At 47.1% G+C, this 288,358-nt stretch overlaps 1 protein-coding gene across 1 annotated transcript; it reads right to left on the reverse strand.

Annotated features, from left to right (window-relative positions):
• Positions 1-121,135: 121,135 nt before the first annotated feature.
• Positions 121,136-242,658, reverse strand: PRDM2 (PR/SET domain 2). Its single transcript, XM_080800430.1, has 9 exons — positions 242,552-242,658; positions 210,941-211,055; positions 208,688-208,791; positions 196,853-197,005; positions 190,577-190,703; positions 167,145-167,255; positions 157,084-161,464; positions 127,781-127,924; positions 121,136-122,997 (listed from the first exon to the last, which is right to left on the reverse strand). Exons 3-8 carry the CDS (start codon positions 208,694-208,696, stop codon positions 127,804-127,806), a joined length of 4,902 nt encoding a protein of 1,633 aa, XP_080656556.1. The 5' UTR covers positions 208,697-208,791; positions 210,941-211,055; positions 242,552-242,658; the 3' UTR covers positions 121,136-122,997; positions 127,781-127,803.
• Positions 242,659-288,358: the final 45,700 nt, after the last annotated feature.

Genomic DNA, 288,358 nt, shown 5'->3' on the forward strand with positions numbered 1-288,358 from the left:
TGTTATACCAGAACAAGTATGAACCAGGATGGGTTCGGACTAGCCTGAGCTACTCTCCAGAGCTCTGATCTGAAACCAAAATGCTCGCCCCAAACATCAGGCTGGGACAAAGCATGAGTGATTCAAATAGGAAAACCGACCACCTGAGAAAAGGAAATGCTCTCAGTGAGGCAGCCCAACTAGGAAAGGCACGAACTGTCTCTAAGTGTGGTGTTTTTCACTTTGACATAATCCGGAGGCCCAGGGCCGAGAATCCTAGCTGGTCTACAACAAAAGATAAATAACATTCATATTTTACTCTTACGTAGACATGAATCCAGGTTGGTGTAGTGTGAAACATATATCATTTGGGTGCCTTTTTCAAGGAGAAAAAATTCAAAGTTACAAATTCAAAATGAAGTTGAAAATAAATATTTGCTCAGAATGGAAAAAAAAAAAAGAAATCATCACAGTTCTAAAACCATTTTCAAAAACTGGCCAATACCACAAAATCCAGAAAAATCTGGGAAAACAACACGATAATACTGTTATCCGTTAACTTCCTAACATACCTCCATAATCCTTCTCCTACATATTTGGACTACATTCTCCCTGGCCGACTCCACCTTTGATCATGATTTTATATATTTTCTATCAAGAATATAAAATATAAAAATAAGGCAATCTGCCCTGCAGAATGGCTAGTCAAAAAATTGGGATAGCTGTTTAAGGGATAGCTGCAAATTCTCATCACTCCCCCGCACCGGGAGACAGACTCCATTTTCCTTCCCTTGAGCCCTGAATGCAGCAAATCTAGCCCTGTGGGATCTCCCCATCCAGGCCTAACCGACGAAGACTCACAGCTTCTGCTTCCTTCCCACAGGGACCTCCCTCTTGGAAACTGGTCACCACGTCATGACAAAGTTCAAGCAGCCACTTGAGAAAGTCAACAGGGGAGGGAACGAGGGCCCTGGCCAACAGCCTCAGCTGAGCTCCCGGCTGCCGGCCAACACCAATACCAGGGAAGTGAGACTATTTGGGACCTTCCTGCCATCTCAACATCTCGCCCGAAATCCTGCAAAGCAGAATAACCACCCGGGCAAACCCGAGAACAGTGAGTCGTGTTCTAAGTCACCAAATCTTTGAATAGTTTATTTTTCAACAATAACGTTTTCTTCCCAGCGTTTTAGTATAAAGAAAAGTCGAGGGGTGCCTGAGTGCCGCAGAAGGCTGAGCGTCTGACTCTCGGTTTGGGCCCAGGCTGTGATCTCAGGGTCGTGAGACCGAGCCCCACCCTGGGCTCTGGGCTCAGCATGGAATCTGCTTAAGACTCTTTTTCTCCTTCCCCCTCGGTCCCTCTGCCTGCTCATATGCTCGCGCGCTCTCTCTCTCTCTCTCAAAATAAATAAATAAATCTTTTTTTTTTAAGTTGACAGAACTACAAAGTAAACACTCCTATAGCCACGTCTTTGACTCTATAATTAACATTTTATTATGCTTGCTTGATCGTATTATCTATCCATTTGTCCACTCATCTCATTTTTTACACATTTCAAAGTTGGAGACATCAGCACACTTTACTCCAAGCTTCAGCACGCATACCATGAACTTAAGACGTTTCTAAAGTAAAATTTATGTAAAACATAATAAATCTTAAGAGTACCATTTTGAGTTTGGACAATGCACACCTGTGAAGCCCAAACGTGGGACAAGATACAGAACATTACCACGGCTCAGAAAGTTCCCTCACGTCCCTTCTTCACCAACCCCACACCTCACTCCTCCTCCATGGGAAACCACTCCTCCTTGCTTCTACCCAAGGTTAGCTTTACCAGTCCAGAACTCAACTAACACCAAATTCTACAATATACTCTCTTTTGTATCTGGCTTTTTTCACCCAGCATAATGTTTATGAGATTCATTCATGATGCTGCCTGTGTCAGGAGTATGTTTCTTTTTATTACCAGCTAGCATTCTATGTTATAAATATGCCAAAACTTGTTTATCCATTCTCTTGTTGATGGACACTGCGGCTGTCTCCAATTTGTGGCTATTATGAATAAAGCTGCTATGGGCGCCCTTGGGTAAGTCTTTCTGGGGACACAGGTTTTCCTTTCTCTTGGGTCGACACACCTAAGAGTGGAATCGTGGGTCAAAGAGGAGATGTATGCTTAGCTTGATAGGAAACTTCCACGCCTTCTTCTGAAGTGAACTGTGTTCTTCATTACCGATGGTTTAAAAAGTTCCTTTCAGCTTCACATCTCATTACCAGTGATGCCCCATCTCTAACGCCCTCTGCAGTTTCTCACTCGGGATTTTCTGTTGCCAGGAAAAGGACTTCAGAGGACTCCAGCCACTTGATCTGCCTAGGCAGGTCCTGCCTGGGGCCACGGCAGCTAGCCCAGCTGCCACATCCTCTCCAAGGATGGCGGACAAGGTGGCCATGAAGTCTGGGTCAACCATGCTATCCTCCGATCCTTGGAATCGAAGATGAGTCTAAATGTTTAATGGGTTCGCCAGGGGCCTATGGTCACTAGGTGACTGAAAATTTCATTTCTTTGCTAGTGTTCTCCCTTCTCTCTGTCTTCCCAACTAGCATACAACCTCCCCTGAGATCAGAACCTTGCTTCTCTCATCCACTGTTTTATCTCCATCACTTAAAATGGTGCCCAGAAGAGAGTAGGAACTGAATGCAACAAATGGATGAATGAAGGAATGGCTAGCCCCATTTCTACTTTGTAACCCAACCCTGAAGAATATACTTCCATACTGGTCTGCAGCTACATGGATTTTGCTCAAGGTCCCTTCCTGGGGCCTCCAGCTTCTCGGCTGGAAGAGGAATTAACACACTCCCGGAGGAACTCGTGACCCAAAACACGTTAAGAATCACTGAGGTAGATTTTGACGAAAGCTACTTTTGCTCTCCTTCGTGTATGAAGGACTTCGGTGGAGCCTTTCCTCACCAAGCTCACTTCCCTATCATCTGCCATGCTTTGTGGTTGTCGTCGTGGGTATCTCCATCAGATCCCCATCATTGAACAAAATCTCCACTGCTGAAAAGTTGGACCACTTCCAATCTTTCACTATTATAAACAACACTGGGATGAACCTCCTTACAAAGTTGTCTTCGTCACCTCTTCCATTCCTTTCTAAGGAGAGATTCTAAGAAGTGGAATTACTAGGTCAAAAACACACAGGTACTGATGCTCAAGCTGCTTTCTGGGGCGTTGCGTGAAGTTAAACTTCCACACATAACATATGAGAGAAACACTGCCCTTTCTGTTGATGATTCCAAGGACCAGCCCATTTTCCATTTCCTCGAGGCTTACTGGACTACCCAATCAATAATCCAAAGAAAGGCAACCCAAGACCAGTCATTTCTATGACCACTCCCACAAGGTGCTGAGGCCGGGCCAAGTTGAGCCTGCACTGCCCTCTCCTTGCTAATCTCGCCTTCCACTCTTGGTATATGTGGAAAGCAAACAGTAACGCAGTGTGTTAAGTTTCTTGGTTTTTTTTTATGTTTTATTTAATTTAGAGGGAGAGAGAGCGCATGCACACAAGCAGGGAGAGGGACAGAGGGAGAGAGATAATCTCCGGTAGACACCCCACTGATCAAGGAGCCTGATGCCGGGCTTGATCTCACGACCCAGAAGATCATGACCTGAACCGAAACAAGAATCAGACGCTCAGCCGAGCCACCCAGACACCCCCCATGTAAGGTTTTGAAAAGGAAAGAGGACAAGGGTAGATGGAGAGGAGAAGGGAGTTGAGGGAAATTGGAAGGGGAGGTGAACCATGAGAGACTATGGACTCTGAAAAACAACCTGAGGGTTTTGAAGGGGCGGGGTGGGAGGGTGGGGGAACCAGGGGGTGGGTATTAGGGAGGGCACAGATTGCATGGAGCACTGGGTGTGGTGAAAAAACAATGAATACGTTACGCTGAAAATAAATAAAAAATTTAATTTAAAAAAAAAAAAAGAAAGAAAGAGGAGATCCAAAAGTGAACTATACTTCTGAAATATAAAGTTACTTCTGAAATATGAATGAAGACACATTCGTTTTGTAAGGGCAGAGAGAAAAGATAAACGAGCATACTAAGATACCATGCATAGAAAAGGAGACACCCATGAGAAGAAAGGGCATTGTGAGGCAGCCTGCTCTCACTGAGAGACTGAAGCTGGTCCACAGGCTACTGGAGCAGTGTCCACGGCTCTCCCTCCTGCCTGGAGACAGCCCTGGCCCTGCTGGAGTTCCTCTGGGTGTGGCATTTTCACCCAGTTACAACTGCGGTCAATGAGTTGCTAACGATTTCTCTTAATTATTCTCCAAGGCACGGGAGTCAACGTTGAAGTGGGAACCTAGCAAAGCGAGGTCACAGCCCTCGGTTTCTCTGTGTGACGCTGGCCAAGCTGCTGTCCCTCTCCAGGGCAGTCTTCTGGTTTGCAAAATAAGAAGGTCCTACCCAATAATGTTTAGAACAGGAATGTCTTGAGTCAGCAGTGATGACCGCACAGTCACAGCTGCCGTGTATCACGGTGTCTCTAGAAGCATCCACAGACAGCACACTTGCAGCAGAGCCTCACAGGGCTATGGGGCTGGCGCAGGAGAGTCTCAACTGCCCTGACCCTCTCCTTCTTCCATGCACTGGAGGGGGAGGTTGGCACAAGGGCCCATAAACAAGACCTCGAGTTTTGTCACAGGTTCAAGTTCCCTCTGCCTCTTCGCAGGGTCCCTCTCATCACTGTGTTTCCCAGCTTGCTGAGTAGACCTTGGCATCTGACCGAGCTCCAGAATTGCAGCAATCCACAGAACGTTTATTCTAGTGGATTTAAATGGGGCAGAAGATCCTTTGACGCGCTTCCCGTTAAGAGGCAGGGATCTCTGTGCCTCCCCTTGAACCTGGGCCAGCCTGCGACTGCTCTGACCATTAGAGTATGGCTAAAATGACACTACGGAATGTCTAAGGCCAAGTAGCTGTTTCTCAGCCTCTTGTACTCATTACTGCCTCCCTAAAAAGTCTTTTCAGGCACTTTTTTCCCCCTAAACACTTCCCCACCTCCATAATATTTTAATTACACATACATATTTCTTATACTGCATGTGTGCCTACTTTTTTTTTTTTTAACATAAAGAGACTAATATTTTTTCACACTTTCCCATGGACCAACTCTCGCCCCGGGAGGACAATACCACGTCTGTTAAAAGGCAGGGGCTAGGTCATGAAAGGCCAGGCAGCCTCCCCTCGGTTCTCTGGAAACTCTTGTGCTTAGAGCCTTTACAGGCCATGTGTGAAGCCTCGCTACCTGGACGGCTGTCATGCAGGGAGACCAGCTTAAGAGCAACACAGACAGAAAGATGCCCCGTGAGCCCAGCTATGCCAACTACCCATCATTTGAGTCTTCTACACCCATGTGATGAAGAAGTCTGCAGGGGAACCCCAGCTCCAGCTGCCGTCGGACTACAATCACATAAGTGATTCCAAGCCAGACTCACCCAGCCCAGCCAACCCTCAGAACCAGAGAGATCGAATCCAATAAATTATTACTGCTGCTTAAAAGCCACTATGCTCTGAGATGTTCTGTTACTCAATAGCAGGTAACCAGAGCACTTACAATATACCAAAAGTTACCCTAAGAATTCAACATGTATTCATTCATTTTATTGTCACCACACCCTATGAGGTCAGTATATACATTTCACAGATGGATTCCATTCTGGCAACTCATCCAGGGAGAAGGGGAGGGCTACACATTGCTTAGGAACCAATGCTCTACAGTTTTGTTTTGGTTTTTTTTTCCGGCCATAACCCTCTCTGGTTCTTCTACCTACGGTGATGCCTGTTTACACATTACTGACTTCAATAAGCACCTACTCATCAGTGTATTCTGGGTACTACGCTGAGCATTCAGGATATGAAGACGCGAGTCACAACTCCTCGAACTCAAGGAACCTGCCATCTAATAGAGGGATAAAAATATCAATTTGGTGTGATAAGAATTAGGATAAATAGAAACAAAGAACGGTATGGATCACAGAAGTAGGGCCCCAATCCAAAATGGGGGTCAGGAGGCAGTGAAGGGAAGCCTTCCTGGAAAATGCAACTTTTGACCTGAGTTTTCAAAGGAGAGAAAAGGGCCTAATCAAGAGAAAAGACAGGGGGTGGATATTGCAGCAGAACCATAGCCATGCAAAGTCCAGACAGAGTCAAGTGCATTCAGGGAATTGCCAGTGATTTTGAGGAATTTGAGCATGTGTGAGGGGAGCGGAGGTACAAGATGAGTACCTTGCCCTGGTTTGCCTGAGACCCTAGATTTTAAAATGGAAGGTCTCACATTCCACGAAGCCCCTCAGCTGGTCACCCCAGACAAGCCAGAGGGAAGCAGAATGTGGGAGACGGAGTAGGGATTGGTGAGCGGCAGCAAGGCGGTGGTGAGCCTTACAAGCCATGCTAAGGCAGTTTTAACTTTATCCCCAGCATAAACGGGAGTTGATGAAGAAATGTATGCAGGCCCAGTGATTTGATTACTTAAGAGAGAATCGGATTTGAGCCAGAGCTGAACCCAAGCACTGCGCCATGCATTTTGAACACAACTGTCTCTTCACTTCCCTGCTGAGGCTCAGGAAACCTTTTAAACATCATGGGATGTTTGCAGACACAGAACTAGATGCCTGCCTGCACTCCCTGGCTGACTCAGAGCCCAGAATCCTATGGAAGAAACCACAACACTAATCCACAACTCCTTCTCCACTGTACACTGCCACGTCTCCAACGTTCTAATAAAGAAAAAGAAGAGAACCCAATAAAGACCTTCCTGACTCCATGTTCCTCTTCAGCCACCGTCCTATTTCTCTGCTATCCTGTATGAGCAAAAATTGCTCTGATAACTGTCCATTCCTGTGGTCTCCAAATCCTCACCTCCTCTTCTCTTCTGAACTTCGGAGAATCAGTCTTTTACCTTGAAATTGGTCCGTTATACCGAAAATGCTCATTCCAAAGAAACCTATTCCATATTGTCATATCCACTGGTTGATTCTTCCCAGCCTCGCCCACTGTCAGTGGCACTTGACAAAGGGGATGGCTCCCTACTTTTTAAATGTTCTCCATAAAATTCAATTGTTGTTTGTGTAGACATCTTATATACCTTTGTTAGATTTATTCCTAGGTATTTAATACTATGTGCCGTGTCACTGCAAATGGCAAGGTTTCATTCTTTTTGATGGCTGAATAATATTTCACAGTGTATGAATGTGTGTGTGTGTATATATATACACATACACATATACATATATATATATATGTATGTGTGTGTGTATACACACACTCCACATTCTCTTTATCCATTCATTCACCTTCTGTGTTATAGATTCCCCTCAAGTATTATTTTAGTTGAATGGCTTGGGGGTATCATATTTTCATTATCGTGAAGTTCAAAATATTTTCTAATTTCCATTATGATCTTTTAATTTGTGGATCATTATATAGTATATTTCTTAATGAACAACTGCAGAATACACATTTTCAAGAACACACAGGACCTTTCCTAAGAGAAAACAAATATGTGGCCATAAAACATACCTCAGCAACTTTCACTGTATTGAAATTATACAAAATATATGTTTCGACCCCAGTAAAATTAAGTAAGAAATCAATAATATATAATTATGCCTGAAGATTTTAAGATAGTTCTCTCTGTAATTGATAGAACACACAGACAAAAAATGAGGAAGCTTCACTCCTAAGCATTTGGAAATTTCTAGTTATCTCTTCTTTATTGATGTCTTGTTTAATTTCACTGTGCTCAAAGAACATATTTTATATAATTTCAATCCAGTGAAATTTAGGAACAAATTCAGACTTGTTATATATTCCTGTTGAAAGACCTTTATCACTATAAAATGTTCCCTTTGTGTCTAGTAATATTTTCATCTTAAAGTCTATTTTGTCTGATGATATCAATACGCCATCATTTTTTGGTTAAGATTCTGATGGCATATTTTTCCACACTTTTGCATTTGGTTTTTCAATGTCTCCATCTTTAAGACATATTTCTCTTTTTTTTTTTAAGATTTTATTTATTTATTTGACAGACAGAGATCACAAGTAGGCAGAGAGACAGGCAGAGAGAAAGGAAGGGAAGCAGGCTCCCTGATGAGCAGAGAGCCCGATGCGGGGCTCGATCCCAAGACCCTGGGATCATGACCCGAGCTGAAGGCAGAGGCTTTAACCCACTGAGCCACCCAGGCGCCCCTAGGACATATTTCTTATAAGCAGTGTATAGTTACTGTCTTTTAAAAGTCTAGTCTGGTAGTATTCTTTTAATTGGAATATTTAGTCCCTTTATACTTAGTGTAATTCTTGATCTACTGGAGTTAAAACTACTTTTTCACGGTTTGTTTTATATGTCTCCTCTGCTTATTGTTCCATTTTTATCATGGTTTCTTGTCTCTTTTGAATTACTCAAGTATTTTACTTTCTTCCTTTCATCAGATTCCTATTTATATACTACTTTAATACTGTTTTAGTGATTACCATAGAGATTGCAGTATGTATGCTTACCTTATTAAAATCTACCCGTATTCTGACATTGCCACTTCTTGGACAATTCTACGACGTTCTAACACTTTAACTCTATTTACCTATCTCTTGCCTTTTGTGGCTACTTCACCATGTATTTTAATTCTATTTATATTTTATATACCACAAGGCATGACTACCATCATTGAATTTGACAGATTCCACTTAGATTTGCCATAAATATACCCTTTGCAATTCTTCCTAGATAACCATGCTTCCATCCAAAAGTACTTTCCTTTTGTCTTAAGCATTCCTTTTACTGCAGTTCAGGTTTTGTTTCCTGGAAAAAAAATTATTGTATCTTAATTTCTTAAAGTTTCTTTGTTTTGTTTTGGTTTGGTTTGGTTTTGCCAGATGTAGGATTGCAGGTTGGCATATATTTCTTTCAGTAACTTAAAGATGTCGTTCCATTATCTCCTACCTTCTATCATTTCCGCTTAGGAATTGGCTATTGATCTTATTGTCACTTCTCTAAAAGTAATGTATCTTTTTTCTCTTGATACCTTTAAGATGTCCTCTCTATTTGGTTGTCAACCTTTTTTTATTCAAACTTGCCTTTTTTTTTTTATTATGTTAGTCACCATACAGTACATCATTAGTTTTTGACGTAGTATTCCATGATTCCTTATTTGCATATAACATCCAGTGCTCATTACAATATGTGCCCTCCTTAATACCCATCACTGGGCTGGCTACTGCATTCCCCCATCCCCCCCACCCTCCGAAACCCTCAGATTGTCTCCGGGAGTCCACAGTCTCTCATGGTTCATCTCCCACTCTGAATTTATTGTGATGTGAAAAGAATAGTTTTCTTTCTACTTATCTTGAGTTTGTAGTTTCTCAAATTGGGGCCTTGATGCTTTTGATGAGTATAAAAATTTTTCAAGTCAGTATTCTCTTCAAATATTGCTTCTGCTCTATTCATCCTCATCTCTCTTACAGTGATTGTATTTACACGTATGATTGACCTTGTGGCATGTCCCCTCTTAAGCTCTTTTCAGCCTTTGTCAATCCTTTGTTCTACCTGCTTCACTATGGGTATTTTCTACTCACCTCCCTTTCAGTTTACTAATCCTCTTTTCTACTGTGTCAAAACTACTATTAAATTTATCTACTGAATTCTTAACTTCACTTATTTTATTTCTAAGGCACAGCATTTCCATGTACTTTTTTTTCTATAAACTCTACTTCTTTGGTAAAATTCTTCAGATTCTCTTCTATTTTCTTGAACATTAAGAACCATAGTTATTTCAAAGTCTGTGTCTAAAAACTCTGTGCCATAGATCTGTCTTTCTTAGGATTGTTAGTCATTTGGTCTTATTTCCTATTATGTGCAGTAATTTATTAAATGCTAGACACTGTGAATATAAAAATGGTAGTAGATCCACTGAACTGCTGAAGCTCCTGTTTACCTCTTTAATCTTTTAGCAGCTGCTTTGCACTTGTTTCCTTAGTCTTGCCACACACACATGCAACTTAAGAATTTGACAATCGCATCAATGTGAAATTGCAATAGACTTTTGAGCTCATTTTTCTGTGATTTCCTCCTTCCTTGGACATTAGCTCCTCAAAGTACCAACTGTCTTGGCCCCCCAAAGTTCTCCTTTCCCCTCCTGCTATCAAAACTGCTCTAACTCCAGGTCATTTCTTTCTGCTCAGCCTCTGTGGCCTCGAATCAGCAAATGCCTCAGTGGGGAAAGTGGAGATAAATGCAGGACTCATCTGAATGAGAGTGTCTTCTCACTCAAGGATTTGGTTTCTGAAGTCCTTGTTACCTTGATTGTTCTCTGGTATCTTCACAGAGATTTTTTTTCTCCTCTTTTTGGTGAATTTTATCTGGTTTTATCATTATTTCAGAGGGAGGGGAGACTTAATCTCCTCATGCTCCTCCAAGGGAATCAGAAGTTCTACATTATTTCTTTAAAGCTTCAGAACAATTCTGTGCAATAATAACCCCCACTTTCCAGAAGAGGAACCGAAGCACAGGGGCTTTACATTATCTCACAAGAAAAAAAAAATCAAAATAGGAGTGCTGAGTTATATTTCAAGTTCTACCTTCTTTCCAATCTACCATTGATACCTCATCCCCAGCTCTCTTTGGATAACATCCAGAACAAAGGAACTCAGCTGATAAACAAGGATAAAGGACAATTTTTCTGTACAGTAAGATTCCCTCCTCTTCCCACCTCCTCTCTGATCCTCACCAACAATAGAGAACCAACCGATATTTCTGAAGTGGGAAACTGTTGAATAATACATAAGACAGGAGGGCTCCTAGCTCACTAGCTCAACTCAACCTTGGATGAATTGTCTTTGCGGCCCTACTGAGATGAAGAAAAATATTTTCCTTGTGCAGTAAATGTGGTTCAAAGAGAGGATTCATTAAGGAAGATGCAATTTAAACACATACGTTTTTCTGACTAGTACCACACTTTTAACGGAAGGTGATGCTTAATAGAGTAGAGATGCTTTAATCTCTCTGCATACTGACTTCCTAAATTTAAAAAACACACAACATTGCCGCTAACATTTTAAGGAAGATAGGTGGATGCATCCCTACACACTTCATTTTAAGTGTCTGTCCTTAAAAAGGCATCTGTTATTGACTGTAATAGTGTGAGTCATAACAAAGACATTTATATTCATGTAGATATAATCTACACTTCCACAGGTGTCCAAGTGTAATGTACAATTGCCTAATGAACCCTTAAAATAAAATGCTGCCAATGAGAACTGAGTTTGCCTCTCCTATAAAGAAAATGAAACTCCATCAAGCTGGCAAATAGGAACTTCGGCATCCTAGATATTTTTAATATGATGGCTTTCCCACCACAATTTCTGCAGGGAATATTATGCGGGAAAATAATGTTTCTCCTTTGTGATTACATTACCATATGGAGTAATTTTTCTTGACGGAGAGGTCATTTCATCTGATGAGTTCTTGAACAGTGAAATGGAAGCTTGGTTCTATGACAGCAAAGGACAGATTGATTGACTTATTAAAATGGTTACATTATAGACTTTTATTAGTCTATTTTGTGTTGCTCCCTTATAAGATCAAAAGCATGAATGCATTTGGTAAGTCCATCAGGAAATATTAGGGATAAAAATTAGACAGAATGGTCATTATTACAAATGGGAAAATCATCTGGAAACTAAGAATCTAGAGGCTGACTCGAAGAAGTCTCACAAAGATGTAATTTGGAGAGCAGAACAGATGGGATGTGAGTATTAACGGGGGAGTCAGCCTCCTAAGATCAACAACCAAACTTTCAGAAAAATCACTCAGGCATCTGAATTCAGGACAGGTTGCAATGGACTGAACAAAATTAATTGTCCTGGACATCTAAACCCAGAGGAAAAATGACCCAAACCTAGGAGAGACTTCCCAAGCGCTCTGAGAAATGCTGCTTTAATTCCTCATCAAAACACCTTGCAAAATTTGTGCTTATAGTGAATGGGCTCATGTTTATCCCCTTTGATTTATTTTCATTCAGTAGGTCTTAGCTGAGCCGTTTGGTGTGCCAGGACCACAAAAGTGCTTTGACCTGACTGGTGCTCCCATGGAGTTTGTGGTCTGGCTAGGGAGAGAGATGAACCAACACTAACAGCCTAACGGTGTGCGTGTGATAAAGCCTGTTTAAAAAAAAAAAAAAAGAAAAAAGAAAGTGGGGGGGCGCCTGGGTGGCTCAGTGGTTAAAGCCTCCGCCTTCGGCTCAGGTCATGATCTCAGGGTCCTGGGATCGAGCCCCGCATCGGGCTTTCTGCTCAGAGGGGAGCCTGCTTCCTCCCCCTTCTCTCTCTGCCTGCCTCTCTGCCTACTTGTGATCTCTGTCTAATAAATAAAATCTTTAAAAAAAAAAAAAAAGGAATGATCCTCCATTTATTCACCAATATTAAGTGAGTACCTACTATGTGCCAAACTCTGCCCTCAGCCCTGGGGACACAAGATTGTCCCTGGGTAACTGTGATTTTAGCAGGAGAGACATGATCATCAGGCAAACAGCTGCACAAGCAGGGCCCACATTATGGTTCAGACTGCAAGGAAGTACAGTGAAATGCCCACGTGTAGCTCTTTTCTGCATCGCTCTCTTCTACAGCCCCGAGGAAAGACTGGACCCTCACCCCAGGGATATCTCAAGCTGCCCCTGTTTCAAAGGGCCCTTAGGACAAAGAGACCTTTTTCACGCGCATGGTCTGGGCTGTGATGAAGTCACCCTGGGTTCTCCACAGTGACCTTGGCATGCAATACAATCGATCCCCCAGCATGCACCACCTGCCTTTCTGAGAAAGTGGCAAAGCTCCTGAAAACACACCTGGAGGCGGGACAGGGCTGCTGACTCAGCCTCTAGCCTGAATGGTGCTCTATGCTCTATCCTCTCATCGTAGCTGCCCCTTGTCAAGTCTATAAGGACAGAGCCCTGTTTTCCTTATTACCTGATACCTAAACGCTAGCACAGTGCCTAGAATATGGAACGCAGTCAATGAATACATGGTATATGAACGACTCCCAACAACGATGACATAGTAGGGTAAGAAGCGTGCCAAGAACTGGTATACCAGTTTTCTGCAGCTGCCATGACAAATTACCACTGACTGGGCAGCTGAAGATGACGGGAATCTCTTCGCCCACAGGTCTGGAGATCAGAAGTCCCAAACCTGGGGGGACCCTGCTCCCTCTGGGAACTCTACAGGGGCACCCGGCCCTTGTCTCTTATGTTTTTGGGGGCTCCAGGAGTTCCTTGACATGCGGCTGCATCCCTCCAACCTCTGCCTCGATGGTCACATTGCCCGCCCCTGCCTGCTGAAATTTCCCCTGCGTGTCTCTTATAAGGACACTTGTTCAATTTAAGTGTCAGTGATGACACTCGTCATCAATCCAGGATGATAACTTCCATCTCCAGACCTCTGACCCTTAACTTAATTGCATCTTCAAAGACCCTTTTTCCAAATAAGGGCACATTGGCAGGTTCCAGGAATTAGATGTGGGCAGATCTGTAAGAGGGCATCGTTCAACACACGACAGCCACCATCTGTGAACTGGGATTGTAAATGGCTCCCTACACAGACCTCAGACTTTCCCTAAATGGTAAGAGGGCCTCACTCTGCACAAACAATATGGCTTATTCTGAATACCCACTTTCCTTCTGAGAGTCTAGAATCCTGGTACACGCCAGGCAGAGAATACCTATGTGCATCCTCCATAAAACCCTGGACACTGAGTTTCTGACGGGCCTTCTCTGCTAGAACACATTTCACTCGCACTGTCACAACTCGATGCCGGAGGAATTAAGCATGTCCTGCGTGACTTCACCGGGAGGGGACGCTCAGTAACTTGTGCCGAGTTTCCACGAGTCTTCGCCCCCACGCACCTTCTGCCTTTGCTAATTTTGCTTTAGAGCCTTTTACTGTACGAGATCACAGCCATGAGTACAACTACATGCTGAGTCCTGTGAGTCCTAACAGATCATCAAACCTGGGAGTGGTCTTGGGGACCCCTGACAAGGGGGCATGTAGGACACCAGGGAAGGCTTCCTTGAGAAGCTAGTGTTCGAGCTGAGAGCTAGGATGATCACACAGCTCAAGGGTGGCCAGGCCAGTGCTGAAGCTCTTGTTTCCCCTTCTGCGAAATGGGGGCATCTCAGTCAAAGTTGGCAGGAAACCCATGGGGCACTCAAACTGAGTTATAGGAGGAGAGTTTAACAAAGAGAGGACACAAGAGGATGTGGTCAGGATCTAAACAACAAAGAATCAGGCAGTCCCCTTGGACTAACAAAGGTGGAAACAAAGGCCAGAAGACAAGGACAGAGTGGTGCCCAGGATTCCAGAAAAGGCAGCCATATAGAAGGGATGCCTGACCTGAGCCAGGGTCCATGGCAGCCTGGTGAGAGGGGGGCCAGATAAACAGATACACTGACCTCACTCTCCGCTGAGCCTCCGCCAGTCTCCAGTGACCAAACCCAAATGGAAGGCTGAGAATAAGGAAGCCACTCGATGAGGTCAGCCTCCTAGGGCATAAAGCAGGGGGAGGAAGGATGGACAGTGGACGTGGTGGGGCAAATGTCAAACACCCCCCACATGGCAGTACCAGTCCCTCCCTTCAGGAGGCTGGCGCAAAGATTAAGTAAGGAGGTATGTGGCGAGAACGTCACCCATTGTGCAGAAGGGTGTAAACGCCAAATCACAGTTTCACAGATGACCACAAAGAAGACGAGAGGAAGGAGAAAGAGGAGGAGGAGAGGAGGGGTGAGGAGATGGGGAGTGAGGAAGAGGAGGAGGAAGAAGCTCCTGGAGAGCAAGAATCGCTGTGATCGCTGCAGCGTCTGAAACCGCTTCTGGCCTGCGCAGACACTCAGTAAATGTGTTCATGAATCGGGTAAGGATTTGCGTACCCAGATTCCAAACCCTGACTCAACACAGGGACTTGGCCTTCGAGACACAGAACAACCAGTGGGAGACATCAGCCAAAAACCTTAATTGTACAGGTGGTTAACTAGAGCCCAGAGAAGGAACGTGACTTTCCCAAGGACGCACAGCATGTCAGTGAAAGAGCTGAAGACGGTACCCAGGTGTTCTGATTCCAGCCCAGTTCTCTTCAAATACAACCACGCTGCCTCCAAGGATGTCATCTGAGAATTCCATCTTTGAGACTAAGGGATGGTTTGGTTCTGTCCTAGCTCCAAGACAGTCTTTCGGAGTAAAAGGCTCAGGGTCTGCTTTCTGAGCACGCCAGCTGATTAATCTCGGGGTTACAGAAGATCAGAGGACCTCTGGTGGTGTGGCCTAAGCACCTGCCTACCCCCTGCCAGCACTCAGCCCTGATGACTGGGCTAACAGCAAGGACAGCTGAATTCCTCTTAATTAAACAACAGTATTTGGGAACACCCCCACACCTCTGGTTATTTCAAAACCAGGTGGCCTTTCACATGGGAATACAAGTGTGTCATTTATGTTATAATGGGAGAAAGAGCTATCTTTTCTTCTTGAATTTTATTGTCCACTGAAACATTCTCTCTTCCCTTTGCGCACGACCCATCCACTCTGATTTAGCAAAAGACAATTCTCTGTGATGCCGTATCTTTGGAAGCCACGCTCTGTGACTTTCTCCCCCAGTGAGCCAAAATGGGAACTCACGAGTCGCTCGGGAGACACACGTCCCTTAAATCAGAGAATCAGAATGTGTCTGGGTCGGGCAATCCAGGCACGTGACCATGAGTGGCCATGGGTGGCCATGAGTGTCATTTGAGCCCATATTGAGAACGCATTCATGCATGACCACAAAATGGGGGAGACCGGCTGTATTCGTGACCCCACTCTTGACTTCCTGAGTCCGTGCCCTCTGACCTCTGTCTGGGGTCCACCCATAGACACGCCATCTGATTCTGAGTCCACGCTCAGCCCTGGGACTCGCCGTGGCTGAAGCAGTGTCCACAAAGGTGAAGGAAGCAGAGATCTGAAAGTCACCTGCATGTTCCTCCTGTCCTCTTCTACACTCAGGCTTGCTCGCTGCTACAACCCCGTTGGGCCACGAGAGTACGCCTGAGCGGCCTGGTGGAGGAAAGCTGAGCTGTCTTCTGGCCAGAGCCATCCTAGATCAGCTACCAGACAGCCCGCTCGCAGCCACGGGATGGGTCGAGCACAAGGACCTCCCCGCTGAGCCCAGCTTTGATCACCCGCCCGGAAGCAGGCTGAGCAGAGGCTTACTGGGTGAAGGCGCAGAGTTTGGGGTGGTCTGCGGCAACAGACAGCTGATGTACAAAATGCATCAAGCTTCACTTTCCCCCCGAATCCGTAAGTCGGTCCAAGTCAACACTGACATTCTCAGCTCCCATCACAGTCGCACACTCAGAAGATCTTTACGGCTGAAGTTCTCTTTTTTCATCACGGAGTATTTTGATTGCCTTCGATAGAAGCTACAGTCCCACGAGAGAGCTAGAAATGGCCTATTTTTAGGTAAAAATTAGACGGAGCCAGCAGGGAGCCCACACCAGGAAATCAGAGAAGAGACAGGAAGTAGGCAAAGTCCCACACTCTTTGTCTTTCCAAGAAACCCATTGTGAAGAAGGTACCCGGGTTCTGCCACAAAAAAAACCACCTTGCCACTTTGGTTAAGGAAAATGGAATGCCCTTGGGAAAGAATCATCTTGAGAGGTCATCTCCCCCGTGCCCTGCCCCGAAGCAGAATGCCATCTGACCCACCGCAGACAGAGGGCAGAGGCCTGCTGGACCGTGGCCCAGAGCCCACCTATTCTGGTAGCAAAGAGAAAATCCTTGGGAGTCAGACCCTCTGGGTTCCGACCCCAGCTCTAGTGTGCCCAGGTACGTGAGCAGCGGCGCGACTCAGCCTGTCCTTCCGGCTGCCACAGAGGAGATGGCGCACGGGTGGGCTGAGCCCACGGCCTCGCAAGCAGGGCACCCTCGATAAATAGGAACTATTACTAGCGCCTGTCAGCTCTCTGCTGACACTTAATGCCAGCCTCATCCCCACACAGAAGCACTTCCTCTCATCAGAAGACAGACCAAGACCAGATGGCATTTGGAATATTCCTCCTGCTGAAAAACCAAGAATATAATTATTTGACTTTTAAACCTTTTTTTCCCCTAAATATTCCTGGAATCTAGGACAGGAGTGACAGACGAACAGGAACATTAATCCACTTAGCAGAGCGGAATTGTCCTTGGCGTGACACAAGCCAAAGTAAGTCTACATCTGTCTTTGGCATTCACCAGCTCTACGCCTGAGGCAAGTCACCGGACCACTCCGGGTCTTGGTTTCGTCCGTAAAATGGGGGTTGGCCACAGGATCATTTTAAGAACCAGTAATTAGCAACAAGCCCTCGCGTCTGCGTTTGAATTCAAAACACAACGCCACGAGACGTTCTCGTATCCCCCGTGGAGCCTACCTGACATGATCTACCTGCCGTTGGGCCGCTGAGAACACACCTGCTAGTCATCCTCTGTCACCTGTGAAGATAGACATCAGGCAGAGCATCAGCCTTGAGAGCCAGCCAGGTGGCAGGCGAGACAAGGTCTGAAGAATGCACTCCAAGGAGGGGAAGAGCTGGTGCTGGGTAGCTCCCCTCCAGGCTGGGAGTCCCGGGTGGCTAGAGCAGGGAGCGGGGACCAGAGGGGTGGGCAGCGCACCCAAAGCGGGGCCGGCGTAGGGCCTGGCCATCCTTTGGAGGGAGAGGGAAAGGCTTCGGGGCCGGCGAGCCGAGGAGACAGACGGTCTGACGTGCCTGACTCAGACAGGCTCGCCCTGGGGGCTCGCCGCGTGGAGAGCAGACGTGCGGGCGTGGGTGGGGACAAAAGGAAACGGGGACTTCTAGCTGTGACGTTTCTATAATCATCCAAGAAAGATGGGGGTAACTGAAAGCAGACAAGAGCCGTGGAGGCAGGATGGTGTGGCTGCATGTGGGGTGTTTTCAGGAGGTCGAGCCTCCCGGATGTGCTGTGGGGTTGGACGCGGGGTGTGAAGGAAGACACGGGATCGAGGACACCTCCTAGAACTCTGGACGGAACATAAGCGCCCGTTCGACCAGAGGGGCTCAGAACCTGCTGCTGCCCTTGCTCGAATGCTCTTGTGAAGCCCCATATGTCTCCCCCCCTTTCCCCCTCCAGGTCTCCAGTCCAGTGTAGCTCCATCAGTGGGGCCTTCCTGACCACCTTTGATAAAATAACCCCCACCCCCTGCCAGTGCTTCCGAACTCCCTTGCGTTGCACTGTTTTTCTCCATGACCTGTCTCCCTGTTTGTTGTCCTGGATATTATGTGTTTGTATATGGCCTGTCTTCTCCTGGGTGAGTTTGCGAGGGCTACTGTAACAAAAAACCGTGAAATGAATGGCTTAGAACAACAGAAACGTATTGCCTCACCGTACCAGAGCCTGGAAACTCGAGATTGAGGAATCGGGAGGGTTGCTTCCTTCCCGGGCCGGGGAGAATCTGTTCTGTGCCTCTTGCCTTGCTTCTGGTGGTTTAGCGGACAATCTTTGGTCTTCCTTGGTTTCGAGAAGCATCACCATGATCTCTGCCTTTATGTCCACATGAGGGTCTCCCTATGTGTGTGTTTATGTCCAAATCTCTTTTTACAAGGACGTCAGTCCTGTTGGATCAGGAGCCCCCACCACTCCAGTAGATCTTATTTTAACTAATACGTCTGCAATCTTATCTCCAAATAAGTTCACATTCTGAGGTCGGGGAGATTAGGACTTCAACATATGAGTTTTTTTAGTGATACAGTTCAACGAGTAATACTGCCAACTAGGCTATAAACTCCTAAAGGGCAGGAACTCGGTTTTGGTTTTCTGCCATATCTCAAGTTCTAGAAGACTCCCTGGGACATAGCATATGCCAAAGAAACACTGAATAAATGAATGAATAGAGGAGACCGGGGAAGGAGAAGCTGTGGGCGTACACACCCGGCATCCCACTTTAAGCCTGTTGTTTGAGATGCTTATTGGAAATCCAAGGACAGACGTCAACTCAATGATTGACTACAGAATCCTGGCAGGCAGCTTCGCTGCGCTTGCAGGGATGGGAGCTGTCAGCAAGTGCCTGGCATTTAAAGCCGTAAGACCCGATGAGACCAACCGGGGAGAGAGCATCCCCAGGGAAAAGGTCAGGAGACAGCGACACAGGACTGCCCAGTACTGTAAGTTCAAGTGGAAAAGAAACAAAGGAGCCTGGAAAGAAGAGGTGAGCCGGTCAGAGAGACAGAGCGGTCCAGAGTCTCAAAAACAAGAGAAGAAAGCATTCTGGGGAGGATGTGATTACCAGGGTCACACGCTGCTAGGTGGTCAGGTAGAAGGACTGACTGTGGAATTTGGCAGAATCAAGGGGATCGTTGGTCTTGACCGTGGGGACAAGACCAGGCCAGAAGGGGTTGGACAGAGAATGAACGATAAGGAATAAAGGCAGAAGGAAAGTTCAGTCGAATCTTTTGAGGAATTTGGCCGTAAAGGGTGAAGGGAAGGCAGGAGCTAACTGGGTCGGATCGGACGGATGGGGGCAGCCAGGATTAAAGCGGGTAGGGGGCAGAGTTCCTCTCGGCTTCCAGCCCCTCTTGTATCTCAGGGATCCACAGAACCAGCTCCAAAGTCCTGGTATTCCCAGACCTTCTCACGAACCCGGCAAGCCTGCCCGGCTCCCAGTTCAGGAACGACCAGAAGTCCCAGGACGCCCCCCCCAGAGGATCCTTTCTCAGCAGCCCTCGCGAATGCCTCCGGATGCCTGCAGGCAGCAGACGCCCCGGGCCAGGAACCACCACTTGGCAGTTTAGAACTGGGCTCTCACACTAGTCATTTTCTCCACAAGGAATCACAGCAAGAAATGAATGCCCTGGGACAGTAGAGCTGGGGGGCAGGACGGAGGACCGGCAGCCCCCCCTCCCCACCCCAGAGTCGCTGCTCAGAGACCAAGGGAGAGGATCTCCGGCTGGCCTCCACGGTTTCCATGGATTCCGCCCCTGCTGCTTGGGGACCAGGGACGCACAGCCCTGTGATGGGGAGCACTGGGAAGGCGCCATGTGCCACACCCTACCTGGCACCTCCCAAAGCTGCCGAGAGGCACGTGTGTCAACGCCAAGGTCACTGGCCCATCTGCGTCTGAGGCTGTGTGGGACAAAAGCCACGCCAGGCCTGGCAGGTGCAGGGTTCCAGCTGCCTCTGCTTTCGGCACTGAGAGCAGCTCTCTTCCTGCTGAGTGCGGCCCGCTCTCGTCTTAGGACAATGGAAACGGGATCTGAGCCATCACTTCACTCCCCCACCGCACTCCCACCGCAGCCTCTAACTTGCACTGTCCGTGAATCCAAACAACCAGCCACGAGGAAAAGCACTGTCGTGGGTTCTGCTCTCCAGAGGGGACAGTGAGGGTGGGAGTGTGGGGCAGTGGCCCCCGGGGCCTAAGCGGCGAAGGCGGGACCTGACCCAGGATCTTCTGTTCTTCCCTCTGGACCACACTGTACCCACGTCTACACCCCCTGATGCCAGCCACCAGAGTTCTTTCAGAAGGGTCACGTGACCATAGTCCTGAGTGTACACGGTGGCGGGGGGCAGCTCTGAAGTCGTCTTTCTCAACATCTGGGTTCCCTGCAGGGTAGACAGAAGGGGGCACACACAGCTGTCAAACACCTCCTCCATCACCTCCCAACATCCCTGGGGACACGAGTGCAGGGTACCTGGGATGCTTTGGGCTACTTTTGCCATGTCCAGAGAGTTTAGGACGCCTTCAAAATAAAAAGTAAAAAATAAAACAAAAAACCTGACCTGTGCCATGTCTCACCTAAGGTGCCACAGAAAATAAAAAGAGGCATGAGCCCTTCTACAGTAAAACTCTGGAAACTTAAAGTCTAGCTGGGGTAGAGGCTGGAGGTGGGAGCTGGGAAGGGAGGGCAGCCCTACAGATGCTAGAACATAGTGACGGGACACTCTGACTCTAGCCCTGCAGCAGCCAACAGAACTATGACGTGAGCCGTACACATAACTTTTAGTTTCCTAATGGCACATGCAAAAAAGCGAAGGGGAAAAGATGAAGTCAACTTTCATAGGTTTTATTTGACCTCATGTGTCCAAAAATGATCGCGTCAGCAAGTGATCCGTATAAATGACTATTAACGAGATACTTTACTTCCTATTTCATGTTCTAACCTCAAAATCGAGTGTGTATTTTGTTCTTAGAGAACATGAGAATTCAGGTAGTGAGGGACTGCTGTGGGGGGCAGCACAGGGCCACACTGGGGTTTCCTGGCAGATCAGATCCTGGCATCTCCCATCACCAGCTGTGTGGCCCCAGAGAGGTCTAAGGCCAGGCTTTGCCCGCCTGGAGCCCTCTCGAGGATCAGGAGATAACTTCGCAGATGCCACAGGACCCAGCACCTAGAACACTGCTGCCCCTCCAGCTGGTATTAAGGGTAGATGGAAGCCAAGGCCAAGGGGAAACCCCAGCAAAGAACTGTGGGATCCAGAAGGCTCCATGGGGTCCCTTGCCTCATCACAGTCCCTAGAAAGGTGCTCCTTCCTTATCTCCTCCCGCACTCCCACTACTAATATCCTCCCTGTCCCTAAGCACCTCTACAGGAAGAGTATTTCAGGTGTGTGGAGGGAGGAAAGGAGAAGGGATGTGGGAGAGAAAAGCAGGAGAGAAGAGGTGTAAGGAGGAGGGGAAAGGAGGGAGGAGTGGGGGACGAGAAAGGGGAAGGAGTTGGGGGGAGGACAGGGAGGGGGAAGGAGTGGGGGAACAAGGAATGGGGGGGAAGGAATTGGGGAGGAGGGAGGGGGAGGGAGGAGGATAAGGAGGATGGGGCTGGAGAGACCTGAGAGCGTCTGACCTTGCCTCAGCGTCCCAGGACAGCCACCCCCAAAGGGTCTGATTGAATAGGACAGAAACTAGGATAGCCGGCCTGGCAGACCGCTCCCCTTTCCAGCCCTTTCCCCTGTACTCTGCCTCCCTCTCCTGGGCTGTGTGTCAAATAATCCTATGAATCAAGAAAGCCCAAGCCCCTCCCGCAGGCCAGGCCGACAGGCACCTTGGCAGGAAACCAGCTGGAATCAGGAACACCAGGTGCCCCCTGAGATCTTTCTTTTTTTTTTTTTTTTTTTTTTTAAATTTTTATTGACAGAGAGAGAGAGAGACAGCGAGAGAGGGAACACTAACAGGGGGAGTGGGAGAGGGAGAAGCAGGCTTCCTGCAGAGCAGGGATCCTGATGTGGGGCTTGATCTCAGGACCCTGGATCATGACCTGAGCTGAAGGTAGAAGCCTAACCAACTGAGCTACCCAGGTGCCCCCCCTGAGATCTTTCTAATTCAAAGGGAAACAGTCCGCATTTAGGTGAAATGTGACATGAAAACTGTGATTTGAGGGGCGGGACCTCCTGGCTGGGACGCGGCTCCCGCCCTCCACGTCGCAGCCTGTGAGTCCAGTCAAGCCCGTCAGAGGCCCTGCTGCGCAGGTGTTGCCCCGGGGGCTGGGAACGCCAGGGTGCAGGGTCCCCAGCCGCCGGCCCCTAAGTGTCCCGGGAAAGCCCTGCAGATAAATACCTGTGCTGCCACGAGGCGGTCCAAGTATCAGCAAGTGATGCTGTCGGAAGGAACAGGAGTTTGAAGCTCCCCCTGCAGTAAAAACCACCCCCCACTTCCAGCGGCTGAGCTCGGGCCCCGTTCTGAGCATCAAGCACCCCATTTCCTGTACATCTCAAAACAGCTCTCAAGGTTAACCACCATACTGAGGAGGTAGTCCTGTGACTGTCCCCTGGCCTGAGCCACCAAGATGCCCTCCCGGGTCACTCCAGGAGCCTGCCACCAGGCCTCCCCACCCTGACCCTTGCCTCCTACAATCTGGTCTCAACAGGACTGAAAATCACCCTTAGAAAGTGCAAGCAAGATGCTGTCCCTCCTCTGATCCCCTGCCCCCACCCAGGTCACTCAATGCGAGGGGATCCTGAGGTCTCTCTGTCATCCCCTGCCACTCGCCCACCATCCCCCTGCCGCACAGTCCTGGTCCTCCTGCAGGCACCCGTCTGCCCCAGGGCCTTTGCACGCCACTGGCTGTGCCCTATGTGCGGGACATGCTTCTCTACGCTCCCCACCTAGTGGCCCCTGCCTGCTTCAACTCTTTGTCTAAGTGTCCCCTTCTCAGGGACGCTTTCCTCACCACCCTTTCTGCACACTGCCACCTACACCCTCCTCACTGAGGCAGACTGACTGCAAAACAGCCACAGAGGCCTGTACCACCGCCCCAACCCGATGCCTCCTTTCAGCTCCTCCCTTAGGAGCGGCCAACAGAACGCAGCAGAAAGGACGGCATGGCTCCCCGGCGAGGCCGTGCCTACATCCTCTCTCTCCGAACCCTGCTTTGCCGCAACCACAAGCTGGGGCTGGCTGGCTGGAGGGTGAGTGACGGTGCAGGACACAGAAGGCATGTCCTGAGGCCCACAGACAGCCAGCAACCACAGGCACAGGACTGAGCACAGCCAAGCCCGGAGAAGCGCTTGGCGGACCCCAGCCTCCACAGCAGCCCAGGGGGCAAGCAACTGAGGGCCAGACAGCAGTTGCCGTCCAGAGCCACCAGGTTTGGGGACTGTTGGTTAGACACAGACCTACCGGAGTGCTGCCGACCAGCTCCCCCTACCTTACTGGTCCTCGTTCCTGTTTCGCACTCGTTACCTGTAAGACGCTACAGAACAGACGTGCCCTGCATGTTGCCTGCTGTCTAGCTCCCTTGACTAGACCATACAGAACTGTATCCCCGTGAGGGCAGGCAGGCACGGGCGTCTGGTTCACTGGTGTGCCCCCAAGTGCCTAGGACAACACAGGGCACACAGTAGGTGCTCAGTAAATAGAAAATCAATAACTAAATGGATAAATAATGATACCCCCCTGTTAATTGGCACTCATCAAATGATAGACATCGTGCCAAGCCATGTGGTCAGCGAGTTTTTTTTAACTTCCACAGCAGTGTGATGACAAGGGTTCAAGCCCCACTTTACTAAGAAAACCAAGACTCAGAGAGGTTAAGTAACCAGCTCAATGTTGCACAACAGGCACGTGGCAGAGCTGGGTTGAGAACCTAGATATCTGACTCCAAAGCCCATCCAGTGTACTGTCCTGCCCCTGCTGCCCATCCACCCACCACACCCACCACACACACACACACACACACACACACAGCCCAGGCAGAAATGCTGAACCTCTTTAAGGAGCATAGAAGCAGGAGAGAAAGAAGGGAAAAAAGACATCTTCATGGAGGGGATGGCAGTCGAGTCAGACTTTAAAGCAGGAATAGAACTTTAAGAGATCAGAAGGGAGAGAAGAGGTCGTGGTTACTTAGAAAAGTCTGTAACTGCCTGGATGACGGACAGGTTCCTGAAGGAGCCAGAGACAATGAAACAATGAAAGCAGCAGTAAGGGGAGGCCCAGGGTGCGGGAGGGGCGGCTCCTTGCTGCCCTGAAGAGGGCGTGGCCACCTGCAGACCCCGACCACGTGGGAAACAGAGGGGCCTTTAGGATGGTGGATTTCAATTCAAGGAGTACTTGGGCTGAGTGCCTGTTGCACCCCCCAATATGCGACGTTCCCCAGCGCTTCTAGAGAATAAGGAAGATGCAAGATAAAACCCTCACGTCCCTCCTTAAGCTCCCTTCCTCACTTCCAACTTCCAATCTGTCTCTAAATCAAGTTGCTTCTTTGGAAAACAGCCCTCTATCCATTTCAGAGGGTGAACGGCGTTCTCTTCCATTTGAGCCAAACATCTCCCGTCTGTCTCTCGGGCCCTCCGAGCCCTCCACCCTACTGCCCACCTCTCTCTGGCTCATCACCAAAGCGAACATTAGAGTGATTTGTAAAATACAGGTGTTACTGTGCCCCTCCTCCTTTAAAACGCCTTGTGGGCCTCAAGATCAAGGTCCAACTTCCTAGTGAAATCCACGGGTCCCAGCTCAGTCTCGTCCCCACCAGGACTTCTCTCCATCCCTGGGATGTCCCTAGATCCTGGGTCAGCTGTTCCGGCCGCCTAGAAAGCTCTCCCCCACTTCTGTCTTCTCATCTAGAACATGGGTACGATGACATCTGTCACCCAAGGTTGTTGTCAAAGTAAATGGAAATAAGACGAGTGAGAGCTTCTAATCATGCCCTGGAGAGCCCCGAACTCGAGCACCTCTGAGCCAGGGGACTGTCTCATGGCTCCTCCTCTGTGTGGGTAAAGTCGCTCATCATTCTGAGGAGGTGCTGCCTTTAGACACAAGGCCAAAATCAGGGCCACCAACAATACGGTGCACCCTAAAGCCCCACAGGACACTCACCTTGCCTCCCTCCTCCCACTCTGGCCTCGCTGCCTGTCCGCCCCTGCAGCCATGCTCCCCTCCTTGCTGTCCCCCAAGCTCCCACCTCAGGACCTTTGCTCCTGCTCTTCCCGTTGCCCAGAATGTTCTTCCCAAATACCCACAGGGCTCACTCCCACACTTCCTTTAGGCTTCCAGAGGCATAGTGCAGGCAGGACATAAGGGGCAAGCACTCCAATGGCAAACACTCCAATGGGGAGATTTTAATTTCAATTTTACCCTGAGTTACTACCTCTAGAATTGCTGACCACCAAACAAATGAAACCACCACCAGATGTGTCGGTTTCTGGGTAATTCCAGTAGAAAGACAGAGAGAGAGAGAGAGACAGACAGACAGACAAGAAACATAGAACAAAGAAACTGCACTGCCCCCAGGCACCTTTGCCCTTCCTTAAACGCTGCCTTAGTGAGATTTCCCAGCCCCACCCCACATAAAACAGCACCCACCGGCCAGTCCAGTCTCTCTCCCCTTATGGTAGCTTTCCTTCTCTCCGTGACCCGTATCATCAGCTGCTTATTTTCTGTTCTTCTCCACTAGAAAGCTAACATCACTAAGACGGAATTTGTGTGTGGGCGTGGGCTTTGGTTCTGTGGTCTCTTATTCTCCATTCTTTATCTTTATTCTATATTCTTTATCAATTATCTCTTCAGTGGGGCAGAAGCTGGGCTCCTTTCCCACCAGGCTCACTTGGATGCTGCACGCGTATCAACCCCAGGAATTAAATCATTATACAACGTTATCGAGTGGGAAGAAGGGAATGAGGCCAGGAGTGGAAGAAAGGGGGGAGGGGGGGCCTCCTTCCTCTAACCTGGGAAAAGGGAAAGGCAGGAATTTTGTCTCTCCTATTCTCTGCTTCATTCTCAGCACCCGAACATGCCTGGCACACAGTAGGTGCTCAATAAATATCGGGCCCAATGAATGAATGAATAAGCTCGTCCTTTCTCGGCCAGGGATGGTGCCCAGGAAAGCTGTGACGAGGCGAACTGGGCTGAAATAACCTGCCCAGGCCAGAGGCCTGTTCAACCCTCCTGTTCTAAAGCATCAGGGTTTTCCATCCGCCTGTATAGAACACAGGAGTTCAGAATTCTTCTGGCCATAGCTCCATCCAATGTCCAACGCCTGAAAGGCCGCCTCTGGAGACTTATCCTGCCCTGTGTTCGCAGATGCACCAGCACAGGGGTGACCCGGATGGGGCCTCTTTCAGAAACAACCCCTGAGGCTGGGTCTCGCGCCGCCCCGCAGCGAGTTCACGCTATTCACACTCTGACCACACGAGGTCACTGTCGTCGCACGTACCATCCCAGAGGGCCCTCGGGGAGTGATTTTGCTCTGATTTTCAGAACTTGGAGGCTTGGGCAAGTCGGAGAACGCACTCTAGAAGAACAGTGTTGGGGCTGATTCTAGAATTTCTAGAACACTGCGACCTAGGTGTGTCTTTATAGAGGCAACAGATACAATCAGAGGTGGGTTCTAAAGTTGGGGTGTCTGGTTTAGAATCCCAGCCCCACCTGCCTGTCGTGACCTTGGGCAAAGCTCTCTGCTTTGGTTTCCATTTCTGCAAAATGGGATAATAAGCGTGCCTTCCTCACGGGGACTTTGTGGTGACTACAAGAGAGACGCACACAGAACTCTCAGAGCAGTACCAGCACAGACTCCGCAGCCGTGAAAGTTAACGGTTTACAACACTTCTCTTCCATATCCCTAAGCATGACCTATAATAACAAACGTGATTATATTTTGTGATTATTAGTGGCTTTTTTCCCCATTAGACTGTAACCTCCATGAAAGCAAAGACGGAGTTTATATAGTTTTTTATTATGAAAAATTTCAAATGTACATAAAAACAGAAAAACTAACCTATATCTGTTTCTCCTCACCATTGCCCCCACCCCAGCTCCCAGAACAGTGCCCGGCCCACAGCAGGCCTTCAACACATGCTTTCCTATTGGCTGTTTACTAGGTGCCATTATGAGCCAGGCCGGTGTCAAGGACAGAAGCTGAAAGAGTGAATCGTACGCAGGGCTGGAGCTCAGGGAGCCTGAGGTCTAGTGAGGAAGGCTGACGTAGTCTGGCCATCTCCCAGGGTGGGGGTGAATTGAAGGAGGGTATGATGGGGGAATCCCACCCAGTTGAGTGAGGTTTCCTGGAAGAAAATTCTGTGCGGAGAACTGAAGGGTGCGTAGCAGCCAATGAGGGGAGGGGGTGGGGCAAGAGCATCCCAGGCAGAGGGACCAGCAAGTGACTCAGAGCCCGGAGGGGGCAGAGTCCTGTTCAGCAGCGGGACCGGGACCAACTGCCAACTGAAGCATTTCCCAGGCGGAGGATAAAGGAAACCAACCACGAATCCTGCCTGTTCGTCCCTCTCTGCGGACTCGCAGCCCATCCGGACGCTCTTGCGGTAAGGTCAGCTGCAGTCCTCAGGGGGCCTCCTGTCCCACCAGGGTTTCCCGCCACGGAGGGCCTACACGCAGCTCTGGGAGGGCAGAAAGCCGAGCCAGTGAGAGCAGCCAGGAGACATCTGCAGCCAGTTGGCTGTGGTGGAGCTGGGCGGAGCACCCCCCTCCACCGCCCCTCAACGGGGGCGATGCAAACAGGTGAGTGGGGGCAAGACCAGAGGCAAGTGTAGCAGGGCAGACGGGACCTGGGACAGGCGGGATGGGCATCAGACCCCACCGGTCAGGTGGAATCTAAAACTCTCACCATGACCCAAGCAATCTTGTCCCCGCATCTTTCTCCAAATGCACCTGCTGCTCATCCTTCCCCCTACACCCCTGCTCCACCACACTGGTACCCTTTCTGCTCTGAAGCCTACCAAGTCCTTTCTGCTCTGGACCCCTAAGAAGCCAGGGTCCACCCCCCCCTCCCCAAACACACACACACACACACAAACTCCTTTCTCAGCCCAGAGGGTTCTCCTCACACCATCACTTCTCCCAAACCAGGTTAAGGTCCCCAAAGACACGCTTCCCTAGCTTTCCTCCCAAGTAGATCCCCCCCCCCAGCCTATTAATCTCATCAATTAAAACTCTGCTCTTCCCTAGGACTACTTACCAAACTAGCAACTGAATATCTACTGATGTATGATTAACTTCTGTCTCCCCCCCACACTCCGTGCGAAGCTCTGGGTCTACACCATGGTTTGAGTGTTCCCTGCAATGCACCCAGGGCCCTGGCTGTGCCCGGCATGTGTGAGCACTTCATAAATGTCTGAATGAATGAATGAATGAATGAACAGGGTCAGCGCTAACGCACATGCCCTTCAATAACCAGCAGGATTTCTACTTTTGGGTTCCCAACCTTGAGTGTCCAGCACTGACCAATCTGGTCTCCTGGGTGTCACTGTCACTGTCATGATCGTATTTATAATGATAGCAGCCACCCACGTCCTACTAGAAACAGGGGCACCCAATTCAAAGTTGCCCCCTAGTGGCTGCATATCTCATCATCCTCCTCCTACCAGAACTCATCACTGCCGTAAAGTCTCTTTGTTGTTTGCTTGTGTTTTGTTGTCAGCCCCTGGGTCCAGAGGAGCGGGGGCCTAGAATATCTTGGTCGCTGCCTCATCCCCGACATCAAGAACAGTGTTTGGCATCCAGGAGACATTAACTCTCACCTTTCAGCCTGCAGGTATCATCTCATTTTGCATTTCCAGACACTTCTAGGAAGCAGAGGCAGGAAAGCCCACATTACAAATGAGGCGACAGAAGTCCGGGGAGGCCATGTGACTTCTGGGTCACAGCCAGCCAGGGGCAAGCAGCAGGGATTGAAGCCCTTACTCCCAGGTCTGGAGCTTTCTCTAAGGATCCTGGCAGCTCCCGAGGCTCCGACACTGGGCAGGATTTCTCCTCCCAACTCCAACTCCTAGAACTTCCCTAGTAAATACACAACAAATGCCAGATTGTCCTGCAGGGGAGACTCACACTGGCTGTCCCCAACCTAGGGAAGTCCTCATCCACCCAGCAACCCAAAGACAAAATTTAGGAGCAAATGCCATACATTTGAACTCACAACCTAGGATGTCAAGACCTCACCTAGTGACCAGCACCTCTCGCGACCTTGAAAAGAGTCTTCCCTTCCTTGAGTCTTCCCCCACGTATCTAAGAAACAAGAGGCCGGCAGCAGCTCTCTACCTCCTCCTACATCTTCTCAGTGCATCCTTCAAGTCCTTGATTTTTTTTTTTTTTGTAAGCCCTGAAAACAATAATTTGTTCCCCAACAACATAACAACAGGTACACAACAAGTTCCAAACATATGCACAACAGTATTAGGACACAGACTTTCTGCAGTAGCCACACCACCAGGTGGGCCACACTTGGAGGATACAAACATAGTGATGAGAGCCTTGGAGGGATGCCCAGAAAGAAAAGAACGACTGTGTGTGTTGGAATCCTTCCTCAGAAATACTTCTAGAATTTCCTTTCAGAACGTGAGCTGGCAAGGAATTGGAGAACAGTTTTGTCATAGGTCAGGAACAGATAGGAATTAAAAGACAGAGACAAACAAAGAAGTCTCTGTAGAAGACTGTAAACAGTAAATCCACTCAGAGAACTGGGGCTGGAACTGGGACAATCTGACATTTCATAAATGATCAAAAAAAAGAAATGACAGCGTAACATCTACAGACATCAGTAAAAATTCTTGCAGGCTGACATCCCAAGCAAAGTAGAGTCAAAGATTGTACAATTTGTGACAATAACAAAGAGAATGCCAACAAAAAGAAACACAGAATAATGATTTAGAGGGAATCAATATAAAATGACTTCAACGCAATTAATAAAAATGGGAACATATTTTCCAGTTCCAGTTAGGGTTAATGCATTCATCACTCATTCATTCAGCAGCCTTTCCAGAATCTTGACCTCAGGTCTCACTAAGTACTGGTATGACGTGCATTCACCACATGTAGACATCGGTGATGGGGGCAGTGGAAGAATACCTCCTAACAGAATCACTGGTATGACCCAGTAATCTGCAGACAGCATGGTTATAATAACTATGGGAAGAAGAGATGCCCAACCTCAATGTTGAGAACACTGGGGCAGTCAACTTTCCTCCACTTCTGCTGAATGGCAGAAGAAAGCATTCCTAACCTGAAGCCATACGTGTAGGCCCTGGGGCCAGTAAGCTAAGGAAGTGTGATAAAATCCCTAGAAGGGCACAGAACCCCATGCTTGGAAGATAAACTACCAGCATACCCACCAAATTACACATCCCCGTCATCCTTCGCAATTCCTGGACACAGACTGCTGAACAAAAAGGATACCCAGAAAGAGAGGAACAGGGAATCTTAAGTCTAAGGAAAAGCACATAGTCAAGACTCACCCCACACTTGAAGGAAAGTTACACCTAGAAAAAGAAGTTCCAAATTGAGCAAAGGATGGAATTAACACCTGAAGAAATGGAAATAACAAAATAGACAATAATTTTTGAAATAAACATAATTAATATTCTCAAAGTCTAGTAAGAAAGTCTAGTAAATTTGTAAGGTAAGAACCAACTACTATAATCACAAACAATTAAAGATTGTCAACATTTCAGAATGTGACCACCAGAGAATTAAAAATTCAGTGAGGGCTTGAATATCAGAATAGAAACAGTTGAGAACGAATTGTGTAAGACAGAAGATTGAGCTCAGAAGTCCCTCAAAATACACTTCAAACATCTTAGAGATATAAAATATCAGAGAAAATGATATCACAGATACAGAAAGTGTAAGGGAAAAGTTAATAGATATACAAAGGGAAACCCTGGTGGCCCCAATAGCTCTCTGATAAAGCAAAATCCAACAGAAATATAGTGCAAGCCATAAATGCAAGCCACATGCAATTTTACATTTTCTAATAGCAACATAAAAAGTAAAAGAAAACAAGTGAAATTTATTTTAATAGTATATTCTAACACATTACATGTAAAGTATTACCACTTAAACACATAATTAATATTAAAAAGTTAATGATATATTTTTTTAATAAGTCTTAGAAATCTGGAGCATATTTTAAACCTAACAGCATGTCTCAATTCAGACTAACCACATCTCAAATGCTTGATGGTCACATATGTCTTGTGGCTTACCAGAGTGGTCAGTACGGATCTAACAGGAACTTTAAAACAATTACAGAACAATTAGAATGTAGGAGAGGAAGTAAGGGACAAGGTAAAGACATGAATCTTTGGCTTAAAAGATTCACCAAGTGCATGAAAAGAGATCCACATTTAGAAATGCAACAGTAAACTTGCAGATCAAAACAGAAAAGTCTGAAAGCTTCCAGGAAAGGAAAAAGATTATCAATACAGGAAGGAAAATAAAATGGAGATCAGACTTGTCATCGGCAACAGCAAACGCTGAAAGAAAAAAGGTTCACTTCTGAGGCAAAATTACTTTAGGTCAGGAATTCTTTACTGAGACAAATTATCATTCATGTAGAGGTGAAAATAAAAGTTACACTCAGAAGCTGGACTCAGGGTTTCATCCAAGACACTTTCTAAAATCTGTAAAACTCTCTCCCATAGTCAGGGAGACTGGAAACAAGCTTGACTTTTAGAGCAGGAAGTTCTCCACTGGCCAGAACGTACCTCCCGGTGTAAGAGCTAAGCGTCGAGTTAGACCATCCCAGGACCCTAGGAGCAGCCATAACTCATCCTTGAGTAAATGGACCCAAACCCACCTGCAACACAAGAGGGGGAGAAAAGAGAGACAGCAGAGTCCCAGGAAAAATCACAGCAGCTCTGAGCTTCCCAAGCCAACGGTCCACTGGAAGTCAGGCAGCATTTCCACATCTTACCCAACAGACTGTCCCCAACCAACTCTCCTTGAATGACTCCAACCACAGGCTTCTCACTACTCCTGAGACAGCCCATTCCACTGACTGCTCGGCAGTGCTGGCTCTGTGTGGAGCTAAAAATGTATTTCCCTGTACCTTAGGAATGGAAGAATTACATAATTAGGAGGGAAGTCAAGATCACTTGGATTCAATTCTCTCATTTTTAGAGATGAAGACGTGGAGGCCCACAGGGAAAAAAGGACGTCCCCAAGGTCACGCAGCATGGCCGTGGCCCAGCTGGCCCTACTGGAATTTGATCCGTACACACAGGTGAGCTGTACGGAGAGCTCTCCAGGAAGACCTAGTGGAGAGATTTTTCAGGATCATGGCCAAGGCAATATAAGTGGGATATCACCTCTGTGCTATGGCCCAGAAGCCGGCTTTATCAAATAAAGTGCTCTGCACTGAGGGTAATGCCCTGGAATCTGGAAGTCTGTATCTGTTCCCTACAGACGCTGCCCCAGCCTACCGCTGTTTGCTCTCTGTGTTTCCACTGAAAGGCCCAGCACAGGGTATTTGGAGCATAAGAAGGCAGCTCAGAAAAAGGGGAAAAACACAATAAACTAACAAAAAAGCAGCTCTAAGGAGCCCTAAAACCCTTTCTCCCAATCAAGTAAGAAGCTGCTGGAAGGAAGATTACCCATATTACCCATGCGACAGTCCTCAATCAGCAGCTCCCACATGCCTGCAGGAATCTAGGTTAAACCACCCTCCTCTCTTTACAGCAGACAGCCCTGACCTGGTTCAAGGTTTCCCTGGGAAACCATGACCAAAACTGCCCTGAGAATAAACAATGAAGCCACCCGCATTTATGAATGCAGAAACGGATGCTTAAGGGAGTTGGGGGGCCCATCCAAGTCCATACAGCTTACCTGGTCTCAGAGCCTGAAGAACCACAAATGGCATCACCATAATGGAGATCAACCCTGCACGAGACACTGCATCATCCCATCACCCCCAAGTGCGCCTAGGAGTGGAGTTGGCCGGACCAGCGGGCACTACTGTTACCCCGTACTCGAGCTAAGATAAGACTCAGAGCAGCCAGGCAGCTCAGCCAAGCGTTCAACATTAGTGACTCCTCACAGTGTCTAAGACCATGAGTCATCTCCAAATCAAAACTGCTTTGAAAGTGAAGGGGTAATAATAATTGCTATTATTAATAGTTATACAATTAACACAGTAATTATGCCAGGACAGCAGACAATCTTAGGTGCTGTCCTGAGCTCACCAGGAAGTGTGGTCACCTATGTTCCAGGCTTTGGTTCTAAGGGCTTTGGTTCTAAGGGCTTTGTCTGTATTAGCTCACCTCATCTTCAGACGCCATTTTCCCCCATTTCACAGATGGGAAAGTCAAGGCACACAGCTATGAGGTGGTAGACCCAGTAGCTTAGTTCCTGGCCCCATGTCCTAACCACTACACAATCCTGCCTCTCCTGGAGTCAGGAGGCACACTCAAATGGGGCTGAGCCCCAAGCCATGCTCTATCCCCCTTACCATGCTCCCACCTCTCTAGAGTCCTTGCTCAGAGAACCCCACCTGACAACACTACTTTTTGCCTGCTAATTCAAAATAGGAAGGTTAATACAGGGCTGTGTATTGGCATAAAAAGCTGAAACTAAGAGAAATCCAATGACCAAGTGCGCCCAGTTCTCAATAAGACCAGGAATATTCTGTTCTCCCTTCTCTGATGACTTCCTGAGAACAATGCCACTATCACATCTCTTGGGAAAGCCATACATTCCTTCCTTCTCGCATCCATTCAACACACAGCTCTGGATAGACAACCACACCCCTGATATGCCCCAAGAGCAAGACCCATGCCAACTGCATCAGTGGGCCCCCTTGTCCTGTGGCTGTTCGGTGGGCTCAGCCAGTGGGAAAGGAGAGGCAAGTGAGGTCTGAGTTTCACTCCTCTGCTCTCTCCCTATTGTGTGGCAGTGAAATGACCCCAGCGTCTGTCAAGCAGCCCCCTCCGTCCCCTGGCCCCCCTCAGGCCTGGGGTTATGATATGCCCACTGCTCTGTCCCACGCAGGTTCCTTTCACCCTGCCCCCACTTCTGTGCATTGTATCTTTCTAGCACCCCCTACCCCAGTCTGAACATGCCAACTACTTCCCGCCAGTCTACTGAAGAAGTCAACAAGTAGACAAGTCACTTCTTCAGAAAGTATCTTCAGCTCTTTGCCCGGCAGCATGCTATGGCTGGGGATTTACAGTAAGGAAAAACAGATACGACTCCCTATCTTCACAGAGCTTAGAGCCTGGTGGGAAAGACCGACAGATCCCAGAGCCGAGTGCAAAATGCCAGCTCCGAGCTCTGCAGGGGAACAGGGCAGGGTTCCTTGAGAGCTGACTCTGGAGGATACTGACCTGGCCTGGAGGTCAGGAAGACATCAAGGATACCATGACAGCACTATGCAGAGCCACTGGGAGGGCAGGGAGAAGGCCTCGGCCCCTAACTCTGCCCGAGGGTAGAGGGAGGGCAGCCCAAACAGAGCAAAAGCAAGTGGAAAAGAAAAGAAGGAGGCCTGGGAGAGACAGGTGCTCCGGGAACTCAGCCACAGGAAGTTGGGGAGGGGGAGGATGCAGAAGACAGGGCTGCGAAACGAGGCAGGGAGGGCATCGGGGAGGTCCCTACAAGCCACTCAAAGGCCTTTATACTTTACCTGGTCCTGACACCCTAAATCGAAGCCAGGAAGATCATCCCACCGTCAGCCCCAGTCTTGGAGCGAATGGCTGCAGCAGGAATCCTCCTGGACCGGCAGCTGAGCGCTGTCTTGGCTGCAGTTTTCAGCTCCCTGACCGCCTCTGACCTTGGAGGACGAAGGTGGAGACCGAGGGCTCGGGGATCAGCCTATCTGGATCTAAATCCTATTCCCACCTGCCAACTGGCTCAGCGTGGGCAAGTCAACTGCCGGGTGACCCAGAGACTTTCCCTATAAAATGGGGATGGTAACAGTCCATACCCTGCAGGAGGTCGGGAAGCTGGAATGTGAGGAGGTTCAAGGAGTACTGCGAAGGCTGCCTGGCCTGGCGAAAGGGCCCCGAAAATGTGAGCCATTACGATCTTCATTACGGAACCTCATACAAAGGCATGAAAAGAATTCCTCTCTAAACATGCCTCTTCAAACAGAGATGCTCATGAAAAGCCATGCAGAGATTATTAACTGTTTGACAAGGACCACTGCCTCATGTTCAGAAGGCTCATCTTTTTCTAAGCCCCGAGCCATCTAATTAGCGATCGTTTTCAAAGCCAGCCGACCTTGAATCTCTCCTGCTGCCACTTAAACAGCAGGCACTGCTGCTGGCCCAGAGCCCCCGCAAGAGCTGTGTCTCCACGTACAAGAGCTCACAGGGCATTCTTGGGAATGATTCAGGAACAAAATGGTGTTTTGTGCAGGCAGATGTTTTGCAATAATTAAGTGTGGTCCCTGAACATAAAAATCAGAGCTGCTAGAAATAAAAATCTTGAGAGGAACTGCAATTTCTGGGACAGCTACTCCCTCTGGGGGGAAAAAAAAATGATGTCCTCACAAAAATGTTGGCTGGCAAGAATAATAAATTAGATCCAGAAGGCCTGGGTTTGAGTTCGGTCTTACTCAGCATTTCCTAGAATACTTATTGAGCATCTCCTACATACTAAGTGCTGTGACACATTTAACCAGAGAGGCAGCATGTGTGACATTGAAGAGTTGGGACATTTGAGTTGTGCACCAGGTCAAGTCATGGTTTTGCCTCTTGCTACTCGAGTGACCTTGGGGGAGTCGCTTATTAGCTTTCTAAGCCTCCACTTTCCCATCTGCAAAATGGGAAGGGGCCTGGGACAGAACCTTGAGGTTCATTTCCAAAAATGGCAGCCTAACACGTAAGGGGCAACAGAGCCTCTGAGAAGCTTGCAGAGATGTAGAAGGGGACCCAGGAGACCAGGCGCTGTCACTGAAACAGGAAAGACCGTTTGCATAAAGAAGAAACATGATGTCTAAGGCTCCTGAGCGGTTTTAGAGGTGAGGCTCCAGAAGCCAACATTTCAGTACAGGAATCTTCCATCTTGCAGGAAGAATTCCAGTTGCCCTCTCCCCACAAGCAGGGTGGCTTTCAGCCACCAGACGCGCTCACTGTCCTTTGTCCTCTCTACCCCCTCCCTAGCTGCAGTAGGCTGAACAAGGGCCACCAAAAGAAACTGGTACTTAATCCCGGAAACCTGTGAACATTGTGTTAAACAAGAAGGCAGTCTTTGCAGGGGTGATTAAGTTAAGGATCCTGAGATGGAGGAGATTCTCCCAGATTCCCGAGGTAAGTGATAAATGCTATCACAAGGATCCTCACGAGAGAGAAGCAGAGGGTTTCTTGAAGAGGAGGGGGCAATGTGGTATTGAAGGCAGAGGTTGGAGGGATGCAGCCCCAAGGCAAGAATCACCTGGGGCCCCCAGAAGCTGGAAGAGGCCAGAAACAGGCTCTCTCTCTCTCTCTCGGTCTCAGAAGGGAGCACGGCCCTGTTGACCCCTCGATTTCAGACTTCTGGCCTCCAGAACTATGAGAAAATACCTGTCCGACTTTTAAGCCATCAAGTTTGTAACAGCAGCCCCAGGAATCGAAAACACTACCTAATTCTAAAATATGGCACATCTGTAGTAGGGGTCAGTTATAGCCCTGGTAGATAGGGGATGGATTAAGACAGATGAAGAAAGTATTACTTTCAGGAATATAAAACCTTGGCCAGTTAGGATCTTTGACACATGCTTTGGGACAAAGATGCAGAGATCATGGGTCTTCTGGAATACTAGTTCAACAACTGCTTGTTAAGAATCTACTACATGCCATTTACAACAGCCAAATTATGGAAGTAGCCTTAAATGTCCACCAGGAGATGAATAAAGATGTGGTGTGTGTATATATATATATTTTTTTTAATGGCTGCATAGTATTCCTGTATGTATGTATGTATGTGTGTATGTATGTGTTTCTTGCTTTGTCTCTCTCTTTTTTCCTTTGCTCATTTGTTTCGTAAATTCCACATATGAGTGAAATCATCTAGTATCTGTCTTTCTCTGACTGACTTCACTTAGCATAACACTGTCTAGTTCCATCCATGTCATTGCAAATGGCAAGATTTCATTTCATTTCATGTATGTGTATACATACATACATACATACATACATACAGGAATACTATGCAGCCATTAAAAAGAATGAAATCTTGCCATTTGCAATGACATGGATGGAACTAGACAGTGTTATGCTAAGTGAAGTAAGTCAGAGAAAGACAGATACTAGATGATTTCACTCATATGTGGAATTTACGAAACAAATGAGCAAAGGAAAAAAGAGAGAGACAAAGCAAGAAACTTAGACTCTTAACTACAGAGAACAAAGTGACAGTTACCAGAGGAGAGGTGGGTGGCGGAATGGGAGAAATAGGGAATGGGGATGAAGGAGCGCACTTGTCCTGATGAGCACCGGGTGATGTACGGAAACCCTGAATCACTTTATTGTACCCCTGAAACTAATACAACACTGTACATTAACTATACTGGAAATAAAGATAAATTTTAAAAATAAAAAGTAAATAAATAAGAAATAAAACAGAACCTACTAGATGCCAAGGATTATCCTGGGTACTAGAAGGACAGGAGAAATAGTTCCAATTTCTACAGTAAGCATAATAATTACTGTTGATCACTATATTGGCAGAATTTTGTGCCCTCTTAAATCCTCACAACTCCTAATTTTATCCCTGTTTTATGGATGGGGGAAAAAAAGAGAAGTAATCTGTCACACAGCTAGGAAGAGGAGAACCCTAATTTGGAACCCGGAAAACTGGCCCCAGAATCTGGATTCTCCATCATTCCACTACTCATTTTATGATCAAGGAAATTAAAACCTTGTTTTAAGAGTCAGCTGCGTAAGGTGTCTCCTGTTCTATCAGTAAGACTGTGGTAAGCACATTAGAGTCAAGGCATTTAAATCAAGACACGAGGGATTCAGGTTAGCCAAAAGAACGCACTTCTTGATAGAAAAGCACCCGAAACTGCTGATCAGGGAAAGAATACAGAAAGGCTAACTCTGGGTTTATTTAAAAATAGGAGTTTCATCTGTCTGCGTGACTCTCCCCAAGGACTTAGGAGCCCGGATTGTCCGACGTCTGCCATCTGGTCACCCTTGCTGCTGAAGCGATGCCTTCCACGGAACACCTGAGACCTGTCACTGTTCTTCCTCAGGAGTTTGTCCCAGGGGCCCCCGCAGAGAGGGGACCAAAGCACGCACAGGAACGATCACTGGTGTCTGTGGGCCACACCGCCACCTCCTCCCCCACTCGGGTGGTCCTTGCCAAAGCCAGCATTCTGGTTCCCAATATCCCAGCCCATACACCCACTAGGTTCATAAAAATTTCCTCTCCCTCTCCCCCGGTTCTCCCTACACACACACACACACACACACACACACACATCACACCACTAAGGGCAAATGTTTAAAAAACTCATCCTGAAACATAACACAATAAAAATTATATATATATATATATATATATATATACACACACACACACAGTATATATATATATATATATATATATATATATATATATACTGTGCTGAGATATATATATATATATACACACACACAGATATATATACTGAGATATATATATATATATCTCACCCTGAGGCACAGTTGTGTTAAAAACTCCCACTACAATTGTAAATATGCCCTTAGTTCTATCATTTATAGCTATATGTATTGTGAGGCAATGTTAGTAGGTGCATATAAATTGCTTTATTTATATCTTTCAGATATATACCTTTCAGGTGGATTGAGTCTATCTTTGCTATTTTATGAAACATTTCTCCTTAAATGTAGTAATAATGGCTTTTGCCTTGAGGTCTACTTTGTCTTACATGAACAAAATGACAGTAGCTTTCTTCTAGTTAGTGTTTGCAGGATACATATCCTTCTCTATCCCTTTACTATAAATATTTCTATATCTTTTATTTAAGGTTTATCTCTTGAAGAGCACAGCACTGGATATCTATTTTACTTTAATTTAATAATATTAAATATATATTAATTAAATTTTTAAATATATTAACAATTTATTTACATATACAGTATGATTATTGATATATCTGAGTTTAAACCCACTTATATTCTATTGGTCAAACTGTTTCATGTTGTTTGTCCTATCTTGCCTTCTTTTTGGTTAATCAAGTGTTTTTTATTATACTTATCCCTTATTATCTTTACAGTTATATATTTCACTTTTCTATTAATGGTTACCACAGAGATAATGACACACATCTTTGACTTAGTAGATGTTACAAATAATCAGATATTAGATGTCATAGATAATTCATATTGGAATTATTTGGGGGGTGCCTGGGTGGCTCAGTGGGTTAAGCCTCTGCCTTCAGCTCAGGTCATGATCTCAGGGTCCTGGGATCGAGCTCTGCATCAGGCTCTCCGCTCAGCAGGGAGCCTGCTTCCCCCTCTCTCTCTCTGCCTGCCTCTCTGCCTACTTGTGATCTCTCTATCAAATAAGTAAATAAAATCTTTTTTTAAAGAATTATTTTTACCACTTTGTGACCAATTCAAGATGTTTATAATGCTAACTCCCTTTAACTTCACTTGCTTTTATGCATTGTGGTTACATTTTTAAATCTACACATATTTTAAACAATTTTATTTAGGTCTTTTTTCACACCTTAAAATTCATCCATCTCAAGTATATAATTTGATGATTTTTCAGTAAATTTTACCCAGTGCTAGAACCATAGGCATAAATTAGTTTTAGAGTATTTTATCCCACCAATAAAATCCCCCACGTCCATTTTGAGTTAACGCCCACTCCTATTCCCAGCCTTAGGAATCTTTCTGTTTGTAAAGGCTGTAATGGCTGTAAATCTGCCTTTTCTGGACATTTTACTCAAATGAAATCACAGTGTGTAGTTTCTTGTGCCTGACTTCTTCCACCTAGCATAGTCCTTAAAAAAAAAAAAAAAGATTTTATTTATTTGAGAGAGAGCAGAGAGAGAATGAGCAGGAGTAAGTGCAAAAGGAGAGGGAGAAGCAGACTCCCCGCTGAGCAGGGAGCCCGATGCTAGGCTCAATCTCAGGACCCCAGGATCATGATTGGAGCCAAAGGCAGCCACTTCACGGACTGAACCACCCAGGTGCCCCTAAACGTAGCCCTTTTAAGGCTCATCAGTGATATACTTCATGTGTCAATAGTTCATTCCTTTTCACTGCTCAATAGTAATCCATTGTATCATGTGCTACTTTTTTTTTTTTTGGAAGCTACATGAGCAATGCTTTTATAAACATCTGCATAAAAGTCTCTGGACATTTGTTTTCACTTCTCTTGGGTAGATACATAGGAGTGAAATTGTTAAATCATAGGATAGTTTTCAGTTTTTCAAAAACTGCCAAACTGTTTCCCAAAGTGGCCCGCCATTTCACACTCTGACCAGCAGTGTATGGAAATTCTCCTTTCTCCACATCCTTACCAACTTCCGTTATTGCCTATCTCATTATAGCCAGCCTCGTGGATATGAATCAGCATCTTATTTTAACTTGCATTTCTCTCAAGGGCTAGTGATGTTGAGTGTCTTTTATTAGCCATTTGTGTATCTTCTTTATACCATAGGCTTCTTTTTTTGTCAGGTTTTTTGTCATTGCATATTACTTCTTTTACAAAATCAGCACATGTTTACATTTATCCATAATTACCCTTTGAATTTCTCTTCATCCCTTCCTGCATTTCTGTTCTTTCTAGGATCATGTTTCTTTTGCCTAAAAACCCTCTTTTAGTATGGTAGTATTTCTTTTAGTATGGTCTGATGGCAACAAATTCTCTAGAATTTTTTTTAAGATTTTTATTTCTTTATTTCACAGACAGAGATCACAAGCAGGCAGAGAGGCAGGCAGAGAGAGAGGAGGAAGCAGGCTCCCCGCTGAGCAGAGAGCCCGATGCGGGGCTCGATCCCAGGACCCTGAGATCATGACCTGAGCCGAAGGCAGAGGCTTTAACCCACTGAGCCACCCAGGCACCCCAAATTCTCTAGATTTTTGTTTGCCTGAAAACACCTTTATTTCACCATTGTAATAGAACGTTATTTTCTCCAGCTATGGAACTCTTGCATAGCTGTTTCTTTTTTATGTAGGCTCCACACCTAGTGTGGAGCCCAATGCAGGTCTTGAACTCACAATCCTGAGATCTCTGATAATATGGCTTTCACCAAGTCTTTAGAAAAGAAAGCTGTATGGGGGCACTTGGCTGGCTCATTGGGTACAGCTTGTGACTCTTCAGATCAGAGTCATGAGTTCAAGCCCCATGTTTCTAGAGTTTACTTTTTAAAAAAAAAAATTCAGCTGTTTGTCTTACTGCCTATTTGAAGACAAAGTCTTTTTCCCTCTGACTTCCTCTTTGGCTTTGGTTTTCATAAGTTTCACAACGATGCACCGAGGGTAGTCTCAGTACTTACTCTGCTTCAGATTTCTAAAACTTCTTGGGTCTATGGCTTGACGTTGTTCATCGGTTTTGGAAAATTCGTAGCCAGGATCTCTTCAAGTATTGCCTCTGCTCCATTGTCTTGTTCAAGACTTCAGTTATACATATTATATCTTTTCAACGTGTCTCACGTGCCTCACACTGTTTTCTGCCCTTCCCATCAGTTTTTCTTTTTATGCTTCAGTGTGTATTGTACATACTGATTCTCCAGGTCACTAATCCTTTTTTCTGCTATGTCCACTCTGTTGTCAACCCCATATAATTGAGTTAATTTCAGCTACAGAACTTTTCACTTCTAAAGTTGTCAAATGATTTTTTAAATTTTATTTACATTCAATTTATTAATATTAGTAGTTTCAGAGGTAGAGTTCAGTGATTCATCTGTTGCACAGAACACTCAGTACTCATTACATCACGTGCCCTCCTTCGTGCCCATCAACCATCACCCCGTCTGCTCACCCCCACCCCTCCAGCAACCCGAAGTTTGTTTCCTATAGTTGAGAGTCTCTTATGCTTTGTCTCCCTCTCTGATTTTGTCTTTTATTTTTCCCTCCCTTTCCCTATGATCTTGTTTTGTTTCTTAAATTCCACAAGTGAAATGTAATTGTCTCTGATTGACTTATTTTGCTTAGCATAATACCCTCTCATCCATCCATGTCATTGCAAATAGCAAGATTTCGATTTTTTGATGGCTGAGTAGTATTCCAGTATGTGGGGTGTGTGTGTGTGTGTGTGTGTGTGTACATATACAACATCTTCTTTATCCATTCATCTGTTGATGGACATCTGGGCTCTTTCCACCCACAGTTTAGCCATTGTGGACATTGTTGCTATAAACATTGGAGTGCAGGTGCCCCTTCAAATCACTGTTTGTGTCCTTTGGGTAAATACGTAGTAGTACAATTGCTGGGTCATAGGGTAGCTCTATTTTTAACTTTTTGGGAAAATTTCATATTGTTTTCCAGAGTGGTTGTACCAGAGTTGTCATATGATTTTTAAAATAGTTTCCAGTTCTCTGATAAAATTCTTCATCTTTTCTTTTAAATTGCATTTTAATTACAGTTCTTTTAAAGTCCACATGGCTAACTCCAAGTCTTTTTCCTGGATTTTGGTGATTTGTCCTGTTCCCTAGCATGTCTGGAATTTATTGAATGCAAACTACTGAGTATTTTTTTTTTTAAGTCTGAAGATAATTTGAGACTCTGGCAAATTCTATCTTCCCCCAGAAAAGATCTGTTTTGTTTTGGACCAAGTGGGGGTAAATCACCTGAATCCAGCTGAGCGCTGGGAAATCTAAAGCTAGGTTTCAACCTTTTCTGAGGGCTGCTCTATTTTCATTTACTGTAACTCCCTAAAATATAGCCATTCCAGGACTAACTGGAACTCTGAGTGTTTTCCAGGGACTCTCCTCCTAATTTCAGTATCTGTCTCCCAAAGCCATGAGACTCCCATAATTCTTCATCTTCCAGCCTTTTGACCCCACTGCCTTCTACTCATCTTCCTATCCTCACAGCTCCATGCGGCATGTACTGTCAAATGCCTTCAAGGGAAGACACAACAGAGAACTGGACTAACTTCATTGGGTCTCTGTCTCTGTCTCTGTCTCTGTCTCTGTCTCTGTCTCTCTCTCTCTCTGGAACCTGATTCCCTAAGTCCTAGCTGCCTTGTTAGCTCCTTCATGTTCTCAAACACATGAATTTGGTTGTTTACATTGGTGGTGGTGGTGGTGATGGTGGTGATGGGTTTTGCTTTTATCTGGGCCCATTTTTCTAGCTGTTCTCAGTAGGACTATTTGTCTGCAACAAGTTTCTTTTTCCTCACTGGGAAGGAAAATTGAAACACAGTTTTACTTGTTCTAATTTGCCATTTGCTGCCAAAACTCCAGAACACAGAGCCTCCAGGAGAGGATGCTTCCTGGGAAAGAATCCACAAATCCCATTTGCTTTGCCAAGGCACCTGCCAAATAGTCACTGTCCTTGACTCTAAGTGGCAAGATGTGGGTGTGCCAGTATGAGAGCTGAACAGAAAGGAAGTCTGTCTAATCTAAATATTAATCATATGTGTAGTAATGACTATCAGTCCCCTGATCCATGCCCTATTCACCTCCAGCGCACAGGAGATAATAAATGTTTGAAGAAAGAAGGGCTGGGGGTTGGGGATATCTGAAAGAGTGTGAGAAAGTATGAAAGAGTTCAAAATAATCCAATCTTCCTATAGTAGTTGTTGAACATGCAGATTTTTGCCATTTAAAATCATGGATGTATATCCAATGTTTTTGGTATAAATAAAATTCATATTGACCAGTTATCTCATGAAGTCCACTCAAGAGTCTTTGTAATGGGGCACCTGGGTGGCTCAGTCTTTAAGGTCTGCCTTTGGCTCAGGGTCCTGGGATCAAGCCCCACATTGGGCTCCCTGCTCAGCAGGAGCCTGCTTATCCCTCTCCCACACCTTCCTCCTGTGTTCCCTCTCTTGTTCTCTGTCAAAAAAATAAAATCTTAAAAAAAAAAATTCTTTGTAGGAACTCATTCTCCAAATTAAAAACCAAGCGAACCAAAAAGAAAAAAAATCTATTAAAAAAAGCAGCTAAAATTTTTTCAACTCAAGTCACAAATAAGGCACTACATGTATTTTTGCCTATTAATCTTTCAGATCACTAATCCTCTCTTCTGCTGTGTCTAATCCAAATAATAAGTTACTTTTATTTATAGTATTTTTCATCTGTGAAGTTGTCATTGATTCTTATAGATTCTAATTCTCTGATAAATTATCTGGTATGTATGTATTACAAAAGAAATAGAATGAATCATATATACATTATATTTTTTGTGTGTGTATATATACATATACGTGTACATATGTGTGTGTGTATATATGCATATATACATGTATGTATATATATCTACACATGCATATTCCTAACAATTTTGAGAAGGATATATATGTATTTATCCCCTCTCAACAGATGGAGAAACAAGCCCACAGGTATAAAGTGGCTTCTCCAAAACTGCAGTCAGTATTATCACGGTCAGCTGCTCAGCTATTAAATTCAGTTCTGTCAACTCCAAAATTCATATTCTATTTACTACCCCATGATATAAACTCTGATATTTATATCTTGGGCTTTTTTTTTTTTTTTAAGTAAGTTTCATGCCCCATGTGGAGCCCAACATGGGGCCTGTTCTCACAACCTGGAGATCAAGACCTGAGCTGGGATCAAGAATCAGATGCTTAACCGATTGAGCCACCCAGGCGCCCCTGTATCTTGGGATTTCTTAATTCAACGTGCAACTACACATTTGTTTGGGGCTTATCAACCAGCTGGGACTCTGCTAGAAATGGAACTTCCCAACAATGAGCTGGAAATCAGTGCACTTGCTCCCCATCCTGTTCACACCTCCATTCCACAGATCTGAGCCATAGAATGACATCCCTCACGTCAAGAGTATTAGACAAAGTCCAGTACGGTCTCTTGAGTAAGCTGGTGGCAACACAGAGCAGCAGTAAAGAGGACAGACTCTGCTGCCAGACCACCTGGGTTTGAATCCCACCTCCTTCCCTCCCCAGCTCTGGCACCTCGCACAAGACTCCTGTCCCCTCTGAGCCCACTTTCTGTATCAGAAAATGAAAATTAAAATAGTTCAGTTTGTTAGGAGGATTCAATAACAGAATATCTAAAATGTGTAGTGTATGTAAGAACGGAAGGACTATTATCCTACTTCAATCCTACTTCATCTCAAAGCAGAAACACTCACTGAACATTGCCAAGGGCAGCTGGGTTATGGGGCAAGACTGATGACCTTCGAGGAGCTCTGGGAGAGTAAACACAACCCAAGGAGACAATATCAGTCTTGCTCAAGGACGGCATACAATGTCTGGGAGCCTGGTGATGCGAGCAGCTCCTTCTCGTATCAGGTCTTAGAGGAAGAAAGGAATTCAAGGGTGTGGAAGGGGGAGGAGAAAGGGGAAACAGTAAACAAGAGGCACAGTCACATAAAACTGTGTATATGGACAGGCCACGGAGAGTCTAGCATGACTAGAGAGTAGGATTTACGACGAGAAGACGTCTTCCCCTCCTGGTGTCAACGCAGGGAGGTTTCCCAGCAGTGTGCACCACCTCATCCACCCACCCTGCACACAGGAATTTCATAGACTTTGGCAAAAACACAGGTGACTTTAAATTCATAGGTAACGATTTGCCACCTGCTGAGCTGTAGGCTTATCTTTCCTACCACATTTTTCTAGGCAGCCCTTTCCAGAAGCTTCCTTCAGGAATGAAGTCTCAAGGTAGTGGTTCTCCCCATCTCCAACACATACAACCATTGCAAACACAACAGTTGCTTTTGCCTCTGTGACTCCAGTGACAATTCACTGCTGTTTCTGATCTTCTATGCATCTACCCTGTTTTAGTCACCAGGGAGAAATGCCTACGTTACTGAAAAGGATTCGTACTAGATAGTTCCATTTACCCAAGGATGAGGGTGTAGCTATTATTGGCAATTTCATTTTCCTTCTTTTGGCTATAGACTAGCTTCCTCTTGGCATCCAACACCTCTCTGGTGTCCGACTGCATTCTATAAGGATTCATTCACTCATTAATTCATTCATCACCAAACAGTGGTTCAAGGCATCAGCCCTAAGGCAGACACACCTTGGGGAGAAGACCCGCTCTGCCACTAATCAGGGCTGTGACTTTAGGAAATTTATTCAGCCTTTCCAGGGATCAGTCACTTCCCCGAATCACAGCATCATTCAAATGAGCCTGCCACAGAGCGAGCACTCAGTGAATAATTAGCCTTTATTCTCATCATTCAAAGGGTCATTCAACAAACTGTTAGTATGTCAACTCCAGGAAGGCAGGATATGGGTTTGTTCAGCTGTGCCCCCAGAGCCTGGAATGGATTCAGACAAAAAGCAAGGGTTCGGTAAACATTTCTCGAATGAATGAGGGAATGAGTACTTATTGCATGCCAGGCTCAATGAGTATCATTTTTTTTAAACTGGGGAAAAAAAATGCTATGGGGAGGAGGTGTCAGGATGAGACCCCAGAGCAGAAAGAGGACACGGATGCAAAAACTGGTGAAACCCAAGTAAAGCCTCAAGTTTACTTAACAGTACTTAGTTGTTTTTATTTATTTATTTATTTATTTTATTTTATTTTTTTTTTTGAGAGAGAGAGAGAGAGTGAAAACAGGGGGAGGGTCAGATGGAAGAGGGGGAGAGAGAATCTCAAGCAGCCTCCACGCCCGGCACAGACCCTGAGATCATGACCTGAGCCAAAATCAAGAGTCAGATGCTTACCCAACTGAGCCACCCATGTGCCCCAGGTTTCTTAGTTTTGACAAAGTCCCATGGTCATCTAAGATGGCAGCAGGGGAAGCAGGGTGGGCACTGCATGGGAACACTCTTATACTATATCTTTGCAACTTTTCTGTAAATCTAAAATTCTTCAAAAATTATTTTTTAAAGAATATATTTTCCCATTATCTTTTTAAAAATCAACCTATTTTGGAATAACTTTCTAAAAGGACAAAGTGAAGCTCTAGCACAATGATCACGGCAAGACTGTCAGAATCAGCGGGTTCACGGAGGATCAGACAGTGTATGCGTGGCGGCATCCTTCCAGACGCTGGAACAGTCCTGATGTCAAGCATTTATCAACACACACATATCGCTAGTGACCACAAGTTCAGGCCCTGGAGCCAGACCACCCGGGTTCGAATCCTGCCTCTCCCATTTGTGAGCGACGTTACTACGGCCGAGTAGCTGGTCCTCCCCGGGCCTCCATTTCCTTTTCTACAAAATGGGGATTAGAATAGCTCCTCTCATGGAGATAACACGAGAATTCACTCAGTTAATGGGTTTGAGGATCTGAGGGTTGTGTCTGGCACGGGGAAGTGAAGGTGAGCTAACTAATCGTCTTCCTCCTCTGACGGATGAGTTCTTAAATGTCATATTAGGCTGTGTGCCTCGGTAAGATGTCTCGTATAAACACACATACCCATCAGGAAGGTTAACCAGTAGACATCTGCATGCTGATCTTTGGTTCTAAAATAGCTCAGTCTAAGCCATACTTAATAATTAACGTTAACGTGCGCGGGGCCAAATACCCACATGCAATAACAAGCCCTGGAGACTGTCCGTGTTTTCGACTATGCACGCCCTTGCTCTTCTCTCGTTAGTCCGGATAACGGGGAAGTGAGATGCTGCTGCAGCACACGACTGCTTCTAGGCTAAGATTCTCCGGGACCGCACGCTAAGTCTCACCCCAGCACCTTTCGAGAAAGAGACAGATGTCCGTGTGTGCCCACCCAGACACGCACACGTCCCTCTGGCTGAAAGACACTGGCAATTCCCAAAGAAGCAATTTGCTCCAGTCACACCCGGCCAGGTTTTCTTGCACTACAAAGCACAGCAATTAAAATGTGTCAGGGAAGCTGCACTGGTACTTGGAGGGAGAATTACTCATTTATGTTTACAGTTTACAAATCCAATCATAGCCATGTACTTGGGCCATTACAGCCATGTAAGAAAAATATGGCGAGTGCTTTTATTTGGTGGAAACTATCACTTCCCTAGATTTTGCAATTTACTCACATTAATGGGCAAAATTGAATTCTCCCAGCATGAACAGAGATGAATAGCCCTTCATTATTTAATCAGGAGAAGACTAAAGGCGTGGTACAGAGATATTCTGACCGCACGATTTGACCAGGAACCTGCAGGGGCTGCTTCTTGCTTCATTCAAGTCCAGACAAATAAGAGAGGATTTGTAGTCGGGGGAAGGCACTAAAAGGATAGAGCATAGACCAGAAGGCTTTGGAGGAGATGTGCGGGAGCTGACCTTGGCTGGCTGGGAGGGTCGATCCAGGGCTCTCCGAGGACCATCAGAGTTTTCTCATCCAATCCACAACTGGGTGGCTGTCACGTGCCAGACCCCAGGGACACAGACACTATTAAATAAAGTCTTTCCCTTCCCCTAGAATGGCAGTTCTGGCAAACTCCTATGAATCCTGTAAAGCTCAGGCAAAATGTTATCACCTGGGTAAGGACGTCTTTAAACTCCCAGGCTGAGTCAATGACTCTCATCCTTTCTTGTGTTTCAAGTGTAGTGCTTTGGTTCATCTGGCTTTCAATGAACTCCCCCGTAAGACTGGGATCTGAGAGGGAAGGGACTGTGGCTCTGTCTTCCCGAACCCTAGCAGAGCTCCCATCAAGTAGTAGGCATTGAAGGGAAGGGAGAGCAAGGAAATAGTTCAGCCGATCTCACGGTCTCAGTCAACCACTGCGATCATCAGGCAGTGTAACCACCCCCAAACCTACTGACTCACCAAAAGCATTGGTGTCTCACTCCGTGGATCCATGGGTATGTGGTGTCCTGCCGCTGCGGCTCAGTTTGGCTCCATTCAGGCTTCAGCTTGAGTTCAGGTCTCCTGAAGGGGCGGTCTTGCGGCAGGTAGCAGAAAGGTGAGACTCCAAGCTTAATCACACCACCATGAAGTCTCCCTTGAATCACACCCACTCATTCTTCACGTGCCAAATCAAGCTGGATGACCAAGTCCAACATCAAATAGTAGGGGGTGGGGGGAAGATACCTCCTGTACTGTATCTACTTGGATGCGTAGCAAAGTTACATGGTGGAGAGTGTGCATAGACAACGTACAGGGAGGGAGTAAAGAAGGAGGGGCCGTGGAGGGTAATGGTAAGGAGAGAGAGTCTGCAATCAGACTGCCTGAGTTCAAATCTCGGCTCCCCTTGCCCCCAACTAAGACTGTAACCTTGGGGCGCCTGGGTGGCTCAGTGGGTTAAAGCCTCTGCCTTCGGCTCAGGTCATGATCCCAGGGTCCTGGGATCGAGCCCCACACTGGACTCTCTGCTCGGCAGGGAGCCTGCTTCCTCCTCTCTCTCTCTACCTGCTTCTCTGCCTACTTGTGATCTCTGTCGAGTAAATAAATAAAATCTTAAAAAAAAAAACCCTTTAATTAAAAAAAAAAAAAGACTATAACCTCGGAGAAGTGCCTCAAACACACAACGAGCGCCTCAGCTTCCCCACCTGTCAAACGGACATAACAATGGTACCTAAATCCTTGGGCTGCCGTGAGGATTTAATGAAAATAATCCATGCGAAGCATTTAGCAGAGGGTCTACTAGTCATGGCAAGTGCTCAGTAAATGTTACCATTAGTTTAATCCTCTCTTCTCTACACGGGACCTACTCCCAGAAAACACCAAATACTCCCAGTCCCCAGCCCTTACCTATGCTAACCGTCCCGTGGCCAGACTCCCTAGTTTCCCCCCAACTGGCCCACGTATCTTATGTCATTAATAAGATTCCTTTATTAACCATGAGGAGGTCTTTAGCAGCTGCTCAAAGTACGCCTAGAAATCAGGCTTACGTCAGGCACAAAAGCCCGGGGCTGACATTGATGCGAGTCACCAAAGTCATCGTGCCCATAAAGAAGGTGTCTCGGTGATGGATGGCTGCAGGCCGCAGAGCTGCGGTATGCCTCCAGGACAATCCATCTCTCCTTGGAAGCCAGAATGCAGCCATGAAGCTCCTGAGTGCGCGGTGGGAGTCAGCTTCGCTCCTAAATGAATGCACAGGGTACGTCCGCAGCCTGTTTTCAACCGGCTTGAATCAGGACAAAGATGTTCAAGATAAAATACAGGCAGGTGCCCACTGGGTGCCTCTCCTGGGTCCTCTCAGTCAGAATTAAAGAGGGAAGCTACCTGACCTCAGTCTTCAGCTGACCCAGATCTCGTTTACAATCTGGAAAGCAGATTCCCAGGAGAAGAGTCTACAGTCACACGAGTAGAAAATCATAGGAATCTATCCCATTAGGCCTCTTTCCCCAAAATTAGATGTCAGGAAAAAAGAGGAAAACAAAGACTTCCTCCAAAAATGGGGGTTCTTTTGCCCAAAAGCATCTTTTCCTTCAAAATTAAAGATCACACTATTTTAACCGAGAGTGATGCTCCGCTCACTTTGAAGAATTCCCCTACCTGGAAGGTCACTCCCCAGAAACCATGCCCACAAGTGCCCCCAACCGTCCCCACCACCCGGAGCCTTGTTGGATGAATGCTTTATTCAGAACAAGAGCCCCGTTTTCTGATATTTTTTATTATGTCAATCACACGTAACACAGACAACGGCATCCTGGACACAGTGAGTTTCCAACCTCTACTTCCAGAAGTATTTCCTCCTGGTGTGCAGCTCAGGAAACTAGTGACAAGCAGGGTTCTCGAAGCCTGTGTGACCTTGGGCAAGTCAAATACCCCCTCTGAGCCCCAGCCTCACTGTAACTACAGGGGAAGAGACGTCCTCCTCACCGGGGAGGGATTCAAGGAGACCTGCATGCGAGTCCTCAGCGTCAGCCACGCCCTGTGATCATCATCACCACCAGGACACACCAGGACCCAGCTCGAGGAAGGAACACAGCAGGCTCTCCACCACGGCAGACTCCTCCAGAAGCTGCCCAGCTAAGGCCAGTACTCAGAGCCATAGGCAGCTCCTGTCCTGAGCAAGGACACCTCTGACCATTCGATGTGAATATGTCCCACGGCTCCCACCAGCGTGTGGCAAAGAGCTAGAACTCCGAGCACACCAGCCGCGTTCCCACCGCCGCGTGGGGAACCCTGCGGGATGCCCTTCCCCTGCACCTCCCTGGGACCAGCTCCCTCCCATCACTCGAGCCTCAGCCTGTGTGTCGGAGCAGGCAGAGCCCCCGAGCACCGTGGACAGGGCAGCCCCTCCTTTCCCACACAACCCGTTTCTCTCGATGACCCCGTTGCCGTGCCATGGAACCTTCTCAGTGTGTGAATATGGGTTTATTCTGGGCTTCCCCACGGAGACGCAAGCTCGGCGAGGGCAGGGACTTCTCGGTCCTGCACCCGCTGTATACCCCGTGCCTAGAAAAGTGCCAGACTCAAAGCAGACCTCAACCAGGAGCCGCCCGAGGGAAACAAGGTGGTTGGGACTTAGCCACAGTTCAGTCTGACGCCAAGACCAAACTCTCACCCCACCCACCCTCGGTTCTCTTCCCCGCGGTTCTAACCCTGCCTCCTGACGTGTTGCACAGAACAAATTACCTCCCTCTGCGTGAAACATGTCAGGTGTCTGAAAACAGTGGTCAGGCCCCATACAAAGACTTCTCCGCAACACCCCAACTCGGTCTCCTGCCTCGAGGTGCCCGTGTGACCTTCTGATTCCTGAAGGTTCTTCTCCAATCCTGCTAAGGCTGCATTCGTCCCAGGGAAGGGGACTGGACGCCCCTGCGCCCCACGGTACTTCCATTACCAAAACGCAGCACCTTCTGATCTCAGAAGGCTTCTGAAAGGCTTCACAGAACACGAAAACTGGGCCCCGTACAAGAGCAAGAACCCAGCTTGCCGACCCTGCAAATCTGGCGTCTCTTTAGCACAACGGCGATCACGCGACAACACAGAGCCCCGCGTGAGGGTTTCCGTGGGAAGCAAAGAGGTAAGTGAGGTGGGTTTTACTTTTAGCCTCTTTAAAACAAATGCATATTTAGAACGTATTCCTGAGGCTTTTTTTTTTTTTCTTAAAGCTTAACAACAATACTAACCTTTGAACGGAAGTGGAAAAACTCAGATGATAAATGTTCCTTGTCTCCCTAACCATTCCCTCTGAAGCCCTAACTTGGAAAAGGAGCAAATGAGGAGGCTGCTCTTTCCACTGTCGCCTCAAGAGTAAATATAATCTGTCACTCTTGTAACCCTTCCGTCCCCTTAAAGTACTGACTTGTGATCGGGAAAATGTACAGTCGTCTATGTCAGTAATGCACCAAAGATCTTGAGAGACTGTTAACTCTTAAAACAAATATAAATCTCCCCCTCTCATTTTCAGTGCCTTGTTCTATTTACTCATTAATAACAGGGAGCTGTTGGTTTTGCTGTAATCAGCACCCAGTGGCACGTCCCCGGTGTGCTCACCTTTGCTGGAAGGGAACCCGAAAACAGGTGAAGTTGGACAAAATAGAAGCAGCCTCAAAGGCTACCACCGGCACTTGCACATGGACCCACACACTGAAGGAGAGACCTCACAGCGGGCAAGGGAAGCCCTTGGGGTGTAGGCAGGGATGCCATCCAAGTAAGAAGCATCCCCTGTGCTCCTGCCACCAGGCGACACAGGGTCCCACCCGGCCTGCCCACCTGAGCAGTAGCAGCACCGTGAGCCCAGGCCTCAGGGAAGCACGTGCTGCCGTCAGGAAGCAGGACCCTCTCCTGGTTTCGGGACGAGTGGTGAAAGCTTCCTGGGACAAAGAACCTATAATCCAACACCAAGCTTAAGAATTTTTTTTTTTTTTTAAAGATTTCATTCATCCACCCGACAGAGAGAGATCACAAGTAGGCAGAGAGGCAGGCAAAGAGAGAGAGAGGAGGAAGCAGGCTCCCTGCCAAGCAGAGAGCCTGATGCGCGACTCGATCCCAGGACCCTGAGATCATGACCTGAGCTGAAGGCAGAGGCTTAACCCACTGAGCCACCCAGGCGCCCATGCCTAAGAATTTTAATAGCGCAGAGATGCTGGGTCAGAACCAGACTCTGGGGGCGCCTGGGAGGCTCAGTCGGTGTAGCGTCTGCCTTCAGCTCAGGTCATGGTCTTAGGGTCCTGGGATCGAGCCCCACATGGTGGAGGGGAGGGTCCCTGTTCAATGGGGAGTCTGCTTCTCCCTCTGCCTCTCCCTCTGCTTGTGCTCTCTCTCTCTCTCTCAAGCGAATAAAAAATAAAAATAAAAATAAAGAACCAACTCTGTAGGATGAGAATGTGGAAGCTAAGAGAGGACATTCTCACAATCGAAGCCCTGATCTTCTTCTATCCCCACCCCACCCCACCCCCCCCCACCCCAGCTCCTCAGGTCTCTACCAGCTCCACCCATGGTACCTGCCCCGCTGGCCACGCCCTGAGGGCCCTGTCCTCGTCCCAAACATTCAACCCATCAGCAAATCCTATAGGCACAACATGCAGAACTCCCTTGAGGTCCATCACGTCTCCCTGTGCTGGAGTCGCTGTCATGGTGACCCTCAGCCTCCAGACTGGACTCCCCGCCTCTGCCCTCTGGTCCTCACAGTCCAACGTCAATACTGTGGCCGAGGGGTCCTTGGACGCGTAGGTCAGCGAGTTAGTCCTCTGGTCAAAGCCCCCTCACAGCCTCCCGTTTCACCTGGAAGGCAGGCCAGATTCCTTCAACGCTCTACAAGGTCTGGAGTGATCTCCCCCTCGCCCACCTCACTTCCGACTACGGCGTCCCTCCTCACTGCCATCGCGAGGATCCTTGTACTGCCTCGGCCCCTGACCCTCACCGTCTTCTCCGTCTCAGGCACCTTCTCCTGGGAACTCGTGCCTCCTCCAAATCTTTGCCCAAATACGGCCTCCACACAGACACCTTCCCCAACCACCCAGTTTACAGCTGAACCCAATTCCCTGCTTTCCTCATCCCCCTTCCCTGCTTTATTCGGTTCTGACAGATGAGAGAATTCTTTCAGGGGTGCCTTGGTGGCTCAGTCGGTTGGGCGTCCAACTTCTGGTTTCGGCTCAGGTCATGATCTTATGGCTGGTGAGATCGAGCCCCGCACTGGGCTCTGCCCTCAGCGGGGAGTTGCTTGGGATATTCTCTCTCTCTCTCTCTGCCCCTCCCCACATTCATTCTCTCTCTTCCTCTCTCAATGAATCCATCTTTAAAAAGGAGAGAGAGAATCCTTTCAACATAACCACAATAGATCTTACAGAAAAGTATAAAGAGCTATAGCATCCATAAAAAGACACAAAGCCCGATATGTGTCTGTGGAGACAGAAAGAGGATGAGTGTCTGCCTGAGGCCGGGTGGGGAGGGGTTGTGACATCTAGACCAGCAGGGTTTTGTGAAGTAATCAAAATGCACCAGAACTGCGGCCACGGCTGCACAAACCTGTGGCTATACTAAAAATCACTGAATTATACACTCAAAATGGGTGAACTTTATGGTATGTGAATTAAATCTCAATAAAGCTGTATCCTGAGAAAAAGACTGTAACATTACCTGGAATTGGTAAATGATCCCCTTTCCCTGTTTGCTTCAGATTTTTTTACTAAGAGAAACCAGTGCTGTAGTAGTACTGAAGTCTCTTTCATACCCTCGCCCCAATTTAAGTTTTGTTACATTAAAGAAACTTATTTTTAAAGCTCTTAATTGCAGTTTTAATACTAAAGTCCTAAACCTAATACTGAAGTCCTAAACCACCCCACCTCCACCACTACTCAGTTTGAAATTTTCGTCCCAATTTTTTTTTCCACAGCATCAAGACACCCAAGTAGGGTGGCCACATATATTTTTTTGTAATTTTATTTTATTTAAATTCAATTAATCAACATATCATTAGTTTCAGAGGTAGAGTTCAGTGTTCATCTGTTGCATATAAGACCCAGTGCCCATTACATCACATGCCCTCCTTAATGCCCATCACCCAGCTATCCCATCCCACCACCCCTAACCCTCCAGCAACCCTCAGTTTGTTATCTATAGTTAAGGTCTCTTATGGTTTGTCTCCCCCTCTGATTTCGTCTTATTTTTTTTCCCTCCCTTTCCCTACGATCCTGTTTTGTTTCTTAAATTCCACATGAGTGAAATCATATGATAATTGTCTTTCTTTGATTGACTTATTTTGCTTAGCATAATACTCTCTAGTTTCATCCACGTCATTGCAAATGGTAAGATTTCATTTTTCGAGGGCTGAGTAATATTCCATTGTATCTATATCTATAGACCACATCTTCTTTATCCATTCATCTGTGGATGGACATCTGGGCTCTTTCCATAGTCTGGCTACAGTGGACATTGCTGCTATAAATTTTGGGGTGGATGTGCCCCTCCAGATCACTGTTTGTATCTTTGGGGTAAGTACCCAGTAGTGCAATTGCTGGGTCATAGGTTTAGATCTATTTTTAACTTTTTGAGGAACCTCCATGCTGTTTTCCAGAGTGGCTGCACCAGCTTGCATTCCCACTCACAGTGTAGGAGGGTTCTCCTTTCTCCGCATCCTCACCAACATCTGTCGTTTCCTGACTTGTTAATTTTAGCCATTCTGTCTGGCATGAGGTGGTATCTCACTGAGGTTTTGATTTGTAGTTCCCTGATGCCGAGTGATATGGAGCATTTTTGCATATGGTATAAAATGATGGTTCAGTTTCATTCTTCCACATGGGGCTGTCCAATTTTCCCAACACCATTTGTTGAAGAGACTGTCTTTTTTCCACTGGACACTCTTTCCTGCTTTGTCGAAGATTAGTTGACCACAGAGTCGAGGGTCCATTTCTGGGTTCTCCATTCTGTTCCATTGATCTATGTGTCTGTTTTTGTGCCAGTACAATACTGTCTGGATTATTACAGATCTGAAATACAGCTTGAAGCCTGGAATCGTGATATCTCCAGCCTTGGTTTTCTTTTTCAACATTCCTTTGGATATTCAGGGTCTTTTCTGGTTCCACACAAGTTTTAGGGTTGTTTGTTCCAGCTCTGTGAAAAATGTTGATGGTATTTTGATAGGGATTACACCGAATGTACAGATTGCTCTAGGTAGCACAGCCCTTTTAATAATATTTGTCCTTCCAATCCATGAGCATGGAATGTTTTTCCATTTCTTTGTGTCTTCCTCAATTTCTTTCATAAGTGTCCTATAGTTTTCAGATACAGATCCTTTACCACCCAATTTAAACGGATATACTTTCAAAGGGCCTTTTCCAATTTTGGACATCTTCGGTTGACAGAAACCTCAAAGAATAACTGAGACAGTGTGTGTCAGGGACTCATCTGGGTCCAGGTCACAGTGAACACACAGGACAGCTAGCCACTGCCACCCCGAGTGCTCTCTTCTCAATCCTCTGAGCTGCCCATGGGGCCAGCCCACAAACCTCACTAGTTAGATCCAAAGTCTTGGAGCAGCTAGGATGTGCTAACCAATGTTCTAAGCACTAAACTAGAGAAATAAAATCATGCAGCTTTGAAAACATAACCAAAAGTGAGGGGAAAAAACATTCCAAGGAGCCCAAACTCTGGCCTGAGCAGGGAAGTCGTGGCACGTGGTCCTGCCACAGACGCCAAGGATGATGAGCCAGTACGGGCTGCACAGGACGTCCTCATGGCCCCCCCGAACGCCCCATCAGTCTCCAAGGCTGTGTGACCTGCTGAGTCCCATCACATCTCAGGTGACTATTGACTGCGTGTGTGGAGTCACACTGACTGGGATGTGTGGTCATCCCAGGCCATGCTCGGCCATAGTTCTCTTCCTTCCCACTCAGTGTCAGACCACAGCAAAGCTCCAAGTGCAGCAAGCACAAAAGGCTCTTCCAGGTGGAGCTGGGAGAGCAGCCCCAAATGAGCCGTCCACTAGGAAGCCAGGTATGAGCCCAGGAGACCTTCCTAAGGGATTTCCAATGGGAAAGAGAAGTAGCAGCTCCTTCTCCCTCAGCAGTCCATTCACTCACAGGGAGCCACGACAGGGCCCAGGAGATCAAGAATGCAAGCTGGCTCTCAGGGAGCCCAAAACCTTAAACATACATGTTTCTTCTGTATGTCTAAAGAACCCAGAGCTTTCCGGGAAGAATATAAAATGAGGGAAGATAATAATCCCTGAGAAAGAGCCAAGTTGTGGGGCCCTGGGTTTCCCCTAAAATATTACGGAAAGGTCAGAGAAAGCCAGGGCCCAGGGCCTCAGGGGTGACCTCCTCTCCACCTTCCTCTACAGAGTCAGATCCAAGTAAGTGACTGTACCATTCTGTGTGTTAGACCTTGTACAGTGGGCCATGGGGATAAGTGGGCCATGGAGGTGGGGGGTGACAAAGCCAGCAGTCCCTGGTCTCAAATAGCTTGTGACCGACCAGACCCCAATAAAAATATAAATAGCAGGGCAGGATGAGAGCATGACGAGGGGATTATGAAACGTAGTAGAAGGGAATGGCTATGGTTCAGACTTCCAGATACAAAAGAATTTGAAGGAGATGTTCATGGATTAGAACAGGACTCCACAAACTGCCGCCAAATCTGGCCCACTGCCTCCTTTTATAAATAAAGTTTTATTGGAACACAGCCACACCCATTCATTTGCATACTGCCCCAGGCTGCTTTCACTCTACCAAGGCAGAGTTGAGTAGCTGCAACAGGCACCATCTGTCCCACAAGCACAAAAATATTTGCTATCAGGATCTTTATAGAAAAAGTTGTACTAGAATCTTCAATATTCAAAAGGCATCTATTCTCTTCAAATTGAACACGAAATCAATAAAATTCCACTCAAATTATATCAGGATTTCATTGTGAACACGGATAAACTGATTACAGAAATGTATTATGGAGGGGCTCCTGGGCGGCTCAGTCAGTAACTGCCTGACTTCAGCTCAGGTCGTGATCGCAGAATCCTGGGATGGAGCCTCCCATCGGGCTCCCTGCTCAGTGGGGTGTCCGCTTCTCCTTCCCTCTGTTCCTCCCCCTGCTCATGGGGGCTCTCTCTCATCCTCTCAAATAAATACATTTTTAAAAAAATATACTGTGGAAATGCAAAGGGCCAAGAACGGCAAAGTCCTCTAACTTTGAGGATTTTTTTTTAAGACTTTATTTATTTATTCGACAGAGAGAGATCACAAGTGGGCAGAGAGGCAGGCGGGGGTGGGAGGGGAGCAGGCTCCCTGCTGAGCAGAAAGCCCCATGCAGGGCTCGATCCCAGGACCCTGGGACCATGACCCGAGCCGAAGGCAGAGGCTTCAACCCACTGAGCCACCCAGGCGCCCCTGAGGATTTTTTTTTCCAATATTGTCCTCGAATAACGAAGACCCCAAACATAACTGAGATGGTACACATGGACAGCACGGGTCTGGGCACGGTGAGCATGAAGGAAAGCTAGCCTTCTCCACTCCAGAGGCGCTGCCCGCATTCCTCTGAGCTGCGCGTCTGGCCCGTTCACCTGGAGAGCCCGTCAAGCTTACTAGTGAGTTTCCAAGCAAAGCTGGAGGGCCTCGCGCTCCTGTACAGCAGGACTCATAAGCCACAGTGATTAAGACAGTGCGGTGTGGCAACAAAGACAGACAAATGGGCCAACAGAATATGGAGAGTATGAAACAGACCACACATATAGACGCCTGACTCATGACAGAGAGCACTGCGGAGCATGGAGAAAGGATGGCCTTTCTGATCAATGGTGCTGAGTCAACAGGAAACTCGTATCATAAAAGAGGAATCTTGACCCCTAAACTCACACTATACACAAAAATCAATTTCAGGTATATTTTAGATCCAAATATAAAAACCACATAGTTGGCAAACATTCCTTAAACAGTATACGAAAACCACTATCCAGCAAGGAATAGATTAATATTGTGGATTATATTAAAATTAGAAATGTCTGGGGCGCCTGGGTGGCTCAGTCATTAGGCCTCTGCCTTCGGCTCAGGTCATGATCCCAGAGTCCTGGAATCGAGCCCTGCATCAGGCTCCCTGCTCAGAGGAAGGTCTGCTTCTCCCAAGAAGTTACACACATGGCCAATAAAAAGGAGTGTTTGCTCTCTTTAATCATCAGGGAAACGCAAATGGAAATAGCAACAACCTGCTACTCCACACCCACCAGAACGGCTAAAATGAAAAAAACAAAACAAAACAAAACAAAAAAAAAACCCACAACAACAATGTCAAGTGTTGACAAAATGATACCCAGCAACTGGAGTCCTCATACACGTTCAAGGAGAGTGTAGACGGACACGCCACTCCGGGAGGTTTTATCTGAAAGTGCACACAGCAGCTTTCCCTCTCCCAGAGGTGCGCGTGCACGGTGCACCAGAAGACTCGCACGAGAGCGCACACAGACGCCGTTCAACATGGTCAAGACCTGGAAATACGCCAAAGACCAGCACCCCCAGAATGGACGTCTTCAATGTGTGAGAGGTGGTCACAGAGCAGAGCGCTATACAGCAACGAAAAAGAACTGAGTACGGCCACACTCGGCCCCGCAGCCAAATCCCATGACAGGCTGAGACAAAGCCGCTGGAGGGAAAGGAAAGTGTGTAATGCCGTTCACAGGAAGTTCAAAAACAGACAAAACGACACCATCCTGTGGGAAGTCAGGGCGGAGGTCACCCTTGGGAGAAGCGCGGAGGAGGGACTGAGAGAAGGCACCAGGAGAGTCTGCAGGTGACACGGTGCTTCCGGAGCCCAGCGGCGGCCACACAGCTGAGTTCGCTCCGGGGGACTCCCGGGAGCCATGCCACACTTCAGATGCGTACACATTTTGGCACACGCTTTACTTCGATCTTTACTTCAATTTTATTGTCCCCAGCGTGGACAAAGGTTGCTCATTGTTTACTTTGCTAAGTAATCTCAATTTTACTCTACAAACGAAAGAACATCTGAATACCAAAAAGCTCTTGAAGAAAAATGTCAGAGGAAAGGAGTCCGCTGAGTAAATTTATCTTTATGAAAGCACTGAAAACGAGGCTTTAAACCCATCTATATGCCTACAGCTTCCCAATTTTCACCTCCAGTCCAGTCCTGGTGCCCAGTCTTGGCTTGTGTCCCAACTACATTCCCACTGCCCCCACGTGAGGGACGTCTCAACCCCAACATGGTCAAACCCGACCGCCTGCCTCAGATCTACTCTCGCCATCCATGTCGACGGGAACTTCGCCCTCTGAGGGTTCCGACCGAAAACCCTGGAGTAGCACCTGGCCCTTCTCATCACCTGCTCGCAGCCTCTCAGAAAATTCTCGGGACTTTCCCTTCCAAATGCACCCAGAATCCAGCCAATCCTCACCACTCCCCCTGCCACCACCCTCCCTGACATCATGCCTAGGTTATGTGTGTGTGTGTGTGTGTGTGTGTGTATGCACACACACGTGCACCAGAGGGATTCTCTTGTTTTTTAGATCTTTTGTAATGGGCAGGGAGGGGCAGAAGGAGAAGAAGAGACAGAGTCTCAACCAGACTCCCCCTGCTCAGTGTAGAACCCGACTCGGGGCTCGATCTCACGACTCTGAGATCATGACCTGAGCCAAAGTCAGGAGTCGGAGGCTCAACTGACTGAGCCAGCCAGGCGCCCCCAAGGTGACTCTTTAAACAGTGGAACTCAAGAACTCACTCTTCTGCTCAAACCCCAAGTCCCGCCCGGTGGCCAAGGAGTCCTTATCTTCATGCTCATCTCCCATGACACCTCCCCCCGCCGCCCCTCCAGCACACCAGGAGCCCCTCGCCTTCCGGCCTCTGCAGGAGCTACGGCTCCCCGGCACGCCGCACGGCACACTCCCCGGTCTGCTGCCGACCTTGCTCGGATGGCACCTTCCCAACCAGGCCTCCTCCGACACGTGATTTCGCAGGGCAGCCTGCCCTCCCCCTCCCCCTCCTCCCCTGAACTCCCAGTCCGCCTCCATTTTCTGCTTTTCCTTTCGGCCCCAGGATCGCCTTCCAGCCTACTACCTCATTTACTTCCCATGTGTATTTCTGATCTCTAGCTCCCCTACTAAAATACGAGCCCCAGGAAAGAGGTCATGGTGTACGAGTGCTCATTTGCACATTCCAAGCAGCTACCAGAGTGTCTGGAGCACAGTAAGTTCTCCGTAAGCATCCGTTCAGGGGCTACACTTGTGATGCCGCCCTTGGGCTTCTCTCCTGTGGCAGCTGGACACTGGAAAGCAGTCAGAAGTTCCACCTCATCTGCGGCTCCTGGAAAGAGCGCAGATGTTGGATATGCACGGTGTGCAATCTCTGTGCCACACACTGTTCCAGGTACTGGGGATACAGCAGTGGACAAGACCGGAAAAGGCTGTTCCTCACCAGTTCACTTTCTGGTGGCAGGAAAGAGAGAAACATCATCAAGGAGGTGATGTCAGGGAGGGGGAGATGGAGCTACGCAGACAGGCTAGAGCGCGATTCGGTGGAGACGGGGCCAGGTTGGCTGGGTGGTCACGCAAGGCTGCTCCGATGTCCAAGGGAAAGAAGGAGCTGGATGTACAGTGATGGAAGGAGAGACCCGGAGAACATTCTAGAAGTGATGGAAAACTATGGAAGGTTTTCAAACTCTCTTCTGATAACACACTGAAAGTGGGCAAGCGTGGAAGCAAGGAGACAGAGGAGCTGTGACAGGACAGGTGTGCAAGGCGGTGGAAGAAAGTCACAAGCCATCAGCAGCTACTTTAAGTGAACTGTATGCGTGTTTCACATGTGCATGTGAGGACACACACACATACACACACACACTCTTCAAGGGAACTAGAAACCTGGCTAATCTTGGCATTCAGAGAATTCTTTTCACGGAATCAAATAAAAACCAAAACTGGTTTCTCCCAGCTCAAAATCCTTCTATGGCTACCCATTCCTCCCAATCTCCTCCCATGCTGTGCAAAGCTGTACATGTGCTCACCCCACCTCTGTCTCTCCTCTCCCTTCACCTCAGCACGTAGGCCCCTTGCTGCCCGCCCCCCCCCACCCGCCAGCATGCCACGTTCCCTCCAGCCTCAGGACTCCTGCACATACCATGGTTGTAATTTCACACATATTTGTGTGATCTGATTAATGCCGGTCCCCTCTACTATTTTGTGAACAAGAAGACACAAACCCCATGTTCTGTTGGCTCCTCCACGTAGAACCTGGCATACAGAAGTGCCGAATGGTGAAAAAAGGGTTACTTAGAGCAGTCTTTGAACACCCACTATCTGCTCTAAGCACTGTGGTAAGGTACAGCCCCTCTGCCCCAGCACTCCGAGTCCCCATAAGGATCAAAGTCAAAGACTCATGAGACATTCAGAAAATACCAGCACATAATCACAGCTGACACCTGCTGCCCGGAAGCCCTTCTTGCTTCAGCGCAAACATCACCCTGGAGAGACGACTCCGTGTCCACCACGTGCGGTTCTGGGGGGCTCCCCATCCTGGAGTCCTACTCTTCCCCCATCAGAAGAGAGAAGCTCATGGGCAAAGCTGAGCCAGGAACCTCGCTCCTGAAAACCTTCATCTGACCCGCAGGCAGCAAGAATCAAAAGCGACAAGGGTGGACCCCCCCTCCTGGGAAAGCCTCAGAGACCCCGCTGTTTGGGTCTTGTTCCCGAGGTCCCCTTCCCTGAGTGCTGCCCTCCTGCCAGGCTTTTTAAAGCTGGGTTCTTCACCTCTCCTTTGATTCTCTGAAAGTTCTTCCGCACTTCTGTTTCCATCCAGAATTAGTTTGTATTGTTAACAACCAAAATAAATAAATAAATAAATATATATATATATATCTCCTCATCAAAGCAACAAGAAAGCACCAGGCACTGACCTCACTCCCCAGATCCTCTCCTCCCTTCATCTGTAACAGCCACCAGATCAGAGGAGAGCCAACCAAGGTAGAAATTTGACAAAAAGGGGGAAGGCAAGCTCCGTGTGCACAGCGACGGCCCTGGGGGCTGAATGGGGAAGGAGGCAGGAACCTAGAGACACCTGCATTCCACCAGGGGCCATGGAGGACACTCACAGGGCTTAGAGGCTTTTTTTTTTTTTTTTGCCTTTCTGAGTCCCTTCTTTGATAAAAATAAGAAAAATTATAGTTTATGACTGTTGGTATTTGAAGACAAATTTATTAATATTTTAATGCATAATATTATACATGAAAACATTTTTGCTGGCCTAAAGTGCATCTTTTTTCCTTCTGACTTTAAAAGAAATTGAAACAATTTTCTAAGCCCCCCAAAGTACTGCAGATCCCGGGTTCTGTACCATCCACCGTCCTCCCAAGGCGTTGCTGAGGCTCATTTGGTTCTACCACAGGGAAAAATGCAAGCCGTGACAGAGGGCTACCTACACATGGACGGATGGGTGTGTTTAGGTATTTAAACACACACACACACACGTATATGTATATACATACACATCTGTGCATATGTATATAATCACACATACATATATACACACCACTGTATTTTCTATTCACGTGTCACAAATGCCCACAAAGTTAATAGCTTAAGCAACACCCATTCATCATCTCCCGGTTCTGGGAGTCAGAGGACAGGGACAGTGTGATGTCCCTGCTCCCAAGGCTGCACTCAGAGGACATGAGCCCGATTGTGTCCTCATCCGAAGTTTCTGAGGAAGAATCAGCTTCCAACTGCACTCAGGTGCTCGGCAGGATCTGTCTCCTTGTGGCTGTATGGCTGAGGTCCCCACTTCCTTGCCACCTGCCATCCGGGGCTTGCCCTCCACTCTCTGGGCTGCCCCCTGGTCCTCATGTGTCTCTCGTTAACATGGCCGTTTGGTTTTTCAAGGTCAGCAGGAGAATCTCTCCCAAGTCCGCTGAGACAGGGTTATATGACATCACGTGATCCCAGAGTGACAAGACCTAATCAAGAGAGTGACATCCCATCCTACTGCCAGGGGCCACAAGCCAGGAGGTGAGACTCCTGGGGGTCATCTCGGAACTCTGCCTACCACGAGATCTTCAGCAAACAGCTGAAGCTGTACCCCACGTTCTGGTTGACGAAATTGACGCTCAGGAGGGCTGGGTAGCTAGTGAGGCGCATGGTCCGGAGGGACATCCCTGTGATTACAGGAGGGTGGCGGTGAGACTTCCAAGCATGAATAGTTTCCTTGTCACTTTTGGTGTCCTTGTAATTTTTTAAATATTACCAGATTGGTGCCCCTTCCCCAGGAGCAAGTAGCAAACAAGCAGGTCTTGAAACTAAGCCAATATACCCTTGGTTGTTACAAACCCTAGTGCGCTGGTTCCCAAGGTTTAGTGTACATCCGACTCACCAGGAGGGCTCGGCCCTCCCCAGGGTTTCTGGTTCAGCAGGCCTGAGGCAGGGCCCAAGAAGGTGCATTTCTAACAAGGTCCTCAGTGACGCAGATCTGGGACTGACTTTGACAACCACTGCACGAGAACAATGATTCCCAAACCCGAGGCAGGGGCTCCTCAGGGTTCTTACTGAATGGATTACATGGGCCGGCAAAACGAGACCCCTTAATCAGAACCTCCCGGGCCGCACCGTGAGTCTACACTTTCAACAAGCTTCCCCAAGGAGTATGTAACACGGAAGTTAGGAAACCACTCTGAAAAGGATCATCACCTCCAAGCTTTCTTGCTTGGCCAAAGTAGGCTGAAATTGGTGACGTTTAGGAAGCCTAGCCAAGAGGAGAGCTGGGAGCGGAGCTGGGAGCAGCAGTGGCTCTCACCTCCCTGGAAGCCAGCAGAACGCCAGCCCAACCAACGAGTCTGCGAGACCCACCACGTCCCACCCAGAATACTCCTTCTGTTTCTACACTGATGGCTCCTCCCTGCTCACTTGCTCAGATCCTCCCGTAGTTTCCAATGCCTGTCGACACGGCAGGCAAGGAGTGGGCGTTCTGCCTCTTGTGTGCGTCCTACAAGCCCTTCTCACGGGTCTCCCGTCAACACCGCAGCAAGTTCCAGGACCCTCACCCCAGCCCCCCATCATCAGCAGGAAGGTAAGGGAGGGCTCCGATGCCATCGGAGGCCAATTCCTCCCGGGGGGGCTCTTCCGACTCAGCTCCTGGGCCCAGCCCACCTTCTCCCTTGGCTTCTGTGGGATGCCCAGCCGGACGTAAATCTTGGGTAGAATGATGGAATTTGGGTTGGGCAGGACTTCTTTGTGACAGATATGGAAACTCAGTCAACCCTTAATCACTTTTATCCTCCGACTTTTTTTTTTTTTTTCACTGCAACTCCTCACTTCCCCTTTAGACAAGAGGCTGTCCCAGGGGGTGTTCACACTAGCTCCCTCCCCCCGTGTCAGCCTCATTCCTCTGGCACCTGAACAGCTCGGCCCTGGCCCTGGAAGTTGAGGGGGGTGTTCACACCAGGAGGGTAGTAAATGGCACTTGCCTGTCCTGCCAGGTGGCTTCCTGTGGCCTCTTACCGAAAGTGCGCGCTCGCCCCACAGACTGGGTAAAATGCCGGCTCCACAGGCGCCAAATGAGCCCCGATAAACCAGAGTTTCTTTCTTTTTTTTTTTTTTTAAGATTTTATTCATTTGAGATGGAGAGAGAAAAAGAAGGAGAGAGCAAGAGCAGAAGAGCAGGGAGAGGGGAGGCAGACCCCCGGATGAGCAGGGAGCCCGACTCTGGGCTTGATCCCAGGATGCCGGGATCATGACCTGAGCCGAAGGCAGACACCCAGCCAACGGAGCCACCCAGGCGCCCCTAAACCAGTTTCAAGGAGGAACTGCAACGAGCTCCTCGGGACAGGGAGGAAGGAGCCGAATTCTCTTCTGACCGGAGTGAACGGAAGTTCTGAGTGCTCCCCAAGATAGGACGGTATCTGTGTGCTGGGTGTGGGGGCTGCACGGGGAAAAGCCCGGAACCCCAGGAGCTCCACTCAGATGCAGCCCGTGGCTCAGCGACAGCCGGTCTCGGGGGCACGAACCCTTGCACACACGTGGATACAACCCTCACGGTTCCAACCTTACAGAAGTGCTCTCACCATTTTACAGAAAAGCCTGTGGCTCCGGGAGATTAGAAACAGTTAACAACGGGAATGAAAATAACCCACCCAAGTCACGCAATCAATAAAGAGCACAGCAACAGCTTGAACTCAAATCTGACAGCAAACCCTTGTCTTTAACTTCTGTCTTCTTGTGGATCACCTAGAAGGGACCTGAGGGTCCAAACCCAACACTCACATCCTGTGGACAACCTTCTTCACCGGCCATTTCTTCCCTCCAGCAAAGCAATGTCATGCTTTATACGGTTTGGGATTTGAGGCCACAGTTTTTTACTCAAAATGTTTCTGCCTGGGCCTCCAAGTGGTGGATGTCACGGGATGGATTATAAAATGAGATTTCCAAAATGGTAGAATTATTATAGTCCTTGAGAGAAATGATGTTCTCATTGGTGTCCGGAAGCAGCACTCCAAAATTCTGGCCATGAAGGACTGTAATCTCCTCCCCTACAGACCTCCTCTCGTCATGGAAGAGCCCTCGACGCCTACTGGCACTTAGCGTGCACTTAAAGTGGCCAGTCCAAATGCCCGCCTCCGCCTCCCACTGCACAGGGGTGAGGCTGATGACCCCTGTCTGTGTTTAAACGAGGGCTCCAGGCACCTCGACATCGGAGATGAATTCTATAAAGCCAGTCCAGAAAACAGGGGCCTCCCCCCTAGACATTTCCATCCCCACCATTTCCACCCCCCTATTCTCACAGGTTTTAGCTCAGGCTGACTATTTCGGGAAGGCTGGCAGAAGCATTCCCCTCCCCTCATAAATGCTTCATTAGTCCCACAACATTTTCAAAGGAGGCTTTAATCATAAGAAGCCAAAAAAGACATTTTATCCTGAAGAAGCCCAAGTATGGAATATCGATTTGTTGTTCTCTGAAGAAAATGTGGGGGGACGCACAGGCGGGCAATAAAGCGGGGGGCGGGGGGCAAGGAGAGCCCTGACGGACACGGGACCGGTCCAGGCAGGTTCTCCCTCCTTTACATCCTCCCCATCCTCCCAGCCTAGCCTCCGCTCGCCCCCTCACCACCTGGAGGGAGAGGGAGATCTACACCTCGCCTCCTTATCCTCCTGCCGCCCCTGAAGGAAACACACAGCCTTTCGTGGGTTTGCGGCTGTTTTAATTTCCAGACATCCTAGGAGGGAGACAGACCTGAATAAAGAGTCCTTAACTGAAATCACTCGAAAGCTGTCCAGACTGCCATCTCTCTGACGGACACAATAATTTGTCATTGCAGAAGGACCAGCGCAGTTCAACGGTGTGTCAACCAATCCCCAACTCAAGGTGGGCACGCGGATTCTCGGTCACCTGTGTGTGCATTCCAAACTTTTCCACCACGCTCCGCCCAGGGGCCCATCTCGTCTTCTGCAGAGAGATCTCAGAGGACAAGAGAGTGCCTCCCTGCTCTGCTGAATTGGTAGGTGTCATCCGTCTACAGGTCCCAAAAACCGAGATAGGCACAACCTCACTTTGCAGAAGAAGGCAGCCCGAGCAGTGGCCTCGTGCCTTCTCCTTCTGGTCTTAAAAAGCACGTGTTTGTTTTATGTTCTCCTCCAGCTCAGGCAAGTCCTTAGCCACTCTGGCGTTATGCTGTCTGGGGCGAGCGTCGGTCCCATAACCATGGATTTCTGCACACACACATTCTGCAACTCAGCATCCCAGCTCAGAGCCCGTCTCACCGCTCGAGAGGTTTATGAGCCCTGAAAGTGAAGTGCAGGCCCCACAATTCTTTAGCAGACCAAGGGACGAGATCATCGCAGAGTTCTCATGCTGTGCTGGGCTCATTTATCAGAGATCAACCAAGAAAAGCAGCGAAGGCTCTGCTGGCTGCCTTCTGGCCTCAACATGGCTCCAAGGTTCTAATCCCAAGCGCCAGTGGCCACAAAGGAACTTTTGTTTAAATCAGGGACAACCAGGGTGGTACCACCTGACAAATTGGATTTTTAATGAACACTCAATGCCCAGGGGAATGAGTGATTCCAGCTAGAGCTTTCTTAGCCATAGTGTCATCAGGCCAGAGCGCTAAACCAGGGCACACAGCCATCGGCTTTGTGCAGGAAAGCATGTACTCCTTTGACACCCTCCGACTTTCTCATGACCTTTCTCTTTGCCCTCAAAGGCAAGTGGATGGTCCTTCATGCTACAGCAGGCAAGAGGGTCTGTCTAGGCCACAAGACAACACGCCGATCAGGCCTGTGATTCACTGGCAGGCCAGCCTTCTGAACTACCCACATTACAGGCTCCCTGATAGACCTAAAAATAAACTCTGTCTTCACATAAAACAAAGTCTTGGAATTCTGTTTCAAGCAGAAAAATCGACCAGCTGCTAAAATGTGGCTGGGGCTCTCTTTAATCCAAATTATTCAATTTCTGCAGGCCAGCTGAGAACAAAGGCGCCCTGCCTGCTCCTCTCACTTCTCTTGCTACTAATGCATACTATAAATTCTGCATGGACATCACCTTCTGCAGATCCCAGGGATTCTCTCCGAGAATGTACTTGAGGGGGAGCTTATTCTCATCTTCTCCACGAACTACACAATCTTAAATCCCACCCACTCCCACCCCCCAGCCTGGGCACGAGACTCACCATCAAAGTTAAAAAAAAAAAAATGTTATAGTTGGACACATTACTCCCGACTCCCTTCAGAAACTTCTCACCAGGAGACCGAGATTTCACCAGACTAATTTGGCCTCATGTCTCCCAGAAAATGATCTGAAACTGGGTGAGGATATGACTGGGCCTGGAGCCCTGGGCTGGGGTCTTCTCTGCCAGTCCTACTGGTTTAACACTAACTTTAGATCCTAGACCCCATCCTGCCAAGCTCCTGGGACAGCTCCTGGGGGGGTGGGTTTCGCCAGGGGTCACTCGATCTCCATGTGAAGAGACACTGCCAGTAGATCCTAATACTGGTAGAAGAGACACAAAGCATATTTCCAGCCTTCAGTGGAACTTTAGACCTGGAGGAGGTGCCCTGTGGTTCTAGAAAATTCCACTTCATAATGGAGATGACCTCACCAGGGAAGAGAAGGAGGGAATTCCAGGTGTAAAAACACTTTCCATCAAGGTTTCATCCACTAACTGAGGATAGGGACATTACTTCAAGAGAGGGAGGAACAAAAACCACCCACAAAGGGTATTTCTTCCCTCTGAGTTGATGGAGCCCGGAAGCCACCACTGACTCCTCCATATTATTACCTAAGGGCACAGGTTGTTTCACTTTGCAGTGGCCCTCACATAGCCGATGAGTTTCAGTTTCCAAAGAGTCACAAAAAGCACAACATAATTTCTTGGTCGGCTTGTCTATCCCCAGGAATGAGGATTGGCACAGAGAACATCTTCAGGAATGCATTCTGTCTCTCCTATGACTGGGACCAATGGCTGCAGAGGAGTCTGACTCTACAGGATGGTCAGTTCTGGTCCTGCCCCTTGCTCTGGCTTTGGTGATGCCCAGCTGGCTCGGAGTGAGTTCCCGAGATACTCCGGGGCAAACATCTGCCCCGATCCCTAAAGCAAAGGGAATAATGAGGGACAGACTGAAGGTCTATTACTGGCTGTCCGAATGGAAGAGGCTATGGGGCAAGGAGGAGCAGAAACTGAGACCAGTTACACGCATGTGAAAGCCAAGAGGCAAAGTCAGCAATGGGCCAAAGCCACCAGAATCTGGAAAGAGGTGAGCCAGCAGAGCTAAGGCCAGTCCAACTGTTCCAGACAGCGGTGTCCTGTTAGCCTGAGATAAGGCCAGGCTTTTGCCCCACGGGGGTTTAGCAGAGTCTCTTCCTGGCACAAGTCAGCACCTACACCTCGCACCTTCACGCCCTGGCCCTCTGAGCAGCAGCCCACCATGCGGGTTGTGCATGTCTCTCTCCAGCCTTGAGATTCTATTGTCCTGGGAATATGGCAGACTGGGGGGAAAATGCCCCCCAACATGTGGAAATACAACGGGCATCCTTATAAATACAAAGCTGAGTTCTCAGAGGTAGAATCGGTGAGAGGTACAGCCCCTCCAAAAGATCTCTAGAATGTGTACCTGTTACATTGTTTGGAAATGTTAAGGATGTTAAGGATCTTGAGGGAAGAGACTATTCTTGATTATCCAAGTGGCCTCCAAATGCAATCACAAGTGTCCTTAGAAGAGAGGGACAGAGGGAGGTCACACACACAGAGAAGGAGCTGTGTAACCACGGGGCAGTTAATGGAGGGATGCGCCCCAGGGGAGGAACGCCAACAGCCATGGGAGCGATTCTCCCCCGGAGGCTGCGGGGAGCGCACCCCGGCAACACCTCAATTTCAGACCAGTGACCCTGATTTCAGACTTCTGGCCTCCAGAACAGTGAGGAAACAGAAGCGTGTTGTTTTCAACCAAGTTGACGGTAATTTGTTACAGCAGCCAAAGGAAACTAACATACCCACAAAACGATCTAACAAAGAAATACAAAACTGAAAACCAGAGTGATAGCACACACTCACACCCAGGCTGCTCGGAGGCATCTGCTGGTCTCATAAAATGGGTGCTGGAGTTCTACTGGCACATGGGGCAGGTAACAAGGTCTTAGGTTATGCCGGGTAGAGGAGCCAGAACTATCCTTCACACATGCACCCATGCACGCACACACAGGCATACATGCAAGGCATGGACACACTCGTTCATGTGCGTCTGCACACACACACACACAGACACGCTCCAGCTGCCTGAGAGAGCTTTGCCAACAGGAAAAGAGGGGAGTAGAAGAAGAGTCATGCACACAAGCAAAAGGTAGTAGGGTCTGAGTCCTGGATTGAGCAGGGCAAGAGACCGATCTTCCTTAGCCGCTCGGTACCCCTCAAATGGGTTTGGGTTCAAATACATACTTTCCAGAGCTTGAGGAAATCCCCAGCTCAGAAATTCACACTGCCCACGGTAATGGCATCACACAATAAAGCCCCAAACATGAGCTCAAAGTCCCAACTTACAAAGCACGTGGGGGTAATAAGCCATCCTGGACGTGAGTCAACAGAAAAACAGAACTGACTCTAGAACTGCCAGAAACGGATTATGAAACTCCTTTCTCAGATAAATGTGATTCTCAATAGTTAAGCAGCTTAAACAGAAGATACGATCGAGAGCAGGGCAGACAGCAGATTAGTTTAAAAAGAGAAAGAACACCTGAAAGATGAAAAATGACTCAAACAGAACTTCTAAAGGCTTAAAAAATTTTAAATATATTAAGTGCAAAACCCGATAGCCCAGGTTAAGCTAAAGATCAGACACAGCCAGGAAGAAAATTAATCAGCCGGAAGGTAGTTTTTAAAGACACTGTCCAGGGGCGCCTGGGTGGCTCAGTGGGTTAAGCCTCTGCCTTCGGCTCAGGTCATGATCCCAGGGTCCTGGGATCGAGCCCCGCATCGGGCTCTCTGCTCGGCAGGGAGCCTGCTTCCCCCCTCTCTCTCTGCCTGCTTCTCTGCCTACTTGTGATCTCTCTCTGTCAAATAAATAAAATCTTTAAAAAAAAAAAAAAAAAAAAACATTTTAAAGACACTGTCCAGCATGCAGCAGAAAGACAAAGATGGAGAATATGAAACGCGATTCAGACTGAGACGTCCACGGCAGGTCAAGGGGGAATTTCTAAAGGAGGCAACAGGAACACTGGGAGAAAGTATTCAGGGAAATTAACGGGCTTAACATTTTCCAGAACGGAGACACCCCATCCTCAGACCTGAGAAGCTCAAAGCCAAACAGGACCCATGACATTAGGTCCACTCCCAGACACACCACAGTGAAACGACAAAGCTTCCAAGATAAAGATTGTAAAAGCAAATCCACAAAAAGGCAGATCGCCTCCAGAGAAATGACTTCAAGAGAAACAGAAGCTGACAGCAACAATAGAAGACAGGAATATCCTACCCAAATGCTGAGAGAAAAATAAGCCAACCTAGAAACCTCTATCCTGCAGATCTCGTTCTGGCCAAAGGAAACTAAAAATCATGGAGACCCTCCCATGGAGTCCTTTCTGTGGCTGGTCCCAGTCTCCACTGCAGACCGGTCCCAACCATTTATGGACATCTCAGCCGCCACGGCCTGGTTTCTAGAATCCAACTCTCCATACCCTGGATCTGCCTACAGTAGTCGCTGCACGACTGGTCACGGGCTGTGGCCGCAGGAGGTGCGAGGGGTCTTCTCCTATTTTCTTTTTCACCTGTCTCGGTGCTGTGGACTCCCTCCATGCTGACGAAGGTGTGCGCTGGCTTCCAACATCTCAGGCACATCCCAGCTCTACCCTCGCCTCCCCGTCCTCTGCTCTTCCGGCCAAACCAAAGTCTAGTCCGTCCACCCAGCCCCGTGGGCAACTGCTTTGGTCGGAGCGCTGGTCAGGTGGTGGACCTGCCTTGTCCCCACGTAGACCTCGCTGTCTTCCCATAGCTTTCTGGGTCTCCCGCAGCCCCAAGAGGTGGCGCACTTGTTTCCTCTGAGCACCTCCTACTATCCTGTCACCCTCGTGCTCCCGGCTGTGGCTGCAGTCACCCCAGAGATGCACAGGGACCCACCGCATAACTGCCTTCTTCGATTCACTTCTCACTTAGGAATCAAGGCCAAGACGGGGGCCTTTTCAGGTAGCCGGGAGCACTTGTCTCCCTCCCCAGAACTGGTCTCTCCCTGAGTGACATGGCCCCTCTCGTTCCCTGGATGGAGAGGGATGGAAACCACCTCCTCGCTTCCGCCTTTCCCTCGTCCCCAAACGAGTCCTCTCTTCAAGTGTCCAGACTGGTCTTCACTCCAGGTAACTGCTAATGACTTTGAGGAGATGTTGAGTTTCGAGAAGTCCTAAGAGGCAAGGGGAGCCCGCCTGAGCACCTGGCTGCCCTCCTGCTGCGTCTTCTTCCTTAGACGGAAGCCAGCTGGACTGAGACTCGCTCTCGTGTTTGAGGCTGGAGCTCCCTCCTAGCAACAGTGACACCAGGCCCTGCCGGTCAAAACAGAGGCAAGCACAGGCACGAGAGAGGATGGCTGATGTCGAGGACCAAGGGAAGCACATTAACCTTTCCAGAAAAAGTCCAGATTATGTCTGTTTCGTCTAGGTTATGCCTGGGAGGAGAGATGAGATCGGAATTGGTCAAAGGAGCTGATGTCCAGAAGATAGACATTTGTGAGACTGTAATAGACCAGAAGGGGTTTATGTGTCAAGGCCTAAATGTCACTACCACAAAAGGTGGGGGAGGGGATGACAACCTGAGAATCCCACTACCTCATGTTTCCACACCCTCTACAGCAGCACTCTTCTCATCCCCGACTCCAAACATCCCATTGTCCGTGTTCAGTCCTCAAGGAGCCCTCTGCACTCCGGGGTTCCCTGGTGACCCGTGTGGAAACCCTCCTGTTTCTTTCTTGCCTCATGATGCCCACCGCGGGCAGAGCTTATCTCATGCGCCGGCCCCTTCAGAGGGGCACCGTCACGGAGGGCTGTGCTTTCCCTTCGGATTTTTTAAACCTACATCCGGTCCATTTCATCTAGGAAGAGGTCGAGGGAAGCTTGTCTGGATGAGAGCTTTATCCTCGGTTTAAATGGTCACCTGGCAGAGGGTTGGAAACGAGGCGGAGAATCACTCCGGAGTTTTACACAAGCTGGTTCGCCCACCCTAGGGCCTCGGGAGAGCCGCCCCCGTGAAGCTAATCAAGTAAACGTGTCCAAGAACAAGTCTAAAGGTCAGCTACAGCTCGGGCAAGAATAAGCACCCGCAGGTCTCACTCCCTGGTGGGCTCTTGGGACGACCCAGGCCAGCTTCCAGCAGGAGGCCCACCAGTCACAGTCCCGCACTTTCTGAGGAGAGAACCGAGGGTCCAGTGGGGTCTCTCCCCTGCTCTCCCACAGACTGGCCGCTTTCCTTCTTATTCAGCAATACCCACTACCTCCCGAAACCGAAGCTGTCCCCCTCGCCCTTCAGGGCTGCCATCAAGAGCCCAGAGCCCGCTCGGTGTCTGACCACCCAGGGCTTCTTGGGGGCGGCGCGCTAAGGGTCTGGCTCAGACCTCCTGTTTCAGGGCGGCACCCACCTGCCCATTCGGGAACGGTAGCAGCCTTGAGTCAAAAACTGGAATGCCCCGGGGCCTCAGGATCCCGGGCCTGCTCCTTGCTCCCACTCCCCGTCTGCTGCCAAGTCCTCTCCGTGACTAAGATGAGGGGGAACACACCAGCCGCTCAAGTAGAGCATCCTCACTGCAACGCCCACAGCAGGCCATGGCCCACACGAGCGCTCGGAAGCCCAGGCCCGGGTCAGCGCGCGCTCCAGCAGGACCACAACTGTTGTGTAAGGGCATGTGGACGAGGGTGCGGGGGTTGGGGGCCCCACCTAAACACCTTCATTTTATTCAAGGCCAGGCAAGGGAACGGGAGACCAGAAAGTGGGAATCCCACTGAAGCTGGAAGCAAACCAAAGACCGGAGCGACAGACCTGTTAACGGGAGCCGAGGGCTTCGAGCAGACCCTGCGCACCGGTGGCCCAGAGGCTGGACACAGCTGTCCCAGTCTGAGCCCCCAGAATTCGAAGTCTTGCATTTGGTTGACACCCACTCAAAAACTAGGAGATTTGAGAGGAAGACCAGGACTCTAGGGTTCTCCTAGAGAATAAGATCTGGCAACAACCACAACACCCACCCCAGTCACGCTGAGAACTGGCATCCCATTCACCCGACCCGTCTGACCCTGTTCCAAACCAACTCTGCGCTCCTTCTGCTGACTGTCCCTTAGCCTTCAGCTGCTTCCTCCAAGGCCAGATGCGCCACGTTTTAAGTAACATTTGAATTTTATTTATTCAGCTGCCCCTTATTAAGGCTGGCCATCTAATTTATCATGTAACGGGGAGACACGCTTGTGAATAGAGGCAGGTGTAGTAATTATACCAGAAGACTGACATGAACTAGCGTGGTCTAGGCAAGCCAGGTCCAAGGAGGACCTTCTTTAAACACCCTTTTGTGATTCATGGATGGCAATTTTCATGCATCTGGTGATTCCTGGCCTTGGGGATGACAAATGTTGATTTAGGGGATTTTTTTTTTTTTTTTTTACCACAATCATTAACCAAGGGTAAAAAGGAGCAACTTTTTACTGGTCAGAAAGACAAAACCACAAGGAATGTTTTAATTCCTGGTGTTATGAAACTCTGTCTCACTAGGCAAAATAGTGATGGCGTGCTAATGACAGGCAGTAATAACGACAATTATGGACTGAATGTCCTCCCAAAATTCACATGTTGGAATCCTAGTCCCCACTGGGATGGCACCTGGAGGCAGGGCCTTGGGGACGTGCTGAGGTCATGAGGGTGGGATGGGTGCCCTTGGAAGAAGAGTCCGGAGAGTTACAATGAGAAGGCAGCCATCTACAAACTAGGGAATGGGCCCTCCCCGGACACCGGATCTGCTGACACCCTGATCGCAGACTTCCCAGCCTCCAGAACTGAGAAATATAGGTTTCTATCTAAGGTGTCGGTCTGCTGTACGGTGACAGCTGCTTGAACTAAAGCAGTGTGCAAGTGTTTACACATAATGCATGCTGTGGCAGGCACTGTCGCTCCTATCCACTCACTGTCAGACCCACCACAGCCCTGTGAAGTAGGTAAACCACTATTTCCTTTTTACAGATGAGGACTCTCATCTGTGGCACAGAGAGGTTAAGCAACTTGTCCAAGGTCACACAGCTAGTGAACAGGAGAACTGGGATTTGAACCCACGCAGTTGAGTTCCTAAGTCCATCCTAACAACCACATGGCCCTGCCTCTGACACGCAGGTACTCTGGAGAACGAAGTCAACAACAGAGCACCTGCCACTTCTAACACGAGGACCTGTGGGAAGACCGAGCTGCTCACAAGCCAGGACTCCCGTGCACGTGATTTATTCCACTGTGATAAGCACCCAGCTTGTCCCTGTTGCCTTCCCTTCAAACGGACACCACAGGCGGGAACTTCCTGAGGTCAAGGTCTGACGCTGGGTGGGCGGGGGGGGGGGGGGGAGTCACTGACAGTAGCTGCATCCTAGGGAGGTCACCGGGACGCTGAGCAAACCCCACGTGGGAGCTGAGGGTGGGAGACTGAGCTGGGAGGAGATGCTGAAGAGGGCGACGGGGAGCTGGTGCCCGCCACACTGTCCCTCCCACCAGCGAACAGCCTCCTCCCCTTCAAGAGCCTGGAGTCAAGAGTTCTCGACCTGATCGGCCCGAAGGACCCCTGGGATAAACTGTTCTCCCCACGGCCCCGATTCCACAGGCTAACTCGAGGGCCAGGAAGACTTAGCCTTGAGAAGGAGAATGAGTGCACCAGCAGGTCCGCTTTGCCAGGCTCCGCTCACACCACTGCACGGCGCAAACGGCCTCTCAGCAGGTGGCCAGCTCGCCTGGGAGGGGACGAACACTTTGGCCGTGGTCTTACTGACAAGGACAACAAGGCTGCCAATGCCACAGGAGGTCTGGAGGATGTGAAGAAGCCGTGATGAGAGTTCCCGACCTCGGGGCGCCCAGAGCCTAATACAGAAGGCGCGAACCAATAGGAGTCACACCGCGACACAACGCATTGTGAATAACTGTGCAAACACAAGACGAAGGCCACACCCCCTCTGAGCCACAAACGCGTGGAGGGCGGGCACTGTCTCTAAGAACTCTTGCTACGGCGGAGGCCACATCCGTTCAGCCAATGTTCACTTGCCAGCCTCAGGGCTCAACATCCCGAGAGGAGTTCTCAAGGAGCGAACGGGAGCAAGGAGAGACTTTGGACGCGGATGGCTTGAATCCTGGCCCAACCACTAACTGCTTAAGAGAAACACGTCCCTTTATGGGCCTCAGTCTCCTCGTCAATAAAATGGGGATGACGTCCACTGGCCTCCAAGGATGTGAGAAGGAGGAAATGAGGGAACACGGGAGCACTGGGCGTGATGACGAGCATGGACTAAACACCCGATCTAGTGTCAGCTACGGTGATACTCAGCTGACAGCAGGCACCACCATAATCCCTGCTCTAGAAGGTCAGAACCTGCTGTTCCCATCGCAGAAACAGCCAGGCAAGAAACAGGTCCTAGACAGCCATCTCCTAGGGATCTAAAAGGAGACCTGAACGCCGTGTTCCCATTCCCACAGACGGAAATACAGGAAACAGGGCCCCTTGCTCTGCTCGTCTTCATCTAGTCCACGTTTGCAAAAGCGCCCAGTGTGCTCAGCTCGCGGCAGATGGCAGAACTCCTAGTTCTCTCCTCTCCTGGTTATAAATACGGCAAGTGGCTTCCAAATACATATCGACTGCACATTCGGATAAATCCCTATACGGCTCCAAAGGCACGAAAGGGGGTTCCCGGGGCAGCCTTCGGAAGGAACCAGGTAATAAAGTTAAAAGAGGACCAGACCTTGGCTCCAGACATCAGCCTGACTTATCAGACAGACAGACAGACATGGCCTGCATACACTGGAGCTTCTACATGACCCTTAAGGAACGGTGCAGACAGGGAGCTCGTGGGGGGCTTCTGAGTGGCATCCAGGAGGGGCGCAAGAGAACAGCAGCCCGGGTGTGGAAGCCCATTCGCCTTCGGGCTCCCTCCGCTCCTCCGCCCTCCTCCTGGAGCCGGGCCTGACGTCACACAGCGTCAGCAGGATGTACTGGACAGAATGACCTCGGGGGTTCCGGTCAAGGAAAACAGCCCTGCGGAAAGGCTTGGCACCCAGATAAGACGGGCTGGAAATGGACCTAGAGTGACACAAGGGAGGCTCAGCACGCCCAAGCCGGGTACCGGAGACGAAGCCCCCAGGAGCCACGGCCCACAGACTGTCAGGCTCAAGGCTCCGTCAAGAGCCTGCAGCAGAGACACAGCCAAACCCCAGGTCAGAGGGTCTCCCCCATCCAACACTTTGGGGACCAAGGAGGGGATCGGCAAGTGGAGTCACTCGGTTACGCGGAGACCAATGGGACACCCGCTCGAGTCTGCACAGCCCCTCCCCTTGGATTTCCCCCAGCGTCTCCGTCAGGTGCTAGAGACAGCCCAAACCCGCAATGCGGTATGCGGTGAGGTCCCCAGCGAGCGGCCTGGGGTGTGGCCCTCAGCTCCCACCTGAAGTCAGGCAGGAGGAATGAAGAGTCACAGCCTCCAGGCTAAGTCCTCTCCTACCTTTCTGGGCTACAAGAGGGCCAGAGGAAAGGGGAGAAATTTGGGCTGGAGGTTAGAAATGGAAGACAACTAACTTGTAGGGCCAGCCTTCCCGAAGGGCGTGGAGGACCCCGGGGATGAGGGTGAACAACGGCATCAAAGCCAGCAAATGGGCCGGAATGTCATTCTCTCCACTTCCTTGGGAAAGACAAGACACTTTAAAAAAACAAAACAAAACAAAAACCTTTGCAGAAGCTTCAGGATTGCCCTTTTTGAGCACAGGTATTAGGGTCGTGCTGCCTGGGGTTTAAGACCCAAGGCTGCCCAACATCTAAACTCACCCATTAAATAGGAAAGGTCCCATCTGCCTGCAGGGTGGCCATGAAGAGGAGCCCATCCAGCACACGTGCTACAGGTCTGGGAACACGGCGGGAACTATTCTTACTAGAGCTTTCGAACCTACTCTAAATGCTTCCTACTGTGCATGGTGAAGCGGGGCAGGGGTGTCAGAGGAGGAATAAGAAAACCGAGGCACCGTGTAGTAGCAAAGGTGCCAGCAAGGAGGCATGGCTTGAGCCCTTCCACACTGTCCCACGCAAGTTCTGTCTACCCCCACTCTGTGCTACATATGCGGGTCTAGGGCAGGAATCGGCACGCTTTATTCTGCAAAGGGCAAGATAGCAAATATTTTCATCTTTATGGACAACATGGGCTTAGTAACAGCTGCTCAACTCTACTGTCATAGCACAAAAGCAGCCACAGATAAAATGAACATGAACGGATGTGGGTGTGTACCAATAAAACTTTATTTACAAAAGCAAGGAGTGGGCCGCATTTGGCCCCAGGGCCATAGTTTGCCAACTCCTGGTCTAGGGTTTGGGGGCTCATCAAGTTCACACAGCCAGTAAACAGCCAGCTCAAAAGAGCTGAATTGGGCCTGAATGAGAAAGAATGCCATACTCTTTCCGTGGCCCCACCAGACCAGCACAATCCTACTACCACGAACTGGGTCAGAGTTCTCATTGGTCGCACCCAGGCCCAACTATACTCTCGCTGTCAGGGTTCTGCTGCTGCTCCCCTAAGTCTGATGGGCCCTTTTACGCTCCTCACCCCCTCGCCACCTCACCAAGCATCCTTGACTGCTCCATCTCTGAAGAATCAACTTCTTAAAAAAATTTTTTTTAATTTAAAAAAAAAAAAAAGAATCGACTTCTTCTAAGACATGGGAGACTTACAGACCTAAGAGATTAAGCCAAGTCGTCTCTGGGGACCACATGCTTTCGTGGTTAAAGTCACAGGCTTGGGCGTCTGACCAGAGTTCACCTTCCCCTTTCGCTACTTCCTAGTGGGATGAACGTGGGTGGGCACACTGACAACCTGAGTGTTTCCCTTGCCTGGAGAAAAGGGTTAGGATTTTTGAAAATTAAGATAATTTATGTAAGACTTACTGGAAGGATTGTTGAAAACCAGAACTGTTAAAGAGTCACAGCGTGTAGAATTCTCTTTTCCTCAATATGCTTTACATTTGCCAAGGAGACCATCGTCTCCTGGAGGAAGAGCATTCTTGACTCGCTCTTCGGGTTCTGTCGTTCTAGAAACCGTGCAGGGGAAGCACAGAGTAGGAGCTCAAGGAAGGCTGCATCTGACTGGGGAGCAGACGGGGTGGACAGAGCAGCGAGCCCCTGCAGCCGTGATGTCATTTCTCACACATGGAGCATCTCATTTGTGATGCCAACTGACCCCCAAGGGACTGGCTGGAGAGGGTCCACATTTCCTCTCGGCCCCTTTCCCCTCCTAACTGAGCGAGCTCTTCTGACTTTAGCTTTTCTGGCTCTTACTCCTCTTCGAGTTTCTTCAGGGAGAGAATTCTCCCTTGAGACTGTGGGTCATTATTATCCCCTGTTGCGTTGCTCCCTTGACATAAAGGGGTTTGGGGTTTTTTGTTTGGTTGGTTGGTTTTTGGTTTTTGGTTTTTTTTTCAAAGGAGACAGAGGATTTCGCAGGCTGATTTAGGCCTGGGCGCCTCCAAAAGCTTACAGAGTGAAGCCGCAGGGGACAGCACCAAGGCACTTTGGAAATCCAATCTGCCGTCTCACAGTAACTTCAGAGGAGAAGAAAGGCGTGTGAAAGCTGGGTCCAGGCAAGCTCCCAGGCCTCCTTCTCGTGTGGAAGTGGAGGCCCTGCAGCCGTCATGGACCCAATAATCCACAGATTCTCACCCTTCTGGACAAGCCAGAGTCCCGGTGCACCTGGAGGGAGGAGTCCCGGTGCACATGGAGGGAGGAGTCCTGGTGCACATGGAGTTCAACGCTTCGATCCCCTCGAAGCGAGGGCAGCTATGTTGCTCTCTGCGGTCAGGGGTGCCCGGCTGGTCCATGGAAGGACGTGTGCCCAGCACCCCCCACATCTTCCAGAAACACTAATAAAGACTTGCCACTCACAGCGGTTCAAAGCTTTCCACGCACAAACTTAAACTCTGCAAGGACCCTAGGAAGTATATGTATCCCCATTTCACAGATGAAGAAACGGAGACAGAGAAGTCACGCACCCGAGGTCACGCAGCCTGTAACCGGTGACGCGGGGACACCTGGCGGTCTATAGCTCCTGAGCCCGCACTCACCCACCCCGCGAGCTGCCGCCCTGTGCAGACACGCTCTGTCCCTCAACACCAGCTCCTCTGTTTCCTCCAGCGTGCTGGGACTTCAGAGCCCCCAGAAAGGAAGGTCTGGATGGATCAGGCTGCCCTGAGTCCAGTTCTCGTTTTGCAGCTAGAGAGAGACGGCCGGGGGGGAGCCGTGGGGTCTGCCATCGCCACAGTCACGCAGCCACCTTGTGAAATTTCGCATCAACGCTGATGCGGGCCTCCAGACTCCTCATACAGTGCTCTTCTCATCACCTTCCTGCCTCATACACGAAATGTACAATTAACCCTTGAACACCCAGGAAACCTTTGGAGAGCACGTAGTCCTTCTCCCGACAGGAATGAACTCGGAGAGGAGGGAACCGGGCCAACACGAGGCCGCCTGGAATCCTGCGGGACGCCAGCAGAACCGTAAGCACCTGTCCAGCAGCGGTCTGTGGGGTCCAGCCCCGTGACCGTGTGCACCAAGCCACACACCCTCACCTGGTTTTCCTTGTGACCGATGCACACCCGAGCAAGATGGCTGGCAGAGGGGGAGGCTACAGCCCACCCCAAGTCTCCCCTCTGTGTAATACATGAGCCTTGCGAAGATAAAGTCAGGGGTAAAGAGCAACGGGGTCTCCCTGTGGCAGAACCAAGGGCTGGGAGAGGCTGCAGAATGGACATGATCATGAGCAGCTAAGTTCCCCCAACGCCGGCTGGAGAGGCCCGGCTCGCATGCCTCCCTCGGCAGCAGAGAGGCAAGCTGACAGAAAACGACCAGTCTAGGATTGGCGCCTCCCCCACAGAGAGGACCATAGCCACCAGGTCATCAGACCCCTCCAGACGCACCCACACTCATCCTCCAGGTAGCCACAGAGGAAAGAGATGACAAGACAAATGGGGGGGGCCCCATTGACCGTGCCCCAGTGACACGTTCTGTCTGGTGGCATGTCCTAAAAACTTTAAAGTGAACGTGCCAGGCAATCACATCACAGGCCATTTGAAGTTCACATTCTAAATTACATCCAGGGAGAGACGCGGCAGACAGACACAGGGGCCTCCGCTGCTGGGGTCCCTGGCTGGCGCCCTGCTCCCCACGCAATCCCCCTCCTACCTGCTTCCATGAGCTGGCACTGCTGACCAAAGACGTGGGAGAAGGTGACCGGGCCCGTGGCAGAACTGGATGGCGCCAGTGTGGGTTCCATGGCTCTCCTGGGGTCTTTGGTGTGGGTCATGTGGCAGCGTCCAGACCCTTCAGAGTGTCTGAGCCAAGGACATCATCACTGGCCCTGGAACCACGGGTCTGAGGCTACTTGTCACTTCCAAGAAGGTATCCCCCACTTCCAAAGTTTATAATGCTTCTTCCTCTTACCACTCACTCCTTGCAGTTTTTCTCAAACACCAAGCAAGTGAAAAATGAAACCCTCTATGGTTTGGCAGATCTTGCACACCCCAGAGTTAGACGCACAGGGAAACCGAAGTTTTGCCCGCCAGGAGTCCTTTCCTCTTGTCTGGGAGGGATGACGGGGACGCGGCCTCCTCTGCCTTCTTGGGCGCCACCTGGAAGGGGCAGAGTCTGTGGCGATGCTACTCCTCCAGGGCCGGCTGGCGGGAGAGCTCAGGCCCCCCGGCAGGTCCCCGCCAGCTGCAGGAAAAGCGCTGCCTGTTCCCCGCAGTGTCTCCTTCCAGCGAGGAGAGCAGGCAGCCGAGGCTGCTCCGGGCACCCCGGAGACCCGGCCTCACCGGCCCCTGGCTCCCGCCACTGAGGCCCTGCGGTCCGCCCTCCTGGAGCCCGGGAGCCGCCGGCAGCGTGTGCGCGCCCCTGGGTGGCCGGATGCAGACGGGAAGAGCGCGGAGAGCGCGGGCGGCGGGCGGGCGCAGCGCGGGCACTCTGCAGCTCTGGCGCGGGGTGTCCCCGGCTCGCGCATCCTTCACTCCCGACGCCTCTCCCTTCCCGCGGCCCCCTCCTCGCAGTGCTGTGGGGAGGAAAGCCAGACACGGTTAAAGAGCTGCTCCGACCTACTGCAGCCCGCGCCCCCCCCACCCCGCCCACACCACCACCCCTTTTCCGTGATGCAAAAGGGACGGTGCTTGGGAGATATTCTGGATGCAGAGGGAAGTGCTAACTCAGCCCAGCAGGTTCCTGGTGCTGTAACCTCTTCCTGCCCACAGCCCAGGACGTGCCAGACACAGAGAGGAGAATGCCAGCAACAAAATCCAGAGAGCCAGAGGAGATGGCAAACGCCACACATGCCCACGGCAACCCAGTAACTCGGACGTGGTCTGGGCGCTGCACCTTCATCAACCCCGACCTCTTCTGGGCCCAGAACGATCAACCTGCTCCACCCCGAAGGGACAGTTCCCCTGGACAGGGGGCCGGAGAAGGAGGAATACTGCCCACCCGTCCACGACGGACGGTAAGAGCTGCCGCAGTGGGGGCAGCCTCTCTTTGCCATCCCATCTGGATCACAAGGGTGCTAACTTGAGAGGCAGACAGACCGACACTGCAGCTTCTCCAGCCAGCATTCTGGATCCTCTTGGTGGGGATCTGGCTACAGGGTAGGCAGGACTCTGGCAGCATAGCATCCACCAGGAGGGACAACGGAACACGGCACAGGGGCAGGCATGGCACCTGGGGAGGGCTTCGGCTGAAAAGCCATTTGCCTCTTCAGTGTTCAAGATACACGGAGTAAAGTTCCAACGGAGGCGCGGGCCAGAAAGGCTCTCAGACAGGAGCTTTTCCACTGGAGCTCTCTGCCAGCAAGTGGCACAGCTCAGCACCGCTCGGAGGGCTGTGTGGGATGGTGAAGGCGAGGCACAGGGAGCCCCGCCAACCCTCCGGGAGCTCATTAGTCGGCTTCGTGTTCACGCTCTAAGACAGCCTGGATGCCCGACTCACCCTTTTCGGGTACGGCGGAGGCTCCTCTCCAAGCCGTGATGTTACAGAACATCAGAGACCCTTCCCTATGACAGCTGAGGTCTAAGATACTCCAGGAGGAGACCAGACTTCCCGAGAACAGCAGAAACCCCACACAGGATGGGAGATGGGGTGGCTTCCCACAGCTGCGCGGCTCCACGGGTTTTAATGCATCCTACCTGTGATGTCCGATCCCGCCCCCACGAAAATCCCAGGTGGGCTGTGGGGACGAGGCATGACTAGGAGGAACACCAAGGATGTTTAGGGCCGTGAAAATCCTCCGTACGATGCTCTAAGGATGGATACGTGCCATTTACATCTGTCTAAACCCAGATAGTCACAACAGCAAGCGTGAAGCCTCGGGCTCATCAGCTGAAGCAAATGTCCCAGTCTGGTGGGGGAGGCTGACGAGGGGGGAGGCTGTGCACGAGGGGGTCTTTGGGAAAGCTCTGTGCCTTCCTCTTACTTTTGCTGTGAAACTAAAACTGCTCTTTTAAAAAATTATCTTTAAAAAAAAAAATCCAGGGTAAGACTTCATACCCTAATTCAACCCGCAGAGGTTTTTCATTTGGAAAACCATGGGCTCTCTTCCTTCCCCTCTGCGCACCTAGTCGGCTGCTGATCCCCACTCCAGGGTGCTCCCTGTAGGAAATCTCCCACATCTCACTCTGCTCTCTAGCACCAGGCACCTGAGCTGCCTCCTGCTTCCTGAGACCATAAACAACACAGTAATGATGCCACCTAATGGCCAGTCCTCAGTATGTCACCCAAGTCGGGACACCGGAATGAACAGAATCACTATTAGTAGTTACACCAGGATAAGTGGCATCAACAGGGAGGGACGGATTTGGACAAGATTTTCCCCCCGTAGTGGAATTATCCAAAAACATATGCAAATCTGATTCAGGAAATGGTGCCAAGTACTCGTCCAGAATGGCTCCCGTGGGCTGCATGCGGGGTCCCTCTTTCTCACATCTTTACCGGTAACCACTGCTGGCAAAAATGAGGAAGCTGGGCAATCAAATGGTATAAAGTCATACTTCATCCTTTTGATTTGCTTTCCTTCAGTACTAGGAAGCTGAGCACTCCTTGGAAAGCCTATTAACACTGAGGCTTCCTCTTCAGGAAATTTCCTGTTCACAGCCTCTTTTTCACCCCCACTTTTTCACACCCCTCTTTTTCACACCCACTTTTCCCATCATTTTTCTCATTTCTGACTTTGCTGTTGATTCCCATGACCTTGCCGATATCTCCTTTCTGTCAGTCAGCTGACTAATAACTTCGTGCAATGTGTCTTTTCTCGGGCGAGAAATATTTCAGGTTAATGTGATCCAATTCATGGCTTCTTGGACTTATAGTCCATTTTTAGGGTCTTGCTTAAAACCTCCTTCCCAGGGGTGCCTGGGTGGCTCAGTGGGTTAAAGCCTCTGCCTTCAGCTCAGGTCGTGGTCCTGGGGTCCTGGGATCGAGCCCCGCATCAGGCTCTCTGCTCAGCAGGGAGCCTGCTTCCTCCTCTCTGTCTGCCTGCCTCTCTGCCTACTTGTGATCTCTGTCTGTCAAATAAATAAATAAAATCTTTAAAAAAAAAAAAAAAAAAACCTCCTTCCCTAAGGCGGCAAAGTCAGCATCCTTTACAGCTTTACCTTTCACACACAGGCCCATCTGGAACCTACTTTTATATCTGGTATAAGGTAGGGTCCAGCTTTGTTTTTCTCAGGACTGTGAACCAGTTTTCCCAAAACCATCTTTTCTGCAACATGTCCTCTCCCCAGTGTGACCTCACTATCATCTACCAAGTTCCCACACCCATGGGTCTCTTCCTAAGCTCCCTCCTGTTCTGCTAGCTCCCTCCCATACTGTGCTGCCAATGGTAACATTTTAGATCAGTGACCAACATTTTTAAAAGCCCAGATTTCCAATTTTTCAAGACATGACAGATTTGATGGTGCTGAATCTGTGTGTCTCTTGTTAGTAACCAGCTAGAGCAGCAGACACCTCTTTCTGTGGGATGCACGCCTTCCTGTTACACCAAATCTAGTGTGCATTCATTTACAATGCAATCCGATCTCTCCCAGAGATGTGTTCAAGTGTTAAAAACACCTCCAACGATAAAGGTCAAAAGAAAAGCACATTAGAGAAAACCTTTACTGACTCTCAGGGTTTTTGTTACATCTGGGCTAATCAAGATCATTTATTAATTATCTGTTCGATACCCAACATGATGCTAGCCACAGGCCGAGGAGTAGAAGTAGGGCATGGAAAGGGGTAGAGGGGAGAAACAAGGAAAGAGTGGGAGAAGCAACACATAATCTGTACAGACACAATAAACACAGAGAATGATTAATTGAAGGAGAAAAACATACCACACATGAACTGAAGATCACAAAGTTCTTGCCATTCCAATACTGATGAGGGTTAGCAGCTTCAGGAAAACCTTCAAGGGAGGGGGGACTATGTCAACTGCATGTGAGAACAGAAGTGGGCTTTGCCTCAGTAGAAGGAAAAGACTGGGTTGGGAGGAGAGATTCGCACAAGCAAGTCATTTGGGCAATGCTCCTTTAAATGCTGTTATGCTGGAACATTCCAAAGGCCACTTAAGGCTCTTTAGATGAGGAAAGATAAAAATTCACTCTAATTCAAATCAATGGTCATAGGCATATTTTAAAAATCTCCCCTGATACTTTTTCAGACTTGAAACTGATCTGTCCCAGAGGGCTCCCTTGACTTTGCTGAGACCTCATACTCCCAGAGGAGTTAAAAACCAGTTCTCTGATGATCAGGCTCAACCCATCAGCCGTTATGACCCATAGTTCCCAAAAGGTGCAGAGCAGCATGTCCAGGCATCATAGACAGGTAGAGGCAAAGTGAAGGACAACTGAGGAAAAAGTGACCCTGAGCTCAGAGTAGCTTGTTTTATGATGCTTTGTGTCTCACAGCAAAAGACCACTCGGCAGAGGCTATTTCGTGCCATAAGCCATGCCATGAGCTCCATGGACATTCTCACTTAATAATAGATGCTAACACGCTCCATTCCCAGCTGAGGAAACCTGCACATAGCGAAATTCAGGTGCTCTGCCCAAGGTTACACAGCCATGTACAGGTGATCCCCAAGAGGAGCGGTTCTACGGGGTCTCTGCCTTGTGTCTGGCTGTCACCAGCCCTGCTGAGAAGTCGTGCTGCCACTGCTGCGCGGTCCATAGAGGTCTCCGTGTTGACTTAGGGTTCCAAGCAAGGCACCATCAATGTCATTTTTACAAGACGTTTCCTAAGTTTTAGTGGCATAAAATTCAAATGCCATACAATTTACCTATTTGAGGGATGCAATTGAATGGATTTTAGTATATGCACAAGTGGGTGTAAACATCAGCACAATGTTAGAACATACTCATCACCTCAAGAAGAAACCCATACACTTCGTCCATCACCCCCTCAATGCCCAGCCCCCTTCAACCGAAGAAACCATGAATCACTGTTTCTATGAATGTCCCTACTCTGGACTTTCATGTGAACTGACTCGTACAACACCTGTTATACAACCATGTCTTGATGGCGCTAAGTTATCCTAGTAACCTTAAAGCTAGCAAAGGCAAAGGCAAAAGGCAAAAGTAGGACTTGGCTCAAGAGAAGCTTAATTAAATTTCCAAATAGACTCATTTAGAAAGAGTGAGACTTTCTTCCACTAGAGAAGTCACTGATCAGTAAATCTAGGCCACGCTCCTTTTATTCTATCATGAGGGAACTGTAGAAATAAACATAATGTTCCTCTGGAGGAATGGGACTTAAATTCAGTCTCATCAATCCTAGGTCTTAAATTATTTCTCTAATTTCATGTACACTTTCTAGCACTGAATCAAAAATAACCAGCCATCTACTTTCCCTCCCTCCTGAGTATTTCAATTCAATCCAGATGAAGGGATAAAAAAGATAAAAATCCATGCCTGAGGTGGGGGTGCTGGAGCCAATGCTGAGTGAGAACCCAAGGAAGATGAGGGGAAATCTGTAAGGTAAGGACAGGGGGGTCAGAGCTCAAGAAAGACAAGGAAGGCATACATTGCATGACATAGATATAGGTATAAATATACAAACATCCTCAAGTGTGTGTGTGTGTGTGTGTGTGTGTGTGTGTGTATTCTCTAATATAAAAGTATACATACAAAGAAATAAATCCAGATTTAGATGTGTGTATATATGTATAGTATGTCAGTATACAGACCCTACTATATGCCTTAGTTCTGTCCCCCAGGAGTGCCCACAAGCCATGACACTGCAAAAGCAATGAGATCTCATAGGTTCTAAATACCACCCTTCCTTAAAAGGAACCAGAGGTGGTTGATTCCAAGGCCGAGATGAGGAAAACACAAGAGCTTGATGTCTCGTTCAGCCAGAAAGTCTAGAAATATTCAAAGATGGCTGGAGACATTCCAAAAACACAGAGAAAGCCAGCTTAAAGAGGATCCCACTGGCCAAATCAAGGATAATCCAAGCATAAAAAATGATAATAATGAATTTAATTCGTTAAATAGAAACCTATGAATCCACACGGACAGATGGATGAATACATAAAAATACACGCACATATACACACATAAATAAATCCATAAATAGATCCGAGAAAGCTCTTCTTTACAGCAGAATGCCAACCGATAAATGTATTCTAAACAACGCAACTGGAAAATTGCCATTTGACAGTCATTCAAAGTTATAAATCAGGCAAGAAACATCAATGAGTGCCAAAACTGTAGATGAAAGTTTGATTAGGAACAGTAGACTTAATGTCTCAAACTATGTCCCTATAAAATATTTATTAATTGCAAAGTGAAAAGGGAATGGGGAAACCCAGTGAAGACACTATCTTAATCAAGTGACCCAAGTTAATATCACTAGTAATAGAATAACCAAATCACGTCCCACTGAATAAGGTGCAGAAGGCAAACTCAGCAGGACATTTCTGCAACGTCCCTAACAAAGGTCAATTACGTGAATCTAATCATGAGGCAACCAGAGAAGCCCAAACTGTGGAACATCCTATAACTGTCCTGTAACCTTCAAAAGTGGCAAGGTCATAGCCATTAAGAAAAAAAATCTAAAAAACATTCCAGATCAAAAGCAACTAAAGAGGCAGGGCAACCAAATGCAACCTGTGATCATGAATCATTCCAATAAAACTCGAATGGAGTCCATATTGTAATGGCAGATGGATGTTAATTCCTTGAGTTTGATGGCTACACTGTGGCTGAAGAGGAGAATGTCCCCGATGTGCAGGAAATGCACCCTAAAATACTTGGGAGTCATGGAGCATCATGTCTACAACATGTGAGAGGAAAGTTCTTTGGACTATTGTTGTTTTTCTGTAGGTTTGAGGAAAAATAACCAGACAAAAAAGACAACATGATCAAAAATGCAAGAGTCAAGAGAAAGACAATGACAGGTAATCCAGATAACTCTAGTCTCGGAAATTCGGCAGCGAAATGGAAACTATGAGAAGTCACCTAATTGAAAAAGTAAGTAGCCAAACTGATATTAGACAGAGGAAGAAAGAATTCATGATTTAGGAAAACAGAAAAATGTCAGAATGAAGCACAGAGAAGAATGAGACAGAATGATTCAGTGGAAAGGTCAAACAGATGTAACTGTCATCCCAGAAAGAGAGAAGAGAAAATGGGGTAGAAGTACTATTGGAAGAGATCATTGATGTATTTAAGAAAAACTGACCAAAGATTTAAGAAGCTCAATGAACCCTAAGCAGGATAAATAAAGAGAAAATCACACGCAGGCAGATCAGTCACATACTGAAAACCAGCAACAGAGAAAGTCTTAAAAGCAGCTGGTGGCAGGGTGAGGAGAGGACAGATTACCCTCTAAGTGCATCGAGACAGACACCTGCCAGCAATACCAACTAAGGAAATCAGAAGTTACTGGGACGATGTTCTCCAAGTGCTGAAGGAAAATAATTGTCACATAGAATTCTATACCCAGTGAAAATATCCTCCAAGAATGAAAATGAAATAAAGATATCTTCAGACTAAATAAATCTGGGAAAACTGATCACCAGCAGACCCAGTCAAAAATATACTAAAGGAAGTTACTCCAGGGAGAAGAGAAGTCATCCCACATGAGAGCTTGGAGCTATAGGAAGGGAAAAAAAGAGAAGTGAAGGGTAGCTGTAGCTAAATCTAACTTAGATATAAATTAATATTAACATGTAATATTAATGCACAATCATACATATTTATAGTTATTAATGGTTAAGATTAATTTATTGTTCATTAATAATATCAGTAATGCATGATAGTGTTTAAAGTACATGTAGAAATAAAATATAAGACTGAAATAGCTTAGAAATTGAGAGAAGGTAAATGGAATTAGAATGTTCTGAGATCCTTGCTTTGTCCAGGAAAACCAGGAGCATTAGTGTATAGTAGATCTTGATAAGACAAGAATGTGCATTAGGATCTCTAGTGTAACCACTGAGAGTACAGGAAAAGGGTATATGATCACCAGATTAATAGAAGGGATCAACAAATATCAAAATAAGCAGTCTGAAAGCTGTCGGGAGAGAAGAGGGACTCGAAAAGAAAGGGGTTTATCACTGTTACTATCAGAAGAAAAGCAGCTTTAACAACCACAAATGTCCTTCCTAATAACATAATGATCAATTCTAGAAGCCTCAAAACAGGAGGCAAAAAAAAAAAAAAAAGGATAAACTATCTGGAAAAATAAACCCACAAGTGAAAAATAGAAAAACAAAACAAAAAAGCAGAAAATACTGCAAAATGGTACATAATTAACATAGGGACCAATGGGCACATATAGATTATTGTGCTCAACAACTGCCAAATACACATTTTCAATGTAGAACATTACAAAAAATTGTCCCTGTGCCAGGCTTTCAAGTTTCAAAGAAATGTCAAAAGAAATAAAGAGAAACTTCCTCTAACTGAAAAAGAGTACATACTTTAAAAGCCGATAGAGCGGGATGAATAGGCAGACCACAGAGGGGTTTTAGAGCAATGAAAAGACCCCATATGACACTATGATGATGGATAATATCGTTATAAAGCTCTCCAGACCCATAGAAGGTGCAACACCAAGAGTGACCCTAATGGAAACCATGGACTCTGGGTGTAATGATGTGTCTGCTTAGGTTCATCGATTGTAACAAACGTACTATTCTGATAGGGGTATTGATAATGGTGAAGGCAGTACATGTGGGGGACCAGAGGGATTATGGGAGATTTCTGTACCTTCCTTCAATTTTTCTGTGAATCTGTAACTGCTCTAAAAAAACAAAGTTTATTAAAAAAAATTAAACTAATCTAACCAGTCTCCTCCCAGCCAGGATAGGGACAGAAACAGCCAAATAAATAAAAAGGCAACATAACCAACTAAAAACAAAAAGAACCCCACAGAAAGACATAATTCATAATGGTAAATATACAAAAACATAATTCATAATGGTAAAATGTCAAAAGCTCCCCCGTAAAACCAAGGCTGAGATAAGAACGCCCACTATCATCACTTTTATTCAGCATTATACTGGAAGTTTAAAAAAAAAATGAAATTCGAGGTTTGAAATAAAAGAAATAAAATTGTCCCCATTTGCATATGACATGACTGTTGCAGGGAAATCCAAAAAGAAAAGTCTACAGATAAATTATTAGAATAAATTCAGCAAGGCTGTTAGATATAAGGTATATAGAAGACATAAATCATATTTCTGTACATAAAACAGAAAACAAAAAATTTATACTATAATAGCACTGAAACATGTCAAATGACTAGAACTATATCTAATGAAAAATACTCAGCACCACTCCAGAGAAAACTCTACAAGATGGAGAGAAACTAATCTAAACAAATGAAGAAATCCACCATTAGGCCATGGATTCAGCAATCCAATGTCATAAAATGTTCAATTCTCCCCATGTTGATCTAGATTTAATCTTACTAAAATGTGAACAGATATTCAATGAAAACTGACAAAATGATTCTCAAATTTATTTGGAAAGGCAAAGGGCCAAGATCTCTTGAAGACCACTTGAGAGACCAAGTAATCCAGATTTTTTAAGCCTCAGTAATTAAGAGAGTAGGCTGTTGGCCCAAGGATACATAAGTGGACTGAGAGACAAGAAAAAAGGGTCCAGAAGGTGACCCACCATGGCAGAGCAACAGAGATGCTCAGTGGTCCTCAACTGGAAATCCATATGGGAAAAGAAAAGTAAAATTTGACCCCAACCTCACACCATACTCGAAAGTCAATTATTAGATGGATTATAGATTCCAATGGGAAATTTAAAACAAAACTGCTTAGGGTGCCTGGGTGACTCAGACAGTTGAGTGTCCAACTCTTGATTTTGGCTCGGGTCCTTATCTCAGTTCATGAGATCGAGGACCTGGTCAGGCTCTGTGCTCAGCAGGGAGTCGGCTTGTCCCTATGTGCACACCCCCCCTCCATGCTCTCTTTCCCTCTCTCTGGCTCTCAAATACCTAAATCGTTAAAGAAAGGGAAAGAAAACAAAACTTCCTGATGATAATAAAGATTGTCTTTATGAACTTGGGGTGAGCAATAGTTTCTTAAATAAGACACAAAAAGTGCTAACCATAAGGAAAAAGATTGATAATTTGACATCAAAGTCAAGAACTGAACCCACTCTGTGGCTTGTCTTTCCACTCTCTTAACAGTGACTCTTGACAAAGGGAAGAAATTTGCATCACCAACAGCCAAGAAAAGATTCCTACTCTCATTACAAAAAGAACTCCCTCACATCAGTGAGACAAAGAACTCAATAAAAACACAGACAAGAGACTCAGACAAGCACTCCACAAAAGAGGATATTTAAAATGGGAAAGGCAAATTAAAACCACCGTGAAATAACTATCTCATACCCACCGGAACGGCCAAAATTTAAGACTGACAATTCCAAGTGTTGGCAAAGGTGTCAAGCAGCAGGGACTCCTACACTATTGGTGGAAGCATGAGGTTGAGCGAATGCTTTGGAAAATCATCTGACATATTGAAACTGACCTTCCCACCTGCTCTCTGACCTAGAAATTCTACTCCTGGGTAGACACCTAACAGAATGCATGCCGCATCTCATCAGAACGTTCATGGAGGTGTCCATTCCTCAGAACAGCCCCAAACTGCAAACAACCCACAGTTTTGATAAAACTTGATAAAACCACAGTTTTATCAGCAGCCATACAAGATAGATTTGTATACTCCATACACTTGGGATGGAAGTAGATAACATGCATCACGGATGACTCTCCAGGTTCAAAGGGAAAGCCAGACATGAACTACACTGATGAGTCTATCTAGTTTGTCTTGTGGGACTTCATCTAACCATGGTTGTAAGGCATCAGGACACCGGCCATCTTTAGGGAGGAGGGAGATGGGAGTCATAGGGAGGATCCCAGGGGACACCTGGGGGCTTGCAATAATGTTCTCTCATCTGTGGTGGTGTTGTACTTCAAGAAAAGTCACTTTGGAAGGTCCAAGTGGATACACACCAAACTTAGCTCTTGGCCTCGAGCAACAGGACAAGTGAGGGGACCTTCCCATTGTCTACTGCAAAGTTGCACAGCTGGAATTTTTAAGCTAGTTAAACACTGAGTCTGGGCAATATATTAGCTTTCCCTGGGAAAGTTTCCTATTCCCCAGCCACTGTTACTGGAAAAAAGGTGAACATTTGCAAACTGAGCTGTTAACTGACTGTGAACAGTGCTTTATCTTGTGCCGTTTTCCGTCTTCCCTTCCCCCTCGTTCCACTTCAGCTTTTCCTGAGTATGTTAAAACACTGATATCCTATAAAAATGCTGGTATCGGTTCCTAAGATGTCCTTCAGCCTCGTTTTTAGCACAGTCCCCAGCATGGACAGCCCCACAAACGTGGATGAATGGGCAGTCTGAGATTTCGTGGCTAGTCCCTCCGCCCAGGGAGGATTTCTCTAAGGAGCTGGTCGGGAGCTACACCATCAAGTCCGGCTTAGTTTTCTCAGTTCTGTATCACTACGGTGATCACGTCATCTATTGCCTAAACCGGGGCACTGGGAGGTGAAAGGAAGCACTATTAACAATTATACTGGTACGTCGGGCATATACACCAGGACCACTCCAGGCAACGGAGACGTAAGGTTACAAGCTGGCTTGGGACTAAGAACTCAATGGCTGGGAAAACTCAAAACACAAAGCAAGGCTCCTCCAGGATTAGGGCTGTGCTGTCAACCTTGTTATTAAAACAGGGTAATTGTGTTCACTTACTTTCTACATACCAGCTAATGCTATTAGCTCTGAAATAGAAACCAGTGCTAAATGCATCTTTTATGAGACACGCGGCCTTTTGTACTTTCCCTGCCTTATTCGCTAGGTGCCAAACACCATTTCTGGGAGGAAGACTGCCCGGGGCACGCTTCAGCAACATCACACAGGCATGCTGAGACCTAAGCTCTGTTCTAGCTGCCTCTCTCAGGCTCTTTCTGTGCAACACCAGGGCTGAAATTCCGGACTACTGAAAGCTCTAGAAGCTTAATAAACATTTGCTAAGGGAGTCACATGGCACCGTGGTCTTTCCCGTCCTTCGTACATGCTATACCCCCGCCAGACCTCGCTTTCGCACCTGCCGCCCTCTGCCCGAAATGCTGCTTCCCCTTCCGCGGGCGCTCCACTCCGAGGTCTGACATCACTGCCTCATGGAATACATCTCCGATCGGCCCTGTAGGTTGAGCGTCTCCATTACTCAGGACCCAGACCTCCTGGGAGGACCCAGATCTTGAAGTGAGACGTGACGACCACGGCTTTCTCCAGGACCAGAACGAGGGTAAGGCGAGTGAGACATTCGGCTTCAGGAGCGGGCCTTTGGGAGCCGGAACAAACTGTATCCTACTGCGATATTCATTAGAGATCAAAATGAATGCAAAAAATTTCACAATGAATCCAATATCAAAATTTTAAAATAAAGGCCTCATCGCAAGGTAGGGCTTGTTAAAAGTCCAGAGCGCTGAATCCCATCCCTGAGTGTCTGACGGGGGAGGTCTCAGGTGGGGCTGAGAATCTGCCTTTCTCACCGGTCCCCAAGTGATGTTGTCACTCCTGATCCAGGGGCCACATTTTGAGAACCACTGCTTTGGGGCATACTCAGCCCACTGCCTACCTCCTCCCCACATCAAGGTCTAGAAAAACAATTGCTTCTATGCCCTGAGCAGAAAGGGGCAGACTGTGAAGCAGACAGACAGCCAACAGGCCAACCCCTTGTGGAAGGCTGCATGATGCCTACCCCCCCCCCCGAATCTTACGTCCTCATGTCTCATAACCTGTGGACACTACCTTCTGTGACAAAAAGGACTTTGCAGATGTGACTGACTGAGGGCTCTGGAGATGGCGGAGACGGGGCCACGAGCCAAGAAAAACCGTGGCCATGAGAAAAAGGCAAGGAACCTGGATTCCCCCTCAGAGTTTCCAGAAGCCCAAAGGACGTCCTGAGATCAGCCCAGTCAAATTATTTGGGGCTCCTGCTCTCCGGAATTATAAGAAAATGAAAACGTGTAGTTTAAAGTCTCTGAGTCTGTGACGGTTTGTTCCAGCAGCCACCGGAGACGGACATACCCCCCCGCCCCTGAAAGGGCCCAGCGCCAGAGTAATGTTCATGTTTGCTACAGGAGAACTCGCCTCAGCCGGGCCTCTCACACGTGTCATCACTGACATTCCCAACGGCTCTGCAAAAAGGACATTTCGGCTCTTTTACAAAATGGAAGAATGGTGCTCCACCTTACAGCCATAAAACCAGCAGGTCAGGGACAGGGGCAAGGGTCAGGGACTAGGACAGAGGTTGGTGACCTCTACACCTCACCACCTTACCACCTTTTCCTCCCCCTCGTAACACTGAATTTCAGACGCTTGGTACCAAGCTCAGAGTCAAGCCCTTCACACACGTGATCTTACGTCAACCTCAAGCTTCACCATTCTCGTGAAGCTATTTTCATTTCCATTTTCCACGAGAAAACAGATGCAGAAGAACAGTGAGGGCCCCTGTCGTCACCGCCGAGAGGGGAAGAGCCTGGAATCAAATCCAGATTCTACGTCAGAACTGGCAGTGCCTTGAACTGACCACAAGGGGAGACTGTGTTCTACGGGAGGGGACAACAGTTGTTGGTTCCATGATAGGGACCATGATAGGGACCATCTGCTTTGCATCCATCTTGAGCTCTGGGCAATCCTTGTGCGCCCCAACCTAAGGGCACCATGTTGATACAGTTGGACCTCACACTTCCCTTGAGATCTGTATCCTAAATGACACTAAGAAGCAAAGTCCTGCATGTAGTATAGACCAGCATCCCACTGAAAACATTGCCCAAGGCAGGGCTAGAGTCCTAGCCTTCCTTCTAAGACTCTGATGAAACACAGGAGCCTTTCCTCAGAAAAACACACACAGCTTTACGAACACTCTCGGGGGTCTCCTGCTGTCCCCTCCCCACCACCAGTCCCTTCCCCCTGCTAAGCCCCGAGCTCACGCTTCTCACCCCAAGGCCACCGCACTGTCCTCACCTGGCTCCAAGCTTTGTGTCCCTTTAGACCAATGCAAGAAGCTCCACGTGCCTGGACATACGTTTTTAACACAAACCAGGCATGGACTCCAGCATTCTAAGCAAGGGTCCAGCCTTACCACGGTGACACCAAGTGCCATAATTAGGTCATCGACAAAACACCTGGAGGACACACTGGAAAAAGCCCCTCTGAACGGGGCCAGCAGGACGAGGTCCGGCAACCACAGACAGAGGAGGCCGTGTTCCCGGCAGACGCTGGTGCTACCTCACTTCTTTGCTTCTCCAAATCCTCGGAACTCCTTCCCCCCTCAGGACCACAGTAGCCGCGTGTGCTCTCCCCTGAGCCGGAAGGTTCACGCAAGAGGACTCTAGTTCCTGGGCCTGGACCCGAATATCTCCAACAGCAAGAAAAGGAAACCATTCCCAGCAGGACATGGCGGTGGGAAGGGAAACCCACGTCACCGCAGGTTAGACCCAGCGGGGCTGCTGTGATCTCTGTCAGCCATTCAAAGGGAGACTACAGGGAACCATCCCCCAGCTCACGAGGCTTAAACGATAAGATTTATCATCACATAACTAGTCCCAGGGTAGGTTTTATAGGTTAAATCACTCTCCCCCCATCACCAAAAAAGTACATACATGTTAAAGTCCAAGCCCCTGGTATCTCAGAATGTGATCTGATGTGGGCACAGGCTCCTCACAGACGTAGTCAAGTTTAAGACGAGGTCCTTAGGGTGGGCCCTCGTCCAACAGGACCGACGTCCTTCTACGAAGGGGAAGTTTGGACACAGACATGCACGCACACAGGGACGATGCCATGTGAAGATGAGGGCAGAGACCGGGGTGAGGCTTCTACAGGGAGGCCAGAGACGGCCAGCAAACCCCCAGGAGCTAGGAGAGGCCTGGGACAGATTCTCCCTCACAACCCTCAGAAAGAACCAACTCAGTGCACCTGGGTGGCTCAGTCAGTTGAGCGTCTGCCTTCGACTCAGGTCACGATCCCGGGGTCCTGGGATGGAGCCCCGCATCGGGCTCTCTGCTCAGCCAGAAGCCTGCTTCTGCCTGCCATTCTGCCTGCTCATGCTCACTTGCTCTAAAAAATAAATAAAATCTTTAAAAAAAAAAAAAAAAAGGAAGAAAGAAAGAAGAACCCTGCAGTCACCTTGATCTTGGACCTCTGCCCTCTAGAAAGGTGAGAAAATAATTTTCTGTTGCTTTAGCCACTCAGCCTGTGATACTCTGTCGCGGCAGCCCAAGCACACTAACGGACTCAGCGAGCCCAGTCCTCTCCTCGTAGAGGGCACAACTCTGTCCAAGAGCCCGAGGTTCCAGCAGGCCTCCGCCTACACTACTGCCCGCTGGGGTCTGTCTGCCTCCCACGCGCAGCGGAAGGACAGTCCCTGCACGTCCCGATGCCACTGAGCCCCTCAGCCGCAGGCAGGAGGCACCACGGCAACTCCTGTCCTTCTCTTTGGGCTTGCCCCTTCCGAATCTGGACTGTAATGGAGAGGCCAAGGGATCCCTGAACGGAAGGGGCCGAACTCCTCCCGAGGCTCCCACGGTCATTAGCACAGAAGAAACAAGCTCATAATGGCTGCGTTGGGGGGAGGGGGAGGAAACAAATTCAGCTTAATCGGAGAAATACAGTGTGCAGGCGAAGTGCTAGTTCATCAAAGCACAGCCAGTAGAGACTTCGCCGGCTTTCATTTGCCCAACGGACACGATACGGAAGCAAGTGCGCATAAGAGAAGAACAATAATTCCTTCCAAGGAGCTCCTGGGTGTCTGGCGTTTTCACACGAGAGCTGATTAATTAAAGGCGGTGAGTGAAAGCCGCTTGCTATCCATCACGTCATGGACAAGATCTAAGCTAGATCGTGTTTCCCCCCTTTCCCAGTCTGTGCCCCTCTCCCATCAGGATGAAACGCGACAAGAGCCGGTTTTCAACAAGGCGGCTGCCCGGCCATCTCGGCTCCATTCCGTTTCCTAAATAATCGATAGGTGCGGATCACAGCCGCTGCAAACTGTCAAGTCACAATCTGTGACTAACGCTGGAGCAGATCCGCTCAGGCAGCTCGTGACCAGCAGCCTCCCCCACTGCAGCCAAGGTGGGATAATCGAAGCGCTCAGGGCTGCGGCGGCATTTTTCTTTCTATCAGCTCTCAGTGTAGGAGGGCCCAAGATTTTATTTAATCCTGAAGACTCCCTGGGAAGGAGGAAATCATGACCTGAGGTTTTCCATGATGCTCAGCTGACCTTGGGGAGCTCAAGGACGGATGGACACTGATCCTTAAAAACACAAGTCCTTGGGCAAAATGACCTGTCATTCCTAGAGACCAACAGGGAAGAGCGTGCCTCTGGGCCTTTGCACCTGCAGCGCCCTTAGCTTGTGACGTTTTGCTTCCTTCTTGCCCTATGGCTAACTTCAGTTGTCATTCTGGTTTCAGCTTAGTGGTTTCTTCCTCCAGAAACTGTTCCTTGACCTCTGCGGCTGGTTTGGGCATTTTCCTCTTTACTCCTACGGTTCATGACACATAGACCCTGGTTTTCACTTGCCTAACAGCACCTACCCCTGCCTCCAGTAACAGAAACTCAGTGTCCTATGGGAGGTCCCCTCCATCACTGCACACAGCTTCGGTGGGCTACCAATCCATGATCCTGTCCACTCTGAGCCAAAGAAATAGAGAGCCAAAGTCAAGTGAAATTCTCAGGCTGAGGGAACCTGATACTGACTGAGATAAGGAAAATGGTGAGAACCAATTTGTCCCAAAGGTAGCCGCTGCCTATGTTTCCTGCTTCTTAGATCCCTGAGGCTGGTGCCCACTCCTGTCTTTGCGGGGCCCAGCTGTTCAGCTTCTCCTCCTATCCTGCGAACCCTCCCCATGGCCTCCCAGTGCACTGTCTTGGGATGAACTCATCGGAGTCTGCTTCTGCTGCTGACAACCCAAAGCCCTGAGGTCCTGTATCACCGGCCCACTCTACAGAGACAGCCTGAGACAGAGGGCTGTCCCTCACATTCACACCCTCAACACCTAACCCTGGGTCTGGCACATGGCACCTGCTCGCCAGTTCCCCGAGTGGAAACTCCCTGTGCCAACCACGGAGCGATGCCACCTGGATCGGCTGTGTCGAGAGCGGTCAGTCTGATGGGAAACACATCTGCACAGCTGCTCAAGATGCGACCGCTGAGAGACCAACGTGATGGAGGAGACACACGTCAGGCTCCCAGGCACACACGTCTGGACACGGATGCCAACCTCAGGACTTGTTAGTCAGAGCCCAAGGGCGTGGAGTTGGCCCGTTAGGTCTCGAACCCACAGCACGGCCCCTGAACCTGGGCAGGTCCTCAAGAACTGGGCCTGACTGAGTATCACCCAACGTCAGTCTTACCTGCAGCATCGTTACAGGGAGAGGATGTCATTCCCTCTCCAGACCATGCGGTTTCTATTAAACACCAGGCAAAACACGCAGCACAGTCCATGTCTTGTGTGTATCCGTTCCCTGCCAGGCAGAGGGCGGGTCCAACCTTCAACCCGTTCCCTAAGGCATATGGTGGGTGGTGTGCACGGACAACCTTGACCTAAGCCTGCTGCCCCCAGCCCTCCGTCTAAGTTACCTGGTCTCATGTCTGCAACAGAGGAGAAACTTTCTCCCTCTACCTTCCAGGGCTCTCCAGCTGGGGCCAGGCAAATTAGACAGGTGAAGGCAGACCCACAAGGGACACACAAACAGAAGTTTATTAACCCACACAGTGCACATGTGCAGGGGAGAAAGTTGGAGGAGGAACTCAAAGGGGTGTTTGGAACCTCCCCTTACACGACACCTGAACAAAGGACAACACATTTGTAGAGAAGCAGAAAGAAACCGGAGAACAGGTTTAGGCGTTTAGGGATGGTTTGTTGTACAGATTCCCCAGGTGCTATCTCCGCACCCAAGAAGAATCCAGAGTTGTCCCCCGTGATTAAGAATTATTGTGAGAAGAGGGCAGAGTGTTTTTCTTGGGTCTACTTTCTCTCAATTACCTTTAGCTCAAAATAATCCTTATGTCAAAAGGGCCTATTTTGGGGTTGTATACTCTGAACCCCTTCATGTCATACATAGAAAGCTATGACCTGGGGTTCCAGACATGCAGTTACAGCTGTCCAGGGCAGGAATGGTACCCAGGTCACCAGGACCCCCTGGAGAGCAGGCACACCGCGGCTGCGAAGGACGAAGGACGGACGCGGCAGAACAGTGCTGATAAGCACAGACCTCATTGATCTACTTTGTACTCCCACCTCCCAAAAGAGCTCAGGAAGTCATTCTTATCTGGGAGAGCCAACACTATCATCTAGATTACGGGTGGGCAAAGGCCTTCTACAAGGAGCCAGATAATCAGTATTTTAGGCTCTGCAAGCCATCCAGTCTCAGCCGCGGCTACTAGTCTCTGCCGTCACAGCATGAAGCAGCCGTTAAGTACAGAACCGAAATGGACATGCTGTGTTCTAATAAAACTTTATTTACAGGCACTGGAATTTGAATTCCGTATTATTTTCAGATACCACAAAGTATCATTCTTTTGATTTTCCGCCCAGAGATTTAAAAATGGAAAAAATCATTCTTCGCTGTAGGCTATAGGCTGTATTTGACCCACAGCCCAACGTTTGCCCCGTCTAGATGCTGACTGATCTGCTAAGCCATGGCACAGGAGGACAGCCATCAGCTGCTCAGGCCCCTTCCCAGGTAAAACACCCCCCAAACAAGCACAAAAAGAAAAAAACAGCCAAAAAAAGCACAGAGAGAAATACGGTCTAGAATGGGGGGAGCCATAGCAGTGGTTAAAAGCTATGGAATTTGACCCAGGACAGAGTTCTCTTACCCTGCTTGCTATGTGTCTAGCCCTGGGCAGTTCAGTTAACTTCTCTAAGCCTTGGCTTTCTCTTCCACAAAAATGGGTATATCCAACCTCATGGGATTAAGAGGGTTAAGTAAAAAATGACCTATTCAAAGCAGTTAGCACACAGCTTGGCACCTAGGAAGAGCTTAGGGACAGTTGGTCACAAAAGGGCAGCAACAGAACATTTCAACTGTTTCAACACCAGTTAGCCTGGAGAATATCCATACGTTTACGGAATGTAGATACAGAACAACGTACATACCAGACAGGTTTGCTGAAGCCTGAGGAAGATGAATTGTGTTTGATCTCCTGGATATGAAGGACTTCCTCTGCTCTCCTAGGAGGCGGGAGGAGACAGGACAGTTCTCAGGGGGCAGATCAACAGGGCAGCTAGAAGGCGCCGCGGAAGAGTCCTGTTGACTTTCTACTTCAGCAGCAGACATTCAGCCACCTGTGGTAGTCGTGTCCCTTTTCCATTCACCCTGCTAACTAGCGAGTCTTAGCTCTGCACTGGGACCAACGGCCCCACAATCCCCTTTAAGCTGCCCTTACCAAGAGCCGTGTCAGCAACCTGCAACACAGCCGTCTAAGCCCCACGGGGCAGGCGGCCTCTGGCCTTTAAGAGTCAGGACCCCCCACGCTGCGGAAATGGGCACAGACTAGAGATGTTGCAGTGACGGGAAGCCATCCAAGACTCAACCAGGAACAGAACGCAGTCAGACTTGCCTTTGAAGGGCTACATGCAAGGTACAAATGAATCCTTTTTACCTTCCGCTTTCCAAGTCGACCTTATTTTCGGATGCAGTCGGTGGGACCTCAGGTGGGAATCCCATCAGTCTGTCTTCTGCTGTGGCTTCGATTACAGCCCTGCAGGCCCAACACTGCTATCACATAGCTCTTCCCCTAAACGTCCTGAGCATTTCGTCACTTACCATGAAATCCCGTAACACGGCGCAAAATACCAATGGGGGTCATGAAATCAAGGGAACTTTGCTAAATTTTCACTGTGCTCATGTCTTCCCCCATTACTATAACCACCACAATTTATGGGGCAATAAATGAAATTAGCTCCGGCTTTCAACCCACCGTAGAATTACATACGGTTCTCAGTGCAGTATTACAGGCCAAACAACGCACTAGCGTTGTTATCAGAGTTGGGTGCATCTAGAGCCAAAATAATACATAAAAATGGTCAATTATGCACAAATAAGCTCAATAATTCCCAGATTCACTGAGGACCCAAGACGGGTCCCTTGTTCAGGCAGTCCCCTACTTACAAATAGGTTAGCAAAAGGTCCATTTTTAACAGTTTTGAAATTCAACTGCCATACAACTCACCCATTCAAAGTACACAATGCAGTGGTTTTTAGTAAATTTACGGAGTTACACAACGACCCACCCCTATGTAAAAGGTCATTTTTAAGCAGTTCAGCATTCAAGAAACAAGTCAATGACTCAGCCTTTCTGAGTACTGTGAACCCCTCTGAGGCCCCGAAAACCATGGACTCTCTATTTTAAACACCACTTCAGGGAGCTCTGGACCCCCCCCCCCGAGCTGGCCAAGTCTCCCCAACCAAATCACAGCAGTGGGCAAAGGAGTTTTATATCCATTTTCACGTGAAAATTGCCTTCCAGCCCCAAATAATGAACTCCTTGATGAAAACAAGTCAAGCCTGCATACACCAAATTGGAATGGACTGGCCACATGGACTCATTCCACAGCCCTGTCTCCAAGTGCAGGCACTTTGGCTCAATATTGACACGTCAGTGAGAACAGCGAGCTCTTGAGCCAAGAATATGGAAAATGTTCTTCATGGCCAGTCCTCACTAAGCTGCTATCAGCAAAAGACTTGCAGGGTATTTATTCCCCTAAACGTTTTAATCGAACTAATGAGATGAGAACAAATTGCGTGTCTAGACCTCAAGGGCCCCAAACTTCTGGGATGCACCAAACAAAATTCCTATGGGACCCACGGACATACTTCACTTAGGGATCTCCGAAGACACAGGATTCTGGTGAGTAACAAAAAGACTGCTTATTGGAAAGAAATAGGAAATTTGCAAAACCCAAAAGTAGGGAAACTTGTAATGGAAATGAGCAATATGGTGGGCTTGTCTAGAATCTGACTTCTTATTCTGGGGCAATACCCAGCCAGCGTGGTATTTGTTGCCTTGACCTTTACTTATAGAAGCCAAGTGGGGAGGGGAATCTTCTTTCCTTCTTCCAGCTCCTGGCAATCAGTGGGCAGGTATGTGATGTGGGCTTGGCTCCCCACCCACCCAGTGGACATTTTGAATCTGGAGGGAGTAGAGGACACAAAGGGACAATTACCAATCATTCCAGGGCAGCTATGGAGGGATGTGGGCTTGGCAGCTGTGTATCTGTTCTGGTGGACTGTTTCTACTAAAATAGGACTTTCATGCTTCCGAATTCTCAACCCTCCAGAACAGCGTTGGTCAGTTCCCATGTTTCAAATCTGGCCCTCCACATCCTTCCAACAGATTCCTTATTATATCCTTCCAATAGATTCCAATAGATTCCTTATAAGGAAATCCAGTAGATTTCCTTACTGAAAAAAGAGACAGTGAGTACTATAACTTACTATCAAAACTCTAAGAGGTATAAGAACATGTAAGACACCTCCAGGGACTTGGGAGAAAAAAATCACAGAAGCCTTATCAAGGCACAAGCATCTGGTCAGGGAGCAACAGCTGAGATGCATGACTGCTAACTTTTTTTTTTCTTTTCCTGGTGTCTTCTCACTCTCTCAGGGGTCAAAGTCTCAGACACGGGCATCTGCTGGGAAGAGTTTGGGTCCCCGGCGCACTCGCAGGTTAGGATGGTGAGAGAGGGGACATGCCCCATTGGCAAAGAAACAGAAGGCAAGCAATGGACTTGACCTCTCCTACCTAAACCGCCCACACTAGGGAGAAGTCATCCCCTCAGCACACCCAGACATTGTCACCCAAGTGTGACAAGACAGCTCGAACCAGCTGACCCCAGAGGGGCCACCTAGTACTTATGCACAGTGGGCTCTGAAGCCAGAGGCCCCTGTTCAAACTCCAGCTCTGCCCCTGGCCAGCTGTGGGCTGGGAACAAAGGATGGAGACAAAGGACTATCCCGTGGGGGGAGGATTAAGCCCTCAGAGAACTATGTAGAACAGTGCCTAGAGTATAAAAGAACTATATAATGTCTAAATAAATGCTTCCGAAAGCAGCTCTGTAGAAACAGGCAATGCATTATGTAGAAGATGACTGAAAAAAAGTGAAGATAATTTTGTACACATAAAATCATGGGATAGTGATACAAAAGTACAGAAAAATGTATAGCTCTTAAGATTTAAAAGTGACTGAAGTTAAAAACAGAAGAGTGATAGTACTAAGAGAGTCTCACAAATATATAGAAGAATCAAGATCAAGATTTAAAAAAAGAAAATTTAAAAAAAAAATCAATCCAGGAGCTAAACATAAAAACAACAGGAGTTTGGGGCGCCTGGGTGGCTCAGTGGATTAAGCCGCTGCCTTTGGCTCGGGTCATGATCTCAGGGTCCTGGGATCGAGCCCCGCATCGGGCTCTCTGCTCGGCGGGGAGCCTGCTTCTCCCTCTCTCTCTGCCTGCCTCTCTGCCTACTTGTGATCTCTGTCTGTCAAATAAATAAATAAAATCTTTAAAAAAAAAACAAAACAACAGAAGTTCTGGGAGACAAATGGGTTTTTTTTTTTTTTTTTGGCACATACATGTTTTACATTTTATTGGAGTAGAGAGCACACAGTTTATAGATAGTAATAAAATATGCAATACTCATGGGGCACCTGGGTGGCTCAGTGGGTTAAGGCCTCTGCTTTCAGCTCAGGTCATGATCTTGGGGCCCTGGGATTGAGCCCCGCATCGGGCTCTCTGCTCAATGGGGAGCCTGCTTCCCCTTCTTTCTCTGCCTGCCTCTCTGCCTACTTGTGATCTCTGTCTGTAATAAATAAATAAAATCTTTAAAAATATATATATACACAATACTCTTTAATGAGAACCCTATGTAGTCAATTGATTCTCACAGAATGTTTCATCAGGTTTTGTCAAACTTTCTTATCTGTAGGCAGCTATTAACATAAATAATGTAAATAACAAGTATAATTAATGCAAATAACAAGTATAATTTTGACAAGAATCTTAGCTAATATTTCTTTTTTTTTTTAAGATTTTATTTATTTATTTGACAGAGAGAGAGGGATCACAAGTAGGCAGAGAGGCAAGCAGAGAGAGAGGGGGAAGCAGGCTCCCCATTGAGCAGAGAGCCCGACGCGGGGCTCGATCCCAGGATCGTGAGATCATGACCTAAGCTGAAGGCAGAAGCTTAACCCACTGAGCCACGCAGGCACCCCTTAGCTAATACTTCTATCAGTGTTAATGAATAATAGGAAAGTGAACAATAAAGATAGATGTTGAAACACCACTCATTGGGGCGCCTGGGTGGCTCAGTGGGTTAAAGCCTCTGCCTTCGGCTCAGGTCATGATCCCAGGGTCCTGGGATCGAGCCCCGCATCGGGCTCTCTGCTCAGCAGGGAGCCTGCTTCCTCCTCTCTCTCTCTCTGCCTACTTGTAATCTCTGTCTGTCAAATAAATAAATAAAAAATCTTTAAAAAAAAAAAAAAAGAAACACCACTCATTGATCAATGACATGAGTGACTTGAATAAATTTGACAAGAATTTAATTTTGTTATTTCAGTGGAGTTAACACACAATGTTACATTAGTTTCAAATGTACAACATAGTGACTGGATAAATAATCACAAGTGTAGCCACTATCTGTCAGCACACAACACTACTGCAATACAACCATGTTCCTTATGCGGTGTCTTTTACTCCGGTGACTCACTCATCCCGTCACTGAACGCCTGTGATTCACAGCCCTTCATCCATTCTGACCATTCCCCCACCGCCCACCCCTCTGGCAAACGTCAGCCAGTTTATTCTCTGTGCTTACAGGTTTGATTCTGCTTTTTATTTGCTTGTTTATTCATTTAGGTTGTTTTTGTTTGTTTGTTTAGATTTCACATATTTTATAATATATATATTTTTTGAAGTTTTAAACTCCCAGGGCCCCTGGGTGGCTCAGTCGGTTAAGCGTCTGCCTTCAGCTCAGGTCATGACCCCAGAGTCCTGGGATCCAGTTCCATATCTGGCTCCCTACTCAGCGGGGAGCCTGCTTCCCCCTCTCCCTCTGCCCCTTCCCCTGCTCTCTTGCTCTCTCTCTCTCTAATAAATTAAATCTTTTTTCAAAAAAAGTGTTAAACTCCCAAAAGAGTACCCACCAGGTATAACAAATGAAAAATGCTTAGTCACACTGTGAAGTTTCTGAACATCAAGGATAAAAAGATCCTAAAAACTTCTGAAAAAACAAAACAGGTATAAAAACAAGAATACCACAAAGTAACATGATATGTGATCAAGCAACAGGTGCACAGAAGGTTCTCAACATCATTAATGATCAGGGAAACGCAAATCAAAACCATCCTGAGATGTCCCTCATGCCTGTTAGAAGGGCTGTTACCAAAATGACAAGTGAAAGCAAATGCTGGACCAGGCGCTCTCATGCACGGCTGGTGGGAGTATAAATTGGTCTGCACTAATGGGAAACAGTGTGCAGGTTCCTCAAAAAATTAAAAATAGAACTATCCTATGATCCAGCCATTCCACTTCTCAGTATGTATCCAATGAAAATGAAAACAGGATCTCAAAGAGCGATCTGCACTCCCGTGTTCACTGCAGCATCATTCCCAAGAGCCAAGGCATGGGAACAACGTAAATGTCCAGTGACAGACAAATGGATAAAGAACATGTGGTGTGTGTATACTGGAATAGATTACATATACAGCGGAATGTATAATAATACAATGCAATATGTTATGTATTAAATTACATATTATATAATGTATAATATATTCTATTATATATAATAGAATATTAACATAAAAATATAATATATAATAATATAATGCAATCAAAAAAAGGAAAATCCGCCACTTACAACAATATGGATGGCCCTTGAGGGGATTATGTTAAGTCAAGCAAGTCAGAGAAAGACAAATATTGTATGATCTCTCTTCTATGTGGAAAAATTCTCAACTCATAGATACAGAGAATGGACTTGTGATCGCTGGGGCCAGGGGAAGGTGGTGGATAAAACAGCAAAAAGTGGTCAAAGGTACAGACTTTCAGGTATAAAATAAAAGCCCTGGGGACATAATATAGGGTGCGGTGATGACAGTTTACAACACTGTACTGCATATTTGAAAGTCGTTGAGAGAGTAAATCTAAAAAGTTTTTATCAGAAGAAAAAAAAGTATAACTATGTGAAGGGATGAATGTTAACTAAACTGTTGTGATAAGCATTTGCTACATATAAATAAGTCATCATGTTGTACGTCTGAAACGAAGACAATGCTATACGTCAATTACAGTTTCATAAAAGTGGAAAAAAATAAACCTCAGCAAATGTAAAAGAACTGAAATCACAGAGAGTCGATTCTCTGACCAAATGGACTCAAACTAGAAACTGAAAGAGAACATATCAGGAGAATCTCTAAGGATTTGGAAACTAAGCCACACATTTCTAAATAACTCATAGGTCAAGGAGGAAGGCTCAAGAGAAACCAAAAATATACGGAATGAAAATAAAAATACCATATATCAAAATTTCCGGCACAAGGCAAACGCTGAGAGGGAAATTTAGAGGACAAAATGCATAATTAGAAAAGAGGAAAAGTCTTAAATCAATAATCTAAGCTCCCACCTCAAGAACCTACAAAAATAAAAGCAAATTACATCCCAAGCAAGCAGAAGGAAGGAAACACTACAGATCAGAAATCAATGCAATTGGAAAGAGGAAAGCAAGGTGGGGGGGGGGGGGCGGGGATCAATGAAACAAAGAACTAGTTCTTTGAAGAGACAAGACTGACAAAGAAAAACCAGAACCATCGGGAATGAAACAAGAAGATTGGAGGGGTAAGAAGGGACGATTGACCACAACTCACCCAATAGGAAACAAATCACTCGAATAGCTCTGTAGCTCTTAAGGAAACAGAATTCATAATACAAAACTCCCAAAAAAGAAATCTTCAGGCCCAACTGGTTTCACTTGAGAATTCTACCAAATATTTAAAGAAGAATGAATACCAATTCTACACAAAAGGAAATAAAAGGCATACAGATCAGAAAAGAATAAAACTGTCCTTATTTGCAGATAATGTGACCGTTTATATAAAAAATCCCTTTGGCAAGGCATCTGCCAAAAACTCTTAGAACTAGCAGATGAGTTCATCAAAGTCACAAGATAGAAGATCTACACACAAAATCAATGGTATTTTCTTGTACTTGCAAGGAACACATGAACATCAAATTTAAAAATCCAATACCACTTACAATCACTCAAAAGATAAAAGATTTAGATAAAATCTAAAAAAGCATGTTCGGGGTGCCTGGGTGGCTCAGTTGGTTAAACGTCTGCCTTCAGCTCAGGTCATGATCCCAGAGTCCTGGGATCAAGCCCTGCATCAGGGAGCCTGCTTCTCCCTCTCCCTCTGCCACTCCCCCCTGCTTGTGTGTTCCTGCTGGCTCTCTGTCAAGTAAATAAATAAAATCCTAAAAAAAATAAATAAATAAAGCACATTCAGGGCTTTTAGGCTGAAAACTACACAACACAGATAAGTCAAATAATGTCTACATAAATCATGTTCATGCTTGAAAGAGTCAACATAGTGAAATGCCGATTCTCTCCAAATTGACATGTAGGTTTGACACAATTCCTGTCAAAGTCCTAGCGAGTTTTTTTCTTTTGCACATACAGACAAGATTATCCTAAAATTCTACAATTATTCTCAAATTATATGGAAAGGCAAAGGAGCTGTAACAGTGAAACAATTTGGGATTAAAAAAAAGAGAAAATAAAAATAAAAACAAAAAAGAATAAAGCTGGAAGAATTAGTCTATCTAATTTCAAGAATTTTTGTATAGTCATAATAATCAAGACTATGTTGCCTTAGGAAGACAGGAGAAAGCAAACAGATCAGGGGAACAGAACAGAGAATCAGAACAGGGAATCCAGGAGCATCCACAAATATGCACACGCGACCTCTGGTAAGATACAAAAGCAATTCAATGAAGGAAACAGACTTCTAACAAATGACACTGAAACACATATTCGTAAGAGGAAAGAAGACCCCTGACCGAAGTCTCATACATTATTCAAAAATTAACTAAAAAATGGATCACCAGGGTCTCCTGGGTGGCTCAGTCCTTAAGCTTCTGCCTTCAGCTCAGGGCTCAGGTCATGATCCCAGGGTCCTGGGTTCGAGCCCCATATCGGGCTCCCTGCTTGGTGGGGAGCCTGCTTCTCCCTCTCCCTCTGCCCCTGCTTGTGTTCCCTCTCACTGTGTCTCTGTCAAAAAAATAAATAAAATCTTAAAAAAAAAAAAAAAAGGATCACCAGCTTAAATGTAAGATAGAAAACTTCTAGAAAACACAGGAGAAACTTTTGGGGACCTAGGGCCATGAAAAGAGTTGTTAGACTTGACCCCAAAAGCATGATCCATAAAAGAATAAACAGGACTTCATAAAAAAAAAAGTTTTGTTTTTTTCTGTTGTTGTTTTGTGAAAATCCCTGTTAAAAGGACAAAGAGACAAGCCACAGACTGGAAGTAAGTATTTGCAAACCATGTATCTAGGGAAGAACTATTGTCTAGAATATATAAAGAACCCTCAAATGCAACAGTAAAAAACTAACAATGCCATTAGAATATGAACAGAAGACAGCAGACATTACAGGGAAGAGGATACCCAGATGGCAAATAAGCACATGAAAAGATCTGCACCATTAGCCATTAGAGAAATGCAGATTAAAACCACAAGGGCTAAAATAAAAAATAATGACAACACTAAATGCTGTCAAGGATGCAGAGAAATCACTCTCTGAATGACTCATACTCTGGAGAAGGTAAAACAGTAGAGCCACTCTGGAAAACAGGCAGTTTCTTAAAAATAATACCAAACTAAGTATACATCTCAACGACTACACTCCCAAGAACTTATCCCAGGGAAATGAAAACTGCACAAACAGGAAAAAAAAAAAATCTGTGCACAAGAGTGTATCTACAGCAGCTTTACTCACAGTAGCTCCAAACTGGAAACAACCTAGATGCCTTTCCACTGGGAAAATGTTAATGGGGGCGCATCCATGGAACACCAGGTAGCAATAAAAAGGAACAAAGTGGCAATACCCCCAACAGCCTGGAGGAAACTGGAGAGAACTATGCCACGTGAAAGAAGCCAGTCCCAAAAGGTTATACATAGTGTGATCCCACGTGCAACATTCTCCAAATGACAAAAGTACAGAGAAGGAGAACAGATGATTAAGGGTTAACAAGAAGGGAGGAAAGTTGATGTGGCTACACAAGGTCCAGGTGAGGGGTCCCCACGGTGAGGAGATGTCCTGAATCTTGACCGAATCCAAGTCATTATCCTATTGTGCGGACTTCTCCAGGTACCACTGGGAGAAACTAGGCAAAGGGGACCCAGGATCTCTATATTATTTTCTTACAACAACACATGAATCTATGATTAATCTCAAAATTTAAAGTTTCACTAAAAACAAACAAGATACAAAGAAGTGATCACTACAGAAGTCAGGACAGTAATTACTTTGGGAGGGAAAGAGGGCAGCTGTAATTGGTCCTGGGGGACCGGCGATGTTCCATTCCCGTCCTGGGTGGTAGCAAGGAGTTTACTTCATATAATTCACCTATATGTGTATATGGCAGCCGTTCTCTCTGTGTCCAGCCAGGAGTTTGCAAACGTGGGGAAAGTGTTCCTAACCGATCCACAATACACATGTAGCATAAGCAAGAAAGAAGCATTTGTTTTGGCAACGAAGACTCTGTCGGTCACCGCAGCATAAAGAGGCCAGCCTGACGGATACATGCACGGTGGGAGAGTGAGTGCAAACGTAAAGGTGTCTGGACCCCAAGACCCAGAGATGAATTACCAACACTGAACCAGCAACAAATGCTCCTGTGCCCTCGGGGAGGGGGAACAGGCTGCTGGATGAGGTTAAAAGCAAAGACTCAGGGAAACCGGGCTGGCTCAGTCTGTTAAGCATCCGACTCTTGATCTCAGATGAGGTCTTGATCTCAGGGTCATGAGTTCAAGCCCTGCACAGGGTTCCACACTGGGCAAGGAGCCTACTTAAAAAAGAAAAAAAAAAAAAAAAAGGCAAAGACTCAGACCGATTTCCTGCATTATACCCCAAGACCAACACCTACTACAGACTCAAGGTCTCTTCCGTGGATCTCCCTTGCAGTTTCAACAGGACAGAAAAATATCTGAATATTTATATCACGGACTGAATTGTACCCCCAGACTCACATGGAGTCCTCACTGCCGGTGTACTCGAGACTGTGACTGTGTGTGGACCTGGGGCCTTGAAAGCAGTGGTTACGGCTACATGTCATAGGGGGAGCCCTCGTCTTATAGGACAGACCGCAGGGACGCGAGCATGCACAGAGGGGAGGCCACCCGCCAACAGGGGGAGAAGGTGGCCGCCTGCAAGCCAGGGGAGAAGCCTCAGGACAAACTAACCCTGCCCACCGCTTCCCCTCAGACTCCCAGCCTCCAGAACTTCGAGATAACAAACGAGTTAAGCCCCCCAGTGTGTGGTCCTTTACCGCAGCCACAGAGACAACGACAATCCAGAAGAGAAGTCACCCCTAAAACGTCAGATGATGGCACACCGCCAACAACAGACCAGTGAGTTCACGGTGCCTCCCCGGCCCTGAGGGTTCACTAAGGGACAGAAGACACCAGCTGGCACCTTCCACGTCCTTCTCTTGCTCCCCAGGAGCCCCCCACACTGGCTGGGGCGGGGGGGGGGGGTTGTCACACACAGGGGTGGAGCCAGGATCAGACCCGGGGCCAACCAGAGTCCAGCCCCTCACCATTCTGCGGCCTACCCTCGCCGGGCCACCCCAACAGGACGGGCAGGGGGCACAGGGGCAGGCTGCGGTAACGTCGGGGTCAGCACATGACCGAACAGGTGTAAAGACGAACGGGAACGCTGGAAGGAGCACGGAGCACTTCTGAAAACCCCACTTGAGTGAGAACGGGACTGGGGATCCCCGCGGCAGCGGTTCGACCGGCAGGGAGTCCCCTCTAGTGGCTCTGTGTGGTCCCCCTGCCCCGTGAGCGGTGAGGGACGGGCAGCCACAGGACAGCCCCCTGCCTCCTGGCGTCCAGAGTCAGAGTGGTCTAGCGAGCCCCCTGCCCAGCAGCCAGAGGTCACACGGAGCCGTCCAAGCAGACGGGTTCCAGGAGAGCCCCTCGCGCGGCTTGCTCTGACAAGCTTCGGGGGCCCCTACGTCCATCAAGGTCTCAGGAGCTTAGCCAGACCTTGGCGGGGGGGCAGGGGGGCATGGGGAGGTCTCCCCTGTGCGACTGCAGGAAGAACACTCACCCTCAGCCCCCTTTTCTTCTTTGACCCAGAAGGGAAGTGGCCCAGTCCCATGTCATACCCCGAGTGGTCATCATCTGACTCTCCTCACTTGTCCAGCCATTGGGGAATGCACACCTTCGCAAAGGGGTTCTTCTGCTTTTCAGGGGGTTGAACGCATCTCAGATATAAGGAACGTCTGTTAACAAGCCTGCATGCCACCGAACCAGATTTAAAACAAAAACAAAAACAAAACATGAAAGGCTGAAAAGAAATGCAAGTGGCTGCTCCCAGGGGAGCCCAAGCGAAGCCCTCCCCAGCCCCAGGTTCCACTCAGCTCTACCCAACATCCTATAGCCAGGAAGGGACTGGTCCCAGTCACCAGGGGTCATGTGACAGCGCCGGCCTCAGAGAGGTGTCGGGATGGTGGGAAAGCTCAGTATCGGGACTGGCCCATCATAGACTTGATCAGTGGCATATTTCTAGAAGAAAAGGCAATCCAGCCTTTACAGGAGGCATTTTCTATGCCACTGGTCCTGGCCCTGCCCTGAGGCCACTCCTGGAGTTCTGTTATGGAAGAAATAGCTTTAGCATTTGGGGACAAGTATACCCTTCTATCACCCTAAGCGTCCCCTTCCTTCTGGCCACACAATCACAATCATTCTCCGTGTTACCAAGTTTCACTTCCCCCTGTAAGGTCCAGGGCTCCCCTCACAGTGGCTCTCCTACACGGACTGTGGATTGACACCATCGCTGGGGACCGAAAGAGGGACAAGGTTCAGAAGAGACATGGCACAGAGCAGGCCTGGTGTCAGGAGGAGAGGACAGAGCTATGGAACTGTAGCCAGCCCAGGACCTCTCAGCAGGAAGGCTGAGACCAGGGTCCTCTCCCGGCCACCAGCCCAGCACCGTGAAGCGAGGGACACTGTGTCTCAGCTGGCATGTGGCTGGAAATTGTTTCCTCCAGAGCAGTGGGTATACGCAGGTGTTGGCAAGACAGAGGGAAGCTGGGACACATTAAAGCAAGGAAATCCAGCCTCGGCCATCCAAGGGCATGGCTCTTGGGTCACATCGATGGTACCTTCTGCAGTCTCCCTTCCCTTCCTCACATCCAGCTGAACTGGGGACTCAGGTCCCCGGCTGGCACCTGCAAGGGGATGCCGAGCCAGGGGGGGGTTTATTAGACCTTTGGAAGCATCAGAAGATCTACAGTGTGCAGAGCTGGAACTAGAGAAGCCCACCTGAGACAGCTGGTTGGGGAGGCTGTCACTGGACGGGAGAAGAGCACACAGGCACTGGCACTCTCCCCACCCTCCATCACTCCGCACCTCCGACCCCCCCATGCCCCCGCCACGTAGCTGTTTGTCGGAGACTGACGGCACTCTGGCAAAAATGTAATTTCTTCAAGACTGCAGAACTGAGTTGGAAACAGATCCCCAGGCAGCTGGCTCTCACCAACCCCTGCCCTGTGCCAGGAGGGCCCCGCTCCCAGACTCTCCCAAAGTCCCTCCCACCCTCTCCCAGGAGGAGTCTGCGGCGTCCCCCGATTTAGAGAAGATGGATGTGGGAGGTCTTGGGTGGCATCAGGCAAACCAGAGAGCCTTAGGAAGCCAAGGAAGAGCCCTGGACCTCTCATATTTGCAGCAGCTAGATGTTCCATGGAGACGGGGGCACGGGGTATCTCCCACTTCAACCTTAAGGAACAGACCAGTGGTCACATCTGATCAACAAATTCTGTAAAGCTACAGGATACCAAATCAGGATCCAAAAATCAGTTATGTTTCTATACACTAATAACAAACTATTAGAAACAGAAATTAAGAAAACAATCCTGGAGTGCCTGGGTGGCGCAGTTGGGTGAGTGTCCAACTCTTGGTTTCAACTCAGGTCCTGATCTTGGGGTCGTGAGATCGAGCTCCAAGTTGGGATCCACGCTCAGTGCAGACTCTGCTTGTCCCTCTCTCTCTGCCTCTGCCCCTGCCCCCCACGCTCACACATGCTCCCTCTCCTCTCTAAAATAAAACAAAGCCTTTAAAAAAAAGAAGAAAACAATTCCATTTACAATTGTATCAAAAAGAATAAAATACCTAGAAATAAACTTAACCAAGGAGGTGAGAGACCTGTACACTGAAAACTACAAGATCCTGATGAAAAACCTGAAGACACAAATAAATGGAAAGATACACTGTGTTCATGGATTGGAAGAACTGATACTATTAAATTCCCATACTATGGGAAGCCACCCACAGATACAATGCAATCCCTAGCAACATTCCAATGGCATTTTTCATAGAAATAGAACAAACACTCCTAAAATTCACATAGAAACACAGAAGACCCCATACTGGCACAGCAGTCTTGAGAGAGAACAGAGCTGGGGGTATCATGCTTCTTGATTTCAAACTGTATTACAAAGCTCTAGTAATCAAAACAGTATGGTAGTGGCATAAAAACAGATACATAGATCAATGGCACAGAATACAATGCCCAGAAATAAACCCACACATCTATGGTCGATTCAGTGACAACGAAGGAGCCAAGAAGAGACAATGGAAAAAAGATGGTTTCTTCAATAAATGGTGTTGGGAAAACCAGACAGCCATGTATGCAGAAGTATGAAACTGGACCACTAGCTTATGCCACACTAAAATGAAAAAATAAATTTGTGACTTTAGAGGCATTCAGTCTCTTTAAGGTGGTTTCTTCATAAATATTGGAACAAATGAAAAAGCCTGCCTCCATGGGGTTTCCATAAGGCAAACATGTACCCAGGGCTTGGTACACAGCGTGTCTTTAATAAGGATTATCAATTATTGCCTTTTAACAAGGCCATTCCACTTCCATTCCAATAAAAAAAGAAATCATACTGTGGGCAAATGGGGACAAGGATGCCCACGTAAAAAGGCAGAAGTAATCCAAATGCCGCCTACAACCTGTGCCCTCTGCCACCTCTCCCATCATTAAGAGAAATGCAGTCGTAAAAATCTTCAAGTGTAAAAGCCCAGTGTGAATGACATCATCATGAACCCTTCAAGTATACTCAAAGCCAGGGACTCTCCTAAGTGCCTTTGATACAGCAATCAATTTAACTTTCCCCACCAAACGCCTGCAGGAAAGGTCGGTGATAATCTCCCTGTTAAAGATGAGGATATTGAGGCACGGCCAGTCAAGAGGTTCAGGAGCATCTCAAGGTCACACTGGTGGGTTGGTGGCACGGCCAGTTAGCTAATCTTTGTTTACATAAAAATCCGACGGATTACGCACAGAAGGGTCAGTCGGTATCTGGGGAGTTCTCTGGGTTCTATTTTTCTCAGGCTACTTCAACATACGTTTTCCAATGAGAAAACTAAACATTTTGGTGTTTAAGAATTGGCCGCATGGCCCAGGGCACTGAGGCAGCACACACAGGTGAGACGCTCACTGGGAGCTGGGCACAGCCCCTAGGCCTACAAAGTCACAGCAGGGACGGATGGCCCACAGGGCAGGCCACACTTCTCTGGGCTCCGAGGTAAGCACTTGAGCAATCCACGTCCCTGCTCTCCGGGTTTGTGCCTTAGTCTGGCCAGCGACACCTGAAGGCACTTGGGTAAAGTGAAGCAGGTCTGAGCCATGTGTCAGCTGCCGTGGAAGGGCTCACCCAGCACGGCTCTGGGATGGCACAGAGGTGGGGGACACAGCCGTAGAGACCGTTCCTTGACCAAGGATGATAGCATCTGGCAACATCCTCCCAGCCAACGACAAAACTGGCCTACTTGTTTGCCCCACCGTCAAAGAATCTTTCACGTCAGACGGCAAGAAAGACAAGATGGTTTAAAAAACAAAAATCCGGGACGCCTGGGTAGCTCAGTTGGCTTCGGCTCAGGTCATGATTCCAGCGTCCTGGGATCAAGTCCCACATCCGGCTCTCTGCTCGGCGGGGAGCCTGCTTCTCCCTCTGCCTCTGCCTGCCATTCTGTCTGCCTGTGTTCGCTCGCTCTCTCTCTCTCTGACTAATAAATAAATAAAATCTTAAAAAAAAAAATCCTAGGCATCAAGCAAAAGTCAGAGCCACAACCCCCAGATGTAGACAAGCGCCAAAAGCCACTTGAACACTCTTTGGAGCCCTCGGGGCCCCACTTGACACTGGTGGCCTTCACATCCAAAGCCGTGAGCTATATTTAAAAGCAGGGGGAGCTGCCGCCCCAGCCGCCGGGCTGAGGGCCAGGGCTGGCTGACAAGCTCGGAGAGAAGAGCTCGAACCGGGCAGGACGTCCCAGAAGGGCACAGCTCAGGGGCTTAGCCCTCTGAATAGGGTCTCCAGATTTGGCAACTAAAAATATGGTATGCTTAGTTACATGTTCATTTCAGACCCACAACAAACCATTTTTTAGTGGATGTATGTCCCATGCAATACTTGGTACATATTTATACTTTAAAGAAAGAAAGAAAGAAAGAAAGAAATCACTCCTTGTTTACCTGAAGTTCAAATGTGCCGGGTCTTACCTGGCAACCCTACATCTTCAGTATTGACATTTAAAATAAAAGCCACCTGGGGTGCCTGGGTGGCTCAGTCAGTTGGGTGTTCGCTCTTGATTTCAGCTCAGGTCATGATCTCGGGGTCCTGGGATCAAGCCCCGCATCAGGGTCTGTGCTCATGGGGAGTCTGCTGGACAGTCTCTCTCTCCTCCCCTCCCCCAACTCTCTCTCTCTAAATCTCTCCTCCCCTCCCCCTCTTTCTAAATCTCTCCTTCCCTCCACCCAACACTCTCTTTCTCTCTAAAATAAATAAATACATTTTTAAAAAGTATAAAATAAAAGCCACCTTATTTCCCCCTCTGGCCATGAAAACTGTCTGCACAGAGACTCCTACACAGAAGCAGGCCATGGCTGAAAATTCCACCCAGGTCAGAGGCTGCTGCGAACCAGCCAATCTCACACAGCTGCATTCACTCCCCAACTCATCAAGACCTTCTCTGAGGTCATATTCCCCCCAGGATGACTTACAGTGCATCCCCCAGTAAATCCTGAAGGCCTACTAGGCGCTGGATGTAGTAGCCAACAAAGGAATAGATAGATAAGGTCTGTCTACTCTTATGGGGCTGACACTCTACAGAAGCTGAGAAACTAGAAAATGTCAGGCGATGAATCAAATCAACAAGCCAAATGACAGGTGACAGGGAGGCCACCTTAGACTGAATGGTGAGGGAAGGATGCCTTCTGGTGGAAACTCAGTGCAGGCAGGAGGATTAGTTTGTGCAAAGGCCCTGTGGCGGAAGACAGAGCAAAAATACAATGAGTATGGCTGGATCAGAGAGCAAGGAGGAAGATGGTGGTGTGTAAGGTGAGGCTGGGGCCAGCAGGACTTCTAAACCAGATAAGGGAGTTGGGTTTTATCCTAAGTGCACAGGAAATTCTCAGAGGATTTTTATAGTGACATCAATTCAGAGATGGGCACACAGTCCAGAGAAACACACGGTATCACAAGCTGCCAAGACCAGGGCTCGGAAGACACAAATAGGACAACTTCAAGGTGCAAAATCCAAGGACACCCAGCTCTTAGCTGCCTCCAAGTGCTGACTTTCAATGGCCCCCCTGCCCAGGGCCAGCATGGAAGTCCGCTGACTGGAAGTCACATGACAGTGACCTTCCCCTACCTCACCCCACCTGCAAACCTGCTCCTCATTTGAGCCTGCTGCGGGAGTGGGAGGGCAGATCAGAACAGAGAAACTTACTTTGTGCTCCATCCCTAGGGCCCAGGCCACCTTCCACTAGATGCTTCATGCCCCACCGGCCAGCTTCTTGTAAAGAAGGGGCAGACCCTGGGCCAGGAGGCCCTCTTGGAGCCGCGGTCTCCTCCCGCTGAGCCATGGCAAGGCTGGTGGGGCAGTCTGAGGCTTCCGGTCTCCCACCCTGGAGAACTTGCGCCCTCAGAGCCCGGCGAGTCAGGAGCTGGCCTGCCACCGCGGGGCCTGCCTTCAGCTCACCCCTCAGTAGAGGGGCGGACGCCAAGCCACCCCCGTCAGAGCAGGGAGCTCAGGGACCTTCTGCACCCACCCGCTCTGCCAAGTGGCTTGGAGGCCTCCAGGCTCCTTTCCGCCTTCATCAGCATTAACAAGGGGCACCCTCGAGGGGGCCAAGAGAGGACGCCCACCTGCGCCCGCCAAGGTGCCCAGGACGGTGGCCCAGCTTCCCCGGCGCCAGCCTTGGGTCTGGACAGCGGTGCGCACAGCCGTCCCCTGATGTCCCGGGGAGACCGCAGAGGCGACCCTAGAGCGACTGCGCGCTTCCCCACAGGTGCAGACCAAGGCGAAAGCTCGGGTTATTAAGACAGAAGGCTTCGGTTAGAAAGCACGCGCGATGCGGGGTTGGTAACAACTCACAACACCGTCTGACAATCAGAGCCACGTACTGTAGGAAACGTGGTGCGAGCGCTCGGGCTCTCTCGCAAGCCCCCTGCCGGCCCTGCGCTCCCCCGGCCCTGATGACGTGAACCAGGAGATGCCCACGTGACCCGGCGGCGTGAGGCGCATGACGTAGCGTGACGCAGCGTCAGGCTGCTCGTGACCTGGCACTCGACGTCAGAAGGAGGAGCACCGGGGCGGGGGCGGGGGTACGGTTGCCCGGGCAACCGGAACGCGGCCAGCCCTGGAGTCGGAGCCGCGGCGCCCTAATCCGACCCCGCGCCGCGCCCTAACCCTCCCCGGGCAGCCGGCGCAGGGCGTGTGGGGCTCCCTATGGCCCGCTCCCGCCCCCAGCGCCACGCTCCCCCGGTCTCCGCGGGACACCCGGGCAGGCTTAAGGACCTGCCCAGCACCCGGCGGCGTTGAGCCTCTGGAGCCAGTCCTGGCGGTGACCCGGCGCCAGGCACAGCTTGACGCTCAGAACAAGCACCGGAGACCCTTCTTGATGCAAATCCCTAGGGCGCCCTTGATGCAGTGGTCTGCCTGAGGCCCCATGCTTGTTTCCAGACATGCTTCCGGGCGTTAAGCTGGTCGGCCAGGTGGCAACCCGCCCCCCACCGGGCTTCTGATGCGACAGATGGGGGGGGTGGGGGGTGGGTGTAGAGACCAAGGATTTCTCCTTTAACGATCAGCCAGGTGATCCCAGAGAGGGATAAGTTAACTTTCAGCAAATGCAGTGGTGGCTAGAATCCAGGAAGCTGGGTGATCGTCCCCTTGTACAAACAAGGAACCAAGCTGAGACCAGTGGGAGCCCAAGCAAGGTCACATGGCCAATAGGGAGGGGACCTGGGACAGAACCCATAGCTTTAAACATATGCTTTTCATCCGGCCAGGCGTCTGGGGTGGAGCGGAAGCTCAGCAGCCGACGGCTATGCTCTGGGTAGCTGGGGACTGACCTCTGTTGTCATGTTTCCACCTGCCAGGTGGCCGGAGAGCTGGAGGAACCAGCAGCAGAGGCAGCAGCGAAAGGCAAGTAGGAACTACAGAACTTTGGGCCGGAAAGGGCTCAACGCAGTTCCAGCCTACATCTGCCAGCTGTGTGACCCTGGGACAAATTGCTTAAGGTGTCTAGCCTGTTCCTTCATCTGTGAAATGGCTGTTGAGGTACCCTTCCTGCTGGGATGCCCTGATAGGAAAAGGGAATGTGCGGGGAGTATCTGGCCCATGGCAGTTCACAGTAAATGGTCCCTAGAAGGTCAGCCGTGAGCTTGGAGTCACTGCTGCACAGGCAGACTTACCTGGTAGGATCCAGCACACCTGTCGCAGTGGAGTTCCAGATCAACAATGAGTGATGCCTTGTTTTAAGTGTAACTATGTCCCAAATATTGCACAAATAAAAGCATACAATGGGATTATTAGGCCATAAAAAGGAAAGAAGTGCTGATACGTACTACAGCCTGGGTATGCCTCGAAAACACGAAGTGAAACAGCTGGTCATGAGATCACACGCCGTGCGATTCTATTTACGTGAAATGTCTAGGAAGGGTGAACCTAAGGACAGAGAGTAGACCTGTGGCTGCCTAGGGCAACCGAGGGGAGAAATCGGGAGCAACTGCTAATGGGTATGGGATTTCTTTTGGGGGTGATCGAAGATGTTCTAAAATTGAATGCAGTGATGGTTGCACAACTCCGAATATACAAAAAAAAAAACAAACCAAAAAACCAACAAACCTGATTTGTACACTGACTTATGTGGGTTCACTGTACAGTACATGAAAGCAATCACAATAGAGCTAAAGAGGAGAATGTATTTACAATCACGGAGGCCTGTCTAGCCTCAGTGAAATGGCCTAACTTCCTGGCTGGCAGGTGGGAGAGTGATCTGAGGACAGAGTAACCTTGCTCACCCGGCAGGATGTTTCCACAGTGAGCTTCCTTGAAACCTCGCGTTGCTCTCATTGTCGGAATGGGGCCTCTGGGGGCCGCCTCAACCCATCCACCCCCACCCCACAGAAATTGCCAGAATGGACCCAAAACACAGAAACCAAAATGATCACTCCCAGACTTGTTCCTTACAATCGCGCTTCACACTTTTATTGTTAATTTCCTTCACATGGCAGATACAGAACCGTTCTCTTCCGTGATCCACACCCACGCCCGAAAACCACCACTGACCAGGAAACACCACTCTTTAGAAGACCACCCCCCGCCTCCGTCTTTGTGATCGGGACACTCGTAGCCTTTTCTGCTGGTCTGAGAGGGTCGAAGGCTGACCCACACATTTGCACATGCAAAAATGAGTGTCCCCCAGTCCCCCACAACATTTTCTGGAATTCACCATCGGTTGAAGGTGACTTTCGAAGCTTTGGATTCGTGAGCCTTCCTTGCTGCTGCAAAGGGGAACCCTCAGAACTGAGAGGCTGGGGTACAGTTCGTGAGTGTCGACATTTATGGGACAAAACCGTATCGTTAGGATAAGAAACAGCCACAGCTTTTCATGCTCGTGAGGGTTAATTTTCGGAGTGGGCAAAAGGATGCCAGCTTATGGAAGTTGAAAACAAACGATGGTTTGGAGCTGGGTGGCAAGTGGAAAACTGTGAATGGAGGCCGGCGATCAGCACTTTTCTGCCCATGTGAGGGTCTCGTGAGACCTTCCTCCCGGACCATCGTCAGACCCTACACTGTAGCCAGTCGACTGATTAATTAAATAACACAAGTTATAAAACTTTAAAAAGGGGGCATTTACAGTCAGGGACATAAATACGTGCTTTTAAAAGTGTCTACATACATATTTACAGAGTTGCAAGATCAACCATAGTAGCCCTGAAAAAAAAAGTCCCTTTTTGTGTGTGACCACTCACGTCCTTCCAAGTGCTGTCCTTCCACTGTGGTTCAGCCCATCACGACTGAAAGTAGCTGAGAAAACAGCGCTCAAGTGGTCTCAGACATCCGTGTCTAGGGTCTGCCCAAAAGGCACAAAACCCAAGACCCTCACTGAACTGGGTCCAAACTCCTAGCTCAGCTCACCCGTTTCTCCGAGACATGGAGTGGTCCCGTGCAAAGCGGAAGCCAGCTCCATCATTCCCTGGCAGGCGACTGGCCTCTGGAAATCTCTTCTCCCCACTGTGCTTCTTAATCCTCCAACTTATTTTTCATTTCCCAATTTTTGTTTCCCTTTTCAGCTAATCTGAGGAGGTCAGCCGCTAAAGGTGTTGATGGTCCCACCAAGGGAGGCAAAAGAAGCACGGCGGGGAGGGGTGCGGGGGAGCCCTCCCCACCCCCCTTGCTGTCCCATCCCCTGCCTCTCTCAAGGGAGGAACCAGATCTGCAAATGGGGATGGGGACTTTCTCCCAAAATGGACTGAGTAGAATTTTAAATCTGGAAAACGACTCAAGCCAGCAGCTCAGGCAAAGAAGGGAGGTTTTCAAAGTGCGCAGGCCAACAGGGTCAATCAGCAAGGGTCCGACACGTCCACAGGCCGCTGATTCCCAGAGATGGTGGAAGGCTGGGGAAGGTGGGGTGGTTAGAAGGGAAACTCGGCCTCCTCTGGAAGGCCTTCCTCAGACAGGACTGGAGGCGACCCCTGAGCCAGCCCACAGTCCCCGCCACGGCAAAAAACTCGAGAAGCAAAAAGCAGGATCAAGGAGCTCTTGAAAAATTGCATAGTAGGAGAGGCCCCCCGCCCCCAGCAGGAAGGCTGAGCTGCAGAACACGGTCCCAGCGGCTGCACCCAAGTGTCGTCCATGGTGTGGAATCAGCTGCCTTCCTGCCTCCCTGGGGTTTGGGACCCTCGTCTGAAGACCACACACACGCACACGCACACGCACTCTTCCTTTCTCTCGCAGGCTCATAAAAGTGGAATAGGTCGGTACTCCCTGCAGGGCAGAAGGCCAGTCCCTTTGGCTTCACTGATTCCAGGTCACTTCAGGTGCTGAGGAGAAAAAGAAAAAACGGTAACAGTGGCCGCATCCTCAGTGCCTACCCTGGGCTGCTGGAGCATTGCCTCACTTAATTTTTACAAGTAAAGGACTGACTGTGGAACTCCTGGGTGGCTCAGTGGGTTAAGTGTCTGCCTTCGGCTCAGGTCACGATCCCGGGGTCCTGGGATCGAGCCCCGCTTCGGGCTCCCTGCTCAGTGGAGAGCCTGCTTCTGCCTCTGCCTGCTCTGGCTGCTGCGTCCTCTGCTTGTGCTCACGTGCCTGCTCTCGTTCTCTCTCTCTCTCTCTGACAAATACAATCTTTAAAAAAAAATGAAAAATTAAAAGATCGACTGCAGTACGCCACTGACACACAGAAAAGCACAGCCTGATGCATGTTCACAGTGAACACACCTGCGTGAGCAGCTCCCACGTAGGAAACAGAACATGACCCACCTCCTCTTCGCCCCCATCCCAGGCTCTCTTCTAGGACCACCGCTAACCCTCACCCCCAGAATAAACACTCCGACCTCTATCACCATAGACTGATTTTGTCCATTTTTAACTAAAATAAATGGAACCAATCCGTCTGTATACTTTGTGTCTGGCTCCTTCCGCACGACATGTCCGTGATCCATCCCTCCTGAGCCCGTGCGTGCAGCTCCGTCCACCTCCTTGCTACGGGAGTCTGCTGGAGGATCGTGCCTCCTTCATCTGGCTGGTCCACTGCCAAGGGCAAGTGGGCAGTTTCCAATCTGGGGCCACCCTGAGTCATGCTTATCTATGTCTGGAGGGCACGTGCGGGGCACACGCGTGCACACTTAAGCCGAGCAGAAGTGCTGGGCGGTAGGGTGTGCACAGGTAACGTATGACCTCTCCCGTGCGTGGGCTCTGGCGTGCATGTGCACGCATTCCTGCCACATGTCTCCCTGCAGTGTAACTGCTGGGTCTGGGGACACAGATGTTCACTTCAATCAATCCTGCCAAAGACTCTGCCACAGTCAACTATGTCACCACCTGATTTCATTCTAATGCTTCCAACGACCCTCACGGCAGGTGACACAGATCCCCAGATCCCCATTTGGCACGGAAAAAATAGAGGCTCAGAGAGGACAAGTGATTTTTACAAGGTCAGGCTGACGACAAGTGGCAGCCATGGGACTTGAACCAGGTCAAGCCCACTTCAGAGCCTGTGAGTGCTTTTGGTTCCAGGGGACCGGCTTCTCCTGCGTGCCTCGGCCACAGAAACCCCGTCCACAGTCCCTGACACGGAGCCAGGAACAGGGGCGGTGGGGGGGGGAGGAGGGTGGTCAGGACTTAGTAACATTTGCTGCCCGGGCCTAAAGATGAGTCTGGTGTCGTGCTGGGCCAAGTTCAGGCGCTCCATTCTCTCACCCCGTGGACCTGGTCATCGTTGCTAAAACTGCCACTCCGACCACTAACTAGTATTATTATTCCTCTACCACTACCGTGATGATTGGCTGAGAACAACGATACTAGCAGTGCCAACTGACTGCAGGCTTATGACATACCAGGCAGGCGCTTTCCTAAGGGCTTTTCATATATTAACCTGCGCCACCCTTATGGTACACCCATGAGACAGGTATGACTAGTAACCCATTTTGCAGATGGGCAAACTAAAACACAGAGAAGTGAAATACCTACCAGGATTGCTGGATTCACCTCCAGAAAATGCACACTTAAACCACTACCCTAGGTCCATTCCAACCCCTCCCCCCAAAATCTCTTGATTGGGCACTGTATGAGGGTACCTTCCCAGTGGAGGCCTGTGTGTGCCCCAAACGAGCCGGGGGAGAAAAAGAACATGGAGACAGGGGCCAGCCGTAGGAGTGGCCTGCGTTTCCTCCATCTGGTGTGGCTGGTGTGTGTCACCTGCAGGTCATCGAGTGGGATCCACAAGAGAAGCCAGCCTGCCTATCCCTAGCCCGAGGAGCAGCCCTCCAGGGTGGGGACCCCAGCAGCAGGGGCTGTGGGTTGGACCACTGGGGCTGGAGGGAAGCAGAGGCTGTCGGGTGGGGGGAGGGTTCTTATCACCCCACCCAGCCCCTGGAACCCCAGGAGACAACCAGTGCTGGGAAGCCTGCCCAAGGCCAGCGGCAGCCGAGGGGAAGATCCTGGAGGTGGCCAGATGAGTGAGAGACGCCAGGCTCTTCCCTGGACAGCCCCTCAAAGACCCCAGGGCCCAAGTGTGCTGGCCTCAGGCAACGGAGAGAGACAGGTGCAGCGCACGTGCAGGGGCACTTTCTCACGGGACGACACAGGGTGGTGTGTTTTATGCCACAAAGTGAACAGAAAGCCCTGGGCTTTGCCCACGACATTGATAAAGGCCAGAACAGGGAGGCTCACGAGAAGTCAGCAGCGGAGAAAAGGCGAGCTCCTCACCGGGTTCAGACTGTTGAGTTAACCAGCCAGAGCCTCTAAGCGGGCAAGGGCGGCAGGGAAGGCGCAGTCCCAGGGCCTGGGCGCTCCGAGGACATCACTCCTTCCCCAGAACAGACCCCCTAAGTGCGACAGTTCGGCATACGACTTTGAGGGGGGCAGCACAGAGCCCCTGGAGTCCTCTCTCCAATCGGGGAGTCAGATGCCTCCAGTTCTGCCTCCAGTTCTGCCACTTGCCCCTGTCTGTCTCCCTCCCTGTGAAATGGGGATTTTGACGCACACATCTTTCCCATGCTAAAATCCTCTGTCACGGCACTTAAAAAATCATTCTGGAAACATGTGGAACTGCCCCCTCTCCCCGGCCAAATTCATATATGGAAGCCCTTACCCGCAGTGTGACGGGATTTGGAGGTGGGGCCTCTGGAAGGTGTTAGGTTTAGATGAGGTCAGGAGGGTGGGGGCCCCCGTGACGGGTTTAGTGACCTCACAAGAGACAGCAGAGCCTCCTCTGTCCACTACTGAGGACACAGCAAGACAGTGGCCCCTGTAAGCCAGGAAGAGGGTCCTCACCAGAACCCAGCCATGCTGGCGCCCCAACCTCAGATGCTCAGAGGCCCAGCCTCCAGCACTGTGAGAAGTAAATGTCTTGTCTAAGCCCCAGAGTCCACGGCACTCTGTTATGCAGCCTGAGCTATGACAAACAGTGTAAGTACGGTGTTTTTTAAATCATATTTTTATATATATATATATATATAAATCATATATTATATCATATATTACATCACATATAATTTTAAATTATATATACATAAATATAAATAAATCAGTCACAGACACGAATTACTTTGGGCCTCTACTCTGAGCACCTTGCCGGGGAAGCCGCACAGGTCTGGTAGTAAGGGAAGAGAAGGCATCCTTCCAGGGTCATGCCCCGGCCCCCGGGGGCAGAGCCTGAATTAGCAGTGCTCGGCAAACCCCGCATCGCCACCAGAGACTGCAGTGGCCAACGGTCACGGCCCAGTCCGTGGCCCAGTCAATCCAGCTACGCCCGGCTCGGCCTTGGGCCACAAAGAACACCTGCTCTGGGCTGTAGGCCACACCCTGGCGCCCATCAACACAGACGTCCACATGGCAGCGGCCACGACAGGGAGGGGCCCGGGCTGTGCCGGGACCCAGAACTGCCCTGGGGCCTCTGCTCTCCCGGACCTTCCAGTTTTGCGTTTCACGCACATTTCAACTCTGCTCCCCAGCATTCTGGCTCAGGGACACGTGCCCTGTCTGGAGCTTGTTCTGGAGACACAGGCTGAATTCTGGCTCAATACAGCAGAGTCCCTGGGGAAAGCGGATTTTGTTTCCATGCTGCTCCCTGACCCCCAGAGAAATAAAGCCCAGAGCCTCCAGCAGCTTCAGGAAGGGAGGAGTGCGTGAGCCCTCCAGGTTAGCAGAACAGGCAGAGGGAGGAACGTACAGGACAGAAGACCCCAAAGTTTCAGAGTTCAGCCCATGCTTGCCCGAAACAACTATGTTCTCGTCCTGAACATCCCTGGCTGCATTAAGCAGGGATCCCCACGCCTGGATGTGTCCCAGAATCATGGGGCCACCTGCTACTACAGATTCCCAGGCCCTGCACACCAGGATGCTTGTTTAGTAAGTTTGGGGTTGCACCTTGGGGTCTGTATTTTTAACTGGTGCCCCCGTGTCCTGGCGCGTGGGCTCCTCCCATCACGGTCTCAGGGACACAGTGACAGAAGACACGCCACGTCACCAACAAGGAAGTCCAGGCCCGCTCGAGCTCACTGGCCAAGCCCAGCCCCCCGGAAGAGGGAAAGTCCAGCTTCTATGATGGGATTCAGGTTTTACTACCAGAAAATCTAGAAAGAGACTTCAGGTTCAACATTAAGTTTACGTTTTATATTTTGCAGAATACTATTACTTTCACTTTCGAACACATTGTGGGAGTAAAGACCACACAATCTTCTGTGGGCTTAAAGCCTCTAGAAGTCTCGAGTAAGTGCTGGCTATTGTGGTTGTCCCTCCTATTCTTATTCAACAGTCACAGCTAACTGCTAGTCCTAAAATAGCTAGTAACAGCTAAAAGCTAGTGCTTTCTGTGCACCAGGCATTTTCTGCCTGTGGTGCATACACATGACACTTGTAATTCTGTCATCCCCATTTTACTGATGTGGAAATCGAGGCTCAGAGAGACTGAGTACCTTGCGGCAGTCCCACAGCCAGGAAGTGACAGGGCTAGGGTCCACACCTGCCTGCAGAAAGGCCCCATGCCCACCCCCCCACCACACAGGCAATCATGCCCACCCTCTCCCCTGCCTCCCAGGCCACCCCAAGACCCAAGTCTGGTGCCCCTCGACCCCCAGAGCTTCCCCACCCTCCTCGTACCTGTCAGGGAGCAGGCGAAGTGTCTACTCTTTGAAGAGGGGTCCCTGGAACTGGGCTGCCGCCGTGGCCTTCACATTCCTACACTGCCTGGTGATGTACGGGGCGGCTGGCGGAGGGCACCGGGACGCCAGGCGGAGACTGTAGCTGTTGGGGAGAGGAACGATATACACCATCAGCAGGGCCCCCTACCAGCCCTGGATGGCACCTCGAGGCCCACGGGATGTGGGCTTTAATGACCCACGTGAGTTCCACCGAGCTCTGCCCACCACCTTCCCTCCCCTTGCAAGGGACAGGGCGAGCAGAAGCAACCCCCAGCCGGGTTCTGCGACACTGCACTGCACAGCGCTGTCCAGACGAGCCCCGGAGAGGGACAGGTGAGCTGGGAATGGAGCCCAGCTGTGCAGACACAGCAGCTGTGCTGTGCCCCAGCTGCCTCCCAGGCACCGCCCCCTCCTCGGAAGCATCTGGGGAGGTTTCCGGTACCATGTTACATCCGTCCCCTGCAGTGGGTCTCCTCCAGGCCAGGAGCTCTGCCCTTGGCCCCCTATCCCAGCCTCACTGCACCAAGCACTTTCATTTTGGGCATCCCTGAGGGGGCGTGAGCCTGGATCCCATGACACAGTCTGGCCCTTTCTGCTACCAGAGCCCATTCAATAAGATTTTTTTTTTTTTCCCCAGGAAAGCATTTAAGGATTTTTTAAAAGTGAGATAACCTAGACCCCATTCCTTCACCTCGCTAACCCAGACTCATCTTTCAGGTCCTGGCCGGGATACCACCTCCTCCAGGAAGCCTTCCTTCTTTAACTCCCGCAAGGGGCAGCCCTCCTGCAGGCTCCCACTGCCCCCTCGCACTTTCCCACCACAGCACTAATTACACTGAATCACAATGGCGGGATAATGTACCTGCCTCCCGGGCTATGAAATCCCAAGGTCAGGGCTTTTGTCCTATTCACTGACGCACCCCCTTCTTAGCACAGCAAAAATAAATAGCTGTTCGATAAGAACAACAAGCATGCTGGAAACGTGCTAATAAGTACTTACACACACAACTCTCCTACTCTACGTACCCCTAGCAAGGCGCCTACTGTACCAGCCCGAACTGCACATGAGGAAACAGGTCACAGGAGGCTAAGGAACTTGTCCCAGGTCCCAAATCTGTTCCCCAGACAGAAGTGAGCAGGCCCTCCGGTCAGGAGAGGAGGAAGGTGAGGTGGGCGGGAAAGCGGGAAGGGTGAGCCTCACCCCTGTCAGGTGTTGGCTCAGAGTCAGCTGTGATGGGAATGGGGCCAGTCTTGAAGCCGACACACCAGAGATTCGATCAGTGGTTATGTTTATTTTATTTTATTTATTTATTTGACAGAGAGAAACACAGCGAGAGAGGGAACACAAGCAGGGAGAGAGGGAGAGGGAGAAGCAGGCTTCCCACTGAGCAGGGAGCTCAATGCGGGGCTTGATCCCAGAACCCCAGGATCATGACGTGAGCAGAAGGCAGACACTTGGGGCGCCTGGGTGGCTCGGTGGGTTAAAGCCTCTGCCTTCGGCTCGGGTCATGGTCCCAGGGTTCTGGGATCGAGCCCTGCATCGGGCTCTCTGCTCAGCAGGGAGCCTGCTTCCTCGTCTCTCTCTACCTACTTGTGATCTCTGTCTGTCAAATAAATAAATTTAAAAAAAAAAAAGAAGGCAGACACTTAATGACTCGGGCACCCGGGCACCCCAGATCAGTGGTTCTTCACAAGCACAAGCACTTGGCAGTGTGTCTGGAGACATTTTTGGTGGTCACCTCCGAGGGGAGGGACGTTGCTACGGCACCTAGTGGATGGGGTCAGGGAACGCTGTCAAACACTCCACAGCGTTCAGGACAGCCCCCGGGGCAGAGAATGATCCGAAAAGTGAATCACATCAAAGTTGGCAGAGGCAGCTATCAAAAAATACCGATTACAATAAACGAAGTAAGTGAACGTATAAACAAACAGGTAAACAGACAAGCGAAGGCCTGGCTCTTGGTCAAGGTGCGGGGCTGCCCCGTGTGGATTCCTCCCAACACTGTGTGATCGAGGTCTGCGGTCAGCTGCTTCTACTAGCTGAGCAAGACTCAAGGCAGAAAACTAAAGGACACCCCATGTTCAGCGGCAAGCCTGTGCCACCCGATGGACCATCCAAAGCTCCAGAATCACGAAGCCCAGGAGGTGGCCCTGGGGGCTGGCTGGGACCCCAGTGTGAACTCAGCCCCTCAGCCGGCCGACCTGCCTGTGGGAGGGACAATCTACTGTGAGGCTGCCTGGAAATCTGGGATGCCCTGGGCCTGTTGGGGAAGAAAGGACCGTCCCAGCCACCTGCCGGGGCCCCGACACTGTCCCCTGTCTGCAGAAACGGCTCTAACGCACAGGAACAGAAGGAGCAGCAGCTCTGAAGAGACGGCAGGGTCTGCATCATCAATTTCCATGTCCCCCTCTCCGTTACCAGCATTTCACAACTTTTAAATGCTGGAAAACCAGATCAGTCCAACAAACTTGTGTCCCCTGGGCTCCAGCCATCTGGCGTTTCTTTGCTCCCTGGCACACAGGCTCCAATCAAGCTCAGGCTCCTGCAGCCGAGGCAACCACAGCCACTTCCACTAGGGGGCAGGCTTTCTCCCCAGCCCCAGGCATCCTGTGGTTGGTAGAGTTTACGGTCAGGGGTAAAGGCCCCCAAGGCAGGCTCCTCTCACCACCTCTCAGCACACGGCCTGGCCCAGTGAGGGCAACCCCAGTGGGCATGCACACAGCCCTTGTAATTCCCAAGTACTTTCTGGGCTGTTATCGCCGCACCCTCCCAGCAGCTCAGGTGGTGAGGAGAGCACGCACTTTTTACACCCATTTCACAGATGAGGACACCGAGGCTCACAGAGATTTGGAGACTTTCCTGGGGGAGCAGAGCCCAGGGCTTTCAGCTCCACGGGCCACAATCTCTGCGGAGACACCAGGTCACCACTTAAGTGTCTAAGGCAGTGATGCCCAGCAGGACAGTCTCTCCTTCCTTGACCATGAAACGCTTCCTGTGGTCAGAGAACTCTAGAGAGACCAGGGGCGGCCTGGAGCAGAGATGTCAGGTGCTGAGGAACAGCGTCTGCGGACCCAGACATTTCTCCCGTTCTCAGACAGCCGTGGCGACCACACGAAGACCTGATTCTAGGTTCCTGGCTGTGTGAGCCAGGCCAAGTCAGGGGCCTCTCTGGGCTCTAGTTTCACCATCTGCAAAACGGGAGCAGTAGTAATGCCACTGGGTGGTTGTGCTGATTACACTTAGAGGACACTCTCAGCACCGGACATGCCGACCCTCGAGTATATCCACGTGCGCGGTGTCTACACAGGGGCAGTCGGTGCAGACGCAAGCGGCCGGCCAAGTGAAGGGATGCCAGGGGCTGTGACACATCCCAAGGCGGCGGCGGCATGGCTGTCAGTCCCAGTCCTTGTCCTCGCTGGCTGCGTGGCCCAGGGGGAAGACCCTCCCTGCCCCCTAGGCTCCGAACCTCGGCCTCCCCGTCTGTAAAGAGAGGCCATCCCTGCTGGCCCGCCAAGCCGGGGACCGGGATGTGAGGGCGCTTCTCCTTCCGAGACGTCAGCACATGTGGGATGCTCCTGGGGCGATGACACACGCGTCCACGCACAGCCCTGCCCCCGGCGGCCCTCAGCCCCGGCCACTCACTGCATTCACCGGGAGGCCAGGTCCGCACACCACACCCGTGACACGAGCATCTCTGGGGGCGGCAGGGGGCACTGGCCTCTGTCGGCGCTCCAGGGAGTCTACACGGGGCCCTGTCCTCACAGGGCTCACCACTCCTTCCTTCAAGTTCTTGCTCAAGGGCATCCCCCTCAGCTCTCCACTGGGAACCGCAAACGCCCCCCCCATCTGCCTCCAGTCCCTCCACTTCACCGTATTCGCCCCCATCAGCGCCCTCCACGTCCACCCGACGGTCCCCTGGCTGCATGGAGGCTTCTCCAGAGACCCCGGACCCGGGACCTTCTGCCTAACAGAGCAGGGAGTCGCCACCTGCTGGCGCTGGCTGCGGGAGTACGACGGACACTTCTCCCCTCACCCGGTCCGCACGGGACTCGGCGTAGCCCTGAGAGGACGAGCGCTTGGGTGCAGAAGGCTGCCACAAGTGCAAGGCCAACACTCGGGCCTCCTGGCGACCACCTTCTCGTTCAGCCCCCACGGGTCCCCAGTAAGTGAGACACCAGCACACGGAACCACACACAAGAAACAGGAGTGAAGTCCGGGGCCCCGCGAGGTTTCCAACAGCGGTGGGTCTTAGTTCAAGGCCTGGGTAGGGAACTACCCAAGGACCCCTGGGACCTACAAGGGTTGGTCAGTTTGCCTGGGGCGTCGCCACGAGCTAAGGGGTCACAGGGAAGGGGGCTCTGTCCCCTCACATGGGGTTCTAGAGCCCCAACACCACTGAGCCCAGGGGAGTTGGGGGGGACGGTGACGTCACAGGGCGGCGGCCACACCTGAGCCTCTCCAGGGCCTTCCGAGAGCAGGGGATGCGGGAGTCACCGAGACGGAGCGATGTCACAGCGAAACTAAGAAGAAGATGGGCCAAGGCCACCCCAGTATTGAGGACGTAACTTAGAGACACCACAGAAAATGCACAGCTGAGGAATACGGCACGATCCTGGTGTCCAACAAGAGCCTACTAACACAACAGACCACAGTCACTGGGCAGGCTGGGGGGAGGCCCCGTAAACATGGTGCCCGCAGATGAGGGGATGTGACCGGGTCAAGGACTGCCCCCCCCCAACTCCCTGCCCCTCTGAGGGCTAAGCACCTCACCCCTCCTCTGGGGAGCCTATTCAACTCGCCCCTCTCAGAGCTGCTTACCCCAGCCCCGGGGAGGAGCAGTTACTGCCGCTCAGCACGGTGTGAGCGCTACAGACACAGCGAGAGCAAGGGGGGTCACAACCCCACCTTCCCAGACAGCAGCAATCCCCACGGAGAGAAATGAAGCAGAGAGTGAGCTCGGGAATGCATGCAGGAGGGGGAAGCTGAACCATGTGAGCCAAACCTGCAGGCAGGGGGTCGTGGATCTGCTTGAACACCTAGGCATGGCACATTGCACGTGTTGCAAATGGTACGTGCAAAGGGCCCGAGGTGGAATTTGCCTGGAATGCCAGAGAAAAGGGGGCAGAAGAGAGCATCTTGTGAGCCCCGATTGAGGCAGAAGCCAGGGTATTCTTCTGACATGACTGGCATGACCTGGCCACCGTGTTAGGCACAGATGGTAAGATGACAAGAATGGAATGGGGGGAGGGGTGGACCAGTTAGTGATGGCAGCTTGGGCCTCACGGCAGTAGTGACAAAAGGCTGACTCCAGATACAGTTCGGAAGCCATGAGGACAGGATTGGCTAATGAACTGGATGTCGGGGCTGGGGCTGGGGCCAGGAAGACACCAGAGTCTTGACTACCTCCAAAGCAGGAGGGTTTGCCGTTAGCCAAGACGGCAAGAGAGCAGGAGAGGCTTCAGGGAGAGATCAGTTTGAAAAAGATTCAATTTGAAGTGTTTACTTGACCCAAGAGAGAGGTCAAGTGGGTTGCTGAAATGGAACTGATGAATCTGGGGTTGGTCAGCATCTGGGTGGCCTGGACGGCTCAGCAAGGGGAGGGACCCGGGATGGGACGCAGAGGGGCAGGTGGTGATGTCAGGGAGCTGGGAGGAAGCGGTGGCAAGCCTGTCCAGGGTGAGTCCCCCACTGCCAAACGTGAAGGAGCCCAGGAAGGAGAACCACAGCGGTCGTCAGCAGGGGCCCAGAGCTGCTGGTAACCACGGGAACAGCAGCCTCCAGGGCAAGGTGGAGACAAACCCCAACGGAGTCCAAGACAGGAGGGTCCAGAGACCTCCCTCGAGGAGAGTTGGGTCAAGGGAGGCCGAGAGGGGAATGGGCTTGGGAAGGGAGGAGGCCAGGGGCTCTCTGGTCCCCGCAGGAATCTCCATGCCCCCTGCCAGGATGCCACGACCTACTGAGTAGCGTCCCCTGGCCTGCCTTGTCGCTCCTTCCGCAGGAGTCAAGGGCGACGTCCTGGCACGTTGTCCCCGGAGCTGGTTCGGCCACACAGGCGTCTTACACAACTCTCTATAAATTCTCGGAGTGCAATCCATTTGAAGTCAGCGTCTGACGTTCTGCAGTCTAGCCAGAGATGAAGGGAGAGGCCACGTGTGTGGGAGCCGGAGCCGAGGTGGGACAACCGGAGACGCCGCTGGGATTCCCTGGAGGCTGGGTGACGCCCCACAGGTCAGGGCTGTGGGAGTCACCGCCTGCGTCCTGGCGCCAGCCGCCAGCCACCTCAGGCGGGGTGGCATCTTCCTTCCCTGAGCACACAGCCCCTTCCATCCCAGGCAGATGAGGCCCCCAGGCTGGGCGTCAGAGGCAGGAAAAGTGGCCCAACACGGGGATGCAGGAGCCCAAGGCTCAGCCCTGAATCTGCTGCTGACTTAGTGTGGCCTCGGGAGACTGCCTCCATCTCGCTGGACCACAGCCATCCCACCCATGCGATGAGATGTCAAGCAAGGAAAACTACTCAACGGTATCACTTCGAGAACCTACTATGCGCCCAGAGCTACTTCGGGTGCCGTACAGGGGCTCCCCAAATATTCCCAGCAGCCCTTAAGGCAGAAACTAGGATGATCTGTGTCTTACAAAGGAAGAGACAGAGGTTCAGAGAGGTGAGGAAGCCCAGTGTCCCACCCAAGTTCTCCTGGCCAAAAGGGGTGCAGCCAAACTGAATCAAGGACCATCGGAGCCCAGTGCCTGGGTGCCCCTCCCTGAGGCCGTTCTTATAGTGATGGGGAACAAAGAGTGCTTCTCAATATTCCAAGAAGCCAGATGGGGTTAACCGTTTGCCCACAGGACAGCCACCCCAGTGGCCAGGAGGAGGCTTGGAGCCGGAACCATGTCCGCATGGAACCCTGGCTTGAGAGGCGGCAGTGGGGTGGGAGGCAGGGGTCTCAAACTCCAATGCTCACTGGAGTCACCTGGAGAGGTTAAAATAACCCACGCCTCAGCCCTACAGATTTTAACTGAGCTTGTTTGCATGCCAGCCATTGAAACCTATAAAAGCCAACTCTGAGAGCCACTGGTCCAGGTCTGTATCCTCAGAGTGTGGTCCGCAGTCCCCTAGGGCTTGCTAGAAATGCCGCTGCTCGGCGCCCCCAGGACCTCCTGAGTCAGGAACCTGCATTTTAACAAGCTCCCTGGAGCGTACAGGGGATCAAGGGGCTGGGCACACCTTCAGCAGGGAGTCAATGCAGGCCAGGTGCTAGGTGGCCGTGCCTAAGAGGGGCCTGGCTCTGAAGCCTAGACGAGGACAATGCAAGTGGCCTCTAGGGGACAGGAGCAAAGGTCTGAAACCACTGGCCTGCACAGTCACTGAGCTTCAAGTGGAGACACTGGGGGCCGGGGATGGGGCTGGGGAACGCACAGCTAATGTGTGCCGCTGGGCACCGCCGGCCGCGGCAGCCCTGTGCTCAGATAGTATTTTCATTCACTCTTCCCTCTAACCACGTGAGAAGGGCTATCGTGCCCTTTCTCTGGCCGAGGGGACAGTAACACAGACGTGTTAAGTAACTGCAGTCACACAGAGAGATGCGGAGAGATGGGGAAAGGGCAGCGAGGGAGGGAGCCGGGCTTCACACAGATCTGATGCAGACCCGAAGTCTGCGGCTCAGCACACAGATTCTCCTTCCCTCTCTCCAGCTCTGAAGGCGGCCACGTGCCCTTGCTGGCTCTGGATTTGGCCGCCACGCAGCCACAAGACCAATCGTGTCCCTGCCTCGTGGGGCTTTCATGCCAGGATCTGAGGTCTTCAGAGGCCATTAATCCCCAAACCTGTTTGGCTTGAACTCCAAATACCCAGCATGTGACAGCTCATAACACAGCCCAGGCAACAGGAAGGCTGGGCTGGCCTGTGGTGACCTCAGCCAACGGGAGCTGCCAGCAGGGAGATCCCTGCCGGGGTGGCACCTCCCCACCCTGCCAGGCCAGGAGAGGAGCAGGGGACCCCCGCAGTCATGCCAAGCAGCCCCTTAATCTCAGTGAGGAAACTGAGCCAAGCGAGAAGGTCACTCACTCAAGGTCACATGGCAAGCTGTTCTGGGGAAGCAGCAAGGGGACACAAGTGGCCTCATTGCCTATTTGGGGACACAAAAATGGGGAGGAAGGGCACAGTGAAGCCTCAACAGACTTGGGACAAAGAGCCATGGGAGGCAGGTGCCCCACAGGTGAGACCAAACTCAAGCCCCACGGGCATGATCTGTGTCCATTTCTCACCCACCCGCCTCGCACAAGCGGTGCTTGGAGAATGTTCCCTGAATAGGTAAATGGCAAACCCAGAGCCCAGACCCCCAAACACGCCTGTCTTCCCTGCTCAAAAACCAAATCATGCCGGGAAGTAACTTCCTGGGAGCTTCCTCTCGCTGCCAAGGCCCCTGCCAAACCAGGGGACCAGGTCCCCACTGTTATAATTCTTTGAACGCGACTCCACGGGCCCCAGGGGTCCCAGACAGACCCTCCCCGCTCCCCTTGGGGCAGAGGCTCAAGTCTGGCTGCACCCCACGGGCAGAGGACAGCCAGTGCCCCAGAAGAGCCCAGCTCAGGCCCAGAGGCCCAAGCAGCCCCAGCAGGACCCAGCAGGATGGACAGACGAGCGGATCCTCGCGCACGGACACGTGGCACCGCACTTTGCTCCGGCCTCCCTGACTAAACCCAGTGCGCCCCCAACACCATCCCCTCTCCCCTCTCACTGAGCAGAAACAGGCTGCTTTCTAACACCCAAGGAAACATCTACAACCAGGAGGGAGGCCAAAAGGAAACCCAAGCAAATACATGCATTGTCAGTAAGATGAATACACACGAAGCAGGTTCTCCTCTTGGGACAGAAAGGGACAGATGTGCCTCCCTTGAGGTCCTCATGGAAAAGCTCTTTTAAATGGCACAATTCCATAAAGATGTTAAGTCTTCGTTATTATGAGCATTCCCGTTTTTTAAAATTGACACGAGCCAAAGGTGAAAGAGATGACATCAACCCCAAGGACAAAGGCCCACATGGTCTGTAGCCACCGGGACTGAGCGTCTCGTGAGCCCTGTGTGGGTCCGCCCTCCGAAGGGGGTCTCTACCTCTTGATGCTGGTGCCCGGCCCAGGACACTAACGAGAAGAGGCAGCTGCCTTAGGGGAGAGGCCTTGTGGGAGCTCAGGGGGCTCCTTTGCTACTGAGGCGTCTCAACCAGCTCATCTCAGGAGGCCTGGCTGTGCCATGAGAAAGGCACGCTTGCTCTGGGCCTGAACAGGGACATTGGTCAGCAACAGTGATGCAGCCCAAAAGGCAAGGGTCCTCGGTGATTTGGACCCAGGCCAATGGGGAGGCCATTCAAACAGGCTACCTTCCTGCGGGGGACAGACCCCTGGGCCCAGAGACCCAGGTAGTGACGGGCGTGGAATGAAGAACTAAATGCGTCTCCCATGCACCTGGCATTTCCCAAACCAAGGTTCGGTAGAACCGGTCCCTCCGGATGCCACGTGTGTCCGCGTTCTCATCTGCACCCTGGCCACCAACCATTCCATGCCTACTAGGTGCCAAGTGCCGTGCCCAGTGTTTGACTTGGAATCACAAATTTAATCCTCACAAGACCTTCGTGAGATGGGTACTGCTAGATCTTCTGCAAGAGGAACTAAAGGCACAGAGAGGTTCGGCAGCTCGCCCAAGAACACAGCGCTGGCGAGAGGCGGAGCTGGGATCAGGGCCCTACCCGAGCTGTTCCCCTTCCCAGCACGGGCTCTCGAAGCCAAAGAGGCGTGTCTCTGCAGGACTCCTGAGCCTTTCATGTGCCGATGGCGGTATAAACTCCCAAGAGGAGGACGCAGGTTGTCACTTACCCCAAACTTATATCGCCCCCATTGGTGTGGTAACATTGATGCGCTGGAGGCCTGCTCTGTGCTAGGTACACAGGACATGGTGGGGAGCTGAGCCGTTGTGCCCTCTGAAGGCACGCGACTCTGCAAGGGGATGGCTCTGATCTACGCTAAGCCTCCTGCGGGGCGGGGAGGGCCCTGCAGAGCATTGCAAATAAAGAAAAATTAATTTAGCCTTTCTGAGCAGAAATTTTCTAAAATCAGCCACTTAGGGGACGCCTGGGTGCCTCCATCAGTTAAGCCTTTGGCTCAGGTCATGATCTCGGGGTCCTGGGACTGATCCCTGTATCGGGCTCCCTGCTAGGCGGGGAGTCTGCTTCTCCCTCTCCCTCTGCCCCTGACTCGTGCTCACTCTCTCGCTCTGTCAAATAAAGATATAAAACTTCACAAAGTAAAAAATAAAGTGAAATAAAATCAGCCGTATGAAGCAATGTGTCCTGAATTTGATTTAATACAATCTCTGGGAGTCAGGTTCCCTGCTCTGCACATATGTGCTGTCATGTGCCTTTGAGGGGACATGTCCTTGAGACTTAACTATGGGGTGCCAGCCTTCTTGTCTCTGCACTAAACAAAGCCAGGCACTCCAGTGATTAGCAGTATGCATCAGTCAGGCACCTACTGTATACCCAGCCCTGGGGACACAGCCATAAACCAAACACACCTGGTCTCTGCCGCCCTGCGGCACGTGTCCTAAAAGGGGAAAGTCATCATTTGTATAATATAGATGAAATACATGATCACAAATGTGGAAAATAGACACTACCAGAGCTCAGAACAAGTGAACGAACCATAGAAATACTGTGTGTGTGTGTGTGTGTGTGTGTGTGTGTGTGTGTGTATGCACAGTTTCTGTTTATGTCCTGACACTTGGGCTCTGGGACATCTGAAATACATTTCAAGATGTTTCTCTTTACCTTGTTGCCTTTTGCTTTATTTTATGGCCGAGGGGAGGGAGGGAAGGCAAAGAAACCATAGAATGCATAACTCAGTTTACCCCCAGGAAGCATTTCTTAAAGAGGTCCTGCTTGTCCTTGAAGGCCACTCCCCCAGGACAGGGGGTGGGGGCGAGAACTGTTACTACCAATTCACATCCCCAAATCCTTTCTGTCCTCCTGAGTCTCAGAGCAAGCTGATTTGGGGAGTCAGCAAAACAAGACCAGGGTAGGAACCCACCCAGTCTCTACCCTGGGCCTTTTCTGAACTGTGACTAGCAGATCTGGTTACACGGGGATCTTTCGCTTTTTATAATCAGCGGCTCTGACAATCTGTGAGCAGCCGAGGACAGTCCCTGCATTTTCAACGGGGTCACTCTCGGCTTGCTGCAGTTGGGATTCAGACAGGAAACAGCCCTGGAGAAACGGGACAGCTCGGTGGGGATGGTTGGGGTGGAGACGCCTCCCCGGGGATGTCAGGGGGCATCTCCACCCACTGAGCAGGCCCAGAGCAGAGCCGTGGGGGTCCCCAGAAAAGCCTCGGAGAGCTGCACAGCAGGGCAGGAGAGGCGCCCCCAGCACACGGAGCCCAGTCTGAACCCCCCATGACCATCACATGCTACGCTGGTCCCCTGCATACCCTCGGCCCAGAACACCTCCAGGCTCTTCCCAAATCTCCCCAACGCTGAAGCGCCCCCAGACTCAATTCCTGGGCATCTCCTCTTTATCTACACTCGCTCTTAGGGGGCTCCAATCTCGTGGTTGCCAACACTGTGTGTTCTGTGAGACACCCAAATGTACATTTCCAGCTGGGTCCTTGCCTCTGAACTTCAAACCGTACAGTCAGCTGCCCCGTCCACATCTCTCCGTGAGGGCCTCACGGCATCGCAGACCGCATCATGGTACCTGAATCCCCAGCACACGCGCCACACAAACTGGATCCAATCAGTCTTCACCTCATCACTCACTAGGGGGAAAAAAAGGCACTTGGATGCTGAAAACATAGGCAAAAAACAAAAAAACAAAAACCTGTGGTCATCCCTAATTCTCCCATCCAATCCCCAGCCAATCCTCAGCAAATCTTGTGGCTCCACCTTCAAAATACACCCAGAACTCCGCTGCTGTTCAGACCTCCACTGCCACAGTCCCATCCAACTACCATCATTCCTCACCTGGGTTACCGCATTCCCTTCCTAGTCTGTATTTCTACTCTTGGCTCCTTTTAGTCGATCCTTAACAGATCAGCAAGAGAGATTCTTCCAGAAGGCCAATCATCCCATATTACTCCCCTCAGAGCCCTCCAATGCCTTCCCCTCAGTACAAGGGAAGTCCTTACAATGGCTGCAGCAGCTCCTGGGTACCTCCCTGACCTCACCCCCTATTCCCCTCCTCTCCCGTGTTCCCCTCCAGCCAAGCCGGCCTCCCCAGTGTTCCCTGAGCACACCAAGGATGCTTCTGCCTCAGGACCTTTGCACTTGTTATTCCTTCTGCCGAGCGCCTTCCTCCCTAGGTCCCCACGCTTGCTTCCTCACTTCCAAGTTTTTGTTTAAATGTCCCTCTTTCAGCTAGGCATTCTCTGACTGTCCTCACCCCCGTTTTAAATGGTAGCCCCCATTCTTATTTCAGATCTCTCTATCCCACTTTCCTGTTTTACCTCTGTCCACAGCACTCACCACCTGACATTCCATGTAGCTCCTTGCTTGTTCACAGTCTGTCTCCCCCACCCTAGGAAATCAGTTTCAGATACTGCTACACCCTTAACAGTGCTGGGCACATGGCACCCTACATCCAAATGTCTGGGTAACGGAAGGAACAGATGGAACCCTAAGACCTACGCTGTCTTTCCCGAACTAAAGCATCCCCATGATGCATGGCCCGTGATTTCTGGGTACTGTCTAAAGTGGGGGCAAGAACTTAAGTCACTTATAAAAGCGATCACAGTGCAAAATCTTCCTAAGCCTTCATGCAAATTTTTAATGGCTTCTCACCCACACCTAACTGGATGACAGTGTTTAGGCAAATTACCATGAGCCTTGCTAAGCATTCGACCTGTTCATAAACAACTCCATGCTCATACTTTGTCCGTTTGTAAACGGACAAAACGAGTCACAGGAGGACAATAACAGACACAAGTGGCATAAACAGGCCTGGGAACAAATACAGCGGACTTCTGGCAGCCCTGAACTTGGCCGCTGGGGACAGGAGAGCAAGGGCTCTCCCTGCGGGTGTCGTCAGGATGCGTTCCGGAGGGAATGCACAGCACCCGTCAACACGGAGGGTTGAGTCAACAAAACACTGGCTGAACTTCAACTGTACTTCGGTTGATCCCCAGTTGGTATCGTCCCAGAAGTTCTGAAAGGTTCCTGGCAGCACCGACCCGGCACTCGGCAAGACATCCTCACACGGCGGTGACCGCGCTGGACGCGGAGACGGACGTGCCCACGGGTGAGCCCAGGGCATCCTTCACGGAGCACACAGCACCGTGACCTCGGCAGGTGGTGGGATCACATCACCCAGCAGCTCAAACACGAGGGAGCGGGAAAAAGGCCCCGGTGAGTGACGCTGAGCTGCGGGCCCCGGTGGCCGAACAGCCCGGTCCAGCACAGCTCTGTCACAGCTGTATGACATGGTGAAATCCGTCTGAGAGTAAGGGATTCACTATTTTGAACAAAAATATGAACACACACGAGAGCATTTTCCGCGGTTGTGTATTTTGGAGGTCCTACAAGTGAGGGACCCCTTAGGAGATGTCAGGTATCAGGAGGCAGAATTAAATCTGGTGACAGAGGGAGGGTGACCCTACTTTCAGAGCCAAAACTGGAGGAAAGGGTTTAAAAATGTAAAGGAGTACTTGGATAGTTCCAGACCCCATGAAGTTCAGGAAGCTCGATGACGGTCACGGGCGGCCTGTGTGGGCGCTGGTGCAGAGTTTCCCTACTGAGTTAACGAGCCAGCAGCTACGCGGGACTTCAGCACACAACCTCCTCCTGCCTCTCTGGTTTCTTGCTCAGCTTCCCTTACACATCCTCAACCCTGAGGACTGTGCCCCAAGGTGGCAACGCTTTAACGCTGATTGTAATTAACTATCACCAAATAACGAATCCTTCTCTTTCAACCTGATCTTAATTGGTCCTTTATTTATGCAACTGATGCTCTCTACTCAGTTCCCAACAATTAAGTGCCCCAAAATTCACACCTGAAGCCAAAAAGTCCTAAGTCAGGGTCCGCTAAGCAGGGTGGTAACTTTGACTCTCTGATTCCTGGAGGCTTTCTCCCCTTCTCTCGCACAGACACTGAGGGAGCAGCGACTGCGTGCCGGGTGCCACACAGGGGCTGGGGCCCGGTGAACGCGCGCTGGCAGGACTGCGCAGCACCAAGGCCACACGAGGTAAGAGCCAAGGGTCGTCTCTCCCTCCCCACCCCTGGAAAGACACACAAAGAGCAACAGTGGCCAAGGTAGAGAATCCTACTTCCACCACGGCTCTGACACCCAGAAGTGTCCCCACCTGTGGAGCCGCCCTACCCGTCATGGGGTGGTTATCAGGATTAAGGAGAAATGTAAGCGAAGTGTTCTGAAAACTGGCAGACGCCGCTTGATCGATCTGCTGATAAAAAGAAAATGATTTCAAACGAAGACCAGAAGCAATTTCAATGAGATGGGGTGGTACCGTGTCACTTGTGCTTTTTCTTTTTAAGACCCAGAGAACTCCTGAGTCTGCTTAACACTCATCTGAGCAGCCCAGCAGCTAAAATACAAAGATTTCAAAGACCCAGCCCAGAGATCAGGGTTTAGTAGGTTGGGAATTTTAAGTAAGCCTCCCGAGTGGGTTTTGGTGCAGGTGGCCCACAAAGGGAACACGCTGGTGAGGCAGACTCTGGCCCCTTCACGCACCTGGGAACACCGGGAGGCAACGAGGCCCCTCACACAGAAGCTAACAAGACGATGCCCACGGGACCAGCAAAACACTCCCCCGCCTCACCTAAGCACCTGTCCAACACAATTCCAGACATCGCCTTAATAAAACACCTGCTTCGGCTGGCACTAACGGCCATATTGTGATCTTTATAGTTTAAAGGACGAAAAGCATACTAATGATGGCGATGACGTCATTTACAACAGCACATACTTCAACGACAGTGTCTGGCACCGGTTCACTGAGATGCATCAAAATGGTTGGTTCCGGGGGCACCTGGGTGACGCAGTCGGGTGAAGCATCCGGCTCTTGATTTCAGCTCAGGTTGTATCTTAAGGTGGTGAGACTGAGCCCCGGGTCGGGCTTCCCATCTCCCTCTGCCCCTCCCCTCGACCCCACCTCCTGCTCACGCTCTAAAAAGAAAAAAAGGAAAAAGAAAAAAAGAAAAGGCTGGTTCCTACACCAAAGCAGTTAACATAGGTTTTCACCAAACTTGCTAGGATATTTCAATCAAGAGTCTAGATGTAGATGATAAAGACAGGAATAAACACCTACAATCCTAGGCACCAGTTATCAGAGAAATTCTGAAAAGCTTCTGGAGCAAGACCTGGAGGTAAGAGAGGAAGGTCACCGTGTAGGTGCACCAGCCCGTGTGCCACGTGACGAGAGGGGTGAACCCTGACTTCCCTGCAGAGTCGACCACCGCTGTGCACTTCACACTGAATCAAGCACGTCCCCAGACACAGAGGGCAGCCATTAGGCCAAGAGAAGAAACAGGGGCACACCTTGGCCGCGGAGGAGCATGCACAGGCCACCCACTCACAAACCGCTTCCCTAACCCACGTGTGCTTCGGGAGCTCGAAAGAGAGAAAGCGCGCCGTCTGTTACACCGGACACTCTCCCCTCACGAGCTCAGCAGCCCAGCAAGCTCACCCGCCAGCAAAGAGCCGAGAGCCAAGACCTAGTTAAACAAGGAAGCCAATCACGCCGGAAAAGCCAGGTCCCGGCGGAGCGGGTTTGCACAAGAGGCCGGGGCCTGGGCGTCCCGTCAAGACCTAGCACCTCTTGGTCTGCAGAGTATTAACGGGATGGCTCTCCAGCTTCCTCGCCCCTAGACGATTCAGAGAGGGCTCTCTGGGCACGTGGGGAACGCAGAGAGGCTCCATCAAGGACGGACAGGGGATGGTGAGGAGGACACCCTTGTCCAAGGCTTCAGGACCCCGCATCGCTGGATTGTCTCGGAGAGCATCACTTTTTCACGACCAAGTCCCTGGTTACCTCGAGCCTTCCCCGAGAGCTGAAATTCTGCCCAGTGTCGTTTCCAACAGCAGGGAAGCGGCAGAGCGCTAGGACCAGAGGCAGCTCAGTCCCGGCACCGCCACTCCTTCCTGCTGCTGAGGCCGACATCAGGCACTGAGCCCAGCCCTGCGTCCTCGAGCGTGACCCCACGTCTGAGACCAGCCTGCACCGCACCGAGCAGCTCCTCCCCACGCACCCAAGGAAACCCACTTGCCAGCCGTGACTGGGGAAGACAGGGACAAGAGGGGCCACTAGGAAGCAAGGATTGACTGTGGGAACCAGTCGGCACCTGGGTTAGCTCCGGTGGCGATGGGGCCAATCCGCAGGCCTAGCCGCAAGCACGCAGCCCTGTCTCCTGGGAGCACGCTAGACCACCGGGGACCCGGCCAGGCCGGCGGCTGGGTCTGCCTCCTCCGCTGGAGCACCTCTGCGTTAGCAGGTGCTTCTTGTCGACACACGGGCAAGCAAGGCCGGTCTCCTCCCTGCTTCGTAAAGGACAAGCCATTGGAGGAAGCCGCAGGAAGGATGGGGGCCTCGCTCCCCGACCGGCGGGGAAGAGGGGGACCAGACTCCCGCCAGAGATCGAGCCACACTGCTGTGACCTCGGGCAAATGGCCTCACCTCTGTGTGCGACGTGTCCCCACTTATAAAACGGGAGAACACGAAAGGGTAGTCTTCGTAGAGTCGTCGTAATGATCACAGGGGAGAAGAGCTGAAAAGCCCTGAAAACGGTGGCTAGCAGACCCTTGAAAGTGAACAGCGATCATTCATACACTACAATTATTTCAACGATCTGGGGGTTCGATTGGGTTTTCATGATTTTACACAGAGCTAATGAAAGTTTTCCTCTGAACTTGGCTTTTTAAAAAATTTCCACGTTGGGTTTGAAATTCCAAACCGAGAGAAATAACATTATGTGGAGAGGTGATAAAATTACAATGTGCTTTTTCCTCACCCTGATTTGAACAACAGCTACCCTGTCTGGAGCTCCTTCCCTTTATTTCTGACGTGGGAGTGCCTGACGAGGACAGGAAGTGGCTCAGGCCTGGCTCGGACGCAGCAAAGGCCCGGGGGTCAGTGGCAGCAGGACGGGCAACTCCTCACCACAGGAGAGCTTTCTCTCTGGGCAGAGGCAGGGCACGATGAGTGTTCCAGCTACTGCAACGTGTGCCAGCGTATAAAATCTCCTGTGTGGCAAGTCACCTTTGAGCACGGGCCACAGCAGACATTCAAGAGGGCATCTTTCAGGAACCGCGTAGCCGCTATCGTTTACGAAGCCCCTTACTACGGCAGGCGGCATGGGTGGTCCCCACAGGCTCACCTGTTGTCTTCACAACCAGCCTTTGCTGTCGGATCACTACTGTCGTTTTGCAGAAAGGAAAACCGGGGCTCAGAGCACTTGAGTCATTTGTCCGAGGTGACGGAGCTGGTAAGTAATAAAGCCAGGATTCACATCTTTTAGTCAGTCAACAAGTATTTATTCAGTGGCTACTATGTGCCCAGCATAGGAACGACTCAAAGGTCCAGCCTCCCAGGCAGAATGTCCATTCTAGTAAACACATGGTACAAACCAGTAACAAGATTGTATACTAGGGTTAAGTGCCCCCAAGAACAGGAGGGCAGAGTACGGAGATGGAGAGGGCCAAGGGCAGTATTTCCAATTGGGTGGTCAGGGAAGGCTTCTTGGAGGAGGTGACAACTGCTCAGCAGCTCCAGGCCCAGAGCTGTTCAACGCCCTCACCTACATCCCACTGCCTGCCTGCAATGAAATCACAGTGAAACCTCAAAACCAGGCTGCTGGCCTGCACCACACTATCCCCCAGGGAAGGCCAGAGGCCGTCGGAGAGTTCTGAACCTTGAATTCCACTCATGCATGGTCATGGCTGGCCACCCTAGGCTGAAGCCCTACATGGGCCCACAATGCTCCCATGAGGGTGTCCCAGGAGGCCAGGGTGGGCCCCATGGAGGGAAGGAGACCACCCACAAAGGCTTTAGGAGTTTTCTAAAATTCTGACTGAAGTTCTAATCTCACCAAAGGTAGAAACCATCTGTTCTAGGACTAACAGAAACTGATGTCTGTCAGCTGCCATGAAGGTACCCTTTTCTTCCACAGCCTTTAAAAGCACGAGCAACCTGCAGGCAAATTCAAGGTTCAGAACCTGCAGGTTGCTGTGTCCCAAGGAGGTGGGCCGTGTGGTTAGTAGAAGGGTTCTGTAGCCAGTGGCTAGGGTGGTGGTGGCGAGTTCTCCCCGCCCGACGGAGGAGGCCGACGGCCTGGTAGCCAGCCCGGGTGGAAGGCGCGGGACTTGCATGGTGATCCTGTGGAACTTTTGGAAGAGGCTCCTACAGAAACGGCTTGTGCTTTTATTTTATTGATTTATTGACTGATTTAAAGGTTGATTTATTTAAAGATTTATTTATTTGAGAGTGGGGGAGGGTGCGGGAGGGGCACAGGGAGAGGGAGAGAGAATCTTAAGCAGGCTTCACACTCAGCACCAAGCCCAACGTGGGGATCAGTCTCAGGACCTTGAGATCACAACCTGAGCTGAAACCCAAAGTTGGACACTTAACAGACTGAGCCACTCAGGCACCCGTCCCCCTGCCTTTTTTTTTTCCCCCAAGATTATTTGTGAGCGTGCAGGCGAGGCGGTCAGGCAGGCCCACCTGGGTTACAAGTGGTACCGAGGGGGACGAAGACCCAGGGCACAAGGGCTCAAGGCCAATGTTTATTCCCACTGTGTTACACAGCCTCTGCAACAAAAACACCCTTGGGGCGATGACGTCACCATCGGTCATCTGGGAGACACCATAGCCGTGTAACACCGAGGGGCACCACGAAGCGGGTGGAGTCACTGTGGTGAAGAGACCGCAATCACATGGCCGGTTTGGGGACCCCACTTACAGCACTGGGACATAACCCAGGGGCTGATGCCCCTCACGTTTGGTCAATGTATCTGTAAATGAGAATGCTATCTCCCTCACGTCTCCCTCAAGGCAGGTAAGCCCAGCAAAGCACTCAGAACGGGGCTGGCCCGCGAGCTTGGCCCGGAGCACCCACCCCGCTGCTCCCCCGAGGCGGCCAGCTATACCCCAGGTCCTTCTTGGGGCCTGGGGCACAGGCAGAGCCCGTCAGACCTGCAGCCCAACGCCTCATGACCCACACTGGCCACTGAAGAGGTTTTCTGAATGGCTGGCCCGCTCAAACACTACAGGAGAATGTGCCTGAGTTCGCGAGTCCAATAATAGCTTGGAAAGAGAAGCCATCTGAAAATGTTCCTAAACTCGAGCTGCCCTGGCAACGTTTGCATGCGCTTATAAACAGCAAGTGAGAGGGGAATGTTCCTGCAAGGGAAAATCGAATCCATATGAGTGTCAAACAACTCCACTCAAACTGAGAATATTAAAATACCACATTCTGGGAAATTATTAAATACTAAAACAAACACAGTTATCTTAAAGTCCTACTTTTAAATTAAAAATTAAAATTGCCACAACTGGTATCATAAGGTCTACATCTCCTTGGGTTATTACCTTACCTGTACCACAGATGCCAGGTCTTTTTTTAATGATTCCTATTTAAAACTTATATTTAGACTTAACACTAAGACTTGGTAGTTATCGAAGCACAATTCCAGATTATACTGCAGGTGCGTGTCCAACCACGGATGGATACGAAAATACGCCTCGCTTAAATGTGCTCGGACTCGAGGCATAAACTCGTACTTTAAAATCCATCCGTAGCTTTCTTTCATCAGTGAGATGCCCCCCCTCATCAGGCAGGTGCTTTGCCTTCCTAGGGTGGGTGACAAGCTGGACACGGGAAGGCACATTTAGGCACTAACTAACTTTTTCCATAAAATACTCTATGTTTTCTGGAATATCCACCTCAATTTTGGGTCACTTTCTTTTTTTCTTTTTTTTTTTTAATTAAAAAAAATTTTTTTTTTTTAAGATTTTATTCATTTATTTGACAGAGAGAGAGAGACACACAGACAGAGGGAACACAAGCAGGGGGAGTGGGAGAGGGAAAAGCAGACTTCCTGCTGAGCAGGGAGCCCGATACGGGGGCTGATCCCAGGATCCTGGGATCACGACCTTAGCCAAGAGCAGAAGCTTAATAACTAAGCCACCCAGGCGCCCCTCGGGTCACTTTCTAGAGGAGGCAGCTGAAAGGGAATCCGGCCCATCCAAGTGAGGCAAAAGACAGAAGCATGTACATATGCTACTATCCCAACGGTTCCAGCAAGTTTTCTCTTAAAAAAAGGATTTCCAAGACCGTCTTCGTGGCTCACAATAGAACATCATTTTTGCAACTGCAAGTAATGTAATGCAGAGTCATAACAGTTTTCTCCAATTCTTATTCTTAATCCAGAAACTAAATAAAACCTACATATACCCTCCAGGCTCTAATCCTATACTTCAAAAACAACCACCAGCAGAAACTTAACCCTTTGCTCTGCACGGGGCTGGGGTGGGAAGGCGAGCCCGGATCAACTATCCTTCTGGGCGAACGCCCCACAGGGCAAGCTTCTCAAGTGACATCTGAGGAGGACGCCCAATGACCCCCAGGCCCCTTCCTTAGGACCACTTTCAAAACCAAAGGGTATTATTCTAACGAGCTTGGTTTCTATTAAGCAGATTTTTCGTGATTAAGCAGACTGACCTATAAAGCCGGTCAGAGCTGCAAGGTCTGCGACGGGCAGAGGCGTATTCCACGGTCAGAGGGAAGACGGACATGAGTCTGCGGGGCAGCTCCTGACCGTGTGCACTCCTGGCTGCACCAGAAGACTCCCTTCCCACAGGGATGACTCTACTTGCTCCTCAAGCCATGAAGCCCTGGACAGAGCTGGTATCAAGGACTGTATTCTACATCTAGAGGAAATGAAGCTTCAAGAAATATATATAAGGGGCGCCTGGGTGTCTCAGTGGGTTAAGCCTCTGCCTTCAGCTCAGGTCATGGTCTCAGGGTCCTGGGATCGAGCCCCACATTGGGCTCTCTGCTCAGCAGGGAGCCTGCCTCCCCCTCTCTCTCTGCCTGCCTCTCTGCCTACTTGTGCTTCCTCTCTCTGTCAAATAAATAAATAAAATCTTTAAAAAAAAAAAAAGGAATATATATAAGAATGATCAACAGGATGGCACAGCTTGGAGGCAGCTCAAATCCCAACTTGCTACTTGAGACTGGTAGGACTTCCGGGAAAAAAAAAAAAAAAATCACTCCCCAAACCCCACCAGGGTCTGCGTCCCCATCTGCACACGATACCAACTTCAAGGTATTACAGTCAAGAGTCAAGTCTGAATGGTGCTTAGCACAGTCCTTCACGGCACAGAAAGCATTAGGAAGCTGTTATCAAACTTAACGAGGTTTATCAGGTCCTTTCCAAAATCCCTTGGAAGAGGGAGGAGCACAGGGCCGGGAGGTGGAAGGAAGAGCTGGGATGCACCATGGGACTGGAAGCAGGACGGGGGTGGGGGGCACATGGTGGGGAAGCCTGGGCAGTCCCTGAAAAGGAGACTGGGCCATAGGGCCAGTGTCGCACCCACTCAAACCTCAAGCTTTGTTCCATCCAATCTTTTTTTTTGATACTCTTTTCATTTTGTCTAAAAAGAATTTTAACAGTAATATGAAGGTCATCATGCCCACCAATCTAGACCTTGCTCCTACTATGTATTTTTTATCTCCTAGCACTGTGTACTTAAAGGTCCCACATCTTGTGGGCAAACTCCCAGAAAAAGGTCAAGGACCCGGAAGGAGGGACCCAACAGGGGCTGTGACCTTGGCACACTGGCTAAGAATCCACACAACCGCCAGCCTTCCTCTTCCCCTCGAGGCCTCTCTTCTTTCCATAAAATACATCCCCTCTTCTTTCCATAAAATACACATGCTTTCCTACAGCCCAGGGCTCAAGCCTGGCTTCAGAATAGTCCCTTACTCCCCAACTCCCAGGTCACCCCCAACCCCCCACCCTTCAGAAAAATGGGCCAGAAACACAGCACCTAGTCTTCGGGGAGCACACGAGTGCTTGAGCAATGAGGCACACACATTTGTCACCATTTCTCCCACCTCACTTCAGGAAGTCTGCACCTTGCACAGAAATTACCGGGGGCTTTAAACTACAGATGACCCAGCCCCACCCACGGTCTAAATCAGAAGTTTGGTTGTAAGGCTTTGGAGCTGGGAGCTCAGCCCCTCTCTGGGCTGTCAGAGAATCACTGCACAAGAGACACGCCTGTGGCCCAACCAGCGTGCCAGCCACTGCCGCGTGCCCTGCAGAGTCTCTCGGGACAGCTCGATCCCTCTCTGTGCTCTAGAATGAACCCCTCCATGGTGCTTCAGGAGGACAGTCACTGAAAGATGAGATCCCGAAGTGGGAGCAGTAGGGCCGGTGCCATTAGGTAGGAACAAGCCACAGGCCACCGGGTCTCCAAGACTAGGACAAATGGCAAACCACTTCCTCTAACCACCAGCCCGGTCCTTAAATGCGGCCTCGGTATCCAAGGCGGACTTCCTCTCGCTCACCTGCAAGGCAATCCACTTTCAAGGATAAGTGCCACTTACACTTCTTTTATGGATATAAGTCAATCCGTCTGAAGGTATGACAGCAAATCAAAATCCACCCAAGTATCAAATGCAGGAAAAGAGCTATCATTCTAGTAGGGTCACTTTAACATATTACAAGAGGGCAGTCCTCCAGATATCCACCCTCAAATATGAAGCCAGAGGCATCTTCTTGACCACCCAGCCTTTGGAGAACTGTGACAGAGTGAGGTTTTCAATATTAAGTATAAATAGGAGAGACCACCAAGCAAACGTAAGTTCCCCAAGGACCGGGATTCTGGTCCACTGACATAGCCCAGGCAACCGAAAGCAGCCCCGGCGTATGGCAGGTGCTCGATAAACTCACATGATTCTGCACAACATCTTGCTAGAAAGCACCTGAATAAACCAAATTCCAACAGCCAGCCCAGAGAAGGGTTCGCAATCAGAAACAGTGAGAGGTGCTTCAAAAGAGCAGAAATGTAAGGCTTCAATTACTAGCCTTTTGAATTTTTAAAATGTTTGACTCCATGAAGGGTAGAAGCAACCAGGTCAGGGGCAGTGTGTTCCTGGGGGGGTGGGAGTTACCGGACCTCCTGGGAACTGTGCCACCGAGTCAGTGTCCGCATACCTACTGCGCCCGAGCCCTGTGTCAGCACCGGGTCCCAAGGAGCCAGACCCGGCCCTGCTCTTTCAGTCCAGTGACGCAGTCTGCACATAACCAAACCCGGTAAAAAAAGACCTTCTGGCAGGAAAACACAGAGACTATCTGGCCCATTCCCTGCTAAGCAGATTGGGAACTAAGATCCGCAAAGTAAAAGAACTTGCCCAAGGTGAAGCCACCTGCAGCAGGGACACAGACGGGACCTGTAGGATGCCTGTTCACGGACACATGAAGGGACGGATGAATGGCGAGCACCTGGGCCACGACGGAAACCCACTTCTCCTTCCCAGCCCAGTGCTCGACCTCACAAGGCACAAGGCACAACTCGTCAACAGGGCACGGGGTGAGCTGAGCGCCCAGTTTAGCACAACATTTAAATCAAGGGATCCTCTTCCACACCTGTCTCCGCCCCCTGGGTCTCTCTCTGTAAGGGCAGAGCACCATTAAGCACCATAAGCCAGAGAGGGGACCATGTGGCCAAGGGAGGCTGATCACCTCCAGCTTCACCCCCGTTCCCCCGGACGCAGTAACATGCAGGGAAACAGAAGTATGAGAAAAGCAAGCGCTACAGTGGAGGACATTATGGAACTGCTTATATACAACCGCTTTTAATTTTAAAAAACAAAAAACACAGCAATTCCACATAAGCTTAATACAAACGTTACGACTGGTCTCATTCTTCTGGGGATTCTCAAAACGAAAAGACCCCAAAGTAAACTGTTAACAAGCACAGAGGAAGCGGAGATCCCACACATGAAATCCTTTATTTCCCTTTCCACAAAGTAAGTTCACCAGGTGCTTCTTAGCACCACTGTCCGGACTGCACGTCTACCCGCTCGCTGGGATAGAAGCAGGGTAACCAATATCCGCTGAAGACCAAACAGGACGACTGAAGAGAGGCCGTCTGGGGGGGACCCTACGTGCCGCACTGCCTACCGAGGTATGCGGCCCCTTCCTCTTCCTCCCTCACTCCTCCCAAGGATATACAAAAGCAGTCCTTTCACAAGGGTTTAGAAAGTGTTTTTATTGGTTACAATTATATAAAATGCATCACTTGAATTCCCTCTAGTTATTAAGTGCTTGCTAGCAACAGCATAAAAACACTTCTTAGGCATCTAACAAGCTCCAGTGATCTCTTTCATGCCGGAAGGGGAAGACCACCAAAGGACACGTCTGTCTGTAAGGAACCTCTCTCTCTCTCTCTCTCTCTCTCAAGGCTATATTGGTGAAAATCAACGGACAACCCCTTTTGTATGTCAAATTGTAAATTTTAATGTTTTCATTAGAATAGTCTTTTATATCATTCTCCAACAAGAAACAATAAAATAACTAACAGCAAACTTCAATACAGGAACACTCTTCAGGTTAACAACTCCCAACAAAAATGTAAAATGTAAATCACATATAGTACAATTGAAGTGTCCAAAACAATTTAAATAATTTTAAATATTTTATTTTTAAACTGCTACAAATGCTTTGTACATTTCAACATAAAGTCCCCATAACAGAAATGTAACAAAACGGGAATGGTTGCGAAAGGGTTAAAGTGGCACAAATTCACCAAACAAGCATCAAACTACACATTTTCAGAGGTAGATTACTTTTAAAGTTGAGAACAAAAAACAACATGAATAAAACCAAGCCATTTTCCACCAACTCAGTCATCAATTAAGGGGAAGGCATAGAATGCAGAGAGAAGCGACACTTACATCCACTCAGGACAAGGCCAATTTGGGGGCTTTTTGCTCTCTTTTAGAGACGGAAGTGTAAAACCTGGCATGTAAGTTCATTTATACTTACGTGTGCGCATACATCTATAGAGGCCTACGGTGCATCCTGGCTGCAGATATATTGCTACATAGTCTCCGATAATAGTTATAAATTAGTGCCAGATAATCATCAGAGAGGATAACGTCCATCTGGATATATGAACGTGACACTGGAAGAAGCATTTAAAAAAAAAAAGTCTGTATCCAATCTGGTTTCCTCTCCATTATGCTGACAATCTGCTTGTGATATATATTTAAAAAACAAAAACAAACAAACAAAAAGAACCAATAAGCTGAGAGAAGCTAAATGCCTCTCTGTATAGAACTCATTTAAAAGAAAGGCATCAAGAGCTGGTGTGTGACGAAGACATTTTAGAATGAGTACGTCAGAATCTGTCATCCCTGAAATTTACAGAGAACTAATCATAAACCACAACTTGCTCTGCAAGGTTAAGTTCCAATCATTCCCTTTTCTGTTGTGTGCCAAGACCCAGGGCTGTGCTTAGATCTGAGCCCCCAGTGCCATGGCCACATGCCCTCCTCCTTGTACCCCGATCGCCCGGGAGCCCAGCGTGCGTGCCCGGGCTCTGGCAGAGCGGCGGAGACCAGACCCTAACCAGGGCAGTGAGAAGCCTGCCGACAGTCAGTCGTGTGTTAGGATTTTTGAGTCAGCTTCAACTGGTTTTGCGAGCGTGGTAGATCTCGCATCCTCGGCCGTAGTGCTTATCTTAAGTGGAGCATGCAATCTTTATTTAGTCAATTAAGGTTTGCTTTGTCTGGGGGGCTTTTCTACAGGAAGCTCCTAGAAAATAAGGAAACTGAAGATGAATGGCAACGTCCCCACCACCTGACATGACTTGACCGTGTTAACGGAACGGTGCGTGGACCGTTCCACGAATGTCCTTATGACGGCAACAGAAGGACTCTGAAGGAACTTGGGTAGCCAACTTAGGAGAGGCTGGAAGGGACCACAAGCAGGTCTCTTTGGAGCGGTGTGTGGCAGAGACAGGTATGTGAAAACTTAGCATCACCGTGTATTTTAAATCAATCCATGGCCAGCAGGAAAACATGGTCTTCTCAGTCTTTAAGTGTTTAATGGGTACACAGTATTTTTTTTTTAAGTTGCCCTAAAAGAAGCTTTAAAGAACAGTAAGAACACCTTGAAATTTACAAAGACCAGAGATGGTCTTGGCCTTTCCTCCTTACAGCAGGTGGAAATGAGCCCTTAGCAAGAGATCTAACGCCAGTCCCACAACACACAGGTGGGCTCTGGCCACTGACCGTGGGAGGTGAGCGCAACACAGAGAAGGACCCGCTGGGTTGACAGCTGTCCCAGGACCATCTAAAGATGGGTGGTATGCCTGGTGTCCTCTACGGCTCTGTGCTAAGAAGAGACTTGGAACACGTGTCTTTGTTACACCCTGACTGGCACAAAGTCTTGTGCTCCAGGAAATGACCAACTGGCAAATTCTGCTGAGCCCTCAGTAGTCAGTGGGAAACTCTGACTTCATTCACATGGCTTGAGAAACTGTGGAATCCTCAACTGGCATTCAAATGCAAAATGTCCGAGGGCTAGGGACTAGCTCTCCATCACAGTCTGTTAGGCTGAGACACACAGGAAAAGGATGTATGGCCAATTCGGTGCAAGTCCTTGAATATGCAATGCGCCAAGTAAAGCAAAATCACTGAAAAAACCAAGGCAAAGCAGCTCCTTCTAAACATGCGCCATGAAATCATCCCTGAATAAAATCTGCAAGCAGAAATATAGAGAAGGGACGAAGACGACAGCTAAAACAATTCCTTTCCAGTGTAATACACCCAACACGGAGGGAGGATGAGGCTGGCTTTCTAAGAGCTCTGGGCTGGACAGTGATGACCCCCCAGCTGCCCGAGGCCGGAGCTTAGGAATCCCAGTTTTACAGCAAATGCACAAAAAGGTGCTAAGATGATCACAACAAACTCTCCGAAGAAATGCCCACTCTTGGGTGCAGATAATTAAACTATGAAGTCCTATGGAACATGTTGATTTTTTCACTTTCCAAAAATACTTCACAAAGTATTGTGGTCACCCGTAAGCAGCCCTCTCCCCGCCCACACCTCCACCCCAGTGTAAGACACACATCCTTCCTTCAGATGTGCCCACAGTACAGTGCCAGCAACTCATGCCACTGGGGGCCACCACCGGGAAGGGGAGTCCTGCTGCCACCATCTACCCGTTAGAAATAACAGCCATGTTTTCGTATCAGCCTCTTCAGTGTTACCTTTTAGGCCAAATCCATTCCAGCCATGGAACCCTCTATTAAATAAACTATCAAATAAAGCAAAATTACTAAGATTAACTGGAGCAAAGAAAAGAGACAAAATTTTATTAGGCACTTTGGTCCTTTGAAGTTTTCAGGGTTCTTCAAAAAGCACTAGATGAGTAAGAGGCCAAGTGAATGAACTTCATACATGTATAGTCACTCAAGAGAGTTTACCTTCATTGTACTTTAATTTTTCATAACCTCACCCTTGAACTGTATAAATGGGATCCGGTACAAAATGAGTGATGCTTTCAGGTGACGCTGCAGACAAAAAGGGATGCATAGTACATTCTAGAGCATCAACCACCCGGGAGGCGTTTTTAGTAGTCTATGAAAATGATGGCATTTTCTGGTTCTTTAACCTTGAAAAGGACTCAGTTCAAGAACATCCTGTTGTCGTGGAACTTCCAGAACACAGACGGGGTACAAACAGGTACACAGTTAAATTGCCACAGGCAGGCAGCTTGAACAGCTGAGAAACAGGTGCGCACTGTTGCTGGGGCTAAGCTCCAAGATGCTACGTGAGGCATATGCCACGGCCGGAGACCAGACGCCGATCTGGAACTACCGTGACGGATTATTTAGTTCACTCATGAAGGTCGCTCTTTAAAACTGTGACCCTTCCTTCCTACAGTAAATTATTCCCATCAGCCTTGGCTTCTCTACATCTTTCTTCAGCCACGACTTAAGGCACACCTGCACCAAGGACTCCGCTCATCAACTGTGCAGTGACCACAGCACCTCGGCGTCCTCAGGACTCTCCGAGATGGCAGTTACTCCCCAGAATTCATTCTAACGCTTTCACTCCTCACAATTCATACTAATGCTTTGCCTGAAACACCAGAGTTTTCAGACGCTCAAAGTTACAGCCAAGAAAGCCTAGAGCCGAGCAGCTCGTCACTCTGAAAGGACAAGATTTGGAAGTTATTTTGCAGCAATTCTATCTGATGTTGCCTATGTCACATGGGATTCACCCGGAGGCATCACCCAGGAGCAGGGATTCCGAGAACACACATCAGCTCAGGTTACCTGAGTACCTTGGAAAGTCTGTAAAGTCAGTATGACAAATTTAACCACTGCCCTGTGTTTTTAATGTGTCACTGAGAACAGTTCTTAATACAGGGAGGACACAGAATAAAACGGTGAAGTCACCGCCACCCTAAGATGAATTCTTCTGCCATTACTGGGAGGGAACAAAGGCACTGACACACCTGCCTGAGGGACCTGCCAGGCTCTGCGCCCCCATGCAAGGCTCTCAGCGCTCCCTCCTCTCCTTTCTTCGGAATCTGGCCCGTTTCTTATCCTCTGTCTGGAGAGGGGAACGGGTGGGGAGACATAAGGCATCTTAAAAGGAGTACGGTGTCATGTGTTTCTTTTAACCAATGAGGCAACTTTTTCAAATTAAAACACAATAAAAGAAAGCATGAATAATAAAAGCATGCTCGATTACTGTAACTATGCTCCAGTCACAGAAATACTGAACAAGACTACAGTGTGGTTTCAACAAACTCGGTGATCCAACAACCTTAACCATGAGCAATGATCTATGGTCCAGAAATAACACAAAGTGACACGGAGATATTACCCAAGATACGAAGGAAGCGTGAGAGCATTTCATCTTTTCATAATAGGGTACTTTTGAGAGCTTTCTCATGGTTTCAAATTCAATTCACAACCGGCCCTATTAAAGAAACGGTATCACTCGGTGAGTCCTAGATCTGACACAAAAGCTGGGAATTCAGGTCTGAGGCAGTCAAAGCAGTGTGACCCTTCTTCGTGCCTCCAACTGAACCAACTGCTACTTCCTTTAAACGCTTATGTCAAAATTCTACAGGAAAAAAGGAAAAAACAGCCATTGGGCAAGAATATTGTGTTCTTCCAACCGTCTTCCCCCCCGCACTGGTCCGCTCGGACTTCCTCTGGCCCTGGAAGACTCAGCTTACCTGAAGTCCTTCAGCTCCTGCTTGCCACCGCTGTCCTCCCTCCTGCTGTCCCCCGGGTCGGCAGCGGCTGCCAGCTGGAGGCTTCGGGTGACCGGCCCCCCACTTCGTTCTCTAGATTTTACATTGAACCGGTCTGTTCTTTTCTTACTGGCCAAAGCGGATTTGCTCTGCAGGACGGCTTTGCTCTTCTGCACCCGCACGTGCAGGCCGCGGGCTGTCTTGCTCGCGAGCGGAGCAGAATGATTCTTGGCCACAGCTTTGGGCTTTTTCCCCTCAACGTGAGTTATTTTGGCCATTCTGATCGGGCTCGAGTTCCTTAAGGAGGAGCTTGGCTTTTTGGACTTGACTGAAGCTGCGAATTTGACATTCTGCTTGGACCTGAAGGACGAGGAGGGCAGTGGGACCGGTGCGGGGCCCGAGCTGCGTGCTCTGGTCTTGCCCAGAGGAGCCTGCGTGCTCTGCATCTTTATCTCCGCGTCCGCCGTCCGTCGCCGGTGGCTGCTGCTGTTTTTGTCGCTACTTGCAGGTGAGGAGTGTCCGCCTTTCTTGGATGAGTGGGAAACTTTTTTTTTGGAAGGAGAGAGCGGTTTTTTGGGACAGCTGAAGGCGGCGTGTTTGTTCAGGCTCCCGATGTACGTGAACTCCCTGTTACAGTACGGGCAGATGTGCGAGGACGACTCACAGGCGGTTTTGAAGTCGGCCTTCTGCTTCGCAGATTTGTTTTTCTGAAGGATTGCTTTCTGGACCAGCTGGTTTTTTTTCTTCAATGCGTTTAGTTTGAGCTTGTTCGAGGACATTTTGCTGAGCTCGACGCTAAAGTTCAGTCTTTTGGGCTGTCCCATTCGTCTGAAGGCGTTCTTCCCGGAGTTATCAAGAACCACCACACCGTTTTTGGGCTGGACAGTCTGCTTCAAGGGCACTGGGTTTTTCTTAGGGGTATACCTCTTCTTGTCACTGGCCGAAGCACACGCCAGGATGTGTCTATGCAACTCCGGCATGTTGTCAACACCCTTCCCGCACTTTGTGCAGCGGATGGCAGTGGTGAACGTCTGCGGAATATTGTGTGTAGTGAAATTTGTGGCCGTCACACCGATGCCCATGGGGTTCCGGTGATGGTACTGAAACGGGGGTGGTTTAAAGCTCGGGTAATGCTGATTGAGCCCCAGTCGGACATCCGGGTCCTTCGTCTTTATGCCAGAAGCCATTATTTTTATGGTTGTGTAAAGCTCTTCGGAGGAATCGTTCAGCTCTTCTTCTTCTTTCGACGCCTCTAAAGGATCTTCTGGCAAACTCTGCATGTGCTCTCGATGGGCTTTGCTGGGATCGGTGAAGTTCTGGGGCCTCAGGGTGCCGCTTTCAAACTCATGGTGGGTGCACACCTTGTCTGGGTGGAGATCTCGCTGGTGCTGCTGCAAATTGCACAGAAAAGCAAATTCTTTTTTACAAACGGAACACACAAAGATATTCCCAACGCCATGAAGCAAAAAGCGATGTTCTGACAGATCAGTTTTAGCCTTAAAGAGCTGCACACAAAATTCACATTTGAAGGGCCATTCTTCAGCATGGACAGATAAATGTTTGGTTAGATCTTTAATGGAAAGAAAAGGTGATTCACAGACATTGCAGACGAAGTTTTTGTTGAATGTCTCCTGAACAATCTCCTGTTCAATTGCAGACTGGGCTTCTTCCCCGGGTTTCGGATCGTCATTCTCTAGTTCCTCCTGCTTGAAGGTTATCATGGGGAGAGAAGCTTCCAGATTATCCCCAGAGGAAACAACAGATGATACTGCTGAGAGCGGTGGTGGTGAGGGGGAAGAGGAGGAAGACGAAGAGGAGAAGGAAGAGGAGGAAGACGACGAGGAAGAAGACGAGGAAAGGGTGGGGGGTCCGGGCGAGGCAGCAGATGTGAGCGGCTCCACGGAAGGGATGGGAGATGGTGACGGAGACACTGTAGGGGAGAGAATGGGAAGCGGGGACTGCACGGTGGCATTCGAGAGAGGAGAGGGACACGGACGGGGAGAAGCCCCGGAAGAGGGGACCGGAAGAGGGACAGTAGGAAGGAGTGGAGGCGGTGGCGTGGCAACAGTCAACACCGGAGGACAGGCTGGGGGGGAAGAGGGGTGTGTTGGGATCAAGAGAGGAGGCAGCTGCCCAGAAGAAAGGGAAGAGGTCTGTAGGGCAGGTGAGGGAGGAGAGACATCGGGTGGGGACTCAGCCACAGGGGCCGATAAACTGGAATCCGGGCCAAGGCCAGCGTCTGGCTGGGGATCCAGGGACTGACAAGGACTCGGGCTCCGCGTCACATCTGCAGCGCTCTCTACCGGTAAATCGAGGCCATTGTACTCATTGAGAAGAACCTTCTGCAGCATGCACGTGGTTGGTTTCTTTTTCTTTACAGCATTGCAGGCTTGCTGCACCAGATGATTTTCTTTGAACTCCTTGCCTTCCGAGTCACCACACGGCTTCTTATGCACACTGAGATCCAATACGGATTCCCACTGGACAGGAGTCTTGCCTGTGCCCTCAGCCTTCTGTTTGACACCGCTGGATAAATCCAGCGGCTGCTGGTTGCACACATTGCTGAAAGTAGAACTGGCTGCCCACTCCTTGGATACTGGATATTCGTCAAAGCACGGCGGGCTCCCGGCTTCTCTCTCCTCTCTCCCAGATAAACTCCACGCCGGTGAGTTGCTGTGGCTTTCTAATTTGGGCTTTTTGGAACCTAGAACTCCATCAGTCCACGCTGTTTTGCCGTCGCTCTGCTTTCCAAAGTCTCGAAGGGCGGGACTGTGCTGCGGGGAACTGGGAGGAGAACTGGTCCGCCGCTTAAACCTACTCGAGGTCACGGGGAGCATCGACGCGGGAGCGGACACACAAACGGGCCCTAACTTTGGGATTTCGGTTGTGGACATGCCTGCAGGAGGAGTTAGCTTGTCCTGGGTCTGAAGAAGTTGTTTGAGCTTCGATGACAAGTACACGCTTTTCTCTTTGTGGAAAGACATGGCCTCTGACGTGGATATGGTGAGAGGCAATAAGGAACACGAGGGCACCGAGGGGTCAGGCTCCGTCTCGGCTTTGATTTTAGGTAGTGTGGGAGGACTCGCGGTTCTCCGTTTCTTGGACTCACTGTTGGTGCCGCTGGAAGGCTCTTTAGGAAGATCATCTGCTAGGGAGGCCTGGGCGGTCTTGACGTTTTGGGTGATCTCCACCGTGACCGGAGTAAGCAGACAATTTATCCCGTACAAGTCCGCCGAGCCGGACTCCATCTCGATGACGTCACAGTTACTCGTGCTGCTGCTGGTCTGAATTTTGCCATCAATATAGAACTTCAGGTTTTCCGAGATATTGCTGGAGATGTCCATGATGTACACGTCGTCTGCCTCCCCGTCCTCCTCGGGCTCTGTGCTGGGCACGTAGACACTCGGGGCGGGCGGGGCGGGCTCCGCGGGAGGGCGCGGCTCCTCCAGGAGGCCCCCTTTCCGCCGCACGCCCTTGGGAATCAGGTGACGCTCGTGCACCCTGCGCTGATGCCGTCTCATATTGGTGTGCGTCCCGAAAACCTTCTTACAGTATTTGCACGGATGAAGCTCTTTGACTTCCCCATTTTCTTCTCCAACAGAAGACTGGACGGTCTCTTGGGGGGCCTTCTCTGAATGCGCGAGCAGCGAGTCCTGCCCGAGCCCGGACGGCGGCGAGTCATCCCTCGAGGCCGCCCCGTCCCCAGGCGCCCTGCCCTCGGCCGGCTCTTCGGGCGGCTGCAGCGGGACACTGGGCTTCCGCTTCAGCCCCGCCTCGTGGCGCCGCTCGTGCCGCCTCCTGTTGATCTGCGTGCCGAACGCCTTCCCGCAGTACTTGCACTTGAAAGCATGATTGACCGTGGATATGTGAATGTGCATGTGCCGTTCGAGCCCCTGTTTGGTCGTGAACTTCCTCTCACAATGCTGACACGGAAACAGAAACGTCTCGAACAGATCGCCGTTGGCCTCTTCTCTAGTTTTGGGAGTTCTGGGAACAGGTGGAGCCTCCAGAGAGCCCGCAAGCGTTTCTTTTGAAACATTTTTTGGTTCTTCTAATAAATCTTCTGGCTTCTCATCGCATCGTATTTCTGGCTCTTTCGCAGCGCTTTCATCTGGCACGTCCGCTTCCTCCTCCCCCTCCTCCTCCAGCTCGTCCTCCTCATCTTCTTCCTCTTCCTCCTCTTCCTCCAAATCATTCCCCTCACAGTTCGCGGCTTCTGGCTTCTCGTCTGGTTCTGTGTGGGGCTCACAGGCGGCGGGGGGAGCTACCAGCTCTGGAAGCACATCCTGACTGACCGCCTCCTGCAGAACGGCGGTCTGCTCCGCGCCTGACGCTGAGGGCTTCTCGTCCTCTTCTTTGGGACCTAGAAGGCACAGGGAAGCAGAAGCATGGACGTGAGGACGAAAACTAGCCACCTGAGGATCAGTTCTTAGTATTCAAACGATTCCTCTTATCACCGAAGACGGGTGCGGGAGACTACGACCAGCAACCAAACGCTCTGCCTCCTCGTGTATGAAGCTACAGTGGACAGGAATCCATCCTGTTCATTTACTCAACGAACACTCACGGAGCCCCCGCTACGCACCAGGCAACACGCCGTGTGGTGAGGATACGTGTGCAAACACAGTGTGCCCACGTGGAGCTCCGAATCTCTTCTGTGTTCAGTCACACATAAGTAAGTTCAATTTTGTTGACAGAAAGTGTATTACTTAAAACTGTGCTGAAGGGGAGCCCGGGGGGTTCAGTCACTTAAGCGTCTGCCTTAGGCTCAGGTCATGATCCCAAGGTTCGAGTCCCACACTGGGCTCCCTGCTGGTCCCTCTCCCTCTGCCCCTCCCCATGCTTGTTCTATCTCACATGTACCCTCTCTCTCAAATAAATAAAACCTCTAAAAAAACAAACAAAGAAAAAACACCTGCATCTGATACTGACACAATACAGGATTCGGACCCAGTATGCAATGATACTGGATATATCAGGAGTCTGGTCGTGAATTCTAATTCCTCTTGATTCCAAACTGAAACTAGGAAACTATAAATCACATCACCAGGTTAGGTTCTTCATAGGTTGTCTTGAACAGAGTGATTCTCTCCCTCCTTCCCAACCAAAACGATGTATCTAGAAGCTGAGACATTTCCCAAGACTAATCAAATTATTAAAAACTCAGGAGCTGTGGAGAAAAGGAACCCTCATGCACCGTTGGTGGGAATGCAAACTGGTACAGCCGCTGTGCAAGACAGTGTTGGAGGTTCCTCAAAAAAGTAAAAAACAGAACTACCCTACGATCTAATAGCTGCACTACCGGGGTTTTTACCCCCCAAAATACAAAAACACTAATTCAAAAGGCTGTATGCACCCCTATGTTTACTGCCGCGTTATTTGCAACAGCCAAGCTGCGGAAGCAGCCCAAGTGCCCACCGACAGCTGAATGGATAAAGACGATGTGGTGCGCACACACGTGAGTATTACTCAACCACGAGAAAGTGTAAGATCTTGCCATTTGCAACAACATGGGTGGAGCGAGAGAGTATAGTGCTAAGCAAAGTCTGTCAGTCAGAGAAAGACGAATACCATACGATCTCACTCAAGTGTGGAAGTTAAAAAAGAAAACAAATGAGCAAAGGGGGAAAGAGAAAAAGACAAACCAAAGAACGGACTCTCTTAACTACAGAGAACAAACTGGTGGTTACGGGGGGTTGGGGGAGGGGGGCCACTGGTGAAACAGGAGATGAGATTAAGAGTACACTTCTCATCACGAGCAGAGTCCTGTACAGAACTACTGAATCACTACACTGCACACCTGAAACCGGTGTCACACTGGATGTTAACTGGATGTTAACTATATGAAACCGTGTCACACTGGATGCTAATGACACTGGAATTAAAGTAAAAACTTAATAAAAAGAAAAAAGAAGAAACCCACCTGAGCCCAACCCAAGGTAGACGGCACACAGGTGGTCAGGGAGGGACTCACTAGTATGAGGACAGCGGAGCAGAAGTCTAAAGAAAATGAGTCACGCAAATATCTGGGGGAGGGAAGCCATCCAGACAGAGGAAACAGCGGAGGCACAAGTTCTGAGTCAACAGGTTGGATGTGTTCAAACAAACAAACAAACACAACCAGCAAGAAGTCAGAAGGTCTGGGGTGAGAAGGGACTGAGCAACTAAAAAAAAGAAAACTCTAGGTGGACAAAGATGAAGGCAGGGAGAGGTGGTGGGAAGTGGTCAGACACTGGACAGATGTATTTTGTTTTGTTTAAAAGATTTTATTTACTTATTTGACAGAGATCACAAGGAGGCAGAGAGGCAGGCAGAGAGGGGGGGAAGCAGGCTCCCCGCTGAGCAGGGAGCCCGATGCGAGGCTCGATCCCAGGACCCTGAGATCATGACCCGAGCCGAAGGCAGAGGCTTAACCCACGGAGCCACCCAGGCGCCCCTGGACAGATGTATTTTGAAGATGAAAGGCTAACAAGATTGCTGACTGACTGTGGTAGATAGAGGGGGGAGAGGGGGGGAGAGAGAGAGAGAGAGAGAGAGAGAGAGAGGGAGGGAGGGAGGGAGGAGAGCCAAGGAGGATTCCACAGCAACTGGAATAATCCTATTTACTGAAAAGACTGAGGGAAAGTAGGTCTACGCAACACCTCCCCCACCCCCGGCTCAGTGAGTGTGTGTGTTGAGGGGGAATCAAGAGTTACTTTGGAGACACAAACACACTGACACACACACCTGAGTAAAGGTATTATTAAGTCATCTGTTTTGCAGGACTCAAGTTCAACAAAGAGGCTGAGCCCTGACTGAACAAATTCTCAAACTAGAAGTGGTATTTGGAGCAAGGACTGCACGCGGCCACATGGAGAATGAATGCAGGCAGAAGAGAGATGGGAAAATGGTCCCCCAGAGGACTCCAGTACTTACAGATCAGAAGAATGAGGCTATCTGGAGAGCCGAGAAGAGTAAAGAAAGTTCCAAAAGGAGGGAGCAGCCAGCTGTGTCCGGGACTACGAATGGTTTGGCTAAGAGGAGGACAGGGCTGAACATCCAATTTACCAAGGTGCAGGCGTGGTGGCGGTGACAACAGTGGGGACAAATGCCTAATGGAGTTCCTAAGAGAAGGGACAGAGCGGGGAGACAGGGAGACTATAGTGAAGCTATCAAGGAAAGCAGAGAAGCGGAGAAGTGGCTGGGAAGAATCACAGGGACAGCAAGGGACTCGAAGCCAGGTCCTGTCACAAGCCCATTTAATGCTGACGGCGCTGTTCTCTGTACAGTCCCACCTGAGTCCCTGCCGAATTAAGCCGCTTTTACGAAAACGCAACACGCGTTAAGAAAAGCTCTGTAAAGGACGCAGAGCCACTCTGACCGCTGGCTCCCCGCTCCCTGCGCCGGTATTTACCACACGCCTGTGCTAGGTGCACGTGACTGTCCAGACCCTTATCCTCACAGAGCTTCACCTTCAGCCTCGACGAGGAGGCGGGCACCAAGACTGTCATGAATGACCGGCCATGCTTCGGGGTTAGTTCGGGCTGCTACGGAAGCACGGAGGAGAAACACCCGACAACTACTTCGCGCAGCAGGGAAGGAATGCATCTTAGAGAAAGGACTGAGCAGGCTGAACCTGAAGGTCAAGGGCAGAAAAGGAAAAGCAAACAGGAGGAATCAAAACACGTCCCACACTGGAAATTAGTGTGGACTTACCTGGGGGCGGTGGGGCTCCATTAAGGTATTTTAAAGCAGCAGAGTGTCATATGGGAGATTTGGCAGCAAGATGGCTTATGGGACTGGGAGGAGGACATTCCTGAAGGCTGGAGACTAATTCCAAGGAGGGGGTATTAGAAGGGAGAGACTAAAAGATGGAAATGGAAGGAAGCAATAGACAGAGAAAAGAGCAGTCAGACTGTCAAGAGAAGACACTGTCAACAGACCCGGTGACCACCTGGATGTTGGGGGCAGGGGCTAAAAAGGCCAACCATTCCCAGCTCACCTGCTCAGCCCTGCCACCCACCACCTCCCCGCCCCCATCCCCCCGCCCCGGGCATTAAGTCTTACTTCTACCTGTCCACTACCTCTCTCCCGACAGACCAGCCTTCTCTCCCTGAAAACAAACTTCATTAATCCCACGATTTCCCCATAGACAGGGACACCAGTCATTTGATGGTGGCAGGAGCTAACTCCCTTTCCACATACATTTTCAACAAAGACTCAGCATCTTGCTAAAAAAAAAAAATCAAAATGAGACAACAGAAAATGAAAATAACATCTCTAAGGCTTAGTAATTTTAGAGTCCATTTTTAGCCAAAATCTGTGGTTTCTGTTACAAGGGGGGAAAAAAATTCTCTCCCTTTGATTGGTAAACAGTCCCAGATTTAAAACTATCCAAAGTCATATGGAGCAAAACACTGAGAGCTCTATTAATTAACTAGTAAGGCCCACATCAACGTGTATCCACACACCCGACGAGGTCTGCTGAGTTTTAAAAATAAAGGAAGGTTGGGGGAACACAAAGAAGAGTCAGGACTGTTTGCTCAGTACACAGACCGCTTGCTGAGGACAATGCGGAACATTCAGGAGAAGCTGAGAGCGAGCCTGTGAGGAACCAACCACACTTGGACCAGCTACTCCACAAACAGGTTAAGTATTAGGTACTTTTCCTCATAGGACCAAACATCGTGTCAGGAATAAATAACCTGTCTTCAATTACTGAAGGCGAGAGAGGGCTGTTGGATTTTCTTTAATTCTGCCACTAAAGGCACTGCGGTTCTTTAGTATCTGTGCTGTCGTTCAAAAAAAAGTCTTAATTAGCAAATCTGCTATCAGCACACAGAACTTGGTGTTACAAGGCTCTAGGAAATCAACCTGTCTGTTCTGGCTCCATAAAATGCCACAAGATATAACCCTTTACGAATGACATCATTGCAAACAGTGCTAATAAAGTGGTTTATTAAAAGGTACCCAAACACTCTGGTTTCTCTTCAGATCACATCAATTTTTCGCCCTTTTTAAAAGGCATCCAAAATATTTCGTTGGGTTTTTTCCTCTACAAATATTTCTTGGAAGAGTCACAAGCCTAGATTTTGAAATTTGCCTGTTTGGGTCACTACAGACACTTCTTAGAAAGCTCCAGTTTGCATATATTTGCCACATAACAAATTATGACACGCCTCCTTCATTTCTATTATCAAAGGTCTCAATATGGTCGCTCAGCTGCAAGGAGCACAGAGCAATCTGCCTTTCTGATGAATTTGCAATCCATGCCTCTCTCTCTCTGAATTCTCACCTCGTGGAAGGCCTAGAATATCAATCCTCAGAAGGGATGATAAGAAAATCCGGTATAGAGAAACACGAAGAAATAAAATAGGAATTTAATTTCTAACAAAAAACAAGGGGTATGATCCCGGGATCCTAGGATGAGCCCCACAGCTCCCTCTGACCCCCCCACCCCCACTCATGCTCCCTCTCTTTTTCTCTCTCAAATAAATCTTTAAAAAAAAAAAAAAAACCATACACCTAAAAAAGAATACTCTTCTCTGCACTTTTCATGCTGATATATAAAATCAAAGGTGTATGATACTTCAAGTAAGTTTTTAACTTAAGTGCAAACATAAAAATATAAGTATATAAATCATAAGCATACAGCTAGATAAAACACTTCGGAGTAAACACACTGACACGCCCCCATGCAGCTCAGGGACCGATGAGTGCCAGTGTCCCAGAAGCCTTCTCAAGTCCCTGCCAGTCTCACTTCAATCACCAGAGAGTTGTTTTTGATGGTTTTGAACTTTAAAATTTTTAAGTGTCATCATATAGTATATGTTTCATTTCATTTTAACCAGGGAATAATTCCGTTTTCAACAAAGAAGGTCTTTAGGAATATTTTTAAGGGGAGGTGGGTTGTGGAAGGCTCAGTTCACCATGTTAAATTCAGGCAGCCTTTTGCTGTTAACCCTTTCCAGTTCTAGGGTGAAGTCTCAGAAGGGCATCCCAAGGAGATTTACAATAACTTCTCATACGTACCTAAATCATACAAGGCCAACTTCCAAGCTTACCTTCTGCAGAATCTCTCATATTTGCAGAAGCAGAATCTGGCTCACTTGTCTTCAGCTGTAGGTCTTCGGTTTTGTTTGCTTTGTTTTTATTTTCCTGGGATTTTTTCTTCCCTAAAACACAACATTTATTTATTTACTTATTTACACACTCACTATTACCCTGAATTCTCGAAAAAGACAATTACTAATCCAATGACAGCAAATGGCAGATTTCTAGGCGACTGTATCAGATTTCTAAAGAAAGGAACAGACGATGAATCCGAATACTTTTAAGCCGTGTCAGAGAAAAAAAAAGAAACCCATAAACCCTATATTCTTGGGCATTAGTTCCCCTACCAAACTAACAGATCATCTATTCCAGAAAAGTTAAAAATACTGATGTTGGAGGAAAATGAGAGCAGTACCTAACATCGAGTTTCAATACCACACAAATAAGGACTGGCAAAAGTCTGTAAGCACCACACTGGGGAAAAACAAAAGGCAGTAGAACCTGGGCTCCTTTTAGTTAAGACGTGGGTATCCGTAACTGTGGAGTGAAACGGCAAGAGGCGGCTCTGCTGAACTGCCAAGGACGCACGCATATGCGCAGAGGCTCCAATACCAAACGCAGAGTAATTAGGAATATCTCACTGTCGAGCCGGCATGAATCCTGAGGGTCCCCGTGGACTGGACTCCAGGTCCAGTACAATTCAGGATTCCCTCAACAACGGGAAGAATGGAATTCAGGAAACACTAACTGGATTCCAAGTGCTACCGCAGCTCAGAAGATAAGATTAAAATGCAATGCATTTCTGACAAGCTACAACAAGGAGCTCAGGTCACCAAGATACTCAATACGGATAAGCAATTCTCCAGAAAAGTACCAGTACCGAAGGTTTGGAAGCTCAGTCTCTTTGGGATTGAACCAGAATCTGTGGCCCTTCTTTGGTATTTTTTTAAATTCCGAGTTTCTTTGTCCTGGTAGCTCCTGCGTTTCAGTTTTCAGATTCAGAACAGGTTCCTCTTCATCCTTCCCAAACACTCCTTCCCTCTCCTTCTGCAATGCAGGGCGGTCCTTTCTCTTTCAGAACAAGTTTCGTGACACCTTTTTGTCTGAACTGGCAAAATGACCAGTGGAAACCACTCACTGCTCCTGGAAAAGGATCACTATGGAGGAGCAGCATTAACTAAACTATAGACGACACACGAAAATGAGGTGAGAGATACAAGTAACACTGAAAAGTCCGTAACGGTTAAAAAATAGAAACATCCATCAAAATATGAATCAAATAATCCTAAAAACCACCACCAAATTTAGATAAATAATTAAGAGATGAAACGGGGGGGTACAATATACTCAATAATTGGCCAATACTGTTTTAAATCCCTAATTCTTTGGTCCATGAAAAAAAAAATGCTTTGATGCTTTCTGCCAAGACATAAGGTAACAGTCTGTGCAAGTAAATTCCTGGTAACACCTCCATCCCTCATTTCCAAAGGCACCTAAAATGGGACTCAGGACCCAAGCAAGCACTTCCCTGAAACCACATTCTGGTGGGAACAGAAGCCAAGAGCCTGCAGGGGGAAGGATTATAAACCAATCCCCCTCTGTAAAGGGCAAGGAAACAAAAAACACCATTTCGCAGTGGAAGACCTAAGCTCCTCTTGCAATTCTTTCTCCCTTGGTCAACTGAAGGGCACGAAGCCCGAATGTGAGGACAAGGCTCTTGAGGAATCCGGCTGTGCTTCAGGACGCCTACATTCCATCTACTTCCAGACAATTTTCTTATCCTCCCGACGACAGACACCCTTCCCCGTGTGCAATGCCCAGTCCCTATCAGATCACAGGGCGCAAACACCACCGGTGGAAATGATTCCCGGCTACCAAGACAGTTCCTCTAACACCACAGTTCCTGTCTGCTGAGACCCCTGGCAGGACTCCTGTGCCGTAGGGTGCTTAATTTGAAAGTTAGATTCTGGAAAGTTTTTCCCTGGATCACAAACACGAAAGTGTTCTAAGACATCACGTACCACCTCATGTTCCCCAAAGAGCTCAAGGATTGACCCTTTCTTATCTCCTACTTTCTACTTTGCACAGGCCTGAGCTTTTGGAGTAAGTAAAGGTGGAGGTACAGTGTACACTTTGCCTGGTACACATGAAGCTTAGGGACATTAAAACAAGTCACACTGTGAAATTTGACAGAAAAACAGATGTCCTTTATTGTAACAGAATTCCTTAAAAAAGCAATTCAGAGGGGCACCTGGGTGGCTCAGTGGGTTAAGCCTCTGCCTTCGGCTCAGGTCATGATCTCGGGGTCCTGGGATCGAGCCCCGTGTCGGACTCTCTGCTCAGCGGCGAGCCTGCTTCCCCCTCTCTCTCTGCCTGCCTCTCTGCCTATTTGTGACCTTGCTCTCTCCGTCAAATAAGAAAATAAAATAAAAAAAAAAAAGAATTAAAAAAAAAAAAGCAATTCAGAGATTTTCTGCAGCCTCTCAAGCACCATACAAAGCTGGTTAGCAGGTCATACAAAAAAACTGGCCTATACGTAAACAAGAGTATTAAATACGTGTCATTCCTAGACTTATAATAAAACAGCACAACCTTAATAATATCACTCACTAATATGTATTCAGACTAAAATCTCACAACTATCTAAAAGCCAAAAGTACCACTTTACGTTTCATTACTGGCCTAAAAGAGTATTAAAACACCTAGCTGATAATGTCCATGTCTGCTTCTAGCCTCCCCAAACCTAATCAGTGAGAAGTGCCCCCGCCCCCCTCCAGGTGCCCTCTTTAAAAAACAAGACCAGGAGACCTCGGTGCCCTGTGAAGAGAAACCACCCGAAGCAGGGACATGTGCGTCCTACTGAGAGGGCCACAAGCTGCCTGGGCATCCCACGAATCACACCCTCCCTGGGGGGCTGTCCCACGCACTGGAGGACGCTCGGCAGCACCACGGGCCTCCACCCACTACATGCCAGTAGCACCCCCACTTTTAAATGTGACAAGCCAAAGTCCCCAGACATGGCCAATGTCCGGAATGGGAGTGGGAGGTCTTCTCAGGTTAAGAACCACTAGGCTGAACCAATACAATACAGGTCACCGAAGACATAATGGGGCTCTGCAGTCTATATATGTAAGGATTTTAAAAAAGTATGCAAATACCACTAATAAACCACTTGTAACCACTGAAGAAAAGAACAATTAAATGTACTCCTAAGTACCTCTGGTGAACAATGACAGACTTAAATTTACCATAGAAATGAGCCTATCATGAATCTAATTATCATTCGTTCCTGAGACAGAGATTCCCAGACACATGAAATGATACAATCTTAAATCAGAACCATCTGACACTTGAGTTACTTCCCCTTAGGACCGCAGACCAGAGATGACGGGGCCATCAAAACCACCTGCCCTACCTGTTCTTCTGAGAGAAAAATGAAGGCCAGGGCCCCAGAGCAACTAGCTACTCATCTACGAGAGAACAGGAATGAGGGCCCAGGTGTCCAGACTCACACTTAGGCATGCTTGGTGTCACTCACAAAGCCAAATACTGCCGTAACAGGTGGGGGAACCTGCTACATTTCCTTAAGTAAATTTCTTTTCCTGGTACTTGGTTTCTGTTCTACTTGTAATCGAACTAAAAGAGAAAACAAAAATAAGCCTATAACCAAAACCACCTCTAAGGACGCTTACACAAGGGCGCGGGGACTTCTTGGTGTCTGTGAGGCGGGAGGGGCCTCGGGAACGGGGCCGGCAGAGCCCGCTGGGAGCCTGGTAAGCACACGTGTGCACTTACCATCGGGGTCCTGAAGGGTCCTACATAGAAGCTACAGCCAGCTGCGCGCTCCACTTGGTCTAAACAAGAAAGATACAGGAATGAAACACAAGGAAAGTGAAATGGACACACCGACAGATCACAATGGAGGACAGGACAAACTTCGTGCGTGTAAGGAAAAGATACACAGTTCTGGAGGAAACTGAATGAAGCAGAAGGAAAAGAGCAGTCACCTACTCCATCAGGGTTCTCAAGCGCGCGCGCACACACACACACGCAGATAAAAATAAAGAAATTAATCTGTAACTGTGTTCTCAGCCGCCAATAGGAGGGCCCGCTCGGTATACTTACTCTCAGGCCCGCGCCACATCCCCGCTGCAAAACAGACGCTCTGACCCCGCTCCGCCGAAGGCCCCATCCGCACCTCTCATCCTGCAGAGACCCAAGGACCAGAGACGTGAAGTCATATGCCCAAGGTCACGCAACTAAATCAGCTCTAGAGCCAGAACGCACCCGCAAGGATGATGAGGCTAAAACTGTTCTTGTTACTACGTTTCTTAAGACCAGTAATGACATAATAAAAACATCATATGCTGTATAAAGCACTTTTTTTTTTTTAAAGATTTTATTTATTAGAGAGAGATCATGTGCATGAGCAGGAGAGGAGTGGACAAGAGAGCGAAACAGAAACCCAAGCAGACTCCTGGCTGAGCATGGGGCCCCACTTGAGGCTCGATCCCACAACCCTGAGATCATGACCTGAGCTGAAACCAAGAGTCAGACACATAACCGACCGAGCCACCCAAGCGCCCCTACAAAGCACTCTCTATGCACTATCTCACTTGGTTTCAAAGGCAAATGAAAGAAAAAGTGACAGAGACATCCACTGCCATTTATAGAAAAGACACAAGAATCAAACTGGAGTGCAGATTTTTTTTTCCATTTCAATTTTATCTGATGCCAGAAACACTCATCCGTCAATAGCACAGAACCTCAACCTAAGCAAATATGATTCACCATTAAACAGTATCAGTAACACTGGGGTTTCTAGCGAAATAGCTACCATGTAGAGAAGTCAACAGTCATAATGACTACTCTTTAAAGATAATGTCTAGCATTATACCTCTGGTGTCTGGGATGCGAGTTGCAAAATCAAAATTGCCTAAAGCATCACATAAATAGTTTAACCGAGGTCTGGACTGTGTTCTACTAGTCTAATAAAACTGGTCAAACACTAGCAAATTCTAGAGAATAATGTTTCACTTAAAATGTGCAGGCTTCAGAGAAAACACCAAATTCTGGAAGGCGTGTTCAAGTTCCATTAAAAATTCATCACAACAGCGAAGGCTCATGCACTTCGTGATTTAAGTGAACTAAGTTTAGACCCTACGTAACTCTGCATGCACCGCCTCCTCACTGGGGAGCTACCCAGCTCCTAGGTACAACATCAGAATTCAGTACTGGTGCACAGAAGCAGGGCTCGGGAGCCCACCATCTTACTCACACCCACAGCTGATTCCATACCAGGTGAGGCCCCATCTCTGAGCACTTACCATGAAAGGTCATCAAGAAGATGAGCTGCCCTGAACAGGAGCCTCCAGAATCCCCCAGAGGAAGCCCTAGAAGGACTCCCCTAAGGATGGGCTGTGCCTGCCGCCTCCAGGGCCCTGCACCTCACTGAGCCCTTCACCTTGGCAATGTGCCTCCATCTACTCGCCTCCGCTGGAGCCCCACTTTGCATGGCTACCTCTGATGGCGTGATTACAAAACGCCACATTTCCTTAGGCTTCATTTGCCTCAGGTTTCCCCTCTGCTTCGGAGGGTTTCACGGGTCTGACATTCCTAAGATTCCTCTCCCCAGCCTTGTGACATCTCCTTTTGTGAGCATTCCTTCGCAAAGTTTTCCTCTTCTCCCTGGCCTCAGCCAAGAGGGTGCCTCCTAAGAAATCTGAAGACTGGAGGCTTTCGTACCAGGATTTAAAAAGACTGAGCCAAGGGCACACATTCTTAGAGAACAGAACGGACATGGGACGGGGGAATAATGGGCTGTTAAAAGGGAAAAGAAGAACCTAAGATTTGAAGCAGAAGGAGCCTCAAAGGTGGCCTTACCTGCTCCCCAAACTCCACCAACATTCCTCTTGAAGCTTTAGCTCATTACAGGAGCTGCCTAAAATCTCACAGCAAGTTTGCAGCGAAACTGGGACTTTTATTCCCATCCGATTCACTGTTCTGTCCACCGTGTTCTAGAGGCCTTGCTGTGAGTGACACCTTCTGGGCCCTAATTCTTTCACCCTTATGAAAGATAATTAATGGCACCATCTGCATTGCAGGCAAGTTTGAGAAATTTATCATAAAAGCATAAAAGTCAGTGTAGAGCTTTTCAAGTTTGTGAAAGACAAGGATGTAGCTTTCTTGACAGCAGGCTCGCACGGCCCTGACAGCAGCACTCAGAACACCAGCTTTAGAGCGCAGTCCAAGTTCCACAGGCAAGGTGAAAGGCTTGGCTGGTAGAAAAGCATAAAGTTCAGTAGGCCTGGCTGGCTCAGTTGGTAAGGCACTTGACTCTCAAACTCAGGGTTGTGAGTTCAAGCCCCGTGCTGGGTGTGAACTTAAAAAAATAAATTAGAAAATGTTAAAAAGCATAAAGTTCATGTTAAATGACTTCTTCACAGTATTAAAACACACACACACACACACACACGCACACACGCTATCTCTAACAGACCAGGTAGTGAGGAAGGCCATTGATGGATGATAGCAAAGTCATGGCTGAAACAATGATGACCGAGATGTTCCGTGGAGGCTGGTAAAGGGAACAGAGTCAGACCCCAGCAGTTTTCTATCTGGGGTTGGTTAACGTTCTACAGTTAGTGTTGGTGAATACAGAGGAAAGAAGCTGGAAACACGTATGCACATAAGTTTTCCACAAGGAATTAACAGTCCATTTCAATAATTTTAACATACGCTTAAAAAAGAAAACCAGAAGATAATGACTCTGTGAAGTCAGCAGAAGTCACGGTGAGGACAAGCGGGAACTGGTTAGCAGGACTGAGGCAAGAGCAGAGCCTCCGAAACCACGGCCAGAAAGGCTCCAGCAAAGGTCAGCCCAGCTGCACACAGGATGGGGTGTGTCCATCAGATGGTCAGAGTGGCCGCTACAGCTGCCCAAGGTGACACCGGGGGAAGACGAAGCCACTTGGAGCCTAGCCCCGGCTCTCCACAGCGTTTGGGAGGAAACACTCTGAACCGGCAAGATGCTGGGCAGTAACTGGTTTTCACAAAAGTAATATGCTATATACACTTCCTTTAGACTTAAAATAACTTTTGTACTTAAAATAACTTGAAAATGTACCTGATAGTAAAAATATTCTGTTAAGCAGCTTGGGCATAATTTCAACCTTTTTCTGTGGTTAGACTCACCAGGAGAGCTGTCTATAATCCTGGAGACAAACTGTAAAAATAAAACCTCTCTGGTTTTAAGTTGCTCATAGTATTAAAACAGGACTCTAGGCTTTGCTTCCAACAGAAACAATGGAAAAGTTCTGGATTTTTCAGTGCTGCAGATCCCGGCGTAAATTCCTGGGATGCTTGCCTCGCGCTGGGGGGGTGCACAGCCTTTGCACCCTGTGGAGGGTCTGGCCCGCAACTCATCCACATGCCAGGCTCATGGGAGGAACAGCGAGGATCACATCTGAAGGGAGCTTTTCGTTTCTCTAAAAAAGGCTTTTAGTGGCTTTGACTGCATAATCCCAAATACCAGAAAAGGCTCCTCAAATAAACGCAAATAAATTCAAATTGAGAAACCATTACATTTCCTTATACTCTTTGGAACCTCAAAGTCTTGTGGCATGAACAAAACGATTTTAGAGACTAAGTAAATACCTCTGAAACAAACAAGCTACCAGCCCGTTCTACTTTATAATTATTTTAATTTCTAGGGTTCTGGTTCTTCTCAGGGATCTTCAGTAGCTTTTCTTTTACAGGGGGAAAAATGTTTCTCAAGTCGGAAAACCCTGCATATAAAACGTGCCTTAGCAACTACATTAACTCCAGTTCAAGAGTCAGTCCCCGGAGGCCAAACAAACAGGGACTGGAGCTGCATAGGGAGGGGGTGTGTGGTCTGCGCCTGCCAGGAGTGCACAGCCACACCCTCGAGAATTCCTCATCCTCAGCTGAAAGGAAAGCCATTTATGATGAATTTTACGGAACTATATCCTGACGAATTAACTGTGAAATTTAGATTAAAAATACTTTCAGGAAGTGAATTCTAGATATAAATCTGAGAGAAGACACCATTATAATACTTTAAATCATTATCTGCAATGATTTCCAGAAATGCTCGGAGGAACAGGGATCAAGCCTCATCACTAAGGAAGGTAGGATACCTGTTTGTGTTTGTATTTTCTCATTTTTCTAGATGAACATTTGGTTACAGTGTGCAAAAAACAAATGAATACGTTATTTTTGAAAGAAACACCTAACAAAGGCAAAATTATTGAGGCAACTGAAAATGGCCACTATTGGCTGAGATTAACATATGCAATTTTATAACAGTACAATTTGGAAAAGGTCTCAAAGGTCTATGTTGCCTACACAGCAGGAAGTACTGAGGAGCTTCTCTTCTATCTCCCACCTGAACACCAAGTCTAAGTGTCCAGAAAAAAAAACATCAAAATTCACAACAGACACACACTGAAAGGGGGTGTAAAATAGAAGAGACATTACTGAGCAGCCGACACTGTTCACGATTCAAATCACCGCGGCTCACCTTCTGGCAGGTGTCTTCAACTCATTTCCCCATACATCATGTGACTTCAAACCAAAAGTTAACTTCCCTCCTCCTTTTGAGCGGCCACACACCTTACATTCTTTTTCTTGTTTCACTGCACTCGGTTATTTTATCCCTCATTATTTAAATCAAAAATCTAATTTAAATAACCGTGCTGAGTGCCTCCCAAGTGTAAGCGAAGGGTCAGTGTGCTGGCAGGCAGTCAACTGTGATAATCTTGAGAGGACTGTTTCCTGGCTTTTATTTTGCTTCTCCTAAAAATGTGAAATTAATATGCCATGTTTGACAGAGGTTTAAGAAACAGGTTATAAAAATAAAACAATCTACAGAGATACTAAGCTACTCATCACTTGGATCTACCATGGGACACTTTTGTTCCGGCATCATTTTTAAGGCTATTCATCACTACTGCTAAGCAATCTCGTTCTCTTCTTTTCCAAGACCTCAACCGTCTTCTGGCCTCCACACCTGCAGACATATCTCTACCAGAGCCTGTGAATGGACACGTCACGTCGCCGCTCCACCAGGAAGGGCTTGGACCTCTGGAGGTTTAGGCACGTGCACAGACCAGCACAAATTTGCCCACTCTGATAACTCAAAATGCTGTCTTTCAGATTCAAGCAGAGAAAGAACGAGAATGTGTTCTCCTCACAAAGTAATTATTTAAGTCACAAATGACATTTATATTGGAGATTTTTTTCTTTTAGATCTGAACCTAAAAACTAAATCCTACTAGTTATAACTAGCCTATTTAACATTACATCTCACACTCAGACGCACCAGCCTGTATCAGATTACCGTTCAAATTTAGCTCAAGCTCAATTCTTGCAAGATTAGAATTTTTCCTTCTAAATACTAAGTTTCTGGAACCACGGTGAAGCAGAAGTATTTTGATTTTTCTTGGATGCTTATAATCTACAAGACAGTTTGTTACGAGCTACAGGGAAAATTATATGTATAAATAACTACAAAGATGTCTGCTCCAAAGGAACTTAAAATTGAAGTCACATCCAACTTTGCGAAAAGCAAGTCCCTTTGCAGAAAGGCCCTACCTAATGTCAACAAGAAGCAAATGCTGAATGGAAAAGATGTTCAAGAGAATCTGAATCTCATTAAAAATAAAAATGAGGGAGGAAGAAAGCAGGAAGAGGGAAGGCCAGGGAGGTGGGGGAGAGGGAGGGAAGGGACAGTGAAAGACAGGGGAGGGGATGAAGTAAATCTGCAACCAGCTAGGTAAAGCAAGGACGCATGCACAGCCGGGGCCCTGCTTAGGTGTGGAAGCCACAGAACCCCAAGCACTGACACGGAATTCCGCCTTTCTGAAACACAAAATCTTCTCAGTGCTGGTCTCCCAGGATTACGCCACATTCTCCTGAGTTGATGCTTCTCTCTTTTGCCAACACAGGGATAAAATAAAGCCCCCCAAGGAACAGAGAAGCCTGGGAGCAAGGGCTCACCAAGGACTAGGATTTTCAACAGTTGCCTCCTAGGCTGGTGCCTGAGGCTAGAGAAGAGTCTCCCTCTCTCACCAGCCACCCATTCATCTGCTCCCAAAAGGTTCCTGTGCCCCCAAAGTCATACATCTTTCCTGCAAAGAGCATACCCCAACTTAAACAAGACTCTGGAATGGGCTCTCCTATCCCTCCCCAGTGTGTTGGGAGTGGTACTCGGAATAAAATAGGTTCTCGAAGGGCACAAACCCACAAAAACTGAAATTCACAAAACAAACTATATAGCGCCGCCTTGGGCCATGATCTGACTCGTAGAAGTAATCCTGATTAAGGCAGACAGGAACCAACCATAATACACACTAGTGACAACTACCTGGTACTGTCATCAGGAGTAAATCAGGTAATGCAGAAACAGAACTTTGCACAGCGCCTGACAAAGACTCCATCAATGGAATCAATTGTAAGGATTTCCCACAGTAGATTCTACCAAACAAATTACAGAAACCCCACGCCTACAAGTCTCAATTGTCAGCATATGTTCCTTCTTATGAAGACAATGACATTCTGCTTCCACTAACAATTCTGAATTCATCCATTTGTTCTGTTCATTTGCTCTCCAGTGATTCACACGATCCCACCCAGATATCACTATGGAAAGGCACAAGTCCAGCTGAGGACAGAAGTTTACTTCAGTGCTTCAAACACTCACTAACGCATCTATCAATATACAGTAATGCTCGAACAGAAGCCGTGACTACGTTTCAGTTTTTAAATCTGCAATCTACTGATTTTATTGCTTCTAACCACCTGTCTAAACATTAACAGTTGACTCAGTGGTTCTTAATCTTTTGGGAAAGAAACCCTAGACCCTTTTAATATCAGCCAACACTTAAAGCCCCTCTCCCCTGGCAGTCAGAGATAACCACACTTGGAGGCTCATGGACCTCTGCATCATCAGAGTCCAGCTCTAAATTCCTGGAAACATGCATACTGAGGGGTATGTATACCTGTGTGACCCCTGAGAAAGACCCTACTCCTTAGACAGCTCAACAGAAATGCTGCACAGAAAATCAGGACACTTGTTTCCTTAAAGCTGCTGCCGTCAGCTTCCCTAGTAACCTGTAAGAAAACGGCTCTTCCACATTCTTGTTTTTTCCTGACTGCACATCCAGAAAGACGTAAAACGACAGATTTCCTCATCGGTCACGTGCGCCTGGAAACTGCTCCAACACAGTTACTGTCGGGGCTGTCTGATCATTTAAAGTCTAAGAAAACATACCCCAAATCCATCCAGAATGTCAACCACACAAAATTTGGTCACAACAGTAGAGGAGTCATGAGTGGTCTGGACCACACAGAGGTAAGAAAGAACACGAAAACAGCAAACCCTTCATTTGGGCAACAAACAGTCAAACATGTTTACTTCTGCCCAGGCACATACAATAAATCAAACTGAATGAGTTATCTTATCCAACAATCCACGTAACCACAGGAGTCCTAGTCTGAGTAACCAGGAAAACGAGAGAGCTTTTAAGAGAGAAGCAGGTCTCTAGCCCATGAGGGGTTCTCGAATGCCATGATGTGTATCCAGTTGCAAATCCACAGACCCTCTTAACTCTTACCTAATTTTCAATCTACTTAATTCACTTTGTGTCGCCAAACCAAAACATAGGGATTTCAGAAAGCCGTATCAGAAAATGCTGCAACTATTCCTTTACTTTTTCCAGAAGGGCCACAACACACCGAAGGATGGACAGAATTACCACAGAGCTAATTTTGCCAGTGCCCACCAATTAAAATGGGACGGACCAAGGTTCAGTGTGCCAGGCATATTCCTACAAGGCTCTCGCTTGATGCTCACAGCAATCCTGCAAGGTAAATCTTATCCCCATTTTACAGACAGGTAAACTGAAGAGCAAAACATGTGGAGTCACCTGTCCAAAGTCATGCTGCTATTAACTGGTGGAGCTGGGATAGGAACGCGGCCTCCTAATTCCAAGGCCATGTTCTGGCATGCCACAATAAAGTCCACACATCGTACATCTCCCAGGACTTAGAGGTATAGCTGGGTCAGCAGTTTTCCCCTTCTCTCCTCCCCACACACACACAGGCTCAGGCTCACTTTAAACAGGTTATCCATGTGCAAAGTAGTCATCAAGTTGTAACGATCAGAGAAGCAATAATGGAGCTCAGGCAGTGTACTCACGTACTTTAGCACGAAACTGGAAGTTGGAGGGAGCACAATAATCATTCACCGAGGAAACAAAGCTTACCAACTCTGTGCCCTTTCTGCCAACTGCCCGTGAGACTGAGGGGATCCTGCCTCTCTAAAACTGAAGAGGGCCAGGAAGAGCGTGAGTGCAGCATCACTTCTTCTTAATTTAACACTTCCTACACTCTCGTGCAACCATAAATTGAATTTATCTTGGCACACAGGCGGCAATTTACATTTTACATTCTGAATTCTTGAATTTGTAATTTTGATGGAATCAGAACTATAAATATCAAGCTTACCACCCAAATTTGATCTTGTTATCAACAACACGATCACACACAACAAGGAAGATAACTTCCTATGATGATAGATATTCAGCCGCTAATCAGACTACTTAAGCGAATTTGGGGTTTTAAGCCCCCTGTTCAAAAATCCAACCAAGACTGAGACTGTATCTAACTATTCCTTTTGGTTATTTGTCTGGAATGCCAGCGAGAGGGAAACTGTAACTTCAATGCCACTGTCAATCCTACAGAAACTACAATCCGTAACGTGGACGTGCAGGAGGAGAGCGTTCCGTGTGTGAAAGGCCAGCACCGCTCTGCCAGCAGCCTGAACCCAGGAGAGAGGAATGTGAGGCTTCGGTCTTGGGTCTGTGCTGACCCTGACATCGATCTGCTCACAGGAGGTACCCAAGGCAGCAGGTGGAGGTGGAAGCCCTCACTCCTCCCAAGGACCCTCAGACACTCTGCCTAACGCCAGCAGTCACTTGATTACAGAGAGAAATAGGGTCTAAAAATCTCTTATGCTAACAAACAAAAAATACGGAACCAGAAAGGCATATTCTACCCCTCCAACTGGCAAGAGAATGAAAACTGAACCTAAGAAGCCAAACAGTAGAAAAAACTAAAATTAAAAAAAGGCACAGGAATTTGCAGGGTTGCCCATTCTAAACTGTATCGCAACTTCAAACATGGCACACGACTGGTTTTGGGGTTCCAAACAGGGGTGAACAAACCAGTTTGTCTTCATTTTTGTGGCATGTGAGGTCTCAGGAAACCTACAAAAGACTGCCCCAATAGGACAGATTAGAAATACATGGGGAAAGACTGTTGATCACCCACAGCTTTAATGGGGGGGGGGGGGTAGCCTAAGTGGGAACTTACTGGTTTTCTTTTTAACCAAAGCAAAGATAATTCTCTGCAACTACACATAACTGGTAGCATGAAGTTAATTTATTAAGGATGAAACTAGGTTTGGGTCATTCAGATACTGATTAAATTAATAAGAACATATAAACGGAAAAGTTTTCCAAGTATCAAATTAACAAGAATTTTGAATGTCATAATCTCATTTTAGAAACTGGTATTTTTATATATCACACACATACAGTATCATTATTTTATCATCAGGATAAGTCTCTAGCTTCTGAAACTATTCAAAGACTGTATTTTTAAATGTATCGTGTATGTTAAAATATGCATATTAAAATGTATTGATACATAATACTTAAAATAACTATACATGTACGAGCTTAGTGTGAAAATTCCCATCAAAAAAAAATTTCTAAATTTCAGGGTCATAACCACAAAAATGGGAAGAGGACATTGGTACAGCAGAGGGCTCAGAATGCTGAGAATTTTGTCTCTTACCCATAATCCCTCTGAACTTTTTCTTCTTAATATATGTGTCAAGTTTTAACCTTTTAAAACAAAGCTACCACCTAATTTCTAGCGGAAAGGACAGAACAGAAAGGAAATTGCTTGTGGAAAAAATGAAAAGCACAGATTAAGAGGCAGAGGTTCTGTCCAGTCTACCGTGTGTGTTTGAGGCATGGGGGTGGGGCGTTAACGACCTTAGTTAATGACCAAATCTTCAAGGAACAACTGAGTAAAAAACTCTTATTAAAAGTTTCAGGTAGAAAAAGCCATCTTACGTTTTGTTACAATTCAGGAAGTTTCAAAAAAGTTTCAGAACTTTTTACGTATTCCAAAGACTCTAGAGCCAGTAAATACAATTAAGAAATCAACCTCTGCCCCTCAGGAGGAAAATTCACTAGAGCACAAAGGCAGGTTAGGGCAGCTCCTTCCTCCTGGTTTCTTTTCACGCTTTTCCTCCTGAATGAGTCAAGCCACTAGAACAGGAACAGCTTTAAGAGCAAACAAAACCTCTTAAAGAAAGTACTGCTTCCAACAGTTCAAATGAGCTCCCCTTAAAGGAACAAATAAAAGATAAAAAGCCACCCCCCAAATAAACACTTTGACCAAAAAAAAAAAAAAACAAAACAGACAAAATCCCTACTTTTCATCATCGGTGTCACATCTTAAGAGTGAAAGAAAGTAACAAGCATGATTTAACTCTACAACAAATCAGCACTGCACTTACCCCAGCTCCCACACTGAACTCTTGGAGTGTATGTAAATTAAAACACGTTCATGATCTCCCTAACATTCAGCTTAAGAAAACTTCCAAAATCACACTGTATTCACCGCAATAGCCAGTCATTCCCAACACAAGAACTGTGGTGCGGAGAAGGAAGCGGAACATTAGCATCTTCTTGAAATCTGGAGCTCCCCGGTCCTGGAAGTGTCCCCCACCCCCGGCACCCCCAACCTGCCCGCACTGCAGAGGGACTCAGACCAAGGCAACGTCTCACTCCGTTCTTGCAGGTGTCCCAACTGATTTCAAAAAGAATATAAAACTTAGGAAAAATGAAACATTCAGAAGAAGCCCAAACCAACAAATGCCATTGAAAACACACTTAACAGACGACGGCTAACAAGGGACAAAAATGTAATCTATTAGTGTTTTTAAGAACTGTTTATTTGAGGTGCTCTAAGGAATACAATAAATCTATTCAATCCATAAACCCCCAAGGCAAGAATAACTGAAGGCATTAGTTCTCAGCATAAGTGAGCTTTCTAATACCAAAGGCTTCACTTAATCACACTGCCTTATTATTTAGGATTAAAGTGGGCAATTCTACAGTGAGTAGCGAACATTCATCTCGGCTAATTAGTAAAGCTTTATAAAACACTGCTACTTATTCAGTATGACTGTCCTACTCAGAAACATTATGAATAAAAACTAGATTTAGGCAAGGCGGAGTCAGGTGAACCTGGGCCACCCACATAACCCCCGGAGCCCCAGTGCCCTCAACTACACCAGGAGGAGAAGCAGCCTCGCGACCCAGCAGCGCCACCAGCAGGGCCTTTGGCAGTGCTGTCTCGGGAACCAAGCACAGTGCCGGGCACACATGCAACTCGCTGACCACTGCTGTCACCCTCACCATCAACAGAAAGCTGTGATTCATCATGTAAGGACAGGATGTGCAGAGAAGCGTCAGCTCACCAGAGACGTCCCTATCAAAACTCATTATAAGCAATGAATCGGACCAGGACCTCCCAGACCGTCGGACACTGGTTTAATAGGAGTGCGAATAAAGAAAACCGGCTACTTTCAGGGTTCATCCTTTTCACCTGGAGAAACGACAGCAAGCTTTTCAAGAACTCTTGCTTCTCCATGCCATTCAGAGTCCCTGAACTCGTCAACCAGATTATTAACATTAATCAAATCCGAACTTTAGAACTGTCCTTGGCAGCAGGTACAACAGGAACAGGTCACGCGAGGGCCGCCACAGCCAGGCGGGCCTACCTGCGACAGCAACGGGCCCGCATTTCCCTCAGCCGCAGGCTGTGTGCAGAACCCGCCGCACCGCGCCCTTGGGGCCCTCACCCTAGCCCTCGCTTCTTCACAGGCAACTTCTTTTTCTTCTTTTTTTAATATTTTTTTATTTATTTATTTGAGAGACAGAGATCACAAGTAGGCAGAGAGGCAGGCAGAGAGAGAGAGGAGGAAGCAGGCTCCCTGCGGAGCAGAGAGCCCGATGCGGGGCTCGATCCCAGGACCCTGGGATCATGACCTGAGCCGAAGGCAGAGGCTTAACCCACTGAGCCACCCAGGCGCCCCACAGACAACTTCTAATACAAGACAACACTCCTTTCTGTAGTTCTGCTAAGTTCGTGCATGTAGAAGCCCCTCTGTAAACCAGAACAGGAAACTGCCTAGGGAAAGGAAGCACTCACTGAGTTTCAAAAGTAATTAATCCATAATTCTGAAAAAGAACCTAGTACTCCAATTTAGGGAAGGCACAGAAAATTGAGTTTTGTTTTTTTTATTTTCAAATTATAACCAAATTTTTAAAAAATAAAATAAACTAGTTAGAACTCACCACATTAAGGGTCTCATTTCCTTGTTCCTTTTAGAAAATTTAATCATGATCAAACCTACTTTCTGCATTAGGCCAAGTCCTACCTTCCAATTTACACATGGACAGGAGAAACAGTGTTAACAGCCTACTTGTGACATGTACTGGGATTTTTTCCAAGTTTATCCACTGAACTACCGTTGAAAAATGTGCAAAATGCTTTGAAAATTTTTAGTTAATCCATACAATTTCCCTATGAACAAGTTATACACAGCAAACATCAAAGGCACAACCACTGGGGTGCCTAGGTGTCTGAGCTGCTTAGGCAACTGCCTTCAGCTCAGGTCATGATCCTGGAGTCCCAGGATCGAGTCCCACTTTGGGCTCCCTGCTCAGTGAGGAGTCTGCTTCTCCCTCTGACCTTTCCCCTCTCATGCTCTCTCTCAGTCTCTCAAATAAATAAATAAAATCTTAAAAAGAAAAAAAGGCACAACTACTCACCAATTTCTTACCTAAATTTGGAGCAAGTCAATAGCAGCAGAAGTATAAAATTAGAAATTTAAAAAAAAAAAAAACCAACTCCACTGCTTCCTACTGTTGAAAAAATATCGAAGCTGTCTCAAGCTTTTAAAAACAGGCCCGCATAACAGCAGCATGGATCCAACGTGGCAGGCAACCATCAGAGATGGGACCCTACGCTCAGCAAAGGCATCATTCAGCTAGAAGGAAGTGAGAGCTACAGTGGGGATCAGCCAGGACACTGCTCTCTTGGGTCCAACGTGATAGGTTAACGCTAGGACCACATTTCCACAGGAACATCACCACCTCCCACTGCCCCATACCCTGCACCAGCACCTGTGAAGGGGCTACCAAGGAGCGCCCTGCAAGGAAGTGGGCACGGGACCTACCTACCAGACACCGGGAAGGCTCGGGGCGCATCTGCCATCACCCTCAGGCATCGTGGCCAGGCTTCACCATTCAGCCCGGCCTCTGCCATTCAGCTTTGACCAGGGAGCCTTAAAAGAGCCGTTGGCCGCTAAGGGAAGGCTGCTAGGGGAGACCAGGACAGCAAACACCACCAAAGCATCTCTGTTCTCAGCTTTTATCACAGGCACCCTCAAATGGTAACTTTAAATGGAACCAGTGTTGTCCCGTCTGCTGCCGTTGCCCACCCCGTGGATGAGCGGATGAAAAGCAGTATATCCTGTAGAAGCAGAGGCACAGAAAACCAGGGTTCAAGTTCTGACTCTGACACCCATCGGCAGTGAGTCTGGACGGGTCAGCCAAGCTGGCTAAGGGCCCATCTCCTCATCTGCAGGCGGCAGAGACTACACAGGAATATTCGGCCAAAGCAGAGAGCCCAGCACTGCTCAGGGCTCCTGACCCGCATGCCTCTGCCCCCAAGTACTCCCTGCACCGCCATTGGAGCCTCCTGCCACACCTGCTTCCTACCTGCTGTCCAGCAGTGGCCTGCGACCTCCCATATCCTTCCAAGTTTTTCCTTCCCCAACTTATGAAAGGTCCTTCCTTCTTCCCCTCCTCAGCATCCTTTGCAGGAGTCCTCTCCACTGTGCTCTGCTATCCCTACAATGCAGCATCATGTCCTCTCCCAAGGACAAGATCCTGGCTACCACCCCCCCGCCCCCCGCACCCTGGACCCCAAACACACAGAACCAGAACACCTAGGGAGCCTGACCTGCTCTGAGCTACATTAAGAAGGGCAAAAGGTTCCTCCCTGAATGTTTTACTCATCTCACTCATCCTCCCTACCAATCCAGCCACCGAGGGCAGTGCCTGGGAGAAAAGGGGTCCATACGTCCACTTGGGAGAACGGAGTTTCAAGATGCAAAAACAATGGGGCGCATGGGTGGCTCAGTGGGTTGAAGCCTCTGCCTTCGGCTCGGGTCATGATCCCAGGGTCCTCGGATTGAGCCCCGCATCGGGCTCTCTGCTCGGTGGGGAGCCTGCTTCCTCCTCTCTCTCTGCCTGCCTCTCTGCCTACTTGTGATCTCTGTCAAATAAATAAATAAAATCTTAAAAAAAAAAGATGCAAAAACACTTGTGTGGGTTTCTAGGTGGCCCCTCCATGCCCCCACCCCGACTGAGGCAATAAATTCCCCAAACTGCTGACCAAACATCTATATAGGTCCCTCTTCCTGGAGCTGAACTGGACGGGGCCCACCCCTGTGTCGTTTATGTCACAGCCTCTGCAAGGCCATCCCTGGCTACCCATCCAGGGTCGCACCATGTCTCACCCCGGCCCCCAAGCTCACACACCTAACGTTCCAACAGTCCCACCGTTCCTCGGCTGGCCGGCCATCCCCCGCTCTCCAGAACGGTACCTTATGTGAGAACAGGGACCTTGGTCGTCCCAGTTCTCTGCGGTAACTTCAGCATCCACCACACTGTTCGACACAGACACAGCAAATGCCTGTCACATAAGGCAGAGGGAAGGCCTTCCAGACATTTGCCACTTCGCTCTGACAGTCCCAGAAGGCTCCTGTGCACGTCCTCCCAGCTCCTCTCCACCTTCAGCGCGCCCAGCCGACCTCCCTTCTTCTCTGGGCATCAGGGGTCCTTGTTGCCCACACAGGCAGGTCAGTGCTTACTTCCTTCCCTCAAACTGCCTCAGACCAAATCATTTTGCACAAGGATCTCTTACCTCCCTCACTTGACTGCAGGTGTGTATACGCTCTGTCACCTTTGGAGGAGAAAGCGTCTCAAACACGTGCAACTACCGAAAACGTAGGTGTTCTTCATGGCACCACGATTTTTTACTTGAATGACTCTGATTACAGAGACACATGAAACATTTCCTCTTTAAGCTAACTGTAATTTAATGTCTGTGATGACTACAAGTCACCTAGACAGATATTAGAATCCAGGCGGCATTCTCAGGGACTAACAGTTTCTTTTTTTTTTTTTTTTTAAGATTTTATTTATTTATTTGTCAGAGAGAGAGAGAGCGAGAGCAAGCACAGGCAGACAGAGATGCAGGCAGAGACAGAGAGAGAAGCAGGCTCCCTGCCAAGCAAGGAGCCTGATGCGGGACTCGATCCCAGGACACTGGGATCATGACCTGAGCGGAAGGCAGCCGCTCAACCAACTGAGCCACCCAGGCGTCCCTACTTACAGTTTCTAGTAAAGGATTATTTAAACATCTCAAGGAAGCTGAAGGAGCGACATAGTCTTCACAATTCACTGCCAGTTTTGTCATAAACCGCCTTCCTTACTGTCCTGCTATCAGCTTTAAAAACTGTCTGCTGCTATAAATAATTCCGCTCTCTAGTTTGCTGTGAACGGAAAAGTCAATAGGTTAGAAGTAAGCCAAAAATCAGGGTGAACTGGCAAAGGACGAGACTCTGCCATGGAAAAGCAGAGTGGTGAGGCCCACTGATTGCCTGGGCCTACAGAAATCCTCCGTAAATACCGACTGATTAAATGAGTCACAAACTCAGAGTTCCTCTGCAAGAGACAAACCGTCAGCCGCACTCCTTCGGTGGCCCTTACTGTCACCGGGTCACCGTGGACCCACACAGTGCGCTAACTGCTCTCTTTTATTATCTCGTTTGCTCTTGACAGCAACCCTATGAGGCCAGGCAGTACAGACACCATAACATGTTAAAACACCGGTTTTTAAAGTTATGGAAACTGTCCCCCAGAAAGGTGATGTGACTTCCCCAGTCACACACCTGGTAGAAACCCAGGAATCCCGTGTTCTACATCCCTTCCGCTAAGTCCATGTATATGAGCCACTACTGTTTTTTGAGGACAAAAGAACTTCAGGTAAGGCTCTTCTGTGGCCAGGAGACAGCAGGGAAACATCAAATTTGCTATTATGGTCTGTGTTTTAAAAGAACTTTTGCCAATAATCATTATTTACTGCTAACAAGCAAGTTCGATCTCTTATTTTCTCACAGTAACAAACAGGACACAAATCAAGAAGATGGTAAATTCTTCTAACTACGGCCTTTCTGTGTTACTTCTCCAATCACAATCTTACTGTGGTGAAATTAAAGTAACCGAAGCATCAGACACTAAGAAACCCTCCCTTCTTCTCTACCTGCCGTCCCCTCCAAGAAATTCTTATGCTCCATCTCAAGACGGGCTGCTCAGACATGTAAGAAGTTAGGATGAATCACAAAGCTGAGAATTCAAAATTCTCGTCTGAAACACCTCAAGTATGCACATCTCTGGCCCATGGCAAAACTGCATGCTCCCTGGTCAGAGACAATATGAACTATGTTCTCCCAGCACTGTGTTCTCTTCCTTCGTTACAAGGTTTGTGTGGGGTTTTGTTTGCCAATCAGCCAACAAACACTGAAGGCCTATTCCATGCCAACCATCAAGGTGCGGATCAGGAACTTCCTGATTTAATGTCAGTCTCCCCAACTAGACTCCAGGGGACACGACAAGAGTCACTGCTTTTCTTCTGCTCACCACCGCACTGTTCAACCTTGCAGAGTGCCTAGCACGCGGCAGGGACTTAAACAGGAACAGAATGAATGAAAGAGTAAGAGAGACAGAGAGAGAGAGAAGAGGCCACTTTGTAAAGGAAGTGGGGCTTCTGACCGCCCAGAACACGCCTCATGATCTCATGAGGGGATGAATTCTGAAAGGCGCCACATGCAAGGCACAGCTGTAGGCAGAGCAGCTGTCCTGCAAAGGAGCCGCGGCCCAGAACTCTGAAGAATTCGGCCCTTTGTTTCTCTCTGCCTGCCTCATAACCAAAATGAAGTTGGGTCCACTGTCAGTCTACCTGCCAGCTGTATGTCTTCAACATCTGGCTTTCAGGATTCCTAAGCTAACATGCTACTGAATGAAATTTGTGTTGATTTACTCTGGTATCACCACCCGAAAAAATATTTAAATGTCTGAGGTCACACATTAAGACCTAAACAGAACCAAGTTATAATAAAAAGTTCTCCGTTTCAGGTCTTTGCAAGCTATAAATTAGCTTTCACTGAGTATTTAATTTGAAAGCAAAGAAGATTTGACTCATTATTTAAACTTGCTCAACTTCAGGACTCTTTACCAGTAAGTTGTTCAAAACAGACTATTAAAGTTCCCAGAGAGAGCTTCATCCAAATGGTTTCATTAAAACCTAAGACTCAGTGGATTATATGCTTCCCAGAGTAAATACAAAAATAATAACAGGATAATATGAACTACTTAATTCAATGTAAAAACCCAGCAAACCAGGCAGGTTTATAAAAATGTAAATGTGCAGATTCATGTATCACTAATAACACAAAGTTTATTTTCAGTTTTTTTCTCCACATCCAATGAAATGAGCAGGAAAAAAAATCTAAAGATCAATTTAAAAAAAAGCAAAGTGATGAAGTGTTCTAAACGTGCACACCAAAATATGCTAAACAGAGAAAAACCTGAGAGAAGCTGCTAGGAAGCTATGAATATATTTAAGCATATCATTAATTATACTTAGTAGCAGAGTAAAGATCTCCCCTTCCCCCCACCACAACTCCCACCCCTGTAAACAAATCACAACTTACCTGGAGAGGCTGGTGGCATTACTTACAAATGAACACTAAATAAAGGAACAAACTGAAATATGTAAACGCTTTGCCAACAATTATGTACTAAGCCTAAAAACAACAAAAATCTTAATTACAGCAGTTGAAAAAACACTTGGGAATCTTCTAGACCCAGATCATCTGATGCAGGAGCAAAGCATTTAATGGCCTAAAACAACAGTGAAGTAACATTCGATCAACAGAACACATGTATTTAGGAGAAGACCCCACTAACTTTCTCTTGAATAAGTTAGTTGTATTCGCATTACACTGTGAAATACAAAGAATATATAATGGAAAAAAAACACAATTGACTTCTTGCCTAAAACATTCTTTTTGCATTCTTCCAAAATCAACTTTACCTTGTGATTTTATTTACAGTGATTTCCACAACTCACGTGGCAATGTTCTGAGTAAAGGACGGACCCCTAAGTTGTGACGACTACAAAAATTTATTTAAGACCTAAGGCAGGCAAAAAAAAAACCCCAAACGAACAAAAAAGGATTTACAGGACTAAGAAACTACCATACCGTGCTTTGGCATATATTCAAACTGCGTTCTATGAAAGAGTCACGAATTCACATTAAAATTCTTTATTAAAAAAAAAAAAAAACCAGCGCGTCCGAATGCCAGCGGGAAATAGGATACATCCAACCAAACTATTTTCCTACCCAGAAATTATCCCCTCCCCTTTTTAAGTGTGACTACGCTTTATCTTTTGTTCGAAACCACCGTAAAACAAAATAAAGCTGCAGGAGCGGAGTCAAGAGTGACCCAACAGCACTCTTCAACTTCCATTTTGTTCCTGGCCTAATTTCGAGGAGGTCCGGCGCGCTCAGACCTTCGCCCACCCCGAGTGTTGCAATCGCGCGCAGCGCGGCCCGGCCCCGCGCGGAGCGGAGCCGGAGGAGTGGCGGGGCCTGTCCCGGCCCGGCCCCGCGCCCAGAGGAGGGGCAGGGCCCGGCGCGGCCCGGGGCGGCGGCCCGGGGCAGCGCGGCGGCGTCCGGCCCTGCCCGCGCGCTCCCGGCCGGCCCCGAGGCCGCCGAATCTGCGGACCTGGAACTGTCACCCTCGCAACCCACTCCGGACGCGCTCGCGGGCGAACAGCACAAAAAGCCGAGAACATACCGGGAGCGCAAGGCTCCGGAGAGACCGGCCGCCGCTCCCACCTGGAGCGCGCTGTTCCGAGGTTCCGAGCCAAGTGACAAGTCGCCCTCGGCCGGGCCTCCCGGCGCTCGATCCGCTCACTTTCGCGCGCCCGGCTCCGCGGCCCCAAGTTAGCCAAGAGCCCGAGCGCAGCGTCCGGCCGTGATTCAGCAGCCGCCCGGGGGGAGGGGGGCCCGGGGGCCGGGATCGCGGGCCGGGGCCCGGCCGGGCCGGGGAAGGTCACCGAGAGCCGCGGGCGCCGCCCGGGCCCGGGTCCGGCCCGGCGGAGGCGGCGGCGGGGGAGCCGGGGCGGCGCAGGCGCCTACCTTTCCTGCTTTTCGGGGAGCTCCGCTTGCTCCGGGCGCTGGCTCGCTCTTCCTCAATCGCAGCTGCTATCTCGGGGTTGTCTTCCCCATTGTACCAGACCAGGAGCTCCTCGCCCGGCGCGATTGGCTGCGGGGACAGAAGAGACAGGCGCCGGGCCAATCAGAGCGGCGGTTGTTGGCGGGGCGGGGCGGGGCGGGGGCGGCGCTGCCAGCTGGGGCGGCGAGCCAGGCCAGCCCGGCAGGAAGGGCTCCTTAACCCTTGGCGGCCGCGGGGCTGGGCGGCCCCGGGCAGGGACCCTCTGCTGGAGGGAGGACCTCACTTCCCGGCCCGCCTCCTCTCCAGGGGACCGCGCCGGCGGACCTGCGGCTCCGCTGTCAACTCCGAAGGGCCCCACCTCACCGAATCTCACTGTTCGAAGCCTCACGACTGCCCACGCAGAAGGAAAAATAAGACACGCAACCATTTTGCCCCCGAAATCTAGGCTCAGGAGAAACGTAAAGCATAAGGTAAGAGAAGCCGGCGGCTTGGAAGGAGAAGTGTTGAAAGCTAACTACCCGCGTCCGTTTCGGATGCCAAGAGCAAGTGCGGCACGCAAGACCTGGAAGTCACTGCACATTTGTACACGCACCGCTACGGACACCGCGGGAACGCCGGGAGAAGAGGCAGGTCCCGCACTCTGTGCTCGGGCACTGCGGCCAACCTGCTCGGGCCCAGGGAGAACCCACTGCCCTGCCCTCTGCACCAGACAACTTTTAAGTGCAGAAAGAAGTGCCTAAAAATACCACACAGGGACCATGCTCCTAAAACATTAACTCCGAAAGAGCCAGGAGTGGTGAGGACATGGACCGCCACCACGCTGATTCCACCTAGAAGATCCTAAAGAAGAAGATAACCGAGTGGGACGATCACATTCCTAAACAGAATTTAAAGACATGGCTCACTGGCTTCTCTCACAATGACTCATCTGTTCAAAACGTCCCAAGGGTAACAACACAAGTAAAACTGCACATAAAACCCAGCGATAAAATAAGGATCCATCAGTTCATTCTGATATAAAGGTAACGAATGAACAAGTAAACAAATAAAAAGGAAAAAGCTCTTCCTTAAAGTAGATCCCAACTAACCAAAGAAAAACAAATTATGGGATTAGAAAACCACCCCTTGGTAATCACAGCAGTAATAACTGATTCCTCAACAGATGCTACAACTAGTAGGAATACATTTGGGTGTAACAGAGTATTAGCATGGTCTCAAAACATCTCCCCATAAAGCATGAATTACAAAGGTAAAAACAGTATCCTTAGAATGAGATAAAGCAACACCCTGTGCCTCCTGATACAATTCACAGGAAAGATTATCATCACTTCTGGAGTTCTCCACCCCAAATGCATGACCGTAACTTAATCATGATGAAACATATGAACAACCCAAAGGGCTGGACATTCTACAAAGTAACTGACCAGTTCACTCAAAACTGAAAGGCCATATAAGAGAAAGACTGACGGACTGTCCACACTAAGGAGACCGATAAGACATTATAACTGAATGCAACTGAACTTTCTCTTCCTCTAAGGAGACGGCTGGAACAACTGACAAAATGTGAACGAGGTGTATAGATGAGCTAATGAAATACTGCGCTAGTGTTAGCGCCCTGATTTTGATCACTGCACTAGGATTATGGAAGAGGAAGCCCTCGGTTTTGGATGCAGGCGAATTCCACCTAAAATGCCAGTTTACAAACAGTGTAATTCCTCATTTTAACATACCTTCTCATCTAAAAAAAGCCCTTGAAAGTAGACTTTATTTTGTTTCATTCTCTATAGAACTCAGTTTATGTAGTCCGAATTTTAAGATAGTATAAATTCTTTAAAATAAAAGAACAAGCTATTGTTTCCTTTGCTCCCCACCCCCGCCACAGATGACTAAAATGTGCCATTTTCTTATCCTTAAACCAGTGTACTCTTATTTCCCTTCTTGAATCAGTTACACCTAAACCAAAAAACTAAATCTAATATATAACTTTCAATAAGTTGAAAGAGCTATTACAGATATCTTTTGGCAATCTGATGAGCTAATTATTTAAATAAACTATTTCTAGTTCCAAATGTATACTCTGCTTCTCTTTTTGTTGTAAGTCACATATTTATGGAATGGTGGTATCCTATAACATTTGAAATGATTGGCATTCACAGAAATAAGTGATGTCTGCAATAAAACCAAAGTAAAAAAGAAACACAGGAAGGAGAGAGGTAATATGTATTCCCAATATGTCCCTAACCCAAACAGCATTTTGGGTTAACACAAAGACACCCACTGGACATTCTGAACATACCTCCCAGACTCAGAGCTTGAAGTATCCTCGTTCGTTCCACTGCAATCTTCTGCAGAGTACGGACTGTACTAGCAACTGTGTGAAGGTAAGTATCAGCACAAACTCTACTTAGGAGGGTACTCCTTTGTTGTTGCAAAACACAGTATAAAACAACAGGATCTTTTCTTAAATTTAATGTAACATTTCTTTTTTTTCTTAAGAGTTTACTTATTTGAGATAGAGCGAGAACAAGTCAGGGGAGGGGCAATAGGAGAGGAAGAAGCAGACTCCCCACTGGGCCAGGAGCCCGATGCACCGACCCTGGGATCACAAGCCAAGCCAAAGCAGACGTCTCACCAACTGAGCCACACAGGTGCCCCATAATATAACATCTCGAAATAGCTAAGGAACAGCTTGGTTAAGAGCTGGTGAACAGCTTGGTTAAGAGCAACCTGATTTATTAGCTTCTGAACACCTTCAAAACTGCTATCAGCTGAGATGATCACTGTATTATAGAGCTAATCACTTCCCCACTTCATAGTAAAACAGTGACACAACTAACCTTTATGAAGAGGAAAATAATATATATATATTTTAATCAGTGCTTGTTTGCTTCAGTACTACATTGTTTTTTCTTCTGCACTGCTTAGCCCACGAGATTTTGTTAAGTCAAATTTCAGAAAAGAAAAATTATGTCCTTAAACACAGGAAATATAAACACACATCTTAAAAAATAAAGTTTAAGGGGCGCCTGGGTGGCTCAGCAGGCTAAGCACCTCTGCCTTCGGCCCAGGTCATGGTCTCAGGGTCCTGGGATGGAGCCCCGTGTCTGGCTCTCTGCTCAGCAGGGAGCCTGTTTCCTCCTCTCTGCCTGCCTCTCTGCCTACTTGTGATCTCTCTCTCTGTGTCAAATAAATGAATAAAATCTTTAAAAAAAAAAATAAAGTTTAAGACCAAACAACCTCTTTTTTATGTATTGTACTGTGATGTTCAACAAAACAACAACAAGATGACTTCAAGATCTTTCAACTTCTCCTGTGAGTTCTGACAGGCTTACAGAACCAAGTGTACTCTCTTATCTAAATATCAGTAAATATAAACTTGAAATTTTACCAGACCAATTAGGAAGAGGCAAGGGTTCCAATAAATATTCCTGATACTATGTCAAAATAAGAGAACTACTCTAGAATTACAAGAATACACAAAGCACATCAATGCTCAGCCACCTACAATCTATTCGCCAGCATGAACTCTTCCAAGTCACCAGGCAGACCCTCAGCTCTCAAACAGGTGAACTCAAGACTGAAACTCATCTTTCTCCCTGTGGGCCACGAGGCCCCACCTGATCTGACTCCTAGCCACCTCAACAGCCTCATCTACCATTCCTCTCCTTGCTCCAGACACACTAGCCTTTTTTTTTTTATTCCTTAAAAAAGTAAAAAATAAAAAAAAATTAACTTATTCCTGCTTCAAGGCTTTTGCTTCCACCGGGCCCCTCTTCCTAGACTGCTCTTCCTGCAGAGACCTTTCTGTGGCCGGCTCCTTCCCATGCTAGCAGAGTAGGAAGGACGGGGTTTTTATACGTCTTGTCTTCCCAGGGGATAGATACAAAATTATATAATTTTGTAAAATTAATAATTTTACTCATTGTATATTATCCATAAATTGAAGTTCCATGAGACCACAGACCTTGTCTGTTCTGCTCACTACAACAGAAGTACTTGGTTCACAGCAGACTCTCAATAAATATTTATCAAACTAATGAAGAAATGAATGAACGGATGGCGGGCTAACATCGAACTTTTGGGAATTTAAAATAGTTTTTAACAAGGCCAGTGTGGAGATTTCCTAATTCCTAACTGGGTGATAGTTGAGAAGGCTATACAGAGCCCAAGAGAACATCACGTGTAATTTATTTACAAAACCTACCCACAGAAAGCTTAATCTAGAAGATTATAGTGAGATAATCACTAGCAAGGAATCTGAAAGGTCTTGTGCCTACGTGAGCAAACATCAAAGGTCAGGACTGGGGGACATCTGCAAAGACAGAACTATGTTATTTCAGACAAAGGTAAAAAGAATAGCAATGGTACAACTGGTTAACACTTGGGAGTACTCAGGTTAGGCTAGGAACTGTTCACAGAACCTTACAATTAGTGGCTTGTTTAACCTTCACAACAACTGTATTAATTGTACTATTACCTCCATTTTTTACAGATGAGAAAACTAAGAGAGGTTAAGTAACTTCTCCGAGTCACACATCCAGAAGCCAGAATTCGCTCACAAGGCAATCTGCTCGAGTCCCCACTCCCAACCAAAGGACTGTACCACCTCACCAAAAATAACAGCTAGCATTTAGCCTTATGACGCACTAGTGCTCTACCTCTACTAACCTATGCAACCATCACAATAACCCTATGAGGTCAAAGCTGTAATTATCTTATGTTACAAATAAGGGAACGAAGGCACAGAAAGGTGACTTGCCTATGGTTACACAGCTAGTAAAGTCCCAGTGACTTGCCTTGGGTCAAAAAACAAGCCCAGATTTAATCTGGCAGTCTGGCTTTGGAGCTCACTCTCCCAAACCCTATTCTCTCCCCACTCTCGGTGTTTCCCAGAGTTGCTACCAGAGATGAACAAGTTTTAACTGGAAGTCTGATGAAGGAAATGCAAAGCGTCTTGAGTAGCGCCCTGGGCTTGCTCTCCCTTGGACCCTCATTTCCACTCCCTTGATCCCCTCTCCCACTTAGCCCCTCACTGCTATGTCACCTCCATCAGGATTCTGCCTCACCAATTTAACCAGAGGCACCTCTCCCTTAAAATCAATTTGAGAAACAATGAATGAATTCTTGAATCAGGTTCTGAATCCAGTTTCAAACTGCAGTGTAACAGCACTGCACAGTCATACCTACTAGGAGATTCGTGCTATCACAATCCAGAAGAAAGAAAATGAGAAGGAAGGGAGTAGATGTTTCACATGAAAAGATAGCACACACACACACAAAATTCCCGGAGGATCTAGAAGCAAGAACTTGGGTGTACATGAAATAAGAGGCAGTCCAACTGGCTAACGATGACAGGAAAAATACAGCAAAGGAAAATCAAACTGCTCTGTGTTAACTAAACTTCCAGAAGTCCTAGCGCTACCACACGGGTAAAATTCACCACGCTTCAAGGCTGCCCTCGCTCATCATATGTCTCCATGGACTGTCCCCCAATCTAGGACATTCTTAAATGGAAGTGAATAAACAGAAACTTGGAACGCAGCAATTTTAGTAAACGTACCTATTCTTTAGAGAACATTCCCATGCAGGATCAGTGCAGAGTCACCTTCTCAGAGGACACGAGGACAGGGACAGAGCCAGGGACTTGCCTGTTGCGGGAATGCAGCAGCACTCAATGCTGCCTCATGCTAACTGCCCTGCACACACCCACTGACCTCCAACCTCACCACAAACTCTAGAAGATGACTTTCCTCCTCTTTTCATCTCACCAATTAATGTCCCCAAACCAAAAATTGGCAAAAAGAAGAAACCCGTTCTGTTGAACTTCCATTCTGAATAAAATCTAGGGAAGTGAAAAGCTAATCCACAGTTACTGACACTGGAGACCAAGAATGTGTTTTCAGTTAACACAGAAGCCTCGCAGCCAGCGATGGGTCTCCGACGCTTGGATAAATCTGCCAGTCGGACAGTTGCTGGTGCATTTGTATCTTAGGAGGAGGGAAGTGGCTGCCACACGCTTAACTCATCAGTATCTACAAAGATACAGCATGTAATTACTTAACCCAATCTTCATGCTTTGGTACACACAAAGCAGTGGCAACTGTATATTTCAAAGACCTTGCCATGTGTTGATGAACCACTTTCAGACATAAATCCTTTCAAGGCCGGCAGAGTCATTACTGTCCATCACAAAAAGGCATGCAGAGTAACTCACAGCAGACCAGCTCCAACACTCTTACCTTCAAAGTTTTGTAGTAAATGGCCCTGTTGATTTCCAGCGGAAATAAATTCTGCTCTTCTCCGGAGCAAGCCCAATTCACATACCGCAGCCAGTTCCCCTTCTCTGGGTCGGTGGCGTCAATGCACATCCATCCCAGATTTGGGTAATATACCTTGGGGGAGGAAGGGAGGAAACATCGCTGTTAAAACAGGAGCGTCTTTTAAATGTTTCCATTTTCAACTTTCAAAACAATTCTTCAAGATACACGATATTCTACAAAACATTTCACAGAAACACAACAAGCAACGGAGAAAAGAAAACGAAAAGATGAAAACGGAGATCCAAAACTGGTAATCCTCATTAAGTCACTTCTCTGTCTGGGCTGGAGTCATTTTTTTCTCCTAAACGTCAACAACGACAGCAAATATGTGTAATGAACTCTCGGGGCTCTGCAAATACTATGTGCGCATGAAGACAAGTGAGACCTCTATTTCCTAAATGTAATGTGTAAAGAGAGTGAGCTTCCAGCAGCACCCAAGTCCCCTGAGTGTTTTGGGTTGTTCTGCGGGTTGAATGTGGGGGCCCCGTCCTGCCGGACTACACGGTTCAGCGGGTCCCTTTGCTTCAGTAAGTGAACGTGCAGTGTGAACCTCCACATGGATGACGACACACGATGCTTTTGCAACCTCAGCTGACACCCCCCCACCAAACCTTCTCTACCTAATCATCTGTTAGGACTCTGGTGCGAGGGAACATACTCCGGGAAGTATCGGGGTCCTTCCAAAGAGAAGACCAGTAACGCGACCCCTCTTTCAGGACTCAGATCAAACCTACTCATCCACTCTCAGTCAGTGTCCCCGCCCACCCTTGCCATGCTTCGGCACTTCTCATTCCCTCATTTTACAGAAAATCTATCTAGAAACTATTTCTAACTTTTATCTTTGTATACACACATACATATATATGCACATATATAAGCACACATACATATATATAATCTCATGTATATGTATACTTTAATATACACATATATACTTTGCGTGTGTGTGTGTGTGTGTGTGTACTTTACTTCCCCCAAACTAGACTGTAAAACACTGAATTAGGCACTGAAATAGAACCACGGGATCAAATGCTGACGGACCTGTCAAAAATAAAGCAAAAGACTACGCCCCTTACTTTCTCTTTAGGAGGAAAGGAAAGACTCTCAGTGCTCCTCCCATTTCTTCCCTCCACATGCACAGCCACGACTCCCCCCCCCCCATTTCTTCTTTTCTCTCCTGCCCACATGACACACTCTCCTTGACTGCAGCTTTCCCTCTGGAACAAAGCGCTCGCTCTTCACTCCCAGCCCTTTCGGGGATGCCTGTGTATCCCAGCCTGTGTCTAGCGGGGGGCGGCACCCCCCTCACTGGGTACGAACCATTCTCCTTTCCCGGTGGGAGTCAGATGTCAGACGGTTTCCATTATCATCTCATTTAACCCTATGTAGCAGGTTCATTATTACCTTTTTTTTTTTTTTTTTAAACATGGGGAAAATGAGGATCAAAGTTCAACTGGACTTTCCTGAAATGACCCACTTACTTAAACCGAATCTGTCTGACCTGGACCATACTTAACAGCACCTCCCTTGACCATCCCAGTTAAAACCACAAATCCTTCTCTTCCCATCAACCCCCAGCCATATCCCCGATTTATTTTTCTTCACAGCATTTACACTTTTTTACGGTATGAGATCATCTCCTTCCTTCCTTCTTTTATTTAGTGACTGCATCTTCACACCATAGCATTAACTCCGTGAAGAAAAGACACGTCAGCCTTTTCGCTCACTGGAGCACTCCCGAGATCTGACCGGAGCCTGGCACTGCATAGGGCTCTCAATGAGTTAAGTATGGAAAAGGGTAAAAGGATGTTGTTAATACGAATGTGTCGCTGCCATCAGGTAAGGACCACCGGCTAGGTGACAGGTGCCATGCCAAGGAGAGTATTTTCACTATCCTTTATTTGTTGCCTGAGTTTATTCAGAAATTGGCTCTCAGGACGCCTGGGTGGCTCAGTTGGTTAAGCGGCTAACTTCGGCTCGGGTCATGATCCCAGCGTCCTCGGATCGAGTCCCACATCGGGCTTCTTGCTCCGCAGGGAGCCTGCTTCTCCCTCTGCCACTCTGTCTGCCTGTGCTCGCTCTCTCTGACAAATAAATAAATAGAATCTTTAAAAAAAAAAAAAAAGAAAGAAATTGGCTCTCTACTGAACATCTACCTGCACCACGCTAAAGAAAAGTTATCCATGTCACATTAGATCCCTTTTCAAATTGCTCACACACACACACACACACGCGCGCGCGCATGCACACACACTCCCCTCCCTTCAGAGAAAGGGAAGTCCCCAAATGGCATGTTACAAAGAGAGAGAAACAGCATCACAATGCAAGATTTTTTTTTTTTTTTACAATGCAAGGGGGCTTTACTTTAAAATCTGTAAAAGACATCCGTCATGTTTGCCAATGACAGGAGAAGGGAAAGGAAGTAACTGTACTTTGCAGTCTGTCTGTTACTTTTTATTAGCTTGGGGATCAGAAGTATTGTTTCGATTTATCACAGTGGATGGCATAGTCCTACTCACTCCCCACTGACATACTGACACAGATCCAGAAATCAACAGGTCGAACAGAGATGGTGCTGGAAAACCCCACATAGTCAAAGAAGGCAGCTGGGGAGAGACACCAAGTCTGCCCACAGACCTGAGGATGACAATACCAGCTGTGCCCAAATTTCCTGGCCCCCAGGTCAACACAGACCTCTGCTGGTCCATTTGTGTGAATTCCTTATTTATGTATGGTTCATTTTGTTTCAAAATGGATGAAAACATTAGTTAAGTCATACTTAAACTAAAACATTTATTTCACAGAAAAAGAGGAATACCTCAATTTTTTAAATGTACAGAAATAATTCACAAAGGAACACACATGGCCAAACCTCATGAAAAAAATTATACTTACCTTTAATTAGTTAAAATTAATTAATTAGTTTAATTGGTTTAATTAAACTATTTCATTAAACTAAACTAGAAATATAATAGTCAAAAAATAACTTCAAATGAAATAATTTTTACCTATCAAACTGGTAAAAAAAGATTTTAAGAGGGGAAAAAAAAGATTAGAAAGCAAACATCCCCCCACACAATGCTGATCAGTGAATAAACTGGTTATCATTTTTTGGATGGAATTTAGTAGTCCATAACAAAAAAAAGTTTTAAAATGTACACACACTTTAGCTAGCATATATACTTATAGGAATTTATTCTCATGACATAATTGGCAATTATACTAAGATATATGTACAAGAACAACAAATAGTGTATGGGACGCCTGGGTGGCTTGGTCGGTTAAGCCGCTGCCTTTGGCTCAGGTCATGATCCCAGGGTTCTGGGATCGAGTCCCACATGGGGCTCTTTGCTCGGTGGGGAGCCTGCTTCTCCCTCTGCCTCTGCCTGCCATTCCCTTTGCTTGTGTGCTCTCGCTCCCTCTCTGACAAATAAATAAATAAAACCTTTAAAAACAAAAATAAAAACAAGAAACTTTAAAAAAACAACAACAGTGTCTTTTAATACAGACTGTTTCCCATTAATTGCTAAGTGGAAAACACAATGGATTAGCTCAGGATGATAATCCATGCACACAGCAAAATACTAAACAGACATTAAAAAGTACTTTTGTGCAAACAATTAGTTGGTTTACGTAGAATCTTTTATTTTCTTACATATTTTCTATAGCCCTTAAGAATTGTTCTAATGAACACACATTATTCCTATAATTGGAAGAAAAAAAAGACAACGAAAAGCTGGAGGAATATTTTTATTGTTATAAAAGACAGTCATAATACTACTGACAACTGAATAAAGCCACTTAAAGAAAGTATGGTTTAAGATGATACCATTTTTTTCTTTTTGGGTTTTTTTAAAGATTTTATTTATTTAAGAAAGACCATGAGCAGGAGGAGGTGCAGAGGGAAAGCAGGGAGCCGGAGGTGGAGCTCGATCCCAGGACCCCAAGATCATGACCTGAGCCGAAGGCAGATGCTTAACCCACTGAGCCACCCAGGTGCCCCCACCATCTCTGTTTTAAACATAAGAATACAGGGGCGCCTGGGTGGCTCAGACGGTTCTTCAGCTCATGTCATGATCTCCAGGTCCTGCGACTGAGTCCCACGGCAGGCTCCCAGCTCAGCAAGGAGTCTGCTTCTTCCTTTCCCCTTGCTTGTGCTCTGTCTCTCTCCTTCAAACAGATAAATAAATCTTAAAAAAAAAAAAAAAATTAAACATAGGACTACATGAAGAGAAAAATTACCTGATTCTAAATACACGAACCTGTCAGTAATGGTTTTCTCTGAGAAGTGGGATTACCCATCATCTTACTTTCTTTCTCCTGCTTAGCTGAATTTCCTGCCTTTCCTCCACTGACTTAGTATAATCTCTAAATAAAAATGGATGTGGGTGGGGAGACCAAGTCCATCTCCAGCACGAAAGCCCCAGCGTGACTGAAGGAAGCTGGGGCCCGCTGGCACTCCTCCTCGTGCCATCAGCATCATCACACACGTTTTCTTCATTTTTATTGAGAATCTAACCTTATAATTAGGAACGGGGATGAAAACGTGTTTTTATACAATTTCTGCTTCAGCTGGTCAAACCTTGGTTCCCAATCGGAATTCACTTCAGTGCCTGACACACAAAACCCAAACACTGAGATGTACCCGAGCTCTGCTGAGTGTTAACTACCAGTACGAGACCTCGAAAGCGCTGCAGCACCAGCAGAACCAACCAGAATCCTTTCCTTTCCCTCAAAGATAATGCAAAGGCAGGTAAAACTCCCACTCTAGCTCAGACTCAACAAATGATACGCCAACAAATCCATTTCCAAAATCTTTATAATGACCAAAAAATATTTTCGTATAATCAATAATTTTTCCTGACTCTATCTATAAAACAGTCCCTTTTAACAAAGCAGAGGTACCTGATTGCATACATACAGACAATTTTTACACATTAACCTTCAGCTGGAAATTCCCTACTTGGAGAAGAACTCAAGGAAGAGGAACTCGTCCACCTCAAGCACAGGGCTAGACGCTTAATGTGTTCTTTTATTTATTTAACCTTTGCAAGAACCCTATGAAACATCACTAAGCCCCTTTTTAAAAATAAGACACTAGGGAAGGTTGGTAATTTTACTAGAATACTAAAGTCACTGAAAGTCTGAGCCAAGATTCAAACCTGGTCCCTTCATTTATGCCTCCATTTCAATTTTCCTCTTTCCAAACCCTTCTTCCCATCCTTCACCTTCCCTCCGTTATCCAGACCGGACCTCCTTTCTGCCCTTAACCAGAGCACAGACTGGATATTAACTCTTTGTCAAACAAAACATCATCTTCATGCCACTCAACTTCCATTCAATTTAATCTACTCATTTTGAAATAGCCATAAAATTAAAATTCAGTACACATTCCAATTTAAAAATGCATCAAAAATTAAAGCCTCCTGACACATAAAGGACGTTTTGCAAAGAACAAACCAAACTATTAAACACGCTGACTTCATGGGTTGGGGGTGAGAGTTTTCACTTAGCTTCCTTATCATTTACTTGTTCTACTCTACATGCGCTAATTCAAAATCATAAACCGAAAAACTTCTCATTCAGTTACTGCAAAGATACATCATTCAAATCCTCAGCTGCTGGCCTGTGAGGTCCTTATCCACTCTCAACTAGAGTAACCAACTTACTCCGAAAGAAATCACTCCCAGGAATTAAGACAGGGCACTGAAGATGCCTCCTCATACTGAACCAACTCTGATGCAGAGATAGGTCTTTTCTGCATCCAAACAGCCCCCCCAAAATTACGAGTCTACAGGGATAAAGCCATTCTGTTGGCTGTTCTCTGGACTTGCCCTTCAAAGAGCTCTAACACATTATTAACGGTGGGACAGAACCTCTCCTGGAGGCTCACGCTCCTGAGGCTCCTTTCTACCTTTATTTCTCTGGGGATCTAGCTTGTTGGAATTTCCAATATTTTGATCTATCCACTGTTTCCCACTTTCCCTGCCTGTTCCTGGAAGACAGACAGTATCTACTACCATTTGTGAAGACCAACAAAAGGAGTAAAGGGGAGAGGGGAGGCTCACATCTCTACAAGCCCAACAGGCAGAGCGTCTCTGTAAGTAAACAGCAACTCAGCTTGCAGAAGTCAGTTTCAGGATTTCCGCCCCCACACAGTTATTCTAGGTTTTTGGTTCAAAATACAGCCCCTGCTCTCTAACATCAAAAGGGAAAGAAATTCTAAGCAAAAACGAAGACCAGTAATCTTTTTTAAAAGTACTCAACTACAAATACATATTACAAATGTTTTTAGTCCTCTATAAGATCATACAAGTGTTTTTCTTTTATGTTCAAGTTCAACTAATATTTACTGAGCCATATTCATCTCTATCAAGTAATTTCATAAACGTCTTCTTATTTTGGGCCAAATAAACCTATGGAGGAGCTTACTATCCTTATCGAAAAGTAAGACAAAGAAGAAAAGGACAGCCTCGCTTGGTCTATGAGCATTTCAGTGAAAATATTTAATGAAAGTTATATCTTCATAAGTTATTAACACTGCTACCAACACTAACACTAACACTTTCCTTACCTGGAAAATACCACACCTTCTTCTTGGTATGTTCACATTCCAGTCATTCTGGAGCTACAGAATTAGATACTTGGAGGGCTTGTTAAGGACTGTTAAAACTGCCACCCCCAACGGGGCACCTGGGTGGCTCAGCGGGTTGGGCCTCTGCCTTCGGCTCAGGTCATGATCTCGGGGGTCCTGGGATCGAGCCCCGCATTGGGCTCTGCTCGGTGGGAAGCCGCTTCCCCCTCTCTCTCTGCCTGCCTCTCTGCCTACTTGTGATCTCTGTCTGTTCTGTCAAATTAATTAATTAATTAAACAAACAAAACAAACCCAAACTGCCACCCCACGGAAATAACTCCCTGGAGGCTACAGATGAGAATGGATCTTTAGCACCAACTACTTCACGGCTCAGATTGCTTTAGAAAACCAAAGGCTTCTTTTTAGAACTATTTAAATACATCACCGTATCTGAAATATTCTGAATATTCTAGAATAAGAGAAATACAGGGGAATCCAATGGGTGGTGGCACATTTTACTACAATAAGCAAACTTGTAGGCACTCCTAAAATACAAATTTAAAAATTAAACAGGTGCGCTTCACAAGCCTGGTAAACGACCAGCAATAAATATTTTCGGCTCGGCAGGCTATGAGGTCCCTGTCAGAACTAGTCAATTCTGCCAGCACAGGGCCACAGCAGCCATCAATAACATGCAAGTGAATGAGTGCAGCTATGTCCTAATACAACTTGATTCATCAGCTGACATCTCCGTTTCCTTTCACTTCCATGTGTCATGAAACATTTGATTTTTTGTTTAAAAAAATGTAAACACCACTTGTAGCTGCAGGGTTGTAAAGAACAGGTGGCAGGCTGTGTGTCCGTGTGACCCGGGGCTTTTTCTCTAGTACTACCCTCAAGCGGGTTAGAAGCTGGAAAGAAGAGCTGAATAGTACTTTCTGGAAAAAACGTTCTACAGGATCAGCTGACTGATTCTTCTACTCTCTTTTCTCTTCTTGCCTCCATTTTTAACTTAGAAATAATCTGAAATTAGAAGCGTTGAGCTAGCAAAGACGAGGGGATGCACTTGCTAACATCAAATGCTAATGGTGCAGACAATTAAAGTCCTCTCATTATACAGAAATAACTTATCAATTTTAGTTGAAACACAATTCTACATCTTCCTGCCATCCCTGACTCAAAAGTTGTTGCCTACATGAATGTCATGCAAATAGAACCAGGGAACTATCGGTTTTCGGGACATGTGGGTGGCTTAGTTGGTTAAGCACAAGCCTTCAGCTCAGGTCATGATCCCAGGGTCCTGGGAGTCCCACATTGGGCTCCTTGCTCAGTAGGGTACCTGCTTCTGCCTCTGCCTGCTGTTCTCCCTACTTGTGCTCACTCTCCTGATCTCTATCAAATAAATAAATAAAATCTTAAAAAAATTTATCGGTTTTCATTGGTAAGAATGAGGCAGGGGGCAGGACGGCGGACGGAACACTATAAAAAAGATTAACAATACTAGGTTTTCAAAAGCTAGCGAAAAATATGTACTTTGGGTGGTTATGTAAATTAGTGGAATCCTTCTGGAGGTCTATTAGCAAAATTCACCAGAGATGAAAATGTACATAACTTTGGACTTAAGAATTATACTTCCAGAAATTTATCTTAAGAAGATAATCAAAAAAAGTGAGCAGCCATGTATAAAAGAGTGAGTTTCATACTCAGAAGAACTGGTAATATCATGAAAAGATTAAAACTATTTAAAGGTTCAACAGGTTCAACAGTGGAAGGAACGCAATGGGATTCTAGGGGGCCGTAAGAAATAATGACAGAGATGAAACGATCTGACATGGATATGTCCACTACATACTGAAAGAGAAAAGCCCGACACAAAGCCGCATGCGCTGTTTGATCTCAATGGCGTGCAGTGTCATGGTGTTTGTGTACCCACCAGTGTATGGGACAGACAGAAGAAAAACAGACAGAGGAGCAGAGACTTAAAAGAATGTTCACCAAAATATTCACAGATGATTTTTACTTTCTTGTTTATAGCTTACAGTATTATATACATTACTCTGCAATGAGCGTGTATTACATTTATAATTTTAAAAAGACTTACTGGAATGTACACCAAAAAGGAACCCTAATGAAAATGAGGAATGTTAAGTGATAATGGGGCATGAGTACAGGTCCATCGAATGACTAACAGAGGCACCAGTCTGCTGTCATAGCAGGGGAGACGGTGGTGTGGGGAATTCTCTGTACTTTCTGCTCAGTTTTGCCCTGAACCTAAAACTGCTCTAAAAAATAAAGTCTATTTAAAAACAAAAAACAAAAAACTTACTAGAACAATTCATAGGCAAACCACCCAGAAGTTCATCTCATGGGAAGCGATCTGAGACCCATGAAGTGAATCTGAAAGGCTTTTGTCAGAAGTGGTTAGAATACTGCAGATGGCTCGGTGTGTGGGGGGCGGGCACTCACAGCAGCTACCCTGGCTAGCAAGCAGTTCCTCCCCAGAAACTGCTCAAAGAATGCTCTCCTCTTAGGAGAATCTGACTGTTTTGCGCATTCACCCTGAGGATACTTGTCTCTCTTCTGTTGTTTCTGATTTAATAGAATGTTTTCAGTGAAAGCTTAGAGGACTTCAGACTGTGTTAGATAATCAAGGGCTCAAGAAAAGCAATTTAACACTTTGTCTTAGATTAGCTTGAAAATGGAGTTCTAGCTGGGGCAAGAGACCAGGCTGCTAAAAGATAAGCCGGTTTTAAAGGGGCTTTAATGGAAGAACAAATGCCAAGATGAGATTTTAATGATAAGCAGTTCTTGTTACGTTAATAAGAGGCATTCTGATGCAAGTCTGAGGCTAAAACCATGGTTGGAATAAATTAATGGGGATATACTAAATTTTACTTGGCGTTTCTTTTTCTCTAGAAGAAATATATTCTAACTGATGCTTTCTATACTTTGCCTAACACATACCTCTACATACATGTCAGATCCTATCTACTTCTGTTTTAACAGAACAGAAGGCTTACAGGTGTCTGTATGGAATACATACCCTGTAGTCTGAACTACCTGAATGACATCCAGTTGTTTTTTAACTTTAAGAAGGAAAAGTCAGCCATGACAAGAACTAAATCTTTAAAACTAACAAGTACTGGCCATGTCGTAGGATTCGCCAACTGTAGTATAACAAACAGAGTACCTTAAGTTAATAAGGCAGTATTAACGCATTTATAAGTAGAAATCCAACCCCTAATAGGTCATGGCTCTAAATTACAATGTTCACCAAGCTGAGTATGAACTCATACTACACACGAATTTCAATACAAATGAAGCTTTATCTACAAAGCGTAGTATTAATCATTTATATACTATGCCCAAAATCTCCCAATCGTTATGTTGGGTAAAACAGATACAATAAACTTAGGGTAATATTAATATTCATGACATTTGTTTAAGCTTAGCATTATACACACAGAACTAAGCTATGCATTTCCTGGTTTCCAGACATTAACCTCACTAAGACTGGCAGTAACCTGGGGGAACACATTTGTCAGTTCCCTTGGGAAACTTCTAAAATTAAAAATGTCGTTTACTTGGGGGCATAATTTTGTGGTCAAGACATTTTTAATCTTTCAGGCATTATCTTGAGTAATTAGTATCAGTTTTTGGCTGGGCAGTTCTTCTACAAACACAGCACTCTTCTACCTCAGAAATAGTGAAACAGCAGAATGTGATTGTTCTCATGCTAAATCCTCATTTCCTAAGGCCCCCGGGCGTTAACTGTCATCAGATTTACTGTAAGGGACTCACAACAAACTCAAAATTACTGGAAGAAACTGCAGGAAATCTTCAAGAAACACTGCTGGTCACACTGAACACAACAGCAACATACCTCAGATGTACAAATGTCACAGAACTTCTCAATGGAAAGTATCCAGACATTTCCTGGGCAGATTTTATTTTTAGGCCTGTGTATGTTTACGTGTGAAAGAGATGTGAATCAATTCGAGACCATCTGATAGAAATGCTTTTCTAATCACCAAAAAACTTCCCTTGTTTTGAAAAGGAGCCACACCAGCTGAGATCCTATCAGAACATGAGCAGCTTCCCCAGAGCACCTGATCTGAACTAAATTGCACGTAAATGCTGAACTGGCACACAGCACTCCAGGAAATAGCTAGAACCGGCTTTATCTTCCTGGCTATCTTAGGTATTTTTTATTAACCCCATCTTTAAAGTGAGGGTTTGGGGCCCAGAGGTTAAGTACCCAGAGAGTCACAAAGCTAAAGGAAGATCTGAAGCCAACACCTGGCTGCCAGGCAGGAGACAGGGGTTCTGGCTCTGCACGAGCAGCACTGAACACGGCAGGAGCAGGGCACCTCTGCTCCCGGCAGCTTCACCTTGGTACGGAACACGCTAACGCGCCGCGCTCCTCCAGCATCCTCGCCGGAATGTGAAATCAACAAAACTGAAAGTCTTCTGAGGAGTCCAAAGCACTAAATATAAATGCGCCACGTGCTAAATATATCCAGCTCGGAATATTCCAGCAACACAGAGATTATTCCCTAAAACACAGAGAAGACCCTAGCGGTGTTTTATTTGTGGCCACCTTGGAGTGCCTCTTATGGTGTCTGTCTGCAAGTCTGCAAAGTGACAGACCAAAGTCTCAGCCGTTAGCAGAACACCCTGAACAAGGTAATGTTCAAAAGTAGATCTGACATTTATTGTTGAGGACAGCCAAGCAGCTTCAAAAGACAAATGTCAACAGCAGCTGTGTCCAAAGAAACACATTTTCTCTTTAATAAAAATATTCTTGAGGGACCCGTGGGTGGCTCAGTCAGTGAAGCACCCAGCTCTTGGTTTCGGCTCCGGTCATGATCTCGGGGGTTGTGGGATCAAGCCCCAGGTCAGCTCCCGGCTCAGCAGAAAGTCTGGGTCCCTTCTCCCCGCCCTCCTCGCCCCTCCCCCCCCCTCATAGGCTCTCTCCCTAAAAGAAATAAATCTTCCAAAAAATATATACTCTTTGCTTCTCAGCCTTTTGGTTAAGATCAAGTGTAGTGAAAAATACATATTCTTGATTTTAAAGCACTTATTAAGATGACTTTTAATTTCACAATGTCAAATCCTTAGAGAATAAAACGATTTCTCAAAAAATGTACAGAACACTGGTAAAGAGCCAGAATTCTTACCTCCCACATGTACACATTATTCTTAACCTGAGATCTTTTTTTCTTATCACCAACAAATGGCCCAAACTTTTTGCCTTTTAAAATTGGCTTAGTGGCCCAGACACCTGGAAAATAAAAGCAATATTTTTATAATGTTATTGTAGCTATTTTAAAGATTGAAGCGTTAAAGCCAATTCTGTTTCACAAAATAGTTAAAAGACTAGCAAGATAATGTCAGGTCAACAGAGAGCAAGTCAAGTCAAATGAAATCAAGTCTTCCACAAAGATTTTTATTTTTCTTCTTTATATTCTTCTGTAGCTCCCAAATAGTCTATAAAGAACCTACATTGTTTTATCAGTAGGAAAGAAATGGTTTATATTTGTTTCTATTTTTCACATGTAAAATTACCCAGACGGTACAATCACAAATCCCCGGAGAACAGCACAGTCACAACTAAAGAGAAAAAGATGAGGAAGGAGTGAAACTAGAAATAATTCAAAACTCCTCTTTCTGGGACGCCTGGGTGGCTCAGTTGGTTAAGCAGCTGTCTTCGGCTCAGGTCATGATCCCAGGGTCCTGGGATCGAGTCCTGCATCGGGCTCCTTGCTCGGCAGGGAGCCTGCTTCTCTCGCTGCCCCTGCCTGCCTCTCTGCCTGCTTGTGTGTACTCTCTCTCTCTCTCTGGCAAATTTAAAAAAAAAAAAAAAATCTTTAAAAAAATAAAAAAAAAAACACCTCCTCTTTCTACTTTCCTACAGCTTTCAAACAGTCTCCGATGAACATGAATTGCTTTTATAAAGGCGTGGAAATGCCGATTTATGAATGGTATTTTTGAAGTTTGTTTGCTCAAAGTGGAACACCCTCTCCCCTCCAGCTAAGTCTCCTGAAACCTAAGCTGCTCTAACAACGCAGTCTGCAGAGCTTCCAACAGCCCAGAGCTACTCCTGCCGCTGTCCCGCCGTCCTCCTCGGCTGTTCCTGGGTTCTGGGCACTGACCGGAAGGTAGGCGGACGAGCTGAAGCAGCAGCGGGCCAAACGGCGGGAGACAGCCCTGGCGTCAAGGGAACCAGCACCCAGAGGCGATGCTCAGTGACAAGAGCCCTTTGGACACGCTCCCTCCTCTTCTGCTCTCAGAAGATGCACAGAAGGAAGGTGGAGGCTGAGCCAGTCCGGGCCAGCTAGGAGGTTCAAATTCCCCTCTTCTGCAGGTCTAGGAATCCAATTTCTAACAAAGCTAACAATCAATTAGTGGAGCGAACAGCCAACCACCTTCATGTGAATAATACAATATAAATGTTCAAGTCATTTACTAAAAAATTCTTCAATGAGAATTAGGAAAAGCATTTTAACGCTTTATTCACACACACATACACATGAACAGGAATCTCAGAAACACACCTTAAAAAAACAAAAAGGGATACAAACATGATATATCCCAAAACTATACTTTGACTAAATTTTTATAATTTGCTTCCTTATTAGCCTTCTGTCTAAAGATTAGGGCACAAAAACAACACTGAATACGTAAAAGCTGGGTTTGTGTTCAATGAGAAAATCCAGCCAGAAGCATTCAGATCCACTCAGGTCGCCATTCATTCAAGTACTACTAAGGTCCAGAATGTGTCAGGTACTGGAGACCGAGAGAGGAAAGAAACGAAGGCACTCGCTATCCATGAAGGGGGCAGATGGGAAAACCACCACAAAACCATGAAATTAAATCTAACAGCGCACTCACACTCGAGTCCCAGTGAAATCAGAGAGGAGGGACCAGCACACTCAGTAGGAAGAAGAGCCCCGAGGAGACAGTGGGAGGGAACACTCAGGCGAAGTCACAAAGGACGGTGGGCGGGCGTGTGCATATTTCTGGTTTAGTTTTATAATCTCTGTGCACCCTGGATTCTTGACTGGAAAATGCAGAAATTCCACCATGATCTTCTTTTTTTTTTAAAGATTTATTTATTTATTTATCAGAGAGAGAGAGAGGAGCGAGAGTGAGCACAAGCAGACAGAGTGGCAGGCAGAGGGAGAAGCAGGCTCCCTGCTGAGCAAGGAGCCCGATGTGGGACTCGATCCCAGGATGCTGGGATCATGACCTGAGCCGAAGGCAGCTGCTTAACCAACTGAGCCACCCAGGCATCCCTCCACCATGATCTTCTGAGTGTAAATCTGTCACTTTGAGGATGACCTCCCCACCTTACATGCTCCCAAAGGATGCCTGGATACAGGCGGCTCTCCCTTCCCCTCCCTGTCTCCTTCCGGGACCCCGGTCCTCACCAATCCGAGTCCTGTCCACAGCAGACGGGAAAAGCCTCACTTCCTCCGGAAGTCCACGGAGCACGTGTTCAGGTACCTCGGCCAGGCTCTCAGCAGCTGCAACAGGCTCAGTGTTCTGCAAGTCAAGAAACAGAAGGATCAGAGCAGAGGGAAGCAGACCCGGTTAGTGTTTTCTTTCTTTTCTGGTCCAATAAGCAAATATGCAAAAATGCAACTGACACCTGACAAGAGGACGGCACTGCGGAGGATCTCAGGAGCTGCCGTGACGGTGGCTCCTGCGTCTCTGAAGGAAACTACTACCCCCTTCAAGCACATCTGTGTCAACCTACTTCATTCCAGCCACCTACAGTCATTTTCAAAATCTGTAAATATCTGGCACCATACTATTTTACACTCCCACAGAATCTGGAAGTAAAATGCAGCTTACGCTTACTTCGAAGTCAAAGGCTACCATCAGCATTTTAGGACATTTAAAAAATAAAAAATCAATACTCCCTACTTAATACTTTCGGCACACATCGTGAAGGACCTGCCCGCCAGCTGGCCCCCCGCCCCATCTACGCTTTCATCCCTCCGGGAACAACACCCGCTTTCACGGAGCCTTCAAAATTCCAACCAGAACACTGCAACTTTTTCTGGGCCTTCAATGGAAACGTGACCTTTCTAGGAAACTGTGATTTACCACTTCTATCAAGTCACTAATTAACGAAGTCGCCAGAATATCACAGTCTTAAGAAACAGAATTTTTTATACATTACCACCCAGTTTGCACTTTAATCTTAAGAAATAATATTACTATTAGGTATGAATATAAGGGAACAGAAAGGGGAAATCTGAGCCAACTGGTAAAACATGACTGTTATTGTTAAAATAACATTCAGTCAAAGGAAAATCAAGTGCCTTTCCACTGTTATCCCATATACTCCAAGAACTGATCACACCACCACTAAGAATGAAGGGTTCTATAGTCTACGTGTATTTTACTGCAAGGGAATCATTTCTAAAGGACTTTCAAAGAAATGAAAGTAGGCAAAAAGCAAACTCCGACCTAAAGAGGTTAATCTTCCCACAGTGAAGCTTTTATAGCTTTTAAGAATGTTTTGTGCAAAGATGAGAATATCATCCAAATGTGTGTACTCCCAACATTTCGATTTTTTTTTTTTTTTTTAAGTGTCAAGCTGCTTCAAGAGAAACAAATCCCACGGCAGTGAGCAACTCATTATGAAGGTCTCCTCTCTGGTCTGCTCTGAGTTGGAATGCACACAAGTGGGCATCTACAGACTGAGATCCATTTCTCCAGAAAAGCAACGCCGACAGTACAGACCCTTCAGAAGCACGAATGCTTTGATCCTGCTGTCCACGGCTTGGTCCTGACAATATCACCAAGCACAAGTTAGATGCCTTCCAAAACACAGGAATATCAAAATTGCCCCCAGAAAATGGGCCTTATGGTATTTTTAACTAGCTAAAATGTGAATAAATTTAACACACAAATTTCTCACTTCTAAATATAGTACCCCCGTTTTTCAAATTTTGATCTATAAAGTTATTTTGGCAACAACAACAACAAAAAACTTTTTTTTTTTTCCAGTGGAGGAAAAGGTATTAAATTGGTAGTTGGTATCCTAGGCTACATAATAATTATTTTTAGCACTGATAAATTAAGCAATATTAAGAAGTACTTAGCCAACATTAAAAAGCAGTGTGAGAGAGTTTTCCCTCCTTCCCCAGATGGGTCCCTAGCCTAAGATTTAAAAGGATTTGACACCATTTAACGTCCCTGAGAGCTCTGAAAAGACAGTGTGTCAGCTACTCTAACTGATCCTCCTAGGCACTATGACAATAATACTAACAAGCTGATATCTCCTGAGAAACTCCTTCTGGCCTCAGTGCAAGGCACTGTACTAACAGTCTTCCACGCATGATGGCATTTACTCCAAACAGCCCAAGGGGCAGGGACTGTCACTGCGGCCCCCTCCCCCAGCTTCTCCCCAACCCTCATCTACCCCCCAGCCCACACAATGGAAAAAACGGAAGCTTAGGGAAGTTGTCTAAATTCCTCAAGGCCAGGATCTGAACCTCTGCCTGTCTGACCCTGAGCCCAAGTTCATATCCACCGTGCCATTTCCAGTTAAGATTCTCCTTCATACGGTCTAAAGATCTAATGTAAAACATGGTTAACTACAGTTGATAGCACTGTATCATAGAACTGAAATTTGCGAAGAGAGAAGGACTTAAATGTTCTCCCTGAAGACAAATAAATATGAGTGATGATGGATATGTTAATTAACTAGATGGTTATACATATATCAAAATACCATGATGTACACTTTAAATATCTTTTAATTTGTCAATTATACCTCCATGAAACTGGGAAAAAAAAGAAAAGACTGTGCTGGAAAAAAAAAATCTGAGAACCTGTACCCTAAAACCTCCAATCTTTCATGGAAGGGTCCACAGGAGACGGCTCCTGAGGAAGGGGGAATGCGGAATGGTCATTCCCACAGGAAATCTGTAACTCGAGTATAATATGGAGACCACGTACGTCTACATTTCTGATACATCTACGAATATAAAAGACGTCAGCAGAGCTGCCACTGCAAGAAACGTAAGACAAATTCCTGCGCATCTATTTCTCTGCTTTCAGTGAACCCATGTTTTTAAATTTAGGCTCATTTAACTAGTAGAGGAAAGCTTCTTTTCTGTTTATTTTAGTGTCCTTTGCACAAGACTCAACTAAAATTCAGGGACCTCAAACCACACCAAGTCAACCCCGGCCAGCTCTAAGAACTTCCTCTCTCCTTTCCAGCTGCAGTGCCTATGGGTGGAAATTGCCTCTCCTTTTCCTTGCTTTTCCTTCGTAGCTCTTACCACAATTTTAAGTAATTATTTGTATAATTATGTGTTTAATGTACCTCCCCTGATAAACCACAATGAAGACAGATGGTGTCTATCTTATTCAATGTTGCATTTCCAGGGCTGAGCAGTTTGTTGTTGCTTAAATACTTGAATGAATAAATAATTCCTGTAAGTGGACTTAACCCTCTTTTAGAAAAAGGAGGGCTAGAAATAAATAAAATAGGAGGGTCATCAATCAGAAAGCATTTTTTCCATGTGTGCCTAAATTTCTTGAATTTGAGGTAGGTATATTTCTAGGTCAATAAAATAATTCTTTTTTAGAAAATGTGATATATGCTCTCAATTCCAAGCAGTCAATTTACAAGAAAACCTTTGGAACAAAAGAATATTTAAAAGAAAATTTCTCTCCTCCACACACTATTATAAATGGGATCTCATTTACACATACATACATATACATACATATGAATATCCTTATAGTATTAGATATAATATCACACTCTAAATAAGGTCATCTTCGTTCTTACACTAAAGATCACAACTTGATCCTGGGAATATTTCCCAGATTAATTTTTTTCTAAAAGAAACTGCAGCATCTACTCAATGTCTGAGTCCCTTCAAAGAGCCAGCCAATGTTTTAAGCTATCTCATTTGCCTTAACAATGTGTCACTCTGGTGAGGAAGACAGACAAAATCAAGCAAGGATAGACAATGCCTGGAACTTCTTGACGGTCTGAAGAAAAATCAAGCACAAGAAGGGGACACAGTGACAGAGATGGAGAGCGTGCTATTTTAGACAGAGCGCATCAAGAAGCAGCATCTCTAGAAGTGGAAAGGGCATCGTATGAGAGATGGGGGGCAAACACACCCAGAAAGGCAATCAGCAAGGACACGGGTAATCCAGCAAGCTTTGCGTGCTCAGAGAACAGACAGGCAAGAAGACCAACGTGTCGGGAGCAGGGAAGGTAAGGGGAAAGCAGCTGGAGCGGAGGTGGGAGAGGCAGGCAGGGGTAGTACCTTAGGAGAGATGAATCATCTGCTGGACTGCACAGACTAGGAGGAGTAGAAGGCGACCAACCAGAGGCCAAACTGCAAACTCCAGGAAACCTTGGCTGCTCCTTCCTCTGGGGTGGCCAACAGCAACCCAGCACCCCATCCCTGCTGAACCCCAGAATAAAGGCATGTTCCCGTGTCAAGGGTTTCTGACACTGGTCGCTATGGACCTCCCTGCTTCCTATTATGTAACAGGAAAGACAGCTTAGTGAGGGATAGCTTCCAAACAATAATCAGTGAACTGATCTCGAGCTATACAGGTAAAATCGGATGCATTACATTTAAGCTAATTTAGTAAGTTACTCAGTTATTATCAACTGAGCTCGTTAAATCAATGTCTCCAACTTCCTAACTCAAACCCAAAATTAAGTCAGTAGCCCCTCCTCTCCCCAATTCTTAGCAGGAGCAGTTCTCCTTCATTCCATCAGTCCACCACCGGACTAACAAATACTTCCTGAGAGCCTGCTCCAGGCTGGCTCTGGGCTGCGCAGTGAAGATATGAAGGTCAATAAAGCTGACCCAGGCCCCGCCCTCACAGAGCTCTTTAGACGAGCCCTCTTTTCCTTTCCCTAATACTGAGTATCTTCCCTGTAGCCCAGGATGACCTCCCCATGCTGGATGGTGGGGGCAGCTCGGGAACAGGACATCACCGTTTCCTCTGAGCCAAGCTTTCTGCACGTCACCTCTTTTCATCTTTGCACCACTCCGGGAGCGGGTACTTTCACTTTCCAGACAAAACTGAAACCTGCCCCCAGTCCCAGCTAGTAAGCGGCCCAGCCAGGATTCAAACCCAGGTGGTCAGGCTTCAGGGTCTGGACTCTCAAATACTCTGCCCCAGAGCTGTCCTGTCAAGAAATGATCCCAAGCTACGTGGTTTTAAAGCAGCGGAGCCAAGACAAAATCCAGATGGATTCCAGAGCCCACGTTCCAACCACTAAACCAGCGGGGCCTTGCGCGATCATCGAGGGCCACCTGCCAGGGGTCCCCAAGCTCAGAGCTACTTTTATAATGACGCTGAGATGTCACCTGCCCTTTTCATCATCCGCCGGTGTGAAGAGGGGAGTTTTCCAGGGGTCATGACAAGTGATGATGTCATCAATTCCACTAGCTAATGGATGTGGGATGGCTGGGATAAGTAGCTTCCGATCTTTTGTTTTTTTAAATTTTCTGGTTTACGAATAAAGCCTGTAGTCTAACTCCTGAACTAGGTCTATTTCCTGGTCCTGATCCTGTAATAAGGGAAAATGTTACACCGCTGGGTAAGGCTGAGTAAGAGTCCAAGGACTACTTGCAACTTCCTGTGAATCCATGCCGCCAATTAACATTTTCGTTTCAAGGGGCTGGCTCAGTTGGTAGAGCATGGGACTTTTGATCTCGAGATCTCTGAGTTCAAGCCCCAAGTTAAGCTTTAAAAAAAAAATGTGTTTCAATTTCTGACATGGGAAATATCCACCAATCTAACCCACACAGACAAAAAGCTGGCGGACTGCTGCACTAAATACACCACCTCCGCTCCTTGGACACCTCCCACCTTGGGCCTGAGAAGCAGAGAACAAGAGAGATTCTGAGAGACCACATGATGGAGAGAACAGAGGAAAGTGAGGAAGGAGGGCCGGGCCCACATATCCACGTCCTGCCTCCCTTCCTTCTCGTCTAGGACTGGAGAGGCTGCTCCCTGCAGGCACAAGGGTTGGTTTTCAAGGTAAGGGTGTCACTGTGCATCGCTAGCAAAATATATCAAGATAAACTGGGGTAAGTAGCTTCAAAGGCAATTAAAGCAACTTCTTGTCTGCACCCTCTTCAAGCTCCTGCACAGGAAAGGGAAAGGAAAGCAGCAGAGAGTTCCTCACCTTTCCTTGAAGCACCTGCTTGGTTGAGACCAACAAGGCCAGACCCATTAGGGAGCCACCATGCGTGGCCAAGGCCTCTGCCCTACCCTAAGGAAGTCTGTTCCCACTGTCCTACGGAGCAGGATATCCACCCACACACCGCCCCCCCCACCCCCCGCCCCGCCAGGCCCAATTAGCACACTCGCCACCTCTCAGGGCACTCTGCACTTTGTCCGCACTTACTGCTTGGCTTGTTTAATGGCCCCTCCACCAGGGGCAAGTTCAGGCTGCAGAAACAGGGGGCAGGTTCTGTCACTCATCACTGCACCTGGTGCCTGACCCGGGATGCCTCGATCCGAGCAGTGGTTGCTGGAAACAACATACATGCATCCGCAAATAAGTACCACCAAGTCTGGATGCACAGAGATGGCTATAAGAGGGGCAGACTCGACAGGAGGGTGGATGAGATCAGAGAACGAGACACAAGCCAGGACAAAGCCCTCGGGATGCCACTAAGAATGGAAGACAAGGCCAGGAGCAACGTCACAGAGGCAGAAGGGGCACCAAGAACACGACATCAGAAAAGCAAGGGAAGAGGTTCAAGGAAGAGGGAGAGGTCAACAGTCAAACGCAACCGGGGAGCTCGTGGTACTGCTGTATCCTATCCCTTTCCCCAATTCCCACTGCTTCCATCATCCTTCCAATCTGAAATAACCCAGCAAACTCCTCATCCTACACATGTCCAATGTGAGCCCCGTGAGCCAGCACGGAGCCACCTGAGGAAAGCAGCAGCAAAGACAAGATGGGTTCTGCCCGCCTGACAGGGTGTCCCACTGGGACCCATGAAATAAAGAGTGTGATAAACAGATAAGGAAGGGACACTGTCCTACTTAGGGTAGCTGTGGGGATGGGGGCAAGGGGCATCTTAGAGAAGATCACAGACACAGGCACTTGGACTTGAGAGATGAGAATGGCCACGTGTTAAGGACTGAGCATTCCAGGGAAACATCCTGAGGAGACAACTTGGCATGTTCAGGAACAAAACGAGACCACCGTGGCCGGGTCAGAGTGAGCCAGGGAGCAAGCAGAACCTGCAAAGCTTGAAGGCCGGGGCAGAGACACTGGAGTGCCTCTGGAGCGGAGCGGGACCCCACCGGAGGGCTTCGGGCAGGAGACTGGCATGATGGGATGGGAAGGTTTTCTGCTTTCCAGTCTCTTCTGTCATCAACTTCTCTAAACCCCTCTGCCTTCCAGATCAATCATTCAAAAGAGCATCTGGTTCAGAATTCTTTTTAAAAACTTTCTAAATAAAACTCACCCATTACTCTCCTGGTTTTAGAATTTTTTTTTTTAAATTTTTTATTTACTTATTTGACAGACAGATCACAAGTAGGCAGAGAGGCAGGCAGAGAGAGAGGAGGAAGCAGGCTCCCCACTGAGCAGAGAGCCCGATGTGGGGCTCGATCCCAGGACGCTGGGATCATGACCCGAGCCGAAGGCAGAGGCTTAAACCACTGAGCCACCCAGGCGCCCCCTGGTTTTAGAATCTTTTAAGGTTCAAGAGAGGCAAAGTAAATTAGGTACCTGAGAGCTCTTCTCAACCTGACATAACCCTTCCCTTTGTCCAGAAGGAGAGTTCTATTGCCTCCCAGTGAGCCTGTTACTCGCTGAGACAGCGGCCAAATCTCAAACTACCTTCCTCCAAGGCAGAAAACTATGGAGCCACAGTCTTTCAAGTCCCATGGAGTGTGTTTGGTCTACCTACAGCTTTAAGGGGGGAAAAAAATCTATTGGAAGAAATCACAGAAAAATCCCAATTTTACTCTTAAAGTTCCTCCCTGGTCCCTTCAGGCACCACTCTCTGGAGGTCCTCCTACTCCTTGGGATCTTTCACAAGGCAGGCTTCCAGCTGTTGGGGCTCCCAGACCACTGATCCTTCTTGCCCTCAATTCTTCTGAGCAGTCAGCATCTTCTACATCCTTCCAGGTCAAGTTCAAACCCCAGTTCATCCAGGAAGATGTTCCAAACAACTCATAACTGCCCATTTTTCTGACTTCCTATATGGTCAGGTTTATGTTGTATGAATACAGAACTCAAGACCTGTAGAGAATGGTCCCAAGGGGAGAGAGACGGTCAGCAAAGCAATCAATGAGGGGGTTTCTCTCATAGTCTAAACAAGCAATGCCTTGGTCTGAACTAACCCACTAACAGTGCTTGAAAAGTATGTTATAGGGCAGAATCCACACCTGGTTACTAGCTGAAAATGATGATGATGATGATGACGACGACACTTGCACAGTGTTTCCTATATGCCAGGCACTGGCCTTTACTTTTATGAATTCATTTACTCTTGACCACAACCGCATGGGGTGGGCCCCTCTACTCGGGCTACATAACGGGTTAAGAGAGCAAATACTAAGGGGTCAAGTGACTTGCCCAAGGTCACACAGCTGGAGTGGCCAAGCCAAGACTGGAGGTGGAATGTGAGTCACCAGACAGCAAAGGTGCAGAAAAGCTAAACAATCCTATAACCTTTTTCTCTACCAAAGCATTAATATCAGAATAACAAAAAATATAATCCTTCTTGCCACAGTTCCTTCCACAGTTATATAAGAAAATGTCATCCAAGTTGCTAGTTCTTTTTCAAATTTCAGAAATAATATATTTTCATTCAGAAAGACAAGGCCCCCAGACCTCATAAAAATTGCTATTTTATCTGGCAGAACACATGATTCAAAATGAGATTTAAGTGCCACCATCATTAAACATGTTAATTTTCCAAACTATACAATCATTAATTGAGGTTTAAGTCCTCACACAGAGCAATCATCTAACTTGGAAGTCTCTTTTTAAAAGGTCTGAAAAATCAAGTTTGCATTTATAATTACCCATAAAAATGTAATTCTATATTAATAACATGCTAAAACAGAAAAAGTGGTTTCAATTGTTTACACCTTGTGTGTGCGTGTGTTCGTGTATACGTGTGTCTGTGTATACATATCTAGGACTAGGAGAAAAGGGGAAGATAACCACAAATGAATGAGAGAAAGCCATTCAAGATTTCATCAAGTCTTTAGAAATGCAATTACAGGGGCGCGTGGGTGGCTCAGTCGTTGAGCGTCTGCCTTTGGCTCAGGTCATGATCCCAGGGTCCTGGGATTGAGTCCTGCATCGGGCTCCCTGCTCCTCGGGAAGCCTGCTTCTCCCTCTCCCTCCTGCTCACCCTGCTTGTGCTTTCTCTCTCTGTGTCAAATAAATAAACAAATCTTAAGAAAAAAGAAAAGAAAAGAAGAAAAAGGAAAAGAATAAAAGAAATACAATTATAGAAAATTAAAAAATATACAAGATTTATCTGCACGGTCAGATGTCCCCCCAAAAATGTCCTCTACAAAAGGAACAAATTACCAATACAGACAACAGCATGATGGATCTCAAAAACACTGCTGCTCAAGAGGAGACCAAAAGGGGTGCCTGGGTGGCTCAGTGGGTTAAAGCCTCTGCCTTCGGCTCAAGTCATGATTACAGGGTCCTGGGATCGAACCCCGCACCGGGCTCTCTGCTCAGCGGGGAGCCTGCTTTCCCCCTCTCTCTCTGCCTGTCTCTCTGCCTACTTGTGATCTCTAGCTGTCAAATAAATAAATAAAATCTTAAAAAAAAAAAAAAAAAAAAAGGAGACAAACACAAAAGGGCAAGTGCCAACGATTCCACTCATGTGAAATGCAGGAAAAACCAAACCTACAGGGACAGAAAGCCAATCGGTGCTTGCTAGGGGCAGGGCCTGGGCGGGGAATACGAACGGCAGAGCAGGGAGAAAGCACTGTTGGGGTGGTGGAAGTATTCTACATCATTGAGAGCTGTGGATATAGGCAGGTCCTTATCAAACTTAAGACCTATACACTTCAAATGAGCACATTTTAATACACAAAAATTATACCTCAAGGTTGGTTTTTAAAATAAAATAGGGGCACGCGGTTGGCTTAGTCGGCTAAGCATCCAACTCTTGGCTTCAGTTCAGATCACAATCTTGCAGTGGTGGAATCGAGCCCCACGTCAGGCTCTGCACTCTGCATGGAGTCTGCTTCCGATTCTCTCACCCTCTCCCTCTCTCAAATAAATAAATAAAATCTATAAAGTAAAATAAGTGACTTCTACACTCTTCTCTTTAAATCATGTGCAAATGAAACCTTAATGGTCCCAGAAAATTAAGTATAAAAATACCAATGCCAAGAAAAAAAACCTTTTTTTCTTTCAAGATTTTTTTCTGACCCAACTCAAGCATTCCTCTGCTCAAAACCCTCCAACAGTTTCCCATCTCCCAAAGTCTACTCTTATCTTTAGGATGACCACGGAGCGGAACCCACACTTCCCTGCCCATTCATTCCTCCCTCATCTGCTCTGCTCCAGGCACAAGGTAGCCATGGCAACAGCCTGCTCCACTCCCTACAACCACCACCCCCCCCCCCGCCCAAGGGGAACCAGGCAGGTAACTCTGCTACACAGCACCACGTAGCATGACCCTGGCATTGGCTGCTGTGACATGAGGCTGCACGCAGCATCTGAGACAGGCCGTACACACAAATGTCTTTATTTTTCAAAATATAAACATAAAGAAGTTTTACTGGTATTTTATTTAAATTCATACCAGTAAGTCTTTTTACATACTCCACCCAGAAAACGACCATAAGCGATTATATCTGTTTTAATCTATTTAATTAAAGCACCTAGTTTCTTAAATATTCAACTTAATCAAAACACTGGAGAGCAACAGCAGTGGCTGGCAGAAGAGATTAGATTGAACATCACTTCGCACTGAGAATGTGTCACAGTATATTCACACTAAGATGCATATTGCTCTGCAACAGACTAATGATAATCACCACAGTTAATTGCTGTTAGCGGCAAAAGACATCCGAGAGGCAGAGTGCTAATGCTTTAAATTCTATGAACTGCGCTTCTTTGTTTAAACTTGCAAACAAGACTCTTAGCTACTATTCTGGGAGCAAACAATGGGGGAGGGGATGAAACAAGCTTCAGTTCATTGAAACAGCATTAAATTGTGTTTGGTTAAGGAATGACTATGACTGTAATAACAATAAAGAGATGAGGACACAGAACAAGAAAACCTTCAGACCGTCTCTGGAAAACAACCATAGTCAAATAGTTCTGAATCACATAAAAAAGTATGCTCTTGCAAAAAAGTTGGCAGTCCCATTAAATTGCCCAACTGAAGAAACTATCCTCAAATACGGTGTTAATCTCAATAGTAAATGAGCATATTGCTATCCTCTTGCCCAATAAAGACATAGGTGATGCTCTAAAAAATGGAACAGAGATTGTGTCAATATCCAGTGGCTTTCCACTGCACTTTCAATAAAATAAATTCTTTCTATGGCCCTTAAGGTTCTATGAATCTGACCCCTGCCTCTCCCCAGCTTCACCTTGTCCCAGAGTCCCTGATGCTTGCCAAGCTCCAGCCCCCAGCCTGTTCTGTCTGTGTCCTTGAACCAGCAAGCTCACTCCCACCTCAGGGCCTTTGCACTCACTACTGGCTCATTAATACTGAGATCTCTTTCTTTCACTGGATCTTCATATATCTGATTCTTGGTGATCACTTGAGTCTCTGTTTTAATTGTTAGTCACTTCTCCAGAACAGCCTTCCCTGGCCACGGAATCCGAAGAGCCTCCCCCTGCCTTCACTCATCATTCTTTTTTTTTTTTTTTTCACTCATCATTCTTAACTGTATTACAGGGTTTCACTGTCTGCACGACATTTTCCAACACCTGAAATTGTCTCGTCTTCCGCTTTTCAACCGTCTCTCTCTGACTAGGTAAGCTACAGAGCAGAGCCCTTGCCTGTCTGGTTCACTGCAGAATCCACAACACGCTGGGGGGCAGTGTGCACAGGACGAATGAGGCAAAGAAAGAACATCCAGAACAGCGAAAATAACGCAACTATGGATGGCTTATCACAGTTCTCGGGGTTGGAGCTGCAGCATCCAGTGATTAAAGGCTGCTTTTGTTATTTCACTATCTAAAACTTTTTTCAAAAGTCTGGAAGGCAAAAAAAAAAAAAGTCTGGAAGGCTAAGTGGCTAAACTAAGTTTTGCTACAGGCTGCTGGCAATACTGTAGATCAGTGATCAGGACAGAGAGATGCTGCAATCATAAGCTACTATGTTCACAGAAAGTTTCAAGTATCAGGAAGAACTTGAGTTACCCAAAGATTCTTTTAAAAAAAACCTAACCGTGACTCAGTAAACCGGAAATCAAGGCAGTTGTATTACTTCATTAGGGCTAAAACTTACACCATGCTCCGCGTCAATTATATCTCAGTAAAGCTGGGGCAAAATGACCGATGCTATCCCCAAAATACCATAGCTTTCCTCTCCTCCCAGGCACCTGAGAGGACCGCACTGCCCTCCCCACCAGCCAGCCCCTAATACCCTTGTTTTCAGTTAGATGTGGCCAATGACTACCTCAGATGAATTAAATACGAGCAGAAGTGACGTATAGTGAGACCAAGCCCCCGTCATCTCTGAATCTCGAGCCACCGCCACTGCGGATCCACACAGGACGCGCAGCCCAGCACGAGAAGTTAAAGGATGCCACATTAAGCCCCCAAGATTCTGGAGCATTCTGGTAGCACAGCATCACACGGCTCATCCTGACGGATGCATCAGTAAGGCATGGTGGCCAAGAACCCAAGCTTCGAACTGGCAAGGCTATGAATCAGAGCTCTTACCACTTCCTGCGGGAGCGGTCCTGGGCGAGCTCGGGGCTTTAAGGCCTTCATGCATAAAATGGAGATAATACCTACACTTCAGAGAATGTCCACAAAGACTACGTGAGTGAGAAAACAATGTGCGTGATACTTAACAGAGTGCCTGGCGTGTTGCTTTAGCCATCAGAGGACAGGACGTGGTAGTAAACGACAGCGTATGGATTTTAAACTACCATGAGCATATTCAAATTAGGGAACTTAGCTCACCCTTGATATTCTGTAAAGCACTCTAAACTCTTTACTCAATGAAAAATTCTCTTATAAAGTTTGGAATCTCCTAGATAAATCTGGGGGGGTGGGGAGGAAAACAGTGGAACATCTGCAAACTTGAAGCTGATGAAGCAAGCAGAGGGCATCTGTGATTTACAACGGAGAGGAAAGGAAAGAAAATGCGAGAATGAACCGAGGAGCAGAGCTGCTCCCCTCCTGCCTGCCAAAGGGCCTGGACCCGGCTGGAAGGAACAAACACTCACAGGCAAAACACAAGTGGAGTTCCAAGCTGGGAAGATAAGAGAAGGGGTAAGTGTTGAGTAGAGAACAAAGCGGAAGGGAAAGGAGGACACAGAATATGTGGGTCTAGAGGCTCTGCGGAGCCCAGAGCTGGAGGGAGAGCGAGCCTGGGGAGCTACCGCACCACGAGCCACTTGGAACACTGGTCTAAGACTGAGCAGTTCAGAACACTAGTGCAGTAGTCAGCTCTTAAAACACTGTGAGACTCCCGTGTCTGCTGTTTCCTCTAAAGAACCCATTTGTGCACAATATGGTCTGCTCACTCTGGGGATCCTTCAGTCCCCAAAGCTCCACCAGCAGACACATACGAATGAACGATACTGTGCTACTATCATCAAGACCACGCCCACTGTAAGAGACAGACCTGAATGCTAACTGCTAAAATTCATCTAGGGACTTGCTCAGTCCCTAGAGAGAATAATCCGACCCTAACATCACCATAAAGATTTTAATTAAAAATCAATCTGGTTCAGCGACGCCTGGCTGGCTGGTTCAGTCAGTGGAGCATACGGCTCTTGATCTCAGGGTCATGAGTTCGAGGCCCATGCTGGGTAGAGAGAGTGCTTAAATAAATAAGCTTAAAAAAAATCAATCTGGTTCAAGTTAAAACTTTTTTAATATCCAAATTTTTGTGTGGTTACTTTCAAGTTTCTGAAGCACTGATTGCTCATTTTCACTGGCTGAAAATGAGAACAATAAATATAAGAGGGAAAAACGTAAAATGTCCTGAAACGATTCTTAATTTTTAAGAATTACTGAGTTGTTGAAAAACACTCATCGATTTTATGCCATGACATAAAAACATCACGCAAGTAAAATCCCTCCAATAAGGAAAATATAACTAAAGATGCTGAAAATTTTACTCATAAAAAGTGGACAATTTTTATAATCCAAATAAAAGTTTCATTACTACCAGACCTCTTAAATTACATCCAAATCAGAAATGTGCTAACCATTAGAAACATAAGAGGACACTTTTCCACTGATATTTGGCATTTGGCATCAAAGGCAGTCCTCTGCAAATCTGATATTAAAACTTGTCAAAAACAAAATGAAATTGTGAAAGAGCCAAAAAAAGAAAAGGTTATGGCTACAACTCTTTTGAACGGCATGTGGACTTTCTCTAAACACAAGGTCACTTGATATAAAAGGAACCAAAAAGTGAAAGTGTGAGGTGTCAAAACAGGTCAAAAGACGTTAGAAATAAAATCTGAGTAGCCGAATACAGTGTGAGAATTAAAGCCTGACTAAGCCTACGGGAAACCTTGTAGCCACCTGAAATAACTGAATGCTGAACAGTGATGTCCCAAAAGCAAGGTCAATATTTGGATTCCACTCTGGAAGCATTCAGTCGTTCTCATCCAGAATCCCAAGGCTCTTCTAAGAGCAGTTCTCGGCAGGAAAAGAGCAAGTTCCTTTGGGTGACCGGGTTCACGGAGATGTGGAATCAGTCTTCAGATAGAAAAATAAATGAAATGTATGACATATATAGGCACCTAACTTTGATGAACGAGGATGATGAAAATCCACTCTGTTCGCTTTTCCCCTCCCCCACCTCACCACTTCAAAACTAATTTGGCTTCAAAAGCATGTCAGTAAATCTGCAAGTTGTCAAATAATAGAAACCACGTGCCCCATGTGTTCGCCAGATTCATTTTTTATGATGTATGGTCCTCTGCATTAAAATAAACGTATTTTTGATAAAGGAAAGTAATGAAAAGAAATCAAAAGAATCCATTCCAAAAATCACACATCTCTCAATGCAACACGGGACTGAACTTACTAAGCGTGGCCACCCTAATAAAACTGGGACTCCAGTTAGAAGCACCTGTAAATGATAAAAAGGTGCCCAAAATTTCAGAAAAGAAGGGACACAAAATGTTTTCAAGTCTGATAGTTCAAGCTAAGCACAACAAATTAGACTTCACATTTTTAAGTTCTGCCTTTCATATGTTTTAGATGTGTTTATTTACGATCTCATAAGAGAGTGTTTCTAACACCCATGAATTTCTGCAACTACAAGTGAAACGATATTAAGACCAGGAAATAAGAATCCTTAGAATCCGGGTTAAAGCCTCTGCCTTCGGCTCAGGTCATGATCCCAGGGTCCTGGGATCGAGCCCCGCATCGGGCTCTCTGCTCGGCAGGGAGCCTGCTTCCCCCCTCTCTCTGCCTGTCTCTCTGCCTACTTGTGAACTCTCTCTGCTCGGCAGGGAGCCTGCTTCCCCCCTCTCTCTGCCTGTCTCTCTGCCTACTTGTGATCTCTGTCTGTCAAATAAATAAATAAATAAAATCTTTAAAAAAAAAAAAAGAATCCTTAGAATCCTCTAGAATACATTAAGTCCACATAACTGATTTTACTTATCAGAACACCCCTGAGGCTGCAGAAATCTCCACAGCAGAACTGTTTAATCCCCAGGTAGTCCCACACCCCCCTATAAGAAACACATCTCCTATTTTAAAATGTGCCTTCTTGTTTTTATTCTATCCACAGGTTTTTCAAGGACAGAATGCTTATAAAGTCTCCCACTTGATCAGTTTCAGTCTCTAAAAATAAATTAAATAAATTTCAATCTTCCCTTTTCAGCCAATGGATAATTTACAAAATAAAAAGTATTAAAAATGAAAGCTCAGTAAGTTCCAAAACAAAAACAGAAAATTAACACCACAGTGTGGCAGGGGAAAGGCAGAAACACAAGGTCTCCAAAAACCAGCCCCCCATGCAGGGTTCCACAGAAATGCCAACCCATGCCACGACAGTGCACACGCCACTCCGCGAACAAATGCACACTATGAAAGCGATGAACTAGTTAATGGTACTAAGAAACAGAAAAGAAAATCTGGGAGAAATGAATGTGTGTGTTTTGATCTTTTAAAAATCAAGAACTGGTCTAACATCTAGGTAATGTATTTGTATAAATTCTTATTTTTAAACTCACCTGATTCATTTTCAATTCCTGTTGTGTTCTGAAAAGATACACACAACAAAGAAACTTCTTTGATTACATGAGCCCTAAAAAGAAAAACAGACAATTGTAATATGTACCTGCCTACAAATTGACAGTGATTTAAAACCACATACAGAACTGTAGAGTTTGTTCAAAGGGCTATTCATAAAGCAGCCCCGTGCCGGCTCAACTTCCATCTATGCTGAGAGCTTACTTTGCAGACTTATTATCTACAATAAAATAGATTTCTTACTAATCTTTACTAGCCCTTCATTGTACTCTACAATCGAAAGCAGACTCATTAGAATGACATCAAATTTTTGCTGTGAAATGGCATCATTCCTACAAAGAAACAGATTAGCTCTGTCAATAGTCAGAAACACAAAGCATTGCTGAGTAATTTATTATGCAATGTAAATAAATGTCCTTCTTTCACTTATATCAATACTGCGTTGAATGCAAACACAATTAGACCCTTTACAGTATTTAGTTTTTCAAGTTCCTGAAGTAGAAAAGTAGACTGGCTAACATTTCCATGGGGAATTGGTCTTTGAGGAACAAAACAGAACCCTTGTAGTAAAAGGCAAATGTTTTAATAAAGGCTGTTTGGAAAGAACCGTAGTTATCCCTTTAAAATTTTTATTTGGTATATTCATAGTACCCTGAAACGTTAAGACAAAATCATTTCTTATAAATGCATACGACATACTTGTTTCTAAATGACAATCTGTGGAGATGGTCCTTTCTGTCACGGACATCCTGGAAGTCACTGAAGTCACTCACAAGTGAAAGCCGTACCACTTGAAGTGGCCTTTCCACAGTGACGTCCTAAATGCTTCCAGCAGGTACACATACGCACACACACCACCAAGCATAGGTCTCCTATTTCTTCGTGAACTTGCTTTCATAGATTCTCCCTCCTTCCCAGACGCACAAGACTCTACTCGCATTGTAGGACTTTTATGTTCTAATTGCTAATAAAACAAAGGAACGTGTGACTTCATGACGTTCTTCATCTTAGAAGAATATGTGGCCTGCCCATTATCATAAAAAAAAACAGTGCTTTGACATTTTACCCCAGTTCATTAATAAGGACAGTTTGGGGGGATTTTTCCCCCTTGGGCTATTTAACAACACTCACCTGATCACCTTTAACCATCAAAGGCACTATATTTAAGTCAGGACCTGGTCATCTGAACTAGTCTTTACTCACAAGTGGCACAGGGATGTAACTTACATCTTGTTGGAGAGCTCAGTGCTAGACAGACCCGTATAAACTCTGAGTAAGGAAATACTCCATGAATATGATTTCAGAAAACTGCAGGTTAACAACCCATGAGGTCCATCCCTTTAAATTTTCATACTGAACATCTCTCTCATATATACTTAACACGCCTTTCCTTAGTATACATCTCCTACTGAGCAGAATCAATCCTTTTCTGAGACTTGAACTCGTCATGGAGCTAAACTGTGTATCTGGTTGTCACACACCAAGGTGTTCGCCCCTCTGCCTCCTCTATCATCAGTGCCTACTGAATGCCACACAGTCCACCAGGAGGACCGTGACGGACAACGTGGCACCCAGAAGTGAATGAAATGTTGGCGGTTTCACTTGCCCTCTTACTGAGCTTTTACGGATGGATTTACTAACATTGGCCACAGGGAGTCAGTCCTCTTTCAGGAACAGAACTAAAAACCCGCAGTAAAATGCAAATGCTGTCATGAAAGATCTTTGGAAAAAGCTATGATGCTTTACCATTTCCTTCGGCTTGTCTTCCTCTTCCCACAAGAATCATCGGTACCATCATCGCTGTGCTCATTTATGAGCTATCTTCTAAGACTAGCAGGAACAGTGCTACACCTTCAGGTACATCAGCCCAGCTGAGTTTTACAGAGGTAGTACTAGCATCCTCAACTAACAAGACAAGTTCAAGGTGGTCAGGATAACTCAGCCACGCTCATAAGGGGTTTCTGCCATTGCTTCTTAACCACATTTCACCAAATGTTTACTCCTGCCTCCCCTTAACTTATGCGTCAACCACTGTTTTCAACAGTGAGCAGAACAATCCCAGCCCTCTCGGGGGAGAGACCGCAATAAACAAATCAGTAAAATGGGCAGATCAGGTAGCAAAAGTGCTTTAGGGAAAAACAGAGGTGGTAGGGACAGAGGGAGATAGGAACTACAATCTCTGTCTCCCTACCTGGGACTCCAACACTGTGGTCAGAGAGAGCCTCAGTAAGAAAGGGACATCTGCATAAAAGCCAAAAGAGCTGTGGGCCAGGGAAGGTCTGAGGAAGGAGCATCATAAGGAAGTGAGAAACCCTATTCGGCAGCGTGCCTGGGTGTTTGGGGGAGGGCAAGGATGGTGACAAGGGCGCAGTGAAAGAAAGGGAAAGTAGAGGAGGTGATTCAGAAAGGTGTGGGGGTGAAGTAGGGATTGGGGGGGCAGATAAAGTACGGGTTTTGCAAGGTAAGCACTGTTCACCAAAACGGCTAGAGCTTTTCCATCCAGGGATGGCTCAAGGTGGCACACCTGATGTGACTTGGGTTTAAAAGAGACCATAAGGGAGCAGGGTGGGGGCAAGCAGACCTCTCAGGAGGCCAATGCCCCCAGCGAGGCAAGAGACGGTGGCAACTTGGACCATACAGCAGAAGAGAGGGGAGAAGTAATCAGATCCTGGATCTACTTTATACACAGAGCCCCCAAGATTTGCCGCCACAGTAGATGTTAGGTATGAAAGAGGAAGTCAGAGAGGACACCGAGACTTTTATCCTAAGGACACCAAAGGATGGAGCCGCCATTTTCTTTTATCAAAGGAGATGCTGCCTCCTTCTTCCCGTCTGCTTGTCATCGCTTTTTCGCCTTCACTTAACAGTTTCCTCCTTTCCTTCCTCCCCTTTTGTGGTTGCTGGCTCACAGGCACAATTCAAACAACTGAGATACCATGGTATCTGGCCTCTAATCCCAAAGAACTCAAAAATTAAAGTACTTACAACATGTTAGTTTTTCATTTGTTATGTCAATGAATCTCGCTTTTTCTTAATGAAAAGTTACGACAAATAACTTGTTAAATAATTAATAACTTCTCTGACTTTCTGCACTGTCTGTTCCCTCTTTGCTCTAATAGGACACACTGATCATTTCTTTCCACAGAAAATGATCTTAACATCTTTTTTTGTCAACGGTTCACTACATACATGTATGCTTGGACTCTTCTCTCCATCACTTCTAACGAATCCCAACTGCCAAAAACCAGTCTCCAGCACGTCATTTTTTTCCCTCTCTTGACTCACAACATTGTCAAATTATTTATCTAAAATATTTTACAATGTCAAAAGCACTGCAAATCCAACACTGACTTCTCATGTGGTATTTAAAAAAATTAAATCCCTTATTAAACTATATTAAAAACAAGGGATGTTAAACACAAGAACTGAGAATCTGGCAATGCCTCTCAACAGAAGACCACTGCATTCTGGACTGGGCAACCACTCCTCGCCTGTCCCTTCTATTATGGCCACTTAGCACTGCCCTGAAAAGTCAAGGCCTGCAGTGCCTCTGATCATTTTGAAAATCAAAAATACCTACACACCTCCCCAAATAACTTCCCAGCTGAGAACCTCTGAACTGTAACAATCATGTAACTAACTGGGATACCACAATATATTTTACAGCAACTCTAGATTCTAAAAGCTGTTACTCAAGGAACTTCCTGAAGATTCCGCCGGCAGTGCAAACCCCCTGTGAAAGCCGCCTAGAATCCTACATATTTTCATATTAAGTGTTGACCTCAAAAGCACTGTTTTCACATACCTACTTAACTAATATATTCAAGGTTCAAGTTTTATCACATGTGAGAACCGAAACTAATGATCCTATTAGTGTGGAGGCAGAGAGGAATCTTTCCATACCTATCACTGAAACTTAATAATTCCATCAAACTTAAAAAAAAAAAAATGCTAAACAGTTAAGCGCCTCTGGTTTTCCAATAGCAAATACTGAAAATCTTAAAATCACCAAGACTTCTACCTGGCTTATGCCTTAGGTTCTTTTTTCAATTTCTATACCTGACCAAACCGCCTTGAATATTTCTACACATCCCTTCCATTCCAGCTTGCAGACATTTATCAGATAAAGTTACAGTAGGCAGATATACAAATTTAGAGCATGTGAATTTTTATCACCTACTACACTTAGCTAATAACTTCTTTTTTTTTTTAAGATTTTATTATTTAGGGGCGCCTGGGTGGCTCAGTGGGTTAAAGCCTCTGCCTTCAGCTCAGGTCATGATCCTGGGATCCTGGGATCGAGCCCCGCGTCGGGCTCTCTGCTCAGCAGGGAGCCTGCTTCCTCCCTCTCTCTCTCTCTGCCTGCCTCTCTGCCTGCTTGTGAACTGTCTGTCAAATAAATAAATAAAATCTGAAAAAAAAAGAAAAATTATTTAAAAAAAAGATTTTATTATTTATTTGACAGAGAGAGAACAGGAGAGCACAGGCAGGGAGAGTGGGAAAAGGAGAAGGAGGACCCCACTGAGCAAGGAGCCTGATGCGAGGCGGGATCCAAAGACCCTGAGACCAAAACCCAAGCCAAAGGGAGCCGCTTAACTGACTGAGACACCCAGGTGCCCCAATATAGCATACATTCTTAGAAAAGTAAGAGCATGGTCCTGATTTTACATATCTGTGGCTTCAGTAATATACACATACTTAACTTTTCAAGATATTACTTCCAAATTCTAGGACAAATCATCCTTACAAATATTTAAGTTAATAATATCATAAAAATGATTTGATTATACATGGCCAGTATCAATACAGCAACAATAATTAGGGTCTTTATTCCAATACTGGTTTCTTAAAGTGTCAAGACAACCTCAACAACTGAGAAGCTGCTGTCTCCTGACATGGAGCTCCAGAGACCAGAGAATGGAGAGAGAGACACAGGATACCCCAGCCCCTGGGTCAGAACTGTCCAGGAGCCCCCCGCATCTCTCTATCATTCATCCTCTGAGATAAAGCAGATTAAACTAAAGACAGACACAAGGTAACATGAATGCAATACACATAACAGGTTAAACTGTCACATCTGCCCTTTGCAGACCTGTAAAATCTACAAAACTGGGGGCACCTGGGTGGCTCAGTGGGTTAAAGCCTCTGCCTTCGGCTCAGGTCATGATCCCAGGGTCCTGGGATCAAGCCCCACATCGGGCTCTCTGCTCTGCGGGGAGCCTGCTTCCTCCTCTCTCTCTCTCTCTCTCTCTGCCTGCTTGTGATCTCTGTCAAATAAATTAAAAAAAAAAAATCTTAAAAAAAAATCTACAAAACTGTATGAGAGGCAAAGTAAAAGCAACGGCAGATTCTTTAAGATTAGTTTAAATCTAGAAGGAAGGGAGAGAATTGGGAAGATAATTATTTGATCTGATTTGTATATTCACTTATAAGTCACTGATATTATTTTCCAATTATTCTTCTGGGTCAGTTTAGCTCTTTTGGAGCTTTTTGGAAAATACTTAAATTTGCAACATTCAGAGTCACTGGAAATAAGAGAACTGGTATGGTAAATCAAAATGTAACAGATCATAAATGCACTAAAAACATGGACTAGATGTGGAGCCCCCGGATGGCTCAATGGGTTAAAGCCTCTGCCTTTGGCTCAGGTCATGGTGTCAGGTCATGGTGCTCAGCAGGGAGCCTGCTTCCCCCTCTCTCTCTCTGCCTGCCTCTATCCCTACTTGTGATCTCTGTCAAATAAATAAATAAAATCTTAAAAAAAAACATGGACAAGATGCAAAGAAGTTTTAAAAATACCAATCTGTGAAAGAATTCTTAGAAAGTTTATAGCCTACATAAGAAAAATATTCTGAAACGAATCACAGTGTAGAGTAGATCTTTTATGGTAAAGAAGCATCTTTACAGCAATCACAGAGATGATTAAGCTTTTAGTGGAGCAGCTGTACAGTGTTTAACACTGAGCATAACTTACTCTGACCAAAAGAATCTTGCAATCCAGAAACCTCTAGAAAATAGTAAAAATATCTAAACTACGCCAACTTCTCAAAAGCAGTTTTTATTAACTTATAAACACAGCTAGCATATTTGTGATTAAAAACCACCACTCATAACTCCTACCAGAAGAATGGAATCACCAAATTATAATCTATAAACTCTAGAGATGAATAATGAAAACATTTAACACTTATTCAGATTAAGCAAAAACACGTAATTCATGAATATGGAATCTACCCAGGAATTTGCTAAATGCAAAATCATTCATTTTCCTTTTCTAAAATAACAAATACAATTTCACAAAAATAATCTGGAACATCTAGTTTCACACTAAAAAATATACCCAACTCCCCTTGTAAAAGGCAGACTATAGGGGCACCTGGGTGGCTCAGTCGGTTAAAAGGCAGACCGTTTTACCAAACCAAATAAGTGGAAGGGCAAAATCAAACCTGTTATGTTAATCGTTTTAAGAATAAAGATCGTGTGCTTGTGTGTGTGTGTGTGTGTGTGTGTGTGTGTGTATGCGTATGTGTATAAAGAGAAAGAGACTGAGAATACAGCAAAGATTCGGAGGGTGTGAACTCTCGCTTCTCAAAACCCGACGCTCACGTCTCTCCCCTTCTAGAATGATTTCCACCCAAGGCAAAAAGGCGACTGTACGGAAGAATATATCACACAGAGGAATTTCCCTACCTGCAAAGTAAGTGAGGGGATCCGAAGAATAGAAAGCTCACACATAAACCCAACATTTCTCCTATTTCAATAAAGCAGTTTCCCCCCCAGCAGCCCAGAACACCACGGACAAATATTCCAGGGCCCGATTCTCCAAATTCATGGAACAGGGCGTCCTGACACAAACCTAAATTAGGAAGCAGAGTCCAGCAAATTTACTCCAGGTGGGAGAATCTGATCCTGACAACAGTTTCCACACAATGGAGGCAAAAAAACAGAAAGCAGATTGTTCTGAATGGCTTCAGAGGTGCAGAAATCCAATGAGAAAATGAAGTTGGTTCGAACTTCTGTTTAAAATACGTAAGTTGGGGTGCGTGGGTGGGTGATTCAGTCAGTTAAGCTCAGGTCATGATCTCGGGGACTCCTGGGATGGGGCCTGGGGTGGGCACTGTGCTCAGCACGGAGTCTGCATCAGGACTCCCCCTCTCCCTCCACCCATCCCCACCCTCAAATGAATAAATAAATCTTGAAGAAAATACGTATATAAGTTTACATCAAAAAAGAATGTTAAATAAGAGATCTGCAGACTAGGAAAGTACTATAAACCCAAAGTTAGACTGGCATTCTAGGGGGTTTTTCCTTCCCTTAGAATATCTCTACAGATAAAAAAAAAAAAAGATTTAAGAAAACTCTTTCACAGATACTGCTTCAAGCAGCCATTAACAAAGAACCGGCTTAGCAATCAATGTATAGCAAATGCTGATTATTTACCACTTACGTGGTTCGTTATGGACATCTATTTAAAAAATGCTCTCCTTTCTTCTGATTAAATTTACACATCTATGCCATTATATTGCACTGAACACAGAACTTACTACATCATAAATTTCAGGTTTTGTTTAGGGTTCCTATAAAAATTCCCCTCAATTAAAAATACTCAAGTTTCTCTAAAGAAATTAAAACATATTACTCTCATGTTAACATGTTACTCTGATACTCTTCCTCAGGGCACTAAAAACAAAAGTATCACTGTCGGGGCGCCAGGGAGGGCTCAGTCCTTAAGTGTCTGCCTTGGTTCAGGTCATGATCCCAGGGTTCTGGGATCGAGCCCCAAGTGGCACTCCCTGCTCAGCAGGGAATCTGCTTGTCCCTTTTCTTCTGCTCACTGCCCGCCCCCCCCAGGCGCATGTGCTCCCTGTCTCAAATAAATAAAATCTTAAAAAAAAAAAAAAAAAGAATCACTGTCAATTTTCTTGAAGTAACTCCATCCAATCAAAATACCCTACAATTAAGAAGTTAATTTCCTTTCTTTATTTTCAGGACTAGTTGGCAAAAAGTAGAGATGTAAAAATCCACTGGGTGGGCAAGAACACGAATGCTCTCTGGCCAGTCCCAGCTCCATGAAGAAAACTGTGCCCCACTCAAGAGCGGTAGTACAGCTCAGCTCCCCTCCCTCCCAGTTCAGCTTAACCAACTGCTGACTGTACATTCTGCCAAAGGGCATTCAAATCAAAGAACTTCCTATAAAATGATAAAATGATACTTTTCTGATATTTTCCCATGTTAAACATGCAAAAACTTCAAACTATTTTAAAAGGAAAATTAAGTCAGTTCTTTCCTAACATTCAAATGTCAAGCTTCCAACTCAAACACAAAATTTCTAAAGCAAGACGCCGCATGGTCATTCATTTCACAATCCGCCAAAATAAAATGAATTCTCAGTTGACCCCTTTCAGTTAATGTTTCTCCACTGGCGTTGCCAATACAGATGTCACCTCTGTGATTAAACATTTAAAACTGAGAGATTTTCAGGAAGCCTACAATTCTGAATTTCTGAAATTCAGAAATTTTCTGATTCTGAAAATCTGAAAAAAATTCCTGAAAATCTGAAATTCTGAATTTCCTTTAAAAAAAAAAAAAAAAAAAAAAAGGAAGAAAACTTCTGCAACACGGCACCCAGCTCTGGGCATTCAAGTATTTCATTTTCTTAGACAAAGACGCTCTACGCATCCAGAGAGTCACCTTACCAGTTGCTGGCTGCTCAGAACTTTTTTGATTCTTGCCTACAGGATAAAATACGTAAGAAAACTCAACCTCCACAAACTATACATAAATGACAAGGCTTCCTGAATTCACAAGTGAAGAACCTAAAGCAAAATTGGAAGTTATCCCAGACAGACTGACAACTTCAACTATATTTTGCTAAGATCCCAGGCACACTTCTGTCGCTACAAGATTCAAGGTCTTCTCCCAAGAGTTTATTAAGGTATTTATTATCTTGGTAGGGAGTGACTCACTCTAACTAAAGTCTGAGGTGTAGGGTCCACCGTCTAAATATGCAAGTCCTTCTGTCCTCAAGAGCATTTTAACATAACAGCAACACCCACTGCTTGTACAGCACTGTCCATGTGTTGCTCTGCAGTTTTAGTAGCTCTAGAACCTATGTAAGTTTTTATTTTTTAAAGGAAAGCAGGACTCCAAATAAAGAATTTGCAGTTCTTGTTTCAAGGTAAAGATACATGCCTCCCCACTTACAAAAAAAGATTGAAAGGCTATCTCTTGGTACCATCAGCAGTGGTAAACCAGACAGCGCGTCTCAAGTGAGGGTCCGTGCAGAGCAGCAGGAGGTTAAACAGGTCAGTTCTAGAGGAGTCTGAGTCCCAGGTTAAATGCAAACTTGCCGGCTAGGCTCCCCAGATGTCGTAGGAGCAGGTCATTATCCCACCCATCCCACCACAAAAGCCCCAAAGTTCTTTAGGGAAAGAGGCAAGAGAACTTACTTAAAGGCAGAGCCCATGAACACATGCAACTGGGAGACCAGGGCAGGTGCCTGATTTCCCCACTGCGCATCAGGAAAGCAGCTTTGGCCACCTGGGATGAGCAACACAGAGCCACAAGGAGTTTCTGACTGAGGAATGCCACAAATGAAACAATGTCTAACAATTTAAAAAGATGAAATTGACAGGAAAGAGTGAGGTGTGAAAAGGGAAGCCAGAGAGACTGGGACCAGGCAAGTCTGTTGAGAATTCGAGATGATAAGCGATAGAGGTATGAGGGTGTGAACCACAGGTAACAGCTGAAAAGAAACAAAAAACAAAACAAAACAAAACAAAATAATGGAGGCTACACAAGGGAAGAATGGATAGAATGTGTTCCAACTGAGCAGGCAGTAAAAAGAGATGGTGAAGAGGAGTCCAATACAGGGAATGTGACTGGAAGAATGAATGTATTTTCAAGATAGAGCAGCCAGGAGCAGGGATGGTATTTAAGTGGACGGTGGTGAGCTCCATTTTAGACTTTGGGGAGAACAGACATCCACACGGAAAGCTGCATCCATCAAATGGAAAAAAACAGGCCTAGCACAGACTGCCTTCAAAGCTGGGGACGGAGATTTAGAAGTCTGCAGCCGCAAGGGGGTGCCTAGGGAAACTGCCAAAGGCAAAAATACCCAGAGAGAAGACTAAGGATTTGGCTTTGTGACAGGCATGGAAGGGACTAGAAAAAACCATGCCCCCTCCACCACCCTGGGGGGGCAGGGGGACCAAAAAGCCTAAGGACTCAGAGGTAATTTGGAAGGCTTTCTCTCAGCAATAATTTTGCCACGCTATCCCTCAGGACTTGTTGTATTAAGAGAAGTAGCTAAGAAAAATGCTATTAATATTTTTGAGGAAACCTACAAGTATCAATTGCTTTCATATTCTTCATCGATCCATCACAAAACATGCTGGTGAAAGAAAGAAGTAATCATCGTCCCCACTTTACAAACAGGAAGAGGAGAGGATAACTGAGCCGCCCCTCACCACTGCCAGATATAATTCAGCCCCCGTGGTGATCTGTGATATGCATTATTCCGTACACTGAGGCAGGGCGCAATTAAATTACTAGGGGACTGCACCGATACAATACTTACCTCCCAAAACAGAGCTTCACAATTAAAAATCTAAATTTATCCCTGGGACCCCCTTCTTAAAACTCCCATTTTCAGATGTACTTTAAAATTAAGGTCTTTTGGAATTACAATGAAGTCCCTAAAATAAGCCTCACGGAGTGAGAAATGCTTAGAATGTCATATTTACATTGTTACTCCAAATTATGCTTAATTTATACTGTCTCAATAACCCCTTGGGTAATGCGCAGGATTCATATTGAAGTATGTAAGGGTTTGGTGAATCTCTGATTTCTTTTCAGTTTTAACAGCATCATTTAAATTACTTGAAAATGCCATAGAGTTTCCCCACCAGAGTTTAATGTAGTCTTCGTGGAACTACTTATATGCACATGTAAAAGCTGTAGGTTTTACCAATTCCCAGAAAGGCTGCCCACAGTAATCAAACTAACAGTTGCACTTAGCTTTACATATTTCAGGCAAGCTGTGCCAAGAAGTAATTTAGCTCTTTCAAAGCAAAGCCTATCAGATGATTTATTGCAAGAGCTACAAAATATTCTTTTCACCAAAATGGCTGGCAAACATATAGGTAATTCAGTGAAACCTCCTTTATTGCATGTTCCAAAAGACTAATAAATGAAACACAGCATAGGTATGACTTGAACCAAGACTCCAAGAATAAATGCTATACAGTACTGAGAAAAAATATTATAAGTGTATTTCACTCCAAATGAACCAGATTTACTACATACAATAACTAATTCATGCTCCGGGGAAGTGGGGGTGGGGAATGAAAGGCATTCCCTTTAGGAAAGAATATTTAAATGACATACATCATTCCAGCGAAATTATGTAGGTATTCCATAACTGAGAAAGCCACCCCATTACCAAATGTGGTCCAACAGCACATCTCTTTTCTTACATTCTACTTATCTACTAACTTCTAACTAAAGATCACTTCATCCACAATAAAAATTCAATCCACACTATCTATACTTTTAAAGACTACAAAGAAAGATCTGACAGCCTACATTTCCTTTGCCCAGAGGAAGTTGTGTTAATGATGCATGTGTGCCACGAAGATCAATAGTGATCTTTTAGTTATAAACTTATCATGAAGTTAAAGTTAGATAAGCTTTCAAAAGTATGCTATTTCCTCGGGACAAATTCATCACTTTCAGTGAACTGGTAGGAAGAAAAGGAAGGAAGAAAGGAAGGAAGGAAGGAAGTGAAAAGGGGAGGGAGGGAGGGAGGAAGAGAGCGAGAGAGAATGAGAGGGAAATAAAGGGAGAAAGAAAGGGAGGGAGGGAGGGAGGGAGAGAGAAAGAAAGAAAGAAAAAAGAAAAGAAAAGATCTTAGAAAAACTAGTCTGGCCTCTACCACCAATCTTCAACGGGGTGCTTCAAGGAGTATCATTTTCCAGAAGACAGTTGTTTCTGTGCTATTCAAGTATAATAGGCCACAAGCTTACATGAGTCACCATGCATCAACTCTATACAAATTTATTTAAATCCGTAATAATTTAACCAAATACAGGCAATGTTGATCCTATGCCACGTAAACTCCTTCACAGTCTCCAGGTTATCTCAACTTGCTTTATCTCTTGCCACAGAAGTGCTGAAAGTAGACGACTCAAAAAGATCATAAAGACACACACCGTGGGGCGCCTGGGTGGCTCAGCCGGTTAAGCAGCTGCCTTTGGCTCAGGTCATGATCCCAGGGTCCTGGAATCAAGCCCCACGTGGGCTCCCTTGCTCAGGCAGGAGTCTGCTTCTCCCTCTCCCTCTGCCTGCCACTCTGCCTACTTGTGCTCTCCATCTCTCTGTCAAATAAATAAATAAAATCTTAAAAAAAAAAAAAAAAAAAGACACACACAGGAAGGGACCACTACAGGCCAGTTAAGTCCATTCTCCCCCTTCAAGGTGGACTTCATGTAAACCAGAGTCTGGTCTTACAGTTCTTTGGCTAAGGAGAGTCCACAGACAGCTTCCCTGAATCCACTTCCCTGAGCCTTTAATGCAGTGGGTGAGAACTGGGTCCCCACTAGGGGACATCTGGCAATGTCTGGAGACTTTCTCAGTTGTGCAGACTGGGGGGAATGTCACAGGTAGAGATAAGGGACGCTGCCCAATATCCTACAGTGTACGGGATAGCCCCCCAAACAAAGAATTATGCAGCCCCAAATGTTCATCGTGCCAAGGCTAAGAAATCTACTTTAATAGAACCTAAATAATGCTTTCAGTTATGGAGTCCATAGCCTTCAGTCGCTTTAGGAAGATGATTTTAGCGGCCCTAATTACAAACTTCTAACTTCAAAAAGAGAGAGCCAGACCTCTAACCAAATGCTAGGAGTGACAGCGCAATCTATGGGCACCACGCAAACCACAGAGTGCTGGCCACACGTCAGCAGTATCAGTAATAATGACTGTCAGGTAATTGTCCCCATCATCTGGAAACTCCCTGTATCTATACATCGCCACACAAGCTTGATGATCTTCCCCCACTGTCCACCTACTCCCTTTTCACTCCCACTATGGAGTTCTCTCATGCAGCCCACAGGCTTTTTTTTTTTTTTTCCTCTGCCTGAGTATTAAAAATAGCATGGAAAGCAAGTTGGAAGATGTGAAAATAGTAAATAACCTGAGGTGCTTTCCATCCCGGAAAGTCTATGATTTAACAGGACTTAAAAGGTTTGTAAATCAGATCTGGAACTTGAAAAGAGATCGGTAGCTTAAAGAAACAGTCCCGTGAATAAATAAACATCTAACGTAAAATAACCATCAAAAGACTATGTGTGCAAATAGATATATATGTATATGGAACTGCACAGACCCGGCTCAGGGAGAAGAGAATAAAAGGAGCTGAAATTGACTGCTGCTGCTTATAACTGCACTGACAGAAAAAATACATATTTAAACGCTAAAAGACAGAATTTACATGTCCACGTATTTTTTCTAAATTACAAAACTTTAAAATACACAACAGGAAAACCTAAACAGATCTTAATGAAAAGAGAATTTCAGGCTACAGAAACCTTACTGATCAATATGGAATTGGTAAATAATGGCCCACCCATATATATTACATAGCCACTAAAAATCATGTTGACGAACACTTCAGGGCATGAATATATGCCCCCAATATAGTAAGAAGATAGGTATGAATAATACACACAATGGTATCAATCCTGTATAAAACATAAACACGTAGAAGTGAGTAAATTTATATAAGAAATACACACACGCACAAGAGAGACAGGCAGGTGAAGGAGGTATGCCAAAATGTTAACAGCGGTTATCTGAGGATGGGAAGATCGGGGCTGATTTCTCGTCTTCTCTGTGCTTTTCTCCATGTTCATATTGTCCTACAGTGAGAATCATGTTATGTTCTGTACTCACAAAATGAATAGATTATTAAATTTAAACTGTACTGTTCCAGGAACTGCCCACGAAATTAGAAAAAACACATCTGAATATGCCAACTTTTCAATTAAAGAAACCACCTTCGGAATCAAGAAAAGCGAACTTTCACTGAGTGTTATTATTGTGTGTCTGGTATTTTCCTAAACACTACAACGTATTAACTTATTTAAATCAAACCAAAAAAGACATGGCAAAAGAGCCCTGGAATAAGGAAAACTATGAACCATCTCTGTCTCACTGTGAATTGCAATCTCAGTTTCTACAGACTGAAATGAGAGGGTTTAATACGATGATCTTTAAAGGTCCTCTCCAGGCTACAATGAGAGTCTACAAATGATGAATATGGTTGAGTAAGTGTTTGTAAGGAAGCTTCTAGAGAATGATGGGGCAGCTGCAAGCCATCTCAAACACAAAACCCTCTATAAAAGAACATAATTACATGTCTCGGTTCCTCCTCAATATTTGTACAACAAATTTCATGACATGTTAAAAAAAAACGTTGGAGGCCCACATTTTCCCAATACTTGGCCATAACTGATCGATGGGATAGGAAGTCTTGTAGGGGAGGTAAAAGATTTCACGGAAAGGTTGCGCTTCTGGCTCAGTTATCGTTGCTTTTAACAATAAACCTGTAATAAACAAAAACTTTATGAAATCTTTTAGTCGTGTTCTGGGGGCGACCATTTCAAAGGTCTGATTAACGGGGCCCAAAGACCTACTGGAATTCACCAAAAGGCGTTCCACTTGTGAAATAAAACCAAAACCCCAATACAACACTGAATGGAAAATGAGGGGCCAGCACGAATCCCCTTTCTTAGGGGAAATTATAGCTGCGTAGTTCAAGGAATTTGGGCTTCCCGGTTAAATCGCGGGATTGTTCCCGAAGCTCACAGCCGGGCAGAAGGGGCCCAGTCGTGGCTCCGCGGTTCACGCGTGGGTCGGAAAGAAGCACCGAGGTCTGGGCATACCCTTGACCTCTTAGGGATACTTCGCGTCTCCCTTGCCACCATCAAAAATAGGTTCGTAGGTGTCTTGAGGAGCAAAATTAATACATAAGTGCAACGTCTGCTAAAAACAAAAACACCGGTGGATCTGCGATGGAAACACTAAAGGAGACAATTTCCAGGTCGGAACCACACAAAAACTATTTAGGAAACACAAAGACGCAAGACACAAAACAAATTAAGACTGCGAGTGTGAGAGACACACTCGGGCGGAACACAAAAGAGAAGAGCATCAACGACTGGAAACTGGCGCGGCCCTGGGACCCCGCGTGCGCCCTCGCCGTCCGGGGACACGGGGACCGGCTGGACTGGCAGCGGCCGCCCGGCCTCGCCGCGCACACGCGTCCCCCCGGCGGGGCGCGCGGCGATCCAACGGCCACAAAGCAAACCGCACAACTTCGCCGCGGCGGGCCCCAAGGTCGGCCCGGGGGCTCGGGCGCGGGAGGGAGGAGCGGGGAGCCCCGCCCGCCCGGGACGCCGGGTCCTCGGAGGGGGCGCGTCCGCCCGCCCGGCCCTGCGCGCCCGGTCCCCACGGGTCGCCCCCGCCGCCGCCGCCTCCTCGCTCTTCGCGGGCAGCGACGGGCGTCCCGGCGCCGAGCCCGCCGCCGTCCCGGAAGCCGCCCGTCCCGGCCGCCCCTTACCTGTGCCCGCCGCGCCCCGCGCCTCAGAGCGTCGAGAGCCGCCGCCCGCGCCGCCGCTGCCGCCGCTCCGCCCGCCCCGGCGTCCGCGGCCGCGCCGACGCCATCTTGGCTCCGGTCGGAAGTGACGTCGGGCGGCGCCGGCCGCGGCCCCGGGACCCCGCACCGCCCGCACCGTCGCCGAGGGCCGCGACCCTGGGGCGCGCGGGCCCCCACCCCCGGGTCGCACACGCCCGGAAGACCCCGGGCCGCGCCGCCGCCCCTTAGACTCGCGCTGGCCCGGCTGCGCTGGCGGGGACACCGCGGACCCCGGCGGCAGGCGCCCGCGGCTCGCGGCGACCAGTCTGACCGCACCAAGGGGTTGGATTTCTGCGCGATTCAAAGTTACTACGGGAATCCGCAGCCTTCGGAGGAAGAAGGAAAATGGGCTTAGCTCTGAGTTCCTGTCAAATAAACATACATGCCATTCTCGGCTCATCTCCGAAGGACCAGTCTAGCGTCACCCAAAAAGCTCAAGCGCCAAGAGCGCAGATGCACCTGGTTTTATTTGCTTCTTGAGGGCGCACGAGCATTTACTGCCCGTCCACCCTGTGCCTAGCCCTGTTCCCGGTGCCCCAGCCGCGTCAGACCCAGAACGTGACCTTGTCCTTGTCCTGGTGGGACTTACTGTGAACAAACAAGGGAGCAAATCGGTGGCTCCGGTGGCTAGGAATAAACGCTGTCGCGGAGGAGGACGGCGTTGACTGGAGAGATGGCTGGCAGGCGGTTGGAAAGGAGTCTGGAGTCTGGGAGAGGGAGAGTTGGGGGTTCTCACGAATGGGTGGTATCGAAGGCCATGAGCGCTCGAAAGTAAATTTATGCCTGAGAATGAAATCGGGAAGAATGAAAATGTAATGGGTAACATTAGGCTTCCGTGGAAAGGACCCATCCTAAAGAAGAGACAGTAAATGAGAGGCAGGTGTGCAAGTCCATTTAGGTAACTGGAGTTTAATCTTAAGAAAACATGATGTATATAACATATACCATGATAATATTGCAAAGGGTTGATAAAGCCAATGACCCAGTCCGTGTAGTTAAAAAAATCAAGATAGGGACGCCTGGGTGGCTCAGTTGGTTAAGCGGCTGCCTTCGGCTCAGGTCATGATCCCAGCGCCCTGGGATCGAGTCCCACATCGGGCTCCTTGCTCGGCGGGGAGCCTGCTTCTCCCTCTGCCTCTGCCTGCCATTCTGTCTGCTTGTGCTCACTCTCTCTGACAAATAAATAAATAAAATCTTAAAAAAAAAATCAAGATAACTTCATCAGAGTAAATTTCATCAAAGCCTTAAAAAGTGACAGGGTCAGCACAGAACCTAAGGAAGAAAAAAAAAAAGAAAAATCAAACATCAAGGATTTTCTTTTTTCTGCTATCGTTAGAGGGAAAGAGAGCCTAATCTGGGAGATACTCCTATGCATGTTACTAAAGCAGACATCAGACTTTCTATCTCTTACCTAAATCAATGTCCTGCAGCAGGATCCATGCATTAAAATCATCTGGAGTATCTGCAAAAAAAAAAAAGAGAGAGAGAGAGAGAGATGAGAGATGCCACCATTCCATCAACAATTAAAACGCTGACATACAAATCGAAAATTAAAAAAAAAAAATCTCTGTGCCATCTGCCATTCAACAGAATGCAAAGGAAAATAAAGGAACATCAGGTTAGAAGGAACACGGGGACATATAGTAGACATGTATTAGATAACGTCATGCCAAGCCGTGGTTGACAGAGTAGTCCGTGGGCTCCTTCCGTCGTTAATCTGAAATGACTGGATGTAATAGTTTCCTGTGGCTCTTGTAACAAGTTACCATAGCTGTGTAGCTCTAAACACCAGAAATGGATTCTCTCACAGTTCTGGAGGCCAGGAGTCCAACACCAGTATCACTGGACCAAAATCAAGGTGTCAGCAGGGCCACATTCCTGCTGGAGGCTCTAAGGGAGAATCGTTCCTTGCCTCTTCCAGCTTCTGGTGGCTGCCAGCATTCATCGGCTTATGGCCACATCACTCCAGTCTTTGAGGCCAGCATCTTTAAATCTCTCTGCTCCAGCTCCACATCACGTTCTCATCTCTCATGTGTGCTCAGATTTCCATCTGTGTCCCTCCTATGAGGATATATGTGATGGTATTTCGGATCCACCCAGATAATCCAGGATAATCTCTCCATCTCAAAATCCTTCACATAATCACCTCTGCAAAGACTTCTTTCCATATGGGAATTAGGATGTGAACAAACCTTTGGGAGCATTATGTAGCCTGCCACACTGGGTATATCCTCCGCTCTCCTAAATTACCCACTAATCAACCACTGCGTATTTTCCCTCTGTTTTTTTTCCTGAGCATGTGAATATTTTTCAACCTGCGCCACTTCTCAGGATAAATATTATGTTTATTTTACCCACTTAACTGAAAAAAGATGCTGTCAAGAACACAATGTAGTTTCATGAGTGTTTATTATCCGTCAGATGTGCTAAATATTACTTTTTTGCCTTGTTGAAAACATTAAATATATTGCTAAAAGACAAGGGAAGGAAATTCAGATATTTTCATCATGTCTCATGGACAATTTCTATATTGGGATGGAAGTATAAAATGCACTTTTTCTAAATCAATAACATGAATGCAGCTCCACTGTCTGCAGGTACATCTAGTGTAGGTTCTGGCCTGTTTTGTATTTTGGGGTGCGGTACCCTTCCAGGGGACATATCATCATTCACCACAACATCCCAGGATGCAGAACTGTCTGGCACATGGTAAACACTAGATAGATGTTTTTAACAGGGAAGAAGTCTTCTCTCTGGCTCTTCTGAATTGGCTGGGTTACAGCAAGTATGTGTGGACCAAAGACAGTGCATTAAAAAGACAGCATATGGTTATAATAGGAACCACAGAACTTCTGCTCAGCAGAGCAGCCAGAAGACCTACAGCAGTGCTCCTGAAAAGATGAAAGATTTTACAACCAAGATTAAAGAATTTACAACACATCACCAATGGGAATGTCAGTGGGCTTAAAATTCCTTGAATGATAATAGTAGTGATTCTCCACTGGATTCTACTCGAGGTATTTTGTACGGACTGTCTTATTCAGCCTCCAAGCAACCCTGTGGGGTGAGAACTATCCTCATTTTACAACTGAGGACACCGAGGCCAGCAAAAGTTCAAGAATCTGCCCAGTGAGTCACAAAGCCAGGTTTTCAATCTAAACAGTTTAGCCGCCTCTTAAGCTGCAGACTTACCAAATAAACTCTACTCCCTACACACGTGTGCACACACTGGAAAGCCCGAGAGCTGGTTCGGGTAACTCTCCCACTAGTTGGTTTTAACTAGTTGTTCCTGAACCCAGATACTTGCGGTAGGAATTGGGATGTGTCTTTTCAGTATCAGCATAAGGAGACCATTCTAAGTAGTCCCCCTGGACTGTCGGGCAAGAGCATCTCATGGTCAGGGGGAAAGAGAACTGGGTGTCTAGGGCAACAGCATCAGATGAACTCACATTTTGTCCAAGAAACACATCATTTACTTAGAACAAACAAACAAACAAAACACACACACACACACACAAAAAAAAAAACCCCCACCACACCTGCATCTCCTTTCCTGGTGCAAATGGTTTCCAATGAGACAAACAACAGCAGCCATTTTGCAGACTAAAAAGCAAAAGCACAGATTGTAGAGGGGCATAGCTGGTGACTTCCAGAGACAAGACTCAAGAACCTGTCCCGTGTCAAAGTCCATGATCTGTCTACTGGCCGTTGCTTCCCAGTCACCGAGAAGCTGGCACTACAGTCTCTGGGCACTGCGGAGAACACAAAGGGGCAGAGCCACCATCCCTGCCCTCCAAGAACTCCGGTCTAGTGGAGCAGTCTGAGCCTGCTTACAAAAGCACCGCAGAGCACAGTGTGAGAGCGGAACAACATCGTTACGATCCCTGCGTGCTCCGTCTGGGCTTGCGTCCCATTCCTCTTTTATCGATATTACTTTAAGGCAACCTACTGAGTGCAAGAAAATATCTGCAAATCATACATCTGATAAGGGATTAGTATACAAAATATATAAAGAACTCATACAACTAAAGTGAAACGAAAATTAAAAACAATGGGCAGAGGATCCGAACAGACATTCTCACAAAGAAAACATAAAAAACGTCCAACAGGTGCATGAAAAGATACTCAGCATCCCTGGTCATCAGGGAAATGCAAAGAAAACCACAGAGAATGGCTATTATCAGAAAGACAAGAAATAACAAGTGTTGGTGAGGATATGGAGGAAAGGGAACCCTCGTGCACTGTTGGTGGGAAGGTACATTGCCTTAGCCACTATAGAAAACATTGTGGAGGTTCCTCAAAAAATTAAAATTAGAACTACTATATGATGCTGCAATTCTCCTTCTGGGTATTTATTCAAATAACATTAAAACACTAACTCGAAGAAATAGATGCCCTCTCATATTTATTGCAGCATTATGTACAATCGCCAAGATGTAGAAGCAACCAAAGTGTCCATCAGTGGATGAGTGGATACATATGGGTATCTACCTATTTCATTAGTGTACGATACATATACCACATTCTTCCTGTATCTCTATTATGTAGTATATGGAACATAGTCTATGTTATATATAATGTTAGATATTATATATAACAATATGTAATATAACATAATATGTAGACAGAGTTAGAGATAGGTAGGTAGGTAGATATGTCTTAAAGGTTCTCATCACAAGAAAAAAGGTCTGTAACTATGTATGGTTGATGGAGATCAATCAGACATTGTGGTGATCATTTCACAATGTATACAAATATCAGTTCAGGGGAGTCTGGGTGGCCCAGTGGGGTAAGCCTCTGCCTTCGGCTCAGGTCATGATCTCAGAGTCCTGGGATTGAGCCTCACGTCAGGCTCCCCACTCAACAGGAAGTCCGCTTGTGTCTGTGCCTCTGCCCTTCCCCCCGCTCATGCTCTCTCTCTCTCTCTGCCTCAAGTAAATAAATAAAACCTTTTTAAAAATACCAAATCTTTATTTTTAAAAAGGTGGAGTGTTGGGGAGGGGGCGGACAAAAGTAAATGAATTGAGATTTTATAACAGTTGTGGTTTGTCTAGTAACCCGTCCTAGAATGAAGCAACAAAGAATCATGTACAAAGAAAAAAAGAGAGAGAAAAAAAAACCCCAATGCCAAGACCCTAACATTTCTAACCAAGTCAAATTCGTGACCCCCTCCAAATACGTGTATTCTATCATATAAGAAAATTCAGAGTGCTGTTTCTAGATTTTTCCATCGTACTTCTTACACCACACATTTAAACCCAAACTTACTCATAAATCAGTTAAAAAGTTCAGAATGTGCTGTGCGGAGGACCCCAAGTGGCAGCATCTGCTCCTGTTTCTGAACCCCTGGTACAACAAGCTCAAAGGCCGATGCCGTTTTGTCCTAGAGATTACAAAGGGAGGTTTATTACAGTCTTCGTTTTCCTTGAAGGCAGAATTAATTCACTAATACACCACCATGAGACCATGAATAAAACATCTAGGTTGGCAGCAACAACACAGAGGGAAAATATTTTTCAGCTGGAAATAGCAAGCAGCACACGAAGGAATAGAAGATAAATCGGGTACAGAAATAGGCAGAAAGCATGGAGGTGGCAAAGCCCCAAGCCTGCCTTTGTTTCCCCAGATTGAAGCTCCTGTGTGCCCCTTTCCAGGGGGGTCTACGGATGAGTTGGCGCATCCTCCCTGCGCAGACGGCACTCCTTCATCTGCCTGAACCAGGTGACACGCTTCTCACCGCCCCCACCCCTGTTCTGGAAATGCCTTGCTCTCTGTTTTTCCCCAGCTTGCTCTTTCTCTGGAATTTACCCATCACCCCTCGTCTCCTCCATCTGAATTTTGGGTCTTCTCGGAAGCCGGCATTGGGATGAAATTTTCCATTAGGAATCCTAGCAGATTCCCAGGGCTGCCTTAACAGAGTACCGCAGACACGATGCCTGCAAGCAACAGACATGTAATTCACAGCTCCCGAGGCCGGATCTCTGAAATCAAAGTGCTGGCAGAGATAGTTGGTTCCTGCCAGGGGCTCTGAGGGACAGTCTCCCCCACTCCTCTCTCCTAGAGTCTGCTGATTGTCTTGGTGTTCCTTGGCTTGTAGACACATCCCTCCAAATCTGCCTCTGCGCTCCCGTGGCCTTTTCTTTTTCTTTCTTTTCTCTTTTTCTTTTTCTTTTTTTTAGGAATCATGTGTTAGTGATTTTTAGTCCAACTCTTTTTTTTTTTTAAGATTTTATTTATTTATTTGAGATAGAGTGAAAGAAAGAGCAGAAGCAATGGGGTGGGACAGAGGCAGAGGGAGAAGCAGTCTCCCCACCGAGCAGGGAGCTGGACTCAGGGCTCAGTCCCAGGCCCCCAGGATCGTGACCTGAGCCACAGGCAGACCCTCAACTGACTGAGCCACCCAGGCGCCCCATCTCAACTGTTCTTGTTGTTGTTACATCCCCTATCCCAAAAGCCTCTTTAGACATTTCTTTCAAATTGCCCCCCTCACCATGAAGTGTTAATATCCCAGATACCTTGTCTGTTTGTTTTTGTTCTGCGTGTATATCTGTGCTTTGTACTCTGCTGAGGTACTACAGCCATGGTCATGGAGGAGCAAACATGTGTTTTAGACAAGAATAAACTCATCTTTTAGAGAAGATTATAAACAGCTTTTTTTTTTTAAAGATTTTATTTATTTATTTATTTGACAGACAGATCACAAGCAGGCAGAGAGGCAGGCAGAGAAGGGGGGGGGGGAAGCAGGCTCCCAGCTGAGCAGAGAGCCTTATGCGGGGCTCGATCCCAGGACCCTGGGATCATGACCTGAGCCGAAGGCAGAGCCTTTAACCCACTGAGCCACCCAGGCGCCCCTATAAACAGCTTTTTAAAAAATTATAGTAAAATACCCATTATATAAAATTCACCATTTTAACTGTTTTTAAATGTTTGGCTCTGTGATAGTAAGAACATTCACGCCGGTGTGCAGGCATCTCCACCATCCATCCACCTCCAGAACTCTTCTCTTGGCCCCAAACCAGAACTCTGCATCCTTGAAAAAATCACTCCCCCTTCTGCCTCTCCGCTGGTCCCCCAGAAACCTCCATTCTATTCTCTGTCTTTGTTAATTTGACAGCTCTAAGACCCTCATGTAATTGGAAGAATCAGACAGCATTTGTCTTTCTGTGCCTGGCTTATGCCCCTGGGCATCACAGCCTCAGGGTTCATCCAGGTCGTAGCAGGTGTCAGAATTCCTTTCCTTTTTAAGGCTGAGTAATAGCCCATTGTGTGTATGGACCACATTTTGTTTGTCCGTTCATCTGTCAGAAGACACTTGGGTTGCTTTCACTTTTTGGCTATTGGGAGTAATGGTGCTCCAAACACAGGTGTATAAACACCTGTTCAAGATCCTGCTTTCAGTTCTTTTGGGGATAGACACCCGGAGGGGTGATCCTGGATGTTTCATTTTTAAGTTTTCGAGGAACTGCCATCCTGTTTTTTTTTTCTTTTCTTTCTAAAGAGAAAGAGAATTTGAGAGAGTGAGGGGGCAGAAGGGCAGAGGGAGAGAGAGGGAGAAACTCTTAAGCAGGCTCAAGAGTTGGATGCTTAACTAACTGAGCCCCCCAACTTTATATAGTAGCTGCACCATTTTACATTCCTTCCAAGTGCACAAGAGTTCCAATTTCTCTGCACCCTTGCCAAAACTTATTATTTTCTGTTTCTTGGATAGTAGCCATCATAATGGGCATGAGTGGTATCTCAATGTGGTTTTGATTTGCATTTCCCCAGTGATTAGGGATATTGAACATCTTTTCATTTGTCTATTGGGTATTTATATATCTTCTTTGAAGAGATGTCTGTTCAAGTTCGTTGCTCATTTTTTGGAAGTTTTAATTTAAATTCCAGTACAGTTAACATACAGTGTCATGTTACTTTCAGGTGTGCGATAGAGAGACTCAGCACTTCTGTACATCACCCAGAGCTCATCGCGACAAGTGCCCCCCTTAATCCCCACCCCCTAATTCTACCATCCCCCCCACCCGCTCCCCTCTGATAACCATCAGTTTATTCTCCATAGTTAAGTGTCTGGTTTTTGATTTGTCTCTCTTTCTCTTTCTCTTTTCTCCCCCTTTGCTTCATTGATCAATTTTTAATTGTTGTTGGCTATTGAGTCGTAAGAATTGTTTGTATATTCTGAACATTAACTTCTTATCAGATACATGATTTGCAGATATTTCTTTCTATTCTTGGGTTCCTTTGACTCTGTACATCATTTGACTCTGTACATCATTTGACTCTGTACATCCGTATATTTTAATGCATAAAAGTTTTTAATTTTGATGTAGTCCAATTTGTCTATTTTTATCTTTTTTTTTTTTTTTTGCCTGTGCTTTAGGTGTTATAGCCAAGAAATCAGTGCCACATCCAGTATCATGGAGTTTCCCCCCTCTATGTTTTCTTCTTCTTCTTCTTTTAAAAAGATTTATTTATTTATTCATTCATGAGAGAGAGAGAGAGAGAGAGAGAGAGGCAGAGGCAGAGGCAGAGGGAGAAGCAGGCTCCCTGCAGAGCAGGGAGCCCGATGCAGGACTCAGTCCCAGGACCGTGGGATCATGACCAGAGCCAAAAGCAGACACTTAGCCGACGGAACCACCCCGGTGCTCTCTATGTTTTCTTCTAAGAGTTTTGTGGCTTCAGCTCTTATGTTTAGAGCTCTGAGCCATCTTGACTTAATTTTTGTATATGGTATAAGGAAAAGATTCAACAACCTCCCCCCCCCTCCTCTTCCTTCTTCTTTTGCATGTGGATAACCAGTTTTTCTAACACCCTTTGTCTTTTCCCTATTGAAAGGTCTTGGCACCCTTGTTGAAAATCACTTGGTCATATATGTGAGGGTTTATTTCTGGGCATATAAATTGCTTTTAAATATCAACTCAGCTCCCATGTATCTGTTTCAGCCTTGGAAATTTGGGGGTGTTCTGTTTTGTTGTTAAGAATTTATGGCCAAGAATTTAAAAATGTTTTATAGTTAAGATTCTGTATCTCACCAGAACCAATTTTTGCCCCTATTGAGAATGCGTAACTCAAACTAATAATATCCTGATTATGAGAAAAAAAATTTCTCTAGTAGAAAGGCTGAACACATTGATTAAAATAGGGCTGTTGTATCCATAAGATATCATTTCCCCAATTAGTTTTACTAATGAAAGTTGTTCATGCCAAATTACTTTTCATTATAAGATCAGGATTGTGCTTTATTAGATCCAAAGAGACAGCATGCCCAAAAATGAACTAAAACCCCCCCCCAAAAGAAGGGGCACCTGGGTGGCTCTGTTGTTGGGCATTTGCCTTTAATACCTGGGATCGAGACGGGCATCGGGTTCCCTGATCCGTGGGAAGCCTGATTCTCCCTCTCCCACTCCCCCTGCTTGTGTTCCCTCTCTCGCTGTGTCTCTCTCTGTCAAATAAATAAATAAAATTTTTAAAAAAGCCCCCAAAAGGAGAAAAACAAAGCTCCACTTCCTCATACTTTGATTACCTAATCTAAACATATCAACAAACTCAAGCTACATTTGGACCAGAGAGGCACCTTCCCTCTTTCTAGATGTATCTCCTGATGGAAGGCATAAAGATAGCAACATGGAAAGCTTAATATTAATCATACTCTTTTTGCGTATTCTACTCTGAGAGCAAATGTCCAAAAAAGTTTACTAGCAAGACTGAAGCTTCATTAATATCCTTTTATGCCAATCAGGAGAGAGACAGAACCAAGCGTGAGGGCATGGCATGCCGCAGGCAATGTTTTTCAAACTTTCTCTTCTGATACGATTGAAATTAGCAAAAGACATTCCCATGAGTGGTTTCTTACTTAACCAGGTGGCATCACAAACCACAAATATCAGCCACTTTTTATAGTTGAGTGTGTTGGAAGATTATGACAATAGTTGCAGGTGAGCAAACAAATGTTTTAGCAGGGAATAAAGTAATGCGTTATGCAAGGTAACACATGGGTCCTACATGTAAACTTGACTCCTAGGTTCCTTTTAAAAATATTTGTTTTAGCCTCTGAAGTTATTTTAGTATTTTGTCTTTGTTTTTAAGAATTTGTGGTTAAGGATTTTTTTTTTTTTTTAAGAAGCTATATGACCTTGGGATGCTGGGGTGGCTCAGTCATTAAGTGTCTGCCTTCGGCTCAGGTCATGATCCCAGGGTCCTGGGATCCAGCCTTGCATTGGGCTCCTTGCTCAGTGGGAAGCCTGCTTCTCCCTCTCCCATTCCCCCTGTTTGTATTCCCTCTCTCGCTGTCTCTTTCTCTCTGTCAAATAAATTTTAAAATCTTAAAAAAAAACATTGTTACAAATTCTCCCCCAGAGTTGGAAGATTTCTGAATAATAGAATAGGAGTTGACTTGGAAATAGCAAGAAAAATGATTTTCTCTAAATCTGCAATGTCTATTTTAAGAGAAGTTATTATTCTAAAAACAAAATTTTAAGAATGGTATGTACAGGATTAGTAAATATTGTAACGGTGTTTTAATCTTTTCTGGGTTCACTGAATTCTTTCCGGCTAAGATTTCTGAGAAAAATATATAAAAAAATATATATAACTGTGCATACAGTTAAAAATGGATAAAGAAAAAAAGGTGGAAGGAAAAAAAGAGGTGAGTAGAACAGAAGTTTCTGTGAAAATACCTCAACAACATCTTTATGGTTGAAACATAGAGTGTCTCCTACACCTGATATAAATAAACAAATATGTAAATACACACACACACACACATATTAGATATATATTTCACTACAGTGTGAGCCAATAGGCAGGAAATCCAGAAAAACCTTTGATCCAGAAGAAATCTGACAGCAGTCTGCCAAGGAATTTCTTCTTCTTTGTGGAGACCAGTCTTTTTCTATTCATGCCGTCAACTGGTTGGACAAGGCCCACCCATTCTCAGACCCACCCATTCCGTAAGACCCTCCCTTATGGAAGGCAGTCTGCTTTACCCAAAGTTTACCAGTTTAAATGTGACTCTCATCCAAAAGAATCTCATCCAAGTTGATACATACAATTAACCATCACAAAGATAGAGTAAGCCTATAAAAAGAATCTGATCTTCATGAAACTAATATTAATGGCAATGTAGCATTGGTACCTACGTATTTGATAGTCATCTTATTTAGATGGAACGTTCAGATAGAATTCTTTTTTTCTGTCAGCGACTTCTATTTAAGAGGCTGTGCCTTTGGGTAAACTTGGATTTTCACAAATGTACAGTAATTCTCCTCAAAGGGTAGCGCTAAATGCTGCTGAGTCTTGGTTGCACTTTTTCTGTGCGTGTGAACTTCTGAGTGAAGACTGATCTTATGGAAAGGAAAAAAGATGTACTTAGGCAAAGAAAAGACAAGCTCAGTCGTGTTTATAGATCTTTTATATTTCCGTGTCTTTAGCTGTAGATTAATGTGTGGCATTTGGGCAAGTCCTGACGCGAAGTCTGAGAACTTCTGTCACTGCTTCGGTACTGCTCTATAACATATATCGTTTCGTTCTAGTATAAACATCTTTAAAGAACATTATCAACCAATAGAAAGAAATGTATTTCTACTAAAGCACCTTCAAATTCCTAGAGGAAAATACGTTTTTGTTCCAACATACACATGCAAACACACACACACACACACACAAATACACACACAGCGCAGCACATACTGGGAAAAATATCATATGAGATTAAATCTGAAAGCAAAAAATAAGAATACAAACATAACTTCGGGGTCCTGTCTGGCTCACTTGGTGGAGCGTGCGACCCTTGATCTCGGAGTTGTGAGTTCGAGCCCCACGCTGGGTGTAGAGATGACCTAAAAGTAAAATCTTTAAAGAAGATACAAATATGACATCAAGCGTAAAAATGATTTTCTCCCTTAAACAGCCCCTTTCCCTTGAGAGGTCTGTAGGAACAGAACCTGCTGTATGTTACCCTCATATTTTTCCTTTCGCTTTGCGTTCTTTATTGGTTTTCACTTCCTCGTTCATGTTCAGATTCATTGATCCCAAACTGTGACAATATGGCTGTCTGGATCACTAAGCTGAGTTGGAGTCAAGGGGAGGTTCGGTTAGTCTGGATTTGCCCAGTCCCTCGGCACAGACGTATGGAGCACCAGGCAAGCTTTGGGAGGTTGAGTGTGAGCAAGACAGAGAGTGACCTGGCCTTCCCGGGATTGGGATCGATAGTCCGCTGATCAAGCACCATCAATTCTGCCGCAAAGTCAAGGCCTTGTAGCCCACCCCATTAACTTACCTTTCAGCTTCGTCTACCTTTATTCCCTGTGTCTCACCCTTGCCTCGGCAGACTGGCTTTCTCCTAACTTCTGCTTTCCCCAAGAAGTCCCTTATCCACTTGTCCCAGTGGTCATTCACATCCACTCCTCATCTGCCCCCTTGTCAAGGGAGCCCCTCCCTTGCCATTCCTTATCCTGCGGTGGGGAGAATTTCCTCCTCCTCTTATACTCCCAGAGTTCCGTATCCTTCCTAGAGCTTATCAACCTCTTTTACTGCATTTTGAACTTTCTGCCTTAGAATTCTCATTATTTGTACCCACATCTTACTTCTCCCACTAGACTGTTAATTTGGTTGAGGACAGGGTCCAAGGCTATTTATTTCTGTGATCACACCTTTCACAGCACCCTTCCCACCATAGATGCAGCTTACAGCATGAATAACTTAATGAATTAGTGATTTGTTTGGGCAAGTCACTTACTTCATTGAGTCTGATCTACGAAGTGAGTTGGGGTGTAAATGTTTGCAATGACAATTTTTTTGTCCTGTTTTCTCATAAATACTTAAGGTTCTGATTAACCATACCTCAGTCGTATGTAGAAGTTTGGGTCCATAACCTTGAACTGAAAGGGTGCGGAGTAAGCTGTTCTGGCCCTCGGTCCCTGCTTCTCCAGACCCCGATGACCTTCAGGAAGACAAAATGAAGTGGCTGTCAACCCTGACAGTCATCTTCCTTATGCGTGGACATCTATCCCTCCTGGTCCCCTTCCCACCCATCCCAAACTCTCCCCTTCTCTGAGGTTCTGCTGATGACTTCATACTCACAGATCTGCTCCCACTTCCCCACTCTGCTGTAGCTCCTTGCCTGGGCATATCAACTTATAGTTCATACCCTTCCTCAATATGGCTTTATTTCCAGACTCAGAATTCTATCCTATCAGTCTCTGTCTGTCCTTAGACCGGCACCACACTTTTGACTGCTATCGCTTTGTAGCAAGTTTTGACATCAAGAAGTATGAGCTTATTTCTATTTTTTCAAGACTGTGATGTGTTTATTTGAATATCCTATGCAGGCAGCACGAGTCACAAATTTAAAACATTGGTGCCTCAAAGGACATTATCAAGAGAGTGCAAGGCAACTCAGACAATGGGAGAAAATATTTGCAAACCATATATCTGATAAGAGCCTAGTATTCAAAATATGTAAAGAACACTTACAACTCAACAATAAAAAGAAAAATAGCCAAGTTTTTTTTAGAAGGGCAGAGGATTTGAATAGGTTTTTCCTCCAAACAGGACATCCAAAGGGCCAGTAAACAAGTGAAAAAGTGTTCTACGTCGTTAATCATAGAGAAATGCAAATGAGAACGATGGGCAAGATACCACTTCATACCCGCCAGAATGGCTTTCATCAGAAAGGCAGACAAAAAACAAATGTTGGCAAGGAATGATGAAAACAACCGGAACCTTCCTACAATGCTGGTGGGAATATAACATGGTGCAGTGGCTTTGGAAAACAGGTAGGCTGTTCCTCCAGAAGTAAAAAGTAGAGTTGCCATAGGACCTGGTGATTTCATTCCTAGATATCTATCCGGGAGTATGGAAAACATATGTCCATGCAAAAATGTCTATTCAAATATTCAATACAGCATGACTTACAATATCCCAAGGTGCAAACAGCCCATCAGTGGATGAATGGATAAACAATAGTGCTATATCCATGCAATGGAACACTCTGCATTCACAAAATTGCATACAGCACTGCTTTTCAAAGAACGCTTCATGTTTCAGTACGAATAATGCTTCAACAAGCCTGAACCTTGAAAACAACACGCTTGGTGCAAAAAGCCAAATGCAAAAGACCACGCATTGTAAGCTTTCATTGATGATAAAGACCCAGAATAGGTGAATCAAACCCATAAGGCAAGAAGCAGGTTAGTGGTTGCTAGAGGAGAGGGTGATGAGTATAAGGTTTCCTTTTGGGGTGATGAAAATTACCTGGAATTCCATAGTTGGTGATGGTTGCACAACTCTGGGAATAGGCTAAAAGTTACTGAATAGTGTGAATATAAAAGAGTGGATTTTATGGTAGGTGGGTTATCCATTCATATTTTAAATTACAAAGACAGTCAAATCTCTATGCTGAAATTGTATACTTTGAGCATAAATGAAAAGGAAATGAGCAGTAAGCACACTCCAAAATATCTTACGTTCTCCTCTTGTTTCGTCCCCAAACTGCCTCTCCCCCTTTATCACAGAAATCCCAGGTCACTGGTGTCTGAAGGCACCACGATTCCCTGCTGGGCTGAGGTGCTGATACACTTTAGTGTATGTGGGCCCTACATGCATATGCAATGTATACATATGTGTATATTATATGCACATATGTACACATTTTTATATCGCTTGAACATATTAATTATATTTTTCAGAGTTTTGCTATGTATATGTATAGTGAGAGAGAGGAAAGTCTATGTACCAAACAGCAGAACACACCATCTTTTTCTGCACACTTTTGGGTACATATGGAGAATATATCAGAAAAGTAGACCGTCGATCAGGTCATAAAAGAGACCTCAATAAATTCCACAGGAACAGGATCACATATGCCATGTTCTTCACACATTGACCATGTTCTTCGGCTATCGTGCAAGAAAATTAGAATTTAATACGGAAGGATGACCACAAAAATGCCATATGTCTGAAACATGAAATATTGAGGAAGAACCCATGGTTGCAAAGGAAACAAAAGAGGGAAATTAAGAAATTCTTAGACCTGAAAGATGGTGATCGTGTTTGTCCATAACATTGACCATCCAGCAAAGATGCTTCTGCCATGACAGGGGCTGGGTTCAGGGGGCATATCTCACAAGCTAGAAACTCTCACTTAAGGGTGAGATTGCATGGTTTTTCACAGAGTCCACAAAGGTTTTGGATTTTTTAGGAGACCAAACTCTGGTGCCCATGGTCCAATCATTTCCTTTTTTCCCTCCTGAGAATTGATAATTTTCTATCCTCGATGAAGATGTCACTCAACAATCTTAATGCCACATCCAAATGTATGACACAACATGAAGAAATACCGTCCATGCCAACAACAAGTAAACAGGAGATCGGAATTCGCACTCGGTTCCTACCCAAATGGAAATGGAAACTTCCAGAACATGTGTGACATGCTGGTTGGGTTTGCTGGGTATGGAGCCCTGGAAAGAGACTTCCCTGGGAGACCTGCCCATAATTTCTGGCCTTTCTGCTAGTTGCATATTCATAACTATCTGAGCCACCAAATGTTCGCTCCCATTCTCCAAGAGGAATTTAGTGTATGAAGTGGACAAATGTTGTGTTTCCCCAGCAGACATATGCTCCACTTCTTTGATAACAGAATTCTAAATTTTCTTCAGGAAATTACCTCCTTCCTCCTCTCAGGCTGTGTGGTCCATGTGGATGCCAACCGAAGTTTGAGGGATGGGAACAAGTCTGGGCCTGTCCAGTGATTCTGGCATTTCCTGGGCACAGTGATTGGTTTATATCTGGGCAGATGGATTTGTAATCAATCTGCCCTTTGGGAGATTTTCACAGGGTTTTTATTGAAGGAGACACTCCCAGTTCTTTTGAGAGCATAGGCAATAAGGTATATAAGTCTGAAACAGCTTGGGATCATCTTTGCTGCCACATGGACAGAAGGACTAGATTGGAAGCAAAAAACGAAACAAAAAGCCAAAATCAAAATCAACAACAACAACAACAAAAACAAAAACCCGGATCCAGGAGATGAAAAGGGACATGTTCTTGATGGCATCATTTGGGCAGCTAGATCCAGCCATGTCTAAAATTAGCAGTATCCCTGAACTTTCTGATTATCTCAACCAGTAGGTTCTTTTAAAAAATTAAGCTAATTTGATATTTATCACTTCAAGAGAAAGAAAGCAACTAATAAATATAAAATAAAACCAATGGGTCTCCCATCCAAGTACTAACCATGGCCAACCCTGCTTAGCTTCCAAGATCAGACAAGACTGGGCATGTTCAGGGTGGTATGGCTATAGACAGCAAAACCACTTGGAATTGGAGCCATACTTTTGGCTCAACCGATCCATCATCCACAGACTTTTCTTTTAAGAAAAGAGAAGAAACAGCAGTATCCTATTCACGAATATAAACAACTATTATTCTTTATTTAAAATATGTTTTATGGGGCGCCTGGGTGGCTCAGCGGGTTAAAGCCTCTGCCTTCGGCTCAGGTCATGATCCCAGGGTCTTGGGATCGAGCCCCATGTCGGGCTCTCTGCTCAGCAGGGAGCCTGCTTCCTCCTCTCTCTCTCTCTGCCTGCTTCTCTGCCTACTTGTGATTTCTGACTGTCAAATAAATAAATAAAATCTTAAAAAAAAAAAAATATGTTTTATTTGTTTATATAGTAAAGAATTATAATGTGGGATGCCTGTGTGGCTCAGTGGGTTAAAGCCTCTGCCTTTGGCTTGGGTTGTGATCCCAGAGTCCTGGGATCGAGTCCCACATCAGGCTCCTCGTTCAGCAGGGAGCCTGCTTCTCCCTCTGCCTGCTCTGCCTATAGTTCTCTGTGCTTCTGCTGTCTCTCTGACAAATAAATAAGTAAAAAAATCTTTAAAAAAATAATTGTAGTGCATTATAAAATATGTTGAATTTTATTTTATTTTTAAGTTTATTTATTTATTTAGATAATCTCTGCACCCAACGTGGGGCTCAAACTCACAACCTAGAGATCAAGAGTTGCATGCTCTTCTGACTGAACCAGCCAGACCCCCCCAAATATGTAGAATTTTAAAATAAATTTGGAGTTGCCTGTACGCTAAAACCCCATTATATACTCTGCTGATATTGTTAGCTTGAGGAACCCTGATTGAGGATTATCCCTCCTTCCCACTCTTTCTTCCACAGTATATTTACAACAGTCCAATTCTGTATGGAAGTATGTCTTGAGACTCTTTTTTAAAACATTTATTTATTTATTAATTGAGAGAGAGAGAGAGAGAGAGAGAGAGAAGGGGGAGGGGCAGAGGGAGATAAAGAGAGAGAATCTCAAGCAGACTCCCCACTGAGCACGGAGCCCAAGTTGGGGTGCCATCTCATGACCCTGAGATCATGATCTGATCCGAAATCAAGAGTCAGATGCTCAACTGACTGAGCCACCCAAGGACCCCGGGACTCTTTTTTAAAGAAGCCTCTTGAAAAAAATGCAACTGGACAGGAACATGATGAGACCTTTGCTTATGTAAACATACTGGCTCCTTTGCTCGTTTATGAGCAAATTTTTTGGGTGCTCTTCAGAGCTGAGATCTTAAAAATTGGCTGTAAATCACACTCTCTGCTTTTCTGGGAAGGGTGTTATAAAGAAAAGAATACAGGATTTAGGAAAGGAACAGAAAATATGTGTATTAAATTCTGAGCATATTTGTATGCGCAAGTGATTTTCAACAGGGAAAACCGGATTACATATCAATATTTACACTAAAAGAGCAAAGGTACTATCCAAATGAGTAAGGATTTCAAACCTCTTCTTTTTTTTTTTTTTTTAAAGATTTTATTTATTTATTTGACAGAGACCACAAGTAGGCAGAGAGGCAGGCAGAGAGAGGGGGGGAAGCAGGCTCCCCGCTGAGCAGAGAGCCTGATGTGGGGCTCTATCCCAGGACCCTGAGATCATGACCTGAGCTGAAGGCAGAGGCTTAACCCACTGAGACACCGAGGCACCCCCAAACCTCTTCTTGCTGTCATTCTCTCATTTGCACTTGAAAAGAGCTGTCTCCATCAGGGTTGTTTTATGTTGTTGTTTTTATTTTTTGTGGGGTTTTTTTTGTTGTTTTTGTTTTGTTTTGTTGTTCCCTGAGAGATAATTCTCCTGGAAGGTTATGGTTGTTTTTTTTTTTTTCTTTTTTAAGCTACAACATGCTTCACAACTTAAAAGTGCTCATCTTCTCGAAATCACGTGGGCATCATTTTTCAAGCCTTGAATTAGAGGGATATTGCCCTGGATAAAAATATCCATGGGGAAAGGATTATTTGCAATTCAGGAATGTTAGCCTAGTTCAACTGGTGGCAGCCAAGTAAGTTGGGACAGATATAGTAATCTAATTTATAGTTTTAAAAGCCATAACTGTTTTGGTTAAAGTAATGTGAAGATGAGTCCTTTTCCTGACAGCTCAGCAGGTCTCCCAAGCTATAATTGTCAAAATGATAGACACTGACAAAAAAAAAATCAATTCTATGAAACCCATTCCTGAGGTTTTTTATTAAAAGAGAGAAAAGTACAACGGAAACCCAGGACTCTGCAGCGTATCTGTAAAGTGTGAAAAGCAGCAGAGGAATCTAAATTAAACCAAATTTAAAGATTTCTAAAAGAGTCCCCCCCCACCACCACCACCCTAACACCACCGCCAACCACCTTACCCTTTTCTAGAACATTGCGTGTCTTTTGCAGCAACCCCAGGGTTAAGACATCTGACAACTCCTTAGTAGAATTGCCAAAGCCTTCCTTTTTCTTTGCTTTGACGATGAACGCCAGATGCTTTTCTTCTACGGGTATTCTCGGAATTTCAGTTCTGAATTGAGTTTGGGTTGGCTTCATCATCTCCTTTTGGCAGGCGGCATTCACAGGTGGCTTGGTGCTTGGGGTACGTTCAGTCTTGCCTAGCCCAGGTTTCGATGAAGGACTTCCTGGTTAGTACTCCGATCGAGTGACCCCTACATGGTGCCTAAATAACATCTGCTTCTTTCTCTGAGCTCCCTAATGTGGTGCAGCAGTGATCGTCTTCAGCTGTCTTGGAAATGAAAAGGAACTAAGGCTGGTAGTTCCTGCCTCCCCATCACTCTGGGGCTGGTGTGTTCCCATTTCCCAACCAGACCCCTACTGGTGTCCATACAGTGAAGCAGTGCCCTTAGCTCCCCTTGTTCCCCATGATGGGCATGGATCAGGGACTCGGTTAGGCATCATCCACATGGCCTTCCCTCCCCCCCACCTGTGTCCCAACCCCTACCCTAAGCCAAGGAAACAGTTTGAACTCTGCCATTTCATGGTTCTTAAAAATGGTGATGTGGTGTAGTGTAAAGATGATGGTCTTTGAAGTTTCACCCAGTATTGTGACTTTAGGCTAGTTAACCACAGCTCCCACTTTGCAAGGTCATTGTGAAGCTTGAGAATAAGGGGTATAAGGCTCCTGGAACCTGGTGGTACTGGAATAGAAGGTTAATTTCATAAGGGGGGCGTGTGTGTGTGCGCACGCGTGTGCGTGTGTGTGTGTGTGTGTGTGTGTGCGCCGGCAGAAATGACACTGACTGGACTGACCCTTTTTATTTCTATCCCTCCCACAGTCCCTGACTCTCACCCCAGAGCTTAACTTGGTCTCTCCTAACCGGGATGGTTCCTCCTCCCCTTGCCAGACTGAACTGCACAATGCGCGGGAGAGCGCTCCCCCTCGTGGCCGATCGGAGAGTTGCGGTTAATTTCCGGGTCTCTCTTCCCAGCACTTTTTTTAAGATGCAAAATCACTTCCTGACCCAGGCGCTGGGAGTTGTTAGGACTGGTGTGAGCTTACAGGAGATGAGCTCTGGCGGTGGCCCTTAAGGAGTTAGGGTAACCAACTGTCGGGTTGTCCCGGACTGAACGGTAGGTAGCTTGGGACATGGACTTCTACAATTTTAGCATCTCCTGGACAAACCAGGACGCGTTGCTCCCAGCCCCCTACCCCAGGTTTATCTTGCTGGCTCTGTTGTTGTGCTGAGGCCAGGCCTCTACTGGAGTCCATTTACAGGGCTGGTGGTTTATTTTTTTATTTTTTAAACATTTCAAAAAGATTATTTATTAATTTGACAGAGAGAGAGAGAGAGAGAGAGAACACAAGCAGGGGGAGAAGAAAGCAGAGGGAGAGGGAGAAGCAGGTTTCCTGCTGAGCAAGGAGCCCGATGCGGGGCTCCATCCCAGGACCCTGGGATCATGACCTGAGCCGAAGGCAGATGCTTAACTGACTGAGCCACTCAGGTGCCCAGGGCTGGTGGTTTAAATGGGAACAAGGACTGAGAAAATTCTGGAGGGCGGCATAATTTCCCTAAAGGTCAGGTGTAAGTAAGACATCAGATCAGAGACTGGGGGCAGGGGAGGGGCAGGTTGGGGGAAGTTACGCACAAAGACCCCGAGGTCCTTCAACTGTGTCTACACAGCAAAGTGCATGACACTGTGATCTGGCTTCTTCTCTACTTTCTCTCGGACTGGTGTTCATCAAAGAAAGCCTTTTGCAGATTTATGAACAATTGGATAATTATTTTTTTCTTTTGGCAAGATGGCTTAAGGGAGGTTTCTCTCTCCATTATTACATCCCACAGAGCCAGAATGAGAAACTTCAAGTTGTCCCTTTCATCCGCCAGTGCTTTGCCAACTTAAACATTACAAACAAATCACAAATTAATATCCCCTAACTAATCTCTAGAAGCTAAGAGAATAATTATGGTTTAGTCATGCTGTGTTGCACAGAAGCAAAGAAAGGGACCGTGCGCCCCGGAAATGGGAAGGAACGCTGCAGAAGGTAATGTGCAATCACCTGGACTGGAAAAGGGCCAGGACCACACAGTTAACTCAGTACTTAGGGGCAGGTGTTCCAGTGAATGAACCGGAGCGACCTTCCGACCTTTTAAGTCACTTATCAAATTACCCAAATTCCACCCTGGTTGGTCCCTGGAGGTCTCCTTTGCAAAGGCTTGCCCAGGTCAGTCCTGCCCAGCGAATCAAAGCTGATCGGACGACAGGATTTAAAAGGGCCAGGGTGTTTACTCCAAGACGTCCCAGTCCCCTTTCTCTTGTAATGCTGCTAAGAAAACCCTCTCACAGTTTGTTATTACACAATGATGATTTTCCACTGGGCGTGATTTCGCCCTTCCCTTCTCCCCCAGGGGAGGCATTGTCTGGAGACAGTGTGGCTTTCACAACTGGATGAGTACTACTGGGATCTAGTAGGTGGGGACAGGGATCCTGCTAAGTAACCCGCAAGGACAGGAAGCCCCCCAGGACGAGGAAGAATGCAGCCCCAGATGTCAAGAATGCCAGGGTGGAGAAGGCTCTTCTGCCCTCCTTTTTCTCCAACCGGAGGAGAAACAACTGATTTTTATGTTTGTGTTGCTGTCACGGAATGGCCTCCACACTTTCCCAGAAATGTTCAACAAAAGCAGAACAGAGAATACAGCGTGATGTGAAGAGGCTGATAAATGGCATCAATATGCTGGGCACGATGGAAAGAACGGACCTAACCCTACATGATGTGTCGGTCAGTACAGATCAGGGAGTTTGGGTCAGGGGTTCAAAGTCAGGATCATAGGTTTGTGGTCAAATCCAGAGGACTACCATTGCCATCCAGAAGAAAGGTAGAAATACCAAACTAACATATTGTGGAAACTCAACATGTCGCCACAGATCTGTGCTCATTTCCCCATAGGGGCTGAAAGTTTGCCCAGTCAAACTGATACCATTAATTTCATTTTTCATCATAGCCAACAAGGAAATTTACAAGTCCAAAGCATCTTGTAGTGCCAGAAAATAAGAAAGTGCTCAAATAAAAGATAACAACCATGGAGACACGTCAAAGAGATACGTGAGGGGTGCCTGGGTGGCTCAGTCGGTGGGCGTCTGACTTCCACTGGGGTCATGATCCCAGTGTCCTGGGATCGAGCCCCGCATCGGGCTACCTGCTCTGCGGGAAGCCTGCTTCTCCCTCTTCCTCTCCCCCTGCTTGTGTTCCCTCTCTCGCTGTGTCTCTCTCTGTCAAATAAATAAATAAAACCTTTTAAAAAAAGAAACAAAAAAAAAGAAACACGTGAGTCAGTTGCAAGAGCGCCTCCCAATGGTCATCACTGGAACAATCTGAACAATAAAACAAGGTAGTATTGGATTGTAAACAGAAGAATAAAATGACTATCCGTGAGTCCCTAATAATATAAATAAATGGGGAAGAATAAATAAATCTATTCTGGGTTGGAGGATAAGAAAGATTTTTTGCTTTATTTTTTGAAGACGCCTTTCGAGATGCGCTAGCCTCTAGACTCTGGAGACAAGGGTGACTTCCTCTTATCTCTGCCACTTCCAGTAGAGTCATCATGGACAAACTGCTCGTCTCTCCAAAGCCTCGGTTTTTGTTTGTTTGGGTTTTGTTTTTGTTTTTGTTTTTGTTTTTTTTTGCATAAGTAAAGTGAAGATAGGAAGGGTTTCCTCTTCATCGTTGTGTGGGGATTACATGAGATGTTTCCTGTTAGTCTCTTTGCATGGTGCTAGCACAATTTAGGAATTTGAAAACTTTTATTTCCTCCTCTGTATTACTTGTCAGGTGACATCTCCTTCTTGCCACTAAACTGTGAGGTCCGTAAGGGCAGGGACTGGGTCCTTCATCGCTGAAACATCAGCATCCATCATATGTGCTTTCAAATAAGTCTGTGTTGAACAGCTGCGTGAGCCGGGGAATGAAGGTTTGTGTGGACGAGATCAGAACTGCGGCTGCAGACCGCGGTGTCTCTGGACTGGGCGTCCTGGTTTGGAGCAATGGGAACGGGGCGGGAGGGGAGGCAGCAGATGGTGTAAGACACTCAGACTTTGGGTCTGGCCATGTTTGGTAATTCTCTTGACTATTTCCGTCTTGGAGGGAGGCACGCGGGTTACCGAGGTCCCACCAACCGGATTTTTGGAGATGGAGAAGGAGCCCGAGAAGGAGTACTCACATTTGTAGGATACAGAAGCCAGAGCCATGAAAGGACGTTATTCCATGGGGTGCCCTGCTGGCCTTGGTAGACCCCATTCTTGATCTTGGGGTCGTGAGTTAGAACGCTACATTTTGGGTAGAGTTTACTTAAAAAAAAAAAAAAAAGGACATTGTTTGGGAAATAATGAATATACGTTGAGCCAACTCCCTTTCCGCAGCTAAAAGCACACTGGTAAGGACCGGTGTCCAGACCATTGTGTCTGGTTGTTATAAATATGTCCATATATAAACACATATACAATTTCTTAATATAAACAATATGTGATATTATTATTGTTATAACAACATAAACAATATATAATAATATAAACAAATTACACAGTGGGTTTTTGTATCTGTTTTTGAAATATATGTGAGTTCTTAGGATTATGACAGGCTCTTCCAGTAAGATTTTTATTCTTTGTTTTTGTTTTTGTTTTTTTAAGATTTTATTTATTTACTTGAGAGAGAGAGCGAGAGAGCAAGTGAGAAAGAGAGAGAGACAGAGAGCATGAGTGGTGGGGAGGGGAGAGGGAGAAGCAGGCTTCCCGCTGAGCAGGGAGCCTGATTCGGGGCTCGATCCCAGGACCTAGAGCCCCAGGTTTTTATTCTTTTTTTTTTTTTTTAAGATTTTATCTATTCACTTGACACAGAGAGAGAGATCACAAGTAGGCAGAGAGGCAGGCAGAGAGAGAGGGGGAAGCAGGCTCCCCACCGAGCAGAGAGCCCGACGCGGGGCTCGATCCCAGGACCCTGAGACCATGACCCGAGCTGAAGGTAGAGGCCCAGCCCACTGAGCCACCCAGGCGCCCCCAGGTTTTTCTTCTTTGATTATGATCTTTTCAAATGTGTTTTAATCCCAACAAGATAATACTTATTCCTGTGATTTTTAGTCCTAAAGAAACTTACCTTGGATGACAAGGGTGCGTTTTCCAGTTTTTTCTCTATAGCCCCAGAAGAGAGCTGTTGCATCCCATTTAATCACCTCAAGACCATCAGGAATTAGTGCTACATGTACTTGTGTGGACTCCCTTGACTTTTTGGATGTGCAAAACTGGGCTGCACTGACCATGGCAAAGCAGGGTAGCTACCCATGTCACACTGGCCGTAGAAGTCCTTAATTCTCTGTTTGTCTATACAGACCCAGCAAGACATTGTCAGAGCCGGCTCAGAATGTGAGTGGTGAGTCTGCTTGAAATTCCAGTTTCCATCAGAGTGTTGGATATGATAAATGGGCTCGTCTGATGGTTAATGAGCGTTCTCAAGGACAGCTAGAGTACCCTTCAGGCTGAATTACGGTGAACGACCAAGAAATTGCTACATACGAGCTCTGGGAAAGCTGTACATATTCAAGGGTGGTTTTTTTTTTTTTTTTTTTTTGCCAAGCACAAAGATATTTCTATTTTCTTCTTTCCTAACCCCATCCTGGGCCCTCCTCCCAGGATTCTGACAACCGTATCAGACAAGCTGCTCATAGTTTTTCCAGCCGAACAGCATCCTTTGGCATTTTAAATAAAGATGTCTGTACGGCTTAGTCAAGAGGATAAAAATTATGTACTGTTGAAGGTGCCTAAAAAGTGGTTGAGAGGGGCACCAGGGTGGCTCAGTCATTAAGCCTCTGCCTTTGGCTCAGGTCATGTTCCCAGGGTCCTGGAATCGAGCCCCGCATCGGGCTCCCTGCTCAGCAGGAAGCCTGCTTCTCCCTCTCCCACTCCCCCTGCTTGTGTTCCCTCTCTCGCTGTCTCTCTCTCCCAGTCAAATAAATAAATAAAATCTTTTAAAAAAAGTGGCTGAGAAATTGAGATGTACGATGTCGTTAATGCAAATATTCTATTTTTCCTGGCATGCAATGTATTTATTAATTCTTGCCACTAGCTGGTGCTAGGATACCGCTAGTAAGCATTCGATTACATTGACTCTGCTGCGATTAGTTACCCTAAGTGGGTCATTCTTCTTTGCTGGATGACATGCCCTTATGTCATTTCCACACTAGTTTATCGATGTGGAGGAAAGCAGCCCCCCAGTCTTGCCGCCGCACAGCTGCACTTACAAAGATCGAAGAGATTTCCTTTTGAATGAGAGGAGCTTTAAAGTCTCTTTTGGGTGCCTGGATGGCTTAGTTGTCAAGCGTCTGCCTTTGGCTCAGGTCATGATCCCAGGGTCCTGGGATCGAGTCCTGCATCAGGCTCCCTGCTCAGCAGGGAATCTTCTCCCTCTGCCCCTTCCCTTACCACTTGTGCTCACTCCTTCTCTCTCTCTCTCTCTCTCAAAAATAAATAAATAAATAAATAAATAAATAAATAAAATCTATCTAAATAAATAAATAAATAAAAATTAAGAAATAAAAAATAAATTAAAAAATTTTTAAAAATAAAAATTTCAGCACCAGGATTTTCTGGTTTTATTGTCCCTTCCAACATGTAAAGTTATTTGGATTATTCTTGAGTCTTATCATATACATGGTGCATCTGGGGGCCAGAGATTTTAAAGAGAGGCATCCTCATAAAAATACAAATCCTCAAAATGGTGTTGTTAAAAGTCCTCCTCCAAGGAAGCAACGGAGCTAGATCGGTAGCCAGAACTCTCTTTTTATTTTACAATTTTACACTGGATCATTTCTATATATGGTGAAGACTGCCTTCCAGAGGTCTGAGAGCCTCTTTGCAAATGTGCGGTCTTTCACGTTATGAGAGAAACAAGACAAGGTTCACATCCTACTGTCCGCTGTTCACTTCTGTTATCGTCAACAAGGTTGGAAGAGCAGATTTTATGACAACAGAAAGAAGGAAAAGGCAAAGAAGAAAAGGTTCGTCTGTGGATGAAAATATGCCGACAATTCTATTTCTGGTTAAGTTATTTGTTCATTTATTTTCATTTTTTTATTGTTCTTTTTTAATTCCTGGTTAACTTCGATGTACGTATCGCCTTTCAAAATATTCAAGAAATTTTCACCAGTTGAGTTTCATTTTATTAGACTATCATCATTATAAATTCTGCTTTTAAAAGTCATTGAAATAGGGGCTTATGGCTGGCTCAGTGGGAAGAGCACGTGACCCTTGATCTCGCTCGGGACTGTGAGTTCGAGCCCCATGGTGGGTATAGAGAGACCCTTAAAGAAAACTCTAAAAGCCGTTGGAATTAGTCAGAAATATCATTATTTGCAATTCTCTGAATTAATGCATCCGAAGTGTCAGGCTCTGGCACTTCTGAAGATCACTTAGAGTGGTTCCTCCCCATTGGGGGGATCAAGGATGGAAAGTGTCCTCTCGGGCAATGTTTTGTGACACACGTGAGCCAGCTGCCTGTGTTTGTCAACAACAAACGTGAAAAGTCTCCTCTCCCCAGCTGCAGCTGGTGTACAGTATCACATCGGAAACTGAGAGGAAGTGGACAGCTCGGCCAGCAAGAAGAGCTTACTCGTCCTGGCTTCCCGTGTAAGGTCACGAGTTGTGCTGTCGTTGAGACAGGAATGTGAGCGGAGTCGTTAGAAAACCAAAAACAACAGGCAGAATGAAGGTAACAGCCTTTCTTAAAATTTCAACTTGTAACTTTAATTTTTTAATTTATTTTTTTGACTTATTTTTTTAAATAGAATTCTTCTATTTATTTTTTAAGATTTTTTATGTATTCCTTTGACAGAGAGAGACACAGTAAGAGAGAGAACACAAGCAGGGGGAGAAGCAGGCTCCCTGCCGGATGCAGGGCTTGATTCCAAGATGCTGGGATCATGGTCCGAGCCAAAGGCAGACACTTAACGACTGAGCCACCGAGGCATCCCTTGACTTGTAACTTTTAAAAAGGACTTTTTAAAATTTATTTCTTTGACAGACAGAGATCACAAGCAGGCAGAAAGAGAAGGGGAAGCAGGCTCCCTGCTGAGCAGAGAGCCCGATGTGGGGCTCAATCCCAGGACCCTGAGATCATGACCCAAGCCGAAGGCAGAGGTTTAACCCACTGAGCCACCCAGGCACCTCTGACTTGTAACTTTTAAAGTAGTCTTGAGTTTTAGCCCATCAGTGATAAGGTGCTGAAAATGTGAGATAGATATTATCTTACTCTAACTAAGGCTAGCCAATGAACCAGAACAGCAGTCATTTCAGCTAACTGTGTCAAAACCACAATTAATCACAATTCCAGCTGGAAAAAAATCTGACCCTCACACAGTATGTCAAGATGACTCCTGGGGTGCCTGGCTGGCTCAGTCGGTGGGAGCGTGTGACTCTTGATCTAGGGGCCGTGAGTTTGAGCCCCAATTTGGTATAGAGATTACTTAAAAGAAAAAGAAGAAGAAAACATGATTTCTAAATGGACCAAAGATCTAAATTTTATAAATGGTATTATAGAAGTACCAGAAAAAAAGTGGGTAAATTCCTTTGTAATGTAGGAGTGGAGAAAAACCTCAGTAATTATGACTTGAAATCCAGAAGCAATAGGAAAAGAGATTGTGAATTTAACTCCCCAAAATAAAACAAAACAGGGGAGCCTGGCTGGCTCAGTTGGTGGAGTGTGTGACTCTTGGTCTCGGGATTGTGGGTTTGAACCCCACGGTGGGTGTAGAGATGACTTAAAAATAAAATCTGAAAAATAAATAAATAAATAAACAAATAAGCAAGCAAAACACACCAAAGGCCTTTTAAAGGGTGGAACTACTATATGCAAAGGCAAAAGACAAATAATAAAGAGGGAAAAGTATTTGCAACTTATTTTTTTTTAAGATTTAATGTATTTATTTGACAGAGAAATAGAGAGTACATGTAGGCAGAGGGGCAGACAGAGGGAGAGGGAGAAGCAGGCTCTCCGCGGAGCAGGGAGCCTAAAGCAGAGCTTGATCCCAGGACACTGGGATCATGACCTGAGCCAATGGCAGCTGCTGAAACAACTAAGCCACCCGGGCACCCTGTATTTGCATAACATAAGCCCTTATGTTATTTTGGATTCCTACTAATAATGGATATTTGGCAATATCTAGCAAAATCCCATTTGCACTTCTCCTTCGATGCTGCGATCGCATTTCTAGGAAACATCCCAGCGGAACATCTGCAAACCAACAAGCGAACTACAGAGGGACGTATTCATTTACTCATACACATCTGGTTACTTATGGCAACATTACTTGTAGTGGTGAAACACTGGAAACAGACCAGATCGTGATCCGTGGGGAAATAGTTGAATAAAGTATGAAAAAGCCACATGATGGAGCACGCTGTGTTGTAAAAAGGAATGTGGGGTATTTCCAGATTCTTTTTTTTTTTTTAGGACATTCTGTTAGTGCACATGAAGTTGCTATAATAATTTTTTTAAAGCTTATTCTAATTTATCTCTTTTTAAAAAGATTTTATCTATTTATTGACAGACAGAGATCACAAGTAGGCAGAGAGGCAGGTGGAGAGGGGGTGGGGAAGAAGGATCCCCTCTGAGCAGAGAGCCCGACTCCTAGGACCATGACCCGAGCTGAATGCAGAGGCCCCAACACACTGAGCCACCCAGGTGCCCCTATTTCCATATTCTTAAATGGAGTGGTATGCAGGATATATGGGTAAAAGAACAGACCACCCACAAAACACTGCATAGAGTGCACCACCTTCTGAGTAAAGGGAGAGAGTGTTACTAGCACACACACTTTCTCATATTTCCAAAAGGAAATACAAGAAGGATAAGCTAGGAGGGAAAAATACTGGGAAAAAGAGGGAGAGACTGTGAGGCGAAGCAGAAATAGAAATGAGACTTCTCTGAATAAATCTTGCTATAAAGCTTTGACTTTGGAATCAGCAAATATTTTACATATTCCAAAAAGAAAATTAAATCAAAAGGCCGGGGGGCGGGGGGCGGGAAGCATTCCTTAAAATTCAAAAACAAATCCCAACAAGTACTAAGTTATATATCAAACTGATGTCGAACCACAAGGATAAAGGAGCTATGTCAAGGGACTCAGGGAGGCAGCATTCGGACCGCACATCGTTCGTAGAACTTTCTAAGATTGACGAGGACTGTAAAGAAAATTTGAACGTCATTCGGTCGTCGTTTGTGAGTACCAACGTCGACATTTTGAAATTATCATATGTGTGTTGTAGGTGAATACGTCGTTCCAGCACTGCAATTATTGTTAGAAATCAAGATTTGTAATACAACAGAAAAGACACTCAAGCATGAAATTAAAGAATTTAAACCCTGTGATGTTAAATTTGAAGTGGAAATATCACGGCGAATACTTTAGGTTACTGCTTTTGAAAAAATATGTGTTTTCTGAATCTGTTGCTAGAAGAGTAACAACTCGATAGCAGCGAGCACACGGTTCCCCCACTGAAACTAACAAGGTTGTTTTTTGGTTTTTGGGTTTTTTTTTTGTTTTTGTTTTTGTTGTTTTTTTTTAGAGAAATAGCCGTCTAAATTGGAGGCAGGAAATGTATGAGTTGATCCCGGGGGCTCCTGTTGTGCCAGAAAGCAAGGAAGCAAAGATTCATGGGGTCACATCAGAAAGCCGACACATCGGACCGCCATGGCCTAGGATGGGACACTTTGATCATCGACTAGAGTAATGACTCTAACTGATCAACACATAACAAATATATAAGATCATGAGTTCACAGTGATAATCAGAGTGAGAACAGGAAGAAGAGAGAGGGGCATGGCTACGCTAGCTAAAAAACTCCACTGGGCACTATGGAAGCCCACTGTGGGAAGCTAGCGCACCAAGTCAGCTACGGATGGAATGTTTGTATCCCCTCCAGATTCAAATGCTGAAACCCCAGCTCCGAAGTGAAGGTGGTCAGAGGTGGGGTCTTTGGATCTCTCTCTCTGTCTCCCCACCCCATGAGGACACAGCAGGACGGTGGCCGTCTCCAAGCCGGGAGGAGGGCTCTCACCAGGTCCTGAGTCTGCTGGCGCCTGGATCATGGACTCCACAGCCAAAAACATTGTTGAAGGCACCCAGTGTGGGGTATCTTGCGATAGAAAGCCTCAACTAAGACTGACTGTTGACTCTGAGAATTGGTGATCGAAGGGAAAGAATTAAGCATTCATCCTGCTTGTTCCAAGTGGACTGTAGTTTCAGGTGACTAAACAGTGCTAGTTGAAGAGGAAAAGTTCTTCTTTGCGAGAAAATCCCAGCTAAGAAATTTAGAAATTCCAGCTAATAAATAGAATAAAAACAGGAGGAAACATCACCATTCACCGTTTTCAACTCCAAATTAAGTCATTGGTCCAGGGACTCGAAGGATGCAAAACCTAATGGATGTTGGTTGGCAGGGATACGTCCAAGGAGGGATTGGATTGCCGTCACCTGAACCCACTGGCCCGTCTCAGCATCACTCCAGGTAGATCGACCAAACCAAACTACGGGCCCGTTGATGAGAAGCCAGAGAAAGTACACCTGTAAACAGAGTCCAGCAGAAAGTCCCACTGTGATGTATTCTTCCCAGAGAATCCAATCAAGCCTTTAAGCCTCACTTTTAACGTGATGAGCCCTGGGTGTTATATGCACCTGATGAATTACTGAACTCTACATCTGAAACGAATGATAGACTGTATGTTGGCTAATTGAATTAAAAAAAAATCTCAGTTTTACTTTACAGAACAAAGAAGGGACAAATCAGCAATGTAAATGACTCCGGAAGAAAGTCACCCAACATGTGCAGAATGTGGGACATCCTGTAGAAAACAGATACAGTTTCTAAAACAAGTCAAGGGCGTAAGGCAAATAGGGTGGAAGGGGCAGGAAGATGTCCCAGGTGATAAAAAAGAGCCATAATAATCATCAAATGTAATGAGTGGAAAATTAGAGTACAAACTAATCGTTCTTACTAAGGAATTATTATTTTTATTTTGTATTTTATTTTATTTTAAAAATATTTTATTTATTTATTTATTTGAGAGAGAGAGAGAGAGGTTAGAGGGGTAGAGGGAAGGGGAGAGAGAGAATCCCAAGCAGACTCCACGCTGAGCATGGAGCCCGATGTAGGATTCCATCTTACAACCCTGATCTCAGACTCTCTCATGACGTGAGCCAAAATCAAGAGTCAAATGCTTAACCCACTGAGCCACCCAGGCACCCCAGGATTTTTTAATCTAAGTTAAATGAGATGATGCTATTGTGGGTAATGGCCTTATATTTTAGAAATAGCTACAGAAAAATTTCAAGGTGAAACCACATGGTGTTCAGGATATGCTTTAAGTTATTGATGGGGGAAAAAAAAAAGACAGAAGGAAAAGAAAGGAAGGAGAGGGGGTAAGGACTGGCTACTTAAAGCCAGTGTGACAAAATAAAAATGTTGGCATTGCCAATTCAGAGAAACAGGTTATCTTATTTGCTGTACTTTTGCCATAAAAATGTTCACAATAAAACATAAAAGATGAAACAAAGATCATTGCGCACTTTGCTAAAAAGACTTCAGATGTTGAGCGGATCACCTAGGGTAGACCTTCTGGTCCATAAGTTTCCTGCACACAGGTGCTGACGGCAACCTCCCCAGGTAGCCCGAAGAAGAAATGTGTGCAAGGACGGGAGTGAGAGGTGCTCCAAGAGGCCATGAGAGCTGCTGTCTCTCATGTTTGGTGATCTGAACTCAAAAAACTTAAGGAAGTGAAGAAATATACTGGAGTCAGGAATGAGAAGAGCCTGGTTGTACTGGTCATGAACTGTAGGATCTGTAGCAAGTTGCTTAAAGTGTGTCAGATAGTGTCCAGGGGATCCCCAGTTCCGTGCTTCTGTGAACACGGCATCTCACGAGGTAGTGAGCGTCTGATCGCAGGTGCGGCATGAACAGAGCAGGAGCCAGGAGACGATTCTAAGCTCCCTTCTGACTCTTGAGATCCTTTGGGATGTTTGGAACCCATTGCCAGCTGAGCACACACGTTGTCCATCAGAATGTCAAATGTAAGTTCTCAACCAAAGGCTCTCATGGAAGTGTGTTCACAGGTAGATAAAAGAAGCTCCAGACTCCTGTTCTGGGAATCCATCAGCCGCCTTCCCTCTGGCTGGAGAGCCTGTCTTCAATGAAACACAGTAGCTTGTTTCTGGGTACACTTGTCCTCGTTTGGTTTTCTAGACAGTGTTTCTGGTCCGCCCTAGTGAATGTGGTGCAAGAATTCCTGAGGGGTCCTGGTAGCCCGTCCTGGCGGTTCTCCCTTTGTCAACCTGTCTGTGTGAGGCAGGATTTTCTTCATATACGTCAACCAAAACCCAACTGACGGGTTGCAGAAGCAGGTATGGGAACCCTGCTGTCCTCGGTTATGCTAGACATGAAGGAGATTGGCAGAACTGGGAAACAATGCCACTCTTCTCAGGAAACTGGTTTGTTTTGGAATATATAGTTATTTTCCACTAAAAATGTGCTATTTAGGGTAATGTAGACATGGGATTATGATTACATTTTAAGTAAATAGACAAACACATATGCTTAAATTTTCCCAGTTTTAATTTCTAATATGGTCAATATTGGTAGATCTGTCACATACACTAAAGCTCTCGGCGGTCCTACATCATATTTGAGTGTAAAGAAATCCCAGGATCAAAAAGTTTAAGAACCGCTGCTCTAGAAAAATTTGACCTCATTTTACTTCTAGCCTCTTCTTAATAAGGATGAAACTTAATCTTTGCAACAGCTCTTGAAGGGAAGACACAGATGAAGAACGGAGTCTTAGCGGTAAAGCACCTTTTCCAGAGGCTGTCAGCCCCATCAGACTTGCCCTGTCTGCTTAGAAGTCAGAAGTCGTTCCCTCGCTGGTTCTAAAATCAATCACTGGAAAGGAGAATGAGATCTATGATTGATTTAGACGGGTCGCTTAGGGATAATGAATGTTGGGGTGTCAACCACAGATTGTCTATTCCCTTTATAAATGACAAGTCTGTACAGTGAAATGGCCAGAGAAAAGTGCAGTATCTCATTATGAATCAGACTATTCCCAGGGGTTACAACAATGGTCAGCCCATGGGGTTAACTCTCGGGGTCTGGATCACGGAGGACGTGGGAGTCAGGGGCAACAGTCCCGGGGAGCCCTATAGTGCACCCTCTGTGTTCCTCTGTCTTCTTGAACAGCTGGGAGTGGCGCTTTGACCATTGCTGGCAACATCAAAGTCCTTTTGCTATAACTCGAACTGATTTCTTGATGTCACTGCTGTTGACATGCAAATCTATAGTGGTTGACTATCCCCACAGTGCAAGAAAGTTTGTAATTTTCCAGAGCACCAGTTGGTTGAAGGAACGATCAGGTTTCCACTTCCTGAATGCACATTCAGGGGCAAGAAAACTGTGTTGCCTTTGAAGAAAAATTAGCATCAATCATGGGTTGTACCGAAAGTCATCTGACGAATTTAGGAAAGTTAATACATGCAAATGTTTGTTTGGGTTCTTGGGGCTCGATACTAAGGCTGGAGACACTTATTCTCAAGGAGCCTCTTTGGAATAGTGATTGAGGTACTGAATCTCACCCAAAGCTCAAAGCCAGAGCAATTCTGCCCTGCCACAAATTCCTTCTCCCAGACTTCTCACAGTGTTATTTGTGGAGGAGCTGTGGCATTGGGAATTCAGAGCACACACTGATTGGTAAGCAGAGGGAAACAAGCATCCTCCCGGAGCTAGCTTCTACCATCATCAACCAACAGTCTTCTCATTTTAGGACATGGCGGATGTCCCACATGGATGTGCTACCCTGCTGGGAAGAAGACACAAAAATGAGTCAGTGAAAGTGGATCCTTACTGAGCTGTGCCAAGTGTTCCTACAATGGTCAGAGTGAATATTCTTCTCCACTTTGCCTGATGCACCTTTCTTCCTGCTTTCTGGAATTCTCACTCACATGGGTTGGGATTAACACTCATTTCCAAACACTCTTCACCTTCATGTACTGGGACACTTCCCTTGTAGGATCCCCTCATTCTCCTGCAAGCTGCATTGATAAACGAGTCTCCAGGATTCTAAAAACATTTCCCGTGTTAGCTATCTATGGCTGCAAACAAGTTACTCCAAAGGTTAGCATCTTCGAAGAACCATCAACACTTACTATCTCGCAGTTTCTGTGGATGGGGAATTTGGCAGCAGCTCAGCTGGAAGGTTTTGGTTCGGGGTTTCTCGTGAGGTTGCAGTCAAGATGGTGGGCTGGGCTGCGGTCAGTGGAAGCATTGACTGGAGCTGGACGATCCACTTCCAAGACAGCTTGCTCACGTGACTGACTCATCAGTGTGGTCGTTGTTAGGAGGACTCCGTTCTTCATCGCATGGACTTCGCCACTGGGAGGAGTGTGAGCACCCTGCCAACATGGCTGCCGACTTCCGCTGGGCAAGTGATCTGAGAGCGAAAGCAAGGAGGAAGCCACACCGGCTTCTGTAAGCTGATCTCTTCCATTTCTGCAATATTTCTGTAATATTCTATTAGTTACACAGGTTAATGTTGAAGGGGTCTGCAAAAGGATGTGAGTACCACAAAGTGAGGGTCATTGGGAGCCATTGCTGTAGTCTCACTCAGCTTTAACTCACCTTACTCCCTGTTTTGACACCAAACTTATTCTGCTCAAAACCCACCATCTGTCTCCCATGCCGTGAAATGTACAGTCCTTACCAATCTTCTGACCCCACAGCCCTACGTGATCTAGCTCCTACACCTCTCCACCTTCCCCTCCTAGCCCCTCTCTCTTGCACTCACTCCTTCCCAGTCAACTGGCTTTTTTCTCTTTCCAAAAAACACCAAACTCCTCCCCTCCCAGGGCCTTTGCCTTTGCTCTTTTATCTGGAAACACCCTCTCCCAGAACGTCATGTGGCTACCTCCTGAGCTTCCTCTCATTTCTCGGCTCAGAGGCCCACCTCTCCCACCTCAGAGAGGCTTCCATGACCCTCTCCACCCCTCCACTCTCTCCCCGTTGCCTTCACTTTGTGTTTCTGAATAGCAACGGTCACAACCTAAAATTATATCGCGTATTTGTGTTTGCAGTTAGTCTCCCCCACAGCGGTGTTAAGTGCTGTGAGGGTGGGACTGTATCAGAAGTTTTCCCTACTTTTGGCTTCAGCGCCTGGTACATGCTTGGTGCTCCACTGTTCTTTGCTGAACAAATGAATGAGCAAATGAATAAATCTGTACCAAGAGGGGATTGGACCGGATCAGTGAGCAGATTGGTGCTGGTCTGAGAGCTGTTACTGGTTCATGGACAGAAAGTTCAGAGATCCCGAGCAAACACTGAGAACATTTAATGGCAATCTGACCTTGCTGTGACATCCAAGCTCCCCCTCAGGGACCAACCCTGTTGAAGCAAGTAGACGGTCACTACAGTAGACCATGTTGGTGGTGTTGAACTTACCTGGGGTGGCACATGCTGCTGGGTAGTCATCGACAATGGGACTGTGTTGCAATGGACGGCATTTTAAAATTAGTTTGTCAGCGACGACCCCAATGCATACAAAATTCAGAATGCATTTCTTTCACTGAAAAATTATTTAAGTGCAAATGCAGCCCTTCAGGATAAATGGTGACTGATAAATTCTGAAAATATTGTTATCACTTATTTCATTTGATATAAGATCAGTGCCCCAAGCTTTCCTCTTTACATAGAAGTATGTACTCTGCACCACTCTTCAATGCAGGACACTGACTTTCAAGCTGCAGGTCAAGACTTTATTTTTCTCCTCAAGTAATGAGGTGGTAGAAGTGTCGTATAAAACCATTACAACTAGAGAGCCCAGAAAACAAAGTCCAGGGAGACTTTGAGGGGTACCTGGGTGGCTCAGCTGGTTGAGCGTCCAACTCCAGATTTTTTTTTAAAAAGATTTTATTTATTTATTTGACAGACAGAGATCACAAGAAGGCAGAGAGGCAGGCAGAGAGAGAGAGAGGAGAAAGCAGGCTCCCTGCTGAGCAGAGAGCCCAACTCGGGGCTCGATCCCAGGACCCTGAGATCATGACCTGAGCTGAAGGCAGAGGCTCTAACCCACTGAGCCACCCAGGCGCCCCCCATCTCCAGATTTTGGCTCTGGCCATGATCTCAGGGTTGTGGGATCAAGCCTTGTGTGGGGCTCCATGCTGTGCGTGGAGTCTGCTTGAGATTCCCTCTCTCCCTCTCCCTCTGCCCCTTCCCTTGCTCATTCACATTCTCTCTTTAAAAAAAAAAAAAGAAAAAAGAGAAAGAGAGACAGACTCTGAGACACTTCCTTGGACTATTGTATTTGGATGCAAAGTTGTATTTCCTCAAGCTGGTCTTGAAAATGAGATTATCCTACATGTATAATGTTTTAAACATAATTTTCAGTCTCTTTGAAGTGATCAAAGTGTCCATGCTCTATCTTGTAATCATTGGTTTTTATTGACTTTCTGCCATCCGTGAGTGAGAACTGGACTGCGTTCATCCTTGTGGAACTCACCACTCCCGGGAAGTGAGGTAAGGAGCTCTTTGCGTGGGAGTCCCTGCCTGAAGTCCACAAAGCAGTGAAGAAATTCTTTACTCCTTCTTGTGGCTGCCACCTTGCCTTGAGGTTCCTCAATGTTCTGCTTCTTACTTCTTTATTCTGGTGCTCAGAGCCCTCAGAAGCCCAAGTACAGTCTCCCCTTGGGTGGCAGTCTGGGACCTTCAGTTTCCAGAACCAGTCTTCACGGTGAATTCCTTAGCAAACAAGACTCATTCAAGCTTTAAAGAAGGGATTTGATTGTCCTGGGAAAGTTCTGTGGAAGGGAGTTGGGGTTGAGTCGAAGGGTCTGTGTTCTCTTGGAAAGGAGGAGTGTTGGGGGAGGGGCAAACCCATGTTTCCGAAGGATTCCATATCCATCAGGCATGGGGATCCCGATCTTCCCCATTGCACATCAAGTCCTGGAGCTGGTAGCTCAACCACACCAGTACACACCTACCACGCTCTCCCTGAAAAACTTGCGGTTCAGAAAACACACCAGCCTCACTCATTCCCTGTGTGAGGTTGGCCAGTGAGTCTGTGAAACACACAATTCTGAACCAACTCACCCCCTCCTGGGGACATGGGTGACCCTCACAAATACACACTGACTGATGGGGTTCAGCAAGAAGGGAGTCCTGGAGAGGAGAGATTTTCTACTTTCCTTTCCTATAGGAACAGCTACTGTAGATTCAGCCCAGAGGGGCAATGACAGTGCTGCCAAAGAGACAGAAAAAAGAATTTATACACACTGCAGCCCTAGCTTTCCCGTACACAAAGAGCTGGGGCTTCTGGCAGGCTTACAGAAATGTGCTGGAGGACTCAGAATCCTAAGGGAGCCCTAGCATCCCTGGGATACAGCTGGGGATGAGAGCACGCTCTTCCTGCTCTTTAAGAATCATAGTGGGTTCACGAAAGGGTAGCACCTCCCCACCCCCCATAGATAGGTCCGTGTCTTAATCCCTGGAAAACTTATCTGGCCGCAGATGTGATTAAGTAATAGATCTTGAGAGGAGGGCTTTATCCTCCACTGGCCAGGTGGAGCCTCAGGGCAATCACATGTATCAGAATAAGAGAGAGGCAGAGGGAGTTTGGGAACAGACACACAGAAGAGAGACACACGGAGGAAAGGCTATGTGAACACAGACGCAGAGTTTAGAGGGAGGCAGCCACAAGCCAAGGAACGCTGGCAGCCACCAGAAGCTGCAAGGGGCAAGAAACGGACTCTTCCCTGAAGCTTCTGGGTGGGTGGGGGTGGGGGCATGACCAAAACTTGGTCTTGGACTTCTAGCCTCCAGTTTAGGGTGATCTGTCCCATCAGCCTAAGGAAACTGGGAGTTTCCAGCCCAGCAGAGGAGACGGACGTTAAAGACTAATCCCGGAGATCGGTATGGTGCAAAGCAGGGATGACTATATGAAGGGGGGCGCACCTATGACTAGCCTGGTCTGGGATTGGGGCGTGGGGACACCGAGAGACAGCCGAGCAAGAGGCTAAAACCTCAGATCTCAGCTTTGCCAAGTACGCTGAATGCGTTGAGGACATTTGACTTCTCCAAGCCTCAGTTTCCCTGCTGTGAAACAGGACGAATAAAGCAGGCACCTCCTGGGGTGTTGAGGATATGTAAAGCACATAGAACGATGTCCATAGAACGATTTTGCTACAATTATCCCATTTGGGTTGTGGCCCGCAGGGTGAGCCAGTGCGGCTGGCTAGACAGAACGGGCAGTGGGAGGAGGTGTGGGGTTGGACTCAGAGACAGGCCAGGGAAAGATGCTGGGCCCAGGGCTTTGTCACTCTCTTGGGGGTACCTGTGCTGGCTCAGGGCCTGGGAGTGTGACAGGCGTGAGCACGTGCTTGTGGAAGAAACACTTAATCTCCCGTGTCCTACTAAGAACTTTGGGAAACTTGTCACGCAATTGGCTTTCCCCCTGCAGATGGCTTTTTTCTTTGTAGGTTTTATTTTTTCCAGTAGCCTCTACACCCAATATGAGATTCAAACTCACCACCCCCAGATCAAGAGTCACACGCTCCACTAACGGAGGCCGCCAGGCGCCCCGAAGATGGCTTCTGATAAAAATGAGTGAGCCCTCCCCTCTGATTATGAATCCTTACACCAGAAAACGGGAGACATGGAAAGAGCCCGGCCTATTCAAATGCCCTCAGATTTGATTTGCCCAAGGTTTTAAGTGTTGGTCTCCTCAGCACGGAGAGATTAACAAGCCAGGAGGTTGAATGGAGATCTTTGTACTTTGCCCCAACTGTTTGTTACCAGAGGGTCTGTGGGTTTGGTCCGATGCCTAGACCCACAGACGCAGACAGAGAGACCCATAGCTGGTGCGATGAGGGGTTTATTTACCAAGCGGGCTTGGGCCGCAGCCGGAGGACAGCACAGATCTGTGACTCAGACGCCTGTCACTGTAGGCACTCCCTCTGCTTGGCCCCCCAGACTGCGTGCTCCCCATCTTGTTGCTCACCGTGGTAGCCCTTCAGAACCCACAGGCTGATGACCCGGGATTAGCTGGGGGGCTGAGTGCAGGTTAGCTGAGCCGCCGAGGACAGCCTGATCCCCGTGAGCCCAGCTTTCCCCGATAAACAGCCATGTTTTCCGTGCGGGGCCCAGGGAAGAGAAGCGGCCGGCTTCCATCAGAAGCTTGATGACCGCATTTGGAGGGACCCCAGGGGAGGGTTTGGGGGCCATTCGAAGATGGGTCTCTGTCCCCACTGGTTTTACATTCACACGGTCGTGGCAGAGACCCTTAGTCCTGGGGGCTGGAGGACACTGGGTTAGTGTGTTGGTTTCCTGTGGCTGCCATCACGAGCTACAGCAAACACGGTGCTTTAAAACAATGGAAATGTATTCCCTCACGGTTCGGGAGACCAGAAGTCCCAAGCCACGGAGGTGGAAGTCTCCACTACCTCGGGAGGCTCCAGAAGAGAATCTGCTCTTTGCCTCCGCCAGCTTCTGGTGGCTGCTGGCGTCTCTTGCCTTATGTCCCCGTCACTCCAACCTCTGCTTCTGGGGTCACACTGCTTCCTCCTTTTCTCCCTGTGACATCTCCTCTTCTGTGTATTATATGGACACAATGGATTTAGGGCCCACGAGGTAATCCAGGATGAGCTCAACTAAAAATCCTTAAGTTGGTTGGGGCGCGTGGGTGGCTCAGTGGGTTAAAGCCTCTGCCTTTGGCTCAGGTCATGATCCCAGGGTCCTGGGATCGAGCCCCACCCCGGGCTCCCTGCTCAGCAGGAAGCCTGCTTCTCCTCTCCCACTCCCCCTGCTTCTATTCCCCTCGCTGTCTCTCTCTGTCTGTCAAATAAATAAAATCTTTGTAAAAAGTAAATAAATAAAAATCCTTAAATTAACTGCATTTGCAAAGACCCCTTTTCCAAATTAGATCCCACTCACAGATTCTAGGAACTTGGACGTGGACTGATCTTTTGGGGCACCAAATAGAACCCACTACACCTAATTATTCTATTCCCAACACGCTTAGTCCCTTAAAGAAGATGAGGGACCACGATACAAGGAAAACAAATCTAGTGGCTATCTAGGCTCCGAGATGAAGTTTTCCAGAAGAGAGAGGGAGTTAAATAACTTGTTCCTTAAATTTTTCAACCAATTTATCTCTCTAGACAAGACAAAAATCTTCATCTCAGTGAGCCTGTTTTAGGTATGGTGCCTTATATCCTGGGCACAGTGGCACAGGGAAGGAGCCGTGGATTTGGGGCGCCTGCTCCTTCCCCTCCTATTGGGTGGCCTTGGGTGATTCGACCACACTTGGCCTTCTCACCTGAAAAAGAGCAATAACGGTACCCACATTTACGACTCGTCGCAACACGTGTAGGGAGTCCAGCACATGCCAGGACGTAGTGGTCGCTAAAGAAACAGCAACTCCTGTTGCTACTGGGTATTGCTTTGTATTTTTTTTTAAGATTTTATTTTTAAGGGGTGCCTGGGTGGCTCAGTGGGTTAAGCCTCTGCCTTCAGCTCAGGTCATGATCTCAGGGTCCTGGGATCGAGCCCCACATCAGGCTCTTTGCTCAATGGGGAACCTGCTTCCCCCCTTCTCTCTCTGCCTGCCCCTCTGCCTACTTGTGATCTCTGTCTATCAAATAAATAAATAAAATCTTTAAAAAAAAAGATTTTATTTTTAAGTCATCTCTACACCCAATGTGGGGCTTGAACACATGACCCTGACATTAAGAGTCTCTTGCTCTACCAACCAAGACAGCCAGGAGCCCCCATTGCTTTGCCTTTATAAAGCACTTCCGCGCATACTAGGGATGTGTTCCAGAAGCCAACAAGCCTGTGGACTGCCATCATTTCTATCTTCTCAGATGAGGAAACAGACAGGTAATGTGCTGTACGTGGACTGTAAGCCAGTCAGGCCAACTTGGACCCTGTGCTTCGCCTACACCATGGTTTTTTTCAGGCCTTGTCAGTGGCTCAGCAGGCAACCTGCTGAGGGCAGGCCCATGACAATGGAGTGCAGACTAGCAGCCTCGGGGAGAGGACTGAACAACGGGGAGAGGGGAGGACACCAAACAAGTCCCTAAGGTTGCCGCCACCATCTTTGCCGCGCTGTGTGCTCGGCTGTCTGACAGTAACTTCATGAACACCTTGGCCATTGAAAGTTAATCCCATTGGAGATCTATGAATGAAGACCTATGAAAACAAACAGTTTTTCTTTTAGCCACAGGAAAAAAAAAGGGTATTTTTATTGGCACGCTTTATGAACTGTTAGAATAATTCTTCTCGCTGTTAACGTCTATGGCAGCGCCCGACTCACAGGGGAGTGCGCCATGAATGTTTTCTGGATGCTCCCTCCGTCGCCGTGGGTATTTTATTTCATTAAAACATCTCAGATCACACAGGGCGAGTGTTGAGTGAGGGAGGCACTGGAAGGTTAGTCATCACAAAGGGTAGAGAAAATCAGTGCCATCGGGTCTGCCTTTAATTCCGCACATCAGGCAGGGGTTGGTTTTCCCTATTGTTCTAGGTTACATATTTCTTTCACCATGGATTCCTCCAACGTGAGTTAAAAATTGGAATGACAGCATGGGAAGGTCTAGTAACCTCTGTCTGTCACAAAGGAAGCATGATAGCTGCCATCCCATTGTTTGGAAGAATCAAGGGAATGGCTCAAGGTCAGAGGGGAAGAGGTCAGGGTTGCTTTCCATCTGGGATGGGCTGGATGGGCAGTGGGGAGCTGCCTCCCCAGATGGGCTACTCAGGGGGTGTGTTAATTTCCTAGCATAGCTGCGACGAATTACTGCAAACCGGGTGGCTTAAAACGACAGAAATTAATTTTCTTATGGGTCTGGAGGCCACAAATTTGAAATCAAGGCGTTGGCAGGCACATGTCCCTCTGTAGGCTCTAGGGGAGACTTCCAGTGTCTTCCAGCTTCCCATGGTTCTGGGGCGGGGTGGGCTGGTATGTGCGTTGGCTTGTAACGGCATCACTCCAACCTGCCTGTTTCTTCCCATGGCCATTCATCCTTTGTTTCTCCTCTTCTGTGTCGTCTCTTCTTAAAAGAACCCTCGTTATAGGATTTAGAGTTCAACCAGTTAGTCCAGTACGATCTCATCTTACAGCTGCAAAGACCCTTTGTCCAGATAAGGTCACCTTTACAGGCACCACGCTTCACTTGGGGTGGGGACTTGGACTTTCCACCTTGGGGGACCACAATCCAACCCGCTCCAGGTGGGGTTGGCCCCAGTTGCTTTCTGAAGGTGGCGCTCATAAGACAATCGTGGAGAATTTCCCAGTCAGGACCAAGCACACTCCTGGTTTCCTGCTGGAAATGAGGAAAATGTACAATTTAATTTTGTGTGCCTAGAAGTTTCTTTTTCATTTCGGAGAAGGTGACTATCAAGAAATCTTTCTATTTTTGACAACTTCCCCAGAAAGATTTTGGACTCTGGGTCCCCAGAAGGATTTTTCTCAGGAACCAATTTCACATCTTTAAATTCCTTTTCTGCTACGTATTAGGAAACCTCTTCCACTATCGGATATATCACATTGTGCTTAAAAAAAAAAAAAAAGTCAATTTTTAAATTCACGAGGTTCTATTTTTATTAGAAATAATTGACTAGCTCTAAAAATGTTGTCATGGAAGGTGGGCGAGACATTTCTATCATTTCAAAAAGAAACAATAAATGTATTTTATTAAAATGTTTTCCTATGGGAGAGAATAAGATCAGGAGGTCCTCTGAAGGAGAAGAGATTAATAGGGACAAAAGATCATTTTGAAGTTATTACCCACTTAAATCCAATTAACCTAGACCTTCTTCCTCCGAGCATCACACTTCTAAGAGATGCTAAGTAATTCCTAGTCAAATCTGGATAATTAAATATCCAAAACATGAACTCACTTTTACTTTTATTGTTCCTCGGGGACAAAAATCCCAGTGTCTAGGAACATGGAAATTATTTTATTATGACCCCATTTGTCAGAGCATGGTTTGTAATTCAAAAATTTAGAAACTGGGGCGCCTGGGTGGCTCAGTGGGTTAAAGCCTCTGCCTTCGGCTCAGGTCATGATCTCAGGGTCCTGGGATCGAGCCCCGCATCGGGCTCTCTGCTCAGCAGGGAGCCTGCTTCCTCCCTTCTCTCTCTGCCTGCCTCTCTGCCTACTTGTGATCTCTGTCGAATAAATAAATAAACTAAAAAAAAAAAAAAGACACAGAAAAATCTGGAAACATCCTAACTATCTACTGGCAGGAGAAGCTAGAGTAAATGCTGATCTAGTCGTGATCCCGTGCTCCCCACCAGCTACAGAGACGCATTAGAGCCCCGTGTCCACGAGGATCCAACTCACAATGTTGGGGGTGGGGGAAGCAATCTGCAGAGAAGGATTCCCAGCACTTAAAGTTGAAAACATGCACCACAGTGCTGTATCTTGATTCTGGATGCCTCCCTCTAAGATAAGGAGAGTAGTAAAAAAATAGACATGTTTCCAAATGCAATACACCCGATTCAGGAGAATGGTCCATCTGGGAAAGGGAGCAGGAAGGAACTGATGTCAGGAGGGACCCCAGGGACAGCATGTGCAGGGATTTACTTCTTGGAAAAAAAAAATATGTAGACAATGTGAGAAAATGTTAGGATTTGCCAGAGCAGAATGGTGGGCATGTGGAGCTTTGCTCTCATTCCTGCATTTTTCTGTATGTTCAAAATAGTTCATAGATTTAAAAAATGAGTTCCCTCTTTTCCACTGGCTGGGGAAACTGTGTCTTCAAAATACACTACCGTTGAGCTGATAGGGAAACAATTGATTTTGGGAGATGATACGTGGGGGCTCCTGGCTGACTCTTTGATGGAGCGAGTGATTCTTGATCTCAGGGTCATGAGTCCAAGCCCCAAGCTGGGTGGAGAGATTACTTTAAAAAGAAGGAAGGAAGGAAGGAAGGAAGGAAGGAAGGAAGGAAGGAAGGAAGAAAGAAAAAGAAAAAAGCCATGTGGACCCAACAGAGGAGGTCCAGAGAATGAATCAACACACCTGCACCTCGGTTATGCCTCAGGCACATCGTGACTCTGTAATTTTAGGCACCTGTTTGAACCTCAATGTCCTCATCTGTAAAATGGGGGTAATCTCTCTTGCCTACTTCACAGGGAGCTAGTGAGAGTAAATGAGGCTATAATAACTGAAGCAAGAAGGGGTTGTTGGAGTAATTGCTGCTAATGACTGAGCAGTGACTGTTTTCAAACAGGCAGTAAACATTCATGATTTTAAGGCTGATAAGAGCTCTATGAGGTAGGTATTATTTTCTACCGGTTTTATTTTTCATATAAAAAAAATAGTAAGGCTCCGAGGCAGATGGTTTTCCCCTGCTCTTCCCTCCAGAACCAACCCCTGCCCAGAAGGAATGGGCAGTGATGTCTTGGAATTGCAGAGTCAGTCGGGCCAGTGTGGGCAGAGACCCAAGTTGAGAGAGGCCGCTTCGGCAGGCTGGAAGTGTCTAGGGGACACCACTGGCCCATCTGTGATTAAGTTGGGAATTTGTGGAAGTTGTTTATCAGCCGAGGCCAGGAAGCAGGGTGGTGTTGGCCGGTGATGCGTAGGATCCACGGGAGGGAAATTCTAGATGTCCCGTACAGAAGTCCTGTTCTTTCCTTTCAAACCTACAACACCCACCGCCTTCCCCGGTGACTCGATGGCAACTCCACGTTCCAGTTGCTCAGGGCAAAGTCCTCCTTAGGATTCCTTTGACTTCTCTGCCTTTTTCATATCCCATGTCCAACCCGTCAGATAACTCTGTTGACATTGTTCAAATTACAACCAGAACCAGACCGCCTCATGCCGCCTCCACGATAGCCATCTGGTCTGAGCCACCAGTGTCCTGAGCTCGGATGATCACACTGGCTTTAAAAAAAAAAAAGAAGGGTTTAATTAATCTCTGCACCCATGTGGGGCTTGAACTTATAACCCTGAGATCAAGAGTTGCACCTTCTACCTACTGAGCTAACCAGGTGCCCCATCACACGGGCTTTTTAATTGACCGGTTCTCAACCATAAGTGAGAGTGATTTTTAAAAAATTTATATGTATATTTTTAGAATTATTTATTTATTTGAGAGAGACAACACAAGCAGGAGGGACAGAGGGAGAGGGAGAGAGACTTTCAAGCAGACGCCACGCTGAGCATAGAGCCCAATGCAGGGCTCTATGCCAGGACCCTGAGAGCATGACCTGGGCTGAAACCAAGAGTCTGACACTTAACCAACGGCGCCACCCAGGAGCCCCAAGAGTGATTTTTTTAATATGTCGGATGTTAATTTGCAACAACACACCTCTTCTGAAGGTCTTCCAATGTTTCCCTATTTAGGAGTACCCTCGCCCTTGCTGGCTTTGTCGCCTTCCATTCTCCCCCGAGGCCATTCTGTTCCAGCCTCCTGAGCCTCCCTGCATTCCCCAAACTTGGATGAGGCTTTCCCCACCCCCAATTCCATGCTCACTCTTCCACTTCTCCCTTCCCCTGTGTCTCTCTGCTGCCTCTACCACCCGCGAAGTTGCCACGTACTCTAGGAATTCCTTATGTGGGGCACAGTCTGTCTCCCACGCTAGACTCTAAGCTCCATGTGGGCAGGAATTTTGGTTGGTTTCATTTACTGTATTCCCAGGACCTAGAAGAGGGTCTGAGAACCAATGTTTGTTGAATCAATGAATGAATGAGTGAACCCATTATTCTCCTCCTACAAGAGAATCTCCCTTTCTCTCCAGCAAGCAGCCCGGAAGAACTTGTTGGCACCATAAATTCCCTTTCCAACTGGCCCTGTGCCATCCATAGCCCAAGACACATCTACGGGGTGGGTGTGGGGAAAGGAGGGTTCAACCAGCCACTTTAGCCAGAACATTCCTACCCCTCCT

The sequence above is a fragment of the Martes martes genome (assembly GCF_963455335.1).
Source record: "Martes martes genome assembly, chromosome: 4".
NCBI classification, from domain to species: domain Eukaryota; kingdom Metazoa; phylum Chordata; class Mammalia; order Carnivora; family Mustelidae; genus Martes; species Martes martes.

What these genes read in the sequence shown, in the direction of transcription:
- PRDM2 (XM_080800430.1), bottom strand. An exon ending in CTCCCCGAAAAGCAGGAAAG is followed by an intron (nt 167,256 to 190,576) that starts GTAGGCGCCTGC and finishes GTTGTGTTTTAG; the next exon opens with GGAAGAAAAAATCCCAGGAA. An exon ending in CAGGAGCTGAAGGACTTCAG is followed by an intron (nt 127,925 to 157,083) that starts GTAAGCTGAGTC and finishes TCTCCCCAACAG; the next exon opens with CTACAGTCTCCGCCTGGCGT.